Source organism: Phaseolus vulgaris, chromosome 7 (assembly GCF_000499845.2).
Source record: "Phaseolus vulgaris cultivar G19833 chromosome 7, P. vulgaris v2.0, whole genome shotgun sequence".
NCBI classification, from domain to species: domain Eukaryota; kingdom Viridiplantae; phylum Streptophyta; class Magnoliopsida; order Fabales; family Fabaceae; genus Phaseolus; species Phaseolus vulgaris.
In genome coordinates this window covers 5,289,344-5,577,701 of record NC_023753.2, presented here as the reverse complement: position 1 = coordinate 5,577,701, position 288,358 = coordinate 5,289,344, and the positions used below count along the sequence as shown (strand labels likewise).

The following is a 288,358-nucleotide window of genomic DNA, read 5'->3' as shown; positions in this document are numbered from 1 at the left end:
TATAAAAAAAATTGAGTTTTTAAAAAATTAATGTATTTTTTTAAAAAAAATTATATTAAAATTATTTAAAATTAATAAATATTTTTTTATTGTACTTTTTACCGTTACACAAAATATCTGATATGTGTGTCCGACACAGACACATATTTCCGAACCTCATAGATAACTTATTTACTAATTACCTTTCAACTTGTATATACAAAATAAACCATTAAACTAAAAAATATGAAGAGAGACACTCTTGCATTAAGTTGATCTTAAGCACACAAATTGAGAAGACATCAAATTATGCAATATAATTTATACCATATTGTTTTTCCATAATTATAACTGCTGAGAATTTAACCCCAAATATAGAGATATAAAAGTGGGTTAAAAGTAGTGAACTAATTCTATCTATCATAGGTTTGAGTTAGGTTAGATAGAAAAATAGAAATGCATACTAGTTTTTATAAATTCAAACATAATTTATTTATGATATGAGTGATTCACGTAGCACACTAAATTTAATAAAAAATAATTATTATCTTTAGATGAAAATAAATATACAATATAGTAAATAAGTGTCTTATTTTTAAAAGAATATTAAATTTGAACTTTTCCTTCTTTTTTGGATTTTCGTCTTTTGGATATTGTGGTGGTTGCAATATATGACAAAGTATATAAAGAACAATTATATTAGTTCTCATCTTGAACAATTGGTCTTAATATTCTCTGTTAACTAACACTATTTTAATTTTTTCATTAAAGATGAAAATAAAGTAGATACTAAAAGTGATTAATTTATTATAGGTTATTTAATATTAATAGACAAATAACTTTAATAAGATATAATTTATTTTATGCTATTTTTTAGTATTTTATAATATTAATGAATAAAGATTTAAAACTTATATTTTATTTAAAAAAAAAATATTTTATGATTAAGAGTTAGAGATAAATTATTATTTATTTTTATTAATAATTTAACAAAAAACCTTAGAAAATTTAATTTATTTTTAAATTAAATGGATCAATCCTTTTAATCCACCAACTTGTGCTTGATTAATCTGAATCAACATTTTTTAATAAGAAAAATAAGAATATAGAAAAACTTAGACTCAGATAAATTTGTAGTACTATTATTTATTCTTTTTTATTTAATGTGATATATAATCAATTAAAGTTAAAAAAATTCCTCAATTTGAAAAGGGTAATAATATAATTATTATTCTTTTCTAATCAATAACAATAAAGTGAAAAATTGAACAGGTGATAGTTCACAATGGACATAAGATGAAACACAATTCTCTTGGATGGTTGGGCAATTAAGAAAAAGTAAATAGTAATTAATATTGGTGATTGAATATGTATTAGGCATCTTAATAATGCTTATCTGACACACAAATGGGGAACGCAGAGCATATATATTCTATCAGGAAGGGACAATTTTGTACTAATCACCACCAAACTAATTTTAATTCACTCACACTTATCCTATATTTAATGTAAAAGCAATGTCCATCAGTAAAACAAAAGATAGTGGACTGAGGAATCTATTGCTACAACTTACAACACAAACTAATCTTTTTTTCCAAAAACTCAAAACTAATCTATAAAATATTTCTCCATGATTGCATCTTTTTTTATCAGAAAAATAAATAATATCACTCAAATCAATAATTATTTCAGGGTTTACCATTAATAATTAAAAATAATTTTAATTAATTGGTTTCCACAACTGTACTTCTTTAAGTTACAATTAGATATTTTTATGTTAAAATATCTAATTTTTAAGTAGAGAAGTTCAAATAAAACTACAATAGCATGTGCTAATTATTCTTTTATTTTATTTTTGTCCGTGCATAGCGTGTGTCAGTTCAGTCAAAAAAGATTGTTCCAATTAACAATAATTGAATTAGGATTCAATTATTGATCGTGTACACGTGAAAGCTCTCTTGAGAGACATCAAGGATTACATTTTGGTTAATTTGTAAGAGTTTGTTTGAAAGAAAAGGAGTGATAGAAAAACAAAACATATTTTTCAAAATTTATTCTCATATGCATTAGTGTTAAATAACAGGAGAGCGAAACAAAATAAATGGGCTCATATATTTTACTTTATGCATTTAAGTATAAAATAAAATAGAACGCAAAAACCATGAAAAAGATAAAAACTATATAAATATCTTATATTTTATTAAAGACAAAGATAAAAACTATATAAATATCTTATATTTTATTAAAGACAAATTCTTATTGTTTCTCCATATCTTTTTACCTTCTCATAGATTTTCGAGTGATGACAGGTTGTTTGTGGTTGTTGGTGTAAAATCGGTGATTGAGTAAATTTTATGGTATTTTTATTGATGGTGAAAACACAATGTGTTTTCGTTCTTTTATTCATTTTATTAAAGTTATAAAACTCCACACAAAAATCAATTAGGTGTAAAAATAAAATACAAAACTAAATAAAAATTATCTTCTCAACAAAACATTTAATACAACAATTTTTTTCACAAACTTCCTCATAAATTTTCAAATGATAAAAATATTATGGTGAAAATAAGGTATGAGAGTATGAAATGCAATTAAGTTATTTAAAAATATGAGATTGTGATATATGTAGGTTATTTAAAATTTTAAAAAAAAAATAAAACTTATTTTTTACGATTAATATGAAGGTACCTGAGGAAGGTAGAGAGGTTGAGGGAGAATTTCCCTTTATTAAACTGAAAAGAACACGATTATTTCTTTTGAATTTATTTTTTCCTTTCATCTTCTTCCATCTCTCTCATTTTAAATAATATAAAATTTATTATTCTTCTCATCACTTTTTGGACTTGAGACTGGTGCACCAACAATTTTATTCATTACTTTTCTTTTTTAAAATTAGGTTCAATGCTTCGTACCAGCCAGCCACTTTTTAAAAAACGGGCCTGAGTTGGACGTCGCTAAGTTGGGCTTTTCACTTTAAGAGATACTTGCTGTTTTTACCTCCTTATTTTACCTTTGTACCTCCCTTTTCTTTTTTCTCTCCAAATTACCCTACCTTATCTACGCATTCACACACTCCTTTTTTAACATATATTTACGAGTTTCTTCTCGTTCAATGGCTTGATATATTACTCGATAAGTTTTTTTACACGATGGAAATAGAATGCAAATTTGTTCCTATAATGAATGGTTAGCAAAGTGTAGAAGGTTGCACTAAAGTGGTAATAATTAAGGGAAGTGTTTTTTTTAACTATGTTTGGTTTGGGCGCAAAATAATAAGAGTATTTAGTTATGATACTACTAGGGTCAGCTTATACAGTGCATAGTGTAAGTCATGATAAAACGTAGCAAATTAAAAAGGAGGTATAAATGGTAACTTCCATTACAAATAGTTGAAGGCCCAAAGTTAAAAGGTGTTCATGAGCTTTGTGAGCCAATTACTTCATGCAACCAATCAAATTGGACCTGTACCCAATTTTTACGCGAAATGACAAAAGATTCCCTAATTAAAATGGGTAAATTACACTTCAGAACCATTTTCCAAAATAGAATTTTGATTTTCGAATTCTATTATAAAATTTTGTTTATAGAACATAATAATATATTTCAAATTTATTTTTTATCATATATTTTTTTAATTCTGAATTTTCATTTCTAGATTTTTTTTTTTGTAAATATTGAATGTAAAAAAAAATTGCGGCTTTGAGATGAAAATTCGCGAGATGAGATCCATAAAACAAAGTTTGCGGTGGAAAGTTAAATAAGAACAAAATAAGAATTGAAAATGTAATAAAGTTTTTTACAAGCTAAATTTAATTAATGTATAAGTATGATCTGTGTAAAAACCTTCATGATAACTTCCTTAAAAAAACCAATTTAATTACCCTTTTAACTCATGGAGAATTTTGTTTATTTATTTTTCTTATTTTTTATAAATAAGTTTATCTAAGAAAAAGAAAAAAAGGTACCTCTAGAAAAAAGCTCTTAAAAATTTGATAAATATAATTTTCATAAAAGAAAAGGGGATAAAAGTAGCTTTTTAGAGGAAATAAAAGTTGCATTGCTTAAAAGAAGAAAAAGGGTTGCATAATACCCTAGCCTTTCTAATTTTGTGTTTTTTTTTATAATTAAATGCAGGTCTTAATTAACTTGGTGACTTTAAGTTGAACTGCCAAAGGTGCTGGATTTGGACCATTGTTATATGTAATTATAAATATATACTAAGTTTAAAATAAAATATTTCATTTAAAAACTATGTATTTTGATATATTAACGTTATAGACAGGTATACATTTGTGGTATTAACTCATCTGCCACCACATGAACAGTATCAGAGAGAAGAACAGTGTAATAATATTGGCCAAACTCAGGTATACTTCAACACAACATGTCATGCACAGTTGCAGTCAAAGTAAAGCTTAAAGAATCATCTTTTTTTTTAAAGATTAGAGAATCATCTTGTGTTTTAAATGTTACTCTCTCTCACACACAGACACATACACTCTCATTGGTCCCATCACCATCTACAACCTTTTGTCATCTCCAATAAAAGTGTAAAGTGGAAACTAAAACACTTACAAAAGTTTTGCACACTTTTAATGCAAATAAAGTTACATACTATTGTAGTGGCGGGGTCTCCCTCCTTTTCCTTTTCTTTTCTTTTCTCTTCATCAACATCTCATCTCCATTATTTCAAACCACACTGCCAAATTCAAAGCAAAAACTTTTCACACAACACACCCACTTTGCAATACTTTAATGTTTAACACTCTATCATCCTCGTTTATTTCTTTTACTGTCTATTTTCATTCCTATTTTACCACTTAAATGTCTCTGTCAATAAAAAAAGTACATAATTTCCAACAAAACCAGCAACCCACATATACTCTTCATTTTATCAACTAAACATATTTTTCTTTTCTTCCATTTCCATCACATAAAGAACAAATATCATATATAATGTGAAACTTTAATGCTTTCACCCTTCTATCCCCACTTTTATATTCAGTATTTCAAAACCTCATATATCAACAAACAACATCTAAACTAAATGGAAGTCACATGACAAACTCCTCTCATACATGGCAATATACACACATATTTGCATATAACAGTTTTATTGGTATATGTAACAATTCACTTACATTATATATTTATCACCATCCTCATTCCTGCTGTCACAGTATCACATATCAAATTTCTGACACAATTTTTGGTGTAGACCAATATTATAGGAAACAGTTCTCAAAGAATTGAATTTAATAGTACACTTATTCTAGTAGGTCCATATATAAATTTGGACTCTTATTCATATTCCATTTGAAGTAAATTAGAAAAGGAAAAAAAATGATATGATGATAAATTTTATATTTTTACATTTGTACTTGGCATTAAACAAAATGAAAATGTGTTCTATCAGTTGTATAATTGTACTGGAGTACTGCATTACTCCTTAAAAGGAGCCACAAACATACTAAGACGGATAGTCCATATTACAAGTGTACGGAATCCATGGCCCCCACAGAAGAAATTCATTAGCCCATGGACTTTTGGGCTGCTGTGGGGCTCAAATGAGACACCCAACAAACAAATATGTGTCTGAGTTGTGGACAAAATTGTCCTTGGCTCTTTTGTTTCACAGAAAAAAAAAAGTGAGTGAAGTGGCTGGTCACTGTGGATTGTGTTGTGGATAATAATGAAATGAACAATAAACATTATTAAACAAACAGGATGAAAAGGAGGCTAAAGTGAAAGTAGTACTTGGCCTTGTTTTGGGGTTTCTGACCATTTTGCTTTTGAATGAATGATGAAAGTTTTTGGTGCCTTCTGATACCGACATAAGCTGTATTTGGTTCAAAGATAGAAGGCATGCAGATGCTGGAATGGCATCTGCTTCTGCAGCCAAAACAGAAAAAAGACACATATTCTTGGCATCAGTGTAACTATTCTCAGTATCCTGAACCAACACATGCTCTAAATAAAAATAGATAAAATACTAACTTCATATTACTTCAACTTAAAACTTACAACCTCAAAACTCAACACCATGATACAAACAATTTGCGGACACAAAAAAAATCTGGTCCATTTTGGTTGAGGAAAAGAAAGCCAGAGTCTCCTTAAAAAACACAAATCTTCTTTCTGCAACAAGTAACAATTTTATGAATTTATTAGTATACTGCATGAAAATCAAGGAAATAAAAAAAAAATGAGATGGTGGTAAAGGCATTCTAATGTTGTCACATTAGACTTTGTTAGCACAGGAGAAACAAGGTTGTTTACAAGGCTGCAGTTCTATCCATTACTTAAGGAGAAAAAACTGTTTTGTTGCCGTTTTTGTCTATCCACTTCTCTAGTGACAAAGCTATGTTTAAAGTTAAAGGCAAAAAAAATTATTTGATACCTTATATGACCAACTCTGTAAAAGTCTTTGGCAACAGTCTTTGCTTTTGTGTTTGCTTCATACATGACACTGAAATTGACATGTTGAGTAGAGCAAGATATAATTTGATTCCTTTTATTCTTTTCAAACATTTTCATATTTACATTAAGTAAATTACAGTTAACATGCCAACTACATAGGAAAAAAAATGAGTTATAAAAATGTTGGCCTAATAAATCTAAACGAGAGAAAATTACTGTGATATTTTCCCCTAAGCTAAACATGTTGTAATTTATTGAGGTCGACCTCTCTTCCATTTTGCTTAGTTTTCACGAAAACAAGTTTAATTATTAACTATATAAGCTCAATTAAATCATTGTTTTTCACGTTTTTGCATGTTGAAAGAAAGATTTGTGGGAAGTTTTTTTTATAAACAATAGGTTAAATTAATATTTAGGTGACATTTTATTTCACGTCGGATTGATAACATGACACTTATAAATAAACAAATAATTTTTTTATTGTCATTCGCTTTTATTCAAGTTTAAGTATCAATACATGTGATTATTAGAATTGTTGAATATCGATATGTAAAGTTTTTGGACAACGTGTTTGTTTAGGTCCACATGCTGATAACTTGACTTTTCAACTCGATAAGAAAAAACTAAATTTATGTTAATTATACATTATTGATTATTTACTAAGAACGCAATTAGGTAAGTATTGGGTTTAGATTAACTTATGTTCATCCTTCCACGGAAAAAGAATTATAGAAAAACTATAAAATGATAGTTCTAGAGGTAAAATATAATGAATGTTTAATCTTGAACTTATGATATGAATATAAGAGAGATCGACAAAAAAACTTGAAAAGTCTGATGGAAGATATTCGACCTTATATGAACAAATATGATTTTATTAAATTTTTAAATAGATTTTTATATTTTCATTATATTTTTAATAAAATATTTATTTAATGATGTATACTAACTCATAAGAAAATGTATATTAAAAGATGTAGTATATAAGCTCATCTCTCTCCTATTAAATATTAAATATGTTCCACCTATTTATTTACTTTTTATCAGAGGAGTAATGTTTAAAAATATGATCACGTGATGTTAAAACTTAGCATGACACTGTCCATATTAAAGATGTTGATGAATAAAAAAATCATCCTTAAGCAGCAAGAGCATGCTATGTCGCTGTATTTAATTCCAACACCTCCTTTGTTACCTTGTTAATTAGCAAAAATTCGCAGGAGACGGAGTACCCAGTTTCGATTGCATGCGCTTTGAAGAAGATATATTGGAAATGCTACAAGTTTTTGAATATTTTAATGGCAAAAGGCCACAAACAGTTACTGCAATTATTATCCCAACTACAAAGTACAGGCAGAAAGGTTAGAAGCAGAAACAATTATCCACACCCATCATGAATGGAACTGCAGGCGTGCATTTGCAAACACACCTCTATTCAAATTCACACTAAAATACTCATGCTTTTTGTAGTACATTCACATCAATAATTTAATGCTAATTAATTAATCAATTAATGTGGTGGTGTTAATGGGTATAATATTTATGCCAACCTTTCTTCATCATATTGCAGGATTTCATTGACGTTCTATTACTATAATCTTTTATATTCCTTTTGCCATAATCCTTCCCCCTCGTGTATATCACTTCCCACTTCTGTTCCATCTCATTCTTTAAACATTCTTGGTTAGTCACACTGCTTCAATTCATATATCTCTCAATGTGACTGAAAATTTCATAATACTTTCAAAAATAATTTATAATACACTCTCATTCCAACCGAGATGATACTAGGAATCTAAATTCAAGAAGTATCTCATCATGCTTCCAATATCAGTTAACACAATTTACCCATTCCATAGAATGAATAAAGAAAAAAAAGTATAAAGTAGAAGAGAAGTAGCATTTATGTTGATGGCAAGAGAAGAAGACATGCATTGAAATTTGTATTGTAACTGGTTAGTGATATTTGTATAGGGACATGATATGAAAGTGGGTTAATTGAATAAAGTTTTGTAGCATGAGATTTTCCAAGTGAATGATGGCTTTAACTTGGTAGGCACCTTTTAGCATAAGAAAGTTTTAACAATGAGTTGTGAGTGTATGAGGGGTAAATGAGTAGTGGTTTTGGGGGGAAGGGTGTTGTCTTGGTATGGGTTTCACGTGATGGGGAAAATGTTAAAAAATGAAAGTTGATATATAGGTTACCTAGGTTCATTGTTTATGTGAAAGTTGAAGGCCATGGTGTTGTTGGTGGGTCATCGATGAATAATGTAAAGACAACACAATGGGCACTACTCACTCACTCTCTACATCCTTTGATCCTTTGATTGAGAAGGCAATGCAACAGTGAAAAATGTGCAATATTGGGATGTGTTAATGGGGCCACCACACCCACTCGACTTGGCCTTGTTCTTGTTTTGTTTGCTTGGGAACTCACATCTCCACCACTAGGAAGCATCATCAATCTCAAACATGCCCCTTCCTTGTCCACAAGCAGGAGCACAAACGAAAGACACTTATATTATTTTAGTCCATTGTTACAAAAACAAATCCCAAAGCCCAAAAAAGGAACCACTACCTTGCCCATCATCCTCATCTTTCTCCTTCTTAATCCACTACAACCTTTGTGCCATCAAAATTACCATGTGTTTGTCTACGTGCCGGAACAAAACACGCCCATGCCTCCTAAGAAAAACAATTCTCAATCCCCCCGTCTCTCTCTTCAATCGCATTAAATGTGTCATGGAACATTGTGAGCGTGCACACAAACCAAATGAATCTCTTTCTAACTCTTATTCTATTCTCTTTTAAAATACCTTCCTTTAATATTTCAACTTTTAATTATTACTTCATATTATAACACATTAAAATATGATAACTATTACATTTAAAATATTTCTTCAATGCGTGAATAAAAATATACATAAGTACGTGAGTAAGTATGAAAATTGAGAAAATATTTTTGTGTGGAAATTATATGTTTTTATAAGTTTTTGGATTTCGGTTGAGTCATTCAAAATATATTTAAAATAAATAAAAGATATAATTAATTATTAAATATTTATTATTTAATTAATCATCACTATATAAATATTCATAAAATGGTTGTATTTGATTTAATTGGATTGTATTTGATTTGATTGGACTGTATCCAATTTGATAGGATTTTATATTATTATGCATATTTATGATATATTGGATACAGATAGGTACATAAGTCTCGCAAACTCGAAATCCATAAATGAGGTGCATGTAGACTGTTTTGATGGACTAACGAGTTTTAGTGTTCTACAAGTGTACATTGAATTATTTTCATTCGATGATATTTTATTTGTTGTGAGTTGGTTACTTTGATATGGTTGTTTATTTTCAAACAACTTATCATATTAATAGTCACTTTTTTTCAAAATATTTTGTATAGTTTTGTTTCAAATCATTTGATCTTGGATAATGATTCTATATATAACTTTTATATGATGATTGTTTGATCTCAAATAGTGATTGTGCATAGTTTGATGACCATTTGATATCGGATAACAATTTTGTATAGCTTTAATTTGATGATCGTTTGATATTGGGTAATGATTATAGTTTTTTTCCAATGACTTTTTGGTCTTTGCTAGCAATTGTTCCGATAATCATTTGATCTTAGTTAGCGGGTTTGTTCCAATGATCGTTTGATCTTGGATAAACACTCTTTTCTCCATGATCGTTTGATCTTGGTGAGTGATAACTTTTTTCCAATAAACGTTTGGTCTTAGATAGCAATTGTTTTGATAATCATTATATCTTCAATAGACATTGTTGTTCTGATGATCATTTGATCTTCAGTAGACAATATTGTTCCAATGATCATTTGATTTCGGTGAGTGTTCTTTCTTTTATTGTTTGGCTTTTGATAACAATTGTTTGATATGGACAAGTGTTTTTTTCTAAGACTATTTAGTCTTTGATAACAACTTTTCGATGATCGTTTGATCTTGGCGAATGTTCTTTCTATGACTGTTTGGTCCTTGATAGTAATTATTTTAATGATCATCGACGTTATTGTTCTAACGATCGTTTGATCTCAACTAGTGTTCTTTCTATGATTGTTTGATCTTGGATAGACAATATTATTCTGATGATCGTTTGATCTTGGATAGACAATATTATTTTGATGATCGTTTGATCATAACTTTATTTCAATGATAATTTGGTATTGTATAACAATTGTTTTGATGATTCTTTGATCTCGACTATCAATGTACTCTTTGAGATACATAGCAAAAGAACTTTTATTTCAAGAATGTGACTCATTCAAATCTTGCTCGGGAAAACACTCTTTAGGAATAAAAATCGAGCTAAGAAAATAGAGTATATATCATTTTTATCAATAATTTAGCCGTAATACCTTTTCAAATGGGTCACGTTCCAAGCCCTTGGCAAAAGTTTTTTTATTTAATTCTTCAAGCTTGCAAGCCTCATTTCATAGTGAGTCTACTACTTGGTATGAGTCTTCCAAGTTGGGTGTTATTAGTTTCTTTCATTTCTGTCTTTTGGATTTCTCCGAGCTTTTGTACACTAATTCACCTTTAGTGGAAAATTGTACTCTAATGTGTATGTTGTAGCGTCGACCCTATTCCTTGTCACTTCTTCTCTTATTTATTTTTTTCATAATTTTTTCACAAGGTCTATATCAAATATGAGATTGTCATCATTATCGTTCTTATCAAAATTTTGCCTCCATCCGAACGCTTCTTCGAGCTCAACAGGAATGATGACATCTTTAAGTAAAGATGTGGGCGTCCTTTTGAAGTATTGATCAATAATATCTTGCTCTTAAAACTCATGATGTCATACATCAGGATCTCGAATGCATCTCACACATGCTCATGTGGACTTTGACGAGCACGTATTTAGCTTGGTCATCGTCCTAACATTTCTGCAATAGGGAGGAAAAACTCTTCAAAAGAGTTTGTCGTCATACATAGTAAAAAAATTATATTTGTTTGCGCACCCTTTTAGTTTTTATTGTCTTGGTCTCCAAAATATTCTTAGTGAAAAAGAGTGTTGGTCTTCCAAGGTGGAAGAATGTGGTTTTCCTTGGAAGGTGAGTTATGACCCCAAAATATGATCGTTGAGTTTATCAAAGACGATGAGAGAATATCTATTTGTAAAATATTCTTAACACTCAAGTTAGTAAAAACATAGAGAATTATAGTTATATAAGTGAATATGAAAACTAAGATATTTAAAATAAATATATTGATTATTGAATTTTTCATTCAATCAATTATTTATTACTATATATATAAATATATAAATTACACAGCTAATTATAATTTGATTGATTGCATTATATTTAATCAAACTATAATAATTTGATTAAACTTTTTATTATTATACATATTTTCATATATGTTGAATAGGAGTAGCTAAAAGTATAATATGAACTAAACGAGACCTTCGGTTGTCTTGTGTTTTGAATGGTCCTCAGTCAGTTAACACAGGCTCTTCTTCTGCTAAAATTCTTGACTAGACCTTCAGGTTAGATCGTGTGCAAATCTAATGAGTGGTCCCTGCACCTTTGCTTTTCGTTCACTAAACTCAGCCAACAATGTCTCAAATATCATACAGTTTTTTTGCCAAGTAGTTTTTAGGTGTGGAATCTCTCTCCCTTTTTAATATTTATTCTATTCAGATTCAATTATATATAAACAACTTTTGTTTTTCATAAGCAAAAATATAAACAAGTTGCAAGTATTCTATTATATTCAATGATATGATTTCAAATATATATCATTTAATTAATTGATGTGTTATTTTTAACAAATTCATTTCAAGTTTTAATGAAGGTATTTTAGAAAAAAATTACAATTAATAGATTAAATAATATTGACTAACTTTCTTAATTAGTATACAAAATAGTTCAACTAGTATATAAATTCAGAAAAAGCATAATGATTAGTATATATGAGAACAATTACAAGTAACTATCTTAAAGTAAAAAAAATGTTTAAGGATAAAGTATAAATAATGATAATAATATGATTAAAAAAAGAAATTTTTATTTTCCAATGAGATATATACTTATAGACTGTACCATGATTGTGTATACATGTCTTCTCTCACTTTTATCTATTTATGGTATACTACCTCTAGTTTCTATAGTATAGATATTTAAGATTAATACATAAAAAAGAAAAAAAATTTGATATAGATGTAAAATACATCTATTTAATGGATCTTCAAGATGATGAAAATCTATTATTATATTGTTAGGAGGGTTATTTTTTTTATCAGTGCACGAAAATAACTCGTAGGAGAAAAAATATCGTTATATTTAACATAACACATCTTAATTTAACCTTGATCCTTAGATTGGTAATAAGATTTGAAATAAAAGTGAATTGAGAAGAAAATAATATTTTGAATTTGATTTTATGAAATTTTAATTATACTAAAAAAAATTTAATTAATTTAAAAAATAACTTTTAAGTAGTCAGAGTAATTTTCCACTCAGTCTTAAAATATCAAAACATAAAAAATCTTTTCGTTCATAGAATGCTGAGTCAAATTTGCAATAATATGTCTTGCTCCACTAAATCAACAACACTATAAAATTAGAGGTAGGTATTGGAACATACATGTCAAAGTATAATAATAAAAATTAAAATTATTAACATAGGATGTTTTTAAAAATAAATGTAGGTGATATTGGAAAATAAAATAAAATAAAATAAAACGGATTTGGTTTATTTTTTCAGTATAAAAAATGTTAGAAATACAATATGAAAATCTATAGTCTAAACTTTCCAACTCTATTTGTAAAGAGCATTTGATCCCTAGCTTCAAAAAATAATTAAGACATTCGTATAAAACAGAGTCGAAATCATATCAAATCATTGACTAAATTCGGTATTGGATTTCATTTGCATAGTCAAAATTCAAAATCATACTAACCGTGATTAAAATTCATAATTGGATTTCACTTTCAAGCCAATATAGTCGAAATCATACTAACACTTATTAAAATTCAACTAACATATCATGTTTGATTAGAACGTAAAAACCCACTATTTCCAAAACAAATTAATAAACCACTATTTAAAATAATAATAATAATACATAATTTTTTTAATAATAATTAATTTTTTTATTAAATACTATTTATATTAATAATAATTAAATTTTTTATAATTATAAACGCTTAAATATTATTTATTTTTATATAACAATTTTTTATACTTAGAGAATATCAAATCATTCATTTTTTTAATTGAGATATTCCATTGTAATGAAATCATATTTTAATTAGAATAAGATTCTTGCATAAAAGTATAAGAACCATCAACCTCAAATTTATGCACAAATTAATAAAATCATATATATATATATATTTAATTATTTTCAAACACAAAAACTTATTTTAATCTTATATTTTCTATTAATTAAAAAATTAAAATTTCAATCACATTTAATACATCACTCAAAAATATTTATAATTTTTATTTTTGTACTGGCATGATCGAACGACTCAGTGAGTCGGTCAGGAACTCGACCATGATAAGAAGATCATGTGACGACACATGACTGATCGGTCCATGACGACGAGCCATGGGTTGACCAAGTCAGCAGGGTTAATTCATAATTAATAACTGTTTAGCACAACCTTAAACATGAACCAACCCTCTAATCCGGTCCACCAACGAAGATCCATTAAGGTAATATAAATAACACAGATTTCAAGAATCAGGTACGTCATTATCTATAAAGTACTCTGACAACCAAATGCCGACACCCTGACTGAATTGATTGTCGGAGTGCCTTCTGTAACTATCATCCTAACTTGTAAGATCAGACGACCGAGAAAAAAAAAGATGAAACAAAAAACTAAGAGTGACAACGATCGATCGAAGGAGGAAGAAACAAAACAATTGTTCTTTAGACCCAAAAACTGTCCGAGAATAATTTTATTTACCTTAATTTAATGACTCGTTATCTTTTTAATTTTTCCTCAAATCTTCATTATATTATCCTTTCCACTTGTTCATAATGAAGAAGCCCCTCCTAAACATCATCTCATCTACTCCAATGATTAGGTCTAGGGGAAGCCACGTACGCATGGGTATCCCCACCCAACAACACCAACTATTATCATCATGACATGATCTGAAACCAAAGTCATCATCAGTGTAGATCTCTTGGGCCCCTCCCTAGTCAACAACCAAATGTGGTAGACCCTCAAGTACTGAATCAGACCAGCCCCACAGCACCACATAACACCATGTGGGTCCCATTCGCCCAAACCTAAGCAAACCATCAAATGGACCGTTACAAAACCTTCACAGACTGAAAATGAGTTTTGGTTTGGGACAACAACCACATTGGAAGTAGAGAAAACATTCACAACCAAAATTTTTTGAAAGCCAAAATTAAAATAAAGAAAGAAAACACACACAAATATCCGAAGCCAAGTTAAGCCTGCAAGAGAAGGAAGAGCACTGCAACTTCAAATTATTCTTCTTCCTCTATTACTCTTTAGGACCCCACCCCTCCACTTATATATAATATTAATTTTTCTTTTTTATTGTTTTACATTTACCAATTCATTTTTCCATATTATACAAACTAAATAAAAGTGCGTTTGGTTTTCAAGTGTAACATAAAAAATAATTTTTAGTTTCTCTTCAATATGGTAATAATGTGAAATTTAAAAATACAACTTGTTTCAAATTGTATGACTTAAATGTTATAATGCCCTTTTCAACTCTACTAATGTAAAAATATTTCTTTTTTTTTTCTTAACTCGACTTACTAATTAGTTTTTAATAAAATATTATTTATGTTTAAACATTTCACATAAATTATATCAAATATTTATAATTACTAAATATATATGTTATATTTTTAACAAATAAAAACAATATACTTACTCTAGTTCCTAATATGCAATGTTTAAAATTTGAATATACAAACTAATAAAAATATTAACTTCTATAATTTTTAATAATATTTTTATTTTAAAAAGATCACTCAAAATAGCACACTTTTATTTTTATAATAAAATTTCATTTTTATATAAAATAACTTATTTTCTATATTTATTATAAAATAAATTTTTTATCCAAATAAATAGAGTAAATAAAATATTTCTCCATGAAAATAAGTTTTTTATAAAGGATTATTTTATTATTTTCTTTGAAGTTTTCAAAAATGAAGATATAATTAGTGAATTTAAATCTTTTGTTGATTTTTTTATTGTTATTTCCTCGATTTAGAATGATTTTGATATTTTAAAATATATTAAAAGTATTTTTAATATACCAAAAGCAATGTAATTTGGAGACACTGACAGAGAAACTGGGTTCATAATTAGTAAACAATACTTACCAACAATAAATAAAATCAAAATTTGAATTAAAAACCTATAATTAAGAAAAAACCTAAGGAGTATTTATTAAGATAATGAATTCTTTCAATAAAATTATTTTAGTAAATGACATATTTATTATTGTAACTAATACGTGGAAAAAATAAAATAAAATTATTTTGAAACCGTCATAGCAAGTCTTTCATAATTATAAATCTCAAAATCAAACTCTTAAGTAGTGATTTAACAGACGTAATTGTTGATTGAAAAATAGTAATATGAGTGAGGAGGGTACAAACCGAGGCTGCGGAAACTGATAGGAGAGAGAGAAGTAAAAGCAAAGAGGCAGGGAAAGGCTTTTACACGTGATAAAGAAAGAACAAAAAGCGCTTTGCATGCGTGTATAAGATCATCATAATCATCATCAACGCTACTTCTTACCCACCTTCCCTTTCCTTTCTTCTTTCTTTCTTTCTATTTCAAAATTCTGAATCTCCTGCTTCCACCAACACACCCTTCTACTGTTTCTACTCCTCCTTCCTTCCTTTCACTTCTACCTTTCTACCCATCATTCACAAGCCCTCCACTTGAAAGAGGGTGAGTTCAAGTTTCGTCCTTTTTGCTTCTTCATTTTCATGCTCATTGTCACTTGTGCTTGGTGGGTTTCAGTTTTGTTTTGAGTTTGTTCAACTACAAGGCTTTTAATGGATAAACATTTTGCTTTAAAGCAAGCTTTACCAACATTCTCTCTCTCTTTATTTTCTTGATGAAAATATTTGACACAGTGATTTTGTTTTGTGCTGGTTGTTTCTTTTCCTTTTTTCTCAATTTCAACATAGTCCTGTGTAGTGAATGTTTCAACTTTGTCTTCACAATCCATGCATTGTTATGTTGTCTTTTTAAAAAAAGTATGGTTGCGTGGCTGTACATGTGCGTCGTCTTGGTAATTTTCAGTTTTCGGCAGGGGACAAGTCTGTAAGAACTGGTTTTTGTCTTCTGGTTATTTCCATTTTCCGAGTTTCTCACATGTCTAATCACATTTTATTATTGACTCTTCTATTCCTTGCTCATAGTTGTCATTGGCTTTCCTCACTGAACGATCGTTCTTATTTTTTCTTTTGTCTTTTGCTCTTTGTGATATTTCGTGTTGTACAGTTAATGTTTTGTGCTGCAAATTACACTGATATTTCCTTGTCTTCTGGTCTTTTCAACTTTAAGCAAAGGCGAGAAGATGTTGTTGTCCAAATTTACTTTTGTTTGTCTTATTTTGCTCTATGGCCCTTTTATAGCTGTATGTTTCTACTACCATGACCACTTTTGGATTTGCTTTGGAACTAAGGGTGAAAAAAATGAATTTTCAGTTTTGCAAAAGAATGGTAATGCTTGTATTGCTATGCAATAATACAACACAATGCCAGTTTTCAGATTCACACTTGCTAATATTCCTCTTCTGATTTCATAGATCAAATCAAGCCATTGATCGTTCTCGTTAATGCACAGTAATTACCGCTGATTGTACCAACGTAATAATTACATTTTCCATCTTTGTATATGCCTTCTTATTTGAAGCACTTGGTACTGTTTGGCAGATATGACAAGCAAAAGCTAAAAGAGTGTGAAATTGGTTTACTGTGAAGCTTGTCACCTTCGACAAGTTTGTTGTACTATTGTTGTTTGTACATCTGGTGAGAGTAAGTACTCATCAACAAGGCCAACATGCCAGTGAGGCAGATGAAAGAAAGCTCGGAGCAACACCTTGTGATCAAACCCCATTTGCAGAATCCTATGAATCCAGCCAAGAAGACAACCAAAGCTGCCCAAAATGGCAAAGGTCCACCGCCACTAGAAAACGATAGCCAAGCTTTCCCTCACGCAAAGAACAAGGGAAGAAGAAGGGGAAGAGGTGGCAGAAAACCCGATCAAGGAGATGTTATGATGAGGCCTAGATGCAGACCATGCACAGCAACACTTACAAGTAGTGCAAATGGGAATGTTGAAAATGATTTCGTCTCTGATATGGGTTTTCCCACTTCAAGCAAGTCTTTGAGCTTTGCTCGTAGGCCTGGATATGGACAAGTTGGGACAAAATGCATTGTGAAGGCTAACCACTTCTTTGCAGAGTTACCAGACAAGGACTTGAACCAATATGATGTAAGATCCTTTCCTTGGTATATATATCACTATACTGATAAGGCAATTAAATTGGATTTTCTGAGTGCACAACTATTGGGCCCTCTATGGCAGCATGCATTTAAGTTCATCCTGTGATTTTCCTCTTATAGGGGTTCTGCTTTTGCAGTCCTTTTCTTGTAGTGTCATTAACGAGACTTTTAAATTTTCCTTTGAGGCTTTTGTTCCCTATTATTATTATTATTATAAATAAATTTTGCTTTAGTTTAATGTCATTATGTTTGGCTTTATTTTGAAGGTTACTATTACCCCAGAAGTGTCTTCTAAAACAGTAAACAGGTCTATCATAGCAGAGCTGGTGAGGCTCTATAAAGAGTCTGACTTGGGGATGAGACTTCCAGCATATGATGGCAGAAAAAGTCTGTACACAGCAGGGCAGCTTCCCTTTGCTTGGAGAGAGTTTAAGATTAAGCTTGTAGATGAAGAGGAAGGAGTTAATGGCCCCAAGTAAGGATTTATTGCTCATAATCACTTTCAATATTTTTCTTTCTCTCTCCCTTATCAACTCCCACAAACAAACAGAACCTCCCCTTTTGTACTGTAACCAGATAAAACCGAAAATTGTTTGTGTTTGGGTAGGTTCAATTTCAATTGACACCTTGGCCGTTTTTCAGAAGGGAAAGAGAGTACAGGGTGGCGATCAAATTTGTTGCTCGGGCAAACTTGCATCACTTGGGCCAGTTCCTAGCTGGTAAGCGTGCTGATGCACCCCAAGAGGCACTTCAAATCCTGGACATTGTACTAAGAGAGCTGGCAACTAAGAGGTAGTATTGATCTAGGGGGTATAATAAGCTTTAAAAATTCAAGAAATGATATATTTAATGAGTAAGTGAAGCTTAAAAAATCATGTTTATCTTACCATGACTGCATTTTCTAAAGGTATTGCCCAATTGGAAGGTCCTTCTTTTCACCTGATATTAGAACACCACAACGGCTTGGAGAAGGATTAGAGTCATGGTGTGGATTTTACCAGAGCATAAGGCCTACTCAAATGGGCCTTTCCCTCAATATTGGTACATTGCTTATATTGATTAAATATTAATTATACAAGTAGTCTAATTACAGTAAAGTTTATGTCTTGTATACTTTGAATTTTTTTTTCTCCTTTGTACAAATCTTTGAAAACAGAAAATAAAGTGTAATTTTTGTAATGAGGTATAAACTTCAAATAAAAACAAACATTTGCTCGAATCAAATAAGTTGATAACTTTAAATTTTCACTTAATTATGTTCTTGCATTTCATAGATATGGCATCGGCTGCATTTATTGAGCCACTTCCAGTAGTGGAATTTGTTGGGCAGCTATTAGGGAAAGATGTGATGTCAAGGCCATTGTCAGATGCTGATCGCATTAAGGTACTTAGTACTGTGACAGAGCATGCTAAGTTCATATGTTATTCTGTCAATATTGATCAATTTAACGAGCTTCTTTTTGGCGTCTAACAGATTAAGAAAGCCCTTAGAGGAGTTAAAGTTGAAGTAACACATAGAGGGAGTGTGAGAAGAAAATATCGTGTTTCAGGGTTGACTTCTCAACCAACAAGGGAACTGGTGTAAGTTGTTTTTCTTCCTGGTCTCTTCCTACTAGCAATCTTATAAGTTATAGTGATTTTCCGTTAGTTCACTAAATAATGATGTATTTTTTAGGTTCCCTGTTGATGAGAACTCAACTATGAAATCAGTAGTTGAATACTTTCAAGAGATGTATGGCTTCACTATTCAATATACTCACCTTCCTTGCCTTCAAGTGGGAAACCAAAAGAAGGCCAACTATTTACCTATGGAGGTGGGGAAAGTTCCTGGTAATTGAATTAGTCACTCAACATTCTCACAATGTTTAATGTTATATGCTTTTGGTTCCCTAGGCCTGCAAAATTGTTGAGGGGCAACGTTATACAAAAAGATTGAATGAGAAGCAAATCACTGCTCTATTGAAAGTTACTTGCCAGAGACCTCGTGATCGTGAAAATGACATTTTACGGGTATTTCATTTGGAAGCTTCACTTACAACAAGCAAGCTTTTCATTTAATGTTGACTTTCACAAAATAGCCACTTCCCACCCATGCCTATTTTTAAAAAATATACCATTTGATTGGTGAACAATTTGGAAGGGAAGGGCAGTTACGTTAACCATGTTTTCATTATTTGTTCTAAAGTACTCAGCAAACTTCTACTCTTCATGTGCATGACAATGTAGTAATCGGAATGTTCACATAATGATTTAAAACTTGTGTTTTTATGTGATGTGACAAATGAAACCTTGGATTAGATGAAGGATAAACACATTTAACTATGGTTTTTACACACAGATGTATTTTTCTCTTTAGTTCATGATAATGTTGAACCTTCATAAATAGTAACGATTTGTTTATTTTATTTTTATGTGGGGGTCATACAATCAGACCATTCAACAAAATGCTTATGATCAAGATCCGTATGCAAAGGAATTTGGAATTAAAATCAGTGAAAAACTAGCTTCTGTTGAAGCACGAATTCTTCCAGCCCCTTGGGTAATGTGCTTTTCCCTATAAAGATCTGGCAAAATTTAGTTGAGTTTTTCGCAACTATTAATTGATTTAAAACACTTCTGATTGCAGCTTAAATATCACGAAAGTGGGAAAGAAAAGAACTGCTTACCCCAAGTTGGTCAATGGAATATGATGAACAAGGTAATATATATTGGCATTACGTTTCTCTGTTCCCAGATGTTCTAGTATAGCCGTTGTCAGCCAATTCTCTGGTTTAATCTTATGTTGATATAGCTTTGGTTTATTTCATCTATTCCAACATATCTGCTAATCTTGCTTAGGCCAAGAACTTGTGATATCACAGTATTGATATCTGTCTCTTAAATCTTGAATGACAGAAAATGATTAATGGAATGACTGTTAACCGGTGGGCATGCATAAATTTTTCACGGAGTGTGCAAGATAGTGTTGCTCGCACCTTTTGTAACGAGCTTGCTCAAATGTGTCAAGTATCTGGCATGGTAATCCTCAATCTATTTTATTATCATTTTGTCTGTCTGATGGGAAGAAATTTCGTTACATTTAGTGACAAATATTTTCTTGTAGGAATTTAATCCAGAGCCTGTTATCCCCATATACAATGCCAAGCCTGAACAGGTGGAGAAAGCTTTGAAACATGTGTACCATGTGTCAGCGAGCAAAACTAAAGGAAAGGAATTGGAGCTTTTGTTAGCAATATTGCCAGACAATAACGGGTCTCTCTATGGTAAGCCATGCTAATTGATAATACCTCTACGATTTTTGTATGGCATTAATCACCGACTGCTACTTTCTTGAGTTTATATAATGCAGAAGATGTTCCGAGTTATAATGCAGAGTATTCATTTAAATGTTTTTTTGTTTTCAGGTGATCTAAAGCGAATTTGTGAAACTGACCTTGGCTTAATTTCACAATGCTGTCTGACAAAGCATGTCTTCAAAATCACTAAACAGTACTTAGCTAACGTGTCTCTGAAGATCAATGTGAAGGTTTGTTTGCTTCTCAATCACAAAACTACCTATTCCTGACTAATCCATTGTTTCAGAACCTCATGCTTTTTAATAAATAGAATAGATACTAGTTGGAAATTGTTAGCCAAATGCAAAGCTTGGTTATTCATGTTAACATTGCTGTTACTTCTCATAAATGCATTCAATAACTAAATAGTGGTCACATGCTGCAGATGGGAGGTAGAAATACTGTACTTCTTGATGCTGTGAGCTGCAGAATACCGTTGGTCAGTGACATACCAACCATAATTTTCGGAGCAGATGTAACCCACCCTGAAAACGGCGAAGACTCGAGCCCCTCAATTGCAGCTGTATTTATCTAAATCTATTTATCTTAATTTGTTTTATAGTAATGCAATAGTCATTGATGATGATTGCTCTTGCTGTAGGTAGTAGCATCTCAGGACTGGCCTGAAGTAACAAAATACGCCGGTTTAGTGTGCGCTCAAGCTCATCGGCAGGAACTTATACAAGACTTGTACAAAACTTGGCACGACCCTGTTCGTGGCACAGTCAGTGGAGGCATGATCCGGTACTAATAATATTAATTTTACTGTTTTAATTCTGAACATCATTTATAGATTGTTGTGTGATGGTTTTGATTATGTTAAATCTTAGTGTAATTTCTCATACTCATTCGCAATTACTTAGTTTATCAGTTTAACATGTCCTTTTTTGTGCAGAGATTTACTGGTTTCCTTCAGAAAGGCAACAGGACAAAAGCCGCTACGAATTATATTTTACAGGTCATTATGTTTAATTCATGACGAAAGATCTACAATGCATGTTATAAACTCAAATAAAAAAATTAGTAGGTTACCTCTGTTGAATTTTTAATTTTTTTTGCCTCCCAAGACAAAGTTCTTCGATTTTTGTATGCTGTATTTTGTAAAAATATCATCATATTATAATATTTTGAAACATTAAAATTATGCTTTTATTTTTAATTATTAAAGACAGTGGAGTCTAATTTTCATGGTTAGAACACGGATTCCAGAAGTTTTAAAACATTCCTGCCTAGTTCACGTGTGTATCTTACCTAGGACATTGGCTTTTTGAAATAGTAAAGTTTGATGGAAGTGTTACCAGGATATTAACGTTGACATTTGAACAGGGATGGTGTCAGCGAAGGGCAATTTTACCAAGTTTTACTTTATGAGTTGGATGCGATTCGGAAGGTTAGTATCACTTGCTTTCTATCATATCATCATGCACTTATGTTCTTTTTATAACAAAGATGTGTTCTGAGAAGCGATTCTGTATAGGCATGTGCTTCCTTAGAACCAAATTACCAGCCTCCAGTAACTTTCATAGTCGTGCAAAAAAGACATCATACTCGGCTATTCGCAAACAACCACAGGGATAGAAGCAGTACAGATAGGAGTGGGAATATATTGCCTGGTATGTTGAACAGAGATGCCATTTCTGAATCATTCTTCTCATTTTAGAATGAATATCTAATAATGGATTTGTGTTTTCTTGTTTTAAATTGTCGTTCAGGGACTGTTGTTGATTCCAAAATCTGCCATCCAACAGAATTTGATTTTTATCTCTGCAGTCATGCTGGCATCCAGGTAGAACATGGTTTTTTTACCTTCAATTCCAGGGTTTATGATTACAAATGACGGTTGATTATGGAAAGGAATATTATAACTGTCAAAATTAGAGGGAGAATAAAGTTTCAAGAAGTTTTTTGTTGGTTTTTCTTATGTCTTGTTCTAGTAATACTTTCCATGTTTACCAGAATTCTGATTCCTGACACCTCCCATTATCAATCTAATATGTGTTTATATTATCATTCAGGGTACTAGTAGGCCAGCTCATTATCATGTTCTGTGGGATGAAAACAACTTCACAGCAGATGGAATTCAGTCTTTGACAAACAATCTTTGTTATACATATGCAAGGTGTACACGCTCAGTATCTGTTGGTAAGCCTATATTTCAACTATTATGTAGTTTTTCATTATTTTGGTCCAGTTACGACCCTTGTCCTTACCCTTAAGACTAGTTGAACAGCTATGATATTTTTACATGGTGATTGAACTTTAGCATTTATATTTGTCTTGAATAGTTTAGAACTGAATTGGATGGAATCGTTGTTGTGCAGTTCCCCCAGCATATTATGCACATTTAGCAGCCTTTCGAGCCCGTTTCTACATGGAACCAGATATGCAAGAGAATGGGTCTACAGGTGAGGGTAATGGTCATAGTTCGAAAGGAACACGAGCAGCTGGAGATTATAGTGTGAAGCCATTGCCAGACTTGAAAGAAAATGTGAAGAGAGTGATGTTTTACTGTTAGATGCTTAGTGGCCTGGCCTTGGTAGAAGGATATAGGCAAGTGAATATTCATGGAAAGCAATGATTAGTTTGTACATTAGTCGTGTAGGTATCCATGATTACAGTTCTTGAAGTTTAGTTTAGAATGAATTCCTACAAGTATTTTTAGGTTTTATAGATGTCAAATTTACCATTGTAAAAAGTATTCTGTTAATCTTTGTAGAAAATTTTGCCATAAGGCCTTTACAGAGATGTTCAAGAGTAGAAATCTCCTACTTTATCTTTGCAAGGAGGGGAGTTTTTTCCAAAGCATTCATGATTCTCCTGCACTATACCCATTAGCTAAAAGCATATTGGGCTATTGCTAAATTTAAATATAAATAATTCAATAGCAATAATACTAAGGCATGCTAAATTTTCAGAGATATACACAAATTATATCTGGGAGTGCCAAGGTAGGCCATTGCTCACTAACTTACTATTTAATTAAAATATTAATGATCTAAACCTAACAAGAACATCTTTTCAGATTAAAACCAAATTGCAAAATATTTACATGAGTTATTTAAGCATATATTTTGTTGATGGCATTGAAGAAGACACTAGAAACACAATCTCCCAGTTACAAGAGTATGCAAAGAGTAAATAACAGAATAGTATAGTATATTGTACAAAATGAATGAGAGAAATTTAATCCGAAAAAATTACAGTGAGATAAAACCATGACTAATTACTACTTTTATGCATAAAAGGGTATAAATTACTTTCAAATAAGAATACAATTTTGAGCTAATAAACAAGTAATAACTAGGAAAAAATAGAATAAAACTTTACTCTCAGATCTATTTTCCTTTTCAAATTGGCATATGATATTTTATAAGAGGTAATTTGGTTATTGAAATTTTTTTGAACAAATTTTTTATCATTTATTTTATAATATATAGTGTAAAATATTTTCCTAAATAGCATGCAAAATAATTATTTAAATATCAGGGTTTACATTTTGAATCTGATTTTTTTTTAATTAAGAAAAGAGAATTGATAATTTTAAGTTTTTATTTTAATTATTTTAAAAAAATTTATATAGAATATAATAGTTTAGAAAAATAATCATTTAAAAAAACATATATTTGAAGCAATAATCATTCAACAAATATATAAATAAGAAAAATTTGTTAACAAAATTAATATTTATAAATTTTGATATATTTTATTTTTGAAAATTTTATAGAAGAAAAAATATTGAAAAATGTTTTATATAACTTAAATTATTAATCTGTGAATAATAAATATAATATTTAAAATACTTTTAAATGTAATAATTATTTTTGTAAATAGTTATTCAAAGAAAAGAAATAATTTATAAAAATATTTTTTATAAAGAACACTATTTCCTAATTTTTATCCAGATTTTTCTTATCATTCTTAATTGTGTGTATGATTAAAAACAATTTTTAAAATTATCTGCATAAAAATTGAAAATTGACTTATTTTTAATATAGGATTTTTTTTACATATTTTACATTTACATCTACTTAATCTGTATTTTATTTATAAATAAATAGCTATTAATATTATGCTTTTTTTTAATTCAATGCATAACTAAATGATCACTTATCTAAATATTTACTTTTCTAACAAATAAATTTATACATTTTTAATTTTTCAATTAAATTAGGCTTAAAATAATTAATTTTCTAAATAATTAATTTTTAAATTATGATATTTTAAATAAATATTTATTAATATAATTATTTTTATAAATTATTATTTTTTAATATACCATCTTTCTAAAATATTATTCCTCAATATAATTACCTTTCTAAACTTTTTTTTAAAATATATATGTTTCTACAATTTTATTCAAAATATTTATTTTAAGATAATATTTTTATTTTAAAAATTTAAAATTATATTTCCTTTATGTTTAAATAAATAAAAAAAAGTTAAGTTATATATATATATATATATATAAATAATATGAAGAAATAAATACTCTAACTGCAAATTCTTTGATTATTAGGATAAACTTTTTTTTCATCTTTAACACAATTTTTTCTATTAAAAGTGATTTTAGTTAGATATATAACTATGAATTACGAATTTGACGATTTAGTTTGAAGAAACTATACGTTGTGGATTTGTTGTTAAAACTTGAACTGTTCCAGTGATGATGAACAAATTCCTCATTGCAACTTTTACAGTAATTATAGTAATGTTGTTAACTTTATTCTCTTCTCTTATTGGTTGCATTCTCTTTCAAAAATAAACTTTCTTTGGTTTAGTAATAAAATCTTTTCTACTTTAACTAGTGAGACATGGAAAAAACGTATATATTTAGACTTTTCTCATACAAGAAAAAAAAGTATTATATAAAGATCCTAAATTCAATTCAGTAAAAACTTGTGGAGACAAGGTTATGGTCAAAATCTCATTGCTACACATTATTATGGCAAAATTTAAATGCTATGGAACTCAAAATTCAAATCATTAATTACTGCCACCATATATAAATAGAAACTTCTGGAAATTCATGCATGTGCCCCCACAAATACCTCACTCACCTTTTCTTTTTCTAGTGAATTTTTCCAAATTATTGAACTAAAAAAATGTTTTCTTCTCAGTGTTATGATACTAGTTAACCTCACAAGTTTTTATATATCGTAGAGATCAAATAGATTTTCTATTATTGTAATAATAACTTGTATGTAAAATTAAAAATAAAAAAATAAAAAATAATAATAATTTCGAAGTTTTATGTTTATTACTTCCATTAAAAAAAATACCCTTATAAAGAGGCATTTAGTAAAAGAAAAAAGTTTCAGTTTTTCAGACAACTAGAATTTTAATATTTCTGAAAACTAATGTTTTTCAAAAAAAAAAAAAATTGATCTAAAATCTCTTTATCACATTCTTATGAAGGAAGGTAAGAATCTAACTCGAATGATTTTTTTAATAAAACGAAATATTATTTTATTAAATCATTTAATATAATAATAAATTAAAGATTTTAATAAAAATAAACGTTACTATTTGATTTTTAAATATTTAATATAAATATTTTCAATAATATTTTTATCAATCAAACAAAATTTAGTTATTTATAATTTCTTGTTATTCTTTCCAATAATATTGATTTTTGGATTATCCCCTACAAAAGTCTTGCCAGGGAGACAAGTACGAACTCGCCAAACTTAAAGCACATTTTATATGTTTAAATATGCAATAATAAGTTTTTTTTCTCTATATTGCTAGTATATTTTTAAATTTTTAAATTCATAAAAAATGGCGTGTTAAAATTTAAAAATTATATTAAATTATAGTTAAAAATAAAAATTACCGTTGGTATATAGATGTATTAATTATATTAGAAAGATATTTTTAATTTGATGTAATATATCAAGTTTTTTTACGAGACATTTTTTTTTGGAGAGACATGCATAGTTAAATTTAAGTAAATTATTATTGACGGTAAAACCTTCTGTCTGTACATAATATATCAAAATTTTAAATTTAAATCTAATCAGATTTGTGATTAAATCAAGTTATAGTATATTTTGAAGGAAAAAAGGAGAAAAATATTTATTACAAGAGAAATCGCATGACATGATAAGAAAGAATTTAAATTACTTTCATTCCAGGTTTTTATAGTATCTAAATGTGTTAAGGGATATCCAAATGTATGGAGGGATTTGAAAAATAATTAGGAAAGGAAAAAATAATATAATGAAACTAAACTTAGTATTAATGTCTAATTTTCATGTAAAGTTATTTAAGTTTATTTTCACATGTTATAAAATAAAGTAGATGGACTTTTCTTTTGTCCAAGAATGAAATATATAAAACAAATACACTATTTTTAATCATTATAATGTCACAAACAATTTTTTTTATTAATAAAAGAATAATTTAATATGAAATATTTTGTATGTGAATGAAATGTATAAAAAGCAACTCTCACAAAAAAACTTAAACTTAACCATGAGTTCTTGATACCATAATTGTTGGAGACTCGATAGAAACAAAAGTGAAAGTTGTTCTCACACAAAAGGAGAAAGCCAAGACTACTCTACAACTATCCTTACATACATGTACAAATAAACCTTTCCCTCCATGTTGTTGAAACCAAAATGCCATAAAATTTCATGTAGGTGGATACATAAGCATAACAACCATGACAAATAAGGATAAAAAAGAAATACCACTAGAGCCTGAACATACTCTCAACACATGTAGAGAAATTACACCAACAAACAATTAGTTGCCACCAGAATCACCTAATACTCAACAAACATTAATTAGGACATAAAACTCAATTTCAAAAAGAGTAATTAAAGCTAGGTAGTTTACTTTCAACCAAGTCCAAGATTTTAATTGGACCATATACATAATCTCTTATGAATCTACATTCCCCACTTTAAAGATAACATTATTCTTATGTTCTCAAATACACCATACTATTACGACTCACGTACCTTTACATCCCAAGTTTTATTTATGGTTTAATTGATTTAGATGGAATTGCATAAAATGAGTCATGCCATTATTATGTTGTGTTGATTAATAACCTATCCACCTCACGCATACCACATTAAAGATGCAATTTGACACAATATAAAGAGATGCAACATTGTTTTCTTCATATTATAGCCATAACATGCATATAATGGAACTTAACAAGATCCCTCTTCTAGCTAGGTTCTGTCTAGTTACAACCTTTCCAAACATAACTCTCCATACCAAAGCTTGAACATTAGTATTAGAAGGCAATTGATTCAACAACATAGTTGGAGGTCTAAACATCTTAAGTTTATTTAAATGGATTACTATCATTTATATTTATCTAAAACTAGTCTTCAAAATCTAAAATGAAAAAAATTGTAATCATAATTACTTTAAAAGTCATTTATCATAAATTTTAATTAGTTGACCGTGTTAACTCTTTTACACTAAGAAAACATGCAAATTATACTAAAAAATTATGTGATAAGAACTCATTAAACAAGTGTTTAATTAATTTATTTAATGTTACACATTCTAACTTAAACTAGACATACTATAAATTTAGATATAACATAAAATAAAAGTTTTATGACAAGGAAAAATGGTTTATGCTTCATCCACCCATGTTATTAACTTGGAACTTTTCTTTTAACCTTAGAATGATAGTTATAGTCAAAGTATAATAATGGTGTAGCTGTAGTGGATGCTTTATTTTAGCTATGGATGCTATATATATATATATATATATATATATATATATATATATATATATTATATTTAACATCCAACAAAAGAATGATGCTTAGGACTTCTAGTTTTTCTAAACCACAAAAGTGCAAGCACATTATTCTCAAATATTTCTCATTTCTTTTATATTTTTTGTTCTCTCTTCATATTATCACCAACCAAAACATGGAGTGTCGTGAAACATTTTTCATTTAAAAGACAGAATGCTAAATATATATGTTCAGACTCCTACCAAAAACTTTCCAACTTAGTATTCCACTAAATTGGACGTTTATGTTTCTCATTTTTTAATTATTAATTCTAGTTGGTTTTTATTTGTTAAATACTCTATTATTCTTTTATCATATCGTATTATTTATCTTATTTTTTTCTCTAATGTACAATAAAGTTGAATGCTTGCTAATTTTTTCCCATTTTGTTTTTAGGCTAAAGTTGGGTTATATATAAGACTATGAGAAGTTGTAAAAATTGATTGCTTTGGGCAACTCCACTTAATAGGGATCAAACTATTGAGAATCAATTGCTAGGCCTTTAAAATAATGAAACTGCATTTGAGTCTTCCCATTGTTTTGTAAATTCTGATTCTCAATGGCTGGTACATAAGTAAAGAAAAATAAATAAAGAAACTATATATATGGTTGGTTTCATAATGGAATTTTAATAAGAAAATTATAGTTCCAAAAGTAGGGGAACTTTTTATGAATTTTGCTTTCATATATTACCTCTTGGGACCCATTGGCATATGCTTAATTTTTATAATAACAATAATAGTTTTAGTGGAATATTTCCTATTTGCCGTATTATGTAGTTCAACTTGGTCTCCGTTTTTTAAGCTCAATAAATAAGAAAATGTTCTTGCAGTTATAATATAAAAACTAATTATCGTTAATCATCATTATTATGTATTATTTTTCAAGATTTTTGTTTTTTTAAATAACAATACAATCTGTGTAATTATAATTTAGGACCTCAAAGGTAGTTTCTTTTCTTTTACGGAAACTTCGTAGTGTTTAATCTTTATTGTTAACTGATATTTGTAAATATCCATGGGTCTTCTTATTGAAGCATGCCAAATTAAAATAAGTTATGAGTCATGGTGGATTAATAATATCCATCTCATACAATGTGATTTACATGGGACACATGCAGTCTTTATTTTAACTACTGTATTTAAAAGAAATCAAACCAAACAAATCATCAATTAGAAAACATATATAACACACAATAATTTGTTCAATAACAACAAATCAAATTAAACTTAATGAAAATACTATATATATATTTTGTTATATAGAAATAATTAAGCATTCCAAAAATAATTAAGCATAAAGTAGCCTGCACACATTCCAAAATTTTGTCAGAATTTAAATTTGTTGTGAAGCTAATGACAAAAATAGGGTTATATTTTTACTATGAATTTCAGAGAATTTTTTCTTTCACTTTAGTCATCATTGTTCAATTCCTGCATAGTGAATTTTCATTCAAATGTATCAAACATAAAAATATAAATATACATTTGTTTACAAATAAGAAAGAGATAGGAAAAGAAGAGAAAGTGAAAATGATGATCAGTGATGCCATAGAATTAGATACAAAGACTACAAAAAATGAGTGGTAAAAAGTATAGTAAGAAAATGTTAATTATAGGAATAATATATCTCAATGAAAAATACATCTTCTCCTTTCTCTTTCTGAACCACCTTAATTAATCTCTCTCTTTTCTTTCTACAATTTTAGAAAGTGTTTACAACTCTTAGCAGTAAAAGAGTAGAAAGGTTTGAGCTAATTCAGGTAATTAATTAACAAAACCTGAACATAAGAATTGATGATGAAAGAGCTGGTTAATAGAGAAAAACTGACCATTCAGCATAAAAGAAGCATAGAGTTAAATTTTTACAAATGGGGACCAAAAGAAATCAAGACAATTTTAGCATCACGTGACATTCCCCATATCTGATATCATATAATTATATTTATATTTATATAATTTAGAAAAGATTTTGTTTTGATGTGGTTTTGCTTTCATAGTGGTAACTATCAAAGAAACCATCTAAAATAATTTGAATCATAACCTGCATATTAATTTAAACCAAATAAATATGGCATATATGCACTGCAGAACATTATATATATTCTGCCACTTCAACAATGTAGTAACTGGTATATTAGTACTTTTTCAAAAGAATATATACAATCCCAATCAGAACTCTTTAAATTACAAGTTAGAGTAACCAGTATATAAACAAAATTTTGAATAGAGACTTCAAATTATACTTGCAATTAACACAAATACATAACTTTTTAGAGTGCAAACACAAACATACACATATATACTGCACTAATCCAAAGGGTTGAATTGTATAAGACCAGTGACTGTGAGCTATTCTTAGTCAAGCATTTTAGGGATTCATAACGATTTAACTTGTCTAAGTAAATTGCTCAGAAAATAATGTATGAGCTATATATTTTTTTGTTGAATCTAAGAGTTTGTGAGTGTGATAATTATCTTGATTACATTAATAGGTTTTATTTTCTCATTCATTCTAGATACATTTGTAGCAGTTAATATGGAGATTTAAGCTAACATCTGTGGTAATATATAGTGAGGAATAACTGACATATAAAAGACATACGGAAAGAATTGAGAGAATCAAATCACTGACCTATTACATGTCATTTTAGTACTCGTAGCAGATTGAAAGCTATGTGGAATCTTACCGAAAGAGAAATAAAAGAAGGAAAAAAAGAGGAAGCTTGAAATCCAAAGAAAACCCCGTGAGAACCAAAATGGACAAAGAAGATAAAGAAGAGAGGGAAAGAAACTGCAGACATATGTACAAATATTACCCAACCAGATATGATATTATATAATGGGGGCATGGTGGTTCATGACTTCATGTGCTCACATACATTTGTAGTCAGAAAACTTGCAGTTCATGGTGTTTATGATGAAATCAATTGAGTATCCATATGAGATTCTTCCAAGGAGGATCAATTTTCAATGCAACAGATGATTGTAGTTGAAGAAAATATTAAAGTTTATTATCACTTGGGGGATTTGTTTTTTCTTTGGGATACAAAGCACATGATTGTTTCATCACGTAGTAAAGATCCAAATTCAAAAACCTATGCCAAAAGGCTGTACTCAGATCCTAGCAAGATGAGGAAAGTACATTGAGATATTGAGAATCTACCATGACTTCAGCAATGGAATAGTTTTTTTGTCTCATTTGAACAATTTCTCACATATCAAGCAATATCAATTGGCCTAAGTACTCAACTGTGCTGTGAGCAGTGTGTATTAATTGCAAATTTGTAGTACCTACATGCATCAATGTTTATTCAAACACCCACACACACAAGTACTTAATCAAACTATGAACAAACATATATAGGCCATGTTAATCCCAAAATGTCATGGGGAAAAACCACCATATCACTTTTCTTCTCTCTCAACTTCTCTCTAGTTAACTAATTGACCATCTTTAAAAGAAGAGAAGATAAAAGAAAATAAATCTAGGTAGTTAAAGGAGTTCAGAGTATCTTTGGAAACCCAGAAAGTACAAAAACCATCAATATGAACCCTAAATACAGAATTTCACTGCCATCACCACCACCAAGGAAATAAAGGAAGACAATAATAGTAAAGAAAATCAAATAGATAAATTTAACAAAAAAGGGGGTATATTACAATTCCAATGTAATGGTGGCTCAGACACCGAAGCGCGAATCCGATCCTGAAATTACGAATGCATTGCACCGAGCCACGCAAAACAATTCCTGTCTCTCAAAACCCTAACAATCACACAATTAAGATTTCGCACCATAGAGCATATTCAATTTCACGCAGTGGCAGAAGAAAAGTAAAATAATCATAAAATAAAATATCTCATGTTCTTTGTTTTATCCAAGAAAAGAACAAGGGGAAAATAGTGAGGTAGCAGTTTTATAACGTATATGCTAGAGTAACAACCCAGATAAGAGAAAAAAAAGTACAGTAAGAATCCATTCTTACTATTAGTTACACATTCGTTCTGCATATTCGTTACAAACAATCAAAGAAAATCCTAGACATAATTAAACAGAAAAAATAGAGGAAGTGAGAACTAGGGTTCATGCGGCCAACAACTAGGTGAAACTGCCACATGATCTGATCTCTCCTCAACCAAGTGAGGGAAGTTAAGATCATGCTGGCAGCTTCAACTGGTAGTGGTGCACGATGTTAGATAATTACTGGAAAGAAGAAGAAGAAGGGTTGTAAAAGGTGATGACGATGAGATTGGGAATTGAAGGGAGGTTTTAACTGCTGCCTTTGCTAGCTAGGGTTTGGATGGAGAAGATAGGAAGAGACACTATTATATATAGCAGCGATCAGGGGGAATTAAGAAAGAACACTCCTGTGAGAAACTGAAGGGTTCCTTCTTCTTTTCATTCTCTCTTTTTTGTTTTAACTTTTAATATTCGTTATTAAGTAATGGAATATTAGGGATGTAAAAGAATGGTAGAAATTATTAAAATGAAAACCAATGGAAAAGGATGAAAAAGTGGTCCCTACTGATACAAATTGAATACTGTCACGCGAAGCAGTATCACCATGCAGCAGAGAAGATAGGGAGTGTTTCTATATATATTAGAAATGCATTAATAACTTTTGTGCTGGGTACTAAGGAAGTGGGGAACCCTTTCTCTCTCTCTCTAACTCTTAAATGTGAGTGAGAAGGAAAGCAGTGAAGAAGAGCCAAAAGAAAAGGGTGCGTATATGAGGGGACCATTTGCATGGCTACATAGGCATTTGCATTAGTTCACACATCATGCATCAGGAAGAAGAAAAAAAGCATCTCAACCAAACAAAAATTAAGTATCTCTTTTTTCTCTTTTGCACATTTGCCATTTGTCGAATACTTGCTTCTGCTGCATCTGGTAGGTGCCAGCTGCATATATACCACATACTGGAAACGTTTGATACTGGTGATTAGGAAAATGACTCATTAGTTATAAAATTAATGCTATCTGGAACCCTTTTTCTTCTTATAGATAGTGCTAGTGACATGATAGATCTAAAGTATTTATGTCATTATCTATTTTATAGCTTATGTGTTTAAATCCATCATTTTTTTATTTTTATAGTGGCTGGTAAGAGTTGAAAAAGGAAGAAGAAGATGTTATTGCACTCTGTACCAGTCGTTTTCCCTTTGCTACCATTTATTTAACATCACCCAGATACTAAAAAATTCCTACCACATTCATTAAACCCATTTTTATTCAAAACCATTCACCTATACAACTAATTCAGGATTACTATTTCACTACATGCATACAATTTTGAAAAAATTAAATAATAATAATAATATTACCCCCTTTCCAGATACTTTCCCCATATTTTTAGATGTCTAAAATTAATACACTTGAATCAAAAATATGTAATAAAAGTCAAATATTATATATTTTTTTTATGTATTGATCCTTTGTGCCTACACCACTAATGGTAGGTATTAAATAAAGATATATTTGAGAGAGAGAAAACGTTAATTACACTTTAAAATTGTAAAAGCATCAATTATTTTAGAATAAAAATAAGAAAAACATCTAAAAGTATTTATAAGGATTTTTTTTTTCGTAAGCATTACTTTTTTCTCATAAAATAATTATGGAGTTTCTTAATTAAATTATCTTTTTTATTTATATTCTATAATAAGTACATATTAGTTGTTTTCATTTTATTTTATGATAAATGTATAAATTAATTTAAAACTACTCAAGTTATCTTTTATTTTAAAAATAGAAATAAATAGAACACTTTTTTTTTAATTTGTGTAATGATTCTTTGATTAACAATATTGTATTATTTATAATTAATTCATACTCTAATGTTTTTACGATATCATTACACATAAACACTAGAGTAAAATTTTGTGTCGTACACTTACATTAAGTTTACAATCTATATAGTTTACATTATTATGACTTTTTCAAGTATTTTTCCTATTATATTAATTTTGTAAAATTATATGTTATATATTGCAAATTAGCTATGCGCTATTCTAATTCATATAAATTCATCATTTATGTATATCATAAAAAATGTAAATAGCAATATTTAAAATTTGTGTATGTATGTAACGTTATATGTATATTTTAAACTATTAAATGCTTAAATGATCAAGATATGAACTTATTACCTCAAAGGAAGAATAAAGCTTATTTAAATTTGTGTAATGGATTGTTTGATTGGTTTTGTTTTGGTGAAGGAACAGAAAGCACGTGTAAGTGTATGTGGCAAAGAATATATAGTTTCTGATTTCAAGTCTTAAAGATTCTTATATATATACCGAATAAGTATTTGTGTATTTTATTTGGACTAGGTATTTTATATATGGCTACTTTATATGTGGAGGTGGCGGCTATGATCCATTTTGTGAGATCAGAAAATGGTGCAAGCCAAGGACGACCAAAGTGTTAATTAATAAGAGAATAATTATACTTATTACTTTTTTCTGTAAACCTTTAAGTACAATTATACTCTCTTCATCATTTTAAAGAATTAAAAAGAAATTCATGTGATTGCAGTATGTCAACCTTTTCATTTTTTTATGATTATATCATTTTGTAATAACTGCCAAATATAATTGGGAGACAAATCATTAAGATGATTTAAAAACTAATTAAGAGCTCAAATTTGTAAGAAGTTCAAAACATGATAACAACATGAATAGCCTTTTAGGGAATCGCTTAATCCATTTTTGTTTAAAATAAGTTAGACAGTGATGAGTAGTAGTATTGTTTGATTCTGTGCCTATAATAAAGATTAATTATAGCAATGATGGATGCAGTTAATGTGTGATGATAGGGTTGTAGAGAGGAATTATGGGGCTACAAAAATGCCTGGATTTTATTCTGATTATTGTCTTTTGGATGTTGATCATCTATTGGTCACTGGATTAAACATGATGCATTATGTGCTACTTGTCTATGTTTCAATGCACAATTCATCACTAACTCATCAATTTACTAATAAATATTCACTTCATCCAACACACAGTGTTGGGTTTAAAGGTTTCTATGATAATGTTAAAAACTGCATTCAATTCTTCACACAACGGAATTGTATGCCTTCTATACGCATGCAACACCAGCATTATACTCGAATATATGCACACAAACCATTTACTTTACACAAAATTAAGATTTAATTTTACTTATTATTAGTTTATGTTTAAGCTTAAGTGTTTTATTTTTAATTTAAATTTTACAACAATAGTATTATCATTTTTATTCTATTATACTTTAAAATTAATGTTTGAGTACGATTGTCCAATCTAAAACTTATCAAACCCATAATTTTGCTAGATTTAGAGTAGGTTTAACAATTTTTCTATTAACATATCTTATTTGAATGATTTTTTAATGAGTAAAAAATAATTAAATTAAGTGAATCATTTAAGAGATGTTTCACTTATCACTCAAAGTTTTATTCCTACATTTGGCTAGGACCTCCAACATTTATAGTCTATACGATCAGTCTACCATACTTATGGTCTACATTCACGTACAATGAAAACTCCTTTATACATAATTTTGATACATTCACGTACAATGAAAACTCCTTTATACATAATTTTACAAGTCAAATAATACATGTCATCAACCAAACTGGTTTATGATGTCTATTATTATTGTTCCTTGCCCTTGACAATGTAATGCTTTGCTTATTATTCTCCAAAGCCTCTAATGACAACTTTCATAGTAAGGCAATTCCAATGAAGAACAAGAGGCCAGCAAATCACACCTTATGCAACTCTTTCTTTAGTTTTTGTTTAAGTTGTGTGTTATGTGGTGAAACCAAGTTTGATCATCCCATATCAGTTCGGATCGTATGTTGCATGACCTGGACACATGTATTATTTTTTTAGAGGGGCAGGTCCATCAGATGAAGTAAGATCATCTATAGTTGTAGATGATTGAGCATAAGGTCGAACAAAAACATAATTTTATAATTTCTAGTTATTTCCTTTCAATTGTTTAAATTGCTTATATTTTTCAATTGTTCAATTTCGTTATTTTTTTTACTTGTTTAATTTACTTATATTTTTAGGTTTATTGTTGAGTTATTTTCAGTTTTAATTTAATTGTTGAGTTTTTTTTCTAGTTTTCTTTTGTTCTTAAATTTTATTGTAAGAACTGGAATATTAATTTGAATTGTGAAAAAAGTATTAATCAGACTTTGTGTTGAAGGATTAGAATAGTGAAATGATATAGACATAGGTTGGAAAAGAAAATGTGGTTCATATTCAAGTGTGGTTGAGATTGTGATGCATACCTCCACATAATTTCACTATCTAACCCCCTAATATTTCTACTAATGATTTTCATTATTTACTATTTCCTTCCCCCCTCACCCTTCTCTTTCCTGCGCCTATTTCTTTCCTCTATCTAGTCAAATTTTCTTAACAGTTATTCCTCCTCCCCCGATAGCATTACACCCTATGTAGTACAGACATGGATATGGACACTGACACGACACGAATACGGACACAAAGATATATCTATAAAATTTAGGACATGGGGACACAAATCTATATATTATATAATTATGAATTATAAAAATTGACAATAAATATTTATGTGCACAAGTATATATGTTTAGGTTTTCTTGGAAGCAGGAAGATGTTTTTCATGACTGGTTCAAAAGAATTTGTTCTTTATTTTTATAATCATAATAAAAATTTATACAATAAATTTGAATTTTTAAAAAATTATTGTATTTATCCTTTTTAAAATTGTGTTAGAACCGTGTTAGAATTTTCATAAATCCAACAAATATTTTTTGAATTGAACACTTCACCGATAAGTGTCGCACGAGTGTCGACACTGATACGTGTGTTCGACATGAACATGCTATTTAAGATAAGTGTCTAAGCCTCATAGATTACACATATATCCTTTACTATCTCCCACAGATTTATGGTTTCCTTAGCACTATAATTTTTTCCAATATACCCATGTCATTGTCTTAAATGTTTATTTTCCCTGTGACTTTAAGAATAAAATTTATCCATGGGATAGGAGGAAATTACTAATCTAAAAACAATAGAGAATTGTAAAAAATAGTGCATATTAGGAGATTTCCATGCAGTTAGAAACCTAGTGAAAGAAAAGGCATAAACTTATAGAGGACATCAAAAAGAGAAATTAAGGGGTTTAATAACTTTATAGCCAAAACAAGATTACTTGATGTTCCATTAGTTGGAGGAAGTACACTTGGTTTAGGCCAAATGGAAGTACAAAGAGGATGATAGATAGAATTATGGTTACTATGGAGTGGTTGAAACAATGGCCACAATGTAAACAATGTATCAAGGTTAGGCAAGTATTTGACCATTGTGCTTTAGTTTTAAAATCATCAATATTAACTAGGGGTCTAAACCATTTAGAACACTGAATGTGTGGTACAATGATCTAGGGTTTAAATCTATGATCGAATCTAAATGGAGATCCTACAAGGAGTATAGGAATTCCATGGTAATTATGAAGCAAAAGTTGAAAATTTTGAGAGGTGATATGAAATCATGGAACATGAAAGTTTATGAAAAAGTAGAATTACTGGAGAAACTTGTTGATCCTCTTGACAAGTGTATCGAGTCAGATGTAGTATATTGTTTTAAAGTATGAGTTTCAAACCCATAAGTATAAAAATTTATGTTGCAACACTCACCAAATATAACTAAACATTGATAACGATTTTGTTAATAATAGATTGAAATTACCAAAGTGATTTTGCATATGAAATTAAAGAGTAACAAACTTCAAAATTTAGTTAATAAGATTGGAATTGAATTGAATTTATCTCACATATTTATATTCAGTATTAACAAAAATATATATTGCTCAAAACTACTTGATATTGATGCAACAAGTTAGATCATTCATATTGATCTCTTAAGCATGAAATTCTTAAGAACGTTTCCTAAACATTGGTTCCTCAACTATCTAGCAAATTACTCAACATTAAAATCAGATGTTGTAAAACAATCGATATATTAAAACTCATTCCTAGCATCAAAATATATCAAGTATCTTCATTTATGTCATATTCTCATAAATACTTCTCGATTAAATCTAAATTGATCAGATAGAATCTAGCATTAAACATAAAATGAAAATATCAATATCAAGTAGAAATAGTGTAGTATATATGAATATCACCTAACTACAATTGAGTTTAAATATACCACATTCAATCCCTAAGAAAATAAGTTAGTTACTCATGGTAGTCATTACAAGCATCAAGATTGGATGGAATGCAAGAGAAAGGAGTTGGGAGTTTTTTCTTCTCTTCACCGCTTCAGAGTTTGCCAAAAGCTACATTTTTTTCTTTCTTTTCCTTTGTTTTAACCTTGTTTTCCTTTAAATTAATGAATTTTCACTTAAGCTAACTAAATCTCACTCAAGCTAGAAGAATGCTTATCGTGAGAAAAAGTTTTCCTGCTCAAGCGAGTCATATTTCGCTTAAGCAAGCTTCATGATGAAAAACACATACTCTTTGGAACAATATCACTTAAGCGAGTCAAATATTGCCTAAGCAAGCCTTCTTTAGCTTGAACAAGTCTCGAGCGAGTTGGCCCTACAACAATGCTTGCCTCTAGACAATTCTTGCTTGGATAAGATATTTTTCGCTTGAGTGAGATTTGACTTGAGAATTTTAACCTCAAAGCTCTTCTTTTTTATCCTTTAATGCTTTCTTTCGTGAATCTTCCAATCATTTCCTTCATCCTTTCTTAATTACCTAAAATTAATACATAATTAGGATTAAATGACTTCATTTATTTTATTTCATGACTCAAAATATATTTTTGGATTCACTAATTCTCATATTAGGTTTGATTGATATCTTAAACAACAATTAAAACCCATAAGTGGCCAAATTTACTTATTGTTAGCACTTATCAATTGGATAATGACAGTAATCTAAGCGAGGATTTGAAAAGGTAACGCATGAAAATTCTTAGTGAACTAAGAATGTTGAGGAACAAAGAAATGTTAATCATCAAACGGAAAACTAGAAGTGGATAAAATAAGAAGATACTAACTCTAGATACTTTCACTCTAGGAACTTGGTGTGAAAACCCAATTCAATTAAGGTCAAACAAGTAGGGTAAGAATTTTTTTGCAGATGGATTCACAACCTCTAATACAAACTTGATTAAGCTTTACATAATTGAATTTTCCTCCTTAACACAACAAGACAATAACACACTCATAAGTGGTATATATGAGGTGGAAATAAAGGAGGTGGTTAACCGATGTGGGTATAATAAGAGTCGAGGGGCCTCATGGGATGAATTTTGAGATACAATTAACTTTATACAATCTTCTAGCCATGTTTCTAGAGATTGTAATGCCTCTTTCATAACCTTTGTCCAAAAAGAAGAACTCGATAAGACTAGATGATTTTAGGCCTATATCTTTAGTGGGTTGTATTTAAAAAAAAAAGATATTGACAAATAGGCTAAAAAAAAGTTCTTCCTAGGATCATTAATACCTCACAATCAGCATTTCTTAAAGGAACGGTACTGTTAGATAGAATTTTAGTGGCCTATGAGACCATGGATAAATGCAGAAGGAAAAAGAAAAGTGTAATGGTGATTAAAGAGGACGACTCACTTAGTTGAAAATTCGTGTATTATATGATGGGTCATTTAAGGTTTTGTAGTAAATGATTAATTGGATAAAGACTTCTATGAAATCGAATATTATATTTGTACTAGGACAAATTTTTTCTACACCATATTAATTTTAACCTACATCCGATTTTCCACTAAAATGACCTTTAATAAAAAAAAATACTTCTAAAACTTCTTTTCTGAAATACATTTCCAGATTTGGATTTCTGAAACACAATTCTGAATTCCAAAATTTCCAAAATGCATTTTCAGATTTTGTGTTCCAGATTTTCTTTTTCGGAGAGTTTTTTATTTTTGAATTGTAATTTTTGCATTATGGATTTTCAAATCAGAATAGAGGGTAATTTTATAAATTTTGAAAGATGATAGGGTACAGTTTGAAATTGATATGATATAGGAAGAAATTGTTTTGTAGTAGTTAATGGTAATCCAACAAAGGAGATAAAGCCAATAAAAAGGTTGAGACAATGTGATCTAGGCAAGCAACTAATAGAAACTTACTCCAAGGAATTAAGGTGGAGATGAATGAGATCAATATCAATCTAGTATAGTTCGCGGATGATATATTATTTATGTGTGAGACTAACACTAGCAATATTTTCACTGTAAAAAATATGTTAAGATGCTTAGAGTCGGTGTCTGGGTTAAGGATAAACAAGATGAAATATTTTCTAGGATCTTCAATTGTAATCAAATCACTCTTTCATTTAAGTGCTTAAGATTACAAATAGTAAAGAAGGAAAGAATCATAGGAAACAAAAGTTTTGAAAAGATATAATAGATAAATAAGAAATGGATTAAGTAGTGAGAAGAAAGGTTTTTATCATTTGCAAAACGAATATGTTTAATTAATTCCGTCATCCATTATACTACTTGTCTTTTTTCAAAGTCAAAAAAACATTTGTAAGCTGATTATCCAAATTCAAAAGAATTTTTTGTGAAGATGGGAATTAGTAAACAGAAAGATTTCATAAGTAAGATGAAAAAGTTTATGTAAACCTAAATATAAGTATGTTCTATAATTACCAGAATATAAGCACATGATTGTTCTATTTAGTGATCTCAAATTTGAATTTTAAGTATATAACTAGATCAAATATTTAGAAGAAACTTGATTGTTGATTTTGTTAGTGATCTTAGATATAGATAATTCAAGATTAAATTCCATAAAAGATACATTTAACTAAATAAAATATTCAAATATCATAAAAGGATTGAATGCCACTATTGAAATGCTTTAGATTTTTCAATTAATTCCCATATGTTTAAAACTTAATTCCCACTTTTTTTTCTAAAAGGGGAAATCTATCTGCAAATGTATACTTTATTTTTTGTGCTATATCCCGTTGGGTCGATGCACAGTAGCTAGAAAATATATTGTGAAGCTAGGCCTGCACATATCCCAAGTTAAACTTTAGGATGCATGGCAATGCTTTTTATTTTAAATATGGAGCATGTCTGACCTGTGCTTTTCTTTTCTTTTTTTATGCATGATCTATACTTTTTTAAGCATGGTTGTACCAATTACCATAACTAAAGTTCACTCAGTTTAGTTAATAATAATGAGATAACTTAGTTTATTCAGCCTGCAACAACTTGATTATTCACCTCTATGAATGTTGCAACTGTCCTACTACACCTTTTTAACTTTTTCTTAATATAATGTAATTGTATATTCTTTCTATAATTTCAAACATCAATTCATAATATAACTAATGTTTCCATAATTAAAAACTCCTTCCAACAGGTAAGAAGGTAAGAGTAAAAATGATTAACAAGTTATTGGTAATCATGATACTGGATTAGTTAGTAACTCCTGATCTTCCCCCAGATCATAAATCTTAAAGATAATTTTAAAATTGAAGTTATAATATTTTATGTATTTAAAAAAAATAGTGTATGGCTATGAGAAATAAGAGACTACCATATCAATTATATTTGGTCAAATATAATAATTTCTTGGAACAAGAAAAACCAATAGCTGAGTAGTGATTGTCAGACTGTGAGAAATGTATGCACAATTTAAAATGGTTAGAAGAGGAAAAAGTTAAGTTGACTGTCGTGTGATTTAAATAGAAAATACAAAATAGGAAAACAAGATGTGGGCTTTTATTTTTAATTTTATGAAAAGGAGGGATATAATGTTGCCATAGATGACAGCATATATTTAATTGTGGCAGTAAAGTATTGGGTTACGAAAGTTAGATTTGTGTGCCAAAATTGTAATTGTTGCCTATAATGGAAAAATTACTATTAAGTCTCAACATCATCATGGTCCACAATGTATATATGCCCCAAGCTTGCAACAAAACAGGCTGGCTCGAAACCAGAGGGCAGAGGTGGTCCGCATTTGATTTGCAGAAAGCATGTTGCATTTGGTTATTTGGGGTCTCAATCTCTTCAGTTATACCAATGTAGTAAAACTGCCAACCAAGTCAGCAGGTAGAAAAATAGAGACAAGAAAAAGAAAAGGAATAGGTACCATCACCAACCCATGTAAAGAAAGCTTAGCAGCATCTAAAGCCAAAAAGATATTTCCATTCTTCGCTTTCATTGAATTTTCTGTCACATAAGCAGTCTACTCAATACTGGTTTCTAAAAATATTGTCACAGGTCATTTTTATCTGCAGTTGTCACAAAAACACCTATGCTTGATGACACAAGGTCAAAATTATTGTGTAAACTAAACTGGCATTCTCACAAGTAAATTTTTCAACATGGGAATTGTTGGGTGCTCTGAGTAGTTCACGGATTATTGCTGAGTGTTTTGTCCACAATCCACTTGCAAAATGGAGGAGTGTTTTGGGATTTCGTTCCCTAAGAACCCTACATACTTATAGGTGGATGATTTTTTTAATTAGGAGTGATTCTGGCCTTTGTTAAGGATATGGCAGATGTGGGAGAGATATATAACTATAAGTACAAGAATCTTGTGAGTAGGGTGGTCCAAAGTTGCTGCTACTGTTTACTGCATGCACTCTTTGTATAAGGATGCAATGACCACTCAATTTTTCCGTCCCAGACTCAACTTTAGGTGCTCACAAAAGGGAACAAAAACAACAGCTGAGGGATGAAGCATCTACAACCCCATTAAACAATTTTAACTAATTGGAGTACAAGCTGTTCAGAGGTGGGTGTCATTCTGCCATCCTGCAGATGGGTGTCCAACTCTTTATCAATAACTAATTGTTATTAGTTAGAGAAAAAGGACCCCAACTTTTTCTTTTGATAAATAATTTAAGGGTTATTATTATGACACCAAATGCTGCATGTGAAACCATGTAAAAATACAAAATAGGTTGAAACATTAGTTTAGAGAGGTAATAATCATTCCTTGTCGTTACCTGCTAACAACCAGTTAGTCTGTCACGAGAGAATATAGCCCACGTCGTTGCTGATTTATGCATTCCTGCCAGTCAAGTCTAAGAACCAAGAAAACGGATTAGAAGAAAAGGCAATCAAATTCATTTGAAATTCTTCAGCATTTGAAATCAACAAATTGAATTACCATACAGTACCTTCCTTTGTTAGAATCACAATTTTTGTTACAGTTATTTTAACTGAAACTTATTAGAAACTATAAAATCATAAATAAAATTCAATTTTAAAAAAAAAAAGACCCACAAATTTATAATTATTAATAAATTTCAACTTTGAAAGCATTTGTTATCAACTTGTCCCAGATAAAATGGTTTGCCAACGCTATCTTTGTATTTCCATGTATTTTTACAGCATACGGATCCTGATCCAAGGAAAATAGGATTCATGGTTCTTGGAAACAAGCAACCCTCCAGATCTCGTACCATCAAATTATTTAAAGAAAAAGGAAACCCAAGCCTAGCTTGATAGTACCAAAATTTGTCAAATATAATAGGCTCCTATAAAACAGTATAGAATTCAAAAGGCATCAATAAATTAATCCGAGAATTCAATTCAATGGCATCAATAAAAATCAGATACAATTGAGAAATGGTTGAAAGTCATGCTCGTCTCAATGTTTACTATCCGAAAGACATCTAGCTGCAATATAAAGATCTCAATCGGACTACATGGATCTAACCCCTTGAAAATGTACAAACAACGATACAACTCACGGAAGACTTAGACCTAATACAAAAACTACAACCAACAAAATTATTCTTGCATAAGCCCTAGTACACTTTTTAGAGAAAAGGAATAATAATATATTTCGCTAGGAAGGGCCACCAGAGTACCCCCCATCTAAACCTTCCTATAATCTTAAACTTGTAATCGATCTTTGTGTGTGCGTACAAGCAGCATTTTATGGATTTCCTCCGCTGTAGGACGCTTGTTAGGATTTTCTTCTACGCACTTGTGAAACAAATCCACAAGGAATTTCAACATGTCTACCTCAACATCTGATTTTTCTAGCTCCTCTTCACCGGATGGAATCATTGAGGGTTCATTCATTGAACTCAATGCTTCTAGCTCATCAGTTAATTGTGGTCGTTTACCCATCTGCATCGACCATTGTAGTAAAATTTATTAAAATAGGCAAATTGAAGTTGCACATAAACCAGATAGTACAAGAACAGCCCCTGGAGTACAAAAAGGAACAAATGATGACCATACCTGCAGACTATCAAGGAAGTGTGAATCAGAAAGCCCAGAATATGGAATTTGCAAAGTAAGCATCTCCAAAAGTAAACATCCAAACGACCAAATGTCAGCTTCCTGTCACAAGATGAAGAAAAGTAAATTACAACCCAAGATACTATTTCTGGTCGCTGAGCAATTTTTTTACTACTATACATATATTGGTAATTCACCTCTAACCACAACAAAAGGGGGAAATGGAACATCAAAATTTTCCTTGCCAGACAGGGGGGTATCGCACAATTTTCATAAATAAACTGAAAATTTTCAAAGGCAACAGCCAACAAAATTCCTAAAATAATTTATCACCATTTATGCTTTGTCCCAGTGTGATAGAAATCTCTTCTCCACATTATGAATTGCACGAAGTGTCCATCCAAACTAGTGGCTTACTGTCCTAAGAAACACATTCTAAATTATGAATTGGAACATCCAATAATACATTTTTCTGTAAAGTTCGTATGAGAAGTATGTCTAGCCCCACGCAAGTTTCTAGGGCAAACACAAATGATGGTGTCATACAATGATAATCTTAAGAAGACAATTCTCTTAATGTTCCCATCACAATACCTAAAACACAACATATCACATTATGTAAAACTAACTAACAGTGTTTTCTCTTTGAATTAGTTTTTATTCAATAATATAATTCCTAATACTAAGTGTTCATTTTATGAATATGATTTAGTTTTGTTAATATTTTGGAGATAGGGCTAGCAAATTGCAAGTCCATTGATAGTCATATGGACCTAAATTAAAACCTAATGGTGGACCAAGGGAAAACTATTTCAGATCCAAAGATATATAGGAGGTCGGTGGGTAATTTATCTCTTTTTCAGTCCATTGGAAGTCTTGATCAAGGTTATCAAACTCGCAAGGCTACGTAGACTCGTGAGAGGTCAGTAAACTCGACTCGTAGAGTCAACTCGTAAACTCATAAGAGTTTACTTTCACATGAAAAAAATATTTTAAAAATATTTGCTCCAAGTTTTCCCCCAATTAAAAAAGAAAGCACTGCAAAAAAAATCTGCACCTCAATTAAAAAAAAAAAAAAACAATTTAGTGCAGCCCAATAAAAAAACCCAATTAGTGCAGTCCAATAAAAAAAAAACCCTAATTCCCTAAATCACACCACAAAATAAAGCAACCCTAATTCCAGCACCATCCATCTCAATAATCTTATATGATGAACGACACCACCATCGACCTGCCACCTGTGACCACTGCAATCGCACGACCACACGAACCACCACCACCGTGCGACCTCCTCTGCACAATCGCCACCACCACGCGACCTGCTCTGCTCAATCACCACCACTGCCACACTTGTTCAGAGAAGACGTACTACCTCCGCAATCCAGAGAAGACGCAATGCAACACCACCAAAACGAACGTGAAACAAAACAAAACACAAACCCTACTAAAGACACCGTTTTGGGTTAAAACGAAAATCCATTTAAACTCGCCAACTCGAAACAGACTCGCGATTCTGAACGAGTTCACCGAGTTCACTCCAAGTTTGCCGAGTTTACTCAAAAACCAAGTCTACTACCGAGTTAACTCGGTAAGGGTATGTGGACACGTAAAATAGAACGAGTCAACGGGTTGACTCGTGAATTTGATAACCATGGTCTTGATATTTATTATGCAATTAGATTTTTTTAGTCAATTCACATATAGAATCCTAACATTGATCATTAGAATGTCATGGTTTGCATTCTCTGATGTATCAAAAATGCTACAAGACATTGATCATTACTCCAATTTTGGGTTATTGTGATGCCAATTGGGTTGGTTGTGTTGTTGACTGGAGATCCAACAAAGTGTTGCTACTCGGTCTAGAAGCAAAATATAGATCTATGGCTTTGGCTACATGTGAACTTGTGTGGATTAAACACCTCCTTCCAAAGTTAAAATGTTGTGCAGTTGAACAGATGAAGTTGTACTATGATAATCAAGCAGCCCTTCATATTGCCTCCAATCTAGTGTTTCATGAGAGAACCAAACACAAAAGTAGTCAAATGTCATTTTGTCAAGGGAGAAGTTGCTGTCCAATCTTAGTACTGCATTTCTAAACTCTAAGGACCAACTTGCACACATTCTAACTCAGTTTCTAAGGGGGCCTAGAATTCGCTTTATATGTTTCAAACTTAGTGCATACAATTTATATGCTCTAGCTAGAGGGGAAGTGTTAAATAGTAGTATTTTTATTTTGTTGGACAACCTTTATAGCGTTGTTTTTTGGGTGCACCTAGCTTTAGGATCAGAGTTATAGGTTGTAGCTTCATGTCTTTATGTATATATTTGTACTCAATCTTTTTTATAAGTACATAATACATCAGCTGAGACAACTCACTGATTTTCTATCAGCCTCCAAATTCAAGTAGTTCTAAAATAAAGTAGCAATTATTCTCTTAAAAAATGTTGACTCGTGCATTAAACCTGTATACTAGTTTAGAAAACTAAATTCAAATAAAAGACAGTTTTTTCTTATTATATAATATCAACATCAGTTTGTTTACTTGGTTATATATGCCAAGAATGTTGTTAGATGTTCATGATTTCCTTTAAGGTAGCTTTCAATCATATATCAATAATGCAGTCAATATTGTCATGCTTGTAACATCAAGACGAAATCCTTATTAAACAACTAATCTAGTCTCCGACCTGATAGTCTCGTCAATTATTTCTCTTTTCACATAAATTAAAATATATTAAGAGAGCGGCTAAAATAATCCAACTTCTGCAATGTACTTTAATACGAATATGAATTTTCCTAAATTACAGTAAACATGCGTTATGTCAAATTTGAAATCAAGGGAGTGTTGATTAGGTGGGGATTCCCCCTAAAACTTTTAAGAAAAGAGGGGATGGGAATTCAAGATTCCAATGAGACCATGAAGGGCTAAGTTATTTTATAATTATGTCTCATTTGCGAACATATTTTATCATATGTACGACATTCCCAATATACATGATTCCCAGGAATAAAAAAAATGTACAGCAAATGCCCCCATACAGGAAATCTAAGACTGGATTTCTTGTTCATTACTTCTAGGTTTTGCCAAAACTTATATTTAACTACCAGTTAGCATGTGATATATAAGTGCAAAAATGTATTATGTGCATAAACGGGTGGGAGATAAACGGAGAAATACAATAATAGGGAAAATGAATAAAAAGAGGGTGGGTTTGAGACAGTTAAAAAATCATAGAAATAAAGGAAAAGCTATTATTCCAAAATATATTTTACTTGACATCATACCTCCCATTATTTTTATAAATCGCACATTTACAAAAGCAGAATATCCTTTTGCAAAATCAGAGAAATTCAAAATCAAAGGAGCTGGACTTGTAGTTAAACATCTATAATGGCTACTTACAAAAAAATTTATATTGCTCATATATTTCAAACTCAATAAATGGATTATCAGTAGGAGGATCTTACCAATCCATAAGATTTTTTTTTATACATAGTCCGCATAACCTCTGGAGCCATCCACCTAGGTGTTCCAACACATACACAGGGAGGAGGTGTTCCCACATGAGCAATACAACATGCATGTAAAGTTGATCTTAGTGGCACTGCACTATCAAAATCACAGAGCTTCACAGTGGGAGCTCCATTGTCTCTCTTCCTATTCAAATCAAGCAGAATGTTTTCACTTTTTATGTCACGATGAATTATGTGCCTCGAGTGCAGCTCCGACAAAGCACACGAGACATCTTTGGCAACATGCAAAGCCAACTCCACAGGAACATACATTTTCCCAGAGTCTGACAGCTTCTCCAGATAGTTCTGCGTAAAAATAAGCGTGAATTTAATAAAAACAAAACAAAAAATGTTAGTAATAACAAAGAAATGATATAGAATTCTTACTTTTAAAGAGCCCCCTTCCACATACTCCATAAAAATGGCAGATCTAAACACTCGGTGTTCAGGACTACCATCAGCTGAGACAGACCATTGACATGACATTTGGTGTCCATACATTTCTACTATGCATGGGTGTTTTAAAGCACCAAGAATTCTTATTTCTCCCAGACAATTATACTCAAAGTTTTTAATTTTGTCAGCAGAACTCCCCTGATCTACCAAAGTACGCACCTACAATGCCACACAAGATGTGTATGAAGTGACCACAATATATTTATATTATATCCAAATAATCACAACAACAATTTAAACTAACAAGTAGAACAATTCATGGCCATTGTGTTCAATAACAAACCTTAGCTGCTGCCTCAACTGATCCCATTTTGCATTTAATTAAAGTAGTTGAAGCCTTTGTCTCAAGTAAATCACATGTAGTAAGTGATGGAAAAGAATAATCAGAACCAGGAATTCCTCTTGAAGAAAGAGGGATTGTGGTTCGATTAAGAGGTATATACCTGGAATTCAAAATCATCAGTCTCCACATAACTACTTATAAATTCACAGAAGTCAAATTTAAATAAAGTTCTCAGATGATGAACAAATTCTTAAGAAATTTTAATCAATTAGAAGAATGCACCCTTGGGTCTAAATTGTATTCTTCATTGCAAATGTAATGCTGACCAGCTATGATATTCAAAGTCACCAATATTCATTTAGTTTCATACAGGGTGGAGTTCCATAAAGATTTTTTTTTTTAAATTGCATGATGCTGACTTTCAAAAGTATGTTTGCACACATTATCCAAAGATTCACTAACACTTAGTTTGGAGAAAACTATGATATTCAGTCATATTCTTTAATTTACACAAGATTAGGTTCCATGAAAATATTATCCAAAGATTCACTAAGACTTAGTTTGGAGAAAACAAAGATATTCAGTCATATTCTTTAATTTACACAAGGTTAGGTTCCATGAAGATATTGCATAAATATTTGGACTAAAATTCGAGACAGGCTTACTGGTTGTTTTAGTTTAGTAATTTTAAACCATAAGCAAAATTCATTACACTGTACAATATGATACAAAATCTAATTTAAAAAATGTCAAATGATTGGTGATTATTTAACATGACAAAATTGATAACAGAAATAAAACTGATATCAAAAGCTATATTTCAACATGAAACCAATAATAAAATTAACTAGCATACAAAATCAATCATAAATATAGCCAAGCCCACTCAAGTGAGAGAAGAATACTATATAATACCAAGCAAAACTGTGTTTTAAAAAAAGACAACATGTACCACATCCCTTCAGACTCAGGAGGTACATACCTGCAAAAGTATTCAGTATCTTTCTCTTCTCTTATATCAAGAGGTCGACAAGCATCAATCAGCATTCGAACCCACTTGGCACCCCTCTTAATCAGAACGATATTCCAGGCATGTGGCGAAAAATCTAGGTAACCCCTGACAAGCTCACAAGGAATTGATGGATCCATGTGATCACATAAATACTGTAAAACAAATCAGCTAGCATTAGACCATCACAATAAGGCACAATCTGAAAAAATTATGGTACAAAATCAGTGCACAATTCTATATTATGATTATAGTAACAACGATTACCTTAAAAAGCAGAGCTCTATGTCTGCAGACACCATACTGCACGGAGCCAATTGGAACTATGATTGAATTTTGCATTTTTTTAATAGAGTCGAGATATTTTTCCGATATCTTAGAAAGACTGGTATCTTCTATGGTGTTTACAACTGATTCAGAGGAAGCCCTTATACTGGTGCTGCTTCCAGCCGAGCATGTACAGAAAAAAGGTTTATTATAGTTTGAACCAGACACAGATTTCCGTGTCCGTTCTACAATAGCACATCTATCACTGCCACCAAAATGATCTGATACAAAGAGTGCAAGCAGTGATGCTGTCTGCAAGTTATCAACTGCATCCTGGTTCCCATGTCTGTTTAAACCATTTAACTGCTTCAAATTATAGACCAATGCCTGTGCAGCTAGCATAACAGCATCCAACTCTTCATCCTTTTTTCTGAAAGATAACACACAATCCAATCACATTAGGAATAAAACTAGTGTTATAATATACAACCATTACCTACTAATAACAATAATAAAAGAAAACCTGTCTAGAAGGATGACTTCACGAGAAGCAAGACACTGATTTTGCTCGTAACTCTCTAGAGGCATAAATGCCCGGTCTCGTCCTGCATCATAAAACCCATCTGATAGATGGTCTTCAATGCCACAAAATGAGATCTTTCTGTATTTACAAGACAATGATGAACTAGCACTGATAGATTTTCTAGACTTGCACGGTTTAGGATTATCAAGATCCCGGTCTAAATGTCTCTTTGATTTAGAAACACACTCTAAAAGTTCCAAACAAGATACTTCATCCTGTTCACTTTGCCTGTTCACTGCGGAGCACAAGCATGCATCCTTTTCATCTTTGCTTTCAGTAGTGCAACAATCTTCCCCAGAAAAGTGTTTCTCAATAATTACATCACCATTGTTAAGATCATCAACTTCATTGCCATTTATTGCTGGTTCAGAAAATATTATTTTATTATCATCCAGGTTCCCATTCTCTGATACAACTTCTGCACAAGTTTCAGAATCAAGACTATCACAATTTCCTGGTTCAGAAATTCTGTGAATCTTCTTGCTCAACAACTGGTCATGATCTACAGCCTTCCACTTCCTACTGTTGTTCAAGCGTTCTTGACGAGCTTTCTGCTGTAAATAATACCGTCTTTTCCACCGCTTACCTGACTTCCGGGATACAAAACATCTGCTGCTAGATGAGGAGCTAGTTAGCATGCTTGATGAGATATGGTTAGGACCTGCAAAAGAAATCACAGAAAAGTACTTGGCTCTTAATAAATAAACTCGATCATTCACACTGCAAGAGGGAAGTGCAAACACTAATGCTAGGTTTGGAAGAGAGAAAATGGAGTAAAATAAATGTAGTTAGTAGAACAGAAATAGAGTAGAGATTAAAAAATAAAAATTAATAACATTTTATTTTATAAATATATAAAATGGATTATGTTATCACATGATCGATTATATACGAATAGGCATGATCAATTACATATGTAAATGTACATATATAATCGATCATATGTTAAAATGACTGATTATATATAAAACTATATAATAAACTTTGTTTAGACATTTATACAGTGAAAAATAGTTGATTATATTGTTTTATATAATCGATTAAAAATTATGCATAATGTGATTTCCATACTCTTCCCTTCTTCAATGTTTAGTTCCAACTAAATATACCATAAATGTGAGCAAATAATCCAAAGATGGGTATTCATTATAAGCCTCACCCTCAGAAATGGTTTCGTCATTTTCCTGAAAGTTGCTTTCATTGAGATCCATTTCAACAGAAGAGCTGCTACAATCATCTTTGCATCTAGCTTCATCATTTCCCTCCATATTACAACATATCCATGAAGGAATTTGAAATGTCCTGAGCAGCTTGTTGTACTTGAACAATAAATACACATACAAATAAGTTAAGGATGTGAATATTTTTTTTCAAAAACCCAATACTAAATTATACAGTTAGAACTTAATAACATACACAAGTAATAAAAAGAACCTAGATAAAAAATCTGAACTCCCATTAACACCCAGATTTATTGTCGTTTGTTTCATATGCAAGCTACAGCTACAAAATCAATACCTTGGATGCACAAAGGCACCTTCAATGCGGTCCCTCCATGAAAAACACTGTCAGATGCCACCAAATTAAATGCATATTAAACACTTTCAAGCAAAGGAAACAGGAAAAAGACTGCATATCAGACACTGGGACACACAATCAGCCATAAAGGGGATGCATTGACAGTAAAAAAATTCAGATAGACCAATATTTTAGACCCCAAAGCTGAAACCAAAGTCCAAAATAAAAGTTTAGACTTACGGACCACCAGCAACTTAAAACAACTATCATAAAAACAGCCAAAAAAATTCAAGCAATGGATCAACATAGTAGAATATGATTTCATAGTAGGATGTTTAGGGTAAACAAATTTATCTTCAGCGTGTTAAAAGAAGCAGCAGAGTCCCCATCCTAGAATAACACATACAATGGACAGCAAAATAGCAACAAATCATAACTAAGTACCTGAAGGTTTAACTTCTTAAGTCTATGCATGGAGGCAAGTTCCAGGGACCCTAACGAAGTCAACTTATTATTAGACAGGTCCAAACTCTCCAGTCTTAACAGAGAAGACATAGTTGACGGCAGTTCCATCAACTTATTATTCGCAACTTTCATGGATATCAAGCCACTCAAGTAACTTATCTCCACTGGCAACGTCTTCATTTTATTAAACGAAAGATCAAGATACTCCAGTTTTTTCAGGCATCCAATTTCCGGAGGAAGGTATCTATAGTAATTCCAAAACACACACATACTCACATCTCAATGACCCACAAACCACATTATTTGTAATCTAAAACAACAATTGTGTTAAAAAAATACAATTCAGAGAAATTAAATGATAGAGGAACGAACACTAACCTTATGGAGAAATGACAAATAGAAAGCTTAGTCAAGCACCGGAGACCAGAAATCTCTGTCAAAATCGGAAAAGCAGAAGGTCTGGGAGGTCCTTTGGAGAGTTCGAGTTCCTTTAAACCCTGAAGCGTGTGCAATGGCAAGCCTCCGATCCCCGGCGAGGAAATCTTCATCTGCAAGCACTCCAACGCCGTCAAGTTCCCAACCTCGGGCGCGAACAGGTTAATCTCATTTCCGAAGAACTTCAGCGTTCGCAATCGCTCTAGGCGCGAAACCGACTTCGGAATAAGACTGTAAATGTTCTTGTACACGTAGAGGCTCTCCGCGGAGTGCTCGACGTTCTCCGCCTCCGGAAACTCGAGGTTCTTCCCGGTGACGTCAAGAGCCGCTCTGTCGTCGGTTACGGAGTCGAGAGAATCGGAGACAGAGTTAGAATCCTCGGGTTTCTCTGGCGAGTCGCACCGCTCAGACGCGGGTTCGTCGGAGTGAATAAGCTGCATTGGCTGAATCCGACGAGGTTCGCAATTTGGGAGTGGAGAACGAAAGAGGGAAAGAGAAACCCTAGATTCTAGAGGCAGTGTTTGCGATGGATTTGAATATTTGGGGAGTAGTCGCCACTCAATATGTTGATTGCCAAACACGGCGTTATTGGGGATTACGATAATAGCCCCCGTTTTCGGCACTAATTACTAGGTTTGGGGGATCGCAGTCAAAAGAGGCTGCGGGATGAATACTTATAATAAGAAAAGGAGACAGGAAAAAGGTCTTCAATGTTCTTGAGCTCTGTCTATAACACCAGCGTGCTATATTAGATTCAGATACTAAATCCCATCTCTGCAATAAATTTCGGATTAACTCTGAATAATTGGAGAAAGAAATCCTAAAAGTTATACGTATTTGAAGTAACTTTTTCTTATGAAAAAAATATATTATAATAATTATTAAAATATTATTAAATTTATAAAAAGATAAAAGATATGTTAATAAAAAATATTTTTTATAATTTTATTATAAATAGTTAGTTGTATTAAAAAAATAGTTATAAAACATAAAAGATAAAATGATAAAAATTTGTATATAAAAGTTATCATTTTTATAGATTTAGATTCAGATGCCATTGTCATTCATTCATATATTTAAAAAAAAAACTAAATGATAAAAGTAAATAACAACTACAATTTGTAAGATAAATGAAAATATGAAAAAAATTCTGCATCATACAAATTAATAAACTATTAGTTTTTAAAAAAAAACAATTTCCTATTAACTATAAAGATAAATAATTATTTATTAAATACTTAAAAAGTAATAAAATGATTAAAATAAATATTAATATAAGGATAAAATTGATAAAAAAAAATATATAAATATAGATGAAGATGTGTCAAATTAATAAAATTGAGATTACGTAGGGGTGATTTTGTGGTTTAAAAAGGAATTTTTTTTAGATATTTATACTATTACTTTAATTTACAAGTAAGTTTTCAATCATACTGAGTAAAAAAATAAATAAATTAAAAAGTAATATCTTATATGACACACTCTTTATTTAACATTTCTTACTAATAACATAATTTCTTATATCTTCATCCCAATCTTTACTATCAATTTCAACTTCAACGTTGAGAATCCTTTGATATAGGTGTGGAAATGAAAAAATATATATAATTTTTCATTTAGATAATTTAAACTTATGAATAATTTTGTATTTGCTAAATTGTCTCAATTTATTTGTTATTGCATAAATATGTTTTCAAATCAACTTGTATATAATATTTGACTCTCTTTTGCATCTTCCTGTGTAAAAGTAAATATCAAAGAAGTTTAATTAAGTAAATAATGAGCATAAATAAACTGATTAGATTTTTTTTTAATAAAACTCATGTCAAATGACATATTACCATATAAAAATAATATAAAATTAAAAAAACAAAATAATTAAATATTTAACTTTTTATAAATTTTGTATATCTTGATCATAAAATCATAGTTGATTTCCTGAATATTGTCAAGTCTAATAAGAGATAAATTATTCTTAAACTTGAATTAATATTCAACACGTTGAATGTCACTTCTTTAGTTTATACTTTGAAATATAAATTATTCAGGATATCTATAAGTATAGTATATGATTGGTTAGTTGAAAACAAAATTCACAAAGTTCTTAACTAGGTGATAATCTTATGGATACACGAGTTAGAAATATTAACAATAATAAAATATATAATTGAATTCTATTATTTATATTTTTAGAATTTAAATATTTAAATAGAATTTTTATTCTCATTAATAAATGATAATCTAGATTACGAATTTTGAATAATATAATATAAATAAAATTACTAAAATAATAGCCTATAATTTCAAATAATGTATTTTATTAATTCTGATTAATAAGAAAAAAATATTTTAATATTTCTAAAAAAAAATACAAACAAAATATTAAATTAGAAAAAAACAAAAACACAAAAAATCACCTAGAAAAGCAAAGAAAAAATCATAAAAAACAAAAATTGAAAAAATCGAGAAGAAAAGATGAACATAATTGAGCATACCTTGCCTTGAAAAAACAACATAATCAATTATCCATTGTTTTTAGGAGCCTAATCAACTATGTCTTCCCTTAAAAAAAAACCTAATTGATTATAGTATTTATGAATAGCATAATCGATTAGTTTCGTTTTAACACACACCACAAAATCAATTATCCTCCTAAAAATAAAGGTCAATCGATTATGTTGTATGCTTAATTGATTATCAACTGTTTATTATGACATAATCAATCAAGTCCTATGTGTTTTTTCATGCATAATCGATTAGGCACGGTGAAAAATCTTGAAAATGTCTAACTTGAGCGTGAACGAATGAGTGATCAATTCATGAAAAATGCACATAAGTAAAAACACATATCTTATGTGGTTTTCTCTTCACTCATCTCTCTTTTCTCTTCAACCCTTAAAAGACCACTCACTCACTCACTCAACTTTCTCTCCCCCCGCTCTTTCATCCTCATTCTTTCCCTAATCCAAACGGGGTATCACCCTCTCATTCGTCCTCAACTATAGTGTCACCCCAATCCAAACATAGTGTCATGGAAGTAAAATAAAAAATGTAAACACTACGGTGAGAAAAGAGAACAATAAAAGTGAAACAAGTGAGTAGAGAAGTAGATAGAAGAGAAAACGAGCAAAGATAAGGAAAAGTAAATCTTTAATTAATTTGAGATAAAGGGTTACACATTGTAAAAGCCAAAGGGCACATATACAACAAAAACAAAAACTGAAAGAGAAATAAAAGGTAAATGGGCCTTAAGCCCAATAACATGCAACAAACCTATAAAAAGGTAAACTAAGAAACTAAAAGCATTATATCATTCCCCTCCAACTGGGAGTTTATGTTTTTCATTCTCAACTTATAAGTTCTTAAAAATAGTGTGTGGTAAAGGTTTGGTAAGAATGTTTACTGTTTGTATTGCAAAAGAAATAGGAAGAAACTTGATTAACCCTTTGTTGATTTTGTCTCAAACCACACGACAATCAATTTCTATATGTTTTTTCCATTCGTAAAACACTTTATTATTGGCAATTTTAATTGTTGATTGATTTTCACAGTATATTAAGGTTGGCTGAATAAAAGGAACTCGAAAGTCTTGCAACAAATATGTGAGTCATTGAATTTCACATGTTGTAGTTAAGGCTCGATACTCAACTTCGGAAAAACTTCTTGACATTGTTTGTTGTTTCTTGGATTTATAGGAAATAATGGTTACTCCTAGATAAATACATAATCTGGTTATAGACTTTCTTGTTTTAGGGCAGGTTGTCGTTGTAGGCCTTGATTTGAATGACAGTGTTGTTGTGAAGAAAGATGCCAACACCTGAATAAGTTTTCAGATATTTGAAAACATGCATAGTAACTTGGTAATGATCATTAGTAGGTGCAAAAATGATTTGACTGAGATGATTGACAAAAAAGGATATGTCTATTCACGTGTTGGTGAGATAAATAAGGCTTGCTTGAAAATATAAAAAAATATCTGATATTGTTAATATGTGACTAGAACATCACACCATTCTCATTGTTGATATGATCTTTATCAAAGACACTTTCTCCTTATGCAACAACATTGTTGACTTGAAAATTCTTACTATTTTGAAATCAATATCCAAGTGGATAACCATGTGTTTTTATAGCAAATGTCTATAGTATGACTAATTCAACCATAATGAGCAAATTCTCCTGTTATTATTATTGTTGACTTCTTTTTTCATTTTGATTTGGAAAACCATGTTTCTTATAACAAACAATTTTAGTATGACAATCCCCACCACAGAAAGAACAAACAACAAATGACCACATAACATTTTTATTGGCAATGAAATTTACATTCTTGACACTGCAATCAAAACATTGCTACTTAGATGACATTTTGTTGAGAAACCAGGAATATATATTTTTATTATGGCAGGAATATGTTCCATAAGGAGCACACAAGCCGTAATATTGTTATACATATCACTAAGACCTTTTAAAATTTTCATAACTTGATCTTCGTTTTTTTCTTCAAGAAATGACAGAGGAGATACTACGATAACATTTATTTTGACAAATGCAAATTGGTTCAGGTCTAAAATTTTATAATTCATTACAAATTATTCTTAACTTGGTAGAATACTCAGTAATGGAAAGACCACCTTAGTTTAAAGAAGATGTTTCCATTCGAAGGTCATAATGTACAAGTCACAAAACTATCATATTATTATTGCAGCGATTCTACGTTAAAAAAATTGAATATGTTTGTTGCTGGTTGAAGAGTTGTGTCATCCACAAACTGCACCTTATTCTTTGCACTCAGTGTCGTAAGCATATATCTGTTCCACCAGTGATAATTGTTTAAATAGAGAATCGATGAGACAAAAGGAGTTATTGAGTTTTCATTCGATTAAAGTACAAGGTATAAATAGGTTTGTGTTGTTCCTCGTTTTCATTTCTCATGCTGAAATAGAAATAAAAAAATCAACAAAACAAAACAAGTAAAAAAGGAAAGAATTTTTTTTTTAAAAAAAGCAAAATTCAAATAACCCACTTAAAAAAATCTGATACCATGACAAAGATAATCACATGAATAATAAGTAGAATCCAGAAACGTGAACAACACTGTGAAAAAAGAGAATAGAAAACAATGAAAAAAGTGAGTTGAATGAAGAAGAGAGAAAAAGAAAATAAAAAAAGAGAAGTAAAATTTTAAATTAATTATGAGATAAAATGTTACACGGTATAAAAGCCTAATCATCATTTTAAATTTATAACAATGTCAAATTATAATTTTGGTATTTTTATTCTTATCCGTCATTTCAGTCTTTACTTTTTATAATTTGAGTTATTTTACTATAAATTATAACATTTTAATATAATTTTAAAATACGATCATGTTAATTTTTTTTATAAATTTTTTTTTATAAATTTAACTAGCGGACACACAGGCGCGAGAAATATTCGCATTTTTTTTACTTTTTAATTTTTATATAATTAAATATAAAATTTAATCAAATTAAATAATATATTATTATTTGTGTTAATTTTTTATTATTTATATTTATTTTTAATTAAATATGATTAAAATAAGATAAATAAAAGAGATGAAATATGAAGAAAATTAGCAAATACACAATTTCAGAATCTCAACATTAGGGTTTTTGAAGCATTGAGGAGACAGAAGACCGGGTGAAGTGGCGGTGATGAAATATTGAGGAGACTGAAGAACAACACTACAGTTTCAGAATCTCAAAATTAGGATTTTGGAGACATTAACATGTTTCTATATTATTTCTCTCTCAGAGTTCTCTTACATATCACTCTTTCAGAATCTCAAAATTAAGAATTTAGAGACATATGTTTTTATATTATTTCTCTTTCATGGTTTTTTTATATATCACTATTTTTTGCCTAAAAAAGAGTAACCGTTCATAAATTCACATTTCACCCCTCTCTCTCTACTCTTCCCTAATAAAAGGCACCAATCTCTCTACTTTTCTGCCATTTAAATGAGAACAAATAAAATAAAATTTTTAAATAAAAATATGCTTATTTAATAAAGAAGAATATCAGTTTAAAACAAAAAAGTAATCAAAATAAATTTAACGTACCAATCTCTCCATTAGATGAGAGTAAATAAAATATTTTACTTTCAAATGATACTAAAAAAATGGATCTTTAACAATAAAAGATTTTCATCTATAACATCAAAATATATATTAATTTTTCAAAATAATATTAATTATTTATTTTAAAACATTAATAATCAATACCCTTTTTAACACTACCTTAATAATCAACACTATTTTTCTATAAAATCCCAAACTAACAGCGAATAAAAAAATTAAAAAAATAAATAATAAACTTGTATCTATTGATTTTATTTTATTTTGTTAAATTATTTTTGTTTTAAAAAAATTAAAATCTACTAACCGTTTCCATTATTACACAACAATTAAATATACACATTTTTATATTACAAAAATATTGAAAAAAACAATTTAAAAAATGAATGATCCCATTAGAACTCAAATCAACTAAAAGGTAATGGTATTTTTAAAAAAGGTTGGTATAGTTACGGAAAAAGAGAAAGACGTAAATAATGAATTATTATAAAAAAACGAACAAAAAAAAATAATAAGGAAAGAGGAGAGAAACTAAATAATAAATTATTATAGGAGAACTAACAGAAAAAAAAGATAGAAAAGAAAAAGAAGAGAGAGACGTAAATAATAAATTATTATTGAAGAACATTATTATAGAAGAACGAACCGAAAAAAAAAATAGAAAGGGAAGAGGAGACAAAGATGTAAATAATAAATTAAAAAAATAGAAAGGGAGAGTTATAATATTTATGAAATAAGTTAAAAAATGTTACATTTCAAAATTGTTACCACTACTTTGGCCACTACTCACCTTTCTTAATATTTGTTTCTCTCATAATTTTAAAATAAATCATATCTTTCAATTCAAAATCGATAATCTATTTCAAATATTTTTAAAAAGTAGAAAATGACGTAACAACAAAAATAATGAAATAAAAACAAATATTAATCTAAGGATAAAATAGGAAAAAATTTGAGAGCAGTTAAAGAGAGAATCCCTTTATATATAGGTATAGAGGTATAAATTAATTAAATTATTTTTATGATTTCTTAAATTTATATTTAAAGTTTAATTTTACGTGAATCAACGGGAGCTACAATTCTTTGAAATATAGATATTAAAATTAAAAAACAAAACAAAAGTTATAAAATATAAAATTTAATAAGAAACACAATCAATAAAAAAAACAATGAACTCTGTTTTATGTTTATTTCAAGAAAACCATATTCAAAAGATGTCTTCTCTGTGTTGCCGTTAAAGTGAGGAAAATAGGTGAAGGGTGAAACACTTCTCTTCTAATCTGTTCTTCATTGGCAGCCTTCGTGCATTCTGAATCAGATCGGAAATACACACGTAATTACCACTTGAAATCGTTGGAACCTCGTTGAAGAACGGTTCAAATTGAGACAGACACACGTGTCCTTACTCGGTGGAAACTCGTCGGAAAATCAGCCCGTCGGAGCCTTCGTGCTCGGAACTCACGGCAATAGACGATTTCTTCTTTTTTTCCCGGGGCAGGTACTCTTCCCTCTACCCACACTTTGCCGTTGGTGTAACTCTTGTTATGCTTTAGCCTTTTTTTGTTTTTAATGATTTGATTTTATTATCTGAGATGTAAGAGGAATAACACTTAAATTGGAGTATTTTTTCTATGAGTGCTGCAGAACTCGGGTGAATCAGTGAATGAAAGGGATGAGATTTTATCAATAGAACTCTCCCCCCTTCTCTCACTCGAATCTTTCCCCTATTCCCTCATCTAAACCTTCTGATTTTGTAGCAGAGCTTGGACTGAAAATCAGGTTGGTCTCGCACGCCGGATTTTTTTTAGCTTCACTCTCAACTTTCTGGGTTCGTGGTTGGAGTGGCTTTAAGGGTGATCTGGTGAAGTTTTATAGGTAAATAAAACCTTATTTATTAGGCTGAATTACTCACTCATTTTGCAGTTGTCAAATTTCTGTATTGGCAATTGCTTCTTGAGTTCTGTAAAGAGAATTACCCATCTTATCTCAAGGGAGTCTTATAGTGTTTATGTAATTTTGGTGATTTGTTCTGTTCCATTAGCAAACACACCACGTTAAGTTTTGAAGATAAGAATACTTGCTTGTAGCTAGTTTGGTACTTGTCATGAATTATTTGCTTTGAGTATGAATTACGGAGCATGGTACTCACGTATATGTAGTTCAACTAATGACTCACTACTTGAACCAGTGACCTAGTGCTCGAGCTGAGTCTTGATGACCACACCAAGTTTAATAACATTAATTTAAAATTCATTATACAACAAACCTCTATCCTCAACAAAGACCAAAGAGGTATTGGTTCAACAGTTGTCAGGAAAAAAACTTTCCTTAAGGGTTTCCAAGCCCTTTGCGGCCAAAATCGATTAGTTTGTAGACAGTTCCTTTGTAGTTGACATACTGCATTAACAAAAAGAGGCTACCTAGTCCTATAAAATTCTTGCCATGGCAGGGTCTAGGTAAGGTTCACCCCATTCTGGATCCATTGTAGGCAGTCTTACCTTGCATTTTGTAAGAGGTTGATTCCATGGCTTGAACCTGTGACCTCCTAATCACTTGGCAGCATCTCTAACTGTTGTGCCAAGGCTGCTTCCCACACCAAATTGACAGTTAACCTTGTTCACAATTTGTTAGCCAGTCAATTTGCAGGAAAAAAATCACCAAGTCTCAGCATAGTTTGAAATAAAATCATTATCTTACATTTTTTATTTCTTTAGTGTCTTTTCTCTCTTTAATTTTAGATTGGGTATATAGTTGGATATTAAGCTGAGATTCTGCATGGATTTACATTAGTTAAATTTAGTTTGTATCTGTTGTAGTCATGGTTTAGAGTAGTGTTTTTGTTAGGTGGTGGAATATACATGTTTAATGAGTTTGGGATTGGACCTATTAGTTTACTAATTTACTCTCTGTGTATTGCACTTTTAAGTCTGTTTGAACATGAAAATATAGTTCAATACGATAGTGCTGGAACATTACTTGTCATGTCATCTCATAGTTTTCTATAAGAGCTGTTAAAAGAAGTGATTATTTTCCAAAAAATAATTGCAACTGAGCATGCATTTGAAATGTTGGTTGGTCTTTCATAAAATTGAAGCTAGGTTTAGGTACCAGATTACATACTGCGTCTTACCCACCATGTAATATATATTTATGTTTATATTAAAAACCATTGTGAGAAGCTTATATAATTTCTCAAAAATAGTTTTCAATGCCTGTTTAGTTTTGCTGTTTAATTAAGGTAAAATTTTAGTTAAAAAACTGCTGCTGTTTGTGTTAGAATTTGAAAATGTCAATGGCAAGCGAATCAAGTTGGGTGGGGAGGAAGCCAGTGAAACGCATTGGGGGAATGTCGGATGCTCTATCAATTGCAGCCGATCTTGGTTTCTCCATGTCCCCTTCCCCATCCCAGGTACCTTACTTTGCAAAATGTTAGCAAAACACTCTAATAGTTTGAATTTATTGAAAAACATAAAATTCTATGGGTCTTACTAATCTAAAGAACCTTACTGATGATTCTGTAGTTTTCAATTAATTTTAACCAGTAGAAGAGTACATTGCTAGCACTCCTCTATTTTCTCCTCCAATTCTCACTATTTGTTTGCAAATTGTGGCACATTATTCTCTTTCTTTCTAGGAAGGACTTCAGAATTCATCCCCCACAACTGGGGAAAAGGGCGAGGACTTGATCAGGGTTTTGAGAGAACTAACTACTGTCCAAAGAAAAATTGCAGATTTGCAGGTTGAACTTCAAGGTCGAAAGGTTAGCCTTAGCCATTCTGGTTGTTTAAGAATAATTTTATTGACATGGTAAAACCAATGGCTTCTTTTGATGTTTTATGTTAACTTATAATTGTCTACTAATCTTGAGATTTGTAAAATTTGTAGGATGACAAAAATGTTGCACATTTGACTCATGTGAGTGAAATGGAAAAGAAGATTGAGACATTGGACAGGATTACTACTATACTCAAAGATGTTATTCAGAACAAGGTAATATAAAATTTGTCCCCTTCAGCTGCCTTAGCGTATCGGAATCATATTTTCTAGGTTTAATCACTTCCTTGGGGAGGCTTACTTAGTAACATTTAGACAATAATAAGAGATTTTCTTCACAAGTCTCACTTTATGCTTTCTTATCCTCTTGTTTGCTTTCCTGCTTAACTGTTAGATTTTGGTTTAAGTTATCCAGATATAATTAAGCAACCTGTTATATGCTCTCTGACATTATTTCATTGTCAAAATTTGACAGGACCGCATTATAGCTCGCTTGCAGCAGCCATATTCCCTTGATTGCATTCCTGTTGAAGCAGAATATCAGGTTGGAATAAATTAATATTAAACTAAATGCACTAGAAATGTGTACAAAGTTAATTTGATCAATGATTGGCCATCCAGTGGCATGCATATTATTTGTATGTTTTTTAACAGTTGTGCTAGTGTCATTGCTGATTTATCTTATTGTGTTTAATTCCTTAGTTTGCTGGATGAAGTCTATAATGTGATAATTTCACTACTTTTCTTGTATAAAGCTTGTTAACTATAAAATGCAGCATTGTAGGAAAAACGTGATATAGTGACTTGACTTCATTTGAAGCTGTTAGATATGAGATAAAAGACTCTGGTATCCATTATAAATTACACATGGAGTTATTTTGCTTCACCATCCATTGTAATTGGAATATAGTTCATGTCTTTCTATGTCAATCAAGTGTCGGAATATTATACTACCTATGCAGTATGATGTACGCAGGCTGAAATATTTATGTACTGTGCTTTATCAGCGCCTAAGCTTACATGGGTGTGTTCAATTATTCTCGATATTTGCTTCGCTGAAGTGAATTGCTTTTATGCAAGCTATTTAGTAGAATTAAAACTAAAGTTAAGGATTATACTTAAATTTATATTTTATATTCGACTTCTGCTAATTTGGAACCATTAGGGTCCAATCGTGCTACCATGGGAGCATTTGATATAATTGATTCTTGGTTTAAATGTTTTTAATTTTATTCCTCACAAATATGAGAAAATTTTGGTTTTATTTAAAAAAATTTGTTGGTTTTGGTGGTCCTCATAAGTTTCTTTAAAAAAAAAAATTATCATTTAGTGACCTTGACATACATGTAGATTCTAGACATGCCACATTAGCATCAACTTTGAGATTACGCGTGATGTGGCATTTGTAAATTTATGCCACGTTATCAATACATCACAGGGACCATTTTCAAGAATTTTAAAATTTGTAAGCATGAAAGCCAAAAAAAATTATGGGGGACTAAAACTACTTGTAATTAAATTTTGGGGGCAAGAACAAATTAGTTGTAATATATTACCATATATCCTCACAACCAACTTTAGTTGAAAATTGATGTAACTGTTTAACAATTTTTTAGTATAAATTTTAATCAATGCAAGATAGGCATTGTAATTATTGTCATATATTTCTCTAATGTGTGCAGAAACAATTCTCTGAACTACTGATGAAGGCAGCTAGTGATTATGGTGCTTTGACAGCTTCAGTAGCAGATTTTCAGTGGAGTCAGAATTTTAAAGAACCTCCTTCAGTTTGGGGGGTAGGCTTCTACATTCCTTTTCTTGGGATAAGCTAATCACGATTAGATGTTTGGGCATTCTGTTTCCATTTTGTCTTAACTCTTAAACCAATATGCATCCTTATAACTGTTACCTGAGTACATCAAGAATCTGACTCAGTAATTACAAGTCTATTTAAGTTCACTTTGACACACTAAAATTCTTTAATCCGACCAATTAGCTTGCAATACTATAAATGGAGTTTAAAAATAGGTACCATGGTTCGTTGACATGTGAAGCATAAGCCTGTAATATTTCTTATTTTGAGCATAAGAAACCATTTTTCTGTTGCATGTTCGGAAGGTATGCATTTTGTCACATTTCATTAGGTATTTTCAAAAGCTAACAACGCGCGCAGACATTACATTGAGTACATCATGTGTAGTAATTTTGGCCATACTTTATTGTGTTTGCTACTTACATTTTAAATGAAATTACTTTTTACCTTTTTTCCAGGAAATGCTTCGACCCATTCCTGTAGCTTTGGCATCTTGCACTCGGTTCTTTGAAGCCATGTCTGCCACAAGAGAGTCATTTGCAACACTTCAAAAACTGAGAGTGGGCCATTTTGATTCCTCTCTACCTAGGACTCCGGCGGGTGATCCTTCCCAAAGAGTATCAGGAGTTCCTGATTGTTTAACCCCACCTCCATGGAAAACTGAAGCAAATTATGACGACTTAGGAATCAGAAACCACAGGAGGCAACATGCAGATCAGGTGGAAGATGTAAACAGCTAGGTAAATGAGATCCATCAGAATATTTGTACAAGCCCAATGATCTTGTCTTTTTCTTCCCTCGATGTAACATACTGTGCGTACCTTGTGTGATATAACATTCAATTGCTTTTGAAAATCAATTACTCGTCATTGTTGTTTCAGACTTAAATATTTTCCGGTCACTGGAAATTGTGTCATAACTAATGTGTGAAATTCTCTTATAAAATTCAGCGCTTCATGGAAATAAAGATATCGTTTAATTCATGATAAAAGTATTGAACTTGTATGTCTTGTTTTTCCATGATTTAGCTTGTAATTTTGTAAAATCTAATGTAAAATGATGTGACGAGACGAGATCAATCTTTTATAATTATGGTATCTTACAATACTATGATAAAGCATAAAAACGCAGACTAAAATAAATAAAATAAAGTTACAATGGACAGCTAAATTATAATTGGAACAACAAAATTTGCTAGATGTTTTGCACTCTAGCCAATTCATGCCTTACGGTTCGTTTGGCAGGTGAGAATTAGGGGTAAAATAATAAATTGAGAAGACTTTTTTGTAAAAGAATAGAGTGGAAATGAATATTTATCTTTTATTTATTTTCTTTTATATATTTTTTACTTTTTTTACCGTATAGCTCGTTTTTCTCCTGCCTACCAAACTCTACTGTGCAACATTTTGATGAATAGTGTGGTGCTGGTTGTTTGGAGCTGATTTTTTTTTTATATTTCCTCTAGTTTTAAAGCATGGTCATATCTTGCATGTTGATGTCAAGTTCAAGGAGTAGATTGATTGAAGTATATCAGTGTTCAGCAATACGCACTCGATAATACGATTATGATTTTTGGAATGTGATGAAGAAGAATTCAGCGGCATCAAGAGAATGCAAGTGCGCGGTGGTGAGAAAGAATAGCGTAAAGCAAAACGTGAAGAACACGGAGAGAGAACAAGAAAAAGAAACAGATATTGTATGTTATTATTGCTGTATCAAAAAGGTAAAATAAAAAGGTAATATAAAAGAGGCATGGGCTAACAGAATAAGGTTAGAGAAAAGCGTTACACAGAAAAAAAGGCAATTGCTTCCTGCACCATATCATGCACCCAATTTCAATAGAAAAGACAAAAATGCCTTTAATGTATTATTTTTTATATTACGGATTTTTTTTATCCGGAATGAGCTTTTGATTTTTATTTCCAGATTATTCGGAACATAAAAAACTCTTCCAGATATATTTTTTCGGAATGTATTATTTTCTATTCCGGAATTTTATTTCTGGAATAAAGGTTAGTTTTGGAATTTTTTAAATTGTGTTGGGTGCAGGTTGGAAAATGTTGGGTGTAGGAAGAATTTGCCAGAAAAAAAATAGGACACAAGAAGAAGCCCAATAATATGATTAACACTCGAGTTGAAATATTTTTTAACGCCAACTCTTGCATTCCTACAAGTCCAGCTCTCTACATTTCAATGTGGGATGTTGAATTTCATCTATCCTCCACGTGTGAACATGTTCAATAACAATTGCCATATACTTTTAAATTTGTTTTTATGAAAAAATGCATCTTAAAAAAAGCATTGACAATGGAAAGGAGCTAAAATATACCCTATCTTATTAGACGTAAACATGCATTAAATATAGACTGATCTATCAAAATATACAGCTTAAAATTTTTATTCTTTGTGTGTGCGTATTAACAGTGTAAAACCTTTTTTTTTCATTTTTTATCGAAAAGTTTATAGGAATAATTTTAATTTGTTTAAAAGCAAATAAACGATATATTTTGGGGAAAAATCTCATTAGACACGTTTGCGGTGTCGTAGAACCAATCGTAGCATTATTGTTAATAACTAATTCATTAATTATTATTTTCTCTCATTTTTTCCCCACTTCTGTTATATCCGCTCCTTAGATTAAATTTATACATACCGATTTTTCTAAATTGAAAACGTAAAAGTTAGTTAGTGTGGATTTTCCCGTGGCAAATAACATTATAATTTTTGGTCATTTAAATTTATTTATTTATTAAGTATTCATTTTTTTATATTTCTTATTTTTGTTTCAATTTGATATCATTATCACAAATTTATTTAAACATAAAATATATATGAATCAAAATAAAGTAAATAAAAATGGCGTAGATGGAGAAATAGAAACGCGGGAACGCTAACCGTTTGCATATGCTCTCCCTTCTCAGCTTCAAAGAGCATCTCCTTCTCGTTTCCCGCCCTATATATGTTGAACCCCTCACTTCTTCTGATCTCATTCATAATTCAAAAAACTCTCTCACTGTTCTTCAGGCACATTCAAAATTTCTTTCTGGAGTCACGATGCTTGCGACGCTCAAGTAAGTCACATAATCTATTGCCATTTCTTCCAGTCTTCGGTATTTGAGTTCTACCTCACAGTTTGATCGGCGATGACTTTGCAGATGCGAAGAATCCAGCGGCCAGTTACAGCTCGTCGAACGAGAAGACATCGACGACGATGAAGACCTCTTCGAAGCCATCGACAAATGTATTTTCTTTCTCTGAACTCTGGTTTCTCGCTCATTTTCGTCGTTCTTCCTATCGCACTAAAAGCCGATCTGTATTTGACTTCTCTTCGCTCTTCATTTAACTGTTATTTACTTTTGTATTCCTTTTACCGCTCTTTGCTGAGAGTTTTTGTTAGATTAATTTTTTCACTGAACAATTATCTAGTTTGAAAAACTTAGTGGAAAACTCGTTCGTATTTGATTCACATCCCTGCGCTTCTACGCAGTGATTGCTCAAGGCATCAATGCCGGAGATGTGAAGAAGCTTCAGGACGCAGGGATATATACCTGCAATGGCTTGATGATGCATACGAAGAAGGTTTAACTTAAAACACATCTCTAATTTAATATCTAGGACGTGGAGTTACTCTGTACTTTAATTGCTCACATAATTGTTATATTTTCGTAGAACTTGACCGGAATCAAAGGTCTATCCGAGGCCAAGGTTGATAAGATCTGCGAGGCTGCTGAGAAGATTGTGGTAAGATATCGTAGCATATGTAATCTAAGTTATTCCAATATACTATTTCAGCTCTTCATAATTTGACCGATGCAGAGTTTTGGATATATTACCGGAAGTGACGTACTGCTCAAAGTACGTTGTTTATTATTTTGGAAGTCTTTTGAATTTTTGATTCCATTTAGATCTGTATGCCTGTGATGTTTTAGGGATTACAATAGCTTCCGTTAAGCTTATGCAATCGTAATTAATTTTCTATACCGTCCTTTGTTAATCACAGAGGAAGTCAGTGATCCGAATCACTACTGGAAGCCAAGCGCTTGATGAATTGTTAGGAGGTAGCCTTACACTGAATGAATCTCGTAATGTTGTGTGACTGGAAAATTTGATTCTCTACTTCTCGTATATGTTTTCTCTCTGAAATTTTCTTTCTAAAAAGGTGGGATCGAGACATTAGCCATTACAGAAGCGTTTGGAGAATTCCGGTGAGAACACAGTTCATATCATGTTTCTGATAGATTTGATACATTTCAGTTTCATATGTTCATTCTAAGAACATTAATGTTTCAGATCGGGGAAAACACAGCTTGCTCACACTCTCTGTGTTTCCACTCAGGTTTTTATTCTATGCTCGTCATGACATGTTAGGTGTTTTTTTTTATATGAGCAAAACATAACACAAGTTAATTTCTATGCATCCAAACAATTCGCTTCCATTATTTTCACACACATTGAAATATTTGCCTATTTGGTGTATACTACTGATCTTTCCTGACCCCTCCAGCTGCCAACTAATATGAGGGGAGGCAACGGAAAAGTTGCTTACATTGACACAGAAGGAACTTTGTATGTTTTTCTTTCTTATTTACAAATAACCACTTAAGAACTTAAATAGTGACCTCTCTCAATCGATAACTTATGACTGTTTTTTCAACTGATGTCATCCAAATTTCATTAATGTTTCCCATTCATCCACAAATAACTGCAGCCGACCTGACCGAATTGTTCCCATAGCTGAGAGATTTGGAATGGATCCTGGGGCTGTACTGGACAATGTAAGTATATTCCATTTCGTACATCATAACTAGGATCTGAAGGAAATAGTTTGCTGTTGACACCTCAACATCTTCTGTTTGTGATTGCACAAGATTATATATGCTCGTGCCTACACTTACGAGCATCAATACAATCTCCTCCTTGGTCTGGCTGCTAAAATGTCCGAGGAGCCATTCAGACTTCTGGTGAGGTCTTACTAACCGAGTAAAAGAGTAGTTATCTTTGCAGTTTGCAATATCAGGATTCATACATGGGATATGGGCAGTTAACGAATTTATTTGTGGCAGATTGTGGATTCGGTGATTGCTCTGTTTCGGGTAGACTTTTCTGGAAGAGGAGAGCTTGCAGAGCGCCAGGTTTGTTATTTACGTGCACTTTTACCCGTTCCCTAAGTCAACTTTTGCTGACTTGAAAAACCGTTTTCAGCAAAGACTGGCACAGATGCTTTCTCGATTAATAAAGATAGCTGAGGAATTCAATGTTGCAGTTTATATGACAAATCAAGGTAAATTCTTCGTTTGTTGATATAAGAGTTTTTTTTAGGGGGAAGGGGGTTAAGTTTTCACTCCAAGTTCCAATTGGTTGTTTTGAAGCTTGTAATTTATGATAGGTAATGGCAGATTAGAGTTTTATTGGGCCTTTTATGAGAATAACGGGTATATTTATCTACACGATATTTTGGTTTTTGGTTGCAGTCATAGCTGATCCAGGAGGCGGTGTGTTTGTAACTGATCCAAAGAAACCAGCAGGAGGGCATGTGCTAGCCCATGCAGCCACAGTAAGGTTGATGTTCAGGAAAGGGAAAGGGGAACAGCGGATTTGCAAAGTGTATGACGCCCCCAACCTGCCAGAGGCTGAAGCAATATCCTTTACTTGAGTTTTTCTGCTTTTGAGAATGAAACTCTACCATCCGCGTGTTTTTTTCTTGACAGGGTTACGTGTTCCAGATAACACCAGGTGGCATTGCAGACGCTAAGGACTAAAGAGTCGCTTCTGACTTCTGGGACGAATCACAAAAGCGACACCAGTGGCTGAATATTTCTATTAACCTTAATCTTCCAGATATATGCTCACAGCTTGTATGAAAAGTGCTGTTATGCTGTTACTTAGTATATTTCAGTGACGAATTCCCCTTAGTTATAAACGTTTCCTTTATTGCAAGTAGCAAACATATTATGCAATTTCAACGTCTCACAAGCATTAACATTCTCGCTGCAATTGACTTTATAGAGAGAGAGAGAGCCTGTTTTGATATTATTATATATTAATAGTCTAAGTATGGCACAGATATGTCTAAAATTCGAGATAAAAAAAAACAGTAAATAATCATAATTTCTAGGATGAAACCTGTCCGCAAGTTGATATTATTACATGACCTATGCCAAGAGAGTATGAGCTTAATATTTGCTCCAAGCAAATTGTATAGCTTAATATGATAAGCCAAGCCTCGCTAGAGCCTCAAAGTTATATTATGGGAACAGAACCAGAATTTTAAAATTTGGCCAAAACCAGCTATGATAAAAAGCCTTCATTCAAACAGAACAGGGTCGCAATCAGATATTATTTGACCAGTTAGCAGCACTCCCAACCCTTGGCATGCCAGCCGATTCCTTCTTGGTCTCAGCATCCACCTTGAAATTGGCACCACACACCTGTCCAGAACTATCAACCCTGGGTACAGGCTTCACCTCATTAAGTGGATGCTCAAAACTGCTCAAACCTCCGGATGTCGAAAAGAAAAATCCTGAACATGGGGATTATATATGTTACCATTGAATGTCCAACATGGAAGAAACGTAATTGCAAAATAAACGATAATATAAAGGTAGTCGAGAAAGAAAAGAAACTATCCACTTTAGCACAGCTTAAGTTAAATGTCAGCGCACTTGCATTTCCCATTTTCAAGTCATTGAACTTGCCATTCTTCTCTTCCTCTTAACTCACTTTCAAATTTTAATTAGCTTGTATACTTTTAAAAGAGTGATCCTACGGGAGATGTTCAACACTGGGTTCTTATTTAGTTCAGATTGCCTTTCCAAAACAAATCTTAATATTACCTTTGGGGAATGGTGCAAAAGATTTCCCACAGCTCTTAGATACTATCTCTGTATCATCTGAAAGTACAAGATTTCCATCGGCATCAGTTCCCCAAGCAAAGGGAACACTCCCATCAGCATCCTTTAAACAACCAGGATATGTATCTCAAGTTAGAGAAGAAAACCATTGGCAAATAGACAGGAAATGAGATTGATCGAGGATAACTCACCGCAGCAATAAATGCAGTCTTAGCACTACTGTCATACAGAATAAACGCAAATTTGCCCTGGAAATCTCTCACAACCTGAGCAGCAGGATAGGGACCACGATCTCTTAGAGTCCTGTATGCCTCTATGATAATGGTTACTTCAGTAGCCGTTTTATTCAATCCATATTGTTGCTTAAGATTCGCAACGTTCTCAAGGTGACCTTGAAACAAGCAGAAAATGTCATCCACAACAGCGAACAGCCTGGCGACATAAGAAAATGAATATATTAATTGACTTTCAAGAAGAGAGTAATCTTTCACAACTTTATACAATCCAGATTCTTTTACAAAATGACATGATAAGAATTTAGGATTTTCAAAATTGTCATTTTACAGATAGAAAAGAAAGTAGAGGAGAATTTCAGTTTAACATTAGAGAGGGAAGATTAGGTAAGTATTACTCTAAGGCCTAAGCTGAAGAACTATAACCTTATGATATATGAACTTACTTTTATCTCATTAAAATCACTAAACAACAAGAAGCAATAAAAATTGGTCAAGACTATCTTAGAATGACTTCTGCTGGTGGGAACTGGGAAGGGAAAAGAAAAGGAAGGGCGAGAAAGTGATAATACACAGTTAATATTCTAACAAAATATATTTTAAGATCTGTGAAAAAGCAAAAGAAAAAGGTGCTATATCATAACCAAATAACAATCAAGGTGCTATAGCAAGGGTTACTACTTTATTCTTTTTTCTTGTATTCAGACTTAAGGTCATCAATAGAAACAGGATAGATAATTACAGAACGAAAGAAATGAAACACGGAATCACGGGCGTGCTAATAAAATAAGGAGATCAAATCCAATGTTCGGTCAAATTAAGGTCTAGCAAGAACAATAATAATCAGCAACGATTAAGATCAGGAAAACAAGAATAACTCCCAAAAACACAAAAAAAAAAAAAGAATCCAACAGTTTCCATTAAAATAATCGAATTCTACAATAAAATATCAACCAATATAAAAGATTCAATCAAAAACCCTTATCCTTATAAGTGTGAGATTCAAACTCAGAAACATAAAAGAACATACAGGTTGGATTTACCAACATATCGGCGAAAAAGTACCTCCAAGATCAAGAAACTCAAAACAAAAACCTGATGAGTTTACCAAAAAGAATTCAACTTTAATCTCCCTTCAGTTCAAACGTCTAAGACGATGACCCGAAAAGGAAAAATAAATAAATTGGTCAAGGAAATTGAACATTAAGAAACACACAAAAATGAGTCTTTTTTTTGGATCCAAATCAAGAATAAGACATCGAAAAACGCAAAGAAAATGATGGACCTTGGGAGGAGAGGGTTCTGTTTGTGAAGAGAATAGGCGACGAGACCCGAAGTGCTAAGATTAACGGTGACGGAACCAGGGTGAACGGAGGAAAAGTGCTGTGCCAGAAACCCATCTTTTAAGGATGAAACTGAATTTGAGTGAGGGCTCTGAAGACCCTCCGGGCTCTTAGCCACCGATTTGTCGAAAACCGCCAACATTTTGGGTGGATCGTTGGTTTGGATGTGAAAAAAATAAACAGAGGAAATGCAGTCAGCAGCAGAAATTGAAACAAGATGCTAAACAATGAACGATGCGATGCGCTTAATATAAGCTTCCCTATAATCCAACATCATTTCAGTTTTTACCCATTATGCCCCTTCTCGTTTTGGATAATTTTTAGAATTTTTCTATGGCCAAATGTCCAATCATACTGTTGCAAGTTCCAAAAACCTTTATTGGCGTTGTAGCCGTTTACTTTTTGTCCTTTTTTTTCTATGATTCTTTTTGTTTTTCTTTTCCAGAAATTTGTTTTTAAAAAAATATATATTGCAATTCATGTTTAGTTTTCTTTCTGCATACAATAAAACCAATAAAAAATAGAACATGTAATCTAACCTTGTATATTTATTCTATTTCCCGATAGAAATATTTTATTTATAGTATGTCATGCAATTTTGGATGTTTAATTTAAAAAGCAAAAATAATAGAGAGGAAACTATGTTATATTTTATTGTTCAACTGTTTTTCACATCAACATTTTTAACACGCTAAATTTATTTATGTGACTCTTTAACAATATGATTGGAATTATGGTTACTAAAATGAAAAATAAAAAAAAATAAAAAAGTCTTATCAATTATTTTGTTTAAGCGAATAATTTTGTTAATACAAAATAAATTTGTTCAAAAGTTTTTTTTTTAACATGTATATTTCATAATTAAGCTAGTTATAATGACCATAAATGATTATTATGAATAAAACGGTATACTTAAAAAAAATTTATTACTAAACATCTATTTATGAGTCATAAATAAACATCATATTGTCACCGTCAAGATCTATAAATACAAATATCTAGAAATATATTAATACTTTTACACTCACATATTTTTGTGCACATAATACTATCATTATCATTATGTTCTTACTTACTCTATTATTATCCTCATCATATTAAAATCAACTATAAATTTATACTATAATATTTTAATTCATCATAAATTAAGAGCATTCACATTTTTTATTTTTCTTATTATATATTCGTATTTGATTTTTCTTATATATTCGTATTTGATAAAATTAACTATAAATTTATATTATCATATGTTTCTTATGTATAATTATTATCTTATGTATTAACATGTTTATTCGTTTATTATCATCGGTACCAATTGTAAGAAATGTAATTTTAGTTTCTTATTTTCAATAATTAATTAAAAAATATAATTTAAATTTTTTTTGATTGTGTAAGAATAATATTGAAGTTACGTGACAGTTATTTTTTAAAAAAGAATTTATTTAATTATTTTAAAGAATTTATTATTATTATTATAGGATAAATTGTTTGATTCAAACAATTATCAAATAATATATCCTTTATACAACAGTACAAAAAAATGATTATAAATAAGAACAATGTTTGAAATTTTAGAGAGAAAAATATTTCTTTTATAAAGATCAAAATAAAATGTATGTATTTTACCATAACCAAAAGCTAAGTCACAATTAATTAACATAATAATATGAGATGATAACTAAACTCTTAAATTGTTTAATTAACATATATAGATTAAAATGAAACTTTTCGTATTATTTAAAAACTACCATAAGAGACAAATAAACCGACATTTGCGCATACTAATACAGAATTCGGTTTTATAATAAAGATCCATCAAAATCGAAGTCATTGTCCAAATGCAATTAATCTTTGACTAAATTTATCGTTTACTAACAATCCAATATAAAACCTTTTCTTTTATTAAAAATCATGTAAAAAAAAGTACGACTAGGCTGATTAGTAATATTTAAATAAAAACTTTAATATATTACTCTTAATTAATGCGCTTAAAATAGCACCGACTAACATTTGCGCACTACTTCATAAGTTTACGTTTTATTGTCCGACATGCTAAAATATTCGCAAGTGACGGTTCCCACATCCCAAATATAAGTTTGAATTATCAGAACATGAATGTGTCAAAAATATACAAGGGCCATTAAGAGTAAAAAACCAACAACCAATTTTTTACTCAAAGTTTAGACCTCATGAAATAATAAAAACACAACTACACAGGGACATTTTGGTTGAAAGCATGAAACGATGAGTAGCATCAAACTGTGTACTATGCAGTTGGTCCTCTGATATGGATGATCACTCATATGTACAAAGAAAGATAAGGAAAACCATGAAGTATATTTAACAACAGATTCTCAGATAACCATCTTCGGTTCCTATGAGAAACAATCGAGAGAATGGAAGTATACTAATACTTGATAACGCTGACAAGCTTCTCTGACCATTATCAGAAACGTAGAGTCTCTGGGGCATAATGTGGTGCTGCCCATCCTGTGTCATGGAATCATATAATCCGGAATTAAATTTCAAAATCTGAGCACAAAACTAGATCTGTATTGTTATCGAGCTTTCCTTCATGATGAGCACCCAAAAGAAATTAACATCAAGCTAGGAGCTAAACCTCAGATGAATCAAATAGATGCATAGCAAGCATAAAAGAATTCAGGCCTATATGGCTGAACAACTCAAGCCGCAGAATATAGACACTCTAAGGCTGCAGGACACAAACATATCAAGCATATGAATTGCACTCTCTTAAATCTGTGAAGAAGATATAAGTGGCTGGAAATTGGATTTTAAGCAAATGTTTTCAGCATATTTATATTTTATTAAGGAGCTGAAACCTATGAATAAGCAAGAGGGATTACGTCAAGCAACAAGATACAACTAAAGCAATAATAAACCATCATTTTAACATCTAAATTAAAGTCTAGACAAACAATATTAGAAGATCCTTCTTAATTCCTATCCCTGTCTGTCATGTTGTGGGTCTTTAAAAGAGAAGCTTACTGTTTCATTGGCAGATTTAGACAAGGAGAGAAGCCCAATCCTACTCCGGGAAATTGAAATAACATCATGGCCCCAAATGGAGAAACTGGATATACCATCTGAATGACCTCTGAAAATAACGGGCTGCAATGGAAAATTCCTGCAAGGATAGTAGAAATGAGCTTTTCAAGATATATCCCTCTGGAAATGAGGAAGAAAGTTTACCACTTCCATTTAGGTTCTTGTTGGAATACATCTTCAAATAAAAACATGCAATATATGAAGCACAGTCTGCACAGACTCAAATTATGAACGAAAAAAGACCGACACATGAGGAAAGTCCAATACTCCAATACGGACATACAACGAAGAAAGAAACACAGAAGAGTAGAGGTCCAGTTAGTTTTTTTTTCTGCTAATCTTGATTGCTGATGATTTCTTTAATTTCCTGAGCGAAATTATATGCACCAGGTCACCTGCACCTTAAAAAATATTCTTACCACATAGTTTGTTAACTACAGTCAGGTGTATATGCAATAAGGGGTAATCATTCATCAAACCTCAATCAACCACTTGGTTTACCTTCTAACAACTTTCATGTGCCCCAATGCACAAAATTTTGATCTCTCAATTTTAGAGAGACAGTTCTAAATGGTCATAAACTCCTAATGAATTTGAAGTTCAGTAGAGTGATAGGTCTTACATTCTTAAGTCCCAGACTCGTAAAGTTCTGTCCAGAGAGCTGGAAACGAGCAGATGTTCCTCAGGAGCTGCCAACTGTAGACAAAACGTGGATGAAGCTGAGTGTAAAATCAAATTACGTAACCCTAATATTTTCAACAAAATACCTTTGTCACATATCCATCGTGAGCTCGCCAAGTGGTAATAACATTTCCACTCTTAGCATCAAATAATTTACAGTGACCAGAGCTTAGTCCAGCTGCAATAAAAGATGGCAAAGAGGAAATTCCACCTGCTTGCATCTTGTCAGAGCCGGAGGAGCAGATGGCAGAAATAAGTGAAGGAAAACTAGATTCAGTAGATTCGCCTCTCCAGATATGAAGCTTTTGGCCTCTAGCAACATCAATAAACCTGTACAAGATTCAAAAGTTGGTAGGCATCAACACATTTTCTAAATATCTGATTGAAATGACATTTACTACGAAGAGTTAACTTTACCTCAGAGAACCATTTCCAGTGCCAACTACAAGAGTGTCAGTGGAGTATAATTGATGCATACAAGTATAAAGACTTGAATCGAAAGCACTAGACAATATTCCATTTGCTAGTGTATTCAAATTTAGCACGTTAGCCTGCTCACTGCTAATCTTTGATGCAGAGGATGGATGGTTTGTAGGATGGCTAGATTCTGTTTGGGACTCAGCAAATACCAATATTTGCTTCCCTGTTTGGCTATTCCAAATGTGAATTGTTCCATCACAAGATGCCACTCTTCCACTTGATGATAAGATGCAAATATCATTCACAACCTGAAATTGGAGAAGTAATGACTGAAGTATTCAAAGCAGATGTATATATCTAAATCCATTTGAAGCTAAAAAAATTTATAAGCACACCTCAACCTCATGGGTAGTTCATAGATCAACTAAACTAATTAACTGTATTTTATTGAACTAGTTCCTCGTATATGAAGTCAACATTGTAATCTATTTTTGTTTTAAATAGGCATCCATCGTGCTCCACTTTGTACTTTGCAATTTGCATATTGATAATTTGAAACCGGAGTTGATACATGACAGTACTGTTTAGTTCTCTGCAATAGAAATATATCTAAATACTACAAGGATCTATAGCAAGCATGGTTGAAAAATGTCATTTTCAGCAAAGAATGACAAAACAAACCTCCTCATGGCCATGATAACCGGACAAACAGTTAGTTCGGCTCAATTCCCATTTCTGAACAGTTCCCTTGTATCCTTGGCCAATTCCTGCAGTAAAAACAGTACATTCATCTTGGTTAACAGCCAGAGACCTCACTGCTCCATGATGTGCACGTATAGAGTATATAACAGATGCTCTGATCTTCCATGGAAGATCATCTTTCTGAACCCCCACCCTCCCAAGAAATTCAGGCCCATCCCAGATGGTGGCTGGACTGGGGAACCAAAACCAGGGTTCATGGGTCATTTGGTATGACATTCCTTCATGCACTACTACTGGACTTTGATGAACTTTAAATGGTCGTCTTTGAGGAATCAAATTTTTGGCACTTCTACTTCCTTGGGATTGTGGAATTGACCATCCAACTCCATTAAGCAACAGCTTTGCAGGATTGTATTCAGATGTAAATCCTTGGGATATTACAGGTCTTCTAGCAAGAATAATTTCTGAACCATTTTTTGATGATTCTCCTGCATATTCCCACTGAATCACAACAGGTTTAGAAATAAGCAAACAAGAAATTATCACACCAATAAAATCATGTAATTTTTCCATTCATATTGGGGAAAAGAATAGAAAAATGTAGCATCATACCTTCCAATTATGATGACGTAGAAGATGTTGTTCAAGAATCAACCATGTAGCACAACATTGACGAAGTTTCTCTATCCCAAGAAGAGATGCAAAGGAAGGATAGAGTACCAACCTACATATGACCAAGAAGAATTTATACATGCTAAAAGAATAAATAAGACCAACGGAAGTGGCATGTCGTAAAATAAAATAAACTTGAAAGTGAGTCTAGGAGGACAAGACACAACCTATTTACAGTAGGGAATCAATGTAATTTGATGACAAACTTGATTTATCGATCTAATTGCATTTTCCCATGAACTTACAAAAGCACATTTAAACCTGATTCAGTGAAGATTTGCAATGCCCAACTTCATGTTCAAATTAACTCCCATGGTTTCAGTAGAATGTGATGAGTATGTGACATTTTTGGATTGAAAGAAGATAAGCTTATGTCTCCTAGAAATGATGATTTAAGAGAAACAATTTATCTTTCAAATCAACAGTCAAGTGCTTTGCTCATGTGTCTCAAATTATGATAATTAACTCCGTATGCTGATGATAGGTGGGACACTACAAGATGTAATATTAAATCAGATAGAAATGTGCATAACTTTTGCAAATCAGGACACTGCAACTGGGTTGAACAACCAGATTAGTAAGGATCTTTAGGAACGCACTCATGGAATTTATTATTATATTTGATTTAGCTAAGCATATTACATGATGCATTACTTTGTGTTAGAAATTACTTGGAAAAAAGATATGAAGCCAAAGGTGAAAATGGGGTTCTTGTCTTCAAACACTATGCTCTGAATCTTATCAAAGCAATAGAGCTTGTTTTACAAGCTTTTCCAGCTGTACAAAACAATATAAATTAATAACATGAAGTTGAAGATACAGAACTAAAACAATATTAGAAACAAAAAACATCCCCAAATAGTTAACAATTAGGAATATGTAGCACGCATACTAACACAAATATTGGATACGAAACAGACACGAACACGACGCCATGTATAATATCCAAAATATAGGACACGGCGCACACACAAACACACATATATATTGAATATCATGATGAATTATTTAAATTGACAATGAAGATTTATATATTCAAAATCATCTATAAACACGGTTAGTCAAATATAACAATCTAAACGATCATCATCATTGAAAAAGACACTTTAGCCAGATTCATCTAAAAACAAATTAATAATTTCAAAAAGTTTCACATTATATGAAGATATGAAAGGAGAATAAATAAAAACATCCTAATAATACATATATAATTTAAAATATTCTTGATTATATAGGATTTTTTCTTTATTTCTGTAATTATAATAGAAACTTAAACAATTAATTTGAGTTTTTAAAAACTCACCATGTCTGCCCTTATTAAAGTTGTGTTAGAACCATGTCAAAACTATATTTTAAATTGGACATCTCACCGATACGCGTAATACAAGTGTCATACGCATGTCAATGTCCGATACGTGTTGAACATAGGGACACACCATTGAAGAGGTGTGTCTAAGCTTGCCTAACCAAAGACATTGGTTCTATCAATGTGATCCAGCATTTCTTGTGGGGGAAATCTTCATATCATATATGGGATTATATCACTTACATTATAAAGAGGTTTAGCACAGTATTTTTAGATTTAACATAAACCACTTATATGACTCAGTTTACTCATGCATGGTTCCTTATTCGTCACTCTTTCTTATTTACTATTTCCTCTTCCCTACCTAGAGTTCTTCTAATTTTGCACTGAATTAGGCGAGTAATTTACCCCAGTATAACACCTAGTCTATAAAGCATAACTGAAAACTCACACTAGATCCATACGACTTTCAATATGCAAGTCCCCTCCAATTTTTATTTTGCCAACCTTCAAGTTTTTGCCAACAGTAGTTGAACCTTTAGAAAGTTCCTGGGAGAAAGCCAGCTCATCAAATAGTTCTTTAAGTTTTGGAAGAATATGCAATGCTGTCAAATCTGCTCCAATCCGCTGACAAATTCCAAAAAGAGTAGAAGCAGCAATCTGACAAAGGAGAAGGCAACTAGGATCATTTAACAATTTAAGTGATCAGCGATAGAATGAGATGCATTATGATAATGAAAAGGAGCAGACATCACCACACTATCAGGGTACAGGCCAAAAAAAAGGCAGGAGCAATCAATCTAAAGAGTTTGAAATATAACTTTGGGGAATTGTGCAAAAACAGGTGTCAAATTTTGTTTAAAGCACAATGCTAGGTTTAATGGCCATGAGCCAAGGCACAAAATCATTGACAATCGTAACACTTTATTTTTGTCATTCCAACATGTCATAAAAAAATCCTGATGTTTTCACACACAACTGTCTGATTACCCAGTGACTAAAAAGTTAAGAATCCCTCCTGGCAAGGGTTAAGCTAAGATGCCAATTAGAGCCAACAGAATCAAGGAATAAGTGATGGATCCAAAACAAACCAATGGATAATTTGAAGAACCTGAAGCACTGCAATGTCCACATGTTTCTGCATAAGAATCCCAATGTGTATGCAACTTAGGTCCTGTGTATTTTTCAAATAAATTCAACAATGAACTGTTACACAGTATTTATTGGCAATTAAAGCATTTTGAAACCAAAATATAATAAGAACCATACTTCAAGAAGCTCCTTTACAATGACCTCTTCTGTCAAGAAAGCTATAAGTCCATCTAAAGTCATCAGGCAATCAATAAGTGCCAAAGCAGTCCAACTCTGGACAGGATCAGGCTTATTCATGCATGACACATCAATGAATGAACGAACAACATTTTTGAGTAAAGGTACCATCTGTTTGACAATAAACAATTCCCCAAAAATGCCACCTGAGAAGTCAAAAAATGGAAGGGCATTATAAATTGAAGGTCTAAGTGAAGGAAGGACGGAAAAATACAAATGTCAATAAACTAAGAATACCAATTCTGACCAGCACATCAATGCCATCCGCACATAGTCCTTTTCCGAAGCAGTGAACAAGAGGAAAGATAGTCTGATTCAAGAGCAATGAGTAAACCAACACATAAGTAGGAGTGGAGCATGTAGATAAAGGAAAACATAGTATGGAAGGTTGTTGCAAAACCAAAAAACCTGATGGATGGTAATAGGTACTCCAAGCTCCTCGCTAGAACTGATTAGAAGCACTGAAGCAGAGGCACCTGAACTTTTATCTGGAGAAATGTACAAGTTTGACAAGACCAATGGATGAATAGTTTCGAGGTATGCTTGTTTACCAACTTTATTCCATATTTCCCTTACAAATGAATCTTGTAGAAGTGCAACCTTTAAACGTAAATAACCTGTGGTCTGTAAAAAGATGTCTACTAAGATGTCAATTTGTTTTTTTAGAAGAAAAAAGGGAAAGAAAACAAAATATTTGTAAATTCTACAGACTAAACAAATTCACAAAATCAAGTGTGCAACTTGCCTGTAAAATTTTCTGTATTGTTGGCAGGATTAATGTTTTCACTGCTTGCACTCTTAAGCATTTCATGAATTCCTTCAGAAGCATATATGCCCATTCAGCTTCGATATCAGTCACAGCATTCACTATAAGTGATAAGCAATAAGTAGCGCACATTTCAGTTGCAAATGCACCCATTTCCCTGAGAGCTCCGTGCTTTGCAAAATTTGCAGCATAACGAAGACGAGTTTCCTGTTTAGCTACAAGCTGAAGTGGAGCAAGAAACAAGTACGAGGACTTGACAGTCTTTGGAAAATAAGGAGATTCCAGAAGAATTTTGGTAGATGGCCTCCTATATAGAAAAAATCAATACTTAAATTAAATAACATGACAAAAAAAAACCACAAAAGTTCAGTTGTATGTGTGCAAACACACTGATACCTCGTCCAATCCTTTTGGATGCATGCTTCAACAAGTAATCTAATATTAGGAGGTAGATCCTGCAGAAATCCTGGAAAGGTTCCATCTTCCAAGTATATTGACAATGAGATTGGATCAAAGAGTGGCCTGGAAAGATGAAGTTCAGCCAAGAGACAACCAATAGAAAATATGTCCCTAGCAACATCTTCAGAGCAAAGTCTTGAAGAAGATAATTTCTGCTTCCAGAGTAGCAAGTCTGGATATCCTGAGGAGCCTTCATCTTCCTCTTTGATATGTTGAAGAAAAGAAATTAGATTCATTTTACACGGCACCCCGTAATTTCTGTCAATCAAAGATAGTTTGCTTATATTTTCACTAAATGTCTCGGATGATGAATCTCCCAAAGACGAGATGTTCTTCCCCGTCATTTGATTTGAGGGATAATGGTAACAGGCATTCAAATGCCTAGCATGTTCAGAAAATTTAGATGCTTGCTCTAGTTCTTGTAGATAAGCAGTTCCAGATAGAAGAGATGTCTCTCGCTGCATTTCATATGCCTGACTCGAAACTTTGGCATATTTATTGGAACCATGACGCTTTGTTTTGGTAGTGGCATGACGCATGGGGTGTCGTTGAGTAAAAAGCTGACGACGTCCTGTTGATCTTGGCATCGAGGGTTCTGATAGAGGAAGCATAACATTCTTAGCAGCGATAGCTTCCTGGCCAGACATCTTATAACCAAAGGTTATATCTATCCAATGATGGAGTTGAAATGACACCCTATCACTTTCTAATGCCTCAAAATGCAATTTAATAAAATCCTCAGGACTCTCTGCCCAAGAGGGTACAGCCAAATCAGCCATACCATGATGTATTGACTTAAAAATTTGAGCATCACAGTAAAACTCTGGAATGCATTCATCGGGAGTCCATTGATAGAGCCTCTGCATTGTGGAAGGATACTCATTAGGTTCATACACGGAACGAACAGCCATTCTGAGAACACTCAAAGGCAGTCTTCTTGCTTTATAACTGCAGACAGCCAATTCAGACAGACATTCATCTGAAACATGATGAGGGATTTCAGACGTTGAATATGTGAAATCCAATTGTTCATCGCCTTTTGCCAAGCGCCATTTACTCTTGTTCAAGTCTCGCCACCCAACATCACAATTATCATCAGGTTTTGAGCTAAAATCAATTACCCAAGGCATTACTGGATGAAATGTATGGTCCCCCCATCTTCTTCCTGATAATCTGTTTAAGATGAGTAAATATTCAAAATTACTTATTTCTCCTCTCCACCACTGCTGAAAGCAAGCATGCCAATCTATTGTTGGAGAAAGCTTTAGATCAGCATAAAGGCCATAAGAATGACAACCAACATTACAACAACCAATTCTTGCAGGTTCAGAATTAGCGCTTTCATTCTCCTGCAAAGTTAAATTAGATTCCAATACAGGCTCACTCCATAATCTCAGCCAACACCATAACGAATCAGTCAACATGATATTGGATGGGCGTATGTTACCATGAGAAACCCCTAAACCATGTACATACGATAAGGCTGAGAGTAGTTGATACATAAGAAATCTTCTATTCCAATCAGACTTTAAGGCATTGGGGTTAAAATGAAGAATACTTTCCAAGTTGTATGGAGTCTTAGGAAGCACCACATTAACATGATCAGTTGTTTTAAAAATAGCAAGGACTGGAGCTATGTTAGGATGTCTCAAAGAGCCTGGAAAAGCATCCTCTTCAAATGATGGCAACCCAATTAAACTAAGAAAATTTACGCTGTCCCGTCCAGATGGTTTCTCTTCAATGAAGAGATCAAGTGAATCTAACACATGGTCTTCGATTAAACCAGACAAGAAATCAGAGGACACCTTTTGAAACGCAGAATAGGAAGACATTCCCACATGAGCAACCGGTAAGAGTGAGGTGATAGCCCTCGAGCAAGAAAACCTTCCAGAATGACCACAATTTGTGTTTCCTGACAAATCTTTCCCACAGTCAGAATCATCTGATGAAGTAATTCTACCCTTAATAACATTATTATCATTACTTCCACCAATATCAGGATCACCACTCCTGGTAGTGATTTCACCACAGTCCAAACTATATTCATTTCTGCATAAAGAACAAGAGTTTATCACTTCCAATTTCCACCAGCCAACAGCAAACCTAACCAAAGACTAAAACAACAATACATTTTCTTTTCCAAATTTTAACTAAAAGAATGCACAAAAGCACAAACAGACGTCAAAAACATCTCACAAAGGATCATCATTAAAAAAAAAATAATAAGCACAAAAAATGCAGAACGAAAATCTTACACATAATTGATAAAACAATTCTTATCACGACTCGGCATGTATTGCAGTATAAATTGACCGCCGGAAGCTTCGCCATCAGTTGTACCAGAAATCTATTTTATCAAAAAGAAGAAAAGGAAGTTAAAATGAAAAATAATAAGTTAAAAATAAAAAATGATCGGAAAATTGAATGAGAAAGAGGGAGAGAGAGAGAGACATTGACGATAGCTGAGGATCCGAAAGGAAAAGCAGAATTGGAGATGGCATAATTGAAGAAGACTTGCTCCGAGAAATCCGACTTTATTCGAAGTTGGAGGCACTCGAAGCATTCGCTCTCTTCCTCCATCGATTCGCTCTACTGAGTCAACTCACCCATTTCTCGTGCCCACTCTCTGATTCACTCGTTCTTCTCCCTACCGTCGACGCTCTCTTCTCCGGCCTTAAATATGAAGGTCAAATCTGTCATTTCATACCACATGTAAATATAGCAAGTAAACTCCCAAATCAACTTCATCACTTTTCCAATTAGAAACTTAAAAGTTATATTAATAGTGTAAAAATATTTACACTACTAGTAAATAACCATTAAACCCATACATTTTTTAATTTATTTCATTTTAATTTTTTTTAATGTTTTATTTAAATAAATAATTCAAATATATTAAATTTTAATTTTATTATTTTGATATAGAATTTCATTTATAATTAAATACAAAAATTACTGACAAAAAATAAGTTCGTACAGAAATAATTCTTACATACATTAAAAGACAATTATTACAAAAAAAAATAATGGAAAAGATTCACTTAATATTCACCAGTGTCAATTAGAAAATAACTCATATAAAACCTTTTTATATCATTGAAAAATAGTCTCGTTAGTGTCAATAAAAAAATAGTTTTTCTGATTAGTTCAAAAGAAAAATCCATCATAACAATGTTGGTGAAGAAAATTATTATTAAAAATAGTCGAAAAATAATTTTAATTTTAGTTCTGATCAACATTAAGTTAAAGACAACAACAACTTAATGAAAATGGTCTTAGTTGATGTCAGTCAAAGAAATCATATTTGATCCCAAAATAAAACAGTAACTAACATCAATTGATAAATAAGACTAACATATACGACAAAAAGATAATATTGATGAAAAATTAATCACAATCAATTTTAACTTAAAAGAAAGTTCGACTTATATGAATCGAAAAAATAATATATAATTAATTATGTCTCTTAGTAGAGTTGATAATATCTAAACTAAAACTAAACTACAACTAAGCTGAAGAAAAATATAAAAAGAAAAAACATAAATTTAAGAAAATAGATTATAAAGAACTTCAAATTACTTTTTAAGTGAAATTTGAAATTATATTATTTCAAGTACTCTAATTATTCTAATAAAAAAATTCAATTTCTTCTAAAAATCTTTATCTAAGAAACATATAATTTTTATAAAAACTGATTATCGTAAATAAATATTCTTACAAATAAAAAGAATAGTGTGATTAACGTCTGAATTAAACTGTTTCACATTTTCAATAACTGATTTATTTTTTCTCAACCTTTATTATTATACTATAATATATGGATTATAAATAATTATGGGAAAATTGTTTAGCAATATTGTATTTTTTGGAATGAAATAATAAGTTTATATATTTTTATGAGATTTCCAGCATGGAGATTTAGTAAAACCAATAATGAATAAGAGCTACCTACTAGTCTAGCATAGATTTAAGTTTACGGGCATATGAAATTAAATCAATATTAAAATCACATTTGATAAATTAAAATAAACAGTTTTAATGAGAGTAAATCTATGATTTAAAAATTTACCATCTATACATATATAATCTACAAATTTAAAAACTACTGTTTGTTGAAATTAAATGATGAATTCAAGAGTGGAGAGTTTTCGCTCCCTCCCTAAGATACAAATATTTGAAGGAAAAAGTCATATAGAATGTTGATATTTTTTTTATAATATTTCATACTTTATTCTATATATTTTTTTTATAAATAAATTTGTTGTACAATTCACTTTACAAATAATATTTTTTATTATAAAATGTTATCTAAAATATTTAAAATTGTCAAAATGTATAAATAAATATAATGGTAAATTTGCATATGCTTAGATAGTATTATTTTACTATTTTTTTTAAAAATAAAAGCTTTTATGTTAGGCATCACTATGCCACTTAAGATCTCAGTTAGGCTGACACATCAAGTAACAACAATAATTTACCATCACATGAAAAAAGTATTATTAAACAAAAGGAAAAAGAAAAAAAATACAAAAATACGGGGAACTAGACAAAAACCCATATGTTAACAAAAACGATACATAGGTAGACTATACCTATTCATAAAGAATTCTAACAACAGACAAGGTGAAAGCTTATTATACCAAAGAAAAGATTCTCTATGAAAAAATCCTAAATTAGCCAACTTATCAACACACGCATTTCCTTCACGAAAAATATGAGTAACTGTAAACCTAATTTTCCCACAGTAATTAAGACAAACATTCCATCGATTACGAAGCATCCAAGGAACATTTGTCCTAGCAGTAAACGCAGCACAATGTATTTTTTCAAAAATAATTATTTAATGGTATCAAAATAAATTATTCAACGGTATCGAAAATAATTTACAATATTTTAATTATCTCAAATCTACACAAAAATATTTCATACTTCAATATTTAATTATTTTTAAATACAATGGTAAATTTATAAACTTACATTTTACACATTTTGAAAAAATTAAAGAATTTCTTACAACCATCAAATCACTTACAAACTTATAAAAAAAAATTCTCACAAATTCACTATGACATACCTCAAATCAAACACACTCACTTTATTCATATTTTTTTCTCAAATCCTCACATATTCACTCCATCAAATCTTCTAACATCCCCTTTATAGCAATCATCGAAAGGTTTCCATTGTTGTATCTGTAACTCATTTATTTTTATCTCTTTTAATATTTTGTAAAATTATATAAGACAATTAGAAAGTGTATATATTATATAAATTTACTTTATAATGAATTTAAATATTTTTCAATTAAATATAGCTATTTTTCACCATTAAACATATATATATATATACTAAATGGTTTTTTTTTTTTTTTAGTAAACAACATTTAATTTTAGGAGTAAAATATGAATTTTAAAGGAAAAAATTAAAGATATATATTTGTATACATTAGTTTTTGATGTATTGTGATATTTTAATATAAAATGTATTTATTGTATGCAATATACATGCTATGATGTTTGACAATGTAAAAAACAATTGTCATTCAAACACAAATTATCATATACTAGCGGGAATATAGGCGCTTTCGCTCCTATGTATTCACATTTTTTTATTATTATTACAAAATATGTGACACCATTAAGCAATAAACCAAAAATTCATTCTCAATTCTTCAATCAATACCAATCATGAAAAATATTATATACTATACCGGTATGGCCGAGAGGCAGAAGACTTGGCCGAGAGGCCGAGACGACCGAGAGGCCGAGACCTTGGAAGGCTTGGCCGAGACAGCCGAGGGGCCGAGACCTTAGAAGACTTGCCCGAGGGGCCGAGACCTTAGAAGACTTGGCCGAGAGGCCGAGACCTTAGAAGACTTGGCCGAGACGACCGAGACCACTGGAACATGGTCGATGGCCGACCCATGCCATGATGATTTGGCCGATGGTCGACCCCTATTACAGTTAACGCTCAAACCAAGATCAGTGAAGTTAATCTATCATTAAGAATTAGGTAATGTAAACCTAAGAGGTGCCCACCTTGATAAATGGGCCCAACAAGGTAGGCCCACTAGAATAATATAAATAGTACGCATCAGGTATGTCATTTATCACTCTGAGAGCTGACCACCCGCTTTACTGACTTGAGCGTCGGAGTGCCTTCGCAGGTACCCCCACCATCCGGTGTTCAGCCGAGGCCGAGGGCCGAAGGAGAAGCAGAAGGGCGAAGAGAACCCCAGCTCACTACCCAGTCACCTGACCTACCGAAGGAAGGAGAAGAAGACTTCAATAGTTCTCTAGGTCCCATCTCCCTAGCAGGAACATATACAAAAGAAGAAAAAATAATGAAATATGTTTATCTTTTCTTTGTCTTGGACCCACAAAAAAACTTAGTCAAATTCATTCATATCATTTACCACCACCATCAACCACTTTCATATCCTGCATCACCGTCACCCCCTTATTCTTAACCCTCCCAATGAAATAAAAAAACAAACCATTTTGTTTTTTATTCATAAACAAAACTACCAACCTTTTCCTACACTCTCCAGTGGATGTAGAAGCGCATGCAACTTTTTTTCACCTCCTCTTGTTGAGTCATTTTTATTCTTCTAGTCACATGTGTCAATCACAATTTCATAAGAAAAATGTCAAATTAGTGTTTCACAAATTGAAATACATATAAAGAGAATTACCGATTGTTGTGATGGTACTCACAACTCCTTTTTTTTAAGTATTTCCCCTCCATCTAGTTACAAATTTCAATTACAATTTCATAAGATAAAGGTCAAATTAGGATTCCACAAAGATTAATCAAAACATAGAAAGAGAAAGAGAAGTGAGAATGAAAGTATGCTTTTACATGAAAGAGAAAAAAAAATAGGAAGTGGGATACAAAAAAAAAAAGAGTGGGAAGTAGAGTGGGTACATGAGTTTATGGTAGTGAAAATATTTAGATCCAATAGAGATTAAAGACTTAAATCAATTTGAAAACTATTTACTTAAATTTTTCATAAAATATTTCAAATAAATTTTTTTTCCAATTTTTTACCTAATATATTTTAAATTTTCAAAAAAAAATTTAAAAAAAATTTAATTTTTTTGAAATTTAAAGTGTATCAAAAAGGCTTTAGGGCTTCAAAATTTAAAATTTTTGAAAAATTTAAAATAAAAGAAAATGACGCAATGTCCATGATAATAAAATGAAATCAAATATTGATATAAGGATAAAATAAGAAAAGAATTGAGAGAAGTTAAAGAGGGGAATCCCCTTTATATATAGGTATAGATATTAAAAGTAGCGGGAACACAGGCGCGCGCCTGCGTATCTGTATTTTTTATTTTTATCATTACAACATATGTGACACCATTAAGCGATAAACCAAAAATTCATCTTCAATTCTTCAATCAACATTAGTCGTGAAAAATATTATATACAAAAGAAGAAAAGATAATGAAATATGTTTATCTTTTTCTTGGACCCACAAAGAGACTTACTCAAATCGTTCCTATCATTTATCACCACCGTCAACCACTTCCCCTTCATATCCTCCATCACCACCACCCCCTAATTCTTAACCCTCCCAATCAAATCCAAAAACGAACCAATTTTTTTCTATGAACAAACAAAACTACCAACTGATACAACCTAAGTAGCTACGAAGATTACAAAGGAAGGAAAAGACAAAGCACATGGTGAACTGTCATCTCAGCGACCAATTCATAATCCCACCAAGGATCACATGGACCTCACCAGAGGAGTTAAGCATAAAAACAAGAAAGTAAGGGCTGAATTTTAAAGTTGCTTGAATGTAAAAGCAAGAAATTAAAGGTACTTGAATCTAAAGAGAAGAAATTAAATGTGTTTGAATGTAAAAAATATAAAGTGCCAGTCAACCCAAAGCAAAATAAACTCAAGAATTCTTTGTGTTTTGTGTGGGCATAATAATTACAATATTGTCATCCTACAATGCCAAAAACATGAATAAATGAATAAAAGATAAAAGTAAAATCAGACATTGCATTTTCATCTTCTACTTTATAATTGAAAAACAACACTTATTGATTGGTTTCGTGGTTCTAGAACGAAAGTACAACTTCTGATAATTTGAATTTTAAAGTTGCTTGAATGTAAAAGCAAGAAATTAAAGGTACTTGAATCTAAAGAGAAGAAATTAAATGTGCTTGAATGTAAAGAATATAAAGTGTCAGTCAACCCAAAGCAAAATAAACTCAAGAATTCTTTGTGTTTTGTGTGGGCATAATAATTACAATATTGTCATCCTACAATGCCAAAAACATGAATAAAAGATAAAAGTAAAATCAGACATTGCATTTTCATCTTCTACTTTATAATTGAAAAACAACACTTATTGATTGGTTTCGTGGTTCTAGAACGAAAGTACAACTTCTGATAATTTGAATATGAAAATAGAAAGTTTGATGGGATAAAAGTGGAGATGAACGAGTGAAAAAATGCAATTGTACAATGCTCCTGAACAAACCTCACTTTGCAATATTTAATTTTGAATTTAAAATTGTTTTATCTCTTCCGTTAGTATCTCTTTGAGATATAAAATTAAATTGTTCACTAAATGACAAATAAAATAAGATATAAAGCTAAAGATAAAATTGAAATAAAATAAAATGGTAGTTAAGAGGAGAATCCCTTTATATATAGGTATAGATAATAAATTTGTTAATTTTCACAATAACCACTTTAAAAGTGAAACATAATATAATTTTAATTATTTGACTATATAAAAAAATGTATATCGAAAATGCATAAAATTAAGCTTAAAATTTAGTAAACTTTGAAAACACCCAATGAGATATAATTATAGTTTAAATAAATGTATACATTAATCGATAAACATTAGTAAAAAATAATAATTATAAATATTTTAGAAATAAAAGTTTAAAAAAGTAGTGGAATAACTAAATTTTGCTTAAGAATTATTCAACGACCACATCTACAGAAGAACCGTATATTTCATCGTACAGTTATCCATACACAAACAATCATCAACAATAAGAGAAAGAAAAAGAATTCAACATAAGAACTCGTGAAACGATATCAGATATATCAATGAACTTATTATTTCGACAAGTAATTTCTTCCAATAAAAAAAAATATGTAAACAATTACCCAAAATTCTACTTGTCTGATTCGTGAAAAACAAAATGGAATCTGAAGAAATCACCACAAATTAATTATTTATAAGTCTATCGACTCTTACAGTAATGAATCATTCTAAGGGTGTCTCATAAGTAAATAACTGTAAAATGTCTTCTTATCAATCTATAAATATTAAACTCTCATACTAATACTAAATTGTTAATTTTCCACTTGGCAAGAAGACGTATCAGAGAAATAGGTTAAAAAAATTACTGGATTTACACTATCATTATGAAAGCAGCAAATTTTTTATTTCTAACTTTTTTTATTCATCCAAACAGGTGGAGAGAAATTTTCTCGCTTTGTTCCATCCCATTTTTATCCAATCAAATAAAATATCTTTTCTATTCTATTTCTCTCGTATTTCTATAATTCCGATTATATTATTCTCTTTCTTTTCTCTATATTTCACCACTCATCCAAACAATTTATCAACATGTAAAAGTGAAACAATAAATCCTTAAACGCCTCTAAAATAAGCAAAATATAGGATTTCAGTTACCAAAAATGTCTTACTAGTATACTTCAAGTTTGCAACAAACGTTTGAGAACTCATATATTACCATTTTACAAACTTAGTATTGACTCTCACATGGTTTAATTTCTGCAATCCATTGAAATCAAACTAGGAAATTTAAAGATCTTGTTGAGTATCAACAAAATACAGGTCGTGTTTCTGTAAAAAAAAGTGTTCACCAAGAAATCATACTTTTAAATAGAGAACACATGTAAACCTAACACTGATGCTAACAAAGGAAAGCATAAGGTTAATAATGAAGGGGACTCAAACACGGTTGTATGCCACTGACTTGCTGAAAAGGCGCCTGATGTATAGGACTTGCAAAGCACTAACAGCGGCCAAGAGAAAATACTCTCCAACTGTGTAGAATACAACTCGCTTCCGGGTGCTCTCGTTGGCTACAAACAAAGAGGGTAGCTGTTATGTTCGTAACTAATTTTTCTTAATAGGACACAAAAGAGAATAAGATATATCCACAAGTGACAAGGCTAGGATATACAAGCATCGGATGTAACATTAGTGTTCTAAGCCAACAACATAAGACTATGATGTACAAACAAGCTGATTCTTATATCCTTCAATGTTTGAACTGCTTTTATCCTCACAGAAAATGTTCAGATTGTTTCTAAAATATAAAAGTAAACACCAAATATAACGCCATATCTTACCAGAACTGTAATAGACAGAAATATCCCTAAAAATATCCCTTCCTAGCAGAAGTAGTGGTAGCTATCACAGAAGTCTGCAATGGCTGCTTGTTACTACGCTATTTATAGGTATGGTTTGTCATACTTTCAGAATAGGAAAACACAATCTGAACATTTTCATGGCCAAAAAGTTTCAGGAACTTTCCAAACACGGCAATAGGATCTGGCCCAAGTAGGCTTCACTTTGGCTGAAACCTCTAGCACTTTACAATTAAAATGGCTAAATAAGTACCAGGATAACCTAAATAAAGATGGTCTTTATTTGCAACATTTGCAGCTAATCTCAAAATCGATAAAAGGTAAAGATACTTAACGTCTGGGAATCATCCCTGCGATGAAGAGGCTTAGGAAAATAATGTTTTCACACTGCATAAATTCTACAAATGCCCATATATCATTGAAAATATAATATCACAACTACTAGATCCAAATTCCCTAACTAGAACAGTGGCTTGCATCATGCCAGCTCATAAAGAAAAAGTAAAAATACTTACTATGACGATGCCTTGCATCACGAGCTTTCAGGTACTTTTGTTCAGCAGTAACAGACTCTAGTGCTTCTCTGAGTTCAGCAATTTTAACATTAACTGGGTCCAAATGCTCTGCAAGCCATAAAAGTTAAATGGAAGTTTGATAATCAACAAATAGAACAAAAAAAAGAACACTTGGACCATTCTTCATAAGCATCAAGAAGTACCTCATGTATATACTATATATTAAAAGTTGTATGCTTAACACCTAAACGTATAATTTACGAAGTAGGATAGTAGAATCTATTAAGAAAACCCTCTAAAACAGTACGTACCATCTTTGGCAAGGTCATGCTCAGAGGGAATATGACCAACATGGATGTAGAAAGAGACCGTCTCAGGTGTTGACTGTGGGTTATGGAAACAAAATTTATACATTCCATGTTTTGGGGCTTTAAAATCAAACTTGTCACCAGAGGTTCCCTTTATATTTGTGACAGTATTCCCGCCGGGGGATGTCACCTGCATGATAACTACAAAATAAGGATATCTACAAAACTAAAGATACAAAACAATTTACAATTTTTGGACAGGTCATCTGACAAGTAATTACTGCTAAGCCACAACTAAACTTCACATTAGCAAAGAGAGATTTCAAAACTGCCCCATCATGCGGAGTTTACCAACTAGAGTGTTCCACAAATTATAACGCTGTAGTCAAACATTAAAAGGCCTCAGGTCCACTCCACTGTAAATAAAAAGTGTACAATACTTGAGCTTAAATCTAATTATGTGCAGAAAATAAAGGTAATCCCTTCCCCCAGTCACCATTTTCGGCCTTTCAATTTGCAACCTGACTTCGCCATAAGTACATCAAGAAGGGAATGGTGAATGATTTTCAGATTCCAAGTTAGGGCCTGTTTGTTTTGAAGTTCTGTAAAATTTAATCTGATAGTGTCTCAATAAATATCAGTCATAAACTTTCAGTTAAGTCAAATCAGTGAAAAAAGATGAGAACATTGACTTTCTAAGCATAGACAAAAAGAAACTTATACCCCATGTAAAATTTATATACAATTTCACAGGTGTTTTTAGTGTTATTTTCTCAATAAAATACGAGTTTCATCTCGATAATAGATAAAGGTATACATTAAAGTATTAAAGTTCCACCATCTTATAATAAAACTCCAATTCCTATGGGACGACAGTAGCAAAAGCGAGAGAAAAACTACCATTGAATTTTGTCCACATCTCCTGCAAACGAGCTGATTTAACTAGCATTGGTAATTATGTACATACATGGATCATATTCTATCTTCTTAATAAAGATATAACAAAATTCCTCTACAAAATCAAAATGTCAACTATCACCAAACCCCAAAAATTAAAATCTGACCAAAAAAATCAGACCCCCAATAAGTTGACAATTGAAGCAATTGGCAAGCAATTAGGGCAATTGAAACAGTTGGCACTGACCGTGAAATCAATGCCGGGATGATCGGAACTCCAAAAGATGTCATGGTCGACGACAACAAAGTTCCCCGTAACGGTGTCGCCCTCGTAAAGCACGTACTCGTAGACGCACTCGACGTCGTTCACCGTCACAGACAGCGATTCAATGCGAGCAAAGAAGATCAAAATCAAACACATCAAAACCGTCCACATCTTTGCGCTTCTCATTGTGTTTGCGCCCCTCTCTTAGGGTTTTATTATTTTGAAAGCAAAGAATTGAAAGTAAGAGAAATTTTGGTTAAGGGGAAGCAAGAAGCTCTTTCAGATCTTAAAGACTGATTGTGACACACTTTGACGAAGTTTTCTTCTTTCTCTCTTTCTTTTTCTTCTTTCCTTCTCTGCGACTGCAACGCAACACAACTCAACACAACAAAACGGCGCCCCTAATGTTCATGGAGACGTCGTTTATAGAGCTGACGTGTAAAATGCGTACGTGCACCAGCCAATCAGAGAGAACAAAGTAGTGTTACGTGACACGATGAAAAATGTATAAATCAATTCAAAATTGGCATTTTAATGCATTGCAGTATACATGAAAATATTATTGTATATAATTATTGTATTATACAAGTTAAAATTAATTATTATATTTTAATGAACCTGATTAATATAAAATATTATTTAATTTAAATTATATATATGTATGTCATTGTCTTAAGTTACTCTTATTTTATAAATCACAATACATATTTTGAAAAATGATACTCTAACTCTGTTCTTTAAGTTTATTTTGGAATCCACCTTTTTCCAATTAGTAAAAATAATATTCTTTCTAAAAACAATTATATTCGATATTTTTAAATCCAAATAGCTGAGTTTAATAAGACTCTATCTGCCCCATTATACAAAAGTATTAAGTAAAAACAAATCAACACTAATGATTAAAAATGACAAAAAGGAGTGGTAATAGGTCAATCGACACAAGTCTATCCTTTTAATTTACTACTTAATTTATATTTTTTATTTTAATTTGTAACCTTCTAGTTCATTGTTTTCTAGTTAAAAATATAACGTTTGTTGTTGATTAATTCTTCTTTTGTTAGTATCTAATGCATGATTACAAACATTGTTTTACTATCATTACATTTTATATTATTAATTAGATGAAAAAGGGTTGATTTTTTTAGAAAATAATAATGTGATAAATATAAGATTTAACTTTTGTCTTTAATTTATTTTTCTTATCTTCCGTGTATCTCTTTTATTATAATAATAATAAATAAATAAATAAAAAGTTGGAACAGTATTGCACAACTATCTCTAAGATATTTAAATATTTAATCATAGTTAAATATAGTTAATAGAATATTTTATTATATTTAAATAATTTGGATAAACAATCAATAATGATTATTTATTTATAATTGTTTTTACATGACTTTCAATATGATAATTATAATTTCCCTCTCCTTTGTTCTTTAGCATACTACTAGTAATCTCTCCCCCGCGATCTTTCGGTTTTCCGTGGTAGTGTGCTTAGAAAGTGTTTCAATAATAAAGTTAGAAACAATTTAATTAAGTGATTATCTCTTTAAAAAAATACTCTATAATGCTTTTCATTGAGCCTTAACAATTTTATTGGAGTTTTACTTTGTATTTATTGAGTTTATTTTTAATATTTTTTTTGCTTAACCTCTAAATTTTTATACAATATTAATATTGGTCATTATCTTATTAATGACATATAGACCGAGAGTTTTTTTGACCTCTTGGTCCTATTCCTTAATAGTTTTACTTGAACAATATAACAACTAATGATTAAATAAATATTAAAATGAATTATATGTAATATTATAAGTATTTATATAATTAACTATATCTTTTAGTTATTAATTTTTTTTCTAAAGATCTAAAAGTTTATATAAATACATGTTAGAGAGAATATCTACTCAATTCTATTACATAATAAATTTCTGTTGGTGTATCTCGTTAATTCTCATCAAATTTTCAGTTTTCATATGAAAAAAAAAACTCAAATTCTTAGATACCTCACTTTTTCCATTTGGTAAGAACAACACTCATTTCAAGTAAAAACTCTAACTTTTTTTTAAACACATACAAAATAAAAATAACAAGAAAAATATTTTTTTTAAACTTACACAAGAATTTTTTTTTTAAATATACAATACAAGAAAATCATTAAATATAAAGTAATTTAAAAAACAACAAATAATTAGTTAATATATTGACTAAATTAAATATTATTGTACATACCCCAATTAAGACCAAGTATATTCAAACCAATAACCGCTAATTTAATATTTAAGGTACATAAAGAAATCAGAGAATAACGGTATGTTTAATATTATATTTAAGACACATAAATCAGACCATAAATTTGTTATAAAATCCATTTATATCTTATGATAATTATTCAATGTTTTTTTTAATGGTCTGAGTCCGACAAGATCTATAAATAAGTGATGACACTCTCAGTAAAAATAGACACTAAACTCTATTTTATACTCTTACTCTTAGTTATTTGTTAAGAATTTATCATCATCTTTGTGTTCCTACTAACTTAAGCATCGAAGAGTATTTTGCAGGTGAACCTCCCTCTCTCGTCGGAGACCAACTGAAAGCTCGTTCCTAAAAAAACACGAGTTGCACTCCAAAACACACCTATTACAATTAACAAGCATAACTATCTTCTCAACCATTTCAAATTATTTTATATTTATTTTTTATTATGTGTATATTTAATTTATTTATGTCTAAAAATAAATATATAGATAATTTTATTAAGTATTCCAAAAATATACCTATGTTTTTTTTTTTAATTATATGTTACTAGTGTTTTTTTTGTATTTCCAAACTTAATCTTGACAAATTTTAAAACATTAATGTTTTGTACGACAACTTAACTTTGATAAAAATTAAAATATAAATTTATAAATTCAAATATATTTATTTAGTATAAATTTAATTATATAAAAAATTAAAACTATCTAACTTTACATCAGTATTTTTTATAAAATGTTGAACTAATAGATGAATAAGAATGATATAATTTGAATAATAAAATATGTAGTTTATAAAAAAAAATTTAATCACTGAAATTAAAATAATAAATAAGTATGATTAATAAAAAATAATACTAATAAATAAGATATGAGTTGTGAATTAGAAAAGAAGTAAAAGAATAATAAGACACAGACATACATTGGAGTACATTGGAAAGTGTTGGGACTTTTTTAAGGAATACATTGGAGTCATTAACTATTAATTAATGACTGAGAACAAATTATATAAGAGATTATGATACCATTTTGTTTGTTAATATATTTTTTTTATGTCATACAATATTTTTTTATTTAATACGACTCTTTCAATTTATACTTGAATTTTTAATATTTGAAGTATCTCAATATGATTCAACTTAAAGTAATTTTAGATCCTTATTTAATAGGTTAAGACCAATTTAACTAAAAAATAACAATTATCCACGTAATCTCTTTTATTAACTAAATATTTTTTAAAATTCTCATATTTTTAAAAAAATTACTCTAAAGAGTTGGCTTATAAAACTTATGCTATTGTATAAACTTTTCTTAATGAATTTTGGATTTTTCTCCCTGCACCCCATATTCAATTCACAGGCCTTATCATTACTGAGCTTATAAATTCAGAATCTACGTGTATTTCTTTGAAATATCAAAAGTATCTATAGAAATCCTGTAAGAAAAAGTGTTTATGGAATAAGAATTCCATAAGAAATGGTGTTTCTTGAATAAAAAATCCAAAGGAAAAAAAAACCATTATAGAATATACTTTCGAGAACACATTTTTTTAATTTCTAGAATGGTAAATCAGAATTCATAAAATTTGTTAAAAAATATGTTCTGGAAATATTTTGAAAAGTGTAATATGAAAGTAATTTTTAACTGGGTAAATGATTTTTTCCAAATGATGGGGGTGTAGGAAGCTATTTGTTGGGTGCAGGGAGAAACACCTTTTTTTTTTTCTTTTTCAAATAATTAATAAATTATTTTGGAGAACCAATTATTCATTGCCAACGGTGGGAACATGTTCAAGAGATTTTTAAATCAATTTTTTTGGGGTTGGTAGTGATATGTATAGAGTGGAACACTTTACCAACTATTGGAAAATTTTCTACATTACGCCTGCACTATATTTCTTATTTTGTTCAGCATTATTCTGTTTCAAAGTCTTAACTTTTCATTCAAAGGGATTCAAAAATGGAGAAGGCAGAGATGCATGTCCCAAGAGTTAAACTGGGTAGCCAGGGCTTAAAGGTAAACTGCTACTTTTACCATCAAACCAAGTCATCCCCTGTACTGTTATTAACTGTTGCGTTCATCATCCAAAGTAGTAGTTGCTTACAATGAATTGAATTAATTCAACATTAAGAGGAAGAATACATTCTACCATTTTTAGTACCTTCAATTCTCATTGTATGCTTGTTTTTGCCAATCTCTGCAGAAGGATATCTGTTTTTATGATCATCAACTTGCAGTTGCTTGGTATCCCTTAAACAGGGTTTGTAATTGCAGTTACAGATAAATGAGATTGATGAGACAAGAACTACATTTTCAATATGATTACGGTCTCAATACTATTAAAAAGATTCCAAAAATCTTGATGTTGTGGCCGAAATCTTTACATACTGTTTTGTAAAACTTTGCCCCTTAGTATAGATTATCTTCCAGAGTACGAGTCTTGCTAGTGTTTCATCTCGTGCCAACAGAAGCTTGTGAATAAAGAGTCCTTCAGATATACTTTCATCTTTCATAAATCATAATAGTGGTAATGTTGATCAACTATAGCTATTTGGATTATTTTAGATTTAAGAGATTAGAGGAGTAGTACAATGTTAGTTTGTAGAATACAAGTTATGTTGGAAATTTAGGGTATGCAAAAGTAATATTTATAATACTAGTTATAAAGAGATGCATACATTTAACATTTCAGCACTCTTGGTCCTTTATTCAATAATGGTGATCAGAACAGAACCTGCTGTATGTATTCATTTCTGGAATGCAGGTTTCTAGGCTGGGATTTGGATGTGGAGGATTATCTGGAATTTATAATGCTCCCCTCTCACACGAAGAAGGGTGTTCAATTATTAAAGAAATATTCAACAAGGGTGTCACCTTCTTCGATACATCGGATCTTTATGGAGATAATCATGATAACGAAATCATGGTTGGCAAGGTAACACATTATGCAACTAATTATTACTTAACGAGGACGAGTTGTACTTCTTTCGAGATGTATGTGAATATTGTAAGAATCTTTGAGTTGTTCCAGTGAGTGGTGATGCACCTGCAGGAGATTCTCCGGCACTCAAGTCAGTAAGAATATAAATGATTTTGTATGTGAGTAAATGAATAATAAGAAAAATCTACTTTATGAGAGGATTGAAGTATTTATAGACTCATGAACATCTAGTTTCTGAGACGATTGAGGTATTTATAGACTCATAGACTCAAGTAGAGATCCAATAAAGTGACTAGACTATTGAATCGTAACAGTTTAGGCCACATTCTTTTTCACATGTGCCTTATTATTAAGGTGACTTGACAGTTATTTGATGGTTAAAGTCGATCTATGAGTAATGCGGGTAGTTACTTCCGAACTACTAGATGAACTGCCATAACTAATTTAGTGGTTTTCTCCTTTAACACATTGATAATTATACATTCCTATTATTTAGGTACTGAATAGTACACTACTTTTATTTTATTTTAATACTAAGTGTTAAAAGCACTTACTCATTTGTATGAGTTTCAAATTGTAGTAACTTGATTAGTCAGCTGATTCACAAATAAATCACTCCACATACGAGGCAAATTACCTGTATTTATGCCTTGAAAATTTCGTTATAACATGACAACATAAATATAAGTTTGTTCAGACAATCTCCTAGTGCAGGAATAACAAACTTGTGGAAAGTTCAAGTCCATTAGGATATCAGTGGGACCTAATAAGAGTAAACTGAACTTACACACACAAAAGCAAAAGGGGAGAGGACGATAGTTAAAATCACTGTATTTACTCCAACTCACTTCATACTAATCTCAATACAGTAGTTTAGTTGGCCATTTTATAGGCAAATTTCATACATTAAAATATCATAAACTTGTTAAGGCGGTGCAGCATTCTTATCTGGTAGAAGTTGATCATAATATAATTAAAGGTGTCTTTAATGCTGTGAGCAGGCTTTAAAACAACTTCCCCGAGAAGAAGTTCAGTTGGCTACAAAATTTGGTGTTACTGCATCTGAAGGGTTGGTTTTCGGGGTAAAGGGTACCCCTGAATATGTTCGACAGTGCTGTGAAGCTAGTCTTAAGCGGCTTGATGTGGACCATATTGATTTATACTATCAACACCGAGTTGATACTTCAGTGCCAATTGAAGACACTGTAAGCTTTGAATGCTTTTGCTCTCTTGTTAGTTATGCAAACCATTCCAATTTTCAACACTTTTAAATTGTGGATGATTAAGTATGTGTTTTAACATTGAACTCTGCATGGAAGGTGGGGGAGCTTAAACAGCTGGTAAATGAAGGAAAGATAAAATACATTGGGTTGTCCGAGGCTAATGCTGACACTATAAGGAGAGCTCATGCTGTTCATCCTATTACTGCTTTGCAAATGGAGTATTCCTTGTGGTCCCGTGACATTGAAGAAGAAATAATTCCACTCTGCAGGTATTTGAATTAGGAAGATTAACTCTATTCTATTTTCTAACTACAAATTATACATTTTTCTTGAGTTTTAATGTGATATATTTTCTATCTAACTCTTTCATTTGTGCTTTTAACTTGCATTAAAATATCTGAAAGAGTTTTGTTGTTGTCTAATGTCTAACTAACTAAGATGCATTTTGTTCTTGCAGAGAACTTGGGATAGGAATAGTGGCATATAGCCCTCTTGGTCGAGGCTTTTTTGCTGGAAAGGCAGTGGTAGAGACGTTGCCTAGTCAGAGCCTGCTGGTATGTAGCCAATGTCTAAGTAGTACAATTTTCATGTTTGCATGAATTTTCAGCTTTTCCCTGTTGTGATGGTCAAGAAAATAACACCAACAAGGGAAGTTTAAACTACTTGTTGAATCACATATATGCCGAGGGAAAATGAGATAAATACGAGTTAGTTCTATTTCTGCAGTCACTGTCTATTGAAATTTGCTGTTTTTTTTTTGTAACAGACTATGCATCCCAGGTTCACTGGAGAAAATTTGGAGAAGAACAAGCTTTTCTACAGAAGACTTGATGACTTGGGTTCTAAGCATGCATGCACTCCTTCACAATTAGCCTTAGCATGGCTTCTGCATCTGGGAAATGACATAATCCCTATACCTGGTAGTGTCTTTATGACATTTAGGAAGGCTTTCATTTCCACATGTTTGATGAGTTCCTTACTATCTATTTTACTGTCCATTTTCTTTCTTTTCTTTGTCATACGTGCGTAGCAAATTATGCCAATTTATTTCTCTGGAGAAATTACCACTCGTGAAGAAGGAAAAAATGACATGATATCTAGATCTTGTTCATGAAATATGTAACTATTGTCAGCCTGAGAGTTGTTAATTAATTCCAATGACCAAGTGTTTTTATCGTGTATTCTTTGATGCTATTAGGGACTACTAAACTGAAGAACTTTGAAAACAACGTTGGATCTCTGAGTGTGAAGCTTACAGATGAGGATTTGAGGGAAATTTCTGAAGCAGTTCCTGATTATGAAGTTGCTGGGACACGAGAGTATGGTATGTTAAACAACTACACTTGGAAGTTTGCAAATACACCACCCAAGTAATTGTGCTGAGAGGAACCGTGCAAGTCTGTCATAACAATGTTGTGTTTGTATTCACCCATTATGCTTATCACAATCAAATTCTAACTGGAATACTCTCCTTTTTGTGACATGGAAATCGATAAACTTGCACAATAACTTTGTTTTACATGGAAACTTACACAATATCCAAAGGGAGGAATTATTTTTACATATTTTTAATGTGAGATTTTTTTAGATGATACCATAACTCTACTTTCTTGACTTTTTCAAAAAAAATTATTTTTTTAAATTTCATCTTATGTAAATATTAAAAAATAAAAAGATTTATTAACTGGTTTAAATGAGAGAGAGAGAGGGGGGGATATTTACTAATAAAACCTTATTTATGAAACCACTTTCTTATTTATGTGATGAAAAAAGATGGTCCGAGTGTGGAGTCCACACTTCATTGCATAATTTAATTAGTAACGTGATTGAGTAGACATGAATGCATTATCTAACTACATGCACCACAAAAGTTAGGCATAATCAAATTTTTACTACCATCAAACTAATTTACTACATCAATATAAAAATTATTTTATATTTATTAAAAATGTTAATTAAGTTTATTCAATTTTATTGATTTCACATTATATATATTTAAATTATCCACCATCATAATTATTACAAAGATTTATAATATTAAAGAAAAGCGAGTTAGTTTAAATTGATTTATATTTAAATTGATTAAATATGACATTTTTTTTTATATTATATCTTCTTAAACTAATCAGCCACGTAATTTTAAATATACATTTTTCTATAATTCTCCTACCTCCAACAATTCAATATTGAATTTTATTTAACTTTTTTCCAAAATTCAACATGTCTTTATTTTTTCTCAACTTACTATTTTTATTTTCATTTTACTTTCTATTTCACTCCCATGTACCAAAGAGTGTGGTTATATTATTAGTATGAATTATTTATCTTCAAAATTAGTATTAGTGACTTAAAGTTTAAAAAATGTGAGTATTTCCTTTTAAATATTATTTACTCCATATTCAAAGAGGCATAATTAAAATCTGAACTCTAAATCATTGAATTACTAGATATAAACTATGACCACTTATGTCAATTAATATTCACAAAAAGTTGTAATCTATAATAATAACTATTTCATCTCTTACTTTTTATTTTTTATATTTATAATTTTTTTCATATCACTATGGCAATGTGAACTTTACTTATTTCTAGGAGAAAACGGTTATTTTCATTACTCTATTTTTAAATCTTAATTTATCTAACTACCTTTATGATATGCTTATTTTTTATTGTCAAAATAATAATAAATTTCTTAGAAGGCATGTCATCTTAATTGCGTCAAACTTTCAATGAACTATATATTTTACGATTGTATGTTGTAAGATAAATTGACTTAGTAAAAAAGTCTTATTTCACCATGTGCGACAAGAAAAGAAAAAGATGTTAGGAAGAAATGAGTGTGTAGATGTGTGTAGAATGTTCTAGGTCTCACCAAACAAGAAGCAGTAACAAAAAACTGAAGGGTGGAAGCATTAAAAAGTGGCATAGTCTGATACTGTCCTAGTGTTTGGTTCTGGTTCTTATGATAGCCACGTCTCCTACTTCAGCCATGTGTGGACAAGCGAACCCACGTGAACCAATGACCTTTAGGACCCAGATACACATGACGTGGAGCCTAAATATCCACCAAATACTTGCACTCTAATTCTATTTAAACACCCTTCTTCCTCACTACGTCTATCATATCAAGGGTTGTGAGAGTAGTGAAGCTTGGTTTATCAAGTTATATTCATAAATTTTAAGTTGTTGGGTGGCAAGAAAAGCATCTTTATTCTCAGTCATCGGGTCTAGCATTGTGTGAAATTTTTGAACTTTGTCACTAAACCAAGTTATCTATGGCTGCCTCATCTTCTGCTATGCAATCAATCCTGGCCAACCCTATGATCGGCATGTCCACCAGATCTAGGGTGAACCATTTTGGTCTTCCTGCTGTGTACATGAGGAGGAATGTTAGCCTGAGAGTTAGGTCCTTGGCTGAGGTAGTGGATCACAACAATTTCAGATGTCATAGTATATATAATGTTTCTTACATGTTGTGAATGTCTTGAACTGTTCCTTAACATTTAGGAACAATCATATGTTATTAATTAACCATTATTTTTCTTTTGTTGTATATGCAGGAAGAGCAACAAAGTGAGCCAGCAGCCCCAGTTACACCACCACCATCAGTAAAACCTGTGCAACAACCAGCCACTACTGCCTCACCAAAGGTGAGCCCAGTATTAAATGTTGAGCAAAACTGCATAATTGTGTTCTTTCTGCTTTGAGGTTCACATTCTTATAATATGAGCCTCCCTAGATTGACAAGATGGTTAATGACAGGTGAGCACGAAGTTCTCTGATGTGTTGGCATTCAGTGGACCAGCACCCGAGAGGATCAATGGAAGGCTGGCCATGATTGGGTTTGTAGCTGCAATGGCAGTGGAAGTAGCCAAAGGGCAGGGTGTGTTTGAACAAATATCCAATGGTGGCGTCCCATGGTTCTTGGGGACAAGTGTGGTCCTTACCCTTGCTTCCTTGATTCCACTGTTCCAAGGGGTCAGTGTGGAGTCAAAGTCCGGAGGGTTCATGTCCTCAGATGCAGAACTGTGGAATGGGAGGTTTGCTATGTTGGGTTTGATAGCCCTGGCTTTTACCGAGTATGTAAAGGGAGGCACCCTGGTGTAAATACTAGAGTAACACACACAAATGGTCTTAATAATCATTCCTGGTTAGAGAGACCAATCTATGTGTATTTGTGTTTTCTGAAACTACATATTATTAATCATAAGCAAATTTCATGACATCCAATTGTTGTTTGCCTTGCTTAGGAACCTGTAATCACAAGCAAGCTTTCTGAACTTATGAACACTTTTTTTTTTATATAAATATAGTAATAGAATTAAAGAGTAATTACTAAGTATATAATTATACGGTTCAAATGTCTATTGTTTCACAGAGCATATAACTACTACATCCATAAATTTATAGCCACACGTTGCATCAGAGAATATGAATACAACAAACAAGCCTAGCAAGTAGGCATCATACTAATAAAATGTTTTGCTCCTAGTTGTTTTGTTAACATAATATTATAATAAGTTGATAACCTTGTAACCTGAAAAAAAGTTTAATAACAAACTTTCATCGTGCAGAGACAAGTTGAAAAATAATTTTAGAAGTATGAATGAAAACAAAGTGAGATATAGTGAGTATGATTCAAGACAAAGAAAGCATATTTTTAATTTTAGTTTAAATTACAAACACAAAAATATTTTCCAATATAGCATTACATAAGTAAAAGAAAATTTATTTATAGAAAGGTTTCAAGCAAAACCATGCAGGTAACATTTACTGCAATTGTAGAAAGTACTGGTGTAGTTCATATTTTTATTTTAAATTCATCCACAGGTTTCTAATTTAGAGGTAAAATGTTGTAACATTTCTAACCATTCATCCCTTCTTCAAGGATTGTACATTGCAATGATTCGAATAAACAAATCTCAATCGAGAGTATCCCTAAGCACATTGCAGTAACTAATTCAGCATCAGTTTGTTCAAGTATAAGAAATATTTTTCAAAGAAATATATTAAAATTTTAAAAATGTTACAACAATTATCATAATAAATGCGTAAGTTTTATTCAGAATATTTAACAAAGGAATTCTCAATCGTTTAGTATAAGGCATAATTGAAAAAGAAATATATCATAATTATCATGTCAATATTCCTTTATTGTTCAATTAAAACAAAAATGATGAATGGTACAGAGTTCATTATTATGCTGACACATAAAATACAGAGGCAATACAAAATGAGAAATTCCAAGATGAAAAGCAGTTAGTTACCGAAGCACAAGGAAGTGAGCACAGCTCCAAAAACTTAATGATATGACATGGATATATTAGTGTCACCCCTTATTAATTACACGATATCTGAACTTCATCTACGGGAATGAATCTCTATACTCAAATTTATGAACAGAAAAGAATGAGAACAATACACATCTCAGCAGTTTTCTTCTTTTTTCAGAATTTGTATCTATTGCGTATGTACAAATATTCACCAATAGAAACAATATCTTCAGCCACGTTTGTAAAACCCACCGTTATGGATCAAGCTGATATTCAGGCTTGTCAAAATCACCATTTTGGAAGGTGCTTCCCACCACCCTATTTTCAAGTCCCTGAAAATCATTACAAGTCAATGACCAAAACAATAAAAGAAAGCAGTGTCTCATCCATACAAATGAGATTAAGGCCATACTACAATAAATTCACGTTGACCTAACACTACACCACACAGACGGAAGGTGGGAACCAGATCTTTTGCCCTTTAATTACGCATGTAATACGTCAAATATAACGGGATGATTCAATTTTGGTCAAGCGGGCACGACCTTGGTTTCGTACTAAATAAATAAATGTATCTAATTGTGCATTACAAAGATGGGATGTAAGAATGACAATGATGGTAGTCCATTATATAAAAAAAGTAACATAATAAACAAAAGCTAGAAGGAAGGTTATAACCCATGAACAAAGAAAAAGTACTGTTTGATTAGTTGTATGTACGCACAGACAATAACAAAAAAAACAGAGGTTCAGATACATACTTCTGTTTGTAGATCAACTGGAAACAAATTTATGGCTCCTGTATTGAATGAGAATCCACTGAAGAGGACACAACTTATGCATTAGTGCATGCACAATAGGAAAAAGAACATGAGAGAAAACAATTGACAAAAAGTTAAAATAAAAAATAAGATAGATAATACAATTAATTCCTGGAGCTAGCTTTTTTCAAGTCTCAATGCATAATATTTACCTAGATACTACAATCAATTCCTGGAGCAAACGTTTTTCAAGTCTCAATGCATAATGATTATCAAGGTTTGCTACTTAATGAGAAAGCACATGCAATTTACAAGCATGATGAATTGAAACAAGACCAACAAAATTCAAACCGAGTAAAATAATTATGATAACCTTCAGACAATGTGAATAAGATGCTTCAGGAATCATACCAATGGGATAGCACTAGCTGCCAGACATACGGGATAAAAAACTCCTCTGGATGACTTTCTTGTTCATATGTGAAGCGCAGTTGAGTAAACATCTGCCAAAAAAGATACAACCTCATAAATGATATTTCCACACAGAAAGCAAACCACAAATCAGAAAAATATATTCCCAGCTTACCTTCATTCCATCACCCCTCCAAGAACGACAATTGACAATTATGACTTGGAGCACTTCGTTGACTGACCAGTCACCGTTCTCTCTTTGAGCATCCATATGACTATTGAAAAAATCTAATACCTGCAAATATTTAATAGATACATTTTTCAAACACCTGAGAAACATGATTAATCATACAAAGACATTCTTCATTAATGCGACTAAAGATACAACAAAACTTGTTCCTTCAAGAATTACAAGATTTCAAAAGGGTCACCATATTTCGTAACTTTCATTTAAGTATAACAAATAACACGTACAGTATAAATGTTATCAATCAGTTCATTGAAGCGTGGATGATTCTTGAATGGCTGAAAGACTTCCTGCCTGTGCATTATTGCATACACTACCTGCCCCGGTCACATAAGAAATCAGTAAGATAGATGTATAGGGTTATAATGTAAATTTCAGTTACTGCAAACTAGATCAAAATAGACATTATATATCTTCTCAGTCAATCAAGTAAAGATCATCTACCTCAGGATTCCGAGGCAGGGCATAAGTCAGGATTGCATTTATTATTTCTAGAACAAGCCTCAAGAAGTCAGTGTAAATGTGCAATTCAGTTGACTGCACCAACAAATTATGTAATTTAGAATAAGGAATAATCTAAGTTTGTAATCAGTAGAATCACAAAAGCACCAAGGCAGCACATACCATATCTTCTACAAGGTTGTTTCCTTCAAATGAAATACCTTTTGCTGTATGCAGTTTATTATCTCCACGTTCAGCTAATTTGTTATACCTATTAAGAAACACATATTTGGCCACATTTAAACCACTGATTACAATGTTCCAAAATTTGAGAATGGAAGACTGTGAAGGCCAAGAAAAGAGTGACATACTTGCGTGAAAGCATGTCAAAAAGGCTGACAAGTCTCTGAGATGCATATGCACTCAACCGATGAACATGAGGTGCCATGTTTGCCAAGGTTGCCAGACATGTTGTTTGGAGATACACATCCTATCATAATTCAACAAAAAAAAAAGAATGATCAGAGGAGATATATATATAAATAAACAAACAATTTTATTAGTTCTATGAACATAAACTACATAGGTTAGACAAGGACCAGAAGCACTTCCTATATTGAAATATGCAAATTCTACTGGTATATGTTATCATACTTTGTATGTCATCACATCAGGGCCTTCAACAGACATGGACTTTGGAGTCTTTATCCCAGGCTTGAACAGCTGTAAACTTAATGTCTGTCCTTAAAAATATTGGTTCTATTCATGAATACTACTTTTAATACACAATCTCCAAATATCCTATTTTCTCTCACTAACTAAAGATAGCAACACTAAATTCACGTACTTGAGTGAACATTATATAACCGAGATAGAGACTTTCAGGTTTAATATTTGTTGAATACGAGTTACAATGATAGTAAAGGAAAATACCAATATTTGTTATATACAATAGAATTTCACAGGGGGGTCTAATTTCTTTTGGTGAACAGTATAAATAGTACGCATGTCCAGTGCAGCTTATCAGCAGAAACAAATCCATTTGAGCATTTGAGGTAAAGTATCCATAATTCAACTATAATGGGATGAAGTATTTCACATAAAAGAGAAACATCACAATTAATAGCATCAGTCACTTTACACATTCAACTAATAAAGTCATAATTCATGCAAACTCAGAACAGTGGCACATCTCTCAGTAATAACCATATTAATTGGCCAATATATTAGCTATTTTTTTCATACAATATATGTAATATCTGAATTAAATAATCACGAGACAAATTGACAGTCCATCTCTGTTTAAGATTTATACCCGGAGTTTTGACAAATTAAACTGTACTGTTCTGATAAGAATTACAATCATGAAAGAACCAAGAGATGTCTGATGGAGAAGGCGTTCTTTGTACCATGGGACACCAGTCAATATCTGTCCATTCATATACCACATTAGCATGTAGCACAATCCACACATTTTTAGGAAAAAATCTAATGCCAAAAAACAACTTTTACCAGCTTATGAATGCTCGCATTAAAAGAAGAATCTTGACTGAGTATGAGAAGAATAATTAGCAACATGTAAATTTGATTAGCCGTCCTTGTTGAAGCATTGTATAGAGCTTCCAGAATTGGCATTAACTGTTAATTTCATAAGATAAACAGGTATCAGAATAAGGCTAATCTTCAGTCATTCTACTGTATCAGCAGGTTGTTAATATATCACATGATAATAAAGTAAATACATGTTTTACAAAGCAAGAATCCTCAACATAGCTTAATCAGAATTTCTTCCTGACTTTTAGATATATAAATAATTAATTATTTCCCACTTTCTTCATAGGAGAAACTTAAGCATTCTGCTTCGTACCAATGTATCCAGATCTGTCCGCACCAATACATACTCCAGAAAGGCAGAATTCCCTTGCAACAATGAGTAAAGCAATAGGACAGCTGCCTCATCAGCTAAGCATCTGCAGAGGAATAAACATTGAAAAGTTTAAAAAACAAACAAATGTGTAAAATCCAAAAATAATGAATTGCAACTACTATGAATGTATGACACTATATGCGTAAAACTAGTACATTTAATAAAAAGTCCAAAGTGACAAGTCCAAGAAACCTTGCAATATCTAGAAGCAGGGATTGTAAACGACCCTAGTTAAAAAACTGAAAATCACTTGCCACAAGGCACAAGAGCCTCAAACAAAAATTAATAGAGACACAAAGCAGCAAATAGCAATTATATGCCTGAAACATGTAAGACAAAGAAATCTGTAACTAACTGAAGACCAAACATGGTGGCAGGTGGAGGGCATAAGGAGTAATTTCTTATTTCTAGTTTATTTTACTTTTTCCCTCCCTTTCTTTGATGTAAGAATCAATTGGTGAACAGAGTGTAAGAAACAAGTTCTCTAAATGTCATAATAAGACTGATGGACAACTAGGTACACATTCTAATTATGTGACATTTGAGAAACAGAAGTTTCGACTTATCATGATACCAAACAGTTTACAAACATGCAAATTGTACTACCATACTTTGCATAGATGAACTCAATTAAAACTATAGCTTAGCATGAAATGGATGTAGTATGATAATTGTCAGAAACTACAGGAGCAAGAAACTCACATCCCAAGTGTATCAAACAACAAAGCAAAGGGAAGTTTTATGTGTCGAGCACTATGTGCATTGCCCTCAATGTCTACACGATCCACTGCATTTAAAGGTCTGATAAAAAAATTGCTAGCATCCTTAATCAATTAAAATACCATAAATACATATGAAAAATACATTACATTCACAATCAATTGCATGTTCTAGTGCCTTGCAGTAAGGATTGTCGGAAAACAGGGAATTCTCTTTGAGTAAAGAATCTGAAGTGGAAGATTTGTCATTCACATAGTCCTCTCTCACGACACATTTATGATAATGAACGAGAACAAGCAGCACGTGAATACTGATATCTGCAATAGGACTTTTTGATCCTTCACCACTCGAACTGACAAAATAACTAAATGGAAATAAAACAATATTTGCTGCAAGGTAAAAAGACAAAAAACCACATATCAATAAGTTTCCAAACTTCACACGAGAATCTTTGAGCAATTATGTTAATTATATTCAAAATGCATCTACAGTTATCATACCAGCTGCGGAACTAACTCTCTGTAGCACACTACTCTGACTTCCATCAGACAAGATGGAATAAGTTGCCCTATTAAATGGAACATCAGAACGCATCATGAAGTTTAGAAGCAATCTGCGAACAACTGATCCAATCAGAGAGCTGTCCTGCAAAAATCACAATGCACAGATGTTTACTATCTATCTGCTAATACACAATAACTCAACAGCCAAGTTTGATGTTAAAATATCAAGTTTTAACCTGAGCCATTGCTGCATCAAGAAAGGGGTTCACATCATTGGGCCCGGGAGATGACCCACAGAGAAGCTGAGTTGACATTGCAATAATCATGAAATTAAGCAGCTCTAGGTGTAGGAGAAATGTGTCTGGACTATAATAGTAATATTAAATTGTCAGGACAAAATAGCTCACTCAATAACTCAACAAGAATTAGCACATTAAATTATTCATGAGTAATGATATACCTCACTTCTACTGATGCTATAAAGTTCAGCACATTCCGCATAACAAAATTTTCAATGGTTTGATCTGTATCAAAATGAAATTTTAAAAGCAATTAAGAGATTTGAATAATACTGGACATAGACGCATTAAAACCAAAAAAGACTTGAAAGGGGAATATGACATAATTCAGAAATCCAATAGAAGTAAGGAAGTTCCAATTAAAACCCATATTTATGTCACATCAAACATAATAAGTTGACATTGAACACAATATTTCTCACTCAGTAGGAATCAAAATTAAGTTTCAGCTTTCAAATGAATCTTGAGTTCAATATAATTTATATGTTACGTTTGCACAGTTTAATTCTATATCATACATACCTCTCAAAACATCCTTCAGTACAGCCTCATTATCTTCAAGAGACAGGTATAACTGGATATCCCCTTGGACACTTTCAATCAAGTACTTTAAAAATATTGAACTGAAGTACAATGCATTAACAGCTTTTTCATAGACCAAGGGCGATACACCAGATGAAGACACGGACTCTTGCAAGCAGCAAGCTAGATGAAACAAAATCTTAGCAAGATGTCTGGTGTGACAATTGTTTTTGGCTGCAAAACAATTAGGAGAAAACCAATGACCAAATGTGCAAAATAAGATCTTGCCACGGGGAAAAATCACTCTCCTAAACAGTCGATACATCAATTAACAAATCATAACATAAACTAAAAATTCAAACAGTGTTAAACTATAAATCATTAAGAATTACTTCAATTAGGAACCCAATTTCTCTAGAAAATAGAATCACCATTCTGAAGTTCTTGACATTATCATAATCTAGAGATAGTAAAACCGTACTCTTTCAACATTCTAAGCCATTAACCAATAGTACATGCCACGAATTGAACAATTGAAACATCTCCTTCAAATCATTACCATTCTAAGCCTAAAAAACGACGATCAAAGAAAGTAAATAGAATATGGCAAACCTAATAGCTCGCAAGCTTGTTGAACACGTTGAGCCGGCCATTGGACATTGAGAGGAAGCTCCAGCAATTTCTGCCAGAACTCTGACGAGAGAGGGAAGGGCTGGTCATCGACAAAAGTTCCGATCAGATACTCCGCCGTCTCCGGAGAGAATGTGCCACTCTTGCGCGGCGTTGACGGCACCGACCCCATTCGAAGAAATAAGGGTTTTTATCGCGATGTGGTCGTCGATACTGTGTTAAATCCCGTGGACTCTAATTTGGTGTCAGATTCAGGGCGACGGCATTGCGCGAAAACAAGCGGAGAGATCAAAAGGGTTTGATCCGAAGGCAAAAGCGGAGATGGGTTTTTTAAATCTCGAGAGTTCGTGAAGGGAACACAGAGAGTGTAGAAGGGTGAAGAACCGCAACAACGACAAGGAGCTTCGAAACGAAGGTTTTGCAGAGAAATTAAGGTCTTGTTTGGATGTAACGCGTTTTGCCGTTTTTATTTGGCTAAATCGCACTTTTAAATTGTTAAAATCCAAACAGTATACATTTCGTTTTCGTCAAAATACAAATATACTTTTCTTCTTTTAATTTTATAAATACCGCTGCTAATAAAACAAAAAATAGTAATAAAGTATCGTATTCGAATTTTCGTTCCCATTTTGTTGAAACAAAAAAATAGTTTGGAGATTTAGGTTTGATATGAAAATGGTAAAAGATCTGAAAACTCGTTAACTAAATGACGTAATATATCAAATAATAAAACTTAATAATAATGGAAAATAAAACATTACTGGGATTATTTTCATGAGGCAATGTGCATTTAGCCTAATGCTTGACTAAAAATCCAATGCTGTTCTGCCTGATTGTGTGCCAAACATGTGAGTGGAATAGTGATAGTAAAAAAACACATTTTTTTAATTGTGTATTGTGGTGTGCACATCAAAAAATATTTTTAAAATATATAAAAAAATATTTAGTGCTTGAATATGTATTAGACTCGTATTTCGAATATGCAGTATTCATTAATTAAAATTAGTCTTCTTTACTACTTTTATTTATGAATAGTAAGAAAATGGTGATAATGAAATGGCTAAAGTTTAGTATTTATAGTTACATTTAAGTGTTGTAATAATGATGGTTGAAAATTTACTTATTATAATTATAAGATACGGAAAATAGTTTTAAGTATAAGATGTATAGCTAAGATGATAGTTGAATATTTTATTTTATTATTAAAGTAAAATATATATATAAATAAAAAATAATTGTTTAAGTTTTATTTTAAAATAATTATTATTTATCAAAATAAATATTTTTCTTTTTTTCTCTTTAAGTTTTTGACTTTATCCTTTATATGATCATTGGAGGCCACATCTAAACTCCTACCACTAAGAAGAGTAGATTTGTCGATCAGAAATTTGAATAGAGTAAATTCAATTATGCTACTTTTTTCTCTAAGCCGGTTTTAAGTTTACTTGATAAATGTTTTTTGTATGTGATGTTTGACACTTCAAAATTAGTTTTTGTTAATTCAGAGTCTTAATGATACGTTTGGAACAATGATCAAGACTCTATGATACATGCTGGACTGTCTCTCCTATCTTTAGGAGTTAAAGTTATTTGTGAGTACACATACTTCTAACGAGGTCATGGAAGTTAGTTTTACCTTTCACTAGAACCTTATGTTAGAAGATTTGTATGTGAATGTGAATTGTGTCATGAATTTAGTGGAAATGTGATCAAAACATAATATTTATAGGAAAAAAAATATCGTGTTAGATTGATTAGTATGTGCATTAAGACTCGTTTAAAATGGTGTATCCTGACTCTACTTGTATATTGGAATTATATAGATAAAGATTATAGACATATTGAATTTTTTTGAAAATGTTAACTTACCCTACTTTCCATTTTGTATTTGTTTTAAAATTTGTGATAATTATATGTTACACGAAAGTATATGATATTATAGGTGATAGAACTTCACAGAGAGAGTTCTACGTTTCTTTTTGTTATTTTTTGTTTTTGATATATATATATATATATATATATATATATATATATAAATTTCCTATAAACAAAAATATATTTTGTAATACTCTGAATTATTTGTTTGTTTGTACGTATACATTTAATTATATATTTAACTTTCTGATATAGTCTTTTATATGTAATTAAGATGTTACAATAATATTTTATTATGATTTTGTCTTTCATTTTGAATAATTTAATAGTTTTCATGTTATAAATTATGTTTACTTTGTATTCTTTATCATTTATATATAGGATTTTGATATGTCCCTATATAATTATAATTTCTGTTTTTTATATAAAAATGTCTAAATAAAATGAATCTCTATTCCTGACTGGTATGGTTTTTACATTAATAAAATCAACGAGATCCAAGTCACATTTTGTAAAATAATAATTTATATTAATGTGTTTGTTTCCTAAATTTTTGCAGCAAGCAGCATACCTCTATCCATGCAACATAGGTGTGTGATAATGGTTTAAATAATGAATCGTATGACAGTAGTTATATTTTTAATACTATTGAAATTCTAGAGCTGTTTGAAAAATAAAATTTCTAACAAGTAAATAGTGAAGTAGTAGAAACCCAGGCATTAAAAATGTTAATGAAAAGAATTATTATATAATTTAGTTGACCTTTTGACCGTCACAATAATAAATATTATTATATAATAATTTTAATAAATCTTAAAAGAGAATAAGAAAAAAAATTGTTTATGCAACGTAACAGTTGAGAGAATTTTAATTGAATTTTGACATAAAAAACCTTCAATGTTTTTTAATTTCGTAATAACTCTACTGTAGAAATTATTTTAATTCTCAATAAAGTTTTTTTACACATAATAAATAAAGTTTGAATAAAGAGGTTGGTGGATCCGATTATGGATGGAGGTGCCACCAAATGCGGAAATCAATGTTGCTTTCCCTTGCTCGCCATTCTCATTACATATTCATTATTTAATCAACGTTTACTCTCACAAATTCCCTCTATCTGTAATTTAGATTTTTCAGTTATTATTTACATTTTTATAAAATAATTGTAATTTTATTTTAATATTAAATGTAAATAATTAAAATAAATATTCAATATTTGTAATTATATTTTTTTTTATAAAAAGTTTTCATGTTAGTAATTAGAAATTTGATAATGGTTAGTAATAGATAAAAAAAAGTTAAGGATAATAATAAAAATATTAAAATAATGATAAAAGAAAATTAAGTAAACTAAAAGTTAAAAACTAGTTAGAATAAGTTGTAACTTATAAATTAAAACTCATAAGATAAGTTACCAGAAGATATTTTAGCAAATACTTTTATAAAAATCAAATTAACTTAGTAGTTTTATTAAACATTTTATAATGCTGTTTTTATCTATTTATAATGAAATATGATAACAAATAATAAAGAACGAGCGTTTAAAATTTAGTTAAACCAAACAATGTTATTGGTAGTAATTCAAACTAGGTTTCTGGCTATTAAAATTCCCAAAACCTGTACTTACAAATCAATTAAACTTATCCTTTATTTGCAGCATCACACAGTAAAGTTTTATTTAATTCAAATTTAACATCTTCAATATATTTTAAAGGGATTTAAGTTAATACATTCTTAGGGATATAAATATTTATCATCCTATTCTTACCTAAGTTATAGAATAAATATTTCAGTAAGTTATATTTAAAAAAATAAAATTGTAAGATTCTTTCTTTTTCTTACAAATATAACTTATATAGAATTTGATTTTTATTGGTTCAGATGTGTATTATATATATCTTGATTCCTTTTGTGCTAGTCAAAATCAAATAACTATAAATATATAATCAATGAAACTTTGTTTTTATATATTGCAAATCACACAGTTTAACTTCGAAGTCAATCTTGAGTTTGTTTAGGTAAAACCTCTTCTTTGGAATTGGTTTGAGAGACGTTTGATACTCTCAAGATTTGAGGGAGGTTGAAACTTCAAGATCTATTTGAGGAAAGCCTACTAACCAAGTCATATGTATCTATGGTCACAATGTGAAAGGGAAAAAACATTGGTAAGTTCAAGCTCGGTATCATTTAAATTGGTGGATTAAGAATTGTATCGGTCAGTACCAGATAAGTCAATTTTGGTTTTGATGACTGACCGATCGCGTCAAAGTACACTTTCAATACACTTAATAAAGGACACCAACGACAGTTACATCTCATCTTGGGACGTCCAACGGTTATATTACTACTCTTCAGAAACTAACAAATTCTTCGAGCATGGGGAACAAAGCGAATACTTCACCGTCGACTTGTCAAGGACAACCAACTCACTTGAGTATTCGATCGAGAATTATAATAGAACAAGAAGGATTTCAGGGTCGGTTTTAATCTAAAAGTATCACAAAGTATCCTAAACATTTAGAGAGCCGCTCACGAGTTAGGGTGTAACTGTGAGGACACAACATTAAGGATCCGAATGACCCCCTTCGTCAAAAGGAAGGGTGATGCGCAAATCGTAAAAAAAAAAGATAATATATACAAAGAAGAAATCTTGTAGAGCGTCCTCCCGACCATTACATACCCGGTCGGTGTGGCTACAACTATCGTCATCATCGCGTCCGAAGGAGAGTCAGGTTTCAAAATAGATACTTTAGACAAGAAATCGTCTAAAGCAGTAAGACCCCTAAAACAAGTAGGGACGTTTAAGACGTGTGGATCAACCCACTTGTAGCTCGGATCACGCTCGACACACTCTTGGGCACAAAAGATAAAACAACAAATACGTTCATAAGCGCCTCTATTTATAGAAAAGCCTAAAGGAGAGAGAATAAAATGTTCACTGCTCAACACTGTTATATTACCTTTCATTCAAAGGCTCACGATCTATGAGGCTCAGACACTTCTTTTAAATGACGTATTCGTGTCGGACACACGTATCAGTGTCGACACTCGTAGGACACTTATCAGTGAAGTATTCAATTCAATAAATATTTGTTAGATTTTTGAAAATTCTAGCACGGTTCTAACACAATTTTAAAAGATATAAATACAATAATTTTCTAAAAACTCAAATTTATTGTATAAATTTTTATTATGATTATAAAAATAAGGAACAAATTCTTTTAAACTAGTCATGAAAAATATCTTCATGCTATCAAAAAAATCTCAAACATACTTTTGCACATAAATATTTATTTTCAATTTATATAATTCAAAATTATATAATATATAAATTCATGTCCTCGTGTTCTACATTTTAGAGATTATATGTATCTCCGTATGCATATCTGTGTCGTGTCAGTGTCCATATCTGTATCTGTGCTACATAGCTCACGATACTCAACATCTGAAACGACACAAATTGATAGCCGTTAAATCTCTTCGATCAAATAATGCTCACCAAACGACTTTTCGAAAAAGTACGCGTCACATCTCTGACAACATTAAATGCACCCAACAATCACATCTCACCTCGGGGCACCCAACGATCACATCTAAACTCTTCAAAAACTAAACTAACGAATCCTTCAAGCATAGTGTACCGGTCGGTACCGGACGAGCCAATCTCGGCCTTGATAAATGGCACACTTTCAAGACACTTAATAAATGGCAGCAACGACAATTACCATAAGTCTTAATGAGTCATAAGCACGTCCCAAATTATGCGAGAAATATCTATGAGAAATCAGCTAAATACTGATTAACTAAAAGACGTTAAAGATATTCTTCGTATATACCAACATAACTGTATACCAATATATCTTGCTATAATCAGGGATTATGGCACACATCAGTGGGTAACTGATATTCAGCCCGGGCCCATGACCAACTCTATATGTAAGATACGCTTTTATCATTTTACAAACATACACTTTTTACACAAAATACTTACTTATCGTTGGAGTACCTTTTTCAGGTCAACCCCGACCAAGCACCAACTCTTGAAGAATGAGACTTAAAGGAATAAGATAGGAGATCACTGACACGTCAGCAATTATACAACCAGTTTCAGGTTATCTAGACCCTCTTTGCCTATACAGGTGCAAGAATATATTATTTCGATCAATTGAGGATGACTAATTACTAACCTTTTGTGATTTAAATATTTTATTTCGATCAATTGAGGATGACTAATTACTAACCTTTTGTGATTTAAATATTTTTTTTCTTTTATTGAAGTCTATATGCAATGGTGATCAACAAAACTATTTTGGATTTGAGACAGTAATAAAGAAATGTTTTCTGGGTTATAAGTAGACATACTTTGTTAGTCATTTATGCTTTTGAAGATTTATGTGTATACATAGCATGTTTTTTATAACATGATTGAGATAAATATCACACATTAATTATTATTTTTATAAAAAATATTTACTTTATTCGTTGAATTTTTTCATCTGTGAGTAATCTCCAATTTTATCATCAGTTCAGCTTTTGGAATAGTTATTAGGCCAAAATTGAAGTCCCTTGATTAAAAAGATAAAAAATTATTTCGCCTAAGTGAAACAAAAGGTGAAAGAAAATTTTGAAAAATTTAAGATTAGTCATAGGAATTTGCAGGATTATGAAGAGACACGTGTCAACACTGCTCATGCATGTCATGTGCAACCTTATCAGCAAGACAGAAAGTTGAAGCAAGCAACCTATGCTCCAATCCAATTCAGTTCAACGTCATCGTAAAATCTTATGCAACTCAAGGTGCAACCCTACCAAGAAGCCCTTCTAAAGAGATGCCTCTTGAAGTGGAAATCGAAATCGCATGAAATCATATGTCCAAACCAAGAGAGTTCCTCCACAACTTATTGCAACAAAACTATGTATCATTTTCACATGAGATATTAACTTGAAATAAATTTGACATAGAATAATTGAGAAAACGATGTGAAGAGCCACCCTTTTGCACTCTATAACTGTCATCAAAAGGTGTCCATTTCTTGATAATCTCGGGCTTTAAATGTGGAATAAAAATTTGACAAGAAAGTCAGCTTAGCATCTTCAGTATCAACACAAAAACTTGTCAGAGAAGTGTATATATCTAAAAGGAATTAAGGAGATACTGCTATGCGTTGAAGCAATGGAAATGCAGCTAGCCTTTACAATCTCCTATTTATAACTAGAAGCCAAATAACCAAGTTGCTGAGCCAATACATCAACACCTAGTACACCTTGATCTTCAATGTCCTCTTTGAGCAAATCTTGCCAAAACACCTCATCAATATCTTTATCTATACTTTCAAGTTGAATATAATCTCCCTCCATTCTCTTTTGCCTTCCAATTTGCTCCTCCAGATTCAAACCAAGGTCAAGATCAGGTACCTCAAACTCCAATACTTTCTCATTGTATACTTGAGGTTCAAGTTCAATGAAACTTGAGTACTCTTCAGCGCAATCTAATTCTCCTACTTCAACAACATTACTAGGCCCTTGATCAAGACTCCTCCTCTTCTTGGAAAAACCTTCCTCGAGCTCCTTTCTCAGCTCCTTTTGCTGAACCAATTGTTGCACGAAGTTAGGATTCTGCATTACCCTGGCCAAGAAATTCATAGTTTGTTGCTGATTCTGTTCAGTCTTTTTAAGCCTTCCTTCAATTGCTTGAATGTGAACTCTAGTATTCTGTTGCTGTTGTCTGAGTTTCACCAACTCCCCCATAAGAACTTGTCTGTCACGCTTCAACCTATCAACTTCTCTATCTAATCCAAACTGCCCCACCTCAACACAAGGATCCACACCTTGCTGCATCGCATGAGATTGATGATTTGTTTTCCGCCTTCTAATGTTCTTCAAAAGAATCCTTTTCCCTCTAAGAAACATCTCATTAGCAAATTCCCACTTATCTGGATCAACCTTCTTAAACCCCTACAGTCATGTCAAATTCCCTCTAATTCATTTTCAAATGTATTAAAAATACTGTCGTATAATGGTATGACAAATGAATATGATTAAACTCTTTACCTAAACCACCTAGCTATGAGTGACAACAAGTTTATCACGCCTTATATATATATTAAGATATAACAACATCACTGCAAATTAAAGGTGAATACCAATACTGTCTTCTATCGTTTTATGTTGCAACTTTACTTTTCCTTTTCAATAATCAAAATGGGGAAGTGGGGAAATAAACACAAAAAGTGGGGCCCAAGCCAAACCTACAGTGCCAAATATGATAACTAAGATGGAAGAATTAATACTAACACATCAATTCATGACAAAGAAGATGATTAAGATTATATACCGTTGCATCTAAAAGCAATCCATAATGAAAGCAACATTTCATTTCATATCGCAGTTAGAAAAACTAGCTAGGAGAAGGATAAAATATACATGATATTGGATAATTGGAAGTAGAAAGAGATGTTACTGACATAGGTGTTGAGTTGCCTGACAAAACTGGAGAAATTGTTGTGCTTGAAGAACTTGGGCAGAAGGGTTATGGAAAAGGCCTGTGGATCCCACACAATGAAGCTGTTGTTCCCCGAGCTCCAGGAAATTATATGGTTAGTGGAAGGGTCATCAACAATGTCGTATGTTTTTGTGAGGAATGGTGGAAGGCCAGTTTGATGGAGCCCCTCAATTGGTTGAGGAACAATCATTACTGGATGCGGATCATAGCCACCATAAAAGGAAGAACTTTCTCCAAGAAACTCTTCCTTCACTCGACCCTGAGGATTCATGTTGGAATGTATGTAGAGCTCAAGCTTTGATCTAGCTACCCTTCTTAATTCTAGCTGTGAACGTGCCTTTGACCTTGTTATGAGGCTCTCTTAAAGGAGGAATCAACACAGATTATGTCAAGTACAAGAAACTAGTTATATATGTTTCAAATTCTATCTACATCCAATGTCCTATCTTGACACGAATATGATTGTTCTTGATATGGATAGTAAAAACAACTATGAAAACAGCTAGTCAATGCAGTAGAGTTAAAGTATTGATAAAGGAATTTGGGTGATGAGTTATGAATAATGACAAACTGAAAAGAAAGAACAGATGTATTGGTGTGGAATTAGCTATTGCTCATAGAAGAGAAACATGGAGGAGAGAGAGAGGAGGAGAAATGGAGCAATGAATGTAGACTTGTATATGATGTAATAGTCTGATGATGGGAAGGAAACTTTTGGATCAGAGCGACGTGGAGAAAGGAGAAGCAAGTACAGTATGAATTTTGCTGATATTATAATTGGATGTTGTTGTTACCTTTGTTCTTTTCCCTTTTTGCTTTTTCTTTTGGGATATGGAGAAGGTAAAGTAGATGGAAAGAGAAATCTAACACATATTTTTTCTTCTCTGATTCATTATTTCTCCTTTGGGAAAGTCCTTGTGGCTTGCATTAATTGGTTTAGTTGTGAGTCACCAAAGGTGAGGCAAAACAAGGATAAGATATTTGTATATTAAAATGTAGAATTCCCTTTTGGTTTTTCTTTGTGTTTTTTGTCAACGGCTTGGGTAATGAAAAGAGCATCACCACATGTGAAAACCAAGAACTTACCAGACCCATTTACTTTATAAATTGTTTGTTTTGTTTCATGCTCTCACTTTTTTGTTACTTTCTTTTTATTTCCCTCTTCTGTGTGGTTTCTTTCCCAATTTAGCAAGAATAGTTCAGAAATAATTTGTTGACTATATCATACCATTCACTATTTATTATTTATTAAATTATTTTTTTTAAATGATATGTCAATGTCATATACATATCCGTGAAATGTTCAATTAAAAAAGTATTTGTTGGATTTCTAACAATTCTAGTACGGTTCTAACACAATTTTAAAAAAGAAAAATACATTAATTTCTAAAAATTCAAATTTATTGTATAAATTTTTATTATAATTATAAAAATTCAAATCATTTTGAATCAGTCATGAAAAACATTTTTCTACTCTAAAAAATAATCTGGAACATACTTGTGTACATAAATCTTTATTATTAATTTATATAATTCATAATTATATAATATATAGATCAGTGTACTCGTATCTTACATTTTAAATATTATATATATTATATGTATCTTCGTGTCCGTTATATCAGTTGTGTTACATAGTAGCGAATCCTATATAAAAGAGACAAATTATTATATTTATATATTATTATTTTAATTATGTGAGAGTGTGAGAAAACTGAATATTAATCATGTTTAAAATATTTATTTAGTGTAAATTATAATTAGGTCGGCCTATTAAACAATAAAGTATTTATATATTCAGCGGAGATCCACCTGACAGGTCAAACTACTCACATGTGGCACGATATATATTTTTATTTTATTTCGCAATCCTAATATTATTTCTCACGTATTTTTAAATTGTTTTTCTCATGTATTTGCAACATTGTCGTGAATGAAAGGAATCTGATATTATTTTGTGTACTTGTTTTCAGTACAAAAAATGATAAATAGAAATCGAGGAACTGTTTAACTTTTTTGAGTTCAGAAAATAGAAAAATAATAACAAATTATAAAATTTGATAATCAAACATTTATAATTTCTTTTATGAAAAAACAGTAAATAAAATAAGACATTAATATTTGTTTGCTTTACGTATTTTCCTTGTACTGGAGTTTGGTCAGTTCTTAACTTGGTGACAATAATCTGAATCGAGACATGTGTCATTGATGATAGACAGAGACATTTTCAGTCCTCAAAAAACAAGAAACAGTGATGTTTCAGATATCTATCAGTACAGAATCTCCTCCTCTTCGCGTATGCATAATTTTTAAATATATAAAATGCTTTTGAATTTAATATAATGTATTATAGTTTAGAATTTTCATATTGTTATCATTTTAAGATTTTTTGTGAAATTATATATTATAATATTATTAGATTTTATCACAATTATTCTAAATTCATATTAAAGCTCATTTAACTAACAATGCATTTTTTACGCAAAAGATATTTTTTAATAAATCTGAAATGTTTTTGACCAAAAAGTAAAAAAAAAATTCAATTTTAAAAACAAAATTAATTATTTTGTAGATAAAGTTCGTAAAATATTTATTTTAAAAAGAAAAAAGAGTAACAGTGTTGTGGGTAGGTTGCCAAAATAAATATCCAGCTACACCAATATTATTTTATTCCAAAATAAATTCATCAATACATTTTGTATTTTATTAATATTATTATTTACTTTTCATTATTTATTCAATCATCGGGCCACATTCACGGGGCTGCTTTGTCTCTCAAAAAGAAATTATTGTTACTATATATATATATGTTTTGATGATTTTTTATTAAATACTTTAATATATCAAATTATTGTTACTATATATACTAAGCTTTACACATTACATTAGAATGATTAACACACCAGTAGAGGAGCTGCAGGGGACACGAGGCCAGACACGTGTAAGCACTTAACTAATATTTTAGTATAATTATAATTATAATATTATAATAACATTGAAGATTAGAGATCTGAGTAGAAGAGAAATCATAAAAGATACTTTTACACCACGAAATATAAAAAAAAATTCACTTTGTCAATTCATTTAATAATATATACGATTAAAAAGTAAAAATAATAAAAATATTAATTTATCCGATTGTTAAATTACTGTAAATATTATTTTTGGTATCAAACTATAAGAGTTGATATCACATGTTACTATTTGTTGCTTTTGAGATTGTTTATATTTTTTTTTATTGTTATAACATAAACTCGAATTTAAGCTTCTTAAGTGAATAATAATCTTTATCTATTATCATATTATATTATGATTATTATTATTGATATTATAATTAATGATATTATTAGTATTAATAACATTCATACTATTAATATTTATAACATCCTTCTTTTATCACGTCTAAAAATTATAATATACATAAATATTAAAATAAATATTTACAACTTATAAGTTGTGCACTTGTTAAAAATACACCTCTATTTATAGAAAATTTAATACATGCACATATAAGAAATTAAACATTACATTTGCCATCTTACTATGGAGTTCTCTCGCATGTAATATCACGTCACATACAAAGAAAATAAAATACAAATAAACAATAAACTGTCTACTTTTAAAATTTATACTATAAATGTGACTTCAATTAATAAGCATAAATTTATTTATCCTTATACATTTTCACAAAGAAATCAAGTGTTTATAAAAAATCCATAATTCATCTCTCTCATGTCAGACTTATAATGATCTACAAAGAAGACATTGGTTACTTCCGGAAGACTTATGCATTTAAATAGACTCAGATATTTGTGTGTCATAATATCTCATTATGAATCTACACAACTATGTTCATAATACTCTCAATGTCAAATTACCTCTTATGACAAGATTAATTCATATAACAAGTCAAGATAATTGCTATCTTCCAGAACCTCCACTTTCAGAAAATAACTATTTCAATTGATTTATCTCATTCAAATCAAGAATTTTGTTCACATCACAATCAACTTGAAAATTTACCAAATCATCAAAATATATCATTTCAATACTTCCACTTTCAATCTCAAACAAAACACATTAGTTTACTCAACAATACAACCTGTAAGAAAATTGGATGAACCCCACATCCAAATCTTCTAACATAAAATTTTATTTAAAATAAAACTAGTTTCCTTTACCCGACTTTGAGTAGGTGTGCTCATAAAGAATTCAAATTCCTACAAAATCCAAGAATAGTTTAACTCCAATTAAAATTCTGATTAGATAATCTTATTATGCTCACTACCAAGAGTCTAAATACGACTTTTGATTGTTAGTCTAGTGAAAGATGATGCTACAAATATAGAGAAAAGACAGAAAAAAAAAAATTATAAACAAATGATAGTTATATTAAAATAAAATTCAAATAATTTTTTTATTTATTTATCTATTATTTTTTCAATAAAATATTCATGTGTTATTTTAATTATACTATTTATAATCTAAACTATATTTTCTATGTCCTTGAACTTATACGATTAAATATTTTAAAAAACTTAAATTATAAATATTTATCGTTCTTTTATGTCACTAGAATATTTTCAAATTTATAATAAAAACTTGTTTTTCATATAAATTATGATTAAAAAATCATATTAACTATGTTATAATACTCAACTAAATAAAAAAAAAACTGATTATATAATTTTCAGCATATGTGTGCTAACTTTTCTAATTATTTCACACCATTTACTACTTAGATTGAAAAAACGACAAGCTCGAAAATAAAAAAAATAAAAAATAAAATAATATATACTAATAAACTTTTTGTGTTACAAGATAAAGATTTATAAAGAAATACATACTATCATTATTTTCTTATGTATCTAAATAACATAATCGATTATATTAAAAACGTTATGTTCAAAAATATTATTTATATATTATAATATTATATTAATATATTAATATAAAAAATCAAAATTTTAATATAAAACATAATAGCATATATATTTAAAATAAAAATATTAAAATTATAAGTAAAGTTTAAATTAATTAATTTACATTTTTAGATTTTATAAAATTATCTATTTTAACTCTAATTTATATTTAAAAATTGTTTTTTTTATATGAAATTATATTTATAAATTGTTTTTTAAGTATATAAACTATTCTACTACATATTAAAATAATAAATAAAAGAAAATAAACTTGTTTAAATTTTAATAATTATAAAATAATTTAAATATATTACTATTTAAAAATATATTTTTTATTGATTAAACTTCACTTTCTGCTTTCTTTATTATCTTTTCTTTCTATTCCCATTCACCCTCTTAACATATAATAATAGCAGACTTTAACATAACTTTTACTATTGCCAAAAATTATGAGAACTCATGAAATGTAAAAAAGTTCAACTAATGGTAAACCTATCTTCACATTGCATCAGCAATCATTTTCTTACACATGATCCATTAAATAAAATTCAAGCAAATATAATTAAATGATAAACAGAATTTGTTAAATAAGACTCTTACTTCAATGAAACCTACCCAAACACCACGACTGATTTCTGCCAATTGTATATTTTAATCTAGTAAAACTTCAATGCAGCCAAAACATACATAAAACATATTTATGGTTTTTCTCTACCAAATTCTTGTAATAATACAATGCAATCTGTATACAGTGAAAGGCAAGAAATACACTCCAGTGGATACATCAAAGCTAAATGGGCACCAACACACAAATGCATACATAAAAAGACAGAACCCTTTATTTAAAGAGCCATATTATTTTCTTTTTTCAACGTTACTACTTTAGCAACAAAGTCTTAGTCCTTTTCACCTCCTTGCATAGATCAGGCAGATCAGATCTTTACGCAGCAGCATCAACAGCATGGTTAGCAACATCCTTTTCCACAAAATCCTTTACATATTGTTGTCTGCGCATTGAAATCATACTATGAGGTTTGGCAAAAAAGCATCTGATTGTATCACTGACCACTAATTTTATTAAGTTATACCTTGCTGGGAGATGATCATTTGGGCGATTGTGTGGAGTCCAAACTGGCTCACCAACAAAAAATCGTAGTGCCTGCAGATCATAAAATAGTAAGAAGCACTTAAAAGATGGACTAAACTCAGCAAAATTAACCTAAAAAGAAAGCTTGAAAGTGCACATTAATTGCTGGAAGATAACAAAAATAAGCTTGTAAGATATTATATTTCAAGTTGGCATAGTCCTCAATCCTAGACATAGCAGCCAACTCAAAAACCCTATAGCTGTTACAGGATCGTGGATATATAGATGACTGCTATAATGAAAGATAATAGACAGAAGACAAACATCTCATACTCTTTACTAGGTAGATACACACAAATTCTTTTGAAAAAATATCCTACACGATATATTCATAATCAATAAAAAAATATCACGGTTTATCACATCATTCATATATTAACATTTAACTTGAGCTACAATTAACAAGAGATATGAGTTTAACCTAGAGAAGAGTTTAACCTCTTCGCTCCCTGGGGTAAAGGTATATACATCTACCCTCTCTAATTGTATATGCATATAATGGGGTTAAGGTTTATACATCTATCCTCCATTAGTTGGCTACTGTGATTTTATTGTAGTGGCCAGAAGCCATGACATTCTGCACTAGTTGATAGCTATCTCCCAAGTTACATCTTAAACTTAACATATCTACAAGAATGCAACTAAACATTTTGTTTTTGCAATCATGTACTCTTTCTTTAAAAACATACACAAACAGACTCGTAAAATGCGTTCCAAATGGTACAGGGAAATGTTATAAAGTATTCTGAGAACCAAATTAAAAAACATCAAGTTCACAAACAATGGGGTAGAGGAATGAAGGTATAAGGAGATAGTGCTTTTCTATTAGCAACAGAAAAAGTAGAGGTACAAATATTTTTGTATATATGCAACCAATACCTTGATGTAGTTGTTCTCATCTAGTGTAAAGCGATGATAAATTCCAGCAGGTAAGATGATCATTCCTCCTTTCTTGACCCATACACGAATCCAAGCTTCATTGCGATCCCTGACATCAAAATAGCCTAAACAAAAACAGGATATTTTAGCAACTTGGCAGGGTAGCACGAGGTGGCAAGAAAATCAAAGTAAAGCTTAAAATTAGTTTGCACCACTTCCAGCAGCACAAAAGCGGATTTCTTCATCAGTGTGAAGATGCTCTTCGAAGAAGCTTATGATTTTCTGTTCATAATTTGGCAACTTTTCTGGGCAGACCTCACAAACATCCTGAAGAAAAGGTGTCACAGGTTAAATTATTAAAAAACATAATCCTAGTCAGGATGTCAAAATGCAACATGCTAGACATGAAATAAAAAATTTTAAAATGTTAAATATTGCATAAATAAAGCACAATGTTTGAAATAATCAAAATTATAGCGAGTCTTTTGCATATTGTTGATTTCATTTTGAGTAGAATGAAAGTTAATTCCAAACAACTATAACGAAACATTCGTATAACAAACCATGTAAGTGTATCCACGTTCTTCACGAATCTTTTTCAGCTCTGGATCAGTCTCATAGTTATCAGCATCTAATTTCCAGCTAAGCACTCCAAGTTCTGCAATTTAAAACAAACCAAAGATCATTCAAATGTCAAGCTCTAAATCTGCTCATAAATATAACAGACACATGCAGCAGAAACTTACCAGCAAGTTTATCGAATGAGACAAACTCTTTGGGTTCTTTGTGGTGGGGGAGTCGTTGATCTTCATCACTATCATCCATGTACCATGCTTGAAGGACTTCCTCTCGTGGATCCTATGAAAAAAATGAAATTGATTAAAAGGATCTCACCATAATTCTGAATGGGGAACTCATACAACCTCTGCACAACCACAAAAGTAACAGCAACAACTGAAGTGCACCCTTTTTTTCTATTTTTTTTCCCAAGTGGCTAGTTTTCTCTTTGGGCGCATATAGATCATTAGATCATGTTTCTCCACGTTTCAAGTATTATCTGTATATCATTATAAGTATTGCGTTTCTTCAAAAAAATAGATTTATTATTCAAAATGATTACATGTTTGGCTTTTGAAGAACGAATTTGATAATTCTCTGATTCATTTTCTCAACCCAGTTGTTTCAACTTGTTCATACATTTGTATGACTATTGAGGAACTTTTTTACACATCTAACTAATTTGATATAGTTTGAGCAAATGATCGATAACAAGATTGACAACATAATAGTAATCAGAAAGCAAATACCATTTTAAATAGAGAATAATTGGCTTTGAAAAATCATCACACCAATGCTATGATACCGTATAAGACATTTAGACAAAAAAAGTAAGTTCTCTAGGAGTAGGAACAATGATAGTTAGCATCCAATTTTTGCAACCAAACTCCGAACCTACTACCTATGCAGATCAACATCAAACTCACCTTGTGAGGTAAAAAAAAGTAAACAACCAATTAAGAGTTCATTACTTCGCACCTGACACAACATCCTTAAGACTTTGTGCAAATTACCCAAACCCTCACACAACATCCTTTAACTACTTAAAATTAAAATTAAATAAATTTGTTTGTCTCAAAATTCCAAGGAATTTTGTGGGTAACACGTAAAGCCGGTTTTTTCTTCAAATTTGTTTGTAACAAATCACGAAAATATCACAAGTTCCTCATGAAATCTAAAAACACCCACATACACACAAACAAATAGCCAAATTTGAATTCAGATAACAGACTATGATCGTTAACATAATCATTCACGATGAAATCTGCGCTTAATTATCGACGCAGAGGAAAACCACGAAAATTTCTTTAAGACAAAAGGCAGAATTTACTGATAAAAAGATGAGGATTTTGAAAAGTTATAAAAGGAGAGTTGGAGGATTACCTTGTCAGAGGAAACCATGGTAACGAGTTTGCTGCTACAGTTTGTTTCAGGCAATGATTTTTCAATGGGATTTCTGCAATCCTGTGCTTAATGCCTACGCAATTATAAACCCTTCAATTGCATCACGATTTTACCAAAATACCCTTTTCGTTGTGGAAAAAAATGTTGCCTTTTCAAGTTTTCTTATCAAGTCCTAGAAATTATTGTTTTGTAATTATCAATGTGACATGGTAATTATTTATAGTAATACAAACAAGTAAATATAACTAAAAAAAATTAAAGTAACAATATAAGTTTTATTTTATTTATTATCAAAGTAACTAAGAATAAAATTATAAAAAATATTACAGAGGTGTATCTTATGAATTGTTATAAATGTATTTTTCCAATTAAAGGTTAAAATACCAAATAAACCTAAATCGCTTTTAATGTAACAAACCGTTTTCTTAACAAAACACGAGCATGTAATTAATGTACTTAGGTTTCTTTTAAGACTAAAGGAATTTTTTATTTTTTTAAAAAAACTTTTATATTCGACATAATACTTGAGAGTTTAGCTAGCTGATAAGTATTCTTCTAAAAAATATATATATATATATATATATAAAAAAAACGTGTTATTAAGATTTCCTGCAACATTCTTATTTTTCATATTTTTTTCGTATATTAATGTAGCAACATTTTGAATGTTTTGAGTTTAATAAAATTAAATTAATCAAAATCTTTCTTTATCATGCATCACATGGTAACTATACCGATAATCCTTAAAAGAAATTACTATGAGTTTGATTATTATTATTTTTTCAATTAGTGAAAAGTCATTTTTAAAATAAAAATAATGTAGTTAGATAATAATTTGATTATGGAAGAAAATTAAGAGCTTTGTCCAAACACAGAGGAGATGGTAGAAACGTAATTTGAACAAAATAAGGAGATGCAAAAATTTCACAAACTTAGAAAGAAGAGTCCTTATATTACTAATAAACTAACGAAAAACACACGCTGTCCAGAATGTATATTTATATTTTTATTAAATTAAAAAATATATAATTATATTATTTCTATATTTTTATTATTTTATAAATAATTAATTAGAAATTAATATAATTTAAAAAGTATATAATTTTATAAAAATAGTATTAAAATAGTCCTTATTTAAATAAGATATTTAATTATTTAATTTATTAAATAAATAAAGAAATTATTTTCTAATTATTAAAAGGTAAAATTGTCCAATTAAACATAAATATAAATATTTTTTATATTTTTATAGTTTTTTAGACAATTTTTTCTCATGTAGTTTTTTTTATACAAATAGTTATTTTAAATTTAAAAAAATGAAGAGAATAATATCTTTATTAATGTTATGGATGTTGAAACATGTACCATACATATTTATAAAATTTAATTAACAGTCAATTCAAATTATTTATCAAATTGTAAATGATGGATGTATTATGTTTTAAAACTATTTTTAACCTGCCATTCTAACATTGTAAATGCAGAGTGTTGTCCAGATCAAATTTGAAAGATCAACTAAATAAAGAAGTCTTCAAAAATTCCTTTCACACCACACATGTTGCGTACCTTATGGTTGCGTGTAAGTATTGTTTGACAATTTTTAAGGTGTGTTTCATTAAATAAATAACAGAAACAAAACATTCTTTAAGTTGTTTAGTAAAATAAAGAAACAAAGGTTAATTTTCTTTTCTTTTTATTAACTACAAAAAAGTAAAAGAAATATATATATATATATATATGTGTGTGTGTAAATTTTCCTATTACAAGATTTTAAAAAAGCAATGCTTAAAATAATGATAACTTAATCATTGTACACATGTTTAGTAAAGATCAATTTTAATTTCAATTGTGGGATTAAAAAGTGTGTCTGTAATTTCAGCTATAAATTTTCAGAACGTGAATTTGCAAATAATTTTTTAGTAAAATAATTTGATCTTATGAATCTGAAATTTTATGTGTGTGTATATGTATACAGTATAAAGAGTGATTCTTTTTTATTATATCTAAATGAAACTAATCATCTTAAAATTAGTTTTTAACAAATTTATAAAAAGTAGTTCTGATTATCGTCAATTATAAATACAATTAATTGTTAAAATAAAATATTTTTACAGTTATCCAAAAACAACAGCTTGCTTGCATATTTTCATTTCATTTATTTATCAAACCAAACCATTGAATATGTATAAAATTTGAACTTTTTAGTTTGCTGTTCTCAGTATAAAATTTGAACTTTTCATTTAAAGTTGACAATCTTACCACTAAGTATAATTTACTTTTTACTGATTTTTTTTTATGAAATGAATTTCGGATAACCTAGCAATTCAAAACATAGAGCTCAATTAAATTATAATATATAATTTCAACTTTCAAATCGGAAAAATGTCTCAAATATTAGCTGTTTACAATGATATTTTATAATGAAAAATGAATGGGAAAAAACCCCAGACATTTATTTTTCCTCTATAGAATAGATGATTCAAATTTAACATTGTATATAAAGAACTATATCAATTTTTGAATACTTTCCTTTCCATCTATTTTTATATACATTCTACAAGTCAATTTATTCTATCTAAATATATTAATTATTAAAAATAATTTATTATTTAATATGTTTCAAAATATATTTAATGGAACAACAAATTAACTATTACTAGCTCAAGAAATATATTTTAAAAAAAAATAAAAAATAGTACATATAATTTTTACCACGAAATATAAATTATATATATATATATATGTAGTAAAAACTTTATAATTAAAATCTTATACACCTGTCTCTTTTTCCTTTTTTTCTATCTTTCTCTCTTAATTATAACATTATTCATATTTGAATAAATCACCTTGGGTAGCTGGCTATGCATATTCCAAAGCTCTAGTTTCTAATGCTATTGATATTTCCTGCGAAAGATGGAGAGCATGTCTATGTTAGAAGAAATACGGCTAAAATAGACAACAAAAAGATTTTATTGGAACCAGACAAGAAACAAAGAAGTATAGGCGTAAATTTCCATCACATAATAATATATACTAAACATCTGATTTTTTTCATCATCTACGTTGATGCAATAAAAGAGTGTTTCTCCTAAAAGAGTCACCCCCTCCTTTATGTTGATACTGTTGTTCTACTGATATATTTGTTATATGATATATCCCTTTTGTTGTAGGTTACACTGCCAAGTGCTGTTTTTCTTGTAAAGAATTTACATTGAGATAAAGTGGGAGAGATTGGAAGAGTCATACTAATCTATTCCTTCATTATTTGATATCTCCACAAATTTGTCTTCATTATTTTTTCTCTACTGTCAATAGGTTCATCTCTGACTTGCCACTAGATATTATAGATTAATATAAAATCAGAAACGAGCATTATTAGAGTTGGTGCTTCCATAACCAAATGTGGACCCCAAATCTTAAATTTAGGAAACCAGAATTAGAGCAAGAGCAACTCACACATACACTCTTGCACACATATATTGAAATTAACAGAAGTTAAAATACTATGAGTGGAATGGAAGCCTATGGATCCTCAATATCTATCAAAGTCTGTCATTAGATCAAAACAAAAAACATTTACCAAAACTTTTAACTTGCCTGTGGCTTTGCAGTGCTTGAGAATAAGCAGCTTGATGTGATTGTCTGTCCATGATCTAAAAGCCATCCCACTTCACTTAGTGTTTCACCTTCCTTGTTTTGTTTAAGTGAACACCACAGCTGCTTAGGAAGTAATATATTGCAGTCTCCATCTCTGACAGAGTCCTGTACTTTCTCATCAAAAAGCTCTTGAAAGATCCCCTGTAATTAAAAAGAAAGATCCAATAAAAAAGGAAAATCCAGATTGCAAAATAGAAGGGTAATAGAAGAGATCCTTGCACTCACGGTATTTTGAGTACCAAAAGTGGCGATAGCTGTAGATGCCTTCCAGATACCAGCAACATCAGAAGCAGCCATGGGTGCAGTAGAAGCAAAGGCAGAATCACGGACAGCACAACCTCCTAGTTGATCACCATTTCTGAATGGCCCATACCACTGCTCACGAAATACTCTAATGCCCTGTAGCACCATCTCTGTGTTATTTAATACATGGATAAACTGAATAACCCTAACCCGAGATTCACAATCTTGAGGATTGATCATGCAGCACTCCAACTCTAGTAAGTTATCCTTCTTTTGCCAGACAGCAACATAAGAACCACTGGATTGGTAAGCAAAGGCATTAAGTCCACTAATTCCTTCTCTCACATTCCTCTCATCCACGCTGTACTGTGTAGCAGCATCAGCCTCGCATCCCACAGTTGGAAGTAACTGAATGGATTTGTATTGAAGAACACGTTCCTTTGGTTCAGCAAGAGTGGGGCACTGAGTCTGCCAATCGAATACTTTAACCTCCCATTCCCGGTATGCTTCAGGCACCACGGACTCGGGTAATTCAATTGGCTTTCCTTCATTACTGAAGTCTGCTCCAAATCCATCCCACTCACCAGAGACTCTCCTGGCAAATTGAGACCAGGCTTCAATACTTGTGTCCCAAACCGTGGAAATAGTTCTACTTCCATCCTACATGGAATAACCAAATTGGTATCCAACTACCAAAGATTGCATGAATTCTAAACAAGACAAATGAAGCATAAATTTACATAATCATGGACTATATACATTATCCAAACTGGGGGAGAGAGGGTGGTTAAATCAATAAAGCAACAACACCCACAAGTTACAGTCACACTTTACAATTATTTTTTATAAAAAAACAGAGTGAGCACCATGTTGATCCTTCAAAAATACAGGCTACATCACACAAGTCCTCTACTTATATCACATGCGTGTCTTCAAATAAAAAGTTATATACCACTGGTTTCACTCTTCAAAGACCAACCTGAGTAACAATCTGATATTAACAGACCAAATTGATGTCATGTATATACCTGTGGTGAACCAATTGGAAGACCATTGTACTGATACATGTATCTTTACTCTTAAGAATTCCAAAATGTACACTTGCTCAAAACTAATCCCTGCAAGATATGACAACACGAATCGAAAAGGCAAGAAACACATTGAAAAGGTGCCCCTAGTCTTACTTGATAAGAATCTTTGTTTCGGAGCACATCAATTGGACTATCAGTTTCAACAATTGCTTCTTCGGTATCTTGATTGACTGCACACATTAAAGTTCTCCTGCTTTTAGATTCAAACATACTCAGCTTCAGCAATAAGAGGATCATATAAGATAACAACAAGGGGCAACAATTGGACACAAAAATAGTAAGATTAAAAAATAACAACTTAAAATAAACTGTTTTTTGGCACCAAAAATATCTCCAACCAATCGCTGGAGACTAATTCCTTTCAAAAGGTAGAGATTCCCGAAGTGCTTTTTATCAATCCATGCACATGGTCAAGAAAGTAACCCTGAGAAAATACTTAAGAAACTAAGTTATCTACTTGCTAATAGTTACAATAAACTTTAGACACATTGACTTTTCGCACTTTCACTCCAATCAAGAACACCCCAGAAGTTGAAACAATCCCCAAATTGCTACCAAGTTGAAAAATCTCTATAAAAACAGGCTCAGAAAACAAATTCAATACCTCCTCCTCCAATTGAAGGAAAATGGCGGGAGTCCCAGCATCCCGGAAATCCCAAATTTCTGATTATATGGCAGTGAGCCCTAAATTATAGACACATAGGAATTTTAAGCATAAAGCAGAAAAGCAAGGAGGTAGAAAGAGCAGAAGCATGAAGCAGGGATAAGGAGAGAAATACACGTAGATAGGGTGAAGATGAAGAGGGGTGTTGTTGAAGAAGGCATGAAGATGGTGAAGTGGTGGTTGTCACAGAGAAAACAGCCATTAGTGCAGGGAAACAGAGAGAGCAGAGTTGGTTAGTGGCTTAGCGAAAAATGGGTTAATCACCAAACAAAGAAATTCTATAATATTATCCTTCATATTCCTCAAATTTTCATTTTGAATACTTTCTACTAAGGATCACAAGGCTTTGCATGTGGATGTGGCTTCTACTTCCTTCTTACCCACTCCTTCGCAAATTCACAATTATAATATGATTTACAAAATATCCACCAATACTTGCCAATAATCATCAATATTTGAAAATGATTAATAATTTTTTTTTTCATTTTGAGAACATACTTTTTTTTTAAAAAAATAAATTGTATTTCACTAGTTCTTCTATTTTATCATGGTAAATAAAATTATTATGTTTTAATATTAGAATTGCAATGTATACTTGACTTATATTTTTATTCTAAGCATGATGACTTTCCAAGGAATGCTTTGTGATGATTTGGCTACTTTTTAAATCTTTGTTTGGATGGGTTGTGGCATTGTATTGAAAGGCTTGGAGGTTCAAAAAGTTTTGTAAGTGTAACTATTTTGGTAGGATAAATTTGAGGTGATTTGTGTAGAAAGAAAAAAAAAGGATGATGGAGGGAATACTCCTTTTGAAAATGAGAAGATTTGTGTGAAATGATGGGTAAGAATGATCAATTACGAATATGTTCCTGCATTAAAGGGTGTAAGTGTATGATATGGTGACTATGTGTGTAAATGAAAGAACGACCAATATAGGTATCACTCATGAATTTTAAGCATTAGACATCATGAATATGTGAAACCAAGAAGGTATAATGGATTACACTCTTAATTCTAATTGATTGTAATCGGATTCAAAGACCCTTTTCCTGATGCATTTGTACATAGTATGGTCAAAATTTTCAACCAATACATGCCAGGAATAAGGGTAATCTATCCAAGTGACTACAAAGTGTCTATAAATCCACTTGTTAAATGTTTGACTTTGTTTTTTTCATGTATTTTGGTTAAAAGGTGAAGTTTTGATAATAAAAAAATTACATGTATAGTTAGGTACGAAAGTTTTAATTACTAACTAATTAGATTTTAAAATTTATTGTGAAATTGAGAGCTTTTATTTATAAATATATTTTTTTATATAAATTAAAACTAATGCTCTTTTGAAATATATTAAAATATGAATAACTTTAACATTTTGTTATTTTTTTATTTTAGCAAAATTTAACATGAAAAATAATTATAATATAAAATTATAATTTATCAATATTTACACCTTCCCAGACTTTAAATTATATTTCAATGGATCATTTTTTACAAAAAGTTGCTAACATGAACCTAATCAATCTCAATTAAAAAAAAAAGAAACTGCACCTATCTAAATATCTCCAGCTACACAGTTTAAAACACTGCACCAAATAAATGGTTTTGGAGCATACAAAGAAAAATGTCAGATTCCATACTTCCTTGAGAAAGAAATTATGAAGAGCAATAACTCACCACTGTCAGAATAAAGAAAAATTGGGAATATCCATGGAGACAAAGTAATTGGAAAAGGCATGACAGTACATAGAAATATTTGAGGATTACATAGGGGAATTTATTATTATAAATGCAACTTAATTTAAAATCATGAGAATTATATTAAATGAACTTTTTAAGTGTAAAAAATATTTTATTGAAATTTTTGTTATCTCCAATATCACATATGTAACTTTTGTCATTATCACATATATTTGCCTAAGAGAGAAAAACAAAGATTTAAAAAAAAAAATAGGAAAACATACTCTTATGATTGATTTTGACTTTTGTTCTTAGTATTCTAGATGAAATATTAAAGAATAGCGGTTGATAACTGATTTATTTGTTTTTGTTGTATTTTGGTTCTTCTTTCGTTCTTAAGTCTTACGTTTTAGTCTTCCATAAAAAAATTTATATTAAAAATTTATATTTAAGTAAGTATTTGATGTTTAGTGTGTAATAATTATTATCTTGGTCTACTTTGTTTTTGTTTTATGTGTTTATAGATATATATTATTAACGAGTCATATTTAATCTAGATAATCATATAGATAAACCCTGATGTGTAGTGTATTTATTTTATCTTAATCAGTCATACGGTCTTTGATACAAGTGTTACAGATCATCTGACTCGACTGATACAAAATATATATATATATATATAATTCACATTATTATAGATAAATTATGTTTGTTATTTAATATTTTTATTGTATTTGTTGAATTTATAATAGTATATTTAAAAAGAATAGCACTTGGATAATATTAAAACAAAACAAAAATGGTGTTTTGTGGTAAAGAGCAGAAAGATAAACTTCACGGAAAATTTAAAAAGCTGAAAAGGTAAAGTGCAGGAAAAATTGAAAAGCTAAAGGGGTTTGGGAGGCATGGAGGGGAAAAACCCCTCATAACTTTAGAAAAGTTAATATTGTGAATGGTTTTGGAAGAAATTGGGAGGCACGGAGGGAGAAATTGTGAAAGCGATAGGGTTCTGAGAAATTTAGGATAGGCATCATGTTTGATATTGAGGAAGGGGCACTCATTGTTTTAATAAAAAATGAAAATAAGTAACTATGAGATTCCCCCACTTGGCTGTAATTGAGAGGTAAAAGGTAACGCATTGAAATTTTTTTTTTTTTAATGTTGATCTGATAGTGTAATACCAAATAAAAAAAAATTAAGTTTAACTCAACTTTATTAAATCGTATAAGGTGAGATTTACATCCATTTATATACTATAAAGTGTCATTATTTTTAGTTAATGTGAAATCTCCAAAACACCCATCAGTCAAGGTTGCTAACTTGTACATTAAATTATATATTTATAGATAATTCGATAATGGTCCGATAACGAATAATCTAATAAGTCCAACAAACTTTTGTTATGATAAGTTATAAATAACTTTCATACCGTCTTAAGAAGGGAACTTTAAGTCTAATTAAACTACTGAATCTCTCCATACTTGTTCACAACTCATTTCTTATATTCCCCAACCAATGAAATCATTCATAACATGTTTGAATGGTCAATCCAATGGCGTTGACCATAATAAGGTACATTTGATAAAGCTAAGAAACAAAAGTCTCGTATGGAAAAAACTACTAACTCACTTCATCAAATTCGTCATCGAAACAAAGCATGATGTGGACCAAACAAAGTCAACTCACATTCCCCATCATCCGTCCACACCTTGCGAAACATGACAAATGTGCAAAAACTCACTCAAATAACCACATACACAAACCAAATAATCACATAAACCAAATAACCACATATTCTTAGATCCACCAACATAATCACATTTGGTGATATTTGGTGACAATGAATTCATTACAAAATACACAAACAACTACACTATTTACATCTCACATAAATTTTGTCAATGACCAATCCATTAACCTTAATCATTCTTAGGACAAAATGACGAACAACCTGGGAGTATCAATGCGGTTGTATAAATATTGTAATTCAAAACAAAAATGCACTACTTACTTTTTAACTTGATATTTAGTTCCATTATCCATACACCTTTGAAGCACACCAAACATGAAAGTAACTCGTGTTCTACTCCATCTCATTTTAACACATTCATCTATGACCTTAGAAACCTGTGGACACTGAAGCAAAGAAGGAACACAATGCAGATTCTAAGACACTCAAACATGTTTTCCCGTGCATTTCATCCTTTCCCTGGACAACCAAACCAACCCTATAATCTCAAAGTATTAAGCATTCATAATTCCGAACACTAATAAGTTATGAACCACACACTTGTTAGCACCTGTCCGATGCTAATACATGTCAGTATATCCTTAAAAAGACAAACTTGATTTAAAAAACTAAACACAAGTTAACATAATGTAATAGCAGTTTCACAAGTCAACCTAGTTGTATATAAACATACATCATAAGCTTTTAAATCTGTTACATCTTATGCTTTATTTATGTTCACATGTAGGTATTTTCTTAATGTAAATCTAAAAAGATATACCAACAATTACATCACAAACTATAAGCTATAAAGTTTAGAGTATTTCAGGGCCCTAATGAGCTGCAAGTGGTACTCCAAATTTTCCATTCAGGACCTTCATGTATTCCTTTCTAGCAGGATTTTCTTCTTGTGGTCGATTATATGCTGTCCAAATTGGCTCTCCCTTAAACAACCTCATTAACTGCACGCAAGCACAGATATGTACACAATAAAACCATTATTAATCAACCCTTAAACAACCTCATTAACTGCACGCAAGCACAGATATGTACACAATAAAACCATTATTAATCAACGGAGAAAATTCATGAATCTTAATATCTTTAAACGATATTAAGAGAACATAATTTTTTCTTTCTTTCTGCATCCCAAAAAGATGAAATCTAAAACAAAGGAGCTTTTTTAAGAAAAATGGTGCACTTTTTACGAAGAATTTATCAAAATAGAAATTTTTAAAAAAAAATATCGAAATCGTGCAAGCATGACTTAACTTTAGATTTGTCACAAGTAAAGTAGTATCAGCATGACATGACTTGTCAATATGATACGACTTCAATTGTTTTTATATTAGACTAAAATCCTGCAACATTTACATGACTTTTGCTTGAGATTATTTTATCATTTATACTAATATTAATACATAATTTTCTATAATTTTTGCATTAATATATTATTATTAATTATCCCATTCAAGGTGGATAATAATGTGGATGATTGAGATAATAGTCTCATTCAAGGTATTTAGCTCAACAATAATGACTATTTACATGACACAATAACATACATGCAATCATACATTAATCATATTATCCGATATATATTCTCTCCAAAAGCCAACATCCAATGGCAATGTAAGTTCACTTAATTTTACTTTTCATGATATAATTTTATTTATCTAAAACTTGATTTCGAGCCGTATGACACACCACAAGAGTCCAGCCAATTCCAACCACAACCTTCTTATCAACATGTTGGGTCTTTTTATTATGTTAACAATATCATTACCAGATCCTTATTGAGTCCAATCTTAAACAACTATCGATGTCCACTTACATGGATCATCATCTTCATTTTGACAATTTTGAAATCATATCATATTTGCAGACTTATTCACAATAAAATCGTGTCATGCTAGCATAAGTTATCCATATGAGATTTTTTTTTAAAGTGTCAATTTAGATTAATTCTTCTTAAAATTGCATCAATTTTAAAAATAAAATCTAGAAAATATATGGTTTTGGTTAGCATAAGCCTTTTCATACCTTCACATAGTTACTGGGGTCTAGGGTAAACCGATGATAAATTCCAGCAGGTAAAATTATAAGATCACCAGCCTTGATCAAAATGCGAATCCAACGATCAGCTTTGTCTCGCACATCAAAGTAGCCACTTCCTTCCAAACAATAGCGAATCTCTTCATCTTGGTGAATGTGCTCAGTGTAGAAATTCTTCAACTTCTCTTCATAATTTTCTATCTTTTCTGGGCATAAATCAAGCATGTCCTACAGCGAATAAAACATATATATTCAATATGCAAATAAATGTGATATCACCTAAAATATTCGTAACAAAATGGTTAGTAATTAGCTGCAAACCAAAAAGATCGCGCCTTCTTTGTCTTATGTTATTGAAATGGACTCATAAATTAACCTCAAAGTTGTCAGATCTCTAAACAGACAATAACATGATTGGTCTTAGCAATTACTACTTAGTATTGAAAATTGGATTCAGTCTCAGAACAATAGTGTAACTGCTAAGTCTAATATATATGGGTCTAGTCTAATTGAGGACTTTAACCAAAATTTATAAGGGTCTAGTCTAATATAAATTATTAACTGACATTTTATTTTCAACGAATAATATAACTAATTCATTTGTTAATGTAGCAATCTTTATATTAAAAAAATGAGGCCTTCAAAAGTTAAAGTTTGCAAAAAAGATAATCTTCTGTAGTTCTATATATAGAGAAATTTTATGATACTCTTCTCGGAATTCAAGGGTTTCGGTTTCCATTGTTGGCTTAAAAAGCATGTAAGCCAAAAAGTCTGGGATTTAACAGAATACTGTCGCAACTCTCCAATTCATATCATCCTGGAAATTCTAATACTGATCTTATCATGCGTTAATCAAAGAATAGGTAGGAATCCATTATCTGATTGCAGAAAACAAAATAAATAAAAAATTGAAATAAAATAAAATAGTACCATGTAGTTGTATCCCCTAGCTTCTCTAATGTTGGTCAACTGTTCATCGTTCTCATAGATAGTTGGATTCAGCTTCCAGTACAACACCCCCAATTCTGCAAAACTCACAAGCAACGTCACAATGAAGCAAAATGAAAGCGATAGAGAGAAAGAGAGAGAAGAGGTCACCTGCCAATTGGTCCAATGAAACTGATTCGTTGGGATCTCGACGGTGAGGAAGCCTTGGATCTTCATTGCTATCGTCCATCAACCATGCCTGTCATGTCAAAATGTCTTATTAATAACGAAGCTCCTAAACCTAGACCTAGACCTATACCTTCATTCATCCAATCACAGAGAAGAAAAGAACTCACCTCCATCGCCATGAATAAGAACTTTCAAGTTTCAATCACTCCTGTTCCTTACTCTAATTCTCATTCCTTCCCTCTATATATTTCTTATCACACCACTAAAAAATTAATTATAAACCACAGATATTATTGTGGCGCATATTATATACTTTTTTCTACTTTTTTTACCATCTCTTCTTCCGTCATGTGACGTGTCTACGTACATGTGGCTGCTGTTTTCACGAAGAAGAAAAAATATCATCGTCGTCGTTTTATGAGATTGTTGTTTTATGGCTTTTCCTTGCACGCATGTATCAGAATAAGTTCAGGCATTTACATAATTTATCATATTTTTCCAGTCACAAAATATACAATATTGTATAATAAGGATTAAGATATAACATACAAAGAGAAAGCGGAAAGAAAAGCCGATGGTTTAGTTAAATAAAAATGGAAAAAAAAAACATGAAAATCAAAATTTAGTAAAAAAACAAAAAATCACACAAAATTTATAAAAAGTGTATAAAATTTAAAAATCGTAATATAAAAAATTATATTAACAAAAATTATTAATAAAACATATAATCAATCATATTATAAAAAATAGAGAAATTAAATTTAGAATAACTAACCCATACAACATTATTTTCTTGATTGGGATTACTTCCAGATAAAGATCTTTTCATTTTCTTTCCCATCAATCCACCTTTATTTTCCCTCATTTATTTCTCTCCTTTTTCTTTCACCCTTCCTCTCTTTTTTTCTCTCCAACCTACCAAATGGAGCATAAAGGAGAATGGAGCTATAGCATGACACATTCTACAACATTTCAAACAATTGATGATATACTAGAGACATTCATACTGAAACAAAATAAAAAACAGCAATTATAAAGTAAACATGAGAGAAGAGTAGGGGTAGTTTGGTATTGCCCAAAAGCTATTAACATTTAACAAGAGGCAGCACGATGAATTTACACGTCATATATATTCCTGGGAAAATGGCTGCTCCTCCTGGCTCTACATTACTACTAATAAAACCTTAAAATTCAGTAACAAGAAATTCCCGAAGGATGAAATTAGATGGCTGATATTACAAAATTGATCTGGTAAGCAGGGCACTTCACTATCCTAAACAACAGAAATTTGCGCAACAGTTAAAGATACTCAAATTGACCAGTCTAAGAGCAGTCAATTCTTGCAGTAGGCCCTAGACGCTATCTTCTCTTTAGTTATACTTCGATCATCTCTCTTCAATCGTCTACGAGTCCCAACTCTGCATAATCTATCTAGTTTGAATTTTAGCATTCTTGAACATCTGCAAAGACAGACAACATAAATTAATAACAGAAAATATTGAAGAAAAAAAATGCAACCTAGCATTAATGTTTTAATCATATCTTGGTTCACCATTTAGATTTTAATAGCCATAACAAATATTATAGTTTGAAAACTAATCATAAAAGGATAGCATCAGTTTATAAGATTTCCATAGAAGCTCTCTACAGAAAGATTTTCCCCCTGCTTGTTAGATGGTTTCCAAATCTCACGTATCAATACAGCAAACAGGACAATCTGATTTATTTCAATTACTATAATTTTCATATAATTTTAAATTTAAAGGCTTTAAGTCAAATTATCACATTCTCCATAGATAAAAAAAGGTACTGTCTTGCTGCTAGAAGTTGAAGAAAATTTTCAACTAACTAACCTTTGTCATTGAGATCAATGGGAAGGGCAACTTTGAGCTGGTTGTCAGCTGAACCACTGGAAACTAGAGGCAGTCTAGGCTGTGGTGGAGAGCTAGTGCTACTACGGCTTGAATTCCCATTTGAGGCATGGACCTTCACTGGAAGGTTCAAATACATCTCGAAGTTAGATGAAGTTATTGCAGTCAATTTCTTGCCTTTAAATCTTCCCCTAACATAGAAGGCAGATTAAGAGAATAATTCAGCAGGCTATCACCCAAAATATACAGTTGTAGCACATGGGCTGGAATTGATGTCAAAACAAATGGCAGTTCAGCACTGCAAATACCTGTCCTTACGCTTTTCACGATATCGCTGCAACGACATTTTTCTGCTTGCTTGACCATCTATATCTTGTGAAAAAATATACATATATTATGAATACTTAAGTTCTAAGAATTGGATGTCTGGAAATTTATTACAATGTTTTTAACCCATACTGAAAAGTTACATCAAACAATCAAGATTTCATTATATTTCATTGCTTTTAGATTCACAAAAGCAACAAGAAGTTATGTTAACCAGGTATTTAATTGGAGCGTGTACCCCTTACCGAGATACTTAATAGCTGCAATTATGAGCACCAGTATCTCCACACAATCTCGTACAAGCATTGGACCTTTTCACAGGGTAAAAACATAATTGATGAATAGTATCAGCACCAGAACCCTTTCGTACATGATAACTGCTAATATTCTTAAATACAAATGATAGAGACTTGAGTAGTGTGTAAGTCCCACATTGAATTGCATGGGATGCTGGTTCTCCGTCCTTAATAGCTAGATTTTGAGAGTGGGTTCTCCAAGTGCTTATTAGCAAATATCAATTCTACCAGCAGCAGACAAGGTACTTAATATACAACAGGTTTAGAAATCATAAGTGGAGCTTAAATCCAACACTAGGGTAGAAAAGTTGCGACATAAGTCCAACAGTAGCAATAACAACAAAAGCCTTCAGTTTTTCCCATGGGACATATGGATCAAACAAAACCATTGAGATCTATCCAAGAATGAAACTTAAACTACGTGGGTGAGTATTGATTTTCTTGATTCAAAAAAATCATTCGGTATGCCAAGACAAAAAAGAAAGGACCTCAATGAACTTTCCAAATCAAATTAAAAATAAATCGGAATGCAATATCAAGATAAATTCAACAAAGAGTGCAGCTGTAGCAGCAACAACAACAAAGTCTTGTTCCATTAGGTGTGGTCAGCTATATGGATCACATTACACACAGCTAAAGATCAAAGCTTCAGGAGTATTATTTAACCAGAGAACTCTGCCTGTGTTTTTCATAGCCAATCCCATGACCGTGTTAAGGAGGGTTGTGCTAGGCCGTTGACAGCCAACTTAAAACTTGCAGTTATACCAAACAATAAAGGATGCAGCATGAATCCAAATTCAGCCCAGTAGTTTATAAAAAAAATTAGCTTGAAATTTTCTGTAAATTTGTCACAAGAGAACAATGAAAAGTTCAAGCAGAAAAAAAATTCCAACTAGTTAATTTAATTATACCTACCAGCATCACGATTTAAGCTCCCTTTGTCTCTGTATTGCAGAGGATATTCCACCATCTTATCTGTAAATTCCAATTCAGAACACCAATTATAAAGTTGCCGAAAGCACAATAGACGTAATATGAGGATCTTAACATCTAGTTCAATATTATACAAGTTGTCGTTATTTAAGCAAGTCAAGAGATATGTTCTTGGTCATCTTCAACATGTATAAAGCTATGTTTCTAAATTCGGCATTCAAAGTGAACTCTATCATAATAATGACTGCACATCCAATTATTTCTCAGCTTGCACAGAAAAGGAACAACCAGTAGCACAAAAAACTCAACAAACATGGTAAATGAAATAGTAAAATATAATGCAATTAGTTCATGCTTTATTTATTTATTTTCCCATATTCAGACAAAGCAAAGTAACTTGGCTCTGCATCCTCCTTCAAGAAATAAATTGAATCTGGTATTTAAGCAAATAAATAGGCTACAGAAATTTTCCGCATCAAACCATAAGCTGAAATCATTCAATGAAAAGTTCCATATTTTTTATGCAACGAGCACTGAAGATTCATTCCCTTGCACATCTGAGTACTGATACTTCAAAGCAAAATTATGTAATCTTTCTACCTACTTGCTACCTGCTTGAGCAACCTTAAGGATTGTTGTATCAACAGGGATGAGGACATCCTTATCCATCGGTAAGTGACAAGGAGAAGACCAAACTGATGCATTTCCATGTAAAGGATCATCCTGAGTAAAGTGGACAGGACTTGCAGCAAGCTGCATGATTGCTCGTGCCTGCAAAAAGCCAAATACAGTGGCACTGGAAGGTGAAACCTTATTGGATTTATGGCCAGGTATGCAAGAGGATGAAACATTACCAACCTTATCAGGTGAGACTCCATCATAGACGTTCACCTTACCACAATAGAAAATTGTCATTTGGCCAAATGATCCACTAGTTGCACACCCTCTGTGGTCACATTTACAAGTAATGTTCAGAACATGAATGAACAATACATAAAAGAAACACTGGCTTATTAAAATGTATTGAATTCAAGCTATATACGACATTTTAGGCTACCAAATGGCTCTAAACAAGTATACTTTGTGACTATCCAGGACTCTTGTTTTTGTAAAGAATGGCACAAGAGTAGTTTTAATTTATCCATTAATCAGTGAAGATACTGTAGTAAATCTAGAACACCTAATGTTAGGGACAGAGGAGAAGAGGGAGTTACTTAGAGGGGATTAGTTAGAATATGAGATAGTTAGTTAGAGGGGATTGGTGAGATAAACAAATAAAAGGAAGCAAAGAAAGAGGCTTCATTTTTTTTGTTATCATTTCCAAACCTGAGAATAAGCTCTGTTTTGAAAGGGAAATCCTTCTTCAAAGGGAAACCCTTGGATGAGATTGAATTGCATTCTCTTCGTTGTATTTATTTTAATGAAAAAAATACATTTTTTTCTTTTTTTTTCTCTCTATTTCTCATTCATGTTATCTAACACCTACTTGTAACACTAAGGTCAGCTTCATTTTCAGTTTTCAGCTAGGTATGATTACGACTTGCTGCAACTGAGCAAAATTTCCTAGAGATTCCCTATTACACAAAACAAACAATGTTTAATAACTTAGTTGCCACAATTTCAGTTTTCAGTCTTAATTGTTAGTGTTTCTTGAATCTTGAAATTGATGATGTTAAACCTAAAATCAATTTTAAACCTATAGAGCTTCCCTTCCTCCATTTGATAGTTGCCATACATTGAATCCGGATGAATATTGTCCCAACCTCAATCATGATATCTAGTGCAATAACTAAATGGAAAATTTAAAATTAAAGTAGAATGACGAGATTATATAAGGTCAGACAGAATGGAAAACAGAAAGAATCAATTAAACATAAACTACAAATACAATGAAACAGATATACAAAAACAATATTAGAGTTGCTTGATTATCTAGATTTGGCAATAGCGGTTATATGCTTTCAATGTGCTGACTGGTTGTTTGGAATTGGATAAATCCATAGTGCATCCAAAACGTAGCTCTTAAATCATTCATCTCTGCCCAAATCCTGGTTAAAAAAATACAATAACCCATCTAATACATCCCAGAAAATTCCAAACGTCTAAATGACCTAATTTCAAGCCTCACTGACAGCAAGATCCAACATATGATCTCGTCGGGCATAGAGAAAGTGTTTAGACCCACAGAGAGCACTCACATTCTTTTAAGACTACTGCACTTACAGCTTTTCCACCACTTTCCACATACATTCACTGGATACCAAAAACCCACCATTCGCATCATTTCCAGCTCAGAAAAAAAAAAGTAAGAAAACAATGAGCCAATTCTCGAAGCTAATAGCAAAAGTAAATCCACTTGAAAACTAGCCTTCACCGAACCTCAAATCCTCTTATCACTCCCTCTAGTACGGAACCCTCACTCTCTACTGAACCTCAAAACACACTATTTTCACCCAGAAGTCATCAAAGATGCAACTGGCTAGGACGAGAATCCACACCCCGAAAACCTTTAAAAAATCATGAAAAGAGAGAGGAAAAAAGAAAACAGACCTGGGGCTAGCAACGTTGGCGTTGGTGTTGGTGTCATTAGTCTCCGTAGGTTTTTCCCCAGAAGAGGCAGATTTCTGAATGTCGTCGACGGCGTGAAAAGCGGGTTCTTCAGGAGGAGGGACCTTAGGCGGAGGTTGAGTCAAATTGGCCTACAATCAGCGACGGCGTAACGATTGATGACATGTTTTGTGTGAGGAAGAAACAAACGCGGAAGAAGAAGAACAAGAACAAGAACAAGAAGAAGAAAAGAAACTCACTTGAGGTTGAGGCGCATGAGGATGGTGGTGCATGGGGGGAGGATGAGGAGGAGAATCATCGTCGGAAGGTTCGAGAAGCGCTTTGAGGGAAATGACCTGTTGGATCGCCTCCGATTTGTTCCATGAAGGCCTGCGCATCCCTGTACGAACACGTGTCTTCTCCGTTTTATTAATTCTTTATTAATAAAGTAAATAACCACGATTATTGAGGTTAAATTAAAAATAACCCGCATCCCGATTACTGTCATCATTTAATAAAGAAAAAATATGGTAGTATAATAATGTGTTAGGGAAATGAAGTTTCTCAGGTACCGGAAATCATGGAGGAAAAAAGAGGAGAGAGAAAGAGACTGAGACCTTTTTCTTTGAGGAATCTGCGACAGTCCTCGCGAGTGAGCTGAGAAATGTCATCCTCCGTGAGCTGGTTCAGGGGCTTGTCCAGGATGGATCGGAAGGTGGCGGTTCCGCCGGCGTTCATGGCCTCCGATTCCGGCAGCCGGTGGTGGGTGGGACCATGAATTTAAGAGAAGAAGAGGGAGAGAAAGAGAGAGAGAGAGAGAGAGTGAGAGAGTGTTGTTGGCAGGCAGCGTTGGGTTGGGGGGAAATGGGGGAAGGGTAGGGGGGGGCTTTTTTAGGAGTTGGGGTGAACCCTAAGCTGCCACGTATGTTTCTGTCTTCATTATTAGCAACTAATCTTCCTTCTCACTATACATTACAATCAATAATTTTTATCTTTTTTATTTTTCTTTTTCTTTTTTACCCTCTTCTCTACTTTTTCTTTTTTTTTAGTGTCACCCTCTCTGTTTATAATAACATGTTTTGTATATTTTTTAGAACCTAATTTATCTGTAAAATAAATAATTAGAAAAAAGATTAAGCGATGTTTGGAAGAGAGTGATTAAGAAGGTGGTGTTAAATTTGAGAGGCGAAGGAGTACAAAATGTGGAATGGGGGGCGTGGGAGTTGGCGTCAGTTTGTAATAATTTGTGTTGGGTGAATAAATTGGGTTTGTCCGCTAGCTTTGCGCTCCGTCCAAGCCAACCAAACAAACCTTGCAGTGTTTACACTCCCACACTCGTCACTTTCACTCCCATCACACCTTTTCAAGATAAATACTCTACACAACAAGTTTTATTATAGATTAAGTTTATTAAACTGTATAATAATTATTTAAATTTGTAATATAGTATCATTTTTTATCCTGACACTCACTGTTACAGGAAACACAACTTTTCAAAATCGCGTTTAATAATAATGTATGATATATTTGGTTATATTTCATAACTTCATTTATTTATGATGAAATATTAAAATTATTTTTATTTTTGTAATTATTATTTTTACATATTTTATAGTAATTTTATCTTTATATTTTGGTAATTATTTTTTATTATCCTAGATCACTTGTGTTTCCGCACTACTGTATGAGAATCCCTGTAATAGTAGTTTCCCAAAAGCATAAACCAGAAAGACACCAAATAGTTCGAACCAATTCAGATTGTATTAAACAAGCACCAGATCTTTCATCTTAACTTTTTTACATCGTGTAGTAAATTTTCTTCTCGTTGTTTGATTTATTTTTTTACTCCTGGGTAGATGCACAATAGAGGAGTTTATGACAGTTTATATTAATTTTAATATTTTAATTGGTTTGAGAAGATATTAAAGTTAATCATTTTAGCGCAGTTTCTTAAAAATATGTAAAGAAAATATTATTTTGTTTTTTATTTCAAATTAAAAACGGTAGAGTATGTTTGATAATGAAAACAATATAAGATAGAATGGAAAAATTGTCTCATTATATTATATTTAATTGTTTCAAACACAAACATTCCTTTTGGAGATGTATAGTATGCTATAGAAATTTAACATACATATTAATGTACTAATGGGCCTCGTAATGAAATAGATAAAAAAAAATTGGTTTTTTTTTAAATCTCAATGTAGTTGATTAAGTTTTTTTTTTCTTTGTATATTTTGCTATACTTGTATATTATGCATGGTTTTGTTTTTCCTTTATTATTTTCCAAGATCTCTTTGTCTTTTTTGTGTCAAAATTTACAACTCAATACTACAGAGTTATCTTCATCAAATAAGGGATTGATCAAGAAACTTTGATAAACCCAATTTGTCTTTAAGACTTGAAGTTATGTGTATATGTATGGTTAGGTATATTTTGATGTATAATTTTGCATTACACTATGATCCAAGTCACTTGAAAAAGTTTTATTTTCTAGATCTGTGTATTTTTGAATAATCATTAGAAATTACTTCTATTCAAGTTTGCTTACTATAGAAAATATTTTTAACAGGTTCGTTTATCATATCAACCGCTTGGAAACACTTAATGTTGTTAAGGACTTTAAAATGATTTGTTTTATATTTTTTCTTTTCTATTAAGTGAAATCAATCGGTTCAATAAGTTATTTTGATAAAATAACCGGTTTAAAACATGTTGATTTCATTTGTTAAAAGAAAACAATCATTTTTAAAAAAAATCAATTAAATTTTTTTAACAAAATTTTGTTATATTAACCAATATGTTTTAAATTGATGCAATTGTTTTCCTTAAATGATCAAACTGATCTTACAAACATTAATACCTTATATAAAGATGTAATCTAATAATTTCAAACAACGAATTTCATAACAATTTGATGTGAGTTGTCGTAGGATCATATTTGTTATCTTAATGTACTTTGATTATGAATCTCAAATACAAGTATTCAATATTGATTCTTATAAGTTATTCAATTGTAACTAAAGCGTAATATGATTTTTTTAATAATATTTGTTAAGAAGAAAATGTGTTAATGTAATTACAAATTATGTAGTATGATACTTACATAGCTAAATATACATCTAGAATATATCATGTAAGTTGTTTATGCTTTAAATATCGAGAGTTATATATATATATATATATATATATATATATATATATAAAATGAATAAATTTGTGTATTTTTAGCTTTATTTATTAGAATTGTTACGCGTAATTTAGATTGTGAAAGTCAAATATTTCTCGTTTGAAATTCAAATATTTCTCGTTTGAAATGTGAAAAATATTAGATGTTAATGAATTGAAACTAATCATCCATTACATTATAATATATTCAAATACAATATATTGCTCCACTATAACAATAGTGAAAGTTAAACAAATTTTAACATTTTGAAACATTTAAATACATGTTTATTCATGGTTTAGAAAACACTATCTCACTCATCTAGCGCTTGTTTCGTGTTCTAATTTATCTAACCACAATTCTCTTCACCCAACTAATGTCATCAACACACTTAACAACTTTTAGTTACCCAAAAAACAAGTATTCGTCTAATAACTACACATTGAGAGTTTTTTTTTAAAAAAAATCTCACTCAATAACAAAAAGATTTTCAATTAGATAAATTTTGTGCGATGAGACTTAAGTCATATTCTTAAATAATAAAATATTTGTAATTCATTTAATTTATATCGTTCTATTATTAAACATTAACTAGGTTCTTAGAATTTTAATTAATTAATATATATATATATGTAATGTAAAAGAATATACTAAAACCCTTCTAACAATTTTATTAAAATTAAAAAAGTTATTTCATTTAATATTTTTTGCATAGAATATTAGAACACATTAAAGTAACTGAAAAAGTACATCAATTATAACTTCTTTTTAAAATTAAAGTGAACTATTTATAGCCAAAAACTTAAAAATATAGTAAAGTGCTACTTACAGTCTATTGTTTTAACATAAAAGCGAAGTATATATACGTAATCTTTGCATAGAAAAGTGTAATTTGTTCTAAACTCTGTTGCTACATTTTAGAAGTGTTATACTTTAGAGAGAGAGAAAAAGTAACAGTTTAAAAGTACTTTTTGCTGGACAGTATAAAAGTTTTGATTGATTAGTAGAAATAATATATGGTTTTAGTTAATAGCTACATATTTACTATTAGTTTATCAGTTATAGCCAAACTACATGTTAATTTCCCCAATTTGTTTAATGCCCTTAATTTGACTAATTATATTTATTTACTCAGTTATTCTGCTTTAGTTTTAGTTTGTGATGAAATGTACTTTGTTTAAATATTATTAAAGGAAAAAATGTTTTCACTTATTCATAATCTAACATACTTATATTATCATTACAAAACAAATCATGAAATACAAACCAATTTTTAAAAATTAAAATAATTATTTACCATAGTAAGTAAATTAGATATCATTTTAGAAATTAAAAATAATAATTTTTAAATTAGTTTATATTATTGTTAAATAATTTTTAAATTGGTATCTAATTAGCAATTAATATTTTTGTTACCAAATTTAAAAATTAAATAATTAATAGTTAAAACCTTAATTGCTAATTATATATTAATTTAAAAACTATTTAATAATAATAAAAATTAATTTAAAAACCAAAATTTTGTTTAATTTCTAAAATACCTTTAAATTAGTTATTATTAAAACTAATTATGTTTTAAAAATTAGTTTCTATTTTATAATTTTCTTGTAGTGTATACTCAATAAATAATTTCTATTAAACACAAGAAACTCTAATTTTTGTTATTTTTTTCAGAAACATTCGTTTTTATCAAAGCCAATTTATATTACTCAAAGACTTTGTAATTTATGTAAACAAAAGATAAACAAACCCATATAATCATGATTAAATAATGAAAATAGTGCATAGTGTATATGAAGAAAGAAGAAAAATATAACATCTATTTGGATTAAAAAATTCTCAGAATTTCATATATAAAATTTTCAAATGTTTTATTTTAAATTATTAGAAATTAAATTTTGATTTGATATTTTTCTGAAAACTCGTCTGAACTGACTGTTTATTTACTGCAATATGTAAGTAACAGGAAATCTGTCTCTACGTTAAGAAGATTAATTAAATATAAGTAAAAATATACAATTTACTTAAACACATGAAAAGAATTTTTGATTAAGAAATAAAAAAATGAAATTTAATATGTAATGAAAGGATAAGACAGCACATTAAGAGTAGAGTTCTGTATCACATTCATGGTTTTCACAGAAGAAGAACGTAACATGGTCCAACTGTCTGTCTTTTCTTTGTTCTTGTTTACTTCAATGGCATTTGATGCACCACGAATTTAAGCACTGCATCTCCTCGGGGCGAGGGAAGATTTTCAGATGTACCCTGTTGTTTTCCATGTCATGTCGTAGTCTTTCTTCTTCGCCCTTCTCCAGTTATGCCTTTCTTATCATAATCATCATCAAACCTTTAATAATTAATTCTAGTTATGTTTGAAACATAAGATCAAGTTTATACTTAATTATATAATTTTTTAATTAAAATTTTCATAATCTTGTTTGGTTAATGATTTGTACCTGGATTGAATTTGATTGTTTTTGTTAAGTAGTAGTTTTGAAATGGGAGGTGGCAAAGAGAAGAGATGATGCGTGTGGGTTTGAAATTGAAATGCATGAGTTCTGGTTAGGGTTAGGGTGGGAGGGTTGAAAGCTTCATCACTGTCTGACTGCAGAAGGAAGATTCTTCCATTTATGGCCAAATATTGCATTACTTCTCATGCCACGGAAAGTGTTGTACCGTTTAACACTTAGTATTATTTTATCATCAGGTGCCCTGCCTCCTCCATTTAATAATAATAATTAATCATAGTAATTATTTCTCTGCTATAACACAGATGTGTCTGCTCTTCTTTTCTTTTATCGCTTTTCGATTGGCTTCGTATACTCCATATTTACAAATAAATAACAAAAGATAAAAAAAAGTGGACATTTGTTCCTTGAAAGTCTACAAATTTCACCTTAAGAATAATAAATCACTTACACAATTATTCACTAAAAAAAATCATTAAATAATAATTAATTTTAAAAATAAAAAATAATTAACAATTATATTAATTAAATTATATACTATTTAAAAAAATATTAATTTTTAAATTAAATTTGATTATTGATAAATAATTTTTAAATTAGTATCTAATTAGCTATCAAGATTTTTACTATCAAATTTAAAATTTATAATTAATACCTAGATGATTAGTGTTCAGGTTAGGGAGATGGGACCTAGAAAACTATTGAAGTCTTCTTTTCCTTCCTTTGGTCGGGCAGATGACTGGGTGATGAACTGTGATTCCTCTCGTCCTCCTGCTTATCCTTCGATACTCGGCACTCGGTCTTCGGGAAATCACCGGATGGTGGGGTACCTGCGAAGGCACTCCGACGCTCAAGTCGGTAAAGCGGGTGGTCAACTCTCAGGTATGTGAACAATAATAAATGACATACCTTACTCCTTGGGATGCGTGCTATTTATATTATTCTAATGGGTCTACTTTGTTGGGCCCGTTTATCGAGGTGGATACCGCTTAGGGTCGCATTACCTAATTCTTAATGATGGATTAACCTCACTGACCTTGGTTTGAGCGTTAACTTTGGTAGGGGTCGACCGACGGTCAAATACCCTTGGTATGGGTCGGCCCTCGACCAAATTCCAGTGGTGTCGGTCGTCTCGGCCAAGACTCTTAAGGTCTCGGCTGAGTCTTCTAAGGTCTCGGCCAAACAGGCAGTCGGCCTCGTCATGTTGGCCAAGTCTCTCAGGTCTCGGTCGACTTTCCTTTGGTTTTGGTCAGGTTGACCAGGTCTCGGGCAGGGAGGCTAGGGGTCGACCTCGCCCATATCGGTACAATTAGATACAAATTTAAAAATTATTTATTAATAATAAAATATTTTTTTTTTTAATTTTTAAAATAATATTTAATTTAGTTAATATAGTCATTAATTATTTTTAGTCTTTAAAATTGATTTTTATTTAATAATTTTTTAGTAGTGATTAAATTAAAATAACTTCCTTACTTGAGACGTTTGTGTTCTAATTACATCTTAATTGCATGGCTATTGACATGATAACATTCCCATGAAAAATTAGTCTTACGTTAATTTGTTCTAATGAAATTAGTTACATTTATCTCATTTCTTTGGCAGACTGACCCTTTAATTAATTATATATATATATATATATATTAAATTACAGTTATTTATGTAAATATTTTAAGTTTTAACTCATTAATTATTATATATAATTAGATAAATTGAAATGATGGTGACATTTACATATTAAATTAATTATTATAAATTAAAATTGAAACTAATTTTGTAATGTTTATGATTTAAATTATAATACTTTTTATATTTTTTCATATTTGTACTTTTAAAATAAAACAATACAAAAATATAATTATTTAAATTATATTTCATTAATTTTTAATATCTTATATATATATATATATATATATATATATATATATATATATACTATAAAATTAAAAAAATGGATTGTCAAGGCAAGAATGGTATATTAACTTGTTTTGTCACCTTTATTATTTATTTTTCATATAATAGACACGTTTGATTTTTGTTTTTAAAAAAATTGTAAAAAACAACTACTCTTAGTACAACATGTATACTTGTGTTTGAGTTTTACTCACATTTTGTTCATTGATAAATTAGATTCTTATTTGGAAATTTTCACATGAAGAAAATATGTGTTATATATTAGTTACTTACAAGGGTACGTATGTTGACTTTATATCATCCTCACCTTTTTCCAATTTATCATTAATAATTTACTTAGGGTTACAAACTAAAATTTAGCAATTAAACATGAGGGTTAAAGCTTTTTGAGTATTTTATTATTTACTTCACTTTTTTATTTGTATATGTTTGTCTTTATTGTTTATTATTGATTTTTTTATTGTTAACAAGATTCCCCATGTGCATTAATAATAAAACCTCATATTCTTACTATAACGATAATGATTTAGGAAAAACCTTAATAGAAGTCCTATAGTTTTATTTGGAAGATTGGTTAAATCTTTACATCTTTTATAAATAGATATAAATAAAAATGTACCATTAGTCTACTAACTCTTTTGCAATAATTTTTCACTAAAATAAAACATTTACATACAAAAGTATTATTATATATATTCAACTATTATTTTAGTGACTCTTTTGAAATTTAATTTTTTTGATTTTTTTTGTTGAATCATATTTCAATTGTTTTAAATTGGTGAAGATAAATACAATAGAAAAAAAAAGGAGTTCATAATAATTTTGAGTTTTAAAAAAATCTTTAAGAAAAATAGTTGAATAAATGCAAAGAATATATTTTATTTAAATATAATGTAAAAATTATCTTTGGGGTAAAGTTAAGTCAAAATAAATAAAGGGAAACTAAGTTCGAGGGGTGAATTGTACTTAAAAGGATTTTCACAAATAATTGTTTACAATAATTCAAAAAGAATTTTAAAAAATTATTTTCAAAACAACAAATTGATTTTGTAGTTGGGATATAGTGAGGGATATAGTGATAATGAAATTGTAATAACCAATATCAATTATCACACCAGTTTCATTTATTACAAAAATTCAAACTAAGTTTGCAGAAAACAAAAACAACTGATTGATATACTTGTACAAATTATTATGCAGATATATTATAAAACAAGGATAAATAACACATAAAAAGACTCCAATATTTTATACTGGTTCGCTTACAACAAAGCTACATCCAGTCCCACCTCACACCAAGGTGGATTTCACTAAAATAACACAATTTCTTTTAAAAAAAACACACACTACAAGAACATAAGCCACTCACTGCAATACCATGTCAGAATAATGATACCGTATCTTGGTCCAATCTAACACAAAAATACAATGTAGACTAGAAGGGAACGTGATGAGAATCAAATAAAGGAGGCTTTTATTAATGAAGGGAGAGGTCATTCACCTACACATTTGAAGTTCTTCCTTCTAGTCTTTTCAAAATTAAAAGAAGACATAAAATAAAGAGAGGATCAAGCCTAAAGCCAAAGAAGTCTACAAGTTTTCAAGAATAGGCTTCATTTAAATATCTCTCTTTATAGTTTCTTTTATAAATTTGTAAATAATATAAAATGTTTAAATACATAGTTTTTAGGAAAGGTGCTTAGAGGGAAACCTTAGATACCTCTTTTGTAAAAGCATCTTTAGGCATTAGTTTAGAATTTTTTAGAAGAGTACTCTTCATGCTTCATTTAGGCGCTATTAGTAAGTAGCATATGAAGAGTCTTTTGGTTAGCTTATGTTGTAAGCTTCATGACCAGCCCTTGTTCCTATAAAAGGAGGGCTTAGGTCATTCACAATTCAGATTGGAATTTAGAGTAAAGAAACTATACTCAAATTTTGAGTGAGCATTGGAGAGCTTTTGAGCCTTCTTCTCTAGTCTTATCTTGAAGGATCCATAGTGTCCTCAAGTGGCGGCAGCACACTCATCTAGGAGCAACCATCCTTCTAGTGGCGTGATCATCCTACCTTACATCCATCTTCATGAGCATTCTTTTCTCCTTCCTTCCTTCTCTTTCAATTGTTCATGTTTAAGCTTGTTTCCTTGAAATTTTGTCTTGTGTTCTTGAGTTTATGGTTCGGTTGTTCTTATTTTCCAGCAATCCTTTTCAGTTCTTTGCCTTTTAATTTCATTTTGTTCGGTTCATTTTGATTCTTATCCAATTCTGTTCGGTGCTTTTAAGTTTTACCTCGTTTTGTTGGTTCAATTTGACAATATGAGGAACTTCCATGTGAGTTTGGATTTGGTGCTAGTTTTGGTGAGTTCTTGACTTAGAACATTGATCCAATTCTAAGAAAAAGTGCCTAACAATTGTCCAACTCAAGTTGATTCCTAAGAATGTCAAGAATCATTCTCTTCTTTGCTATTGGAATCACATCAGAACGAATTAACCTGAAAAGTGAATCAAGAAATACAACATTATCTTTCAAAGACTATTTCTTTCAAAAACTTGAATCATCGAGGCTCTCACAAATGTAAAACTGTAAATTGTATGAGTAACATTGTTTTGAAAAAATGTTGACCCTTTTATAAAGATTTAACAAAACCAATTTGTATTAAGGGTGCGATTAAGTAAAATCAATTTGTTAAAACATTGAAACAATCTGTTGATTTTACTTAAAAAATGTAATATGCATGTAAACTGATTTTTCTCTAATAGAAAGTACTCAAACTGAAACATTTCTATGTTACTTATTAAAACATGATTTTCAGTATATTAAACATATTTCAGAAAAATCTAAAACTTTAAAATATTTTCAATCAATTGATTTAAAAGATAACATATTGAAAAACTGTAACTTTCCAGAAAACAATTTAAAAACAGTTGAAAAACTTTTTAACCAATTAAAAAATATTTGTCATTAGATTCATCATCATTTCTTAAGACAAAAAGTAATTAAAGACACACAAAATAAAAACTAAACTACCTATAATCTTAAGGCAACAAGTATTCAACATGGCTTCATCAAACATCAAAGTTGGATCCTTGAGATGTCTAACAAATATAGCAATTAATGATTTTTTGTCTCTAAAATTGAATTCTATTTAATGATTTTTTAGTAGTGTATCATCTATGTTAAGGTTCTATAAAAATATATAAATAACTCCTCGTACTTGTAATTCCTTGCTCTAAATGATTTTCAGCTCGAGCAAGAGAATTACTTGAAATCTAATGGTATAGAGAGAAGTATTCAAACATAACAAAAATTCAGTACAAGCTTAACTAAGTTGAATGAATCATTTTTCTCAATAAATTCTACCAAAATTGATGACAAATTTAAAAGGAAAGAAAGAACATAGAGAATCTCCATAGTAAATATAAACTTACCCTTTTTGATAATATGATCCTTAACTCTCTTGTTAGTGAAGTGTGGTCAAATTCTTAACGAGACGAGGTTTAGAGGAATGAAATTAGAGAAATTTAGAGAGAAGTCTTATAGAAAGAGAGAATAAAGTTTATAAAGGTGAATGAAAGAACACTAAAGGCGATGAGAGGAAGAATTAAAGGAAGAACATAAAAATATTTCAGAATAAAGATGAACTTACTTTATTTGAAAATCTAATCGATTGAAAATGATCTTTTTAGTTCCATAGCTACTGTAATATGTGATCAAATTCGAAAAGTAATGAGATTTGGAGGAATGCAAATTGAGAAAAGTCGGGAAGAATTTATAGAGAAAGAGATAAGAAAGCTTATGAAAGTGAGAGAGTTCATTGTAGAGGTAATGAGAGGGGGAACATTGAACTCTTTAAGATCAAAAAAATGAGATTGAGATACTAAAAGAGTAATTAAGTCAATAATAAATAATATAAGAATATCAATATTAACTACAAATATAGATTGCGATTAAAATCCAACTAATTTTTTAATTATTCATGAAAATTAATCAAATTTTATTATACTAAAAATAAAAATTGACAACACATTGTATGAAAAAAAGTTACCTAGTTACCGTTATCATTTGTATGCTAAATATTATATCAATATTTTCAAGTTTATAAAGATTTGATTGAAACTTGATTTTTTTTTAATTTTAGATAAATCTTCTATTTAACAAATATTATTTTATCATTTTTATGCTACATATATGTTTTTAAAGTTTAAAATAAATAAAATATGTGAGTGTCGACACTGTGGCTTAAGCGAGAGCAATGAAAATAATCACCACACTACTTGAATGGTAAGTCATCACTTAAATGATATTGAATCCGAAAATATCATTTTCAAAATATCGAGAAGCCAACAATGAAAATAGCAAGTAACCCCATTCTAAAATCATAATAAAAAATATACATATATTAACTTCCACACACACACGTATATAAGAATCCAACTACCACATTCTTTACACATTCATACAAATTTCATTAATTACATTCGAATATGAACTCCGTGTGCCTACAAATAAATTCTTCATTCAACATTCAAAAAATTCAACCAGACTTCACATAAATCATCTAAGTGTCCAACCATACTGCAATAACATCTCTCCTTTTACAAACCTCCCAAAGAAAGGAAGAAAAAAAGATAAAATTATTAGTAAAAATTGAACTGCTTATCGAAGGGTTCACTTTGATCCTTAGTTAGCTTTTTTCACAGCACTTTGATCTGCCATAATAATGAAATATTAATTCTTTTTTAAATTTATAATTTTTTTAAAGAAAATAAGTTTTAAAGAGACGAAATTATGAAAGAAATAAACAACAAAACTTATACTTTTTTAATTTCTTAATTTATTTATTTAAAATTTATATTTAAATAAAAAACAAAATTGTTGTAATCATAAAAAATAGAAAAGTGAATATAATTTTTTTTAAGAGGTTGAGTGTAATTTTTTTTTATATAAAAGCTTTCATGTTAGGTATCATTATGCAACTTGACATCTTAACTAAGCTGACACATAAAGTAACAACAATCATCTATCATCACATGAAAAAATATTATTAAAAAAAAAGAAAAAAAAATACAAAAAAATATGGGAGTACTATACCAAAACTTATATGTTAACAAAACGATACATATGTAGAATACACATATTAATAAAGAATTATAAGAAAAGACTAGATGGAAACAACACTGAAATGATTCTCTATGACTAAATCATAAATTAATTAACTTATTAGTACACACATTGCCTTCACGAAAAATAAGAGTAACCCTAAGCCTGATTTTTCTACCGTAATTAAGACAAATATTTCATCGATTACGAAGTAACCACGAAACATTAGTCTTAGTAGTAAACACAACACAAACCAATGCAAAATCACATTCAAGTAAGTCTCATCTTTTGAACTTCCTCCATAGCATGTATAACTCCATAAAACTCAGCAACCATAGCAGTCTGAACTTCAGGAAACACAGAGAAAGCACTAATAAACTCACTCATACTCCCACGGAAAATACCTCCACAAGTAGCAAGACCAGGATATCCTAGCAGCCCCATCAATGTTAATTTTAACCCAGCCTGGTGGAGGGAACTCCATCTAACAAGAAAAGAACGAAAAACTTTATCAGTACGAGTATTAATACCAAAAAACTTAATCACGTTGAAATCCAATATATCATTCTTCATTTAAGCTTTAGACGAATTTCCCACTAAACAAATTAAATATTTAATTAACGAAATAAGTCTAGAAACATCAATCTTATTTTGAAATCTTATTTAAAAAGAAAAAAAACACGTGTCAAATAATATGAATTTTGCGGCAATGTGCTTTATTGTTTAAAATATATCTGAATAAAAATGAAATGATATTTGTTAGCATCTGTAACACGTTTTCTTTCTGTAATCTACTTTTTATTATGTTATTGAATAAAAAATATAGTTATATAATAATTAAAACTAGTTATCACCATATTTATATAATTTTTTTTACAAAAATTCATGTGATAAATAATAAAATTTGAAAAGAAGTATTGTTCCCATTTTTTATTTATTTTCTAAAAAATTTGTGTATTTTTGTTTAACTATATTATCGGTGCCTAGTACTCCTAACTGAAAATACGACTAACCCTAACAGAATGTTATAATGTTGATTAAATATTTTTTTAATAAAGTAAGAAGTAGAATAATAGAAAAAGTTAATTAAACAGATCCTAAATTTAAAAAGATTAAGTAAATGAAAATAAAAATGGTGGAAATGTGAAAGTTGAAAAGGAAGTGAATAAGGGAATAAGCAATGGTATTTTAAGTGAAAGAGTTATATGGAGTAATGGTATGATTTACTTTCTTGAAATGTGTACTAGGCTAAGTCCATAATGAGAAACCCAAAACTGCAATGGGCCCATTAGGAGCATTATGCATACAGGGCCTAACCCAATTACTTTTCTCCAAATTTTCTTAGAACAAATAGGCCAATTCTCTCCTTCCACTGTACTTTTATATTCATCGATGAAAAATCAATTTTAATTTTTTTAAGTTTTTAAATAATTGTAAATAAAATATAACTTCATTTTTTTAAATAACCTTAACTGTATCTCGTATATTTTTTTCCAACTACATACTTCTTCTCTTCTTGTTGTAACACTTTTATCATTCTTCATATACAATCACCCTAATTAACAGCAAAAACATCATAACTATCATCACTTTTAAAAATAAAAAAATACAGTACAATTTTGAGCATACTAAAAATAAAAAAATAATATAGAAATGGTTTTAATTAAATGTGAATTCTGGCAGGCACTGTGGTCTACTCCTGCTGCACCTGCATAAACATTCATATCTTTTGCTTCACCTTTTCCCTTTTCAATTAATCAATTTCACTTTTATACTACTCACCTAACTCTGATACATTAATTATAAATACTATAAATACGATGATATCGTTGAAGAAGAATCATAATTAGAATTTTAGGTAACTTTTTATAGACTCATCCATGCTTCTGTTCATGCGTTACTGCTTTGCCTTCTCAACAGGAGACAGCGTCCTTCCGACAACAAAAAAAATTATTCACATTTCATATTAATACTCTTCTTTCGATGCATCATCACTTTTTTTTAATATATTATCTTTTATTTCTTATACCAAAGTCATATTTAATAAACAATTCACATTTAAACAAAGTTAAAATATCAAATAAGCTTTCTAACTTAAATTGATCATAAGTAGAATAATGTCGCCCAAATTTAAAGATATTTTAAATATATATTTTTTTAAAAAAAATTTAAAACATTTTTTAAGAAAAAAAATTATGTTCCAAATTAAAACATGGTGATTATCTTATAGATATTATTTTAATAGATTTGATATGACATTATCAAAAAGAAATATTAAAGACTAATTTGCATTTTTCAAGAAAATAGAAAAGTGATTTAGAAGATAAATTTTTATTATTTAGTTGTGAAAAATTTGTTTCAACATGGCTAATACTCTACATACTTAAGAGTTAAAGTGAATAATAATTTAAATATATTTTCTTTTACTAATTTTTGAAGTATTTTTTAAAAATAAAATTATGATAATATTTTCAACTCTAAAACAAATATACCTTCTAGTAATATTATCTTATTAAACTTGAAGTTATAAAGTGAACAATTCATATTTAAATAAAGTTAAGATCTCAGAACTTTTATAAATAGATTAATTTAAGTCTAACATTTTTAGGAGGACAAATTCTATATTTAAATATTTACATCTCACTTTATTAATGAATTTGGAGATGTAATAAGTATTTTTTAAGATGTAATCATTTCCCCACGAACTTATTTGGAAAAAAATGCTCAAATATAAAATAATTTTAATTAGTAGTATAATCTCAAAATACTTTATAACTAACAAACAGTTTATTTTCAGTCAGTCTTTCTCATTCTTAATAAAAAAATCTTAGAAAAATGTTTATGAAAATATTTTTTTAAATCATACTGATTAACTTTCTTAGTTAACATAAAAAATCACTTTTTGGATAGGTAAATAACCATTTTCACCTCTCCTTAATGCACTAGTTCATTGGATATAATATTTTTATAAAATTTTAGTACACAATGATAATAAATGAATTCTATATAGATTAAATTATTTTTATTCCATCTTTTTATGTGTGATAAAAATGAAGTTCAATTTGGATATTTTTTTTTTAATTTAGTTAACTTTTTTTTATATTATATTTCAATTCAATAATTTGAATACCGCTAATGATACAAATGATGAATATTGTATAAAAAAAGAAACATAAATTGTCGATGACCTTTCCCTTATACATCATTGAATTTTATTTTAAAAAAAATAAGGTTTGAAATCAAGAAACCACGCTCAACTTGTAAAATCGGAATTTTAAATAAATATTTATTCATAATAAATTTTACATATTACTCACCCAAAAATAAAACTAAAAAAATGAAAACCATCGTATCTGGGTATAATAAATAAGTTTACATTACCTAGAAATCGAGACTAAAAAAATGTTCAAGTTCTTCAAATTTTAAATATTTTTCTAAATTTAATTACTTATTGTTTATTTAATATTTAAATATATTATTATTATGTTAATATGTTAAATAAATACATTAAGATTTTCAGTCACATATTTTTTTAAAAATTGAATTAATATAATCATGACTTTAAAATATTTCCCACACACTAAAGTGATTGTTTATTATTTATATTAAACATTAAATTTATAATGAAATGAATTTTCAAAAACAAATATGCAATTTCACTCTTTTCCAAAGTATAAGCATTTTTTTAACTTTACATTCACTATTTTACTCTTTATTCTCTCCTCTTTGCAAATAAATAAAATTTATCTTTTAATAATTACATTATTTATAGAAATGAAGTTTTAAAACATTAATTCTCTTTAATTTAAAGCCACTCTTTCTTCCCTCTCTGTTACCTTTTTTTTTTATCCTTTTTCACCATTAAAACACTTTTTAAAGCTTTTTGTACTTTTTACTCCTTTATAGGGGTTAGTGGAACCCACCCTTAAATAATGCTCAGAACGTCACAACCCTTAGGAGAAGGGGAAATTATTGCTCAGTTAGAAACTAAAATTGTTATCTATCCCTGTATTTTAGATTATAATTTATAAACTTAGGGGTATAATTTTATCATTTGTAATTAATTAATTAATTAATTTCTAATTTATTACATAATCAACCTTCAATTTTAATTTTTACTTATTGTTTTCTCAAAAAAAAAATCATATTCTCAAATTTTTTATATTTAAAAAAAAACTTAAATTTAGTCTTAAATCTACTTTTAGTTTATCTAAAACGATATTTTTTTTAATGTGTAACCGCCTAAATTTTTCTATACAAGCCCAGCAGTGCCCCCTGGAAACAAAGCACATAAGCTCCACACAGTGCCTCTCTTTTTTTTTTTTCTCCCTTCTCTCAATTTTCTCCTTCCAAACTTATCAAATCTATTTTGTACTCGAAAGGTTTATGATTCTTTATTTTTTTTTATGGTTATGTTGTTAGTCTTGGTGAAATTAGTTAATAAAAAACAATCTTTTCCATTTTTTCTACTTCACAGTGAGATGTTGTTATGATTGAATAATTTGTTATAAGTCTCTAAGTAGTTTTATTGTTGATTTTGGAAATCTTTTTGGAAACAAGTTATCCACGTAAGGGTTGAATTAATTTTAAATACAACTTAAAAAATAGAGTTAAGTTGTTGGAAAAGTTAGATTTCTCATATAAATAAATTAGCTGAATCTAAAATCTAAACAAATCGATGTGTAAATTTTGGATACTTTCAACTTTAAATCTATTCAACCTTTTTTTTTTATGTTTAAAGAAAATTTTACATGTAGAGTTAGGGAAAATATGAGTCTAAAAAATCAGCTTAGCAAATTTGTCCTGCGCTAAACGAATTTGAGTTGCAGTTTTAGGATGCTCTCAACCTCAAATTCGCTTAGTCAAGTTTCTAGCACTCAACGAATTTGATATGCAACTTTTAGGTGTTTTTCTACCTCAAAATCACTTAACCAATCTTTTATGCGCTCAACTGGGCTCAAGCCTATCTTAATTAGCTCAAGCTCTTTTGACAACATTTGTCATTTTTGCTTAACTACATTTTCATTCAAATTGTTATTTTATCAAATATACTAAGCCAAAGTAACAAAGTCCCTACTAGAGTTAAATAATTACTCTAAATCAAAATGAAACAACCAATACTCGATAACTTTATCCTTTAAGTGATTCACCAAACTCTTTAAATACATTCATTTACTTATTCAAATAAAAAAAACAATATAATTTTTTATAACATCTACCATATATAAAATTTCACATTCTAATATCAATCAACTTCTAATATACTTAAAACAAACAATCCTGCAAAAAATTTTAAGACTGATGACCATGTCACCCTCACATCCAGATCTTCTAGCCTAGAATTCTATTGGAAATTAATACTAACTTCCCTTACTTGAACTTGACCAACAGATGATCACTGAGAGCTTCAAACCTACCAAAAGCTCAAGGGTAGCCCAACCTGCATCACAGAGTCCTGATAAAAAAATCCATCTATATCCCTAGGACCCTGAGCTAACAAAGATTAGCCATAAAGCTAAAAGAGTCACATGCAAAGCCTATACCAAGAATAACCTAACAAGTTCAAAATTTGACTCAAAGAGAAGAGCAAAAATGAATTTACTCTATTAAAGAATATGATCAGACAGTCCTGTAGTATTCACTGTCAGGAGTCTGATGACAGACTCCGATCGTCAAACTAATGAGCGAAGAGATCAAAATCTTAGAGAGAGAAGAAAGAAGAAAGAGAAAAGGAAAAAAAGGTTTTCAGAAAGATGATGGTTCTTTTGAGATGAAACCTGAATAACTGAATTTTTATTATATACTATTTTAACTTTAATAATAAAATATTTAGCTGTCCTTTTAATTATATTATTTCTACTCTAATACTATTTTTTTCGATCCTTACGAACCTTAATTGTGAAAAATTTAGAAAAAGATAAGTATATTTAATTTTATGAACATAAATGAAGATCACTACAAAGTATGCATGTAAAAGATCTACATATAATGTTTTGAACCAAAATGTTATTAAATTTAATCTTTACTTATTAACTAACAGTAAAAAATATTTTTCTCAAATTTATTATGTAAAAAACATTATTCATATTTTATGTAACTTTCTTACTCTCAACATTAAATATGAATAAAGAAATAAAAGTCCAAAGACATAACAAACTGTTTCTTTCTTGGTGATGAAACACAAGAACAGGTGGGGTAATGAAAAGAAAACAGTGAATTATAGAAATATAATAGCTCTACTACAATAAAGTGTTTTCATTTAATTTAGTGTATAAGATAATTAATATTGTACATGAATTAATTTCACCCGGTCATATTTCTTTCGAAAATTGTGTCTCATTTGTTTAAGCATTAACAAAAAATTTGGATTAGGAAATAAAAAATAAAAAATAAAAAATAGAAAAAGAAAAAGAAAATATAATAAAAATAAAATTGCATAAATTAAAGAAAAGAAAATAAAAAGGAGAAAAATAAATAGAATTTTCAAAATTGACAGAGACAATTTTTTTTTCTAAAATAATTTATATTATTAATAAAAAAATTATAAAATAATGTTTAAATTAATATTTATATTAAGCTATTAATATTTTATATTTTAAATTAATTTTTAATAAATAATAGAGACTAATTTAAAATATAAATAATTAGTAGATAAAATTTTAATAGTTAAATAGACATAAATTTAAAAACTATTCTATAAATTTTTATTAATAATATAAATTACACTAAATATCAATTATTTTTTAAGTTTATAAAATATCTCTTATTTAATATAAAAACTAATTATTTTGATTTTTAAAATTAAAAAAATATTTATAACACTGATATATATTTTCTACTTTTATTTTTTAATATTAAATACATAATTTAAGAATGATTATGTATTTAAGTTATATTTTTAAAAAACATTTTTATTTTAAAAGTTGTTTCAAATGAGAAGACACCATGAAATTTGGGTGGTTTCAAATGAGGAAGCATTATAGTGTTTGGAGGGCACGGATGGACATGCTGCAACACAATGCCCTCTTTACATGTCTCGGTTATGTTTTTCTCTTTAAATTAAGTCACATTCATAAAAGCAAACACGCCCTAAAAGTGGTGCTTCACCAATGCAAAATTTTGTGTCCTTTAGGGCTTTATATGAATTAGGTTTGGCCAATCCATTCAAAATAATAATTGATAAAATCGTGTTTTTCTTGGTTTGATTGTTTTAAAATATTCAATAAATATTTAGAAAAATATAAATATAAGTGAATTGTATACTATAAATATGGTTAACCATATCCTCATATCCAAATTGAGATTATTTTAGATTCTTAAAACGATAAATAAGTTAGTAATTAATACATTCTAATCAATTCATACTATTAGAATGTAACGAGATTAACCTAAAAAGTCATAATAATTTATGTTTAATATGAACAGTGCTCTCGATCGCCTATATAAATAGGTGAATGTCACGTAATAAAATGTAAATTTTTTTATAAAATTTATTGGTCCAATTACCAAATGATGTCTCAAAAAGTGACTAATACAGAAAAGTTTAAGACTAACAAGGTAAAGCATAAGACACCTTCTTGGTCCACAAAAGAACAATTGGCGTCCACCGTGAGTTTGAAAAGGAGTGACACAAAAGTGTTCAATGATATCTACAAGAAATATGACTAATGACCAGAGAATTGAGACCGAATACATGACCTTACTTATGGACCTCCAGAAGGAGATGATCAAATGAAACAAAGGAGTGCATAAGAGATTCATGCCCTTAAGAGGGAGAACGAAAAAATGAAAAGGAAATTGGAAGTGACACACCCATCCCATCCTCAAGAAGAGGAATTTCAAGAACCAGTGACTAAAAACATTATGACATCGACTTTGAGCTTTGTCAATAACATTAACCTATGGAAGAAAAGTCTTAACTTCACACGTCACCAAATACTCCACTAAAACTAGGAGTACTTGGTGACACCCTTTTGTTGACACAACAATGAGTGTCTAACTCCCTCCCAACTTAAAATGATTATCTTTCAAAAGACTTAATCTCTTAAGACCAAACTTGTTGAACTTGGGAGACTAGTGTATTATACATGGTTGAAATGGTTGATTGAGATCATACTTGGACTCAGACCATTTTTTATTCCAAAAAAGTCAAATAGGTAAATAATAATTAAAAACTAATTAATACATCCTAATAAGTTTGTATTGTCATACTAAAACGAAATTATCCTAAAAAGTTGTACTAATTCAGGCATAATGTGAATAGTGTTCTCACTCGCCTCTATGAATAAATGAATGTTATCTGGTAAAAGATACATGTACTTGTATAGTCTTAGGAGCCGAGATAGCAGGATGTACAATTGCTGACGTGTCAGTGATTTCCAAATTCCTTCAAGTCTCATTTCTTCAATGTTGATGCTCAGTCGGTCGGGGATACCTGCGGATTGCACTCCGATGCTCAAATCAGTATTATGGTTTAGATGTATTATAGCATAACGTAAAACGTACATCACTTCTTCACAAAGGGCTCTATTTATAGTGTTTGGTTTATGAGACGAATATCGGTTGTCAAGTGACATGCATAGTGGTTCCTTAATGCTAGGAACATATATCTTTCAATTTAATTAGTTTTATTTGTTATGTTGGAGATGTTTTCTGTATATTTCGGAGTGTAAGTTGACTCATTCAACGTCATCATAATTGTTGTTACTTGTTTATTTATTATGTACCTTTGTGCTATTTGACTAATCGATCGTTCGTCGTATCAAAACTGACTCGTCCGGTATCAACCAATAATACACTTTCTTACAAAGCTCAAATCAAATACAATTAAAGTGTACCAAATACAATTAATTGCTCAAATGAAATACAATTAAAGTGTACCAAATACAATTAAAGAGTGAAAGAACTTTTTACAAGTATATCTTCATTCAGACTAAAACAAAATTATCCTAAAAAGTTATAGACCTAATGTAAATAGTGTTCTCAGTTGCCTTTATGAATTGATGAATGCTACTAGATGAAAGATACATTTTCTTACCAATTTATTACTCCATCCAAATTCCAATAAAGACCCACAAAATAACCAACAGACAAGAGTTCAAAACTAATTAGAGAAATCAAAATATATATTTCCGGTCCACGCAACAACAATAGGTATGATGAACATAAATTTTTATTTCTAGAATTTTTTGTAGTCTTCCTTTTTACCGATAACTTGTAAATTTAACCAATAATTTATCCTCTCTTAGTGGTAATACTGTATTTTGACAAGAAATTTCACCCAGGTGTTATGTTTTAATTAGAGAAAAAATTTGTGATATGCATAACTTAACTTATGGCAGATTTTTACTTCTAGTGATTTTTAATATTAGAAACTGAATTAAACAAATATAAATCCTTCATCTTGAAGACAAAAAAAATGCATCTGCTTGGTCAAAAAGGATTTTTTAAATCACTAAATATAATTAAAATATATATCTAAATCAAATTGAACAGTAAATTTTATATAAAAATATGTGTTATCATTGGAGAAATATATTATATTTGAAAACCAAATGAATGACAATCCATCGAAGAGTAGCGAATGTAAAATGAGTGCGCCATGAAGAGCATTGGATCCAAACTATTTTCCCATCTTCATTTCGTTTTATTTTATTGTTGGTTGCCCCTCTCAGAAAATGAAAAGACGTTTACTTATACCTCTGACATGTATCTGCAACACATGTAATGCAGTGAATATTTTTTGGAAGATAAATAACAATCATACACTTTATTTCTGGTAAAGAGATGAAAAACAGAAAAGAAAAACATTTGCAATTTTTTTAGTAGGAAAACGATAAATAAAAAAATACGAACAATATAATAACATGTGTAGTTTAGACTCATAAAATTTGATTGTAATTATGATTATATAAGTAAATATTTAACGTGCGATAGTAAATGGTTGACGCGAATAATAATATAATGAGTTAAATATTTGAAAATGAATTAAAAATATGAGAAGTAAAATAGAAAAGAAAGTAGAAAATTAGTGAAATGAGAGGGTTTGTTTGTTTGAAGGGACTTGATACAATTCACCTAGTTGGAACCCACCTATCACAATCATTCTGGAGTGTTGTAGGACCCGTGCCCCCTACCATTTGGGCCTTTTCCCCTAATACTCAAACAACTTCTTTCTCTCTCTCTCAGTCTCCTTCTTTTTGACTTGGACTTTCTCTCCCACACCAACTCTCTCACGCAATAATCTTCTCTTCTCTTCTGCTACAATAATACAACATCGCATACATATCCTCCCTTCAACATCGTCATCTTTCTCACTCTTCAACTCTCAACTCACACTCATTTATAACCTGCGCACCCCACCTTGTCCATAGGCGTAATGCGCCACCATCATCACTTCCACTGGTTAAAAACCTTCACCACCTTCACTTTTCTCTTCTTCTCTTCCGCTTCAGCCGTAACCGCTCTCACCCCACAACCCAGTAAGTGCACACTTCCACACAATACTAAAACTTTTTAAAAGAAAAAGAAAGGAAAAACCACCCCACTTCCTTTTCAAGACCACACGCTTCAGTTCTAACTTTTCACGTTTTGTTTTTGTTTTTGTTTTTTCAGGTGGTGGGGCTCTGAATCACCTTAACCGAGAAGAGAACCAAAATGGGTCGCCGGTGGAGAGACTGGTGGCGGGGGAGAAGAGATTCGGCGGGCCGGGGTCGTCGCCGCCGTCGTGCAGATCCAAGTGCGGTTGGTGCAGTCCTTGCATACCGGTTCACGTTCCAGTCCAACCCGGTTTAATAATTCGCCTCGAGTACTACCCTGAAGCATGGCGTTGCAAGTGTGGGAACAAGCTTTTTATGCCATGACGTTAATAAAAATTAGCATATATATAGTTATGGATTATAAAAATCCTAGTACAAAAGAAGAACACAAACGTTGCCAGAACCGAACAGGAGAACATTGCAGGCAGTAGCAGCAGCCGTCTTAAATTTTCCCTTTTGGGTATTTATTTATTTTTATCTCAGTGTTAGTGCCTTTCTTGCACTGATTAATGTTGCTGAGGTTGAGTTGTTTAAGAGTACTATGTTTATAGTATTATTGATGTTTATAGTATTGATTTTTGGATTAACCTTTTGAGGGAAGGAGGGAGGGACAGTCTGGAAGGGAGTGTTGGGAATGTAAGATGTTGAGGTGTGATTACCGAGAGGAATATCTTAAACCTTTCTCTGCTTTTAACACACTACACTCCCACTTCTCTATATGTATTGTTTCCTTCTCTATTTGTATATGATTTCATTCCCCTTTTGGTTTATGTTTCTGGCACCTTGCAATTGCATTACCCTACCACCCTCTATTATTACAAAACAATGAAGGTTGTAAGCTGTAATTATGATGAGTAGCTTCTCTTCAGATATCCATCATGGATACACAGTGGTAGGGGGAGGAGGGAGCTAGCATATATATTTGAATGATGCCAGGTAGCTACCTGGGTTAACATGTGTTCAACTTTTGTTTGTACTTGAAGTGGTTGAAATTTACGCTACCTTACTGTTTTAAGGCATTTAGGTTTTTGAGGTTGCCTTCTTAATTTTTCATTGTTTGGTTTTTGTACTTTTGAGGATTTATTATAACGCGACCTGTCTCACCCCTCTCAGTGATTGCTTGACCGAGAGTTTTTAATTTGAACTGTGTGAGAGTTGTTTATATGTGCACGCGCCGGTTCCCCCTTCTTCCCCCTTTCATTTTCCATTATATGTGTGCACATGCCAACAAGTGGTGTTTTCACCTCTGCAGAAAGCAACGTTTGACACAGCAACAAGTTCAGAGTCATATACTTAACAAAAGAAACACAGTCATATGGGGTTGCGTCTGTTTGTTTCATTAGTGTCTGTGAAAACGGACGAGAGTTATAATTTTTTAACCTACAAGTTGCCACTTTTCCTCATTGCTATACTTGTTCATATTCCTTTCATTTCTTCATATACGTGCTCAGCCGACTTAATATTAACCTAATCAAGGGTATTCCTCTTGTCTCTTTGTTTTGAAAGATTACGTACTTTTTGTTTCCCACTGGCTAGAATGACCATTTAAATTCAAAATCCTATATTTTCACACTTCCAAGTGCCTCAAGTGCGTATTTGTTTACACCATGGAAGCATGGATTAGATTAATTAAAAATATGAAGTTAAAAATATGTTAATTATTTAGAAGGTGGATTCTATTCTGTATAATAATTTTATATAACTTGAATGAAATTTATGCAAAAACATGTGTTATTGCACCCAAAATGTGCATGTTGGTGTTTTTGTCTCTTAAATATTTACACGATTATTACTGGTTATGTAGTTAACGGGCGAGACGTTAGTCTTCTTGTAATTATTGATTCGTCTCCTAAATATCATTCCTATGATTGGAAGTGAGATATGATTTCAAATTTTTTTACTTGAAGATGTTTTAGTAATCAATGTAACCAATATTTCTTGTTTTGGCTTGTTAACTTTTTTATCGGGGGGTCCATGTTATACACATGAAAGTAAAAATGAACCTAGGTGCCATGATTCAAATTGCGTATTTATGAAAGAGCCATGCACATCTTCCTACACTGTTTTCGAACAAGGTTGAAATTAAGAGAATGATTCGAGCTATTATTCAATTGGTTGATCTGCATTTCTTCTTTTTTCTTTGTACAAACTCCTCCTTCTTTCGTCATTCTGCTTTTTGGTCTATGCAAAGTCCAGGCTTTGATAGTACTTGCAAAAAGACACTTTGACGTTTAAGTAAGAATTCGGTATTTGACACTCAATGTTCTGAGTATTGTGTAATGACATACCTGATTCTTGGAATCTGTGCCTATTTTTTTTATTATCGAGGGACTTTTGTTATTGGACCGAAATAGGGAGTTGGGTCATGCTTAGGGATGTATTACATAATGTTTGACTACTTATAGCCTCATTAATCCTGCTTAGGTATATTGATCTTTGTGGTGTAGGTCGACTTGGACCGAATGTTGAGTCATGATCTCTGTCGTGCAGACCCTACAATTACACTTGCCCCACAGACTCAAGGATGTTTAATCCAAAGAGTCTTTGTCTAAGGTCTTTGTGAAAGTTTGGTTTTCCGAGGTTAGACGTGACGTTGAAGGCATCGAACGCATGATGTGACGCGCATTAATGAGAGATGTTTGGGCACTCATTGGATTGAGGGAGATCAAACGAATGAGATGAAAGTGACGCTTAGTCTCTCGAGTCCCTCAAAGGTTATAAATAGTAGTCCCCTATAGTTTTGAGGTACTACTTTACTTACTCCGACATCCGAAACTCATTCATCCTGGCACGTTGCTTACCCTACACCCGGAAAGGTTAGTCATGTCTTCCTCTTCATCATCTTCTTCTTCCTCTTCATCATCCCCTTCTTCTTCTGGCTCTTCCATGACCGAGCCTTTGTCGGTCAGGGCAATTCAAACGTTGCCCCCGTGGAGGATTTTGTAGGGGCTGATGACTCGGACAGTGCTTCCGATCAATCAGATTCTCCTGAAGAGTCATCCCATAGTCTGAGATTTGACTAGGTTGATCCCAAGGTGACCGAGTTTATCTTTGTCTACCATGACTCATCTTCCATTGACTACTTCATGAATAAGTATCATTTGTTAAAGTCAGATACTTCTGACAGTATCTTGACCATTGATTACTGTCGTCCGACCGACACCATCTGTAAGGGTCGGTCATCCTATGATGGTCCTTTGTTCTTTGTATATTCTTATCTTTTTTCTGACCTCCATGTCACCTTGTCCTTTAATGACTTCACCATGGGTGTCCTTCAGACACTCAACGTTGCCCATTCGCAACTCCATCCCAACACATGTGCCTCCCTCCAAGCCTTTCGGCTCATGTGTGACATGCTTCGTCTTCATCCTACTCCTTCCACCTTCCTGCACTACTACACATCTCACCCGTTCGACCCGGTTAGCTGGTTATCCCTTATCATCTGACCAAGTAATTTTCTCTTCGCCCCCTTCACATCCTCTTAAAAAAATTTCAGAGAAAAATTCTTCAAAATTTTATCGAGCCCGAAGGTATGAAGCTCTTTTTTTACGAGTTCGGGCGGTCCAAATTTCCTTTGTATTGGACCAAGACCCCTACCCGTTTCAAGCAATGGTCTCGTCCGGTCGCTAGTGCTGAGGAGCAGGAGGTTTGTAACTTTCTTTATAGCCTCCCGGGGGAGACTTCTTACCGGCAAGATCCTGTCGGTATATAAGTCGTCTCGTTCAGGGTATGCTTGTATTTTTTTTATTGTTTTAACACTTGTTTGGCATATGCTGATGGTTAATATATTTTATTTGTTGCAAATATCACGGCAAAAGAAGTTCCCCAAGCAGTCGACATCTTAACTATTTTTCGTAAGAAGTCGGCCGGTACGGCCATGGGAAGCTCGGAGACGGTTATTGCCGGCAACTCGTCCACTCTAGAGGTCGGACTTTTGTGTTATACTGCCTAGCCGCTCGGAGCTTGCATGGGTCTCGTATATATTGCTCTTGTCTTGGAGCTTGTTTAGCCGATCGAGTCCGACCAAAAGACTCTCTTAATTCAAGGATGAATCGAAGAGTTGCCTTCTGAGGGAAGGCTCACCTACCTCAATCGAAATCATGGTTTCGGTGCCGTAGGTGAGGCTGTAGGACATATCCTGTGTTGATGTTTGGGGGTGCAACGGTAAAACCATAAGACTTCCATTATCGTCCTTCGTCGTACCAAGTCGCTTCTTAAGCTCATTAAGGATGATCTTATTTGCTGCCTTGACTTGTTTGTTAGTCTGGGGTGCTCGACCGAGCTGGTTACTGATTTTATGGCGAGGTCCTCGTAAAAGGACTAGAGTCCTCGATCAATGAAATGTCGATCATTATCGGATGGTGTGGAGGGCTCCAAACCGATACACAATGCTTCTTCACACGAAATTTTGAACATTTTTTGTTGAGATGGATGCGAGGGGCTCAACCTCGATCCATTTGGTGAAATAATAGTCTATCCCAACCAAGAGGAATTTAGTTTGTCCTTTGCTTGGGGTGAAATGACCAATAAATGTCTATTCCCTAGATGGCGAACGACCATGGGGATACCACATTGTGGAGTGTCTCGGGTTTGAGATGAGACAAGGGGTCGAACTCCTGACACTTAGTGCATTTCTTCACATAGTCTGCACAGTCACTTTGGACGGTCGACCAATAGTAACTGACTCTAAGGACCTTCGTTGTCATTGTCCTCTCGTCTGAGTGGTTTCCACATGCTTCTTTGTGAGTGACACACTTTAGTAACAATCAGAAGTATTTTTCATAGAGGTCTTGACCGATTATGGTACCTTAGACACTGTTGTTTCATTGCCTTCTTCTGCACTTCAAATTTTTTTAGTTGAAGATGTTTTAGTAATAAATGCCAATTTTGGCTTGTTAACTTTTTTAACGAGGGGGCCATGCTTATACACATGAAAGCAAAAATGAACCTAGGTCCCATGATTCAAATTGCGTATTTCTGAAAGAGCCATGCACATCTTCCTCCACCATATGAATTATGAAGCAAAAACATTGCATAAAAATCAAACGGGGGGAGAAACATTATCTCTCTCTATCCTGTTTACTTTTGAGAGGCGATTAAAGTTTATGTGTCTTTTGAATGGACCTAATTCATAAATCCTAGATTAAGATGTGTGACTTTGGATTTCATATTTTTCCTAAAGAAGAATAAAATAATGGGCCAACAATTATGGATAGATGATAGTATTATTGTAGTGGATGACATGTGAGTGACGAGTCTTGGCAGTGGAGAAGTTCTCCAATTCCAAAGCGAAGAAGAGAGAATTGGGGAATTCCCCCCAAAAATGCAGTACACACACGAGGGGGTGAAAGCTCCTTTCTCTGCAATTGGGTTGAACAGAGATACACAGTTGCTTTGGCTAGGTACCCCTGCTGTCAGTGTTGCTTGTATCAATTGAGGTAAAAGTAAAAACTGCCACAAGGAAAGCCCCCATTCACAAAATAACGCAACACCCCTTCCTTCTTTCAAACCACCCTTTCATCTCGGACATTTCCACTCCCAAAACAGCAATCTGCCAATGGGATGGATAATAATTACTAACATTTTTTTCTCTCTTTACGTTACAAACTTAATCATTTTCATATCTATCAACATATTTCTAACATACCTGGAACATTTTTTGGTTTAAAAAATTAGCTGGCACTGAAACACAGAGAGAAATGTACAGCCCGAGAAGAGTGTCTGCTTTTTCACGAGGCCTGGCAGTGTTGTTGTTTTTTGTTTGTTTTTTTTTTCTTCTCTTGCACTTGTAATATGTCACAGTCCCACAGAAAAAAATGTATTTAGTATTTTTCTTTCAAGGTTTGACAAGACAGATTGACAATGAGACGGGGAATGGGTGAACCAGTTTGCTCCAAAAATTGACATTCAAAATCCTGAGGCCTTATCAGGAAGCCCATTACACCACACACATGAACATGACAGCACCCCACCTTCTTCAAAGTCAGGTTAGGTCTCTGAAAAAGATGGAGTGATAACTTTAGATGTGATGTCTGATTAGACTGTGTTGTTGGGATTGCCGGTGAACTGGGAAAGTGGTTTGAGCCCTCACCACACTCACATCTTTATTCCCATCTATCAAAATCTTTCTTTCACACCATTATCGTCACCCACCACCACCTTCCCAGTCCTGTGCTTGACCATAAAACCCTGATCAGATTCAGCACACTTTTTTGACATTTCATCTGCTCGTGTTATTTCTAGGAAATTTCATTGTCAATGCAGTGAAAGTGAATGCACGTTATATAGTTTATATACATGTTTCGTTTGAAATAGACGGTTCTTGCTTGTGCCTTGTTTGCAATTCAATTTTGCTTTGTTGGGTGGTAGTGAATACAGAGGTCACAGCCTTACTGCACATAGTATATACAACCATTGCCTTCCGACCCACTAAGAATAATCAGACAACATGTGAACTGATTCGGGTCCATAAAATTTGACAGACACCAGTGGGAGAAACACGGGCATTAATATTATTAGGTATCAATCGGACACTAAAAAGATATAAAGTTGGTAGAGATCAATGTCTGGAAACATTACATTGAAAATGAAACATGTGATTGTACTTCACCAATAGCGATTATCATAGCTCCCAAGTCTAAATTATTGAATTGGAAAATAGAAGTATACTTGCCCCTAAAATGATGTTTTAGCAGCACTTCTGGACCCATACATGAGAGAGGCTTCAAGGTTTAACTCAACTCCCACAAAAGTCTGATTTCATGTATAATCTTCTGGACCCACATTATGCTAAAGTAAAACAATTCCAAATTTCCTTCTTTTTTTTTTATTTAAAAATTAGATGAATTGAAGATGAAATACTTACTAAATCTCTTCGTCAGCAACATAATTCAAATTCACAACTCTAACAAATTATACAGAGAAATTTGATCTGTGGAACTTGTGACTTTTCTTTTTAAGGATTCCTTTGAACACGAAGAAGTCAAGATTGTAACAGTCCAATCATCATACTGAATCCTTATTAACTCTTATACTAATGGGGAAAAATTGAAAATTTCAATTTTTTTATACAATTATATTATAGCTTCCAATATTATAATTTTAATATTTTTTTATATAATTTAATTATAAATTCATTATTTATTATATATATTTATTTACACACTTATCACATAGTCAAAAGTATTATTTTTCTATAATAATTAATTAAATAAATATTTAATTAAAAAAAAACATAACTTATTATAATGCAAGCTACTTACTTTATTTTAGAGGATAATATTAATGTAACAATTTAAACATCATAATTCCATTTCACTTCATCCACTCATCCACTTAACCAATACCATCGAACCATTTATGCCACATGCAATAATTCTTGTGACATATATAAAATAATAAACTGATATAAATTATATAAAAAAATCAAAAATAACATTTATATGATAAAAATTAAAATAAATAATTAAATAACAACGGTTGGTAATATATCCTTTACTTATATAAAAATTTCAAGGAAAAAATAAAAAAAATTTGAAGAAAACAATTTTATGGATTACATAATTTTTAGTTCCTACAGAATTTCAGATTTTAGTCTTTACAACTATTTTTGTGTATATTTAATGATTTCATATAAATTAAAACCTGAAATCTTTCATATAAATTAAAACCTGAAATATTTCATACAAATTAAAAACTTATGTAACCTTATTTTCATTTGAAAATAACGTTCAAACTAAATTTGTATAACAGTTTCGTCGTTGTTGACAACCCGTTTGACTTTTTGACATTATTTTTTCTATCAATTCTTTGAGTTGTTTGAATTGTTGACATAACTAAATTCCATTTAACCTACAAACTAATGTACTGGTTTTATTTTATACACAAACAAAAAAAAAACACATTAATTTTCCTGTTTTCATCTAGGTTGTCATTTTGAACATAGTACGTGACCACACAGCAATAAATGAAAGTGTTGTGCTTGCACAAAGAGTGGGTACCCTCAAGATTCTCGCCTGACCAAATAAAAAAGATCTGAATTAAATTTGGGTATATGATCGAATTGGATCGAAACAAGAGATAATATTGAATAAATAAATTGGTAAAATGGATGATTACAGATTTTTTTCAATAGACAACAATTAAAAGACTTCCAACTCATATATATTAAAAAATTATCCAAAAAAGATAAGGTAAACAACATGTGTCACTCTCATCCTAACAAAATCACAAACTCTTTAGAGAATATAATAATAAAAAAATATCCCTACTGAACCAACCTATTAAATCTTCTAACCCTTTCACAAAACTTAAATCTTTCAATTGTGTAAAGGTACAATTGATTATCACCTAAAGTTATAAAGTTATGTTTATATTGTAAGCATCCCTCATTAACACATTATCACAGACAAGATTCAATATTTCTTAGTTCCATTTTCCAATTGACTAACTAAATGTGTCATAAAGACTGACATATGAAATGCAAAAATATGACCAAAAGTCACTGATAACTTTTTTAAAGAAATTAAAATTTTTTTATCGGTTCAGCTTATAAGATCACAAACAATGCAAAGACCAAATATTTGGGCCTCCGCAAGACAATAAAATTTGATGAAGTGTTGTTATAAGGTGAAGTTTTCACACATATATATCTATATTATATATCTATATTATGAAAGGTTTTACTTTTTAATTGATGTGATCATTAACACAATTTTTTTAAGTTGAGACTGTCAACTCAACTCATGTACGAGATTACATATTATGGATGATTCGATGATGACCTGATAGTGGGTGGTCTAATAAGTCAAACAAACACTTGTTAAAACAAACTCAAAATAATTTTAATATCATATTAAATTTTTTTTAATATAAACCTTAAGTCTAATTCAATCTCATAAACTTTATATATATATATTAAAAAAAATTATTTTAATAAATGTGGCATAAACAACATTCGACACGATAGTTATGAACATGCAATTGTAGTTTGTATATGGCTATGGAATCTCTGAGTGACATTGAACTCACTCCTCATGTTTGGAACACTTGTCATCATCGATGAGCGAATTGAAGTGGTGATAACCATAGGAAATAAAATTCTGATTCTTTATGGACAGTGACAAAACCCCACTCACATTTTGTCTTCATAAACCTATGCAAATATTCTTCTACCCCGCATGCAAGGCAATTACTAACATTACCCTCCAAAAGGGTTCCTTACCCATACTCCAATGCATTCTAGCTCTGCTTATTTAACATTTTCTGATTTTCATCAATACTTTCAGCTGATTTACTAATGATCAATGTGTCTTTGAATTTTAATCTCCATTTCTAAATGTCTTTTATTCAAATATACAACTTTTTTTCTCTCAAGAAAACTGTTATCACTATAAAAAAAAAAAAAATAGGTTTTACATAATTTTTATTGAGTCGAGTGTTCACATTTGCCTCACCAGATGTGTGTTATAATGTTCAACTCTAATTATCTCTCTCTATTCCTGAATGTATCTTATATCACTCTATTAAGTTTTCTATATCTCTAAGTAATGATCATTGTATTGTTAATATTGAATTCATTGTTGATTTGAAAGATTTATATAGTGGATAATGCAGGGATGTTTTCATTATTGATCATTGATAATTAAATATTTGAAAATATCCTAAATTAATGTATTTTTTCAATTTTTTAATTGTAAAAATATTTAAAGTTATATAAACCAAATTATTTTAGTTTGTATGTATGAGTGAATATTTAAAATAGTTTAAAATTATAGTTTAGTTTCTGAAAAGTAAACTTTTTGAATTGATTAAGAGCTTAGTGATTAAATGATTTTAGCCTTTTCGGAGTACATATTTACAGGGATTAAATTTTGTAAGATATGAATAGGATGAATTTGGAGGTAGTGAAATATATTGAATTTGGTGATGTTTATAAAAACATTATCTTAAATCAAATGTTATTAGACTTATATAGAAAAATATTACAGGTAAGAGTTAATGAATAATACTAAAAAAATATTAAATTAAGAACCATCATTATATTATTCAAACTTTCAAGAACATCAACTTTTTAAAAGAAAAACACTACTATGAATTCCACGAATAAAATAAACTTCTCTACAACAATAACATGATGAATTAACATAGTGATTATAAAAGAGGAAGGAACAATTTATGTAATGAGAAACATACTCAATTTCTGCCATATAGAAAAACTCATCACAGTAATAATTTTAAGACAAAATAAATTAATATGTAATTCAATACTATAAAAATAAAAACTATTATGCATTGCTTAAGCCATAAAAGAGTTTGGAAGAGAGACATTTATTACGTATTGCTGTAAAAAGAATAACTATTACTATCTGCTTAAATTTTAGAATTTTTAAAAACTATAGAAAATTATGTGAATTAAATAATCAAAACTATTTAATAATTTAGTCATAATGTGGTCAATGGATAGTTATCAAATTTTGTAAAGTGTTTTACTAATTCTTTCTTATACCCGGTGAGTTTTAAGGGTACGTTTTTTGAAGAAAAAAAAACAAGTAGAATTTTATTTTGAAAGAACTAATGTTAAACTTTAACTCATAAATAAGAATGACTATTAAAATTTAACTTTAAAAGAGTTTATATAAGTACAACATGTGTGTGAACTTGTGATCGATTTTTATAAAAAATAGCAAAAATAATTTTAAATAAAAAGAGATGTGGATAAAAATACATTTTGAAATATTTTTTTTTAAAATACTTTTTAAGATTTTAACTGGTTTTCATATTCTTTACATTCTGAAATTTCTCTTTTGTAAAGTGATTTTGATTTTCAAATTTTATTCCATAATTTCATTTAAAAAACACAATAATCTGAAGTTATTTTTTTAATTTTGGATTTTAATTTTCAGTAAAAGGATATTTTTGGAAATTTAAGAATGCATAGGTGCAGGTTCAAAAAAGTTTAGCCTATAAAGAATTTACCTTAAAAAATTATAAAACATGACCTTTTTTTTTCGATAAAAAAAGAAACACGTTCTGTAAGATATTATCCACAATTTGAGCATCGTAAATTCTTTGTCTAAGTTGGATATAGCTTTTTTAATGTCCAAGAATATTTTCAGTAAGTTGTGCAGCCCAATAATCTTCAGCATGTACCAATATTGGAAAGTTTCTTCCTGCACCCTACATTTTTCTTCCTGCACCCCACAATGTTATGCAAAGATCAAACTATCTCTATTTTATTTAAAAATTCTAAAATGTACTTGAACTGTATTTATTTTTTTCATTCTGGATTATGGAATTTGGAAAATTTTCGGATTGATACTTCCGGTAAAATTTCGAATTCACAAATTCGTAATTCAAAATATGCATTTCACATTTAAAAATCTATCATTCAAAAAAAGCATTTCGGATCCACCAATCCTAAACAGAAATATGCATTTTGGATTCAGAAATTCATAATTAAAAAAAAAATAAAATCTAGATCCACCAATCCGTAACAAAATCAGGCTTTTGGATTCAGCAATCCAAAAATCAATAATTTATGCAAAATATGCTTTTGGAACACTCCCTCATCCATAAAAAAAATGATTCAGTTACAGATTGATGAATCCGTAGCACACTCCCAGATCCGATTGCCAGTAACTACAGTGTCCTTTTTCAAATAAAAGGTCAAAACCAGTTTCGGGATTTAAAAATTTGTGAGGGTGCAGGAAAAAAGACGTAGGGGTGCAGCAAGAAGAAGCCCCAATATTGGACGTAAATAACCGCAGATTTCAACATTGGGATTTTATTATAGCACTTTGGGTTTGAATCCTCTGCCTAACGGATTTCGCTTCTTGCACCCCACAATACTATTTGCTCCTCATATTAATAGAAGAAAGACTAAAATACTCTTGTTAGATTACTTTATATTCAACTCTAATTCTTCTCCCGTATACGTTCCGTTGGACCTCTCCGGTGGAACAACGCCACCACTTCCTTCTTACATTGCTTCACATATTTTTTCTCCAAAACCATCGCTTATTGCTATAGGTGATTCCTTGTTCTATTTTACCTTCAAGGTAGTTTAATGAAAAAAAAACTTTAGAATGCTGTTATCCATAATTATATTGAAAATACTTAAATAGTTATAAGTAATTGTAGGATCATAACGAACTAAAGTTGATGGCCCATGAATGAGAAAATGAATAAACTGAATCTCGTATATGAGCATATAAAAGTTCAAATGGAGTAATATAGAATACATTTGTACACAGAGAAAATTAAATCATTTGTTTTTCATAACACCTAATCCAAAATGTCTAATTCGAAATACATATTTTCCATTTAAAATTAGGTGTTTTGAACAACAAATAATGTCATCTATAATAATTCTTCCAGACTCCAAAATTTACTTTCGAGTTGAACAATGCAAAACACATAAAACGTTATGGATTAAATGTTTCATAATAGTATATGATATATAGGTTTGAGAAAGTTTAATCTAGCTCAGGTAATCTAGAATGTAATTATTTTCGAAAATCAAAATTCATGTTCTAGATTATCTGCTCCAAAATGATTACTTTTTTATTAAATTTGGTTGGGTTGTTTATTTTGAAAAGTTCAAATTTAAATAGGATGATCCAAAAATCAATCTGATAACCATTACAGCAAATAAAACTCTATTAATATTGTCCAATCATACTTTTTGCACCAACGAGAAGGTAACCTCCTCAGACCACCACCAAAACTCACTCTAATCCTTAACCTTGTAAAAATGGAGTACAAAATTCTAATGCGGTAAAATAAATACATCCGCAAATAAAAAAAATTAAGAAGAAGGATGCACCATTGAAATAAAGCATAAGGGTGTAATAGCCCATTCAAAAGTTCAGATGTGCAAGTAGTAATTATGGGGATGCAGGAATAAAAACCCTGTCTAACACGTGCAAGTTGTTAAATGAGGCTCTTCAACCCACTCATTTGGAATTATTTTAAACAGCCGTGTAAGAAAAGACTGCTTCTTCCTACGCTCCCATAATTTTTTTTTTTATTCCAAAAATGTCACTCTATAAAAAATGTCAGTGTAATTTATATTTTGAATTACATAATCCAAAGTCTTTTTTTAAGATTTGTAATTAGCTTCCAGATTATGTAATCTGAAAGCCTTTTTCTAAATTCGTGATTAGCTTTCGGATTACAAAATTCAATTTTTTTTTTGAATATGAGATTAGTTTTCGAATTATGTAATGTAGAATATATCTGGATTACATAATCTATAAGTTAAGAAGGACTTTTGAATTATTTAACCAGAATAACATTTTTCAAAAAATATATTCTAGATTACAGGAAACTATTTCCAGATTTAAGATTAATTTCTAGATTATATAATCCATAGTATTTTTTTTTCAGTTGCTTCGGATTCTATAAATCCAGAAAATATTTTTGATCCAAAAATATCTATGTAATCCAGAATATAAAGGATGTGAGATTTTAAAGGTTAATTTATTTTTTGACAGAACGACAAAAAATCATTTTCACATTTAATATGGGGATGCCTCAAGAATGTATGGAGGTGCAGAAAAAAGAATCAGGTGTAAGAAAGTTTGCACAGTTAAAGTCAATAAGAATCAGGTTTCAAAGCCCAATATAGCATTATGTTGCAAAAGCTAAAGTGAAATATTGAAGGCGAAAAACATCCATAAAGATCTCTTTGTAATGTTAAAGCAAATCTGAGAAAAATACTTATCATGCATCTTTGGAAGGAGTCAAGTGCATTGCATAGACTAAAAGACATCCTCCTATGAGCAAAAGTTTCAAAAGGATAAGTAACTGTGATTTTATTATGTATTGTTTTTGTTAACATATGTGTTTTGGTATAATCTTTTCATTTTTTTTATATTATTTTTCTTTTTTTAATAATATTTCTTTCATGTCATGACAGATAATTGGTTTTACTTGAGTGTCAGTCTAGCTGAGATATCAAGTTACATACTAATGTCTAACATGAAAGCTTTATAAATAAATAAAAATGTAGTTTTATTTTGGTCTTTAGGTGCAATACTTTTGAAAATAACCATAAAAACTATCCAAAAAATAGTAATGAGACTTACCAACTAGACATTACAACATCTGATAGATAAAAGGTATATGAAAGTGATTCTTTATTGTTTCTTGATCTAGTCTTCTATAGTCAACACATACTCTTTAACGGTTATGCATTTTGTCGTGGGAAATCAATTCATCATTCTCATTTTGTATGATAATATTACCAAATATTTTTGGTACCACCTAGAGAAGACTAACCCATGTACCATCTAATATAATATATGGTAGAAGATAGCAACTTGTAGCATCTTGTTGACTTCATTTGCCATCACATCTAGAATCTAGGGATTAAGCCTCCTTTGTGGCTGCCTCACATGTTTTGATCATTCGCGTGACAAAATTTTATTCATACACATTGAAAAACTAATACCTTAAATACCTTCAAGCGTCCAGTTAATTAACTTTTTGTGTTCTCTGATGACTTGCAACAACTACTATTCTGGATCAGGGAGAAGAACGCTAAATATAGTTATTGGAAATTTATATTCTTCCTCTAAATAGCATACTTGTTCGGTTATTGTAAAGATGTGCTTAAGGCTGTTGTTGTTGAGCTTGTGCATTTCAACTCAATTGGCTTGACTGAAACATAATAGTAGAGTATGTACAACAAATATCTTTAAATAATAGAAATTCATTTATGACAATAGTAGCATCAGACAAATCAAAAGAATCCAATTCTCCTATGAACTGAAGTGAATCATAATCCAAAGAGCATTAGTGAACATGTCAATATGATAGACAGAGCGATCTTGAACTGGATGTTTCATAACATCTATTATCTTAAGCGTCATTGGACTATCTCTAAATTCCATGGCGAGAGTTCCAATCTCATGGTTCTCCCAATTTGCAACTAATCTGGATAGAAGGTGATTCACTCAGTCTTTAACAACATCTTGTAGTGAAAACGATAAAGCTTTTAGATTTATATGCTATTTAAGGACTTCAATTGATCTCACTCTGGTGACAATATGAAATTCTTTAAAATGCTTATGTGGGTCTTCTCTTGCAAGACCATGAAACTTTGATAACAAGTGTATTAAACAAAATTTTAATTCACAAGTCACATCTATAATAGGATATTGAATACATAAGGTTTGAGTGACAACATCTAGTACAACAAGTTATTTTAACCATGTTATCAATGTTAGAATCATGATCAAGAGATATAGATGGTGAAGTATATTCAAATATTCTAACAAATATAATATTAAACTCTATCAATAGACAATTTACTAAGAAAATTATTTTGAATATTTCATTGTTTAACAAGCCTATGATATATATGATTAGAAAGGATATATATCACATAAATTCACTCTAGTCATATACCACATGCACATTCCAACATATAAAGAGGATTTATTAAATAATATTAATTAAAAACTCAATCAAAAATAGAAAGAGAAATATATATATATATATATATAATTAATTATAGATATGGTAAAAAACTTAAAATGAAAGAGAAAATATGATAAATCTTGTACATAATAGTTATTAGTGTAGTAAAACATGCTAAAAACATAAACTAAATAAAGTATGAGTAAAGTTATTCGCTATATACGCAAATTAATTTCTCATCAAACATTATATATTTGTAAGAATAGAATTGTATTACAAGAAGTTCCATTAATTTGAGATTAATGACAATAAACTGTTTTTTTTTTTTTCTGAAACCGACTCAAACTTTTAATTAAGTTATGCTCTTTTTTGTTTTGTAAAAAGGATAAAACGAAAAGATATTCTTAGTTTCCTGAACAGAATGTCGATAACATACGGAATTGCTAAATTAGATAATGTGTTGTTGATTACGTAGTTGACAGGCCAACCAATGTTACAGTTAGGGGTGTCAAAATTAGTTGAAAACCGTAAGCTAATTCAGTTAACTAAGAGATACGTTAGCTTGAAAAAAATATAATTTTTTAAATATAAATTAAATTGAATCTGACTTTAGGGATTGAAAATGAATTAACCCATAATCTACTATTCTTTTATTATTTTTTTCATTGTAATTATTGAATACTTTTAATTATTTGGTTGACACCATAATTTTTTAATATTGTTTAACAGTATTTCAACTATTTAAATACTTAATTTATTTATTTACTCAATATTAATATTATATTTTTATTTATTATTTATTTAAATCAATGGACCCACTTAAGTTAAGTCGACAATCCTGATAAGTTGAAGCCATGAATATAGTTGAAACGAATTTCCTTAGATCCAATCTAAATAGCCTATGCCCAGAAATTATTTATTGTAATAAACACACGAAAGTCAAGACTTTTGACCACTTTTCTTATATCGTCCAAACCCAGATGTACAAAGAAGAAGGATGAAAGGATATATTTGTCCTCAAACATTATACTTTCCCTCCCAACATGATTCTTTCATCTTCTTTTTGACTACCCCTACAATCCCAAGTCCAAGATACTCATTTTCTTTCCAAAACAATGAAAGAGGAGAAGTCCTATTGGCTCACATCGGGCTCACCTCAGTTCAAATGTTTCGCTTTCACAATCAAAAAAATACAACCAGTTCCCCAAGATAAAGAAAGTGTGACCCCATTTCACATTAACTTTGCCTTTAGTTTAACCTTTTTACAATAATCAAAACGCACCATGTACAAAAACAACCTATAATGCTTCCTAGTAGCACCATTCTTTGATCCGCCCATTCCCCATTGCCAAAATTTCTTATCCCTCACATTCAAAACAGAAAGAGATGTTCATATTCGGTTTCTGTTGTTCTTCTCTGCTGCAATGGAGAGAAGCCTTGAAACACCCCGAGTCCACACATCATATTCTCTCTGATCTTTGCACTCAAATTCCACTGTACCACGCATCACTGTTTTTAACCCAAAGTAACGCCGATCCTCGCCACCTTCCAGCAAGTGGCGCCCCGGCCAGGCCGATACATCTTTGATCACTTCAAGCACCACATCTGAAGGACAGAATATATAAAAATTAGAGAACCCTTTTGATCTTTCACAACTAGAGTAGTAGTAGCAGCTACGACTTTCACAAATCCCCAAAATGAAACAAGACCCACCTCCAAATCTGTTGTCAAATAATTAGTTTGGAGCAAGACAAAAGTAATGAAAACTCACTCTTTTTCTTTTTCGTGATGGTCCCAGCAACGTGCCTGCTCTTCATTTTCAGTATAACCTTCACACGAAAAAGAATTTCCAATGAGTTAAAGGTTGCAGTTTTCTAAGGAACCAAAGTAAACTAGATACCTTCACTTCATCATAGAAAAGGTCCCCACCTCATAACTTTTCCACAATCATGTTTAAACACATCGTTAACAGTTTAATACTAATCGATGCCCAAATAATTACGTGATTAGTCATCCTGAGATCAAGTACATCATTCTGGATCACGGGAAAAAATAATGCTCACCTGATTCATTCGGTTTATATACACAGACACAACTTTCCAATGAAGATCACCTGCACAAAAAATCCCTCGTAAGATCAAATCTCTAACCAATAACCCTAAAAATATCATAAGCCAACCAAAATAAAACTACGGCGAATTCGCTTTCTCCATATACGAGACACCATGAAAAAAATAACAATCTGATAACAAGCAAAATTGGATGAAATATATTATGTATTTACCTTTCCGTGTGCGTTTGAGGAGCTCAACACCTCTGGCCAGTAATTCTCTACTGCATGTACCCAAGAAATTTTCTTCTGGTACAAGTTCACCGCTGAAACTACCATTAGAATTTCCGTTGCTACTATTATTAATATTATTATTATCAAGATTATTATTACTCATTCCACCAGCTCCCAAATTTTTCTCCACCGGAATTACAGCTGCAATATTCCACACTTCCTTCAGGGCCCTCGCTTTCAATGTGGCAGCCCCACGCAAAGCTGCAATTTCACACCACAAACAAAATGAAATGAGAACATAAAAATAATTAGTAATCAGCAAGCAAATTTTCCAATTTCCATCAAAAATTACACAATTTTTGGTTGAACAGAATGTTCTTCAACATGTCATCCACACATAATTTTCATCATCCGTACCTGTCGCTGCCCCCGCAGTTAGAGTCGTAATATCGCCGGCGGATCTCACATTCACGGCGGAGCTAACCACCGACGCAAGATGTTCGCGCTCGGCCCCCAAGGCCTCCGCCACCTCGACGCATTGCGCGGCCACCAGTGTCGCCGCCGACGCCACCGCCATGTCCGTCTTAGCTATCTGCTCGTCTTTTCCAGCCCCGGACGAGGCGGCTGTAGCGGCGGCTATCGCCGCCACTGCTGCGGCAACTCCGGCGACCGACACCGCTGCATGGAGCTGAGCATTGTGCGCTCTAGTCTCCTCCTTTTTCTTCTCCTTCCTGTCCTTGAGCCACCTTCCGACTGTCTTACCGGCGGCGGCAGGCGTGGTGGTTCTGAAATTAAGAGTCAGACTGCTGGTGATGTTGTTGTTGCGGGTGAACTGCAGAGAAGACATTTGAATAAAAGAAAATACAAGACATTAATCTTAAGAAAGTGGCATGTTATTATGTGCGCAGTTTAAAAGGTTATAACTAAGTATTTCTTGAAGATTAAAGCCAGCAACGGTGACTGTTACATGAATGCAGCAGAGGGCAGATACTCTGATGCGGTGCTTTGCCAAATTTGGATTTTGCAAGGAAAGTTATTAGGTCCTACTCATCTCCATCCAATTGGACACAGGAAATGGACCAGTTAACCAATTGGAACAGAACCTAAAAATAGAGAGGATCCATTAAACTTTCACGCGCCTTCTGCTAAGTTTATCCATTCCTTAACGGCAGTATTAAATTATTTTTCACAATTGTTATGTCTAGAAAAAATAAAGTTTCTAATGAGATTGGAGGGAGGACGATTAAATTAAATGGGGTTTGGGTTTGCATTGGTTGTAGAGAAAGGTGAGAGACATGTTGGTTATACGCGAGTGATTGTGTTTTTTTTGGATGGCGAAAAGTTAAAGATGCATGATGTCTGTACCTTGATATCGTCGATTTCAGAAGGAGAAACAGGAGGGCTATCGGTTAGGGAGCCACAGCTTTGGGTTCCGTTAAGAGGGCCACTGCTGTGAGAGAGTCTTCCTGAAGTTCGTGGAGACACTTCCTGCTGCCAAATACGCCACAATAAATACGTTACCATTTATTCTTCATCACGTTTGGGATAAAGATAATGAAGGATTGACGCACACGAAACCGTTTAAATGGAAACAGAGTGCGGTAAACAATAAACAGAAGAAACAAAAGAGGCGAGGAAGAAGACAAAGGAAGCTAGAAACCAAATAGCTTTGTGCGACGACTGACACAAACAACACTGCAGTCCATTCTTTCAGGTGTTTTCCTTTTGAAGAGACTGGGATACGATTCAAGTTCAACCCTCGCAGGAAAAAACAATTACACCATACTACTATGTTCGGAACGAAGCCTTACAGATTGTGACATAATTCGTTCCATCACCATTTGAGAGGTCTCCGAGGAGGCAAAGGAGAACGGGTTCCCGGAAACCATGGCGGCCCCCTCTTCACTCTCGCCGGCGAGGTCCTCCGGTATGGTATCGGCTGCGCCGCTATTGGTGAGGGTGACTCTGGAGAGCGCCGGAGAGAGAGCCTTGGAGACTTCGAGGGCGGAGACGCTCCAGGAACGGGAGAGAAACTCCATGGGCTCGCGCGGCGTTTCCGGTGGCCTGAACATGCCGCCGTGGAGCGGGTCGGGTCGCCAAGGTTCGGTTTGAGCTTTGTCCATTGGAGTGAGAAAGAAAGAGAAGTAAGAGAGAAAGGGTGAGTGGGAGAGAGAGAGAGAGAGATGACGCGTAGTGAAAGTGTGGGGTGCGGTGCTTATAAAGAGAGCGGATGGTGAGTGGAAAAGAAAGAAAAAATGTAATACAAGAGAGACAAAGCAGCCGATTGTATTCTATTTCATGTCAGTCAGAGTTTGAGTCCTCATAGAAAGGTCAAAATTTTGCATCAAAAGAGAAACCAACAAAATGAATTAAACCACAAAACACGAAAAGGATCACCATTACATGACATGATTATAGGAATGACAACAAACTACAGTCCGATATTTGTCTAATACCATTACACTAATCTCATTATTCTTTCTCTGTAATATTTTTTTATTCCCTTTCTTGTCTTCTTCTTCTCTCTTTATTATATGTATTAGTCATAATATAGTCTGTTTTCCTTTAACCGTCACGTGTTGTTATGATTGTAAGCCTTGTTACTTTTTAGTGGGAGTAAGGTTCTTATCTCCTCAATCCATCTTCCGGAACAGACCATAAAATTAAAATGGTTTCCCTCTCTGCCGGTTTCTTCTCTTTCCTCTACTTCCTGCCCAATTAAAAACTCTCTCGATCCCTCCCTTTCCTCCACCTAAAGAACACAACCACCTCCCCTTCCCTTATAAATATTTCAAACCGCAACACCCTCTTCTTACTCTTTTTCTTTGCCAAAAAATTATTCCATGCATTCATTTCTGTTTACTTCATTCTGAAAATCAAATTTTGATTCTTCAAAAACCATCAAACATTCACTTCTCTCAATTCAATCTTGCACAACATTTGCAATAAGTCAATATATGTATTAATGTGTCGCGTTATCTTTATTCCTCTAACTATAATTTCTTTGAATATTCATATATGCCATAAATGCATCGGTAGAGTAAACATAAATATACCCTAAGAAACGCAATCATAAGCTGAAACCAAAGGCATTACGTTATCCCGGAGTATTAACTGGGTTCACCTCATAATTAATGATCCAGTTTATTCATGGAAATGTCATTATTCCTCAGTAGAAATTGTTGAGATTTTTTGTCAAAAAAATACTTCTGATTAGTTCATAAGCCTTTTGAAATTAAGGTCGAAGTTGAATCTTAGCCGATTTCCATTCAGATATTACTTTCACCGATTGGTCAAAATGTCATAATTGTAACGAGATTTCTAAATTGCTTCCACTTTTTTAGATTTTTCGTATGTTTGAACTTTAAACTACCAACCTGTTAGATGAAAAGAATGAAATGCTTATATGTGAATAGTGAAACTTATATGTAATTAATTTAATAATGATAGAATCTTATTATTACATACATAATTATATAATAATTTGGAGAGAGAAATTTTTTATATATTTTATTCTTCTTAATATCAGAGTCATTTCAAGTTTATCCTAACGAGTATTTATTGGGTGTTTATCAGGTTACCCGCTATCAGACCGTCTATATCGATTAAATATTAAAACTTTAAGTAAATGCAACTCGCACCTCATTGAGTCGATTTTATGAGATTGAGTTATATTTAAAGTTAATTTTTTAACATATAATTTGTGTATTTTCCTTTTATCTGGTTTTATGTAATATAATTGTAATATGCATGGAGAAGGAGAGGCTTACATGAGGTTGTAAAAGGAAAGGAATAAGGTGTGGAGAAGAAAAAATGACATTGATGAAGAATAAGATAAAGGAATTGTTACTATCAAGGTTACTGGAAAGAATGGTATGTGACTATTGCATATTCATTTGTGCAAGCTCCATGGGGTTGAGCTAACACGCCGCAGATGGAAACAAGTCACAGAGCCCGGGGACAGCGCATCTTGGTAGATTCATCAGATTCTTCACTGTTCACTCCTTCTAACTTTATTCTCTATGTTGTAATTATTTTCTGGAGACGTACTATATCATTCCATCCACTAAAAAAGCGATGGGTATAATTAAGAGGAAGAAAGTTCATGATGAAATGTGTAAGAAAAAAGGGATTTGTACGTACTTGTGTTTAAAGGCATTATCTGAGCGTGTTACAGCTTGAAAAAATGAGTTAGTGAGGATTGTTTGAAGTGTGTGTGAAAGTGATTAGGTAGAGGGAAAATAATGGAAGAAAAATAATGGCGGTGGTATATGATTTGGAAACAAAAGGGAGGGAGTGGTGACTGATGAGTGATCTGTATGCATCTGGAGAATTTAATGAAATGGGCCCAAAGGTTTTTGGGATGATACCTTCGAAAGAGATAAACCTATCAATTTAAATTCATCAATGATTGGGACTCACACTTTCCACACACACACACGTTACTAACTTTACTCCACCATTCTTTTCCCATCAAATTACACTCCCAAAATTCACACAGGATTCCATTTTCATTACAATTCGCCAAACACAAATTCCCATCAAATCAATTCTTCACACGTCTAGATAAGCCCGTTATGCTTTTACGTTTTTTATTTCTACTAAACTTATATGTGTGATTACCATGTTAGGTGAAGGAATTGAGCTTAATGAAATGGGTAACACATGATGGACAAAAGTATCCAATATCAACGTCACAATAGTGCTATTGCCACATGTTTCATATATAAAATTTTCATTACATGAAATCTGAACTTAAACCATATTTGCTTTCAGAATGTCATTTTCTTTTAGAGAGGTTAAAAAACACTATAACGTTGCTTTTTATTAATGCAGATAAGAAATATGGAAACGCTTTCATTAATTTTTAAAATAATCTTACTAAAATTTCTTCTAGAGACATGTTAAAACTGCGAGAAGCTGCACTAGATTACGGGAGAAAAATATGGGTAAGAATAAAACAAAAAAAAATAAAGGTTTCGTAAAGATAAAAATAAAATAAAATCAAGAGACTCTATCATTTAAATGGAAAAAAAGTGACTTTTGTATTTAAATTTAGATTGTACTGCGTGTTTGGGAGGATAGTCTCTATCAATCTTATAGCAGAATTATGAAAACTTCATTTTCTTATCATACATCAAACATTTGTATTCAAAATCTTTACTGAAATGTTATGTTTTATGTATATATAAATAATTTTGTATTTTTTATCAGCATCAATGAAAATGTATATATAGTGGTAGAGGGATATCCATCGTTGTATAAGAGAAAAAATAAACTTAATATATATAACAAGATAGTTTCTTCTATCAATGAATAGCATAAATGCTAAATAATCATTAATTATTTTTTTTACTCAAAATCCAGTTCTTGTTTTGATTATTTTGCCTGCAGGACCTATATAAAAGTTTATTAGTTTAGCATTTCCATTCACCCATTTTTTTCCAAAATCAAATTGTTATCACCTCAATAATTCTACCTTAACCATATGTTCATAAGAATTTATTTGCAATGTATTGCGCAAGTTTCATAGGATATGTTTCAACCTCAAGTCCGAGAGATAGCATCGTTAGGGTCAATCATCGCATCCGAGGTATTGTCCACTTTGGAAGTCGGTGCTCCGTCACGATTTTGCCCTTAGAAAGCACCTCAGTGGGTTGAGGGAGGAGGGAGTATTTAAAATGTCATTGGCGTCGACTCCTGAACGATTTAGGACTATATTGAAATACGAGAATAAGCCCCCCAGTCGAGGTTTAAGGAAAGTGGATTCCCCCTAACTAAGGGACTAAGGAGCCTCTTCAGCCCCACGGTGGGCGCCAAAATGTTCTAAACAGGCCAATAGGTGACCTAAACCCAGAGCATTCAAGGTAGTTAAGAACAAGTATGTTCTTAACCTTATTTGTGATCTGTCTATCTATGAGGTTTTACCTAGTATATATGGAGTCAGTCTTAACCCTTTGTCTGTCGTTATGATTCTCTCTTTATTGCATGGTTAATGCTAATTAATTCAAATCCTCGTCCTATGTTATTTCCTCTACTATTCATTTACATCGGTCTCCTACCTATAACCCAACATGATACAACAGAAATATTTCAAAAATTTCCGATAAGCAGAACTAGTAATAGAGTAAAAACTCAATAAACTCAGAAAAATAATAATATAGTAAAAGAAAATAAAATTGGTGAAGAGAGAAGTATAGGAAGATAAAGCGTGAGTGAGAAATTGAGCATGGTGAGTGATTTGAGGAAGATGAAGAGGCAGTGAAGAAGTGAGTGAAAGTGAGAACGAAATCCCTCTTTATAATAGAAAGAGGAACCAAGGAACACGAGAGAAAGATAGCGTGAATGGAGAAGTCAACCACCCAAAATTCTTTCAACCTTGTGAAACGTTCTCCAAAGAAGAAAAATTGTGCGTAACTCCCTTCGCATTTCCTTCAACGCGCGGAATATCTTCATCGTGCTGTTTGAGGTTAGATTTAGAATAGTACTAACACCAGCTCCCTCTTTTGACATATTGTAAAACTCAATCTTCATCAAACACAAAATTCTAAAACGGCGCTTTTTCTTTAAACTCCAAATAATCTTTTGAGTTTATTCCTTCTTTTGCTATAAAATAAAATTCTAAAAATTAAGTAAACCGATCAATCAAATTAATCCGACTTTCATCCACTTAATTTAAGTCTGAATGTGACAAATAAATAAACATAAAATCACACTCCATCGTCGTCACCACAAATCAACTACCTATCTATATGCCCCACTTCATCCGAAGCTGAAAATCTATATTATACAATATATAATACATTAAAAATGGAGACAAGTGATGTATTCCATTATTGCATAAACACCAAAAATAGATGATTTGGACACATTTTCAATTCACTTCAAATAATTGAGTTCACAGTCTACTGAAAATCTGTAAAAAAATTCACCTACCCGTGGCTTGTTAAAAGAACTCATTTATTAACACTTACCAGTTATTTTAAAAATGTGATGAATGAACTATTTTTAACCTGGTAATAGAGTTATCCCATTAAGTTTGTTTTCCATGGTGGGAGAATTTTGTTTGAATAAGACAAAGATAGAGAACAATCATTGCAGAAATAGACAGAATTGTTACCCTTAACTGCAATGCTCTTTGATGAAAGAAAGGTATCGATATGATCTCATGGCAGTACAGTAGTTCAACCTAATGGTAGCATTGTGATTGATATGTTATGAAGGTGAAGCTGTTGAATTTGGATGTAAGGCACATGGGTACAATCTTAGGTGAGCAATGCAATGGCCAGATCGACCATTGGCACATGCTGGTGCTAGGCTACGCAGAACCAACATATATAGATGCAAGACCATTAGGATCATGACCTTTGAACTACTTTCTCCACCCTATAAATAAAAATTATTTCTTCTTTTAAATAACAAATATGCTAACACACAATCACCATTTATTGCATGACGTTAAACAATAACAATTATAGCGTCTTTGGTTTCGCTCTCAGAATCATACATGACCTAGTTTTTCATGTCTTCATAAAAGCTTTTCATTTTTGTTTTCTGTTTTAGAGTTGCTGTGATATTTTGCCTCATCAACGTCTTTCCAAAACACTGTTTAATCACGGGACATTCTCTTTGTTTTTCTTTTAACCATAGCTTTGACACCTTTCATTATCTTGGTTTTTGTTTCTTACCTGGTATAGATACGAATTCACTATTCAGATTGCATTTTTAATCGTGAATGTCTGCTTTTAATCAAAAGCTACATGTAAAGTTGATGCGTACATGTTTTGAGGTTATCATAGTCCGTATAAAGTTACTCTTGTTTTTTTTATATATATATTTTCAGTTTAGGGTTTAGAGTTATCATAGAGTCTGAATGTCATTTTTTATTTAATATTTTCTATCGTATTTGTTTAATTTTAAAAAAAAAGTTAAATCCTCTACTAATATTTTTATTGTAACACTGTAAAAAATGTTATAATTATATTATTCAATAATTATTATACTTTAGTACAAAATAATTATTTTCTTAATCGAAAGACACAAAAAAAAATAAAATATATATATATATAATAAAAAAGCACTAGCAATAGCATAATATATTAGAGTAAAAAATAAACTACCTACTACATTACACTATAAGAAAATGATGAAATAGAAACTAATTTTTAGAGACCAAAATAATTAGTTGCAATAGTAACTAAATTAGAGACCATTTTGGAAACTAAAACAAAAATTGGTTTTTAAATTAGTTTATATTATTTTCTATTATTGTTAAATAGTTTCTAAATTGGTCTCTAATTAGCAACCAAGGTTTTAGAGACTAAATTTAGAAACTAAATAATTGGTAGATAAAACATTGGTTGCTAATTAGATACTAATTTAGAAACTATTTAATAATAATAGAAAATAATATAAACTAATTTAGAAATCAATTTTTGTTTTAGTTTCTAAAATGGTCTCTAATTTAGTTACTATTGCAACTAATTATTTTGGTCTCTAAAAATTGGTTTCTATTTGATGATTTTCTTGTAGTGTTACAAAATAACTATCATATTCTAAAATTTTAATTATACTAATTGGATAAATTTCATAACAACCAATTATATATATATATAATTTAGTCTTTTATTAAATTTCATATATATAACATAATATCTATACATGCATACATATATAATGATAATAATTAAAAATATATTAAAAAAATAAGTAATTACAAAAAAAAGGAGATAGCTTCTTGTAGGCCTTATCCTTCCATAATGTTTTATCAATAATTAAATGGAAGCTAAAATGAAATTACAAAACAAATGAGACATTTGGCTATAAACAGGAATTCATGGCACTCTCAGCTCTATGCAGTGTAAATTGAAGGGGGAAATCTGGAAATAGAGTGCTGCAAAATTTTATACGAGAAAAGTGAGTGATAACATTTTTACTTTTTTTTTATCAATAATAAATAAATAAATAAAATAAAAATATTTAAGAAATATCTCAATTCTTATACAAACTTATACGATCCAAACACATACAACAAAGGAGCTAAGATAACACCAATTAAAATACGTAAAACTTACCAACAAGTTTTACTCATATTATACAATACCCAACAGAAAATTCCTAAGATGTCCATAATATGAAATACTACTTTATTTTGGCATAAGAAATTGGAAATGCAATGTCGAGAACCCCTATATTTCTCTTAGGACAAATATCCAGCTGTGACAATGGAGTAGGAGTACGGAAACAATCACTAGTATAGATGGCACACACTTGACATATTCAAACCACTAGATTATCTTAAATAATAAGACTACGTTATCTTAAATAATAAGATGAACATCATTTTTGGAAATTAGGAGACTATGCACGACTACTAGATTACATGGAAAAATATGAATCTTATAACACTTGGACCTGCACGAAGTTCATATGTAGAGTGCACCTTAAAATAGTATAAATAGGAGACTATCCTTACAAGGAAAGGATTTTTAATGAAACTCTTATAAATAGTTTGTAAAACAAAAACTTATTTTTAGTGTCAGAAATATTTTTTTTCTCCTCTCTTTCAAGATCGGCATCTTCAACTAAGAAGTAAGGAAAATGAAGATCAAGACCACTAAACACGAAGTATATCAGGACACTACGCGATTAGACTTCTGACAGCGAAGATTACAAGATTTTCCGATCATAATATTTGATAGAGTAAGTTCGTTTTTGTTCATTTTTCCTTTCCTCTCCCTTCTCTCTAAGATTTTGACATTCTCGTTATCAGTTTGACGATCGGAGTCTACCATTAGACTCTTGGTAGTGAAGTCTACAAGATTGCCCAATCAAAATCTCAGATAGAGTAAGTTCATTCTTGACTCTTTTTCCTTTGAGTTAGTTTTGATCTGGTTAAGTTTGTCTTTAATTTAAGCTTTCATGTGATGCTTTTATCTTCAGAAGAAATATCTGTTAGCTCAAGGTCCTAATGGTATAATTATATTTTTTTATCAGGACTCTGTAGTGCAAGTTAGGCTACCCTTAAACTTCTGATAGTTTGGAGCTCTTAGGGAGCATTTGCTAAAGTTCACACTACAAGAAAATCATGAAATAGAAACCAATTTTTAGAAACCAAAATAATTAGTTGCAATAGTAACTAGATTAGAGACCATTTTATAAACTAAAAAGAAAATTTGTTTCTAAATTAGTTTCTATTATTGTTAATTAGCAACTAAGGTTTTAACTACCAATTATTTAGTTTCTAAATTTGGTCTCTAAAACCTTGGTTGCTAATTAGATACTAATTTAGAAACTACTTAACAATAATATAAACTAATTTAGAAACCATTTTTTTTTAGTTTATGGTCTCTAATTTAGTTACTATTGCAACTAATTATTTTGGTATCTAAAAATTGGTTTCTATTTCATGATTTTCTTGTAGTGTCAGGTAAGGGAAACTATTTTAAATTGCCAATAAAACCCTAGGCTAGAAGATCTGGATGTGGGGTGACGTGATCACTAGTCTCAAGTTTTCTTACAGGATTTCTTGTTTTTTAGTATATTGGGATTTATTTGAGATTGAAATGTGAAAGTGTAGATATAATAGATGTTGTAGAATGTATATGATTTTGGAATTGAATGAGTTATTCAAATGTATTTGAATAGTTTGTTGAATTAAATGAAATGTTTGATGGGAATTGGTTGTTTGATTTTAAATGATTTTGGTTTAGAAATCATATATATGTGTATTGACATAATAGTTAATTGACTCAATGAGAGTGTTTGTATAATGTTGAACAGGAACTGTCAATGTAATGTGTAGTTTTATAAAATTATGAGTTAAATGAAATTCTAAGCTTTGATATGATTTAATTGTGTGATTTTGGATATTGTGAGATGTGGAATATGATTTGTCTATAAGGAGATATTTTTACTCTCCTGTGATAATGGAATCATATAGATGAAGTTATTCAAGTGGTGAGAGTCGAAGAAGATTCATATGAATGGGTAAGTTGTTTGAAAGATAACTAACTTTATCTGTTATATGAGTTACCCTGTCATACTAAGAGAGATGATATTGAAATTATTTATGCGCATAGCCGTGTGGATTTCACAGTGAGATAATATGACATGTGCAGATCTATGAGTCTAAGTCAATGCACGAGTCTTCCATAAGTATAGTTAGGTGTCTATGTGTTGTGAGTCAGTAGAAGTCTAACATGTAAAAGATGAATTTATGAATTTTAATAGACACTTGATATGGTTTAAGAAATTGTATGAGACTTGATGAATATATGTTTATTAATTTGAAATTGAAATTATATAGAAATATTTATATAACCAACTTACTAAGGATCTTTGTTTGTGTTTGTTTCTTTATTTGTGATAATTGTGTTTTACACAAAAGCATACGAGGTTGCAGCTAATAGAGCTTCTGAGTGAACAACTGGAAGATGAGATAACTTTCATTTGAATGTTTTATTTTGTTTTGAAAAATTTTAGTATATATATTAAAATCCCTATCTATATAAGATAGTTGTACATATTTACATGTTAATTACATATTATTTATTTTACTTTTATTTTATTATATATGGATAAAAATAAAAAAAATATTAAAAGGGTGAGTAATATTGTTTGTATGTCATTCATCAAATGCTAAAACATAATAGTTAAAATTCATTTAATAAATAAATCTTGATAATTTCACTAACGCATTTAAAATCATTTTAAATATTAACTGCATAATTAAAAAATATAATTTATAATAAATATAAGATGAAAACTGAAACTCATACATACGGATCATAATGAACAAACATTAAATTAAAATAAACAATAACAAAAACAAGAGGGAATGCAACAAGAGAGTGAATGCCTTAACTTAATGTTTTTACATTTCTTAATTAGAAAAATATTTATATTTAAATATTTATTCCAAAACTTCATAAGAGAATAAAACACTATTTCATAAACATTTTTTAAATTTAATTATTATTAGCCTTATTGTGAATGCAAATAATGAGTTTGAACTCAATTCTTTTGAAATTTAATTATTATTAGCCTTACTGTGAATACAAATAATGAGTTCGAACACAATTCTAAGTTCAATATGCAATTTTTAAAACACAGTATTTTATGTCGGTAAAAAGTTAATGTTGCAGTGAGTTTAGTTTATAAAAAAATTAATGTAAATAATCCTGGAGTTAATATCAAAATAATTAAATATAGAGGAATAAAAGTGAATAAAACACAAAAGTTATATATATATATATATACCTATTTATATAAAATGAATACTTTAATTTAATACTGTGATAATTTATTTCACTTAAAAAATAAAATATATTAAATATTTATATGTCTTTGAAATGTAATTACATTTTTTGTATTTTTAAACATTAAAAATCATCAGTAATTTATAAATACGGTTTCAATTTCTATTCTTTAAATTTATATCATCTTTAGTGATATATCTTCAATAAATATCTTAAGTATAAAACTCAGTATTTATAAATGTTGTACTGAAAAAATATAAAGAATGAATATTTTAAGAATTCCTAAAACAATTTAAATAATAAAAAATATTATATTTTAAATTTTCTGTTATAAAAAAACTTATTATAAAACCTAAAAATATACTTAAAATTATTGAAGAAAAAATTGAATAAAATTATATCTCACGTGATATAGAAAAACCTATTAAAAAGTAATATAAAATCTTAAAATAAGATATTATAGAAAAAAATGTTCTTAAAACTACATTTTTTTTTAATTTAATATTTTAAAATAGTGTTGCATTATAAATTATTATTTTTGTTCTTGCTGATTTATTACATAATATACGACAGTACTATGGTGACCGACAGAGTTGGGTTGCAGTGCGGCAGCGCGGGTCTCTAGTGTGACACCTACACACCTACTTACGTTTCTGACCTGCGTCAATACTACTTACTGTTCTACGTTCTACTTCAAGGACAAATTACCCTACACTACAAAATACTACCATTCTCTAGGATTTTTTTTATTTTTTTTTCAGTTGAGGTAGTTATTTTAGATTAAAAAACTAAAAATAAAGTTTATTTGAGATTCTAACGATAAAGACAATTTTTCTATAATTAATTCTTGAAATAAAATATTAAATTATGATAAAAATAATACTTTTTTAAAATATGGATTGAATAGAAGATTAAGATATCGTTGTACAAAAGTTAATGAAAGTGTCACTTACTAAAAATGTCCTCAAAATACTAATTTTAAATTTTATAAATACAACCTACGTTCACCTTCATGCTTGTACTGATTGCTGTAAAAACTAACAATATTTTAATTATTTAAACAGATTAATAACTACTTTTATAATAAAATTAAAAAAATAATATTTTTTATATATTTAGTAAAATATAAGGCATAAAAGTTAAGATTTTATTTTCAAGAATTAAAAATTTCTTGTCATGCATAAATAATAATAAAAAACTGTAACATCTATCAAGTTCCTTCATTTTTATTTTTTTCATGGTTTAACGTTATTTTTATTCATTAAATTTAATCCTTTTCAAATTTCGACATTTCTCTTTCATAAACTCTAATTTACTAATGAATTCAAAATTAAAATTTTAACTAAATATTATATTAAAAAAATAAAATTTTAATTTTTTTTTTTAGTTTGAGCAAAAATAATCTTGTTTGAGCAAAAATGGGTTCGCTTGAGGGAAAATAAACTCGAAAGTGATAACTCATGTGTGAGACTATATATTTATGAGTGGTCCAATAGTAGGTGACTTGATAAACCCAACAAATTTTCGTTAGGATGAACTTTGAATGACTCTGATATCATATTAAGAAATGTATTTTTTTTTATAAAGTTTTCGTATTAGGCATCACTATGCAACTTGACATCTCAGCTAAGCTGACACCTCAAGTAACAACAATCACCTGTCATCACATGAAAAAAAATATTATTAAAAAAAGAAAAAAGAAAGAAAATACAAAAATATGGGGGGACTAGACCAAAACCCATATGTTAACACAAACGATACATAGGTAGATTATACCTATTCATAAAGAATTCTAAGAACAAACTAGCTGTGAGTCTATTATACCAATGAAAAGATTCTCTATGATATTAAGAAATGTATTTAAGTCTAACTCAACCTTACAAAACCTTACTTATAAGGTAAGGTTTGTATCCACTTATATACTATTAAATGTCATTATCCCTAGTCAATGTGAGATATCCAACAACACTCTATTTTTCATCATATTCTCGTTTAAGCAAAAAATTTCTCACTTGAACGAGATATGCGGAAAAATGTTTCTCAAAACTGATATCATTAATGTTTTTCATCAAATTTTTACATTCAACTTGTATTTTCATAAACATACAAGAGTAAAATTGACATTTCTTTACTCAAAATGGTAGAGGTACTCTCGATGAGCTACTCTCGATGAGCTACTCTCGATGAGCTACTCTCGATGAGCTACTCTGTCAACATATATTAAACTAAATCCAACCATCTTAGATTTACAAAACAATTACATACAAGTCTTATACTTTAATTTAGTCATAAATGAAATTCAAAACACTTTATCCTAGTATTGAACACTTCAATCTTCAAACAAAACAAGTGAGAAAATTTTAGTTCAAGCGATGAAATTTACGCTCAAAAGTAAAAAAAAAAAATCTAATTTATGTGTTATTATGTAATGATTTTGATTAATGTTTATATATATAATTTAAATATTTGATATTTAAGGGATGTGTGATGTGTGAAATGATTGATGGATAAAATCGAAGTGTGATCAAGACATAATATTTTTAAAAATAAATAAATATTGTGTTAAGATTATTATGGATGAATATTTATTTGCAAGACTTTGTGAAATAGACAACCCTAACTCTGATAGTATCTTAGAATCATATAAATGAAAATTATCAGGTGGTGACAGTCGAGAGAGATTCAAATAATTGAGTATGAGAATTGAAAGATAACTAATCAGAACAAATCATATGGATTTACCTATGTCACATGAGGATGAACTTCCTAAAGTGGAGACTATGTCGTGATGAGAACATAGTAAAATGACATGTGTATGTCTCTTAATATAACTTCAATACATTGATCTTTCAAAAGTATAGTCAAGTGTCTATTTGTGAGTGTCAATGTATTTTTATTATGAATTATACTGAACATGTTGTAATGTGGTAATTATTGAGACTTGACTTTCTAATAAATGAGTTAGAATGTGAAAATATTTTGTGATGTAAATTATATGTATATATTAGATAGTATGATGTGAATATTTAGAGTGATGTAAATGGGATTATACAAAAGAAAAACTTTAATGATTATATCATTAATATTTTATTATTGGATTATTTATTTAATAATTATATTATAATACATGTTTTTATATTATAATAAAAAAATAACTAAAATAAAAACATTAAAGTAATAAATGAAAACTGGAATTAATTAGTTTAAATTTAGGTGTTTTACAAAGTAATTTATTTTAATTTTTCTAAAATATATATTTTTCTTCTACTTAAATTTTATAATAATTTTTCTACATTTTAATTTATTTATTTTTCAATTGTAATTCTTATTTTCAATTTTTTCATTAAATTATTTTGTAAAATTACGAATATTAATTAGAATTAAATAATCAATAATGATTTCATAAGCGAGTATCATTCATAATAGAACATATTTTAACTTGAAATGAGAAACAAATATTCAAAATTTAATTATATTTCATATTTAATATAAATATACTTTGGTTATATTTCTAAATATTTTATTACATTAATCGAATCACTCGTACACTTCTTATTTATTTTTCTTTATTTTTTACTTTATTTGTATTAATTAAGAAAATCTTTCTCCAGACTTATTTATCTACTTTTCTATCATAATGAGTGGTGGATATAAAAAGGCTAACTTCTTTCTTTTCTATTGGCATGCCTTCTTATAATTTTATTTTACCGTGTATCTTAATGAAGTCAATAAGCTAACTAACTTACAAACTAGTTTGATTAACACAAATATTTCTTAAATATTTTAAATAACTTATTTTAAAACTTTTTATCTTATAAATTATAACTACTTTTAACTAATTATTATAAGTTATAACTACTTTTAACTAATTAAAAGTTATAACTACTTTTAACTTATAAGTTATAACTATTTATAAGTTAATAACAAATATTCATTAGATTAATTTATTTTAATGAAATGATTTTTTATTTAAAAATATACAAAAAAAATGTGATTATTTAAAAAAAATACAAATCATAATAATACAGTTTTATTTAAATTATTATATATTTTTAATTTGACATTCTACCTTGACATATAATCTATGTTTTCCCTTGTTTTTATAGTGGATTTTTTTATTTGATTGAAAATCACGTGGTTGTTTTAGGAAGAAAGTGGCAGTGGTTCTGAAAACTGCGCGTGTTGGCGTGCCTGGCTACGTCATCATCTTCCTCCTTTGCTTTCATCTCTCTTTCTCACCCTTTCTTACAAATCCCAAAATCTTTCTATTGCACCACCACCACTCCCCACCACTGCACTGCACTTCCCTGTTTTCTTTCCCTCTCACTTTCCAAAGCTTGCCATGCCTTATCTCTATATTTTATAATTAATCATTATAAATCTTCTTATAATGCACCTTTTACTAAAAGATTGGAAGAATTACCCCGTCTCCATTTATTAAAATATAAAAATAATTATATTACACCATTAAATTATATCAATATAACAGTTATATAATTTGTAATTTTTTCTATTTCTTGGTTTCTTTGTTATACACGGAAACAAATTTGTCAAAGTTAAAAGATTTGTTTTTCTCATTTATATTATCTTAAATTCATTTTGTTTCTCCTTTTTACACTTTTTTTTTCTTTTATCTCAAATTAAATATATTGGACATCACACATTTATATAAATAAAATTAATTTATAAAATATAAATATTATTTTATAAGATTAAGTTAGACTTAAAATTTATATTTTAATATGTTATTAAAGTAAAGAGTATTTTTTTTTAAAAGTTTTCGTGTTAAGCATCATTATGCAACTTGACATCTCAGCTAAAGTAAAGAGTATTTATCCTAACAAGAGTTTATTGAATATATTGTGTTCATTCTTTTGCATTGCTATTAAACCACATATAAATATACAATTACAAATATAAGATAACCAAATAAGAAGATGTGTTGAAGTTATAATATTTACTAAAAATAATATCATTTATAAAACTTGTAAGATTGACGTATACTTAATTATTTTTTTAAAAAAATTGACATAAATACTATTTAGTTAAAGATGAGTAGTGTTATTTTCAACTATATTTTTACATTTCTTACAATTTATAAAAAAAATATTCAAAATTAAAATATATTTTTATATACTGAAAATAAGAAATTCTTATTTTTTTATTTATAAACTTAAAATTTATATTTTAATATATTATTAAAGTAAATAGTATGTATCTAACAAAAGTTTATTGTATATATCGTGTCATCTTTATTGGATCGCTATTAAACTACCTATAAATATATAGTTACACAGACTAATCTCAATATAAGAAGATGTGTTGAAGATCTTTATTTACTAGAAATAAGATCCTTTATAATATTTAATTCATCTTGAAAAATTGAGTTACACTTAAATTTTTTTTTTTTTTTAAAATTAACATATTTTTACCCTAAACCAATGTGATAGTATTTAGTTAAATATGAGTAAAGTTATTTTGAACTATATTTTCATTTTTCTTATAATTTATAAAAAAATATTGAAAACTGAAATATATTTTTATATACTGAAAATAATAATTTTTTATTTATTTAATAACTAAGTGGAACAACGAAAGACCAAAGCGAATTATAATATTTCAAAGTTTTTAGTTTTAGTTGTACAATGATATTAAATAAAACGTTACACACGAGGCGTGCATTTAATGAAAATATGTAGTAAGAAGATTAAGGAATGTTTGTATACGATCTAGCAGTAGTGTTTGGGGTTGTAAGCACCTATTGTGAATGGTAAAACAACAGTGAAATGTTCGTACTCCGTTTCTTTAAATTAATACCAACATCTCTGCCACTTAATTTGCTCACAGTCAACTGCTTTGTGTCAAGTACATGTTGGGAGGATGCAAGTTGAACTGTTTTGAATGAAATTGTTACAGTGTGATATAATTGCAGAGAAAGAAAATCAAATCGGAAAGAAGAGCATGTGATTGTGATCCCGTTAGACCGTGCACGCGGGTAGTAGCCCACTTAATATATGGTTGGAATTTGGGAACGGAAAATGGTGCATTTATGTAATGTGTTATTGGTAAGTGTGATGATAATATGTTGCAATGGGTCATGGAATTTTGTGGTTGAAAATAAGGGGTAGAGATAATGTAATGACAGGGACGAGTAGGGGGGTGAGCATTAGTTTCTATAAGCTATAAATGTCACCAAAATTGCCCCAAATGTTCTCTAGGGAAGTTAGTGATAAAAAGCATACGCATTAATAAACCAAAGTGGCACAAATGTTAATACAGCCATCAAAGTAGGGTGTTTGCGGTGGTACTATATGTCTGCACATTTTATGGGATATTTGGAAAATTATAAATTCAGAAATTTGGCAACAATCAAGGAGATGTGCATATATAGGCTTCGTTTGTTTCCAACCAAGGTGGGGGAGAAGATTTCAGCAATGAAATAAATGGTGCAGACTCAGCTTACAATCACTCTGCCACATTTTCATTATATATGACAATACTGGTATGGAACGAGACCGAGCTAACCGAGATTCGGTCTTCCTGATCGAGACTCCACAGACAACCAGATCGATTGACACACTTAATCATTAATGTTCAAATCAAGGTCAGTAAAGTTAAACTAACATTAAGAATTAGGTAATGCAACCATAAGTGTGATACATTCAGCTAATCGGGCCCAATAAAATAAGTTTATTAAAATAATATAAATAACACACATTTCAAGAAGAAATGTACGTCATTATCACTCTACATACCCAAGTGCCCAAGTGCCGAATATTTTCTTTATTGATTTGAGCGTTGGAATGTCTTCTGCGGATACTTTTCCATTTGACATTCACCCGAAACTGAGAGGTAAAGGAGTAGCAAGACCACAATAGTTCTCTAGGTCTCATCTCTCTAGAAGGAACAAAGTTTTTTCTACTCGCCGCAGTGTATCATCTAAATTTTCGAGGTTTCAACCATCACTTTTTATTTTGAATTTCATTTTATAAAACTCTCTACGTAGTACTTACACCATCGTGATGAAAGATATGTTATTGAATTTGATAGACAGAGATATTTTTGGTTCACGTTCATTGCAATCCTTCATGGAATCTGTTACTCATTAGTCATCACAATAAATTCGACGCACCAGATTAGAAAAGAGAGGGTCAATAACCGAATGAATTCATTTAACCCGTGCTACTATTAATGCCAATGGACCCATAAAGTTGCTTTCATTTTTCTGTTGAGTTTATCTTATCGTACGTCCTAAGTTTTGATGAGCAAGCAGATATACAGATAGAATATGAAGTAATTAGTGGTTGATTGATGGTTAAAGTTTGGAGCCAGGAATTGTGTATGCATATGTATTCAGTGACTGACACGGTGCAGGAGATGAGAGGTTTTGCTGGTCTTTGAACATGAAAAGCAAAGTACCATAATTGAGGGCTGGGGCTGGAATAGGAATGAACAAATTTACATAAGCCAACTACAGAAATTTGCAACAAAATGGAGTGAGCCAATAAATTCGCAATGGCTACTACAAGCAGAGCCTCACAACAGTGACCCAGTCAGAGGTTGTGCTATGCTATGTCACAGACAGATTAAACTCACTCATTAAATGCTCTTTCTGTAGCATGGTCCCACGTGACTACGACCTCTTCCCTTCCCATGCTACTCACTTCTTTTTAGTTTTTCAAGATAAACACAAAAATACACAAACTCTAGTAATGTACAATTATGAGGTTATTTACAACATCTATAAAATAATATATGGTTATTAAAATAACAATTTATCTTAATTGTGTAGATTGTATAAAATTATGGAGATAACACTTTATTCGTAAATTTATTCACAATGTTAAAATTATTAATGTGAATACTTAGTTTATTTTAAAAATTATATCATCAAACTTCTGATTCATACGTGTCAAGTATTCGGTGAATTTTTAATTTTTATAATTATTTTTTCTTTATCTAAGTAAAATGATTTTAATGTAAAAAGTAAAAATTATTGGTTGGTTACAAATTGAATTTTTAACATTGACTTCTTTAATATTAATTATTAGATGAAGTGTTTAACGTTATAAAGTTATAATTAATAATTATAATATAATTCTTTTTATTTAAAAGTGTATCATTTCAAATGTCATCATCAGATTGTGATTCAATCTATATGTTCTATCATACAATAATTAATATAACTTATAAGAAAATTTGTTTTATATAAACCCTTATTTGATACATCTCTACTTAAATAAGTAAGACCAATGAACTTTTCACAATTGGATCAATTTTTCATATAGATAGTGACTTGAAAAATCAACAAATCTTCCTTTATAACTATGCCTAGGTGACTATCAAATCAATAATCACACAATAAATTTTAAATCTTTCTCTTTGTAATTCCTTTATCATTTATGTGAATATATGTTATCTCTAATAACTTTGCATCCAAAGCATAATATATCCAATGATATCTCACATCAATATGGTTAAACCATAAATGAAAAGTTGTTATGGATGATTATCTACAAATTATACATATTTTTTTTGAACAAAACTAAACTTTAGAAATAATTTCTTTATCTATAGTAACTCCTTACATGTTTTAGTAATAACAATGATTTTTTATACACACCTTTGCAAGCTATAATTCCAAACATTGCTTCTTTTTGGGCTTCTCAAATCTTTGAAACACTCTTAGTATAATGTTTTTTTACAATCAAAGCTTCTTCTCAATATTGTCATGTATGCCAATAATGTCTTTATCAACTCCTATATCCTTCATAGAAAATGGTTTATCCACCTACTTCTTTAACTTGCCAATCTTGTAAACATCTCTCCCAACAATAAACATATAATTAACCTATATAAAATAGGATAACAAAATTTTGATGAGGAAATTTGTAACAAAGACAATAGTCAAAAACATACTTTTTATAGCCTACTCACACATAACAAATTCAATTTTCTTGTACCATTAACTTTTGAACTTGGTTAAAATCATATAAGTTCTTTTTCAATCTACACACATAGTCTTTCTTATCTTCAACCACAAAACCATCTGAATGCTCCTTGTAGATCCCTTTTTCCAAATCACCACGAAGGAAAGAAGTCTTAACATACATTTTTTCTACCCACAAATCAAAAGTAGTAGCTACATTTTAGACAACTTTGATGGATGACATTTACGCAACAATTCAGAAAATGTCATTAAAATTAATACATTTTTTTTTAACTAAAGCCCATCATTGCTAACTTGACTTTTTACATGGGAGACATTGATTTATTCTCACACTTGACCTTATAGATCCACCTATTATCCCATACCCTTTTGTCATTAGACAACTTTACAAAATTAAAAGTATGATTATCATGTAAATATTTCATTGCAGTTTTTCATCACTCTTCATGACCTCTTCTTAACACTTATGTTATTTTTCATCTAGTAAGATCACAATCCCATAAGGAGAATACCTATTAAATGGTTGTCTCTCCCCTTATACCTTTTGAGTTGAACTTAAGGTAGTTCAGTAATATCACTAAAACTTTCATCTCATGATATTTTATGTTTTTCCTCCTCATCATCAATAAGAATGTATACCCTATCTTCAAAACCATGTCATTTGTCAATTGAAAAATTAATATTTGAATTTTAAATAGGTTGTTGAATTGGTTCACCATAAGTCGTGTCACTAAATTCTTCCCCACCTTATTAATGTCTTCAATGACTTGGTATTCCACAAATTGCACAACGCAATCTCTCACAAGTTTTTTATGAATAAAATCAAATAACATGTAACCAAATTCATCCTCACTATAATTAATGAAGATATTGTCTTGAGTTTGCACCCAATTTTGATAGTTTATCCTTTGAAACATGCACAATTTCCTTACAACAAAAAACACTACGATGCTTATACTTAATATTCTTATCAAACCAAATTTTGTTTGACATCTCATTATCATAAACAAGAATATAAGTAAAACTAATAACATGCACTAAAATTTAAGATGAACTTTTTATTTTAGTTTTATTATCATTCATGCATCCACAAAATAGAAAGACCCAAATATCTTTCAATACAAAATTATACATAAAAAAAACTAAATATTCAAACCACCTTTTATTAAGTCTTAAACAAGTTCATGTAAGAGATGGAACTTGTAATGGCTCAAACAAACTTAAACATTTTGACAATAAAAAAACAAACATTTCATAAAAAAATAATATTCTTGAACAAAGTTGAGTAAAACATAACCATGTCACTATCTGTTTGCTCCTTTCATCACATCAACATGGATACAATATGCATTGTCATACTATATCACTGTGAAATCTACACAACTATGCACATAAATAATCTTAATATCATTTCTCTCATAGTATGACATGGTTAACTCATACAAGGTCAAGTTAGTTATCTTTCAAACAACTTATCCATTCATATGAATCTCTTTCGACTCTCCCCACTTGAATAACTTGATCTATATGATTTCATTATCTCATGAGAGTCAGGATATTTCCTTCTAGACAAATCCCTAGTCAATGCACATCCTAAACAATCTTAACACGGTATTTTCTTTCCTAAAAATACCATGTCTTGATTAAAATTCATATTTTGAATCTCACAATATCCAACATCAAACAATCAAATCATACAAAAATTTAGAATTTCCAAAACACACAACAATTCATTTACTAATCATATAAATATCTAATTAAAGAAATTTTCAATTAAATATACATAAAATAAAAGTTTACATAATTTATAAGTAAAAGTATACAAAAATAAATAAACAAACCTTTTAAAAGCAAATAAAAAAATAGTTTTTTTTATAAAGAGTCTAGCTTGAGCGAGACCAAAATTCTCTCACTTGAGCGAGAGTCAACCCGAAAACACCATAATTTCATCATAGATTTTTCCTTAGATTCCTTTTTGCTTAAGCGAGAATGGACCCGAGATAACCCTATCTTTCTATTTTATTCTCACTTGAGAGAGATATGCAGAATTTTTTTGCATAAACTTGTTTAAATTCAAAACCAACATTTCATTCAATTCATAAATTTATAAATTTACACATTACATTGACAGTTCCTACTCATATATGCTTTCTAAATCAAATATCACATTTAAATTACTTCATTCGACTATTCAAATACAGTTCAACTCGTTTATATTACCATTCAAACACTTTCAATTCTCTATCATAACACTTTCATTAACTTATTCACCTTAAAATTTAATATATAACATTCAAAATCAACCTTTTCAGTCAATATATTACTTTACTCTTAAAATAGACAATCTTGCAAGAAAATTTGAGATTTGTGACCACACCACCCCCACATCCAGATCTCCTAATCTAAGGTTTTATTGAAAATTTAAAAATAATTTCCCTTACCTTTAGTTGAGCAGATACTCAGTAATAGCTCAAAATCTACCAAAAGCTTAAAGGTCACTTAACTTGCACCAAAGAGTCATGATCACAAATCTAACTATACCACTAGGATCCCAAACTAATAGAGACTACTTCTGAAGATAAAAACATCACATGCAAGATTAAACCTAACTAAATCAAAACTAACTCAAAGGAAAAAGAGTCAAGAAAGAACTAACTTTATCTAAGATTTTGATAGGACAATTTTGTAGAGTTCATTGTCAGGAGTCCAATGACGAATTCCAATCATCAAACTAATGAGTGAGGAGATCAGAATCTTAAAGAGAAGGTAGAGAAAATGAAAAATGATTTTTTAGAAAGATGATAATTATTTTAAAATAAACCTGAATAACTAAATTTATATTTATATACTCTTTTAACTTTAATAATAAATTATTCAAGTACCATTTTAATTATACAAATTTTATTTTAATAATATTTTTCTAAGTCTTTACACTTATATTATATTGTTATGACATAATATTTTGTAATGAAAACAATTCTAATAGAAACAGTTTTTTGAATTCAAATTTAAAACTTGCTTTAGTAAACAGTCTCATCCACAAAGCCCAAGTACCATTTGTGTTTGATTATTATCTTTTTCCATGGAAATAGGTTGTTCTGGTGGGTGGGTCAGCAGTGTAATCAATTCAAATATTGCAATCGTGCGAAAAATGAAGGACATGAGGGGACATAATGAGATGGGATAGAACTGCATCAACTGAGCAAGAATTTAGAAGAGGATTGAAAGCCACCTGCAATTATTATCAGCCAAAAATAAATTCAACAATGCGATAGATAGATAGATACTGCGATTCTTCTGACCCCTCTTCTCAATGAATTTAACAATTAATCACAAAGGGTGATTTATGCAGTGAGTTGTTAGTATAGGTTGCAAATTGTTTTATTTATCCATTAATTCCAAAAAGCAAGACTATAATAGACCCTTTTCTTAGGACAATAGAGGAAACAGTTCCAAAATTGTTGTATCCATTTTGTGTACCTTTTGAACTCACCCCGTTTTTAAAGGGTCAAAGCTACAGTTAAGTTCATGCATTTCTCATTGCATGTTTTGAGACAGAAGTGAATAGTTAACAAGGGATAAAAATAGCAAACTTATTTCATGGAAGACTTGTAGATATACTGTTTAAAGGTAGTGAAACGATGATACGTACGATACATTCGCTGATTCTTTCTCTGAGATGAATGTGTAGTGTATGAATTTCTCTTTTATTGTTTCGGTTTTGGGTAATAATTTTTTGATAGGTCAATAGTACAAGTCAATTCATGATTTTTATGACTTTTTAGATGTTTCTACGATTGTATTTTGAACTGTTTTGTTGAATGTATCTGTTAACTCTGGTGTCTTGAGATATTTAATATTTTTATTTCATTTATTTATGATAAAAGAAAGTAGTTCAAAATTGATATCTTTAATTCCAATTTTAATATTTTTGGGAGGGGGTTGGTTTACAGGTAAATCTATTTAATAAGTAAATATCTATAATAATACTGAAATATTTAAATTATTTTAATATAAATTATAATATTAAAAAATATAATTAGTAATAAATATAGGGAATAAAAACTAAAAACAATAATTCAAAAGGTGATTAAATAACAACATATAATTAAAAGAACCAACATGATGTAAATTAAAAGAAAAATAATAATTTGACCGTGTGATAAATTTAAAAATAAAATAAAAAATAAATTTATAATTAAATTATATAAAAAAATTAAAATAATAATATTAAAAATTATAACGTGTATAAAAAATGTAGATTTTCAATATATCATCACCTAAATTAAAATTTCCATTCTTGACTAGAACTAGAACATTTGTTGTTTCAAACAAGATTTAGTGGTATATTTTATTAAGACTATCAGCGTTAGCAATGCCTACTACACTCTAAAGACCTTCAAAATCACACACTTTTTTAACCTGAGAAAGAAGAAATGGGAAAAATAAGAATAAAAGAAAAGTAATTATATTAATAAATATTTTATAAAAAAAGAAGAAGAATTTGAAGATTGGATAGATAGTTGATGACACCCTTACAAGCACGAGGGCAATGAATTGGTAAGAAAAGATTGGATGGAGGCAATAAAAGTGTTTGATGTAATTATTGTTGCACATTCTAGGGTAACCTAGGATTAGTGTTGAATGCATAATGAGTATCACTCTTTAATTATTCTATTCTATAATGGGGTGGGCCTGTACCACCCGTGTGTCTATGTATTTTCTTTTGCTTATAAGCCACCACCTTATTCTCAGATTGGGATATCCTATCCTATCCCAAAATAGAAAACTTCCACAACCAAACACAAATACCACTCTTTTCTTTTATTTTAAAAACATCAGATAAGTAACTTTCCTATTCCGGAACCCTTTCTACTTTCTACTAAAAAAATTGGCTTCATTATTTAAAATTATTTAAATATATTCATGTAATATTCATAAAAATACTTTTTAAACTCCAACTAACTCATTGAATGGTGCCTATACACCATATGCTTCATGCTTCGATACGAATCTTGCAATTTATTGTATACATATTAAAGGTGAGTTAATTATTTTAACGTCATCGTATACCATGTCAAATATCACATTACATTCTCATAGTAGAACACACCCAACAAATTCAAATCATTTATGTAAAAAAATACAAAAATTAGGAATGTATAATTTGTTATACCTGATATTTTTTTTGAAAGATTTATATTAAATATTTATCATTAAATTAGTACCAAATTTATTAAAATCATATTGGAAATTCGAGCACTGGCTTCATCAAGTTTGAGCTACCACATTCTGGAGCATTGACACATAAATGCATGGTTTCATAGCTTCCAAAACTCAATGCACCATTATCATTTATCACTGCTGGCACAACATCTTTGTCGTTTAAGAATAACTTGTCTTATGAGGAAAAATCTGTCTCATTCTCTCTCGCTCAAGTCTCTTTTAATCTTAGTTTAATTTTGTATACCATGTGCTTGAATATCTAATAATACATCAATAACATCTTATAAAAAATCAAAAGAAAAGACTAAAACAAAATTGAATCCTTAATTATAAATTGATCACTTATTCTCATATAAAATAAAATTTGATCTACTAATTTTTATCTTACTATCTTTTCAAGATTATATATTATGTTAGAACACTAATACTTTATTATTTTTTCATTCGAGAGAGAACTTAAAAAAAAATAAGAGTTTAGATAAATAATTTTTTTAATAGAATAATAAATGAACGTATTATTATAAAAAATTATTAAATAAAAACTAATTTAAAAAAAACAACTAATTATTATAATAACTAAATTAAATATTATTTTAATAATTAAAAAATTATTAATATCTAAATTACTTTATATTATTAATAAATAAATTTTAAATTAATATTAAATATTAACTTTAAAATTTAAATAATTAGTAGTTAAAATAATTTTAAATATTTTTCACTTTTCATACTGTGATAATTAACACTGGTATATTTCCTTTCTTATCTCGTCACATAACGCAACTTTTTAGCAAAATGTGATTGATGTTTAAGTTTTTCTTATATATTTTAAATTTCAAAGTAATGTTATGATGAATATATTATTAAAATTAAATTATAATAGGAACTGTGGTTTTTAGATTCAAAATAAATTATCATTATGATTATGAGTATGCGATTATTTTTAAATGTTGTATTCAAATTTTAAAGCAATTGTATTGTTTCCGCGTATTATGACTATGATCATACTTGTATATCTAAATTTAAATAAAAAAATAAACATTACTTCGGTAGTGATAGATTCACTAGAATCTATAACAATAGATAATAGCAATAAGTAGTGTTTTGGTTTTTATAGACACCTTTATCCTTCCATTACAGGTAATAAGTTATCTAACTTTCTTTACATCAATCAAACCTTTCTTTTTCTATAGTACACTTCTATTCTTTATATAATAATTCCCTCATTTACTCTATTTTTTAAAATAGAGAAATTTTAAATAGAAACAAATTTTATATTCGACTCAACTTTACAAAATTAATTTATAAAATAGAAATTTATATCCACATAATAAAATATTTTTATCCAAGACTAATTTTAGTTATTAAATTGAAGTTATATGGTATATTTTCTTAAATGTACTAATTAAAAGTAAAATATTTTTTATAAATTATAGATTTTGGTTTGAGAATAGTATGAAAAGAAGATTGGAGGACAGATTTGGGAAGTGAAATGGACATAAAGAGAATTAAAAGTAATTGGGTGAATGAATAGCAGTAAAAAATAAGAAAGAAAAATGAAGTAGCTAGAGGGTCTAAGTCAGTGACGTTAGTTTGTGGCTAGAAGGCAGTGCAATAATAATAATGGTAAGAATTTTGGGACGTATTTGCCGCCGAGAAAGGAAGCGCCGTAAATTGAGTAGTGGCGGTGAAGAGGATTGTGTTGCCAGTTCCCAGTTTAGATTTTCTTTGAGATTATGAGATGGGACAGAAATAAGTGTGTTGTTTTTAGCTTTATGAGAGTACCTGGTGATGGAGATGGAATTCAGGTTTTCTCTTTCTCTTTTCCCAAGTAGTAAGTAGTGTAGCAGGTTCCTCATCGATTGATTGAAATTAATGTCTTCATGGAAAATCACTGCCTCTTACTGCCACACAACTCACTTTTTTTAACCCTCTCTCTAATTATATTATTACTACCGTTTTTTGCATTCCTAACTTAATCTATATGTCTATTTCCATGATTAATGTGCTTCTTCTCTTTATACATTAACTTGTTACATTGACATTAAAATGGTTTGCGTTGAGATTCCACGTGAGACAAGAGATTAGAGTCTTTTATTGTATATAAGTGGTTGCAAACCTCAATTTTATGAACCGATTTTATGGAGTTGAGTTAGATTTAAAGTTTATTTCGTAATATGGTATCATAGTCATTTCGAGCTTATCCTAACGAGTGTTGGACTTACCAAGTCACCCGATATCGGACCGTTATCAGACCACCATAATATGTTATCCCATACACTAACTTCTATCTATCACGGGTGTGTAAATAAAATATTTATAAAATTGAATGGTTTGTCTGTAAATAAATGGTGAAGGGATTGATGTAGATGTGTAACTGAGGTCACTAATTACATTTCCTTTTAAGTTGTAGCTAGTTGTGGTGTGGATTAGATGGAGTAGGCGAGGAAGCTTAGAAGAGTGTAGCTAATTTGGTTTAAAATGGTGATTATATTTGGAGTTGAGGAAAAAAGATAGGATTAAAAAATGTAGAAATGATTGATAGTGGTGGTAGAGAGTGGAGAGGTATTTATCCAAAAACAGAAAAAGAAGAGAGAAAGAGTGAAAATGATGGAGTGGTGTATGGCAATTGAAGGGACAGGGACAGGGAAGATGTGTGTTGGAGGTCAGGATTCTGTGATCTCAATTTCAAGATCATTCACAACACAACACACAACCCACCAAACACATTAATTCCTTTAATAATTCCAAACAACCAGCCTGTGCCATCACCTATTTCAATTCAAGATGTGACACTCTTTTTTGTTTTTTCTTCTCACAATAACCCATTTCTTATACTCTCTATGGCCCAATATACTTCTATGGGCCCTTTTATGTACCTCTAGCCCATCAGTAGGTGCACCTTCACATCTTCACTCTAATTACCGTTACTATTTTAGATGGGCCAGGCCCATCTTCTCTTCTATACAATCATATCTGCCCAACTCGGTAACTACTGCTTCTTCTTAGTTGCAGCAACTCTTGTTTCTTCTTAATATTACATTTCTACTCAAATGCATCTTTTATAACTTTCTTCCCAAAATTTCACCTTAACATCACTTCTATCCGCTTAACACTCAAAAAATTATTATTTTATTATAAATATAATATTTTAGCAATAAATGTTACTATTGATGAGATGCATATGATTTTGTAAATGTTTTTAAATAATGCTATTATAGATAAAATTAAATTAATGTGTGGTATATTTTTTTTAAGATGTTACTAAAGTAATACTTTTTTTTAAAAAATATATTATTATTTTTTTCTTAATCACATCACTTTTTCTTTTACTTTCTAAAATTTCTAAGGCTGTGTTTGCTTGTAGGCATGTATTGTTCACGAAAATGGATCCCTCTCGCTTCTCACTTTTCCTCTTACTTTCTAAAATTCTTAACACCGTGTTTGATTATTGTTCAGATGATGGATAAATTTTTTTGTTTGTTTCTGTTAACTTGCTGAGAAATGTAAGCAAAGAAAGGGAAGGATGATGAATATAGAAAGAAAGACAAATGTTTCAATTCATATTATAATTTTCAACTGAATGTTGACATTACCATAAAATATGCGTGAAATAATTGATTATATTATAATTTCATTTATTCTATTAATTTATGTAATAGTATCAAAAATTATAAATTTATTAAAATAATTTTTATTTTGTTTTCAAATAAATTTTTAGTAAAATTTATTAAATGTTACAAAACTATTAGTAATATTTTTATAATATTTCCTCTATTCAAAAATATTACTAAAGGATTTTTTAAATATTACTAATTTTTTAGTAATATTCTTAAAAAGGTACTTTTTTATTACAAAAAATTATTAATATTTTTATAAAATTATTTTTATATTAAAAAATATTTTAAAAAATTAATAACACTTTTAAAACGTTAACTTATTTAAAAATGTCACTAAAAACTCTTAGCAAAATTTGTGTATGTGTAACTATTAATACGAAAAAGATGTTATTTAAAGTCATTAATAATATAGAAAATACCTTGCATTTAATAAAATATAAGTAAACTATGTTAATAACATTTTTTTTTATGATTTAATCATATTTTATTTAATGTTACTAAATACAACATGTCAAGTGCTAGGAGTGATCATTTTGCAAGAAACTATTTTGCAACAAGTTACATATACAGTGTGCAAAGGACAAAGAGCTAAAGACATAGATGATGTGGGTGAGTGAAGGTCATTAATTAGTCCAACACATAGTGCGACATATAGTGTTTTAGTCTGCCCTAGGACCATTCCCAAAATGTTCACATCATGTCCATAGAATTCTTCAAAATTAGACCCTTATTTGGATTCATTCCCTTAATCCTGCATTTCACAAAATGCTTAATGTGTCATCGTGCATAATAGGAGGATCTATAATATAGGAAAATTCTTGTTCACATAAAATGATTTATTGAAAGTTAAAATACTCATCATTTTCAAAGTCGTGGATTCGACAATCCTCTGTAGGGATACCCTACAAATACACATACTGACAGATCATCAAAATTAACCTTTTGTATTGTGTGCATGGCTTAGGCAACCTAAAGTTCTGATACAAGAATAGGTGGGTGCCCTAGCCATAGCCACACACACCCTAGAAATTTGATGGCCAAATTTGCTTGTAAGACAAGAGTTTAAGTTCTGTTTATAATTGACCTAGGTTTCCTCTACAATTCCCCATTCTCACGAGGGGTATAAACCAGTAAGATAAATGATTCCATTTTCAACATAGTAATTGTTTAAAACCTTAAACTTAGTACACCACTTTCACTACTCATGAGTTTAACCTTTTGAGCTAACAAAAATATATCGAATACCATAAAAAATCATTCAAGATGGTAAAATAGATAGAAAGCACCACTATAAGAACATAAATGATAAGCACCCCACAGATAAAAATGTATGAATTCAAAAGGGTTGATAGTTTTATTATGATTGGAATTAGAAAAAAAATGTCTTGTTTGCTTAGCTGTGAAGAAGATATGAAGCAAGTTCATGCTTATCATTCTGAACAGTATGAATACCAGGTTGATTGCAATGACACCCCATACGTTGGGCCACAGGGTGAAAGAATCGATTCCACTTGCTTTATGTGTCAGCATATGTGTGACTAAGAAACAATAGTAGACCCCCTTAACCAATTCTCACCCATACCACTGTCTGAAATACCATACACAAATTATTGGAAATTAGATTTGGCACATATCACGTTTTTGACAAAGTTTTTGTTCCTTCATTTACTGCAATGACCTTTTTTTCCATGGAAGACTCCAACTAAACAAGCTGCAATAACCTTCTCAACTTAGGTTCATATCAGTGTCCATGGCAACCAAAAGTTTGTTCTCTAGCTCACCAGTAATTTTCAATGGACGATACATATGCATTCTGTGTACATAATATATATTTACACACTTTACCATATAGGATTTAACAATTGACTTCAATGGTTCATTTATTTAATGTATACATATACATTGATTAGTTTAATTTAAGGTTTCACATCATACATGAGTAACGCCAATCCAGATACAAATTGAGATCATCAAACTCATTGATTGCTCTTGTATTCAATTCTTCGAAGGGTTATCTTCCACCTTGAGTGTAGTTTGTATATTTAAAACGCAGCAAACCAGTAATGAATATACTATGCTGAACAAAAGAAAGAGATTAAGTTTCATGTTTTGTTGTGTTTATATACAAACCTACGTACGCGTGTATCAGTTAATTACATTAGGTGTACGTAAATCTTATGATGAGCATATTTAACCAAATACTAAAGTGAGGTGCTTTAAGAAATTGGGTCAAGTGAGGCACACCATTTATACAGTAAGCACTGAGGTCAAGGTCATGCTAGCCATACTTTTGCCCAAATGTTTTATTGTGGAATCTGCCAAACTTTTCCTGCACGCCTGCTTTTTATCTTTAGGCTCCCCATAAAGGGAAAAACAAATATTTTTGGACCACTTTCTTTAATTTTCCCACGTTGGGGTCCCTTTAAACAGTACTACATCCCAAAATAATAAAAGTAAGGAGAAAGAGAAAGCTCTCAACAAGTAACTTTACTCTTATATTCACTCAGATTTACCAATTTTTTTCTCAATATATATTTTTTTTCCTTTAATATTACTAACACTTCTTATATATTACAACATTCTTACTATACGAGAGAAGTTGCTAAAATTCTAAAATTTGAAAACATGAACACAAGTAATTTTGTTCATGTTGGAGAGTCTAAATTTCATTTTATAACTCAAATTTATATAAGATTTAGATTTAAAGTTCCTTTTTCTTGTGTATTAACCTGAGGTTGTGTTAGATAGACTAGAGATAAGGGCACAAATGACCTCACAGATCTGTTATATCTATTTTATATATAATTTGTAGAGAGACAATGAAATACCACGAATAGGAAAAGTTGCAGGTGTGAACTTATAATCTCTCTCTTTCCGAAATAATGTTCAACTGTACCACGATGGAACTCTCTGCTGCCCTATATTTGTGACTTGGAACACCCACTTCTCACTAAAAAGGCATATATGATGAGATATTGCAAGAACAATGTGTCCAATTTCACTGCAACTGTACATTGGCTACGAATATAATCAGTAGCAGTAGCCAAGGGGAGCTTCCTCGTAGAATTAAGCTATCTGAGAATAAAACAATGTATACTAAATAACTAATCATGTGCTTAATGATAAGAGATAACTTAGAAATAATGTATAATCATGAAGCATCCTTCAGTTTCCATGAGATTGAAAAATGTTAGGAAAGAAAAATATAAGCAAGGTACAAAGATAGGCCAAGTCATTTAATTTGTATTTGTTTATATTTTGGGTGAGTGAAAAGAAAAGCAAAACCCAAATGCAGACCTAATCATACAGTTTTGACTTCACACACATTCTTACCATTCTCATTCAATGGTGGTGGTGGTGGAGCTGTGGATGAGTTCGTCATTGATATCCCAAGGTTGGAGCAATCCAAACCAAAAGCACCTTGAAGACAAATTTAAATTAATCTCAAGTTATTTTTGACGAATTTGGGAACAATGGAATTACAGATAAGTTTTTTCTGTCTAAAGCAGATTAAACATAGGACTTAATTCAAACAAAATGATTTAACTCTAACTGAGGTTTTATTTTCTTACATTCTCTGAAGCAAGGTAAAGCAGTGGCATTGAGAATATTGTAATAGCCAGCATCACAGATGCAATTATAAGAGAAAAATGATGTCTTGTTGCACGAGCCACCTCCACAATCAATCCAATGGCAAGCTACATAAACAAATTACCAAAATGTTACAACATCTTTACAACCACCCACCAGGGAAAAAAAGCTGAAACGTTTGCTGCAAATGATTATATTAGTCAATTACCATCAAATATTGATTCATTAGCTTTTCTTTCTTTCTGTTGAGCAGGAGCAGGGGCATTGGAGCAAGAGTGGTTCAGAGTACCTACATCGGGGATCATGCAAATCTTTCAGCGTCTGGTGATATACAATAAAATATCAGTAGTCATCAAGAAAAGGTGAGAATTGTTCTGAACAATCACAATTCAATTCTTAATCCGTGTGGAGGTTTTCATTAACTCACAATACTTTTCTTTTACTGATGAATTAAACTGTTTCACTTAACACTTTCTGAAGTTAAAACTTTATACTTGAAACAATCAACCAAATGCATAACATGGCAGGTTTAGGCAATATGTACTGATCCCACAATTGAAATAATTATTTCAATATCTAGTGTTTAATTGTTGTTTAAGTACGTGTTGTTGTGCCCATAAAAAAGAGTATGTGTTGTTGTTCTGCATTTTGAACTTAATTATTTGTGTTAATCACCTCTTAATGCAAATGAAATGTTGAACATATCATCACTTAATAGTATTTGTACTCCAGATTACAACATTACGTTGAAACTACAATGTTAGTAACTTCAGATTTATTATCTCTAAATTTAAGCAATGCTTGTGTCATAACACTATATATGTAATTTCACTATATTGTAGCGTACCAAATAGTTTCACCAAATAAAAAAAAATAGTCACAAAAAAACAAACGAACAACATTGTGTTAATATATCATATTAGTTTTATATACTTTTATTTGTAGAGAAAGAAAGAATAAACATAAAAGAGAAAAAAAAATTCAAATGACTGTGTTTTATTATCTATTCATATTAATTAAGAGTGTATTTATAGAGTAAATGAAAAAACAAAATAAAAGTTACAATTATAACTGAAAAATTGATATGAGAAAATATTTATCTTACAGTTAGGAACTACGCAGGGAAGAAACTTGAAGCCGTCATCATGAGAAGAAAGTGTTTGCCTCCAACCTGGATCGCAATCGCATTCAAACAATAAAGTGCCATTGTTAGAAGGCTTGCAAGCTCCCTTTCCACATTCCACTTCTTTGCACACATCCTCTGAACTCACCTCACATTGCAAACAGAACAGCAAGTCAAAACCAAATTCTCAACTCCAATTGAAAAAAAAAACATAACTTGAGAAGACCCAAAGGAATTAAAGTGATGGAACTTCAAGCCAGTGGCAAAAGCAACAAGTCCAGAACCCCAATAAAAGAAAATAAAAGAGGGTCACGTTGACAAACCAGATAATGGAGACATCAGAGGAGATAGGAAATCACTTGTGGTCGAAAGAGATTGCAGAAGAACAAAAAGAATGACAGTTGAGAACCCCATCTTTAACTATGACTAACTATCACGTTCTGCTCTCTCTCAAACTACAACAGCTGTTTTGTTTGTGAGTGTTTGCTCAAGATTCTTATGAATTGGTATCAGTTTTTTTACTGTATCTCTCATCTGCAAATAAGCGGCGGAAGTGGTGACCCTGGCATTAGAGTATTAATCTTGAACCAGTGCCCACGTGGTTGTCGAGTTCTGAAGAATTTATAAAGTCTTGGTCTCTCTCCTCCTACGTCCCAACTAACTTCTCTAGCTTAATTTTCCCAAAATTCTTATCACGAAGAGAGAGGGTCAAAATAGCAGTAACAATAGCTATCTAACAATTGGATACATGTATCCCACCTTTAACTGTTTCTACCTAGTAATTTGCAAACAAAGTCAATAGTCTTTGACTGTATTTAGTGCAATAATCTCATGTTTGATTCTAAACTGAAAAAAAAAATTACTTATTTGACAAAATAGAAATACGTGAAAAGGAAAAATAAATTATGTAATTTGATAACAAATAAGGAAAAACAAAAAAAAAACTGGATAAAAGATATCATACTATATTCTATTATTTTTTTAAAATATTTCTTCTCTTTTACTTTTTTTAGCCATTCCTATTTTAGACTAGTTCTCTTCCTTTCATTTTTCTCTTTCCAAATATAAATTCTCCTACTATGTGCTTTGATAGGTTTATTTTTTTTCAAAATGACATAATTCCATTTGTTATTTTTTAAAATAAACAAGAGAAATTATTCTAGAATTGAACAATTGAACAAGTTATATATGTGAAGTAAAATTTCATATGTGAAGTAAGATTTCAGTAAAATTTGACATAACTTGAATACAACTTCAGTTTAATATGAAAAATACCATTTGTGTAATTTTAAAATAATTTTTTCATCCATTTTAAAAATTATATCATTTATGAAAAAAAAATGATCCTACCAATTTATTCCACAATTTACATGATGAGTGTATTTTTGAAGATGTGATTTCAAGCTGGCATTGACAATACACATTGATTTGCGGGCCAATAAGGAAAAGAAGTACATTCCTCATCAATATTGGCCTTTGAATTTAATGAGGGTTGCAGTCATAACCAGCCGCGGCTAATGATCTGTTAGTTATAGTACATATGATTAGATAATAATTAATGATAACAAAATGATAAAAGTTTAAAAGTTTAATGGGAGTTTGTACTGTTGTTGAATAATTGAAATGCGCATCAGAAAGTGATACATTCAGTAGTTTAATTAATCAAATTCAAATAGGTTGATATATGCAGAACGTAAGAGCCAGAAGTAGAATTTTGTGGTGGTTGTGTAGAAGTTGTTGGCATGTGGTGTTGTGTGTATTTTGTAGTTTGTATTTAGAAAGCCCTTTTTCCTTGTTCAAGAAATCTACCCACAGCACCACGCCAAATATTGTTTTCTCCTTTCCCTTTCACTAATTAATTTTGTTCACAATTGATGAATACAAATTTGCAAATTAAAGAACTAACGTCAACGTTGTGTACCCAATCTTCAGAAGAGAGAGACTATTATACGCTTTCTTTTGTTGTTATGCAAATCATAATAATTAGTGATTGGATTAGCTGCCAAACCCCTAATTAACTAAATCTAGGAGATTCTTTTTTTATTAACTTCTGTTAAAACACACTGGAGAGTCAAAATTATGTTAAGCAATAGTCTAATTATGGTTTTTTTTATCAATGTATTATTAGTAAATGAAATTTATTTTGCATTCTTCTAATTTCAAAATGAACAAAGGTTTGGCATGTAAAAATTGTAATACAATTGCACGCGCTTAAGATTTTCGTGTAGCGTTTTTATAGGATTTGTGTATAGTAGTAATTGATAAAATAACATCTATTAGTATAAAAATTAGTTGTTTATTATTTTATCTTAATATTTTTAATAATACCAAAGATAATGTTTCTATTTTTGTTTTCAAATGTTTTCTTAAAAAATACAAGAGATAATAATGATTAAAACTTGTTAACATCTTAATGATAATAATAATAATAATAATAATAAGTATACTATTATACAAGACTGAAAGATTCGCCAAATCAGTGTTTCATTTCTATCAGTTAAATATGAATTAAGAAAATTCACATACTAAAATAGCAGTCATGTAAAATTTAAAATAACAATCAATAATGTAAACGTCTTTTTAGAGATTAAAATAACAAGTAAATTATTTACTAATTAATGAATAAAAAATTATTTAAAGAAATATGTTTTTTATATACTATATTAATATTTTTTGTTAAAAGAAAACACTGGGAAATTTATTTTTCAGAAAATATTAGTTTTAATTTCTTTAAATAGCTAAGTTTATCTATAATATATATATATATATATATATATATATATGTATATGTAACAATAATAGTAAATAAAGAGAATTTTTCGTATTGGTTTAACTGCTACTTTCTTAAACTTTTATTCAAACAGATTATTTTTTTAAACAAAAGAAGAGTTAAATGAAAAAGCTAGATGTTTCAAAAAAAATAATTAACTAATAAAATATATATTGATATTAAATTATAGCATATTTAAATAAGATATTAGGATTGAAATGGTAATATATCAAGTTCAAGAGAATTTGTGAATGCCATGTTTTAATATCTATATTTTAATTTAAATTTATTAAAACCCGAGGTTAATTTTACAAAATTAACATAAAATTTGGTTAAAATGTCATTTTTTTTTTATAAATTGCCTTATATATATATATTTATGTAACCAAATAGTTTGATTACAAGAAAGGATAAAGAAATATCCTATGGAATGAATAATAAGAAAGTTATTGAAATAGTTACTCTGATGTCTTTTGTAGTTTGTATAAGGCATGACTCTTACCAAACCAAATTAAGTGTTGAGGCTTATAGGAACTGTATTATATGAAATCAGAGTTGGACTGCAGTTCGACAATAAGGACAGTGGGGATGGGTTGCAAGCCAGGGAAGAAGACATGCAGAATGATACTTGTGGGAGCATGAAAGGTTCATAACATGTTGCTCTTCCCCCAAATCTTCAAGACAAACAGCACACACTTTTCTCTCTTCCTTAACCTTGTTTCCACGCAATAACCATGAACTCTCTAATAACTTCCGACCTAATCCTCCATCTTTCTTCTGGTTACTGCTTTCCCTCACTTTTCCTCCTTTTTTTCTTGGATTCTCTTCTGACCTGCAATATCATGCACGTATTAGGCAACTGGGGTACTTAATTATTCTTCCTCACTCACTCTTACTGTCACATAAGTTATAAATAAAAATGCTTTTTTATTAATCAGGAACCAAATCTGATGTAATAAACTGTTTCAGCTAGTAACCCAAGGTTGAAATTAGCCTTGTGACCTATTCAATCATAGGGAGTTTTCTCTTGGGGTAAAAAACATGTCTTGGATTGTAAAATTGATCAAACTTGATCTTCACAAGTCTAGGATTCTCCTGAGTTTCGTAGTGTATCACGTGGGTGCATCTAAATATTAATATTCCATTCAGACAGCATAGCATGTCTTTAGACCAGAAGGAATCACTAAATCTAGTTGTCAGTCAGATAGAGTTTGATTGCAAGGAAGCACATCGAATCTAACAAATAAAATCATGTGAATCTCCGAATCATTGGAAGAGGAAAAAGAAAATTCCTTAATTAGGGAAGTGGCAAAAAATGAAAAAGTATTAAGAAATGCAGAAAGTGTAGGAGGTGGGAAAATATGTACGATATATATATATATATATATACCTGTATGAGGAAAAGAAGTGTCCAAGCTTCTGGTGAAGCCTCTGCCTGGCCTTGAGGGCAGTTTCATCTAAGACAGTGGGAGTCCAAGGTGGGTGGAGTGATTCCTTTAGGTAATAGTTGTGTCGATTTTCATGTCTATGGTGGCTCTCTGTTCTCTTTCTTGCAAGCAAACCAACTCCAGGTAACCTACCAGCCATGAACCAACCCTCTTTACCTGCTCATTCTTATCTCAATTTATGGCTACAAGACCCTCAAATAATGCATCCAAGTTTCTTATGCTTACTTGGGTGTGACAGGTGAGGAAGAGTGAGTTTGTTGTTACCTCTTGGTAAATATGAAAAGTTAAGGGGCCCAATTCTCATCACTCTGCAGCCCTTTCTAATGATTTCAATTTATGTGCCATACATGTGCATTACATGACACCTGTGTAAGTGTATGGCTCTTGGAGGGCATGACAGTGTCGTCTTCTGTGAACTGGCAAATTGTTACATGTTCTTTGGTGCACACCAATTTTACTGGATTCATTTCATCCAGATTCTTTCCATTGGACTTTTAGCAGTTTTTTCCGTAAAGAACACTCTTTTCAATATTATATCCCCAATACCTCATTTCCCCCCCTTATTTCTCCCAATACCACTCTTTTGTACCACCGTGACCCAATTCTCACCTTCATTTTCTAGTTGTGGAAAAAAATTGTTGTTAGGATTTGGTTTCTGAAGAACCGAATTCTAAAAAGTATTTTTTTTCCGATAATGATAACTGGAGCGAAAAAAAAGTTGTGTTTGGAGGATAACTGAAATTTGATTTGTTAAAAATATAATTTTGACTTTGAGTATGAATGTTACTCCGAAATTAGTTATACAATAATGTTCTTAGAAATTGATTACCGAAGGGATAATTTCGGACGATTTTCAATTTTTATTTCTTATTTTTAGTGTTGTAGTAAAAGTGATGTGGGGTTTTTGGTGACGGATAATTTCTTTTTTCTTTTTTTTCTAGCATTGAAGTAGAGTAGGACGAATGGATGTGGTTAATGATAATAATTTAGATATGTATTTTTTTTTAAAAAACTTCATTCAGAATGAACTCTTGGGTGGATGCATTGTCTAGAATTATAAAATTGTTAATTTGTTATATTTTTAAAAATTAAAGTTATCATTATTATTTGGTTAAAAATGAAAAGGAATTAATAAATAAAAAAATATCATTAATATTGGATGAATTAAAAAATAAATGTATTAGTTGTAAAAAATAGAAGAAAGAAACTTAAAATATAATTATTGAAGAAAGAAATGTGTTTTTACGAAATAAAAATAAAAATAATACATTAAAAATATTTAGTTTAAAATTTATTTATTTTTAATAATGAAGAAAATAAAAAATTTAAAACTATTAATGTTATTATTGAAAAAAAAAAATATTATTGATGACACTAAATTAACATAGACTATTTGAAGTAGAAGTTGTTTACTAATAATTTCCATTTTTGTAAACAACAACTTTACTGATGACATGAGAATATATTAGTCTATCTAATTATGACTAGTTCTAGTTCCACAATGGCAACAACGTCTCTTACATGATAATTGTGTTGTTATGATTATAGTTCACTACAAGAAAATTATTAAATATAAATTAATTTTAGAAACCAAAATTAATTATTTAAATTCTAAATTTTGTAGCAAAAATTTTGGTAGCTAATTAGATACCAATTTAGAAATTATTTATCAATAATAGAAACTAATTTAGAAACCAATAACTTTTTTAGTTTTTAAAATGGTCTCTAATTTAGCCACTATACCAACTAATTATTTTTTGTCTCTAAAATTGGTTTCTATTAACGATTTTCTTGTAGTGGTTGTGGTTGGTTATTCAATTCAAATTGTGGGGGTGTTGTATTCATTTGGAATGCATTGGAAGAACTTCCTATTTCATTGTACAAGTATGTTGGATGCATATATTGCATGTAATCATTAGCAAAATATGTAGGTGTTGTAAAAAAATAATGATTTTGCATTGGATTCCTTTATAAGAAACGATAATTATGTTTGAACCTATAGGATCCTGTAGACCCCTTTGTGTTAAGTTAATTCCTTTCACTTAATATTTTTATTTATGAATTGAATGGAAAAAACTTCATGACCTTTGTACTTCTAAGAACTCCAAATTGTGTCTCAAAAAGATCCCTTAATGAATTTTTGTACAGGTAGTCATACATAGTGCCTGCTTTTAGGTATAAATGAGGTCGAATCGTAGGGGACCGGTTAATTCCTTTCACTTAATATTTTATTTATGAATTGAATGGAAAAAAATATCGTGACCCAATCGTAAAAAAAAACATTTAATTAATTATCTTTATTAAAAATATCCCAACAATTTTATTTAATTTTTACTATTACTTATTTTGATATCTTTTTAACAAACAAAAAATATCAATATTATAATTTATTATAATTTTTTCATCAAATTTAAATTTTATTATAAAAATATATTTAAAAATTTATTATAATTTATTCTCCTTAATTCAAATTTACTATAAAAAAAACAAACTAATGTTACAATTTTATATTTATTTTACCCATAATATTTACTTATCAAAATACTTATAAAATATTTTATTTCATTCTCTATTGATACTATCCTTTATAAATTTTTATATTTTTAATTTTCAAATTTCAAATTTCCTCCTATTTTAATTTTATAAATATTTAAATTTACTACAATTTTATAAATATTTAAAATTTATTCTTCCTAATTTTAATTAAATTTTCAAAACATTTTTTACTTAAAAAAAAGTTTTATAAAAATATTTTATTTGTTCCTAAATTTATTTTATATTTTTTTTTCATTCACTCCATAAAAAAAAATAAAAAAATATAAAACAACATCTCCAAATTTAATTCCTACATAATTAATTTCGGATAAGGCCAAAATCAAAAACTAAAAATCAAAATTATATTTTTTTAAAATCAGATTTTGATCTTCGAAAAACCAAAATCTCAAAAACCGTCTCAAAATTTAACCCATTATTAACCAATTTCTAAGAACACTCAGGAAAAGTCGAAATTATATTCTTGACAAATCGAATTTCAATCATCCTCAGAACGACTTTTTTCCGTTCATGTTATTTATCATCGAAAAAAACTTTAGAATTCAGTTCTCTAGAAACCAAATTCTCTCACAATGGCACAAAAGAGTGTTATTGGAAAAATAAAAGGAAAAAGATGCTATTGGGATATAATGTTGAAAAGAGTGTCATTTAGAAAAAAAAAATCGTTTTTTTTTTGTGTGTTTGCAAATGAAACACGTGGTTCCCTGTGACATCCTTAAAACGGACACACACATTCTTATGGAACTGAAGTTGTATTATAGCTTGATTGGGGAAACTCACTCGGGACATGTACTATTCAACACAAAATTTACTTGCAACCTATAGAGACCCTCAAAACATTTTCATTTCACATTCCCTAAAAATAATATAATAATATTTTACATTAAAAATAAAATAAATATAATTAAAATATTAGTTTAATGAATTGTTAGGTGTGTATTTTTTTGTGAAGAGTGTCATGTATTATCATCCAAACACTAAGTATCCTTTATACCATTTATTCTATTTGAATACACTACGGGGTTTCTTCGCAACTGGTATGAATTTGGATAAATAAATAAATATTTTGTATTTTTATAATAAATTTGAATTGAGGAGAATAAATTATAATAAATTTGTAACTATTTTTATAATAAAATTTAAATTGGATGAAAAAATTACAATAAATTATAATATTTGTACCGAAATTAAATCTTGATTTTTTTTTGTTAAAAGGATATTAAAATAAGTAATAGCAAAAATTAAATAAATTGTTGGGGTATTTTATAAAAAAATATTAATTGAATGATTTAAAATATTATAAATAAAAGTTAAGTTATGTATATAATGATAAAAAAAATTAAGTGAATAAGTGTATCATTGGGTTTAAAAAAATGTATAAATTATAATTAAAATAAAAGATTATATAAATAAAGAATGAGTTAAGTATAAATATATATATTATAAAGTATAATAAAAAATATTATGTAATAATATTTCATTATAAATATATATAAGAAAATATAAAGAGAAATAAAATATGTTGTAACAACTAATTAAAATATAATTTATATATTTTACGAAGTTTTAGATACCAAAATAAATAAATAAAATTGATATCCAAATTATGATCTAATCATACTATCATATTCATAGTTTTATTCCAATAGTTTTACATTATTAATGTATGTATTGTTTAATTTTAATTTTGTAAAATTCAAAAGATAATTGGTATTCTCTATCATTCGTTAATATAATTTTAATAGTTTGTTTATCCTGTAAAACTTAATGGAAATAAAAATAATTAAATGTAAATTGATTATTCTAATGGGTCTTTGTATGTATCTTGTTTGACAGGTCAAGATCTCAAGTGGTCTAGAATCTACGATGTCATTCGATTATGGAGGATGGGACCTTTCCTTTGAAGTTTGAAGTGAGACTTAGAAAACCATTTTGTAAAAACTGAACAAAAGCTATTTTTGGTAAAATCAGCGGCATTCCATAAATCCACACGCATCATGCAGTGCTAATGGATAATTGAATTTCTTAAAAATCGGTTAAATTCATAATCATAAGAATAGAAAATGACTAAGATAATGGTAAGTAAGAAGATGAAAAAGAAGGAAGAATTTTTATTTTTTATTTACATTATTTAATAAATATATACAAGTATACATAGACTTTCTTCCTCTAAATTAAAGTTAATTAGTTAGAGATCCACTAATTATGTGATTTTATCATTATTAAATTAATTGTATATAGTGTAATCGTATAATATCATATACTATATTGCATATAATAATTATATATAATTAAATAATTTTTTTTAATGTCTTTAAACAAAATAGTCTCTCAAAAATAAGTTAAGCTGTCCTTCTTATTAAAAAAATTGTTAAGGCTGTCCTTCTTGATTAAAAAAATTGTTTTCTACGAATATGAAACCAACTATTAGTTTTGATTAATTTACTTACTGTTTTCTAAATGTTGTATATTTCGTTTACTATATATATATATAAAAGTGTTTTTGATATTGTGGATTAAATTTATGAAATAAAAGAAATCTATGTTTGGTTATTTTAGTTTTTACTTAACAAGTTGAAAAAGTTTATAAATAAAATTTGAAAGACGGAATACTCACCCAATTCTATCATTCATTTTAATATTTATATTTTCTATATATAAGTGATTGGAAGATCTTTTATAAATGGATGTTTTCTTCAATCTTCATTAATAATTTAGTGCTAAGTATTTGAAGATTCACCCTCGATTTTCAAAGAGTACCATCATTTTTACTTTGGAGAGCATTATTTCTTCCCACGAAAAAATGAATGTTATTCACTGGTAGGTTTAGATGTAAAGCGACGTTACAAAACTGCGTGAGAGATTGTTCTGGAATTAACAGTTTTGACTTTAAATACGAAAAAGAGAGGGGGAACTGTAAGATAATGGTTTCTGGTGTTGATTTCAACCACATTTGGATTTGTTTGAATATTTGATATGGAAAAATTCTTTACAAATTGGCACTTCCAATTGCCAAGTGACTGTGAATGATATAGTCATTTGTTAGGAAGGAGTAAAATATCTGATATTCCAACACCTACCTATCTGCAATTCGTGGTGGAGAATAGCTCGAAATTGTTGTTGATGAAGAGTGAGTGGTCTCTGACATAAATTACATGAAAATGATTGAGAAACCTACACTACATATAGGCCACCAATGTAATTGTGCAGAACAGAACTGTTAGATTGTGACAGCTACTGAGACATGAAGAAAATGAAACATGGACTCCCATTTCCCTGGTCCATTAAGGTTTCCACAATGTGGTCAGATATTGCTGGGCTTTAATCCACTCTTATCTGCACTTCTGCAGTTTTTTTCTTTTCAAACTTATGTCTAAGGTTAGGATAAGACTACTGTGGGGAGGAATACAACAAGAAATTATTAATTCATGGTTTAAAATAACTTTGCCTTTAACAATGTTTTATGTGACATGTCAATAACTCTATGTGATCATTGTTTGTGAAAAAAGAGTTAACGTGTTGGTTGCACACTGGAGCTCTATCATCCTTTTAATACCATTCTTTTAATACAGACCATTACACCAAATTTTTTACTTTAATAGAATTGTTGAAAAATCCTACATATTTTGTCTTGATTATTTGAATGTATATATATTATGAATATAATTTATAGCTTCATATTCTTTGAACTCTATTTATAGTTTTATCATAACTAAGATATACAACTTAGGAAGTTCAGATACTCCTTTTGAATGATGTGTCCGTGTGTGACACACGTATTAGATACCGACACTCATAAGACATTCGTAGGACACGTATCAATGAAATGTTCGATTAAAAAAATATTTGTTAGATTTATGACAATTCTAACACGGGTCTAACACAATTTTAAAAAGAATAAATACATTAATTTTCTAAAAATTCAAACTTATTGTATAAATTTTTATTATGATAATAAAAATAAGAAACAAATCTTTTGAACCAGTAATGGAAAAACATATCTCTACTAAAAAAACTGAAACATACTTAGTGCATTTAAAACTTTATTGTCAATTTATATATTTCATAATTATATTAGATTTGTATATTTAGAAATTATATGCATCTTCGTGTCCGTATTTGTATAGTATACAACGTGTTCTCCAAATTAGAAAATATTAACTCGCAAATGGATTGAATTCCATATATTAACATCTCACATCTTTTTATTGCTTGGAGCCTAGAACATAATTATGGTTTCTTTGGGTACACTTTTCTAAATTTTTGTCTAAAACTTTGTTGTCAGATAGTGAAGTTAGGTTATAGGTTTAAGTTTGTGTTTGATAGTTGTTGCACGGATACCAAACATAGATTCACATGTTCCACGGAGAAGCAAAAGGAGTGATGATGGATTGAAATACTCAACTCTAACCTAATCACACCCCTAATTAATCCGTTTTTTTGTCTTTTTTTTTGGTTCTTTATCCTCCTTCCTTTGGCAAACTTTGTCAATGAAGCACTTTGCTTGATAGTTTCCTCATTATGTAAAGCATAACAAGTGAAGCATGTGCTTGCAGCTGTACAAGGACCATACATATAAAAAAGTTTAAAGAATCAAAGAATCTTATCTCCGATTAAACATCTTTTGCATGCATTGGTAGTGAAATATCTTTGAAATCCATGTGAAGAGCATTACAACCATTAATATAATCTCTTTAATGTTTCCCCCCATAATTTTGTACTCTAAGACTCCTTTTTTATTTTGTGTTGAGAAATCCTAGGCATACATTCAAAAGTTAAAACACCAAAAGTTTACTTTTCTATTATCGTTTAGGTTTGTGTTAGAATTTAACTTCATTTCTTACCCCTTAATTCTATACCCTCTAATGAGTTCAGCTGTAATAAGTTTTTTTTATCATTTATTCTTCATTTAATTAAAATAAGTTGTTTATGATGTATGAGAAGATTTATAAATTGTTATTTTTTTCTTCTTTTATCAACAGACTACTTGAGTATATGTGAACACTTGTAATCATCTTTTTTATTGAATGATAATCTACAAAAGTAATTCTTTGTATAAATTTGTATTCATCAGATTTGCTTTTAGTGTGAACCATCTCTTCTGACAATATATATATATATATATATATATAACATTTTCTTTTCCATTTTTTATCTCGTCTTTATTCACCAAAATTTTATATTTACTTTGATAATTTCTTTCATTGTTAACATTTAACATGCAATAAGAACTTAAATGTTCTCTGAGGGTTGTGTGAGAGAGAAAAAGATGTGAGAGAAAAAAAAAACTTGAAAAGTTAGAGAGAGAGAGAAATCATAAAAAAAACATCTAAAAGAAATATGGTATTTACCATTTGTTACCTTTATCATTATTTTTTTTTCTCTCGCATATACGAATTATATAGATGAAGACTTTGTAAGATTATATTGAAAAATTGTAATATTCAAACTCAATTATCTAAATACCTCATAGTCATACAATTCAAAAGACACAATGACAAAATGGAAAAGAAAGGAAAAATACTTTATCATCCAAACAACTTTATATGTTGATATTTTCATCAATATGGTGACTCTTAAAACTGTTAGGGAGCTTACATCAATCGAATAAAGTTTCAAGTGAGTGATAGTACAAAGATCATGCATATTTTAAATCCAAAAAGAGGGTTTGAAATTGTTAAAATCAAAGATAACGATTTTCTCAAAAATTTAGTTTACTCATTGAATTTTAAAGGTGGTCACTTCTATAATGTTGTTTGGAGAAGAATTTAGTGACTACTATGTGGTGGAGAAAAATCATCTTGTTTTGTGAGAGGTTTGAATTAAAAATATTTTTTTCATAAGATAATAATGATTCCTCCAAAAATAACGTGATATAGTTAATGAATGTTTAACAAGGAACTAAACACATGCTTTTAGTAAGAAGGAGAATATGGAAGATAACTATAACCTAGTAACACCCACCAAAGTTAAAGTCCAACAACGAAAAAGTCAATGGTGCTGAGAAAAAAAATTGAAAAACATAACAATAGGGGTAAATGTTTTGCTTATAGAAAAAAATCGTAGTATTTTTTTTTCCAATCCTAGAGTTTATGACCAACTTGGACACACAAAGATATCTAGTAAAAACAAACAAAATTAGTAAGGACATATTGTTGATGTTTTTTAACAATTTGTTGCAAGTACTCAACAAGAAAGATAATAAAAGTTTGATTGGTTTATAAACCATGCACAAATCACATGACTCAAAATGCTATCATCTTAAAAGCTCTACACAAACATACATGTTTAAAGTCGCTATAATTAATGGAGAACATGTGACACTAAAAAGAAAAATACAGAGTTGTGTTTTTTGAGACTTCCTTGAGTACAAAATACATGTCAAATATTCTATTTGTACATGACTCATGAGTGTATTAAGTTAGACAAATGATAGAGAAAAATTATTCTTTAATTTTTTTTAAAAATAAAGTGTAAAATATTTGATCTATTTAAAAGTGAATTAATGACCTACTAAATGAAAGATAAAAGTTTTCCAGTTAAATAAACGAAAAAAATGAGCATACTTTTGCAAGTATGGCAAACAAATCACATTTGTGACGGAAGAGATTTGGTCACTCAAATTATTCCACTCTAATACATAAGAGCTTAGGTAAAATTATTTGAAATAGTTTCAAAATTACTAAAAGTACTAACGCTTGTGAAGTGTGTGAATATGGAAATGGAGTACATTACCCTTTTCCACGTGTAGCAACCTGGAGACTGTATTCCCCATGTGGAGAAATCAAGGCAGAAGATAACTAAAAGCTAGAGACACTCCTACATGCCCCCACCTAGAGGATCTTCTCATCATAGATCATATTAATTAAATTTTAGATATTGATGTTCTAGACGTGTCTTTACATGTTTCATGTCAAATTCCATAATTTACATATTTTCCTTCTTCAGATAATGCAAGAACTTTCCAAGAAAATACATCATTGATGTCATATGATCAAGTGCCTCCCTATGGTTTTGGGTTGGATTCATTGAATCATCCTTTAATTAATATTTTAACCATAACAAGACAACCTTCTTCAAAAAACCTTATCACCAATCAAAATATTGTGTTCTGTTTTTGTCTCCTCTGTCATCTTATAACTTAATTCATAATTATTAGTATGATGTTTGATCAAGTTGAGTGCCCTAGGATCATATATTCGCTGGAATTACTGATAGTATTCCGTACTTTTTACCTTGCTTTGTTTCAGCTAGACTCATCTGCATATAACAAATACTCTGTATTAGATGTTACAACAAAGTACATCTACTGGGCTGGTTTTGGAATTAGAATAGGAAATTTACTTTTTCTGATTTCATCTATATCTTTTGATTTAAATATATTCATAAATGGCTATCACAATTTACAAGGATTATGCAGCTATAGGTGAATTTGTTTGGTTATAACATCCACTAAAACGCTGATTAAGAAATCAAGCAGAGAACTGGTGAAGGGAATGAACCAAATCCCAAGATGGTGTTTCCCTTAACAGAACACCAAGTCAAATGAGGAGCATATAAACATGCCATGTGATTGCCAACTCGTTGTATGCTAATGAAAAGATATCATTTAAACAATGCAAATCATCTGTCTATGATGGCTAAGATGGGCCCTATCCCTATTAATTTCATATTCATGTACATGAACCACTGCTTTACATCCATGCTAATTCACCTTTGGTTAGAATGCATTATTTGCGTGCAGTTTATCAAATCTTAATCATAGTTTTATTCATTCACCTACTTCCATATATGCCATTAGCCAAGTAAATAAAATGATGCGGATAATGCTTCCTCTTTGTACAATTCAGCATGAAAATCACAATTTCTTACATCAATTTCTCAATATGAAAAACCACCCTTTATAAGCTATTAGGCTATACTTCATTTTCAACAGATTTTTGACAGGTGAATCAAACACTTTACTGCATTCAGTCACCACCTAAGCCAACCAATTCAGTTGCCTAATAAAGGTTGTTGTCAGTGGCCCTCTGACTCATATGAGTATACTCCCCCATGCACAGTCCCAAAGTGAAAAATAATTTGATTTGACTACTTAAAAATGTAACTGTGCGTGTTTAAGTTCATTTATGAAGTTTTGCAAGTTCTTTAAACAATCTTGCAGGGAACCACTAGGGGATTCTGCTCGACATTGTAGCATAGAAGTTCTTGAACCCATGTAGTAGTAGCCTTTGCTTATAGGAAATGTAAAAGTTATGACTTCTCTCAAGGGCTTGGTATCAGGACAAAAAATTGGGTAGGGTCAACCGGGAAAACAAACAAACAAACTTACTTTTTTGTAGAAGAAAAAAAAGGTTAACAAAAACAAACACTAGAACAATAAATAACCCTATGTCTTAGCTAAACGGGGTGGACACGTGCACATCTTCAGGACCCCTACTCAATCATTTATCAGTGGATCATGCAAGGTCTTTTAACTTTCTTTAGTTCACGACCCCTGTAATGGACCCTCAATTGAACACTCTCCTACCCAAATATGAGTATTTTACACGGATGCTGCATGTTCTTGATCTACTATCACATGGTTTCTGATCTATCCCATTCCACATTAACTGACATAGTAGATTACTAAAACACCCTTATGGCCACTGATGAGGAATAACTACCTATAGGGATAGCACGGGAAAGGAAAATTCTTTTTCACTTTAGACTTTGGAGGGCAAGGAATCTTATTATCTTAATCAGTAACAGTTACATAATGCTCTAGAGTGTGGCTTATGAAGGGGGCTTCCTCTTGGCTTTTTTTTTCACACAGCCAGGCCTTACCTGTTGCATGGCATAGAGACCCCCAAAAATATATTCTCAAATTGGTGGTTAGTATTTAGTACGGAAAAGATGTGATGAGACAGTGAGTTTAAGCTGTCAAATAGCGTTATCTATTTTTAATAAGGGGACCATGATGTTGAAAGCAACTTAACAAATGTAGATATGAAGAGATCTACAGATCGTTTTTGTTACTTTCTTTAAGTGTTGTTGCTACTTGCTAGTATCATATCAGCTTACCAGGTGTTTGAAAGAGATGGGGAAGACAGGAAAATGGCTTAGAAACTTGTTGACAGGTAAGAAAGACAAGGAAAAGGAGAAGGAAAAATCTACATCTAACCTGATTTCTTCTTCAAATGGAACAGAAAACTCAGCCACTCCAACTTCCACAACCCCAAAGGAGAAAAAGAGATGGAGTTTCAGAAGATCATCAGCCACTTCCACAGCCACACCAATAGCAACTTCCAAGGAATTGAATTTTGTAGAACCAAATGCCACTGCTTCACAGACAGTGCAAGCTGACAATGATAATCAGAATGAGCAAAGGAAGCATACCATGGCTGTGGCTGCTGCCACTGCAGCAGCAGCTGATGCTGCGGTGGCAGCTGCTCAGGCTGTAGCTGTTGTGATCCGTTTGACTTCTGCTTCCAATGCAACATCTAAAAGCTTTGAAGAGGCTGCTGCCATTAAAATCCAATCAGTCTTTCGGTCTCACTTGGTATTTCACTTTTATGGAAGCTAGTTTTGTCTTTCATTCAATCGTTGATATTTGAGTGTGTGGTTGTGTGATATGATATGTATCATTGTTTATATGACAGGCAAGGAAAGCATTGTGCGCTCTAAGAGGACTAGTGAAGTTGCAGGCACTGGTAAGGGGTCACTTGGTGAGAAAACAAGCCAAAGCAACACTGAGATGCATGCAGGCTTTGGTGACGGCACAAGCTAGAGCTCGTATTCAGAGGATCCGAATGGGTTCAGAAGGAATTCCTAATCAACAACAAAGAAAAGCCACACATGATGATTTGTTCATGCATATATATAATGTTAGTATCATAACTGCTCTCAGTTATCTTTTGACAGTAATATGATAGTTCAAATTGAAATTTCAAGCGTTTATGGGATATATAATGTACATGATGATGTGAAATTCTTCGATTATTTGCGGTATCTTTTCAGCATGATAACGAAATTTTGCACGGAAAGAAAGTACAAAAATTTAATTTTTGAAATATATGCTAAAGCAGTCTAGGAAATGTGTGTATCATTGATATGAAGTATGGGTTTTTGTACATATAGGAAATGGAGAGAGGCTTGGAAGACAACATCAAGATTGTTGAGATGGATGTTGGTGAAAATAAAAATAACTCCAGAAGCAGCAGTGTGTATCATCATGAGCATCAAGAACAACATGACCACAGATTTTCCACACATTATTCAACAAATGGTTCCTACTCGAAGGAAGAAAACTACAAGGTGTCACCAGCTCCATCAGCATTGACAGAGTTGAGCCCAAGAGAATGCAGTGGCCATTTTGAGGACTGTTTCAGCACAGCCCAAAGCAGCCCTCAGTTCCACTCTGCTGTGTCAAGAACAGAAAATTCAAAGCACCCTTTTTCTTTCCCTAGGCCAGCTTATGCAGAATCTATCTGCTATGACTACCCTCTGTTCCCAAATTACATGGCCAACACTGAATCATCAAGGGCCAAAGTCAGATCACATAGTGCACCGAAACAAAGACCAGATTCATTTGAGAAGCAACCAAGCCGGCGAAGAGCTTCAGTTGAGGGAAGAAATGTCCCAAGGCCAATGAGGATGCAAAGGTCATCTTCACATGTGGGTGTTACTGCTCAAAACTATCAATATCCTTGGTCAATCAAGCTTGATAGATCCGCAGTTTCACTCAAAGGCAGCGAGTGTGGCTCTACAAGTACAGTACTTACTACAACTAATTATTGCAGATCTCTTGTTGCATTTGACGTGAGTACTTTCCATTCTCATACTCATCTCATACCACTTTTTTTTATCATACACTTGAATACTAGAGTAGAGATAAACAAGAACAATTAAGAGCAACCATGTTTGCTGTTTAATAATATACATGCTTATATGTCTGTATATTCTTAATATCAGTTTGTAACATTGTTGTGTCTGACCATGTTTTTTCGTTGCTTGCTTTGACTGCAGCCACGTGGAGATAGTTACTGAAGACAGTTTGCAAGAACCTTGTCTTAAATCAAATAAAGACAGTTTGCAAGATGACCAAGTCTAAACTTAAGAGTTTCAGTTTCCTGAGTTTTTCTTCTTTTAGATTTCAAAACAAAATAATAACTTGCTTTTACAACAGAGTTGTTGTGAGAGAGTTGTTGATTTCCAATGGTTATAGAGTTTCTTCTTCTATTCATTCTTTGTCATGTTTGTTGATTAATTTGTAATAAAACATTGTAACTATTCCTGACCTGTATAAATTTACCTACTCAGATTACTACAGATAAAAAAAATATATAGAAAGAATATCACAACAATAGATATTAGTTGGCTTTTTTATTTACCAAACTCACTCATACTTAATTATTATATTGAAGCTAGTAATTTTTTTATTATGCTGATATTTTTCATTCTATGTAAGTTAAGGGTTTTTACTTATTTATATAGGAGTATATTTTTGTCAAATTTATTTATTAGTCAACAATAGTCCAAATTTGTGATCAATGTCAACAGAATTATTTTAACTATATTTTTTATAAAGATATTTTTGTTATCGTTTTCGACTCAATATCTACTTTCTTTCTGGATTGATGTAATTTTTTGTCCAAAGCCACTTAGAAAAAAAAAATGTTTGTTGAGAAAACATTTGATCAATTTTGACTAAAATCGTTTTGGTCACTATCACTTGAGGAAATTCTTTTAACCAACATTACAAAAAAAAAGTTAACCAAAATGTTGACTAACTATGTCAAAAAATTTACAAATTTGACTAAAAAATAACAACAAAATGCGATTAAATAATGTCAATCATTAAGTATCACTACAATAAAATCATGAAATAAAAATCAATTTTTAGAGACCAAAATAATTAGTTGCAATAGTGAGACCAAAATAATTAGTTGCAATAGTAACTAAATTAGAGACCATTTTAAAAATTAAATAAAAAATTGGTTTTTAAATTAGTTTCTATTATTGTTAAATAGTTTCTAAATTGGTATGTAATTAGCAAACAAGGTTTTAACTACCAATTATTTAGTTTCTAAATTTGGTTTCTAAAACCTTGGTTGTGAATTAGATACTAATTTAGAAACTATTTAACAAACTAATTTAGAAACCAACAAATTTTGTAGTTTCTAAAATGATTTTTAATTTAGTTACTATTGCAACTAATTATTTTTGCTCTCTAAAAGTTGGTTTCTATTTCATGATTTTTTTTGTAGTGTATGTTTAATATTGAAATAAAAAATTTATTTTGTGGTAATTGAAATATTTATCTAATAAAAAATTTAGATTCAATAAATTTAAAATGCTTTATTCAAATAAAAATGAAAACAATTAAAATTTAGAATAATTGAATTTCTTTAAAAAAAAATTGTATCCGAATGATAAGAAAAATAAGTATATCTATTTTAAATGCAAATAAGATATAAATGTCATACGAAGTCAATATAAAATTTGACTTGGTCATTCTAATAAAAAAAGTCAAGTGCATTAAAGTTTGATAAATTATAAAAGTAGTATTATAGAACAAATTTTTTCATAAGTCTTAATCATAAAACATAAATTACACGTTACCATATAATATATTCATAAAACACATGTTATCCGTTATCATATAATATATTAAAAAAAACTAAGTAATATTGATGTACCTTAATTAAGTTTTAATAGTAATGAAGTACTTTATAAATTTTGGTATTTTAACAGAATCTCTATTTAAAAAAATATTCTTAAATATTTAAAATAAATAATTTTTATTTCTGTTTAATTATATTTTTGTTTGAGTTTCTTGTCAATGAAATGACATAATTATTAATTCATCTTGTGGCGGTGGAAGTTAGAGGTGGAGATTAACAGAGAAGGAGAATAAGGCGCTCAATGGAAAAGAAGAAAAAGAGGATAAAATTATGATATCGTTTATTATGTGGAGGGGAGGAAGAAGGCATGGAGGTGCAAAAAGAAAATATGGAGGTGCAGAAAGAATTTTCCCCAAATTTTGGTAGATTGACCTGTTTCACAGGCTTATTAATCAGCTCATTTTCTTAAAATAAAAATAGTTTTAAAAATATTATTTCTTTTGTGTTTTATTTGAAAGATTCAAAATATGTAATAATCATATAAATTAAATTATTAATATTTATAAATTACATTTTAATTATATAGAGTAACTTAGTATTAAAGGTAATAATTATTGTAATTTATTTAATTAGATATATTAATTAATTAAAATCTTAGAAAATATTTATATTTTTAATATATATGTATATATATATATGTATATATGAAAATACAAAATTAAAAAAATTGACAGTCTAACTCACACACTGTTTTTTGGCAAGATGTGTTAAGATTTTTAACTTATTTTACTATCTCATCAACTTTGTTACCCCTAATTATTCTTGGCGCATGTTTTCTTAACTTAATTATATAACATAAACGCTATTTAATAGACTGCAGTCTAAGTTATAGATTCGCAGTTCTAAAGATTTTGATGACACCTTATGTGTATAGAAAAAAGTTGGGTTGAAAGATTCTTATGCTATCTACCAACAAATAATGTATAAAAATGAAGAAAAAAAGAAAGAAAATTAAGAATGTCTAAGATCGAAGCATTTTCATCCTACTTTAATCACCTCCTATCCTAGTTTTCGCTTTTCTTATTCAAAATTTCACCTACTCAATGCGACAACGACAACTTTGCGTTTACTGAACCCATATATATAAAAATATGAATCTGTCTCAAACTTCCATAACCTTTAGTGTGGGTTTATAAATTCTTTCACTTACAATTGTTTATTGGCATATGTTTTTAATTGGAATTAAAAACAAAAAGAGACTTCAAATAATATATCAGACACCGTGTTGCTTGTGTTTTACTTAGTCTAATTCGTTCTGGTATGCTACATTGACTTTAAGGAAGCAAGATTCTAGAAAACATAAGGCACTATACGCCAGTTTTTCTATTATAAACCTTTTCATTTTCTCTTGTTTTCTGCAAAACAATACAAATACTTTATATAGTTTATCCTGTGATATCTAAGTTTCAATTAACAATAACTAAATTTTGTTATGAAACATAATATATTATAATTTCTGAAAAATGTGCTTTTTTTCTCCCAACGAAAATCTCATTATTTTTTTTAAATAGAACTATAATTAATACATTTTTTATAAGGATTATTTGAGATTATGGACGGCCATTTAACATATATGGCAGGGCAATCTTCCTGTAATAGATATTATTATATAAATGACAGTATGATGTGGTTGGTTCATCAGTTTTTATGTTTTTTTCTTTGTATTAATAAAATAAAACGATGAGAAGTTATATCTTCGTTGGCTATTTTGTTTGACTTTTTGGCTCTCTATCCTCTATGATAAGTATGCGATATTACAAGTGGGAAAAAAATTAATATTCGGGTTTCTTATCAGAGAAAATGATTTCTACATAGATTTTTTTTACTTAAATATAAAGCATGCTTGAATTGACCATATAGCTAAGTTTTATTCTGATATTGAAATTCATTACATATTCTACCGGCTTAAGTCTAACTCATTATGAAGACTTGGTTTCATGATTTCACTGTGAGAATTTAAAAGAAATTGAATGCATTATATTAAGTAAACGACACTCTATTTATGTCACTTGAATTACATAAAGTTGTCACATTAATTGAATATAACAAGGCAACAAATGTAGCAAAGGTGATTCTAATTTGCTGAATGAAGAAATGAAAAGAGTGAAAGATACAAGAAGAATAGGGACATATGATGAAATCGAAGGGAGCCAATGAAAACGCAAAAACCATTTGATAAGTTCTAACTTATCAAACTCACAGCTTTGCTTTCAGACACAGCATAAAAAATTGTTGACTTTTTGGTACACATTCACTGTACTGAAAGGGGGTTCTATCACACATCATTTGCCCAACTTCACAAACCACCATTAAAAATGTCATTTATATAATAAAGCTTGAAATTTCGTGTAGCGTGAGAATGTGAGAACTTAGTTATTTACATATTTTCTCACTTTGATAAAAGTTAAATTCTATTTTTTCGTACTATTAACAGAAAAACAAAAATGACACTTTTATGAGTACTTTACAAGAAAAATACTCATTAGGCAGCGCTTACATTTAGTTATTATCCTTTAGATTACATTTTCTTATCCTCATTGGTATATTTATTTATAACAAGAATACAATTAACCAACTATTGCTTTTGGGAAGCAAGTTGTTGTTGTTAAACATGGGTTGAATTTATAATCTAAACAAAATGCTTAGTCATTAATAATTTAAACGCCAGATAACATAAAAACAAATTGATTATATATATTATATTATATATAATTTAACTTAATCAGGACTTTTCTTAATAAATTATTTAAACCAAATTTGGCAAATGGTTTATCTCACAGCTAATGTGAAATTAGGCAAGGCCCATTTTCTAGGTTAATTAAATGCAACTGAAAATCAATTTGCTAATGGCTAGCTAGTTTGTAGTCAAAGGGTATAAAAATATATAATTTGATGATAAAAATAGGGAAAATATGGTAAAAACCGTGTTTTTGGTGAGATCAGGCACCAACAAAACATCAGCATTTGCTATAGTTTAGAATGCATGCCAGTTCATTGGCAATTTGCCATGATGTACTATTAAAAAAGTGTATACAGAATAAGAAATATACTTTGATTCTAGCTTATTGAATTAGGATTATAGTCAAACCAAACCATACAAATATAAAGTGCTTTGTAAAAGTCGTAGGCATTGTTCCATATTGGTGTGTATTGCTTCCAACTATCCACAAAGTTTAAAAGAAAAAGGATCAACATAACAGTTTTTTTATCAGTTATTCTTTTATAGTTTCAATCAAAATTAGTGTTTTTAATACCATTTCTTATTATATAAAATAGTTATATGTAGTTCTAACAAAGAGCATTTGATAGAGAAAAAGTATTTACCTATGAGAATTGTGTCGTGATTTATGTATAATTTGAGCAAGTGGAATATAAAGAAGAAGAATATAAACACCAGGAAACGAACCTATATAATACAAAAGAAAATGGGAAAAGAATGCAACTAAAAAAAGGGGGAGAAAGAAGAAATTGTAGAAAGCAAGAATGTGTCACATTCGTCTATAATTATCAAAAGTTGTCTAGAATTTAGATGTAACGTAGTAGTCCATGTAAATGCCAAACCAAAACACTGTCCCAACATTATTTTATGTCAATTTGCATCTCACCAAACTTGAGAAATTTCTCTAACACCTTTGCGTATATAAATCCAAGCTCCCATGACACAAAATCACTAGGAAAGTAAAAACCAAACTCAGCATCATTAATGGCCTCTCATTCTCCCAAGAGAAAAGGTCCTTATCTTAATGTACTATCCCAAGTTTCCCTTCTTCTAATTCTCATCTCCTTGATCAACCCTTCACAAGCTCAACACTCTTCTTCCCCTCTCCCCCCTCTAAACCCAAGGCTCTCCAAAGCCTACACAGCACTCCAAGCATGGAAACACAAAATCACATCAGACCCTAAGAACTTCACCTTGAACTGGTGTGGCCCCAATGTTTGCAACTACACTGGCATATACTGTGCACCTGCCCCAGATGACCCTCACATCTACACTGTTGCTGGAGTTGACCTAAACCATGCCACCATATCTGGCTCATTGCCAGAAGAACTTGGCCTCTTGACTGACCTAGCACTTTTCCACATAAACTCCAACCGTTTCTGTGGCTCCCTCCCCAGCACCTTCGACCAGCTGAACCTCCTGCATGAACTAGACATAAGTAACAACCAATTCTCAGGACCATTCCCCGAGGTTCTTCTCTGCATCTCTTCGTTAAAATACTTAGACATCAGATTCAATAACTTCTATGGCAGCATTCCCTCGCGCCTCTTCGATCTCAAACTCGATGCCCTTTTCATCAACAACAACAACTTCAAATTCTCCCTGCCTGACAACTTCGCCAACACTTCTGTTTCTGTCCTTGTGTTTGCGAACAATGACCTCAAGGGGTGTCTCCCTTCGAGTTTGGCCAAAATGAAGGGTACCCTTAACGAGATTATCATCACCAACAGTGGCTTAACGGGCTGTTTGCCTAGTGAGATAGGGGATTTGGACAAACTGACAGTGTTTGATGTGAGCTTCAACAAGCTGGTTGGAGATTTGCCCGAGTCCTTGGGGAAAATGAAGAAGTTGGAGCAGTTGAATGTGGCGCATAACATGCTTTCTGGAACGATTCCCGAGAGTGTGTGCATGTTGCCGAAGTTGGAGAATTTCACGTACTCGTACAACTACTTCTGCAGTGAGTCACCACTCTGTCTCAAGTTGAAGGATACGGATGATACCAAGAATTGTATTCCTTATAGGCCATTGCAAAGGTCACCTGATGAGTGTGAAGCTTTTTATAAATATCCTGTTCATTGCAGTGCCTTTGGTTGTGTATCTCCACCGCCTCCACCACCTCCTCCACCACCGCCTCCGCCACCTCCTCCACCACCACCTCCGCCACCTGCAAAATACCACCACTATCCTTGATGAGCCATGGGAGAAGTAAAAGTTTGCAATGTTTAATTTACTTTTTTCTTTATTTTTTTGGAGATTGGAGTATTAGCTCAGTGAATATAATCACAGATAGTTTTCATTTTTGGTCATACGTTTACCTTGTACAAATAAAAATAAAAAAGTGTGGAAATTAGCTATGTATTTCCACTATTTATTTTGAAACGTGTTTGGTTTGATTTGAGAACATTTGGGTCGTGACTCGTGACATATATTCTGTAGTATTATAACGAAAACATAACTTTTTTTAAGAAAAACACCTATCAACAATAGCGTCTTTTCCTTGTAAGTGGAATTCTAGAGTTACCTTTTCATGTTTTCTGGTTGCTGTAACAATAAATATAAAGGGAAAATTTTGTTGAAAGCGATGGAGAGGGTCGGATATTCGTGATTATGATCTTCAAACCATCATTTTAGAGGTAAAAGAACTATTATTTTGCTGCGGAAATTGATTACTATAGTATGAAAAAAATGAAAAGGAAACAAGTTCGACGAAGAAACTTAGTCTCTGAGCTCTGTTACTTTCCTTTTGAGTTGTTTTACTTACTCAATAACAAGTGGCTATAAGTATCTTTGTTCATCATTTCATGAAAGATTTTCTTTGTACTATATAGCATTGTTTTGATATTAAAGACAATTGATCCCTTGCCTAGTCAATGAAAATGATTTGTCTTCATATTATAAATGTCGGATGGGAAGTCCTTATCAGTCATCACCATTAATTCTCATTTTTTTTATATTTAGGTTTCAAATTACATAATTAGATTTAATATCCACAAATAAATCTAAAACTTACTCGGTCCAACATTAACTATTTCCAAAATTATAAATACTTGATAAATCACTTTCTTCCTTTGTGTTTTAAATTTGTGGAATATGTTATTCTTGCTAATTTTATTATTATATATATACAAAGTAATACTTGTTGTGTTCTGTTTGAACTTTTTGAATTAGAATAACGACTACGTTTAAAGAGTTAATACAGATAATAATAATAATAATAATAATAATAATAATAATAATAATACAAATCTAAGTTATTGTCTATGATTATCAAAAGTGGCGTAATAGAGCTGATTGGGAATATTAATCTAGTTTGGCAAGTCTTATTAAACATTAAAATTACATAAAAGAAAGAAAAAGAAAAACAAACATGAGGAACTAACAAAACTCATGTAAAGAAATACAAAGAAAATTTCCTAGAACAACCTAAGTAAAACATATATAAGAATTTATACTTATCATGAAAAAAAATCTAAAGAAATGTTAGGTAACATATTGATAACATATTCAAGCCTATTACTTAATTAATCCTAAAAAAATAAGTTTATCACCATAGTGGTTACCCTCTCTAAAATATGTAAAACTTAAACTCAATATCCTTAAAAAAGACAAACATTTATTACGCCTTATTTTCTTTTTACTGATATATAGCCGATATATTAGTAGATTTTAATTTGATTCATAATTTATTTTTTTATTGAATGGATTCGTTCAAAAATAAAGTACTGTTTTTGGTCGATCGTAACTTTAATTTGAATATGCATTCCATTTTGAAGGATAAAAATAAGGTGCACTTTCTTCTCTCTTTGATTTGAAAAAAAAAAGTTGGTTGAAAATAAGTTTAATGTTGTTTAAAATATTATCGTTGAATGTTAAAATGAGTTTTTGGTTAAAATAAAACTCTAATTCATTACACCATAGCTAGTTTTTTCCAAGTTTTAATCTTATTTCTTAGTAAAAATAAGTAAAATGTTTTTATCAGTAAAAATAATTATATAAATATGAAATACTTATAGTGTTTCAAGTTTCGACCCTTAAAAAAAACAAGAAAATATAATTTACATAAAATCTAAAAGTGTTTTTCACATTCACTATTTTTAGCCACAAGTAGAAACAATAATAAATAATAATGGGTCACCTATTTTAGTCTCTTCTCAAGTTTAAATCTTTTCGTGAGACTGATGATCCTGAACATCTAATATTTTCATCATATAAGATAGGAAGTTTCAATTGACTGAGTTGTGTGCTTTCTCAAAATCAACTTTAATTATAATACATTTTTTTCCTTCTAAAAAATTAATTTTTTAATATTTATGATCTTATGTAAATACTCTTTAGAGCTTATTTGGTATGATTTTAGAGATAATTTTATATATACATTCTACTAGTAAAATAGGTTGTAATCCTCCAACATCTAAGAAATTTCAACTTCAAGGGTTAGGTTAATGAAAGAGGAATTGAAATCTTTGGAGTATTTCCAAGATTGTGACAACAATTTAATACCTTTATAATATCTTGTCTTAAAGTACTCCAATTTTACTTAAGGAAGTTAAATAAAGTCATCCTAGACTTGTATGATCATCACATCTCCACACAACTTTCTTGGACTCTTCATATGTAATTCTACTAGTGAAGCAACCATTGTCCTCCAAGCTAATGATATGTATGTTATTCAATATAATATTGAAACTTTCATGTTTGGTAAATAATATTTCACATCATAAATTTATCAATTAAATAAGCTAAATAAACATAAAATTTAATTTTTGCATCAAATAAATATAAAGTTAAATATTGTATGAATAAGGAAACATAAAAAGAAATATTATTATGTAAACTTCTAACAAAAGTATAATAAATATTTATCATAATGTCTTGACTTTAAAAAATATATTTTTTATTGTTCTATTCCAACAACATTGAAAAGAATTATTTTTTTTTGCGAGTTAAGTGATCAATTCGTCTCATATCATTATTGATGTAAATAGAATATGAGTTGTGTATGACGAGTGTAAGTAGGTAAGTTAAAATAATTCGTCTATCTCACACTTTATTTAGTGAATTAGGTCTACCCACATGATTTGACTCACATTGTCATACTTAAATAGTTAAGTATTAGATTTTTTACTCTTTCACACTAAATTTTTGATTTTATAAGCTTATACAATAAAATACATATATTTTGCAAGATCTAATTGAAGATTGAATCAAAAATTATATATTTATAAAGTTTGAAAACTAAAGTTATGGAGAAAAAAATCCAATTAAAATAGACCAAAATTTTAATTTAGAGAAGAAATAGGATAAACAATGGCTTGATATTTTATTTTTTTTCTTATGCTCTGGATTAGAAAGTGTATGGCTTCTTCTGGCCTTGTGAAGGCACATTCTTCCTGCACCTGATCAATTAAAACTGGCACCTAATCATAGACTAGAAAAGACAAAAGTGCCCTTAATAAATTTTAAATTAGGTCAAGTGATGAATGTGAATTAGAGACCTGCACCCAACCCTCACTTCTGCACCCAACCCACAGTCGCAACTCATCTGCACCATCTTCCTTTTGGTTTTCGTAGGGAAGCACAACAAGCCCTTTCGTTCTGTTTGATTTCGGCGACAGACCATCAGTTGCGACGACAAAGGAGCCCTTGAACGGAGAGGAAACCCGGAGCGAACGTCGGAGAAGACAAGGTAAGTGACTTGTGGATATTTTTGTTCAAAATTATAGCTTGCGGAAAATAGTCAACTATTCCGGATATGGATATCCATAATTCAAAAAACAATTACGGATATGAATATCCATAATTCAAAATACAACTACGGATATGAATATCCATAATTCAAAATACAACTACGGATATTTAAATCCATAATACAAAACAAAATTTCGGATAATTATATCCGTTATACAGTGATATGGTGCAAAAAATGTTACTGATTTACGGACGCTTACATCCGTAAGGTTAAAAGAAGACTTCTGGATATCGGTATCCGTCACTACCTGAGCTCGAACAAAATGTGATAAAAAAACTTAAATCGGTTCTTACCTCAAAACAATGTCAAAGTGCAAACGACTCGTCCACCACCACTGTAAATCCACCTCCTATGCAACTCAAAACACCACTGTCACAACTTTTCCAAAGAAACCTTCACAGTTTTTCAAACTAAAGAAGACAAGGACATAGTTGGATTTTGAAAATTTCATCGGGTGCAAGAAGCAAATGATCGGGTGCAGGAAGTAATTACCTCTTGTGAAATGCTTTCTAAGATGGGCCTTACTATATTGAGATGGGCAGTTTCTTCCTGCACCCCACATTTTTCATCCTGCACCCCCACAATGTTATGCAAAGAACAAACTATCCCTATTTTTTTTTAAAAAAATCCTAAAATGCACTTGAACTATATTTATTTTTTTGCATTCTGGATTATGGAATTCAGAAAATTTTTGGATTGGTACTTCCGGTAAAATTTCGGATCCACCATTATGTAATTCAAAATATGCATTTCACATTCAAAAATTCATCATTCACAAAAAACATTCCGGATCTAAAAAAATATTCAGTTCCGGATTGATTAATCCATAGCACACTCCCAGATCCTTAACGACAGTGCCCTTTTTCAAATAAAAGGTCAATGCCAGTTTCGGGATTTAGAAAATTGTGGGAGTGCAGGAAGAAAAACGTAGGGGTGCTGGAAGAAGAAGCCCTTGAGATGAGGTCCGTGATTTAAAATCCCAGTGAGGCTGATCTTAAAGAGTCCAAGCCCATGCAATGTTGTGACGAGAAAAACCCTAAATTATTCATAATGAAGATAAAAGGAGAGAGGTATATAAAAGATTAGGGTTTGAGGTTTTTTGGTGCCATTGTTGCTCTTGTTGTCATTCGCAGCTGCTGTTTCTCACACCGCACGCAGTGAGCCATGGCCGTTGGAAAGAACAAGCGCATCTCCAAAGGAAAGAAGGGTGGCAAGAAGAAAGCGTTAGTATCTTCCATTTCAATTCTTTGCCATGTTTCTTCTCTTTTTTAGTTGCATTAATTATTCAATTGAAATATGGATTTCGTTTGTGAATGAATTTGCAGAGCTGATCCCTTTTCCAAGAAGGATTGGTATGACATTAAGGCTCCCTCTGTTTTCCAAGTAAAAAATGTTGGCAAAACCCTTGTCAGTCGTACTCAGGGTACCAAGGTATTTCTTTCGGAATATGTACACATAATTGGGATTTTACCATTTTAGGAAAAAAATTATTGGTTTTGTGTTGTGGATTTCTTGTAATAGGTCTTCATATTTTGAACTTTCGTTCTGAAATAGTTTGGACATAAATGGTGATACTGATGAGTTGGCTTTTACATATGTATAATATTTTACTTGGGGATTTTATTTTTTATAATTCTGGTACATTTCATCCAACGACTGGTTCCTATGAGAACTGGAGGAGTTAAACAGAATGAGAGCTTCCTTTTTTTTTTCTTCTTAGGTCTCTATAATATAAGGGAAAAATAATATTGGATGAACTTTGAGGTGGGTGCTTATTGCATTTTTGGTTGTGTTGGGGTAACAATTGTCTACGAATCATCCAAGGGTCTGCTGTCTATCCATCGACAGTTGCTTATCTAAATGCGATTTATGGACAGTGATTTGGTGTGTACAAACTTTTTTATGCTTATGTAGACCATGGTTGTTTCAAATTACAGATTGCTTCTGAAGGACTCAAACATAGAGTATTTGAGGTCTCGTTGGCTGATCTTCAAGGAGATGAGGACCATTCATTCAGGAAGATTAGGCTGAGAGCTGAAGATATACAAGGGAAGAATGTCCTGACGAATTTTTGGGTATGATAGGTGGCTGCAGCATTTTTTTTTCCATAATTTTATCTTTCGTTGTTTTTTTTTTTATCAAATTTGAATCCTTTAATCTTTGCATTTCTAGGGTATGGATTTCACCACTGACAAACTGAGGTCATTGGTTCGAAAATGGCAAACTCTAATTGAAGCCCACGTGGATGTGAAGACAACTGATAGTTACACATTGAGGATGTTTTGTATTGGATTTACTAAGAGAAGAGCAAACCAGGTGAAGAGAACCTGTTATGCACAATCAAGCCAGATTAGACAGGTATATTAACTAACTTTGTAGTCAGATTCTACTATTGAGCAATATTTTTGTTCATTAACATGGGAGTACAGAACATGTTCCTGGTTGCACTTCTCTGTATACAGTGAATATTTATAACGATAAGGATGTAGTGGATTTTGAACTATAGATTTTGTGTTTTTGCTATATTATTGCAGATTAATAATTATAATTAATATCGTACATTTAACTTTTCAGATTCGTAGGAAGATGAGAGAGATAATGAGCAACCAAGCAACATCCTGTGATTTGAAGGAGTTAGTCCGCAAGTTTATTCCTGAGATTATTGGAAAAGAGATTGAGAAGGCAACATCTAGTATTTATCCTCTGCAGAATGTGTTTGTTAGAAAAGTCAAGATCCTTAAAGCTCCTAAGTTTGATCTTGGGAAACTGATGGAGGTAATTTTTTAAAATAATTTTCTTTTCATCTTTCTTGTTTTTCTTACTTCATGATAAATATTTCACAATTTCTTTTACCTGAATAAAATTTGATATCTAGTGTGCGCTTTCTGTTCCGTTAGGAGATCATACCTATGTCCAGGGTTTTTGCATTCTTTCCTCTGAATAGATGTATCAAATGAGCTAGTATCCGCATGTTATATTGTTTTAATTTATAAATTAACATTTGCATTTTCTTATGTATATTGAAATAGATTTTACTGTACTTTGATTTATTTCTGATATCATTATTCCCTTTACAAATTTTATGATCCTCCCAATGATAACATCACCTTTTAAGTGGATTAGTTTGATGGCTATGCTGTTTGACCCTTGTAGGTTCATGGTGATTACTCGGAAGATGTTGGTACAAAGGTAGACAGACCTGTTGAAGAAACAACTGCAGAGGAACCCACCGAAATTGTTGGAGCTTAATTCAGTGATACTGCATTCAGTTTGTTGTAGTTTTCTGTTTCTGATGTTATCATTGAAAGTTAAGTTTAAAACTTCAGTCCAGTGTTTGTGTAAGCCAAGTAACCCAGTTTTGTTTTGACAATCAGACATTTTTTTTGCTCGTAATACATCTGGGTTTGTTCAGAACCCAAAATTAGATTTGGTTGCTTATAGCGATATTGAGTTACTGACATATTTTGTTCTTTTTATTATCTTAATTTTTTTCTAGAATTTCAAATCCGTACTTAAGTCGTAGTTGTGTAATTTGTTCGTAGACACCCCTTCCCCCTCCAAAATAATCGTGAGTAGTTTTGACAAATAGTTATTGGAACTGAAACTGATGTTGGTTGAAGAGCCAAACTGATGTTGCACTGTTACCCTATGCATAACTTTGAAAATTCTAGACTCTCATCCACCCATCAATATTTAATTGAAGATCCTTTGAGTTATCATACTTATTGTTTTGATCATGGTTGTAAAATTGTATGAATAACAGTTTGTAAAACTACATCGATGCTGATTTTTAAATTGCTTGAATCACAGAATAATATCATACTTTGACTTTGACTAATTTGAACCAATCAGAATATGCATTAATTTAAGATGGATCATGCATAAGGAACCCATGTTAGAAAAGATAAGAAAGATGACATTTCTTGTTAACTCTGAGTACTCGGGCTTCCTTGCTGAAAAAGAACCAAACAGCCGTAATATTGAAGTCCCTAACACTGCCCAAGCGCCAATCTGGAATTGTTACTAGACACCAATCCAAAAGATTTACTAATTCCTCAATTATTTTGGCTCTTTAACTCAAAATTATAAAAAATATCAAAATTCATTATTTAAATACTTTTTTAATAAAAAAGTTAAATTTTACACATTTAAAATTATTTTTAAATTATCTTTAACTATCACTTCACTCAGAAACTTTAATTAACTCTAATATTCCTTAATCCAAACCATACATTCTTACAAATTTACTCTCTCCTCTACCACAAATATCCTCTCCCAATTCAAACACAAATATCCTCTTCCAATTCAAACACATTGAGGTTAACATGAGAATCGATTCTCTCATAAAAACAACTAGAATCAATTCTTTTAAAAAAAATAACACAATCGATTTTCATGTTATATAATATTGTATGAAAAACGATTTTACCTCTCCCACTTACTCTTTCACAATTAACTTGTTGTTCCTCAACCACTAAAACAAATTGATTTCTCACATAGTGCCATTGTCTAAGAGGAGTGTCATGTATGCATAATATTAGGGTTAAGGAATGAAAGTGAAATGGTATTGTTCTACGTAATCAGCACTAATCCGTGTTCATTTGAGAAGAAAGGAAAAAAAAAACATAGCACCCACTCTCCATATGCACATTCATCTTCAAACCACCTAAACCAAATGTAAGTAATCCGCTCGTGAATCCACACAACGCTTGGAGAGAATCAGCGGAAGCAAACATGACATTAATGATCGCATACACACCCTCCCTTTGAAATCCAGCCTCCTCTAGCACCCTCTCAGAACCCCCATTTTCCACTAAGACCAGACCTTGAAGCCGTTCCAACTGTGGATACTCTGTGAATGCAGCTTTAACAACTTGTTTCACAGCATCTGTTGCAATCCCTTTAAGTTGATGCCTTCTTTTTATTTATTAGAAAAAAACTACATTATTTAAAATGCTCCCTTCAAGTATTTGTTGTCATTATTTTAAATAGAAATAAATTAATCTACATTATTTTCTGATAAGACAAACCTGGTTTTTCTATCTCTATTCGAAACTCACTTTCAACAATTTTATTTGTTAGTGGAAACTTAAAAGTTCTATTAGATTTATCAATCTGTCCAGTAATAACCCTTGTTCTATCAAGCTTACTGATATTGGCCTGCATGAGCTTAAAACTGGTGAAACTGTAGCATTTTATTCACAACCATTAGATTTTCCATCAAGAAGATTTACACGGTTATTAAATAAGGAATTAGGGATGGTGTTTAGGAACTCAAAAATGTAATATATAATAATTTTATACTTAAATATATTTATAAAATAATAGGTACATAATTTAATTAAAAATTATATAGTAAGAAAATCTTGAGGGATTCATACTCACATTACAAGTTTAAGATTTAGGTTTTATTAACCTCTTTTATTAGAATATGATAAGATGATATAAAATTTTAAATAAGATAATGGATTATAAAAATAAATAATTGCATAGTTGCATGCATAACCTCACTAGTTATGTCATGAAGTAGTGCAGATAACACGTGAAGGTGTTAAGAAACATTAAACGTTGAAGAAATAGTGAAAAGCTTTATTTCCTGCATTGTGCTTTCACAGCTTAAGCATTGTCAAAACATGACAGCGCAACTTCTTGGCTAAAATGTGGATCGGTACATGTCCTTTGAAAGCTACTGTGATCAGATAAAGCCTAACAACATTTTTACCAGCTAAAATTAAAAATTATTATGCTAGATTAGACACATACCAATCAGAAAAAGTACTTACAAGAAAATGGTTCTAAATTTTCTGACTTAGTTCTCATTAGTTGAAGGCCTTGAACACCCACAAAACCCCTTGCTGCGCTTTTTACTACTTTTATTCCCACTGTGAATGAAGTCCCTAAGCAAGATCACTGTTTTTCCAGTGAATCTGTTCTTCCCTTTGATCTTTTCATCAGCCAACTTAAGCAAAGAGTATTGGATGTTCTCCACCTCAAACTGCAACCGTCCTATCTGTTCAGAACCTTTTCGTGCCTGCTCGGTTACTCTTTTTCTCTGGATGAGTCTACTCTTTTCCAACTCAACGGAAGTCTCCCTATTCAAAGATGGGGCACACTCTTCAACATCCTTTGTCAGTTGATCATTAGTATCTGCTAATTTCACAACAGCTCCCTCAACTTCTTCTATCTGTCTTTTAACTGTTTCATATTCAGTGTCGTCTCCCTTCTTGTTTCTCTTCTTTGTCTCCATTTTCTGTTTCAAATCTAGCACGCTTGTCTTGAGAATGGTTAGTTTCTGCGCATCCGAAGCAAGCCTCTCCAGTATTTTTCTCCTCTTGCCATCTTGAGTTCTCTCTTTTATACTTCTTGACAACTGAAGCCTGTCAACACCCAATTCCTTTTCTACATCCAATTCTGAAGAGGTATTTTGGAATTTACCTGAATTGTCTGACTGATGGTATGTAATAACATCCTCTGTTGGTACAGAACTTTGTTTCATTGCTTCATTATCCATGGAACTATCACAGCAGTCCTGCTCAGCAGTTTCCCATAATTCAAGCATCTGATCATCAGTCCCACTGTTCCCTCTCCCGCGACTCTTGGAGGCTGGAGTGTCTGAGATATGATCAAGTGGAATGTCTTTCATCAATGACCCATTTTCAGGTTTTGTTCTCCATGAGTTAACGTTACAAGTGCTCCCATCCTTGAGTACCTTGCCTTCTTTACTGCTGCTATTCTCTACATAAGGTGAAACTTCCACATTTGGCACCTTTGTCAGAGCTCCTGGATTAGCTTTAGTGGTTACATTTTCTTCCTTCACATGCCTCTCAATCTCTTGCACCATTGACATTTCAACCGCTCTAATCCTTGCCTTCATGCTCAGCAAATCTGAAACCCCATCGGGTATCAAAGTGCTTTTGTTATCGGCTGAACTTTGATGGCCATTTTCTTGGAGACAAGTTTCAATTACTGCATCCTGGACAAACAAACATTCATGGTAAACAAGGATAAGTAGAGCTCATTTAACGAGAAGAAATAATAAAGAATAAAACAGAAGTTTAAGATAACAGAGTCAATACAGAATACTACCTTTTGTTTTGTATTGCATTCAACAGGCACTTTCTTTATTCGAAGCAGAGCAGTGTGTTCTAAAGAAGCAAAATCCTCTTTCAAAGAACTAATGACAGGTGTATATGCAGATAACTTCCCTTTCAATCCTCCAACTTCACTTTCCAGTAGACTGACTCTTTCTGTCATCTGTTTAATCTCCATGCTTTTTGCATCGCTTTCATCTTCAAGTTTCATGCAAACTCCAGAAAGCTCGTTGACCTTATTTTCCAACAATGCTTCACTTATAGACGAAATCTGAAGATCAAAATAGAATGTAGCAGCCTCAGCCTCCCAAATTTCAAATTCGTTTGTTTTATCCAGCAGCTCTGAACTCAATGTTTCCTCCCTAGCCCTCTGTTGGTCAACTTCTTGACGTAAGGACCTCATCTGTGACAGTAAACTTGTGTTTGCTACCGTAAGGTGTTCAATTTCTTTTTTGTGATTCATGCAACCTTCTGATAGTTCAAGAATCTGCCTCTCAAGATTCTCATTGATCAATATTAATTGTTGTTTTTCTGCCTTCAATTTCTCAATATTCCTGCAAAACTCTGCACTCAATGTTTCTGCAGCCTTTAGCCTTTCCAACATTTCTAACAGCTCCACATCCTTCTTCTCGAGAAGATTCTCTGAACGTTCAATTTGACAATTTAAATGCTCATTTTCAGCTTTCGATTCTTGCATATCTTTGCCCATCCTCTCAACTGACTCCTTCAAATAAACATTCTCAGCTTCTTTAACCTCAAACTTCTTCCTTAGTAGACCAAGCTCCCGTTTAAGGCCACTGTTCAAAGAGTGAAGATCACTGAGATTTTCAGCAAGTGCACGTTGTTCCAGGACCTTCTCTGCGAAAAAGCTCTCATAAACCAAACTAAGATTTTTCAGAGCCAGTGCCTCGTGGAGCATTATACTATTCTCTTGTTCTGTGGCAGACTTTGCATCTTTAAGGTCCAAAACACTCTCCAGTAGTGAATTTTTCTCCTCAAGCAACTTACAATTTTCTTCCTGATACACTAAACTAGTTCTCTGCAAATTTATCAAGTCCAGATGAAGGACTTCTAATTTGGACTGTAATTCATTCTCCTTTTCTTCTCCCTTCTTCACTTCAGACCTAAGCTGCATGTTCATCTCCAGAAGTTCAAGCTTAACCTTTTGCAACATTGCAAGCTGCTCTCTTGTGTTTTCAAACTCTTGCTCTAGGATCCCTTTCTCTGTCACTAGTTCTACTCCCTCAGATTCTTGATGCGAAAGTACAGTTAGGAGGACAGAATTCTCTACAAATAGCTGAAGCTTCTCCTCTTGGTTTTTCTCAAGGGATCCTTTCAAGCCCTCAATATTATTCAAAATATGAGATATAGGCATTTCCTCTTGCTTGATCCCTTTGCCATGACCACCTGAATCAACCTGAAGGGCTGCAAGCACTTGATGAATCCCCATTTTAAACTTTCTGATTTCATCCAACAAGAATTCTAGCTCCATCTGTTGTGTAAGGTTTTCACTCTCCAACTCAGAGATAATTTTATCAGAAAATTTTGATTCCTCCACGTGTTTTTGACATTCAAATAGTAAACCCACATTCTTCTGCTCCAAGTCTTCAACACATTTTTGCAAAATAAACATCTCAACTTGAGCATTTACAGCTTTATCAAGTTCTTCTTCAAATTCTATTTTACCCAATTGACGTTCTTCTTGTAACTGAATAACGAGATTCTCCAAATTTTCCATTCGGACCTCACTTGAATTTTTATGATTGGCGTGCTTTTCTTTCTGTGCCAAAAGCAGCAAATGGAGTTCTTGTACTTGACTGACTCTACTTTCTTTGTCTTTCTCCATATCAGCATATTTCTCTTCCAGTTTTGTAAACCTTCTTTCCAGATTACCTAATTTTGCTTCAACGCTCTCTAATTGAGATACCAGGACACTCCTTTCATTCAAAAGATTGTGCTTTTCATTATTCAGTAAATTGCAGAATTCTTCCAAGCTACTTGATTTTGCCCTTAAACCTTCAAGCTCAATTTTTGCATCACAAAGGGACTTCTCCAGCAAGGTATTCTTTTCCAATTGATTCTGCATACTTTCAGTGATAATTTGTAACTGTGAAAGTATAGCTGACTTTTCAGCAGCAAGAGTGGATTTTTCTTCCTGCAGAACACCACAGGATTCTTGAAGTTTCTTCACCGTAACACTTAATCCATCCAACTCATCATTCAAATTTGACAAGGAGGATTCCATAAATGCTTTTTCACTCAAAAGCTTAACCATATCCTTTGACTTTTCACGAAGAACTTCTTTTTCATCTTGCTCCATTTTGCACACCTCCTTTAGCACTGTGATCTCCTTCCGTAAATCCTTCACAGACGCTGCAAAAGATTTAGGATTTAAACCTACAGAGCCTAGTTCTTCCAATATAGTCTGGTATCTATCATTCAAGACCTGGATTTCACCCTTTATTTGGCCAGATTCCTGTTGGAGGACATTACTCTCTTCAACCTTTATGGCAAGCTCCCGTTCAAGTTTCTCTTTGATCCTCTTCAACTCTGAAATTTCTGTCTGCTGATTTTTTAATGAACTAGTAGAAGAGAAGTTAAGTTCATGCAAAGTCCTGTTTTCTTCCACAATCTGTTGCATTTCTTCCTTAAAACCTTGTTTGGAAAGCTCCAAGTCCCCCAATAGCTGAAGGCCATGTTTAAGCTCCAAAGCAAGAGATCTTTGATCCTCTTGTGATTGGGAATACGACTTCTGTAGAGTATGCAGAGTGGTTTCAATTTGAAGAAAACGAGACTGCTCCTCATGCATCAGAGTCTGCAGTCTCTCTAACTCAGTATGGTTCTCTAGAAGCTTTTGATCTTTCATAGAAATCTTCTGCAATAGAACATCAGCTTCTAGCTGAAGAGATTGATTTGATTTCTCCAACATATCACAATTTTTTTCAGCAGTCTTCAGTTTTTCAGCCCCAATCTCAATTTCTCTATTTAATCGTTTAGAAATTTCTTGAGCATGCAAAATTTCACTCTCCATTGTTGATACTTTCAGCAAACACTGCTTGTACAGGATAGCTACAGATTCTTTCTCTTCATTCAGATCAGCAAGATTTTTCCTCAATGATTTAACTTCCAGCTCTGTTCTTGCAATTTGCTGATTTAGCTTCATGGAATTCTCCTCAGCATGGATGATCTTGGCCTCCAAAACAGATATCTTTTCAAGACATTGCTTATATTGAAGATGAGCAGCATCCTTCTCAGTCTCTAATGTAGCAAGCTCTTTTCTGAGATTTTTAGCTTCAGCATCTGCTTTAGCAGCCCTTTCATCATTTCCATTTGCATCCATCTGGGCCAGATATAACGTAGTCTCCAGACTAGCTATCCTTTCCACGCACTGCTTGTACTGAACCAGACCAGCATCCTTCTCATATTTAAGCTCAGAAAGGGCTTCTTTCAATACTTTGATTTCAATTTCAGCTTTGGTTGCTCGTTCATCAAGGCCACCAGCATCTTGTTGTGCCTTAGTTAGCTCTCTTTCCATTTCAGATAACTTCTCCAAACTCTTCTGATATTGAAGAAAGATAGAATCCTTGTCAGACTGTATATCTTCCAGTTCTTTCCGTAAGGTTTCAACTTCGCTTTCTGCTTTCTGTGCACGCTCGGACTCAGAATGGTTCTGGGCCTTCACATTCTGATTTTCAGCCGATAATGGAGACAACCCAAACATATCGTTTAGCTGCTTTAGACCCTTTCTGCTAAGACCGCTTGCAGATTCTTCAAAAGTCTCTCCACTCGTTTTTGAAGTATTTTGGATGGAAGAAAACCCAAATGCATCTTTCTGTAAGACAACTGACTCCAATAATGAACGAATTGGATGTGGCCCTTCGGGTGTGTGTGGCTCAGCTCCCGTGCCTGAAGAACCACATGGTGAATCATCATTCAGCAAGTTGGGGAATGCTTCTGAAATGGTTTTATGGACCTGGCGTAGATCCCCTGTCGCATGATCATACCTCTCTGCTAAAGCACGGTATGCTCGATAGAACTCCTCAACTAATTTCATGAGTTCTGGCCGCTTCTTATAGTACATCTCTGCCCTCCTTGCAAATGAGTCCGCATCTTCTTCAATAAGCTTGATCATTGCTTTTACTTTGGCATCCATGTCTGCTTAAAGTATAAACACTTAATACCAACACTTAAAAGGCTACAGAAGCAAGGTTTTTTATGAATTTTGTTACTGCAAATCACTGTATTTGGACGAAATTTGGCTTAAGAAAATGAGCCACAGCTCAGTGTGCACAACAAAATGAAAAAAGTGAGCAGCCATTGCGATCTCAAATCCTCAATTCCAGTAATTTTTTTGTAAAACTAAATCGCAGTTTCTCGTTTACAAGGTTTTCAATGAATAAGGTGTACAAAGCAATATACAGATTCTTCTAGCAAAACGGTAGACATATAAGATATAGAGGAAAAATACATACCTGTAAGATTCTCCTGAAGCCATTTCGAATTCTTTGGGCTAATGTGGCTATCCCACCACCAAGAATATAAGCGCCTGGACTCAGAATGTAACAATGTTGCCATAACTCCAGCAAGGAACAGCAGTAAAGCTGGATTTGATTTGGCAAAAGCTTGATATGGGATCCAGGCCAGACTATCAGATTATAGATTTCCACCACCAATGTTCATCTAATTTCAGACTCTTAAGGTCTTCTCCATTTATTTCACCTGACATCATACAAATGATCACATAGTTAATTCAACAAGAATACCTCGTATTCATGAAGTCCAACTTTACTTCTATGGTTTAATCTTTAAGAAAATTGACTGTCGCACCACAAGAATGTTTACTTGTATTACCTGCTCAATTGGGTACGCCTCCACCCCTTATTGTTTTATTGGATTTTTTGCTCCAGCAACCCCAGTTCAAAATCAGGGAAACTGTCAAAAACATTAATAAAAATAAATAAATATCAGAAAGAGTTCAAAAGAAATTAACAGTAAAATTAGAGGTAACACCAAGCCCCTAAAATTTACAAAACATGGTTCCCCAAATCCGAAAATATACATAAAAAAATTGCATTTTTCTTCGACATTGCCTTTTAGAATTATCACAAACCAAGAGATCCTGAAGATAAACAGCAAAAAATTCACGCAACAAATGACCAAAAAGCACTAGTTACTAGAAGAAGAAGAAGAAGAAAAACTCTACCACAAAGGTTAGTAGAATCCAAAACGAAATATTTAATGATAAATTTGTTTCCACTAAACCATGACATCCACAACACGATGAAGCACATAAGAGAATGAGAGATGCTAAAAACACGGAAACGCAGGAAACAGTGAGTGACATCAAAAGGAAGAAAAGACATTGCTCGCTCGTGAGTTATGTCAGGATCAAACAAAAGATAACCTCGGCAAAAGAAAAAAGAAAAAAAAAAAACAGAAACACCTACGAGATCAAGAATGCGTCAAGTGAAACGAACTAGACGAGCAACCCCGACTCCACCGACCACTGAAATGAGAAGAAAACACAAAACTAAGCAAATGGGGACGGAGAAAACCACAAAAAGCACTGAACTTTAGTCCATTGCAGATCAGTGGCACCCCAAAAACACGGAATCTTGCAATGAGAAGTGGGAAACTCTATGAAGTTGTGATAACCTTACCCCCATTTTCTCTCTCTACATCTGTAACCCACAAAGTCGCAACTTTTCTCTCTCCTGGATGGGCTCTTGGCATTATATTCTGGGCATGCAGGTTCTGACACTCCAATGAGTCCTTCACTGTAAAAAAAGTACAAGTTTTGAGAGAGAGGAGCCAAAACGAGTAAAAGAAGAGTTATTGGTTTGGTTTTGTGATTTTGCTAATTTCTCTTGTTTTAGAAGAGGGCAATCGGTGGGCAAGGTGAATCCAACAAACCACACTGACTGTGGGATTACGCAGTTAATGCTATCATTATGTTTCAGTTAAACGTAAAATAACTTTGATTGTTTTAAGAAGGAAAAAAAAACGTATTCCTCAGGTTTTTCGCTGTCTTTCATCGTTATTTTCAAACTTTGTCTAGGAAATTTCCAAATTACCCTTAATCACCCATTATTTCTACCCGTTTTTCTCGCTTCACCTTGTGTTTCTTTTGCCCACCATATCCCTTTTTCATCCCAGCTGTAAAATATTTTTATCACTTCCCTTTTATTGTTTAATAATAAAGAATACATTGCTGACAGCTAAAAAAGTTAAAGTTAAATTCCACTAATTATAAGTTATTTGATTGTTTTAATTATTTTAAAAACTATTTAGTTCCTATTGTTGACTTTATCTCATGTTTTAACGTTTATTTGTGAAATTTTGTGCTGATTACTGACTTTATTTAACCTATTCATATAAATTCGGATTTGTTAATAACGAAAAATAGGTCAGGATTAACATATAAAAGTCGATAATATAGAAACAAAATATATTAATTATCTACGTCTAGTTATATATCAAAAAAATTTAATCGGCTGCATTGTGGTTAAATATATTAATTTAACATCAAATTTCTGTAGAGAGGGTTTAGTAGTATGCAATGAAATAAGGATTAGAAAAAAAATATAAATTATATAAAAAAATTATTATATGAATGACATTATTTTATTATATGATTTGAATGTTTTTAATATTTTAGTGATTTTTTATCTGGATCTCATAAAATAACTGTTGCGTATGAATATTTTATACCATAATTCTTACAGTTGAATTTAGATTAATCACTTTTGTTTAGCTAAAAACCACTTGTTTTCAATCAATAAGCAGAGTTTCGAAGATAACAGACTAAAACAATTATATTTATCACTAACTGTATAACTATATGGGTTTAAAAGTAAATGAAAATTAGAATATTGAACTTGTATTCCGTTAAGTACTTAAAGTTAGAGAATTATAATTTGATTAGTGAAGTTTCATTTCAGTTGTAGATTGAAAAGAGTTTAAAATAATTGTTGAGATGTTCGTGCACACTCACCTTCATGAATAAACTTTTTACAAAACCGACAATATGGGCGGTGTTGTGAGGAAAAAAGATAACATATCAAATCAAATATCATATTTGTAATTTAATTAAAAAGTTATCTTGTTTTATATATCTACACATTTTCCATCATGCACAATGTCACCTTCGCAAAGAAAATGACTGAGATAATACCAACAACAGTATAATGTAATAATTGCATATTCAATTTCAAAACTTTGTACACATTATTTGTACCAAATATTCATAAAAATAAAAAAAAACTGTTTGTAACAAAATATTGATGACAAATTGTGATATTTATCTTGGAGATATCTGTTACACAAATATTTTGACATATATAAAATGTATTTCTGATGGGGTATTGTTTATATATTAGATCCTTTCTTATATTAGTAATATTGAATTTGATGATAGAGAAGAGTGTTTGGTCGGAAAACGAAGGTGTCTTTAAGGAAGTAGAATTGGTGGTGGGTCATTTTGTGAGAAGGGGTGGCCATTAGCCAACCTTTTGCCCTCAAATACCATTATGATTTGCACAAGTTAAAATCACAATAAATGCAATAAGAAAATGCATGCCCAATAATATATAAACAATGGAAAAGTAAATAACTTAAAGGTTGAATTGTTAAGGAAGGAGAGTTTGACTTTAGAGGCTAGAATTTTTTTTTCACATTCTAAAATCGTAAATATTAAAAAAAATTATTAAAAATTATTATATTATGATCATTTAGTTAAGAAATATTATTGAATTTTTTTATACAAATTTTAAAGAAATAAAAATTAATATTTTTTTACTGAAGTATTTAACATATTATCATTTTTAATTATTTAATAAAAAGTAACACTTTGTTTTCTCATTTATATAACATCTCATAAACTCAACTAATATAAATCAATATTTACATCTTAAAATTATTACAAATTTTTAATATATATATATGGTTTTGTACGAGTTAATAGTAAATATAATTTAAATATATATTTAATTATCCAAAATGTCTTTTAATGATAAAATTGTGACATAATTTCAAGTTCTAAAGTGAATAATATCTCAAATGTGATGATTAACTATAACGATATTGTCTTAGTGGACTTGAAGTCAAAACATTGACACCATCTATGAGAATAAAAAAGTATTTTTAAAGACGAATTTTTGTTCTCTTAGCCCTCAACTGAAAGGAATAGATAAGTAGTTTCAAAGACAAACTTTTATTTCCCTTAGACTTCAAGTGTGGAGGTTTGTTCTCAATAGCCTCATATTTTTTTGACAATTTAAATACACCTCATTCTATTGACCATACAAGACGTCTTTTAAGAACAAAACTATTATGGAACTCTAAGCTTCAAAGAATGATGATTGACGTGATGATGTTAACTCAATGAACTTGAAATTTAAATTATATATATATACACACACACGAGAGCATGATATAATAAAATCACATATATTAAATAAAATATAAATAGGTAAATTGATATTTTAATTAAATACATATTGAAAATAATACATGTTTATTTTCAAAATATATATATATATATATATATATATATATATATTACAAGAAAAATCATTCAATAAAAAACTAATTTTAGAAACAAAAACTAATTAGTTATTATATTGACTAAATTAGATATTATTTTATAGATTAAAAAAATATTGGTATCTAAATTAGTTTCTATTATAATAAATAAATTTTAAATTGATGTCTAATTAGCTACAAAGATTTTAGTTACCAATCAAATTGATGTTTAAAATCAATCTCCTACTAGTGAAAAACATAGAAAATTAATATCATGCAACAACTTGAAAATACATCTAAACATCAAATGTTTGTTTGTTGGTGACATCAATTGTCTCGTGACAAAAATTAGGTAGGTCAAGTCACAATTGAATCATGGGACTTGAGTTGCTACACACTAAAGTAGAAAGAATTGTACCCTAACTATCAGCTATAACATTTGACCTAATAGTAAATGTTCGATCAACACAATTGATATCAGATTCAAGGTTAGAACTTGATTTCCAATGAAAAAATTGTTAAGGGAAATTTTTTTTATGACATCAATGGAACAATTTCCTTTTGACTTAGCAATAAACGCTTAATCCAAATGTTTCATTTCATTATTATTGATTATATTTGCATTCAAAACCATATCTACATGAAATCAAAATTTATCCATGTAAAATGCCGTTCAAAATAACTAAAACATGTAACTTAATAAGTTTGTAATATTCAAATACAACTATGTCAAAATGCGCACGGTTGGTTAAGAACCACCAAAATAAAAACCCTAAACCTATAATACCTAACAACTAGGCATTTTATCCACTCATGTTAATTAACATCCATTTTCATTCTAGATTCCATATTTACATCCGAAATTGTTACATCAAAGCACATCTTTCTTGACAAACATTTTTTTTCTTCCATAGTACTAGAATATCAATTATGAAAAGGTCAAAAACTAGTACTAAAAGTTTCAGTCAGCTTAAAAACATCATAACATTAACGTTACCGAATAATTTTGGTGAAACATCATCTTATCATCTCATTTAACTTATGAAATTCCACACTATTACATATTTATAGAAAAACTAGACAAAGAGTTTATAGAACCAAACATTTTTTTTATAGAAAATATGTAATCTTTAATATTTTGTCATATATTTAATTATTTAACAAAAGTAACATGTGTTTTCTTATTAATTTTTATTTTAATTTGAAAATCTTATGTAAGAATTTCAGCCATTTTTTTTAATGAAAAAAAAAACAATTCAGCCATCTTATTTTACAATTTGGATATATATGATAAATCTTAACATTTTGAAGAAAACTGAAATAGGCACATTGGTATAAAAAAAATCTTATTTCAATCCCTAACTTATAAAATTATTAAATACAAACTAAATTTAAAGACCAAAATAACTAATTATTATATTGATTAAATTAAAAAAGTTATTGATTTCTAAAATAATTTTTATTATTAATAAAAATTTATAATGTAGTTTTTAAATTGATATCTAACCATCTATTCTAGAAAGGTTTTACCTACTAATTATTATATATTTTAAATTAATCTCTATTAATTTTTTATAAATTAATTTAGAATATAAAATATTAACTAATTTGAATAGTAATTTAGAAATTATTTTATAAAATTTTATTAATAATAGAAACTACTTTAAATATCAATAATTTTTTAATCTTTAAAAAAATATTTGATTTAATTAATATAATAATTAATCATTATTTATCTTTAAATTTGATTGTTATTTAATAATTTGTTTATAATAAGTTAAATTATCTTTTTAAAACATATGGAAATATTTTTTAAAAGAAACTTCTCAAATTACTTTTTTACACACTTATCTTCTCACATAAGTGTGTAGTTTTTATATTTATGACACGTTAGAAGATATATTTAGTATTTACTAATTATTTATTAAAATAAAACATATATGATATCTTTAATCTCATTTAAATTTTAATCAAATGAAATATTTAGAAATTATATATCAATTTAGAAATTAATTTATAAATATTAATTAATAATAGAAACTACTTTAAATATTAATAATTTTTTAAATTTATAAAATAGTATTTAATTTAGTAGTTAATTATTTTTTATCTTTAAAATTAATTTTTATTTAATAATTATCTTGTTAATAATCATAAAATTTAAATAAGATAAAAGTAAATTATACCTTTGAAAATTTACTAGTTTAGTAATTTTGAAATAAATTATTGAAATAAGTATAAATATATTTAATACGTCTAATAATTATCAATAAATGTATAATATTTAAATGTATTTTATAAATATTTCACTCTTTTATAGATATGTTGTTTTCTTAGTCTTTATAATATGTAATTTTGTTTATACTCTCGGTCAATATTTTTTTATTTTAGACCTGGAATATATGTTATTTTTATACCGATTTTTGTGTGTTAAATTAGCACTGTTTAACCTGATAACATCGTAATGACATTATCGTGCTTAATAGTAGCAACAGAAATAAAAACTGATTGTTTACTTTATTTTTATTAAAAATAATTAAAAAAATGATTTATTATAATTTTTAACATGTTTGAATAAACTTATTTTAAAAACAAAAACAAAAATAAAACTTATGCTTGCTTCTCATGAAAGGAGATGGCATAAGGTAAACAACAAAACAAAGTGTTGGGAATTTCTCCTTCATTTAATGGGATACATTGACCAATAAATATTGGTAATGGATCCATTGAATATATTTAATAATGAATATTTCAAAGTCTTGGAAATGGATTTTTTTGAAAACTTTGAATATCAGTCTAGAAAGTTGAAGATAGTATTTTCAAAATATCTTGAAAATACCACAAACATTAATTATCCACTATCTTTTTATAAAAAAAAATTCTTTCATTCTCTATATAAAGTAAACTTGCGAGGAAGAGATGTAAGCAAGTAAGAAGAGTAACATAGAGAAAAATGAGATAATAAATATTTATCTAAGATTAGAAATCCTAGTGACATGCTAAAGATACATTATATTTCATTATTGTTGGATAAGATTAAGTGTTATCCTCACAGGGTGAAAGAAACCAATGTTGTAATCTGATTTGCATAATAGAGACATTTTCTGGACCAGATATTGTCTAAAGTTGAGAAAGTTTTTCACCTTACAAAATTTTTGATATCATTTTCTCTTTTGTTCTATTTTTCATTATTTGCTTATTGATTACACAAATGTCCATTTTCTATTTATATAAAAAAGAAAGAATTAGTTTTCATTTTTCCCAACACAAACAAGAGATATATAGTTATAATTTTTTTAGAAAATAATCTTTATAATGTTTTAAAGAATCGTACTTCATCTTCATCAAGATAAAGAGTACATCGTCTGCTGAAAAGATAAAATCTCTACCTTTAACTTTAAGAGTAACTTTTTTATAAGATTTTTCAGAAAATTAAAAATGATAAAAAAAAAGTATATTTAAGTTTTCGTTTACTACCAGATCTTAAAAACAGTACTTAATATCTTAAAATGAGATGTACTATTATAATCCAAATTAAGATGTTCATAAGTAATATGAAAGAGCCTACCAAAATGCAGTAAAGATTTTAAAGTAACTTTTTGCATCAAAGATATTTTTAGAATTTCAAAATATTCTTATCTTATATATTTTTTTCCTTGGTATACAAATTATTTTCTAAATATTTCTTATTTCTTATTGCTGACTTTTTTTTTATCTCGTTACACAATATTCACTACAAGAAAATCATGAAATAGAAACCAATTTTTAGAAATCAAAATAATTAGTTGCAATAATAACTAAATTAAAAATCATTTTAGAAACTAAAAAATAAATTAGTTTCTATTATTGTTAAATAGTTTCTAAATTGGTATCTAAGTAGTAACCAATGTTTTAACTACCAATTATTTAGTTTCTAAATTTGGTCTTTAAAACCTTGGTTGTTAATTACCAATTTAGAAACTATTTAACCATAATAACAACTAATTTAGAAACCAAATTTTGTTTTAGTTTATAAGATGGTCTCTAATTTAGTTACTATTGTAACTAATTATTTTGGTCTCTAAATTTTTTTTTTCTATTTCAATTGTAGTGATTTGTATTTAAATTGAGGAATGAAAATGAAGAAGTGAAAAATAAAATTAGAAAAGAAAGAGAATAAAAATGTAGTTGTTTGGATTAGAGTTAAATAAAATAAATAAATTAAAATTTGTATTGATTGATATAATAATTTTTTTTTAAAAATTATAAAGTGATATATTTAAAAATAATCACACGTTATAAATTAATTTTAATCAAATATTAAATTATTTTTATTGTTACTAACAAAAACATATGCACTTTTGACACGTATTCATATTTTTATTATATTATTCTATTTTATTATAGATTTTTATTTATTTCTTCTAACAACTCTGCGGGTTCGCAAAACTTCTCTATATTGACATATAATTTCCCTTCCATTCTCTCTCTTATTATTTGAGTTTTGTTCTCTTAACATGTGATAAAAAAAAACAATTTCATTTATATAAAATGAATCTAAAATAATATATTTTTGAATAGTTATTACTTTTTAGTACCGACATGTTACTTAAGTCTTTATCTCTCAATATTTTAATTTATATTTTAGAATAATAATAACATATTCTCTTTTTGAGATAAAGTGACAATGTACAAGTAATCCAAAATTGAAGAAAAGTAGAAAGTGAATTATTTTGGGTAGTGGGGACGATGGCGTTTGAACAGTCAAGCATTTGGCATGTGATTTTCTGCTACCCTAATAAAGAAGGACTGTGGGCCCCCATGTGTCCTTCACCACGTCCTCCATTATGAACGCCACATGCAAACCATCCACGCGGATCTTACACCTTGCTTTCATATTTCTCATACGTTATATTCATACATTTAAATACATGCATACTCCAATTTTTATAAATAAGAGAGTTAATAAAATAACAATAGGCGAAGCAAAAAAAATTATACGTATGACATATTTTATATACGATCATGCACTACTGTGGGGCATACTATTCACATGGTTTGCTAGATTTTTATTTTTTTCAAGATCAATTTGCTTAAAGACATGGTATTTCGATTACTTCATTTTATAAATTGTTAAAGAAATTGTGTGAGGATTATTTTTATTTTGTAGTCTTTAAATCATCAATAAATTTACACGTTCTTTGAACAAATTTATCCCTCTCACTCTTTTCCCATCTTCAAAATTGAGTTTTTGACTCACAAATTAGCGAAGATTTGAGAAGAAATGAACAAATTAATGGGACAATTAGAAATAGTAAGACCATCCAATCACATTTATGACAAAATCTACATTATTTAAATAAAAATGAAAAAGAAAAATTACACACCTAATATAACAAAATAATTTAATAGACACTCGATTTAAAATACTAAACACTTCAAATTTAATTAAAGAGTTTGTTTAGTATGTGAAGAAAGATGCCAATAAATTCTATAATAATAAAGATTTCAAATTTTTTAAAATTATAATTTGACTTACTAGTAAAATTGAAATTATATTATTTTTTGTGAGTATAGTTAAACTTTAAATAATAATCATAAAAAATTTAAAATAATAAAATATGTTATTAATAGTAATTATTTCTATACCAGTTATTGTTATACTGGGAAACATAAATGAAGTCTATAAAATAGAAGTTAAAATGTTATTTTCTTAGTTCATTCTAAAACCTTCATATTAGAAATTCTGGTAGATTAAGGTCTTGAAAAGCTAATGAAAAAAATTGATGATTTTGATATGTTGAATATTAATTTTGTTAACTAACTGCTTGAGTTTTAGTTATTTTCACTTTCTCTTTTTCGATTAATGGTTGAGAGAGGATGTTGGCAGTGTATGATTTATTGAGTTGTTGGAAAAAATCTCAAACTTTTTGGTTAAAAACCCACTTTAATCCTAGTAAGAGAAAGTAATAATCCTTTTTAATGCAATGTTAGTTTTGAACGAATGGATTGTATGAAAGGAGATGTTGTGAGAAAAGTGGTAATACGTGAAAGTTAAAAAATGTGGATAAATCATATGAATTTTGTATGAGGTATTTTCAAGTGGTACTATTATGTTTGTTGTTTTGGACATAAAATTGGTATATTTATTGAATTTAGATATTATAAACTTGTTGTTGATGATAAGAAACTTTTACGTTATTTTTAAATTTAATATCGTTTGAGCAACTTGTTCTTATTCAAGTGAGGTTCAACTAGTGTGTAATTATTATAGTAATCATCAACGTGTTGGTCACTCAAGCGATGAACCATACAAATCAAGTGATGATTTGTAGTTTAAGCGAGAGAGATGTTGAATCGATTCTCTCTCCTATGGAAGTTTATTGCTCAAGCATTGTGCTAGACACTCAATGGATATAACATGTGGCTTAATGTTGTTTTGTATGCTTAAGCGTGGTGTAAAGGCCATATATACATGTCTTGGTATGTGACGAATGGCATGAGCGTTTAGGCGTTGTTGGACACTAAAGCGTCTTAAGGTGGTGGATGAATATTTTGAAACTTGTTGGATTATTTCCAACAAAAAAGTTGTCACTTAAGCAACGAGGTGATCGTTGGAGTGAGAAGAACAAAAAAATGTTGTTCTTAGGTTATGTTTTGTTTAAGTGAGATGATTCATATATTGTTTATGTAAAGATGATTGCTCAAGTGATCCATATTTATTTACTGTTTCTTTGTTGATAAAAAAAAGCAATGATATAATGTTATATTTGAGCTTTTTATACACATGATAAATGTTTTGTTAATGATATGTTGTATAAAGAAATAAATAACTACATATACTATGAAAGGTATATAATCATGACGAGATGTATGATCGATGTATTGTATGCATGAGATATGTCATTTTTGGATGTTGTGAATGGTGAATCCTAATGGGATCACTTATATACATGTGCATGTGTTGTTATATATGTATATAAGGTTCGACTCTAAATAGGTGGCCTTGAAGTGGTTTTTGCATGACCCTTGATGGGTGTTGTGAGGTTACTCGAGGTGATATCTTGTTTTAGGGACGATGATAAATATACAACTCACGTTAATAAATGTATACTGGTTCTAATGTTGTCTAGACATGTAGACATGACTTCAAGTGGATAAAAGTTGAACAAAATTTGCATATATGACATACTAATGAGTGTATATATGATCTGGTCATAAATAATTAGTGTCATTTTGACATATCTTGCATTTAGTCATGATGTGTGACTAATATAGGTTTATTAACGTTCATATCATCCATGATGACACAACTATAATGATAATATTTATAAGTAATGATGTGTTTTACGTAATTATCACATGTTTCTTGTATATCACTCTGATAATTATAGTTAGTATATGAAAATGTAAATTGTTATACAACTTTTTGTATATCACTCTGATAATTATAGTTAGTATATGAAAATGTAAATTGTTATACAACTAAAAGTGGAAACAAATTGAGTTGTTTATATTAGAATTTTTGTTACACAATTTTAAGGACCTTATTCCTAAATATATTTGTATATTAAAGTGTGTTTATAATATTTATATACAATTTTATCGTTTTATTCGAGATAATAAGTTATTCTCTTTTGAGAGGAGCTACATAATTTATTTACTGTTTCCATTTGTTTCCAATATAAAAACAAAATATTATTTTTATGGATAAACATTATTTAGATATTAAAATAAAACATAAGTTTTAGTGATAAACAGTGAGTGTAAGTAGTGGTGTAATCTAAGTGATAAGTCTCATAGTTTGGATAATGGAGAGGGAAGCTAATTTGATCCCAAAACATTCTTCTTTCTTTCTTTTAGATGTTACTCCCAAACAAACAAACCTACCATTCTTTCAAGACCAACACTTGTAAAAGTTGTACATCATTACCGACCCGCATGATGTGATCTTTCTCCACTCTTTTCCCCTCTCTCTAACATTATTGGTCGTGAAAAAAGAGGAATGAGACGTTTATATCTTCTTCCACCCACCCACACACGCACAATAAATAATAATATATCTTCTTATATTTTCTCGTAGAAAAGAAAGCTTTATCTACCTAGCTACGACTCTTAATTCACACTCACTAGCACAACCCCCACCAACCATATACAGGTGCAATTGGTCTTTCAAAACCACAAAGGATTTGTAGAAAAAAAAGGTCATATATATGGTCCCACTCCTACCTATTGCATAAAAAGCTATGAATCATAGAATTGTTTTTTCGTTTCTTACTGGTTGTGTTAGGCATGGCCACATCCCTCCCTCAAACATTCTCAAAACTTTTCCCTAAATCAACTTGAAAATCTTCTTCGTCAATCTGCAGAGTATCATGCTAAAAGTTAGGGGAAAGAGAAAAAGAGCATCGGAAGACGATGATGCTAACATTTTCGATCATGCATTACTAAGTTAATAGCATGCATATACTGTAAAAAAGGGAATCCAGATTTACATTTCTTCCTCATCACCACCACACGTGCTAACAGCTAGCTTATCATAATATATATATATATATATATATATAATATTTTCTATTCCTGCATCTCATAATTGTTCATTGTGCTTGTGTAAGTAAGTAGCATGTAATAGTTTTTCCTTTGCTTTTTTTGAAATATTGAATTTTTTATTAATCTTACGTATATTCAATCGTCTAATATTTATGATGTTCTAGAAAAGAAAATGGTTAGCGTAAACATGAAAGAAACATTGGATATTGATGCAATAGTTTGAAACTTCTGAAATGTTAAATGAAAGAGTAAGAGGGATAATAACTCAAGTAAGAATGCATAGAAAGAAACTTTAACCTAAAAGTCACTATCAATCACTAGGCTGATATAAGATGATTTTTTTTTTCTTAACTAAGGCAAGGAGGTGAAAAGAAATTTCAATTTCAACATAAAAAATAATGCATTCAACTATTCAATAATACATTTAATGAGTTGGTAGAGTGGTTATAATCTATTTAACAAAGAATTTCATATTTAATTTATATACTATGTAAAAATTTATTACCTCAGTCACGTTGTCATGAACGAATTTAATCTTTACCTCAAAAGATTAAAGGTGATAATAATAAAAGCTGTTTAAAAGTAAATATGATGAATGAATATTAAGATAATGTAGAAGCAAGTAAATACGATGTTTGAATTTGTTGAGTATCCTTTGCAAGTTGTTTTGTTCGTACAATAAGTATTGTTGATTTATCTATGAGTGGTATGACTTTTTGGTATTTTTAGTTTGAATGTATTTAAAGGTCTCTTTATTATTTTGTGTCATGTGTGGAAATAAGTATTTTTTATATTATTTAGTATCTAAAATTAAATAACTTATGAAGTTATAATTTGACGAGTTATTCTTAAATTTTACTTTTTAATATGATATAATAATTATTTAAAATTTATTTTAGTCTTATCATGTATTCGTTATTGAACCGTGAGAGCACCGATGAATATATAGTCTTACACATAAATTGATAATCTCAACCGGAAAGAAGTATCTTAAAGATTTTCTACCGATTAAAGATAAAAACATTTGATACTATATAAATGGATGCAAATATTATTTTATTATGTTTAATAAAATTAAGTTGTTTTACATGGATTGAGTATCTCATTACTCTCATTTATTAAAATTATTTATTATCAATAAAAAATATAATGTGTTTGAATACCATAAAACAACTACCCATAACTAAAAGGAGTTAATTAAATAGCAGTGAAATAAAGTATAAACTGAAGATGTAGGGTCTGGTTTGACGTAGGAGAATAGGTAGAGTGAGCAATGGCGGTGGGACCAAGATGATAGTGTAGGATGGACACAAGCAAGTAGTTCGATGGGTTAAAATGAGTTATCCTCGTAAGTGCATCCATTCTTGAACAAAAAAAGTAAATCTCACCATTTATATATCATCTTTTTTTTATGAATTATTCAATCACCAAATGGATTTGAGCAATTTAAAGTATTATAAATTATTATAAAGAGTTAGAATGGAAACTTGTAGAAGAAGAAAATACATTAGTTATTAAAAAATTATGAATTTGGTGTGAGATTTCCATTACTTATGTCGAGACTGTCAATTTGTATGTAAATATATATTTATAAGTGATCTGATAGCGATAACAGATAACTTATAAAGTCAACAAATTTTTATTAAAATAGATTTAAAAATAGTTAAGTTTAGTTCAACTTCCTCAAATTAGTTTATAAGATGAATTTTGTCCTTATTTATATATCGTAAAATGTCATAATCTTTAATCATTTAATCAGTATGAAATGAAATCTCAATTAGAGGAGAATGCGAAACTAATAATTGTAATTGAAAATGTGTAGGAGATAATGATGGAACACTTGATGACTACTTTTGATGACTACTTTTGTAAAATTGCGGAATATACAAATGTTTGATTTTAGAGAAAGTTTGAAATGAAAAACCATTGTTGCTCCAAATTGTAGATGAATGGGGCAACCATGATGATTAATTGAAACAAAGTTGGATGCAACCGGTAGAAGAGTCTCTAGCCATTGTAACGGTGCATTATCACTATTCAAATCGGTGAGACCACTGCACTATAATGCCTAAAGATATTTGCAGGAGATATCAATGAAACTTTTCAGGGTTAATTAAGACGATCTAACAAAATTATTTAAGCTACCTGTTATAAATGGGGGACACGTGGTTTGCTATATATTAGGTTCAATTAATTGTATGTACTGGAAATAAATAAATAAATAAATAAAATTGTCTTATAGCTTGAGACAGTCACAGGAGATAATCATGGTAAATCCACAATTAGCAGTGCATTTTTTATGAATGGAACCTAATATAATATAAGATATTACTATCTAGCAAATGAAATATATTGAGATTTGAGATAATTATCTCAATGCTGAGCAAAATTTAAAAGTACTACAATCTCACTTCACAGTACGTGCTTGAAAGATAGGTCACGTTTATGTGCATCATATTGCATAACATAATTATTTATGATGAACAAAACACATATCAGAGTAATTATGAATTGGTTTTATGATCATTTAGACACTAGTACATCTAGTACTCTAATAATCACTCATCGCAATGACTTTAAAACATATTTTCAAATGAGAGCGTACATGTATGAAAGACAAATTGATTAACTTTGGGGGCCATCTTTAAACACGTTTTGGTCCTAAATAATTTTTAGATGTCAAGTAAAATTGTCTTTTGGATATTTCATGTTGTGTAAGTTTTTTTTAAAAAATATTTATTATTACATATTTTTCTTATTTTTAATTTATTATCAATTGTGAAGAGAATGTGTGTTGATAAGTTGATTAATTTACAAATAGAGAAATATTTCATTGGTATAATAAGTTTTTATTTAGTCTGTTCTTATAATTTTTTATGAATATGTATAATTTATTTATTTGTTAACATATAAGTTTTGATATAATTCTCCATATTTTTGTATTTTTGTATTTTATTTATTTATTTTAATAATAATATTTTTTTTCATGTATTATTATTACTTGAATTGTCAATCTATCTGGAATGTCAAGTTACACAGTAATATCTAACATAAAACATATTATAAAAAAAAGTTATTGTTAACTAAAAGTAGTATAATGTATTTATCTGATTTTTAATTTATTGATTATTATAATTTGGAATTGTTTTAATTTAAAATAATAAAATATGTGGAGTAACATATGAAATCCAATTAAATTTCTTAAATAAAAAAATAAATTAGATATAGGTCTTCATATGAATCCTACAAAAACTTGTATAAAACTTTATAAAGGAGTTCTTCATTATTAATCCTCTTACTATCAAACCGAGGAGAGATTTAGATAGTCTTATAGGATCATATATTTTAATCTCATTGTCGTCATAGTAAAGAAAAATCTTAAAATCCTTCACAAATCTATTAAATTACTAAAATATCACATTTTTAAATTTAAATGATTTTTTTAAACGTCCCCAACCCATTGAACTTTGAAGCAAAACAAAATATTTAGCATTAAACCAGCTATCATATTTGTTGAATAAATTAATATTTTCATTAAATTAAATATTTCTCGATGAAAAAGGAAGAAGGCAGATCAAAATTATTCCTTCTTTTTTTATTCATTCTCATATTCCTTAATTGATAAGCCCAGTACTGTTACTTTAATTTTTATTTAGCGACTTTTTCTCTCTCTTTTTTCTTTCTATTATTATTATTATTATTATTATTATTATTATTATTATTATTATTATTATTACTATTATTATTATTATTTTTTATAAGCTTCTTCTTCGACTTAAAAAAAAGAAAAGAATGTAAGTATTTTTTCTGTTACCATGCATATTTACTTACATTTTTGTTATGGAACCGAACAAAAGGATGCATTCGCTCTACTATCATGCTGTAAAAATAAACTAATTTATCACGGGTAACAAAAATTGATCAATTTAATTGTTAATATTAAATATCTGCAATATTTTTCTCATGTTTAGTTTATCTCTTAAAAAACAGCCGTCATAAATTTCCTGGAAAAGTTTTAATTTTTCCATAAAAACATTTATTCGGAGCTGTGAATCCAACTTTCTTAAATTTAATATATTACTAATATATATATATATATATTATTAAATTTTAATGTGGTGATGATTAAAGATTTTATCATAAAAATATCATATAACTCTTTTATTTCTAAAACACTTGTATAAATATTTCTCAATCACAAAAAGAAAATCATAAAATAAAATCAATTTTTAGAAACAAAAAATAATTAGTTGTTATATTGACTAAATTAGAGACTATTTTAGAAACTAAAAAAAATGGTTAGTTTCTATTATTGTTAAATAGTTTCTAAATGGGTATCTAATTAGCTATCAAGGTTTTAACTATCAATTATTTATATTCTAAATTTGTTAGCAAAAACTGGATTGCTAATTAGATACCAATTTAGAAACCATTTAACAATAATAGAAACTAATTTAGAAATCAAATTTTTTTTATTACTAAAATAGTCGATAATTTAGTCACTATAACAACTAATTATTTTTGTTTCTAAAAATTGGTTTCTATTTCATAATTTTCTTGAATATTCAAGTTTTCCTAAAATTAAGATTCTGGAATATGAAAAAAAATCTATAATATAAAGTTTTGTTTTAATGTATTCCACTAGGAAAAAAAAACAACTACTGTAAGCCTATTACTCCTATTCCTGGTTATCACGAAAGAATGAGAAAAAGGCAATGAGAGGTGTCAGGAATGGACTATGGTATTAGGCATCCCCTTACCTCGTCCATGTCCTTCCTTGTATCTGACTCCTATGTCTTCTCTATAGTCGTTGATTCGTTTAGGAAAAGGAAAGAAAATGCTATTTGATTATAAAGACATTTAAGAATGATTAGCGGTTACTCAAAGTAACTTCCAGTCAAACATTTAAATTCAAGAAAACCAGGATTAAGCTTTCATTACAGGGATTCTCATATATCATTGATATTCCAGATTAAATGGTGCTAAGTTGCTAGTAACATGCCACCTTATAAAAATATTGGATCTAATATTTTATTCCCCTGAAGGAGCAGAATTCACCAATACAATAATGAAATTGTAATTGAAAACTAAACCATGCTAAATTGGATTCCACGGCACCAACCACATTTACTTCATGTAACAAATCAAATTGCTGTTCAAAAGGAATAGTCTAACACGACCAATAGGGACTTAATAACAAATCATTCTCCAAGTACTCTTAGGATAGATGATAACCAGTCGTTAAGATATTATACAACTGAAGTGAAGTTGTACATTAGGAAATGAAAGCAACAAATTATTACGAAAGTAAAATAGAGCTCAATCATGTACATCCATTCACCTACGCATACAGCTCCAACTGCAACAAACTGGACCCGTGAACCAAGGGGCTAACTTGAGAAGATTAGATCCTCAGTCACTCCGAAGATTGTGAGGGGTGAGAGAAGGAAAGGAAGGGATAGATTGTAAAATCAACTTCCTCCCACCTCTGCGAGTAGGAGATGATCCCACGTCACAATTAGGAGAGGAGATCCTCTTGCCATTTGGAGAAGAAGTTTTGATGCAGGTGACAGGAGAGTCATCATCCGGAACAGTTTGTAAAGGCTTGTCAAATTTAGGTTGAGACCGCGGAGCACTTGATTTCCCGAGCTTTTGGCTCACAAACAATCCAGAACTGGAGATGGTAGTAACAAAAGATCTCGGTGGCTTGCCCTTTGATGAAAAGGGTAATGGGAGCAATGATCTGTAACATAAAAATGAACCAACATAAATAACGGGCAAAATTTTTATCATCGTCAGCTGACAAAAACACAGCATATCAAACCTGGAAATACGTAATGGTGTTGTAGGAAGAGCATGGTCTGGATGGTTTTCAATATTCTGTGTTTCAGTTTTATGTGAAGCATTTTCCATCACACCCTTTTCACATGCTTCTGTTTCTTCTTCGGGCTTGGCTTCTATTCCAGAAGGAACAGAACCTGAACATAAAAAAAGAAGTTGCCATAAAATATTACCCCTAACAGAAAACAATTTTTAGAAGAGTAATATAGAGAATAGAGATTTAAAGAGCAAAGTTGATGGTTTTGATTGGTAATGTACGAGACTTACCATCCTTTCTACCATATGTGTTCTTGCATCCTTCACATCTGCAGCTTATGGAGCAACCAACACCACCCTTCAAAACAAAGTAATAGCTGTTTGTAATTCAAGTTAAAACTGCAACGGGTGGCATACATGATATAACAATGAAGAAAACCTGATAACATTCACAGTATTTCTTTAAGCAGCTTGATTTCTTGCAATTACATCCTCTTTTGTGTCGGGCTGAAGCTGGAGTTTTGTTAGGGTCATCCTGCAAGGAAAATAATTGATATAGGAGAAACGTGGTTTAAATTTGAGTGAAAAATAAAGCTAAATTTTATTTTCTGACCCCAATTTCAGGCACAGAATCAGAACTCCGTATGACTTTAGGAGCAAAAGCAAGTGGATTTCGAGACTCAATCTGCTGGCGAGTTTGAAGAACGGTATCAACATGAATAGGCTTGTTGAAGCAATCACGACATGAACATGGCTCTATGCAGTAGACTCCCGCAGCAAAGCACTCACAATAACTGATAAAAAAAAATAAAAGCTTAATTAGAAAGACATCAAAGCCAGATTTCATCCCAATCTTTCATGTCCCAATATTTTAATTGTAACAGTAAGAGAACACAGTATTCACAAAGCTCAAGGAAATTGTGAAGATTCATGTTCATCATAAGTCCATAAGCAAAGCCAATATAACTTGGATACCTGACACACATTTACTTGGCAGAAATAATTTTAAATTAGAGGATACAAACCGTAGCTGACATTTTTTTGAAGTTTTAGTCAAAGAGACTGGGGGTCAAAGGCATTTTCTAAATTACATTATATGAGAATAGCATGAGATTACGCATTAAATCATGTTAAACTAAACACGATAGAAATGGCTATGGAAAATCATAGCAGCACCAACATAAGTTCAAAGAAAAGAAGTTATTCACAAAAGCATACTTCCTGGATGATAAAATTTAGAAAAGTACATTTTCAATTCAAAAGATAACCTTTTTAAATCATTTTGACTAAGATGCCATCTGTCAGGAGGACTTTTACTCCCTGAAACCAGATCAACTGCTGAGCTAAATGTTTAGCTGTTGCATTTCAGTATTTCAAGAGGCAGGTGAAGCCCAAATTAAAACCTGACTGCTTACACAAAGGTAAGCATTATTTATGCAAAACAACTAGGTCAATCCTTAAAAGTTCTAGCCAATCTTTTTAGGACAGAACTGAAAGGAGCGTACATAATCTGATTACCAAGACTTGCATATTTACAAACCATTATATATAGCACCTCCTAGAACAATCATTGTATTTATGCAACCCAATAGCTCCCTTTAACAACCTACTGTCCCTCTCCATATTTAGGCTGTCAATACTTCCTAACAAGTCAATTGAGTGATTTCAGATAATATCTGGCTGTCAATACTTCCTAACAAGTCACTTGAGTAATTTCAGATAACATTTAACATAAGGAAAGGCCAAGTGGCAATATTAAGCAGCATTTCTTGCAGTGTGGATTGGAATTTTGCACACTATATTTCTAGGTGTATATGCAACTTCGACAAAGGCATTATCTAGAGGACTTAATTAATTCAACAAATAAGTTCAGTGAAAGTCTACATCTAAGTCTTCAACAGCCAGAACTCAATCACGCCATAACTTCATGAAAAAAGAAGTAGACACAGTAAATCAAATGACAATAAACCAGTTCGTTAAAAGAAAATACAAAAATCAAAGGTCGTTGCAGAATGAGATAGTATGCCAACCCAAAAGAAAAGAGGAGTTTTTCTTTGAACTTACAGCTTTAAACACTTTGATTTCTTACAATTACAACGCTTGCAAGACTCCCCTTCCCCATCTGGTTCTAACCTGCGCCTGTGAATCTAGCTTTAGTACCAAACTAATGAAGAAAGGAAAAGCTAAAATATAATCGAATGAAGGTAATCAAGCAGACTAGATAATCAGAAACTGTACTTGCCTTTTCCTTTTTGGACTATTCTGCTGGAAATCTTCACCAGCCATGAGAAGCAAAGGCTGGGTACAATCTTCACCAGGCTGAACTTCATTCTCTGATGGCTCCAAATCTTTTTCCACTGATGCAGGCACCAACGCTAGTTGATGTTCTTGGCTTGCAGAAAGTTGCACGGATGAAGAGGAGCTGGGCATGTTAGGTTGCCTTCCAGCTAGCAACTTCTCAATTTTTATGTTTTTGCAATCATTTAAGGTTGCAAGTGCATTCAAGTGCAAACCAATTCCAGGCAAAACACACTTCCGTGAATCCCCACTATGTTTTATGGGGAGCACTTGCTTTCCTTTACTAACATCCATCTCATCAGACTTTTCTGTACTAGAATTGGTGTGTGATTTACCATCTAGGTTCTTCCTTTGCACACTGGCCATCTCAAAATCTAGACAGCGTCTCCGTATACCACGGTGTGTCACATAAAGAAGCTGAATACAAAGACAAAAGTAATTTTAGATTGATTGATGTGTTCACCAGTAAACATAATGACACAGAAAAATATTCAACTCTCATCAAAATTTTGTAAACCATAATATACAAAATTGTGTATCACTCCACTGTGACACATGTTTGGGAATGCAAAATGTGCAAAAGGTCAAAATAATGATTCATTTTTATAGGATGTGCTTTAAAAGTAATGAGTGACTACAACCAACAGTCATACAATATTTTCCTAGAGTTGTAAATTTCATATATAAACAATGCATGAATTAAGTTACAAATATAATCAAGTGTGTGATAGTGGATATGAACAGTAATCAAGATTAAAGTCTTTATAACATGAATTCATGAAACATCTAACCATGTGTAAGAAAAGTTCTCATACACACGGTTCACTGCAAGTGAAACAGACTTCATTTTCCTACCTTATCATCCATTTTCTCAGTTGGATTGCTAGCCACCAAAGCAACATTGCTATGATTGTCCTGTCTCTGAACTGTGTCTGTGGCTGCTCCAGGTTCACAAGGATGATTTTCAATTTCATGTTCTGAACCAGAAGCAACTGCATCAACAATGTGCATTTGTTGACCATCATTGGTGGCAGATTGTTGTAACAAAGTCCTAAAATTGGTAAGCTTTGTAGAAGGATTTAATTGTTTATTTATATCCTTAAAAGCTTCTGTCAAATTTGGGGGACTAAACATTAACAGATCAGAGGCTTCAGTAATTAAATCATCCACACCACAATCCGGGCCTTCAATTTTTTCCTCATTTTGACATAACCCTGGAGGATGCATTTCACCCTCAATTGAATTCTTTTCAGAGTCATCTGGAACATAGGCAACATCTGATCCTGGCTTGCCCGGCAGTTCCAAAAGAGAGTCAGCCTCATCAGCAGAGATCACAGGATCATACCCTGGGCTAGCCAAATTATATTTTAGGCCTTGTGGGACCTCAACTGAGATATTTGGGTTTTCATTACATAGCTCGTTTGAGGCATCTCTTATGGAAATATTTGGATTGGTATTTTCCTGCGGCTCACTTGATTCATGACATGGCTGAGATGAATCTGCTGGAGTCTTTTCACATAAATAAACATTATTTATATCTTCAGATGAACCCTTGGGTTTGGATGCGTCCAAAAGGTTATGCCTAAAAAATCAGAGAACAAACACAATCATGTCACTAAAACATCCACAATTCTGTACAGACCAATGTCACTTGCAGTCATCAAAAGCAGCAAACAAGAAAAAAAGTTAGTTACCTCCTGAGGAATCTGGATTCCCTGTGACAGTTGACATGGGGTGATGTGAAAACAGAAGGAGGGGATGAAAAGCTGAGCGAATTGAAGGTCTGAGTAATGTGAACAGACTTAACGGGCTCTATAGGAGATAGATTACTGATATAGTTAAATACAGGTGAATCCTGCATATCACCAAGCATAGAAATATGTTTAAACCCGGAGAAGCAAAGCAAAACTATGCATGCAAATCACAAAAGTTCATCCAATGTTGCATTAAGACAGACCAGGACAAATCAGGAAATAGCTTACCAAAGAATGGAATAACAAACCAGATCACACACAGATTGCTTTCATAACAGCTTGAAATTGTGCAGATTAACCAAAAACGAAAGCCTAAATCCTTTCAAGCGCAGAACCCACAACAAAATGGCCATTGACCACAAAACAGAAGATAGAAAAAACCTAAAATGACAACCTAAATACCATATTTTAACATATTTGGAAAAAGAAAATCAATATAAACTTCAGTAAAAGTCGAATCTGGGGTTAGAAACTTAACTTCCCTCACAGGCATACACTCTGGGGAACAACCACAAAAAATTAAGCCAACAAAAAAACAACTTTCCCAAATTGGTTGCAGGCACAGAAAGTGTCGAATTGAACATGGGGAACGATCTAGAACACAGAAACTGAACCTTTCACTAGCACTTCAACATGAATTAACAGAAAACAAATTTAACCTAAAAAAATAGTAAAATTGAGAGAAAGTGAAGCAGGTAGAAAGAAGAAAGTGAATGAGGAAGGTAAACCTCAAACTGGGAAAGAGGGGTGTTGATCTTGCTCCTATCCGGCGTGTCCATTTGCAGCAGAAAGGGAGAGAAGAAGAATCAACAACATTCGATCCTCTCTCTGAGACTGAGAGTGGTGTGTGTGTGAAAAAGAGGGGTTTGCTTACTTTACTGTTTCAGGGATTCAAGAATTCAATAGGCGGGAGAACCAAGTCTCTCTCTCCCCGTCCCTACCACCCTCACCTTCTCCTATTATTAATTCATCCTTCTACAGTTACTGTGCTAACACTATTATTATTTGGTCAAATTTTTTATTTTCAGTTTAATGCTAATAAATTTTATATTTTTCTGATTATTTATAGTCTAAACCAATTTTACCTCAGAAATCAATCAAAACTATTGATTCTGTAACTTTTTAAGGTAAATAATAAATAAAGTTAACAAATCAATAAAATTTATTATTCATGATCATATGTAATTAAATAATAGAATAAAACTGTAAAATATGTCATAAATTTATAGTGTAGTTTCCCTTATATTTAACATATTAATGTATTATTATAAATTCCTTAAACTTATGTGTAATTGATAGAATAAAATACTTTTAGTATATATCAATTTATATACTATTTGAGTAGTTGAAATTATATTTTTTCTGACTTATTTGAAAGTTCTAGTGTTCTATTTTTCTAGGACTTTATTTACTCTTTCTAATTGAACAAG

The 288,358-nt window shown here is 30.5% G+C and overlaps 24 protein-coding genes across 45 annotated transcripts; 9 read left to right on the top strand and 15 right to left on the bottom strand.

The window, feature by feature from the left end:
* Window positions 1–16,078: 16,078 nt before the first annotated feature.
* LOC137828441 (protein argonaute 10-like) lies at window positions 16,079–23,996 on the top strand. 2 transcript variants are annotated; one of them, XM_068635025.1, is made up of 23 exons: window positions 16,217–16,351; window positions 17,217–17,253; window positions 17,344–17,905; window positions 18,183–18,391; window positions 18,559–18,708; window positions 18,824–18,957; window positions 19,191–19,300; window positions 19,391–19,497; window positions 19,592–19,730; window positions 19,810–19,926; window positions 20,348–20,455; window positions 20,543–20,614; window positions 20,812–20,934; window positions 21,020–21,179; window positions 21,321–21,442; window positions 21,637–21,774; window positions 21,853–21,995; window positions 22,147–22,209; window positions 22,578–22,641; window positions 22,729–22,864; window positions 22,964–23,037; window positions 23,267–23,393; window positions 23,573–23,996. In XM_068635025.1, exons 3-23 carry the CDS (start codon window positions 17,471–17,473, stop codon window positions 23,764–23,766), a joined length of 2,925 nt encoding a protein of 974 aa, XP_068491126.1. In that variant the 5' UTR covers window positions 16,217–16,351; window positions 17,217–17,253; window positions 17,344–17,470; the 3' UTR covers window positions 23,767–23,996. The 2 variants fall into 2 exon arrangements, with proteins under 2 accessions (XP_068491125.1, XP_068491126.1); XM_068635024.1 differs by lacking the exon at window positions 17,217–17,253 and having other exon boundaries at window positions 16,079–16,351.
* A 20,590-nt stretch (window positions 23,997–44,586) lies between these two features.
* Window positions 44,587–54,608, bottom strand: LOC137827617 (leucine-rich repeat receptor protein kinase EMS1). Its single transcript, XM_068633825.1, has 11 exons — window positions 53,745–54,608; window positions 53,346–53,610; window positions 52,543–52,702; window positions 51,324–52,044; window positions 50,801–51,230; window positions 50,507–50,688; window positions 49,525–49,684; window positions 49,173–49,400; window positions 48,741–49,091; window positions 45,269–45,370; window positions 44,587–45,154 (listed from the first exon to the last, which is right to left on the bottom strand). The coding sequence occupies exons 1-11, from the start codon at window positions 54,239–54,241 to the stop codon at window positions 44,915–44,917; spliced, it is 3,336 nt and encodes a 1,111-aa protein (XP_068489926.1). The 5' UTR covers window positions 54,242–54,608; the 3' UTR covers window positions 44,587–44,914.
* A 6,450-nt stretch (window positions 54,609–61,058) lies between these two features.
* Window positions 61,059–66,377, top strand: LOC137828419 (AUGMIN subunit 2). 4 transcript variants are annotated; one of them, XM_068634985.1, is made up of 8 exons: window positions 61,059–61,400; window positions 61,663–61,777; window positions 63,180–63,311; window positions 63,537–63,662; window positions 63,788–63,892; window positions 64,152–64,220; window positions 65,359–65,472; window positions 65,948–66,377. In XM_068634985.1, the coding sequence occupies exons 3-8, from the start codon at window positions 63,189–63,191 to the stop codon at window positions 66,227–66,229; spliced, it is 819 nt and encodes a 272-aa protein (XP_068491086.1). In that variant the 5' UTR covers window positions 61,059–61,400; window positions 61,663–61,777; window positions 63,180–63,188; the 3' UTR covers window positions 66,230–66,377. The 4 variants fall into 4 exon arrangements, with proteins under 4 accessions (XP_068491086.1, XP_068491089.1, XP_068491088.1 ...); XM_068634988.1 differs by having other exon boundaries at window positions 61,660–61,777; XM_068634987.1 differs by having other exon boundaries at window positions 61,107–61,400; window positions 61,547–61,777.
* Window positions 66,378–68,392: 2,015 nt separating this feature from the next.
* On the top strand, window positions 68,393–71,986 carry LOC137827855 (meiotic recombination protein DMC1 homolog). The gene is made up of 14 exons (XM_068634209.1): window positions 68,393–68,560; window positions 68,645–68,730; window positions 68,977–69,068; window positions 69,159–69,230; window positions 69,306–69,344; window positions 69,490–69,547; window positions 69,649–69,694; window positions 69,780–69,825; window positions 69,994–70,055; window positions 70,198–70,264; window positions 70,358–70,450; window positions 70,553–70,621; window positions 70,692–70,770; window positions 70,961–71,986. Exons 1-14 carry the CDS (start codon window positions 68,394–68,396, stop codon window positions 71,140–71,142), a joined length of 1,158 nt encoding a protein of 385 aa, XP_068490310.1. The 5' UTR covers window position 68,393; the 3' UTR covers window positions 71,143–71,986.
* LOC137827856 (stem-specific protein TSJT1-like) lies at window positions 71,572–74,359 on the bottom strand. Its single transcript, XM_068634210.1, has 4 exons — window positions 73,859–74,359; window positions 72,532–72,772; window positions 72,323–72,443; window positions 71,572–72,009 (listed from the first exon to the last, which is right to left on the bottom strand). Exons 1-4 carry the CDS (start codon window positions 74,056–74,058, stop codon window positions 71,819–71,821), a joined length of 753 nt encoding a protein of 250 aa, XP_068490311.1. The 5' UTR covers window positions 74,059–74,359; the 3' UTR covers window positions 71,572–71,818.
* Window positions 74,360–75,990: 1,631 nt separating this feature from the next.
* LOC137828505 (protein GFS12) lies at window positions 75,991–86,029 on the bottom strand. Its single transcript, XM_068635112.1, has 16 exons — window positions 85,772–86,029; window positions 85,576–85,667; window positions 83,258–85,369; window positions 82,841–83,168; window positions 82,504–82,719; window positions 82,333–82,405; window positions 82,036–82,241; window positions 81,878–81,940; window positions 81,218–81,426; window positions 79,401–79,512; window positions 78,768–79,289; window positions 78,084–78,394; window positions 77,753–77,996; window positions 77,608–77,681; window positions 76,926–77,064; window positions 75,991–76,406 (listed from the first exon to the last, which is right to left on the bottom strand). Exons 1-16 carry the CDS (start codon window positions 85,898–85,900, stop codon window positions 76,257–76,259), a joined length of 4,980 nt encoding a protein of 1,659 aa, XP_068491213.1. The 5' UTR covers window positions 85,901–86,029; the 3' UTR covers window positions 75,991–76,256.
* A 6,963-nt stretch (window positions 86,030–92,992) lies between these two features.
* LOC137828504 (transmembrane emp24 domain-containing protein p24beta3) lies at window positions 92,993–96,140 on the bottom strand. Its single transcript, XM_068635110.1, has 4 exons — window positions 95,674–96,140; window positions 94,533–94,719; window positions 94,222–94,329; window positions 92,993–93,418 (listed from the first exon to the last, which is right to left on the bottom strand). Exons 1-4 carry the CDS (start codon window positions 95,875–95,877, stop codon window positions 93,285–93,287), a joined length of 633 nt encoding a protein of 210 aa, XP_068491211.1. The 5' UTR covers window positions 95,878–96,140; the 3' UTR covers window positions 92,993–93,284.
* A 3,646-nt stretch (window positions 96,141–99,786) lies between these two features.
* On the top strand, window positions 99,787–103,672 carry LOC137828733 (perakine reductase-like). Its single transcript, XM_068635420.1, has 7 exons — window positions 99,787–99,965; window positions 100,714–100,884; window positions 101,892–102,095; window positions 102,210–102,382; window positions 102,571–102,667; window positions 102,880–103,033; window positions 103,312–103,672. Exons 1-7 carry the CDS (start codon window positions 99,909–99,911, stop codon window positions 103,485–103,487), a joined length of 1,032 nt encoding a protein of 343 aa, XP_068491521.1. The 5' UTR covers window positions 99,787–99,908; the 3' UTR covers window positions 103,488–103,672.
* A 1,556-nt stretch (window positions 103,673–105,228) lies between these two features.
* Window positions 105,229–106,338, top strand: LOC137828782 (early light-induced protein, chloroplastic). Its single transcript, XM_068635463.1, has 3 exons — window positions 105,229–105,532; window positions 105,674–105,763; window positions 105,876–106,338. The coding sequence occupies exons 1-3, from the start codon at window positions 105,389–105,391 to the stop codon at window positions 106,218–106,220; spliced, it is 579 nt and encodes a 192-aa protein (XP_068491564.1). The 5' UTR covers window positions 105,229–105,388; the 3' UTR covers window positions 106,221–106,338.
* A 1,038-nt stretch (window positions 106,339–107,376) lies between these two features.
* On the bottom strand, window positions 107,377–114,383 carry LOC137827901 (uncharacterized). Its single transcript, XM_068634264.1, has 18 exons — window positions 113,830–114,383; window positions 113,218–113,451; window positions 112,857–112,920; window positions 112,633–112,762; window positions 112,394–112,538; window positions 112,043–112,282; window positions 111,876–111,960; window positions 111,114–111,216; window positions 110,759–110,884; window positions 110,562–110,675; window positions 109,618–109,736; window positions 109,430–109,517; window positions 109,250–109,342; window positions 109,033–109,122; window positions 108,734–108,853; window positions 108,559–108,650; window positions 108,148–108,205; window positions 107,377–107,718 (listed from the first exon to the last, which is right to left on the bottom strand). The coding sequence occupies exons 1-18, from the start codon at window positions 114,017–114,019 to the stop codon at window positions 107,641–107,643; spliced, it is 2,169 nt and encodes a 722-aa protein (XP_068490365.1). The 5' UTR covers window positions 114,020–114,383; the 3' UTR covers window positions 107,377–107,640.
* Window positions 114,384–120,591: 6,208 nt separating this feature from the next.
* LOC137829017 (heat stress transcription factor A-6b-like) lies at window positions 120,592–123,026 on the bottom strand. Its single transcript, XM_068635812.1, has 2 exons — window positions 122,187–123,026; window positions 120,592–121,677 (listed from the first exon to the last, which is right to left on the bottom strand). The coding sequence occupies exons 1-2, from the start codon at window positions 122,493–122,495 to the stop codon at window positions 120,925–120,927; spliced, it is 1,062 nt and encodes a 353-aa protein (XP_068491913.1). The 5' UTR covers window positions 122,496–123,026; the 3' UTR covers window positions 120,592–120,924.
* A 4,804-nt stretch (window positions 123,027–127,830) lies between these two features.
* Window positions 127,831–131,253, bottom strand: LOC137828570 (acireductone dioxygenase 2-like). The gene is made up of 7 exons (XM_068635197.1): window positions 131,114–131,253; window positions 129,919–130,030; window positions 129,736–129,830; window positions 129,385–129,499; window positions 129,173–129,297; window positions 128,235–128,305; window positions 127,831–128,153 (listed from the first exon to the last, which is right to left on the bottom strand). The coding sequence occupies exons 1-7, from the start codon at window positions 131,129–131,131 to the stop codon at window positions 128,087–128,089; spliced, it is 603 nt and encodes a 200-aa protein (XP_068491298.1). The 5' UTR covers window positions 131,132–131,253; the 3' UTR covers window positions 127,831–128,086.
* Window positions 131,254–133,839: 2,586 nt separating this feature from the next.
* Window positions 133,840–137,188, bottom strand: LOC137828569 (uncharacterized). 7 transcript variants are annotated; one of them, XM_068635190.1, is made up of 6 exons: window positions 136,905–137,188; window positions 136,730–136,809; window positions 136,219–136,318; window positions 135,017–135,694; window positions 134,732–134,932; window positions 133,840–134,038 (listed from the first exon to the last, which is right to left on the bottom strand). In XM_068635190.1, exons 1-6 carry the CDS (start codon window positions 136,989–136,991, stop codon window positions 133,994–133,996), a joined length of 1,191 nt encoding a protein of 396 aa, XP_068491291.1. In that variant the 5' UTR covers window positions 136,992–137,188; the 3' UTR covers window positions 133,840–133,993. The 7 variants fall into 7 exon arrangements, with proteins under 7 accessions (XP_068491291.1, XP_068491294.1, XP_068491292.1 ...); XM_068635193.1 differs by having other exon boundaries at window positions 136,063–136,315; window positions 136,905–137,171; XM_068635191.1 differs by having other exon boundaries at window positions 136,219–136,315; window positions 136,905–137,167.
* A 3,670-nt stretch (window positions 137,189–140,858) lies between these two features.
* LOC137827672 (acireductone dioxygenase 4) lies at window positions 140,859–143,755 on the bottom strand. Its single transcript, XM_068633914.1, has 5 exons — window positions 143,537–143,755; window positions 143,352–143,439; window positions 143,184–143,278; window positions 142,242–142,481; window positions 140,859–141,160 (listed from the first exon to the last, which is right to left on the bottom strand). Exons 1-5 carry the CDS (start codon window positions 143,546–143,548, stop codon window positions 141,032–141,034), a joined length of 564 nt encoding a protein of 187 aa, XP_068490015.1. The 5' UTR covers window positions 143,549–143,755; the 3' UTR covers window positions 140,859–141,031.
* A 658-nt stretch (window positions 143,756–144,413) lies between these two features.
* LOC137827669 (protein TIFY 4B-like) lies at window positions 144,414–150,287 on the bottom strand. Of its 8 annotated transcripts, none has more exons than XM_068633905.1 (10): window positions 149,961–150,287; window positions 149,604–149,743; window positions 149,347–149,495; window positions 147,655–147,742; window positions 147,405–147,567; window positions 146,779–146,838; window positions 145,813–145,878; window positions 145,549–145,606; window positions 145,223–145,431; window positions 144,414–144,829 (listed from the first exon to the last, which is right to left on the bottom strand). In XM_068633905.1, exons 1-10 carry the CDS (start codon window positions 150,079–150,081, stop codon window positions 144,813–144,815), a joined length of 1,071 nt encoding a protein of 356 aa, XP_068490006.1. In that variant the 5' UTR covers window positions 150,082–150,287; the 3' UTR covers window positions 144,414–144,812. The 8 variants fall into 8 exon arrangements, with proteins under 8 accessions (XP_068490006.1, XP_068490007.1, XP_068490008.1 ...); XM_068633906.1 differs by having other exon boundaries at window positions 147,408–147,567; XM_068633907.1 differs by lacking the exon at window positions 145,813–145,878 and having other exon boundaries at window positions 145,549–145,612.
* Window positions 150,288–172,160: 21,873 nt separating this feature from the next.
* LOC137829541 (EPIDERMAL PATTERNING FACTOR-like protein 5) lies at window positions 172,161–173,302 on the top strand. The gene is made up of 2 exons (XM_068636363.1): window positions 172,161–172,475; window positions 172,609–173,302. Exons 1-2 carry the CDS (start codon window positions 172,373–172,375, stop codon window positions 172,854–172,856), a joined length of 351 nt encoding a protein of 116 aa, XP_068492464.1. The 5' UTR covers window positions 172,161–172,372; the 3' UTR covers window positions 172,857–173,302.
* A 15,595-nt stretch (window positions 173,303–188,897) lies between these two features.
* LOC137827984 (VAN3-binding protein-like) lies at window positions 188,898–192,764 on the bottom strand. 2 transcript variants are annotated; one of them, XM_068634369.1, is made up of 7 exons: window positions 192,054–192,764; window positions 191,608–191,733; window positions 190,660–191,074; window positions 190,243–190,503; window positions 190,022–190,071; window positions 189,730–189,787; window positions 188,898–189,563 (listed from the first exon to the last, which is right to left on the bottom strand). In XM_068634369.1, exons 1-7 carry the CDS (start codon window positions 192,363–192,365, stop codon window positions 189,349–189,351), a joined length of 1,437 nt encoding a protein of 478 aa, XP_068490470.1. In that variant the 5' UTR covers window positions 192,366–192,764; the 3' UTR covers window positions 188,898–189,348. The 2 variants fall into 2 exon arrangements, with proteins under 2 accessions (XP_068490470.1, XP_068490471.1); XM_068634370.1 differs by having other exon boundaries at window positions 191,608–191,730; window positions 192,054–192,529.
* A 30,290-nt stretch (window positions 192,765–223,054) lies between these two features.
* On the bottom strand, window positions 223,055–225,747 carry LOC137827651 (uncharacterized). Its single transcript, XM_068633868.1, has 6 exons — window positions 225,336–225,747; window positions 224,995–225,150; window positions 224,098–224,178; window positions 223,871–223,996; window positions 223,632–223,718; window positions 223,055–223,373 (listed from the first exon to the last, which is right to left on the bottom strand). Exons 1-6 carry the CDS (start codon window positions 225,424–225,426, stop codon window positions 223,297–223,299), a joined length of 618 nt encoding a protein of 205 aa, XP_068489969.1. The 5' UTR covers window positions 225,427–225,747; the 3' UTR covers window positions 223,055–223,296.
* An 811-nt stretch (window positions 225,748–226,558) lies between these two features.
* Window positions 226,559–230,000, bottom strand: LOC137827650 (uncharacterized). The gene is made up of 2 exons (XM_068633867.1): window positions 229,173–230,000; window positions 226,559–228,614 (listed from the first exon to the last, which is right to left on the bottom strand). Exons 1-2 carry the CDS (start codon window positions 229,367–229,369, stop codon window positions 228,332–228,334), a joined length of 480 nt encoding a protein of 159 aa, XP_068489968.1. The 5' UTR covers window positions 229,370–230,000; the 3' UTR covers window positions 226,559–228,331.
* Window positions 230,001–240,548: 10,548 nt separating this feature from the next.
* Window positions 240,549–243,159, top strand: LOC137828766 (protein IQ-DOMAIN 19-like). The gene is made up of 4 exons (XM_068635451.1): window positions 240,549–241,324; window positions 241,425–241,649; window positions 241,903–242,583; window positions 242,791–243,159. The coding sequence occupies exons 1-4, from the start codon at window positions 240,863–240,865 to the stop codon at window positions 242,809–242,811; spliced, it is 1,389 nt and encodes a 462-aa protein (XP_068491552.1). The 5' UTR covers window positions 240,549–240,862; the 3' UTR covers window positions 242,812–243,159.
* Window positions 243,160–247,940: 4,781 nt separating this feature from the next.
* LOC137828649 (leucine-rich repeat extensin-like protein 6) lies at window positions 247,941–249,568 on the top strand. The gene has a single exon (XM_068635306.1). It carries the CDS (start codon window positions 248,152–248,154, stop codon window positions 249,355–249,357), a length of 1,206 nt encoding a protein of 401 aa, XP_068491407.1. The 5' UTR covers window positions 247,941–248,151; the 3' UTR covers window positions 249,358–249,568.
* Window positions 249,569–253,074: 3,506 nt separating this feature from the next.
* LOC137827789 (small ribosomal subunit protein eS1-like) lies at window positions 253,075–256,354 on the top strand. Its single transcript, XM_068634109.1, has 6 exons — window positions 253,075–254,139; window positions 254,242–254,347; window positions 254,854–254,991; window positions 255,089–255,274; window positions 255,491–255,691; window positions 256,070–256,354. Exons 1-6 carry the CDS (start codon window positions 254,081–254,083, stop codon window positions 256,163–256,165), a joined length of 786 nt encoding a protein of 261 aa, XP_068490210.1. The 5' UTR covers window positions 253,075–254,080; the 3' UTR covers window positions 256,166–256,354.
* Window positions 256,355–258,484: 2,130 nt separating this feature from the next.
* LOC137827673 (protein NETWORKED 1A) lies at window positions 258,485–265,951 on the bottom strand. Of its 3 annotated transcripts, XM_068633916.1 has the most exons (6): window positions 265,668–265,951; window positions 265,455–265,513; window positions 264,859–264,939; window positions 264,480–264,726; window positions 260,003–264,162; window positions 258,485–259,889 (listed from the first exon to the last, which is right to left on the bottom strand). In XM_068633916.1, exons 4-6 carry the CDS (start codon window positions 264,580–264,582, stop codon window positions 258,726–258,728), a joined length of 5,427 nt encoding a protein of 1,808 aa, XP_068490017.1. In that variant the 5' UTR covers window positions 264,583–264,726; window positions 264,859–264,939; window positions 265,455–265,513; window positions 265,668–265,951; the 3' UTR covers window positions 258,485–258,725. The 3 variants fall into 3 exon arrangements, with proteins under 3 accessions (XP_068490017.1, XP_068490018.1, XP_068490016.1); XM_068633917.1 differs by lacking the exon at window positions 265,455–265,513 and having other exon boundaries at window positions 265,668–265,916; XM_068633915.1 differs by having other exon boundaries at window positions 265,455–265,855.
* Window positions 265,952–282,166: 16,215 nt separating this feature from the next.
* On the bottom strand, window positions 282,167–287,905 carry LOC137827834 (protein tesmin/TSO1-like CXC 2). Of its 2 annotated transcripts, none has more exons than XM_068634186.1 (10): window positions 287,657–287,905; window positions 286,869–287,029; window positions 286,030–286,756; window positions 285,119–285,591; window positions 284,941–285,015; window positions 283,490–283,670; window positions 283,316–283,411; window positions 283,168–283,234; window positions 282,884–283,037; window positions 282,167–282,802 (listed from the first exon to the last, which is right to left on the bottom strand). In XM_068634186.1, exons 1-10 carry the CDS (start codon window positions 287,705–287,707, stop codon window positions 282,472–282,474), a joined length of 2,316 nt encoding a protein of 771 aa, XP_068490287.1. In that variant the 5' UTR covers window positions 287,708–287,905; the 3' UTR covers window positions 282,167–282,471. The 2 variants fall into 2 exon arrangements, with proteins under 2 accessions (XP_068490287.1, XP_068490288.1); XM_068634187.1 differs by having other exon boundaries at window positions 284,941–285,009.
* Window positions 287,906–288,358: the final 453 nt, after the last annotated feature.

Bases quoted from the DNA above. Each gene is read 5' to 3' on its own strand.
- LOC137828441 (XM_068635024.1), top strand. From the start codon at position 17,471: ATGCCAGTGAGGCAGATGAAAGAAAGCTCGGAGCAACACCTTGTGATC. The intron at 19,731-19,809 runs GTGGGGAAAGTT...TTGGTTCCCTAG, and splicing joins CCAACTATTTACCTATGGAG to GCCTGCAAAATTGTTGAGGG. The intron at 22,642-22,728 runs GTTAGTATCACT...GATTCTGTATAG, and splicing joins AGTTGGATGCGATTCGGAAG to GCATGTGCTTCCTTAGAACC.
- LOC137827617 (XM_068633825.1), bottom strand. From the start codon at position 54,241: ATGCAGCTTATTCACTCCGACGAACCCGCGTCTGAGCGGTGCGACTCG. The intron at 53,611-53,744 runs GTTAGTGTTCGT...GAATTACTATAG, and splicing joins ATTTGTCATTTCTCCATAAG to ATACCTTCCTCCGGAAATTG. The intron at 45,155-45,268 runs GTATGGTCATCA...TGGTCGATGCAG, and splicing joins ACTTCCTTGATAGTCTGCAG to ATGGGTAAACGACCACAATT.
- LOC137828419 (XM_068634985.1), top strand. From the start codon at position 63,189: ATGTCAATGGCAAGCGAATCAAGTTGGGTGGGGAGGAAGCCAGTGAAA. The intron at 64,221-65,358 runs GTTGGAATAAAT...TAATGTGTGCAG, and splicing joins CTGTTGAAGCAGAATATCAG to AAACAATTCTCTGAACTACT. The intron at 65,473-65,947 runs GTAGGCTTCTAC...CCTTTTTTCCAG, and splicing joins AACCTCCTTCAGTTTGGGGG to GAAATGCTTCGACCCATTCC.
- LOC137827855 (XM_068634209.1), top strand. From the start codon at position 68,394: ATGCTCTCCCTTCTCAGCTTCAAAGAGCATCTCCTTCTCGTTTCCCGC. The intron at 70,265-70,357 runs GTAAGTATATTC...TGATTGCACAAG, and splicing joins CTGGGGCTGTACTGGACAAT to ATTATATATGCTCGTGCCTA. The intron at 70,771-70,960 runs GTAAATTCTTCG...TTTTGGTTGCAG, and splicing joins AGTTTATATGACAAATCAAG to TCATAGCTGATCCAGGAGGC.
- LOC137827856 (XM_068634210.1), bottom strand. From the start codon at position 74,058: ATGTTGGCGGTTTTCGACAAATCGGTGGCTAAGAGCCCGGAGGGTCTT. The intron at 72,773-73,858 runs GTCCATCATTTT...TTATGTCGCCAG, and splicing joins CAGAACCCTCTCCTCCCAAG to GCTGTTCGCTGTTGTGGATG. The intron at 72,444-72,531 runs GTGAGTTATCCT...GGTTGTTTAAAG, and splicing joins AGACTGCATTTATTGCTGCG to GATGCTGATGGGAGTGTTCC.
- LOC137828505 (XM_068635112.1), bottom strand. From the start codon at position 85,900: ATGGAGGAAGAGAGCGAATGCTTCGAGTGCCTCCAACTTCGAATAAAG. The intron at 82,406-82,503 runs GTTTTTTGGTTT...CTCTTGAATCAG, and splicing joins TACCTATTACCATCCATCAG to ACTATCTTTCCTCTTGTTCA. The intron at 78,395-78,767 runs GTTTGTTTTGTC...CTCCAATTTCAG, and splicing joins GTTATCATGGCCATGAGGAG to GTTGTGAATGATATTTGCAT.
- LOC137828504 (XM_068635110.1), bottom strand. From the start codon at position 95,877: ATGAGAAGCGCAAAGATGTGGACGGTTTTGATGTGTTTGATTTTGATC. The intron at 94,720-95,673 runs GTCAGTGCCAAC...GTTATCATGCAG, and splicing joins ATCCCGGCATTGATTTCACG to GTGACATCCCCCGGCGGGAA. The intron at 93,419-94,221 runs GTAAGTATTTTT...CTTTGTTTGTAG, and splicing joins TGATGCAAGGCATCGTCATA to CCAACGAGAGCACCCGGAAG.
- LOC137828733 (XM_068635420.1), top strand. From the start codon at position 99,909: ATGGAGAAGGCAGAGATGCATGTCCCAAGAGTTAAACTGGGTAGCCAG. The intron at 102,096-102,209 runs GTAAGCTTTGAA...TCTGCATGGAAG, and splicing joins CAGTGCCAATTGAAGACACT to GTGGGGGAGCTTAAACAGCT. The intron at 102,668-102,879 runs GTATGTAGCCAA...TTTTTGTAACAG, and splicing joins TGCCTAGTCAGAGCCTGCTG to ACTATGCATCCCAGGTTCAC.
- LOC137828782 (XM_068635463.1), top strand. From the start codon at position 105,389: ATGGCTGCCTCATCTTCTGCTATGCAATCAATCCTGGCCAACCCTATG. The intron at 105,533-105,673 runs GTAGTGGATCAC...TTGTATATGCAG, and splicing joins GAGTTAGGTCCTTGGCTGAG to GAAGAGCAACAAAGTGAGCC. The intron at 105,764-105,875 runs GTGAGCCCAGTA...GGTTAATGACAG, and splicing joins CCACTACTGCCTCACCAAAG to GTGAGCACGAAGTTCTCTGA.
- LOC137827901 (XM_068634264.1), bottom strand. From the start codon at position 114,019: ATGGGGTCGGTGCCGTCAACGCCGCGCAAGAGTGGCACATTCTCTCCG. The intron at 111,961-112,042 runs GTAATGTATTTT...CTTTAAATGCAG, and splicing joins ACATGCAATTGATTGTGAAT to TGGATCGTGTAGACATTGAG. The intron at 111,217-111,875 runs GTGAGTTTCTTG...ATTCCTCTGCAG, and splicing joins TTGTTTGATACACTTGGGAT to ATGCTTAGCTGATGAGGCAG.
- LOC137829017 (XM_068635812.1), bottom strand. From the start codon at position 122,495: ATGAATCCTCAGGGTCGAGTGAAGGAAGAGTTTCTTGGAGAAAGTTCT. The intron at 121,678-122,186 runs GTCAGTAACATC...ACATGACTGTAG, and splicing joins TCAGGCAACTCAACACCTAT to GGGTTTAAGAAGGTTGATCC.
- LOC137828570 (XM_068635197.1), bottom strand. The intron at 129,831-129,918 runs GTAAGTTTCTGC...TTTAAATTGCAG, and splicing joins CTCATTCGATAAACTTGCTG to AACTTGGAGTGCTTAGCTGG. The intron at 128,154-128,234 runs GTATAACTTAAT...TTCAATGCGCAG, and splicing joins AATGATCATCTCCCAGCAAG to ACAACAATATGTAAAGGATT.
- LOC137828569 (XM_068635190.1), bottom strand. From the start codon at position 136,991: ATGGCTGTTTTCTCTGTGACAACCACCACTTCACCATCTTCATGCCTT. The intron at 136,319-136,729 runs GTATTGAATTTG...TGAATCTAAAAG, and splicing joins TCCTTCAATTGGAGGAGGAG to CAGGAGAACTTTAATGTGTG. The intron at 134,933-135,016 runs GTGAGTGCAAGG...TTTTAATTACAG, and splicing joins CTTTTGGTACTCAAAATACC to GGGATCTTTCAAGAGCTTTT.
- LOC137827672 (XM_068633914.1), bottom strand. The intron at 142,482-143,183 runs GTACTATTTTAT...TATTCGCTGTAG, and splicing joins CTAGGGGATACAACTACATG to GACATGCTTGATTTATGCCC. The intron at 141,161-142,241 runs GTATGAAAAGGC...GCTTGCGTGCAG, and splicing joins ACCCCAGTAACTATGTGAAG to TTAATGAGGTTGTTTAAGGG.
- LOC137827669 (XM_068633905.1), bottom strand. From the start codon at position 150,081: ATGAACGCCGGCGGAACCGCCACCTTCCGATCCATCCTGGACAAGCCC. The intron at 149,496-149,603 runs GTGAGTTTCTTT...CGCTGATTGTAG, and splicing joins CTCATGCGCCTCAACCTCAA to GCCAATTTGACTCAACCTCC. The intron at 147,568-147,654 runs GTTGGTAATGTT...GGCTTTTTGCAG, and splicing joins ATGGAGTCTCACCTGATAAG to GCACGAGCAATCATGCAGCT.
- LOC137829541 (XM_068636363.1), top strand. From the start codon at position 172,373: ATGCGCCACCATCATCACTTCCACTGGTTAAAAACCTTCACCACCTTC. The intron at 172,476-172,608 runs GTAAGTGCACAC...TTGTTTTTTCAG, and splicing joins CGCTCTCACCCCACAACCCA to GTGGTGGGGCTCTGAATCAC.
- LOC137827984 (XM_068634369.1), bottom strand. From the start codon at position 192,365: ATGGACAAAGCTCAAACCGAACCTTGGCGACCCGACCCGCTCCACGGC. The intron at 190,504-190,659 runs GTACGGATGATG...GTGAAATTGCAG, and splicing joins AACTGCGGGGGCAGCGACAG to CTTTGCGTGGGGCTGCCACA. The intron at 189,564-189,729 runs GTGAGTTTTCAT...TCTGTCCTTCAG, and splicing joins CATCACGAAAAAGAAAAAGA to ATGTGGTGCTTGAAGTGATC.
- LOC137827651 (XM_068633868.1), bottom strand. From the start codon at position 225,426: ATGGGGTTCTCAACTGTCATTCTTTTTGTTCTTCTGCAATCTCTTTCG. The intron at 223,719-223,870 runs GTAAGAAAATAA...TTTGTCTTCAAG, and splicing joins TTTACCTTGCTTCAGAGAAT to GTGCTTTTGGTTTGGATTGC. The intron at 223,374-223,631 runs GTAAGAATGTGT...TTTTATTCTCAG, and splicing joins ACCACCATTGAATGAGAATG to ATAGCTTAATTCTACGAGGA.
- LOC137827650 (XM_068633867.1), bottom strand. From the start codon at position 229,369: ATGGCTGGTAGGTTACCTGGAGTTGGTTTGCTTGCAAGAAAGAGAACA. The intron at 228,615-229,172 runs GTATATATATAT...ATGATATTGCAG, and splicing joins CACTTCTTTTCCTCATACAG to GTCAGAAGAGAATCCAAGAA.
- LOC137828766 (XM_068635451.1), top strand. From the start codon at position 240,863: ATGGGGAAGACAGGAAAATGGCTTAGAAACTTGTTGACAGGTAAGAAA. The intron at 241,325-241,424 runs GTATTTCACTTT...TTTATATGACAG, and splicing joins CAGTCTTTCGGTCTCACTTG to GCAAGGAAAGCATTGTGCGC. The intron at 242,584-242,790 runs GTGAGTACTTTC...CTTTGACTGCAG, and splicing joins GATCTCTTGTTGCATTTGAC to CCACGTGGAGATAGTTACTG.
- LOC137828649 (XM_068635306.1), top strand. From the start codon at position 248,152: ATGGCCTCTCATTCTCCCAAGAGAAAAGGTCCTTATCTTAATGTACTA.
- LOC137827789 (XM_068634109.1), top strand. From the start codon at position 254,081: ATGGCCGTTGGAAAGAACAAGCGCATCTCCAAAGGAAAGAAGGGTGGC. The intron at 254,140-254,241 runs GTTAGTATCTTC...ATGAATTTGCAG, and splicing joins AAGGGTGGCAAGAAGAAAGC to AGCTGATCCCTTTTCCAAGA. The intron at 254,992-255,088 runs GTATGATAGGTG...TTGCATTTCTAG, and splicing joins ATGTCCTGACGAATTTTTGG to GGTATGGATTTCACCACTGA.
- LOC137827673 (XM_068633916.1), bottom strand. From the start codon at position 264,582: ATGGCAACATTGTTACATTCTGAGTCCAGGCGCTTATATTCTTGGTGG. The intron at 264,163-264,479 runs GTATGTATTTTT...TACTTTAAGCAG, and splicing joins GCTTCAGGAGAATCTTACAG to ACATGGATGCCAAAGTAAAA. The intron at 259,890-260,002 runs GTAGTATTCTGT...TTGTTTGTCCAG, and splicing joins AATGCAATACAAAACAAAAG to GATGCAGTAATTGAAACTTG.
- LOC137827834 (XM_068634186.1), bottom strand. From the start codon at position 287,707: ATGGACACGCCGGATAGGAGCAAGATCAACACCCCTCTTTCCCAGTTT. The intron at 287,030-287,656 runs GTTTACCTTCCT...GGTGATATGCAG, and splicing joins CCCCTCTTTCCCAGTTTGAG to GATTCACCTGTATTTAACTA. The intron at 286,757-286,868 runs GTAACTAACTTT...CTGATTTTTTAG, and splicing joins GAATCCAGATTCCTCAGGAG to GCATAACCTTTTGGACGCAT.